At 47.0% G+C, this 215,855-nt stretch overlaps 3 protein-coding genes and 1 pseudogene across 10 annotated transcripts; 2 read left to right on the top strand and 2 right to left on the bottom strand.

Moving 5' to 3' along the window:
- The first annotated feature begins 17,291 nt into the window (after positions 1-17,291).
- Positions 17,292-29,985, top strand: CHRNA2 (cholinergic receptor nicotinic alpha 2 subunit). The gene is made up of 6 exons (XM_058720747.1): positions 17,292-17,521; positions 18,732-18,883; positions 19,268-19,312; positions 22,789-22,898; positions 26,645-27,659; positions 28,861-29,985. Exons 1-6 carry the CDS (start codon positions 17,413-17,415, stop codon positions 28,984-28,986), a joined length of 1,557 nt encoding a protein of 518 aa, XP_058576730.1. The 5' UTR covers positions 17,292-17,412; the 3' UTR covers positions 28,987-29,985.
- Positions 29,986-30,968: 983 nt separating this feature from the next.
- PTK2B (protein tyrosine kinase 2 beta) lies at positions 30,969-156,413 on the bottom strand. Of its 7 annotated transcripts, none has more exons than XM_058720738.1 (32): positions 156,215-156,413; positions 91,811-92,051; positions 62,781-62,959; positions 62,150-62,237; positions 60,863-60,942; positions 58,676-58,738; positions 58,409-58,463; positions 57,826-57,966; positions 57,325-57,399; positions 56,611-56,712; positions 55,773-55,890; positions 55,179-55,218; positions 55,004-55,072; positions 54,708-54,754; positions 53,761-53,811; positions 53,186-53,283; positions 52,314-52,398; positions 51,973-52,073; positions 51,608-51,723; positions 49,773-49,873; positions 49,296-49,385; positions 48,214-48,418; positions 45,499-45,607; positions 44,204-44,269; positions 42,830-42,955; positions 37,638-37,784; positions 37,278-37,313; positions 36,883-36,907; positions 35,141-35,187; positions 34,327-34,464; positions 33,991-34,071; positions 30,969-32,074 (listed from the first exon to the last, which is right to left on the bottom strand). In XM_058720738.1, exons 2-32 carry the CDS (start codon positions 92,012-92,014, stop codon positions 31,859-31,861), a joined length of 3,099 nt encoding a protein of 1,032 aa, XP_058576721.1. In that variant the 5' UTR covers positions 92,015-92,051; positions 156,215-156,413; the 3' UTR covers positions 30,969-31,858. The 7 variants fall into 7 exon arrangements, with proteins under 7 accessions (XP_058576721.1, XP_058576722.1, XP_058576727.1 ...); XM_058720739.1 differs by lacking the exon at positions 156,215-156,413 and adding an exon at positions 100,910-100,930; XM_058720744.1 differs by lacking the exon at positions 156,215-156,413 and adding an exon at positions 67,224-67,413 and having other exon boundaries at positions 91,811-91,947.
- Positions 77,708-77,827, bottom strand: LOC131508275 (U2 spliceosomal RNA; annotated as a pseudogene).
- Positions 156,414-166,765: 10,352 nt separating the features above from the next.
- On the top strand, positions 166,766-193,587 carry TRIM35 (tripartite motif containing 35). Of its 2 annotated transcripts, XM_058720736.1 has the most exons (6): positions 166,767-167,257; positions 179,849-179,944; positions 184,498-184,728; positions 188,401-188,423; positions 189,244-189,362; positions 190,760-193,587. In XM_058720736.1, the coding sequence occupies exons 1-6, from the start codon at positions 166,823-166,825 to the stop codon at positions 191,335-191,337; spliced, it is 1,482 nt and encodes a 493-aa protein (XP_058576719.1). In that variant the 5' UTR covers positions 166,767-166,822; the 3' UTR covers positions 191,338-193,587. The 2 variants fall into 2 exon arrangements, with proteins under 2 accessions (XP_058576720.1, XP_058576719.1); XM_058720737.1 differs by lacking the exon at positions 184,498-184,728 and having other exon boundaries at positions 166,766-167,257.
- The last annotated feature ends 22,268 nt before the right edge of the window (positions 193,588-215,855 follow it).

Below are 215,855 nucleotides of genomic sequence, written 5' to 3'. Positions count from 1 at the left end.
TCTCTCTTCTATTGTCTTGCTTTTCTTGCTCTGTCTCAAATGTGGCTCTCCTCTGAGGCACCTGCTTCCACTGTTCTCCCCCCTCCCCTTGTGTCACTGGGAAGGGGGAGGGGGAGAAGACCTTTCAGTCCTCATCTCTGCACCCTGATCCCCTCTGAAGACCCACAATATTAATCTCAACTCAGCTGACTGTTCTACACTACACCCAACTACTCCACTACTCTTCCCTTGTCTGGTCTCTCACGTGATCTCCCTGGAGACTGAGTGACACATTCCTTTCTCCCCTCAGTCTCCAACGCTTTCCCCCATCTTCGCTCTCATCCAGTGTCTTTGCTTCCCACTGCACTGAGAAAATTGGAGCAATCAGAAAACTTCCACAAACTCCCACCTGTCTGTTGACTCACCCTGGACCTGTGGCTGCTTCAACTCCATCTCCTCTCCAGCCACACTGAGCAGCTGCCTCTGCTCCTGGCTAAGGCTGACTCTTCCTATGAGACACTGAATTTGGTACTCTTGTAGGCACAAGGACAACTCCTCGCCCCGTCACCAGTTATCTCCTCTCCTGGATCATCCCATTCACATGCCGACCGTTATGGACGGAATGAATGTATGTGTCCCCTCCCCCCCAGTCTGTATGTTGAAGCCCCAGTGTGATGGTATTTGGAGGCAGGGCCTTTGGGAGGAAATTAGGGTTAGTTGAGGTCATGTGTGTAGGTCCCATGATGGGATTAGCGTCCTTATTTATTTTATTTTTAATTTTTTTAATGTTTTATTTATTTTTGAGAGAGAGAGAAAGACAGAGTACAAGTGGGGGAGGGGCAGAGAGAGAGAGAGGGAGACAGAATCCACGAAACAGGCTCCAGGCTCTGAGCTGTCAGTACAGAGCCTGATGTGGGGCTCGAACCCGTGAACCGCGAGATCATGACCTGAGCCGAAGTCAGATGCTTAACCAACTGAGCCACCCAGGTGCCCCTAGTGTCCTTCTTTAAAAAGGCACCAGAGGGGGGCGCCTGGGTGGCGCAGTCAGTTAAGCGTCCGACTTCAGCCAGGTCACGATCTCGCGGTCTGTGAGTTCGAGCCCCGCGTCGGGCTCTGGGCTGATGGCTCGGAGCCTGGAGCCTGTTTCTGATTCTGTGTCTCCCTCTCTCTCTGCCCCTCCCCCGTTCATGCTCTGTCTCTCTATGTCCCAAAAATAAAAAAAATAAAAAAAATAAAAATGTTGAAAAAAAAAAAGGCACCAGAGGGGCGCCTGGGTGGCTCAGTTGGTTAAGCGTCCAACTTCGGCTCAGGTCACGATCTTGCGGCTTGTGAGTTCGAGCCCCACGTCAGGCTCTGTGCTGACAGCTCAGCGCCTGGAGCCTGTTTCAGATTCTGTGTCTCCCTCTCTCTCTGACCCTCCCCCGTTCATGCTCTGACTCTCTCTGTCTCAAAAATAAATAAATGTTAAAAAAAAATTTAAAAATAAAAAATAAAAAGGCACCAGAGAGCTTGCTCTCTTGCTCTGTATGGACACAAAGGAGAGGTCATGTGAGCACAAAGTGAGATGGTGGCTGCCTACATGCCAAGAGACCTCAGAATGAAACCCTCCCTCCCGGCACCTTGACCTTGGACTTCCAGCCTGTAGAACTGTGAGCGGGAAATTTCTGTACCTTAAATCACCCAATCTGTGGTGTTTTGTTATGGCATCTCAAGCAGACTAAGACACCAATAGTCTATAACTTCATTTATTAAATAAATGAATAGGGGCACCTGGGTGACTTGGTTAAGTGTTCAACTCTTGGTTTCAGCTCGGGTCATGATCTCAGGGTGGTGAGTTCAAGCCTCACATTGGGCTCTGCGCTGACAGCATGGAGCCTGCTTGGTATTTTCTCTCTCTCTCTCTCTCTCTCTCTCTCTCTCTCTCTCTCTCTCTCTCCTTTCTCTGCCCTCCCCCCTCCCCCACTCACATGTGTGTGATCTCTGTCTCCCTCAAAATAAATAAATAAACCTTAAAAAAATGAATAAGTCTATGGAGAGCCCACATTTCTCTCCCACTACTATTCGTTTTCTTCTTTTATAGCAAAAGTCTGTAAGAGTTGTTGAGGCTCATCGACTCTACACCTACTTGGCCCATTCTCCTTTGAACTCATCTGATTCATGCTTTTGTCTTTATCCTCTCGGTGAAAATCCTCTTCCCAATGTCACAGAAAACCTCTGTGTTGCTAAATCCATAGATCATTCTATACCCTCACCATGCCCGACTTAGCAGCAACTGGCCCGGTGGCCCTTCCTGATGACACTCTCTGTCCTTGGCCTCTCGTACCCTCTCTTGCCTGCATGGTCTCACCTGCTATGCATATGGCTCCTGCTTGGTTTCCTCTGCAGGCTCCTCCTCATTTTCCTCATCTCTAAAGTCAGTCCCTAGGCCTCTGCTATTCTTCATGTAAAACTACTCTCTTGCTTATCTCAACTGGTCTTCTCTTCCCTAAATTATTTCTCCTGCACTCTTCCTCACGAGTGACCCTCTGGCCACAGTCAGCCATATACAGCCCTTAGAGGGGCTCACCGAGGGAATCTGGGCAGGTGGCTGTGTGCAGGCTACCTGGGGCTCTGGTTTCCATGTCGACGGAATGGTTACAGAGAGGCAATTGCCAGGCTGAGGCTGAAAGGTGCCCCCACCTGTGCTAGAAATTACAGGAAACCTCTCTCTCATCCTCCTGCAATGTCCCTCCAGGGCTCTTCACTGAGACAGCTTAGTATTGGGTATACTTTAAAGAAGAAATCCTCAAAGAAACATAAATTGAAAGTACATTCAGCGATGACAGGCAATAAATGGATAAGTGACCAGATGGTGAAATTCCAAACTCAAATTCTGATCCTGTGATGTGCTTCATTATTGCATCAGTTCAATTCACAGCACTAATGGGGAAGAAGTAAGACTCTAAGAACTGGGAATAGTCCCAAGATAGGAACGATTCCTTGTCAGGGAAAGACGTTTCTCTTCCTGTAAGCTGATGAACTTGTTGTTACCTTAGCGGAAAGCCCCACAACAACCTCACCTGAAAGATTTATCATGAGCCAGGTAAGCCAACTTCCTTCATGCCCCATCCTAAGTCCCCTCACTGCCTCTGGAACTGAACAAGGGCTAGGTCCCCACCATGCCCCAGCAGGCAGGTTCCAGGGACAAACCTGGGAGGAGACACAAACACACACCAAACCTGCAAGATTCTGCTCATTGATGTCCACAATCTGGTCATCATGCATAGAAATGGATTATCAGGGTACTAGACAAAGGATAGAAAGTTAAAATAAGATTTGGTGGACTGATGGGGGATACTTCCTAGAGATTTTGGTTTAGTCTACAAATTTGAATAGCTGGGGTGTGTATGAGTCAGGGTTCTCCCAAGAAACAGAAAAAATACTACACACACACACATATATATATATTCCATATATATGTTATTCATATGTATATGTATATATATATATATACATATATAAAATGAGACTTATTATAGATATTGGTTCATATGGTTATAGAGGCTGAGAAGTCCCAGTCTGCTGTCTGCAAGCTGGGAAACCAGAAAGCAGGTGGTGTTACACACTGACAGTCTGGAGTCCAAAGGTCTGAGAATGAGAGGTAGGAACCAATGGTTTAAGTCCTGGTCTGAGTCTGAAGGCTGAAGAATCAGGTGTACTGGTGACCTGGAGAAAATAGAGGTCATAGCTCAAGCGGAGAAAGTGAATCATGCTTCCATCACCTTTTTGTTCTACCCAGGCTCTCTACAGATTAGATGGTGCCCACCTGCATTGGGGAGAGTGATCCTCTTGCCTTTGTCTACTGATTTAAATGCATATCTCCTCCAGAGACATCCTACAGACACACTCAGAAAGAATGTTTTAGCAGCTATCTGGGCCTCCCTTAGCCCAGTCGTGTTGACACATAAGATTAACCATCACAGGGTGGTTTTCACAGTTCGTTCAATGGTAGTCCATGCAAAGTTACTGTGAGATATCACAAATTAGTATAGTGGAAGGAAAGACTTGGAAAAATAGAAATGTTGGAATGGATTTTTTTATGCACGACCTTCCACCTTCTTCCTCGTATGAGAAAGCTCATGAGACACTCCCTTCTCCAAGGCCTTGAGAAATAGATTGGTGTGAGAGGGCTGCCATCTTGATTACAGGAGCTGTGGTAAGTGGATTGCAGCTCGGGTGCTGAAGACTTGAGTTAAGGGAATTTCTTAGTATGTGACACATCATCATCAGTCTTGACAGGAGGAACCAAGGAGAAGCCTCTATAACAAAGTAATAAATAAAATCTATAGCATGTCTCGGTGTGGTGGGGGGCGGTCATGGCATTAGGACCACCATCAAAGACCAGAATGATGCAGGGAAGGTAATGTTGATGACCACCAAACTCTATCTAAGACGGATGGGTCTCGCAGAGTGTCAATGCATCGTTGTAAACTTAATTAGGTGATTCTAATTACAGATGTTATTCCTGATGGGATCCCTACTGCTGTCATTGCCAAATGCCCAGCTCTCCAGCAGCAATGACAAACCCTGAGCTCTAGATAGGGTGCCCGAGCCCAGAGGCTCAAATCATTCACCTGGTGGCAAGCTGATTACATTGAACTCCCTCCATAATGGAGGGGGTAGCAATTTGTCCTTCATGGAATAGATGCTTCTTCTGGAGGATGGGTGAAGGGGAAAGCTGTAAATACCAACTCTAACCTAACAATCTTTTATAGCAATGAGGAATGTACCAGCCTATATTTTCTTCCTTACTTGGTTAATTTATTTTATTTTCTGCAAACCCCATTACTTTATATGCAGTGTGTTTTTGATGAACTTTATGACTTACTCCATGGGAAACAGAATTTCAAGATGACATTGTGTCAGGATAAGAGCAAGGATGGGCATTGCCCAGAGAGGCTAGATATGGAGCTGGACAGAGTAACTGATGACTCCTAGGGATACGGGAGTAGAATGAGCACTTTTATTTCTGTGTGGAATGACTGCCTCACATTAGTGTTCAAAATGTGTTTTCTTAGATTCTCTGTCCACTTGGCCACCATTACTCACAGGGCCAAACTAATGGGCAAAGTTGTTTACATCATCCTTGTGATCCAGTTTTCATGGAAGTACAAAAATCATATTACAAACCCTCCAGTCAGTCCCAAGTCGACATCCCCAGCCACTTTCCTTTTTCTCTCACATACAAAGCCAACACTCCCCCTGCACAAAGCACCCCACAGCCGGGTACCAGACAATTAGATGCTGTCCCTATGCCCACAGCCTGCCCAAATTACTCAGACTATCCGATCCTAAACTTCTTACCCTGGCCTGCCTTGTCTCTTCTGCAGAAATTCCAATAAATACCCTGAGCCATGCTCTCTCCTTTGCCTTTTCTGTCCCCTGGCTGGCACTGGTGCTTCCCCATGTGGCCCCGCATGGCAACTGTGGTTTTTATTTCTAGGGATCTGTGGGTATAAACTTCTTCCTTCACGACAATCATTCTCATGTCTGCATGTCTTGCCATACCCAATTAAAACACATTCTGGGTACAACTTTTAGAACAGTTAGATGTAAGCATTTTTTTTCCCCCAAAGTGTAATTATGGAAAGCTGGGTGTGCATCGATGTTAGGAGCCAGAAAGCTAGATTTTGGGGAGCTTCCCAGCATTTAAACTCCTTTCAAATATTTTGGGAATGTTCCCACCTTGAAGGTGGCGGAACCCACTTTCCACAAGGAGCCCAAAATGCCAGATTCCTGTGTCCTCAACCTTCCTTGCCCCTAGCTCATGGGCACATGCTTAGTCACATGCATCTGTGCTGACCTTTGTGCTGGGAGCCAGTGCCACAAAGGAGCAGGGATAGAGGAGAACTAATTCTGGCAGCAGCAGGAGTGCCTGGCTTCCAGGGACAGCAGCGACAGCGGTACCAGTGACAGACGTTGAAAGGTTTTGCATCGGTTCTACAGCAGCAGGGCCACCCGAATGGCTTGTGATTCGGGCTCTGGTCTGGCTGATGTTTCCCTTGTTCTCACCTGTGCCCTAAGCGGGTTCTCCGGCTTCCCAAGTGCTTCTGTGAACTCCCCATTGTCCTTTAATAAAACTGTTTTCTGCTTAAATCATTCATAGGTTTTTACTGCTTGTCACCAAGAACCCTAGTTGGTATAAGCTATGATTACACACACACACACCTCAATATGAAATATGAGCGAAATATTAAGATTTGTCAATTATAGATAGTGAGAATAATGAGTTTAATGAATTTACGAACTTGTATTTTGATAATGAATTATCAATAATGAATTAATGACTTTGTATTTTATGCCTTAATTTTCCTCAAAAGATAACACTAGCAATCATATGCATATGTGTAAACATATATATTTGTATACATACATATCACATATATATCATATATTATTTCACAACTCTAAGCCCTTTATTTATACTAACTCATTTACTCCTCACAATAGGCCTGTGAGGTAGGTACCAGTATTCACATCCTTTTTTTACGTACAAAGAAATCGAGGCACAGAAAGCTCTAGAGACCTATCTAAAACTACACAGCTTTTTTAAAAGTGTAGTTGACATAGAATATTATATTTGACTCTGGGTTTACAGCGTAATGATTTGACAATCACATATATTACAAAATCCTCACCACGATAGGTGTCGTTACCATCTGTCACCGTACAAAGTTGTTATGAAATTATTGACTATATGGCCCTGTGCTGTACTTTTCATCCCTCTGACTTACTTATTTTATGACTAGAAGTTTGTACCTCTTAATCCCCTTCATCTATTTTGCCTATCTCCCACCCTCACCCCTCTGTCAACCACCAATTTGTTCTCTGTATGTATGAGTCTGTTTCTCTTTGTTTTCTGTTTGTTTGTTCATCTGTCTTGCGTTTTAGATTCCACATATAAGTGAAATCATATGGTGTCTGGCTTTCTCTGTCTGGCTTGTTTCACTTAGCATAATACCCTCTAGGTCTATCCCTGTTGTCACAGATGGCAAGATTTCATTCTTTTTTATGGCTGCATGATATTCCATTGTATGTGTATATCACATCTTCTTTATCCATTTATCCATTGATGGACACGGGTTATTTCCATAATTTGGTTATTGTAAATAATGCTCCTATAAACTTAAGAGTGCATGTATCTTCTTAAATTATGTTTTCATTTTCTTCCAGTAAATACAAAGAAGTAGAATTGCTGGGTTGTCAGGTATTTCTAGGTTTAATTTTGTGAGGAAACTCTATACTGTTTCCCACAGTGGCTGCACCAATTTACATTTCAACCAACAGTGCAAGAGAGTTCCTTTTTTTTTTTCACATTCTCATCAACACTTGCTATTTCTTATCTTTTTTATTTTGGCCACACTGACTGATATCTCATTGTTGTTTTGATTTGTGTTTCCCTGATGGTTAGTGATGCTGAGCATCTTTTCGTGTGTCTATTAGCCATCTGTATGTCTTCTTTGAAAATGTTTCTATTCAGTTCCTCTGCATGTTTTTTTTTAATGTTTATTTATTTTTGAGACAGAGAGAGACAGAGCATGAATGGGGGAGGGTCAGAGAGAGAGGGAGACACAGAATCTGAAGCAGGCTCCAGGCTCTGAGCTGTCAGCACAGAGCCCAACGCAGGGCTCGAACTCACAGACTGTGAGATCATGACCTGAGCCAAAGTCAGACGCTCAACCGACTGAGCCACCCAGGTGCCCTGCATGTTTTTTAATCAGGTTTTTTTTTTTTTTGGTTTATTTATTTTTTGAGAGAGAGAGAGAGAGAGAGGGCAGGGGAGGGGCAGAGAGAGAGGGAGAGAGAAAATCCCAAGCAGGCTCCACACTGTCAGCACAGAGCCCAATGTGGGGCTCAATCTCATGAACCATGAGATCATGACCTGAGCCAAAGTCAGGAGTCGGACGCTTAACTGACTGAGCCACCCAGGCACCCCAGGTTTTTTATGTTATTTTATTTTGCCATTAAGTTGTATGAGTTCCATGTATATCTTGGATCCTCTTATCAGATATATCATTTGCAAATATCTTCCTCATTCAGCAGGTTGCCTTTTCATTTTGTTGATGGTTTCCTTCACCGTTCAAAAAACCACACAGCTTTTAGAGAGCAAAGCCAGAAATCAAACCCTGGTGGTCGTGCTCGGGGCCCTTTGCTTTTAACAAAATAAAGGAGACAAGGTAACAAGCAGCTTGAGGGGGAAGCAGACCTCCAAGAGTGATGTTGGGGTCCAGGATGAGCTTACTTATGGGCTGAGGGGAAGGATCAGGCCAGAGGAGAGGTGAAAGTATGAGGAAGCCTGGGGTATTTAATAGACGAGGATCCTATCAAGACCACCGTGCAGGGAGGAGGGACAACACTCACGGTGCGAGAAGGAGGCAAGGGGTCTACAGTTTGGAGGATGACCTTGCTTCTCTGGGAAACTGAAGGCAAGGTCACCAGCAAGGAGGCTGAGGAGGTGACAGGCAAGCTGCAGCCAGACCAGGTGGCAGCATGGGTGACCTGTGGTCCTGCAGACTGCTGCCTGAGGGGAGAGGGGTTTTCCTCCAGGGGAGAAGGGGAAGGAGAGACCCATAGGCCGGCTGACTGAGGGCTCTGTTTTCAGTCTTATTCTACTTGAAATTCTACGGCTCTCTTGACACACAGACCCAGGACCCTGGAGATTCCCCACCTGTGGGTGACGTCAGGGGGTCCAGGCAGTGATCCCGGAGCACGGGGTCCTTCAGAGCAAAGAAAGAAGCATCTTAATAACTGGACAGAGGGAAAGCAAATCTGTTGTCTGTCCCCACTGGACACAGACTGAATAGTCACAGGCTCCTCCTCCCCTCGAGAGAGGGTGTGTGTGTGTGTGTGTGTGTGTGAGAGAGAGAGAGAGAGAGAGAGAGAAAGAGAGGAGAATGAGAGCACGAGTCTGTTTGCTTGCCAAGCCAGCCGTCCCTCCTGTGGACTGGCTTGGCTTTTACCTGCAGAAGCCCTTGTGCCGGGCTTTCCGTGTCGCCTTCTCCTATAGCACCTGAGAAGCCTCTCGGGCTGCCTGAGCTGGGAGCCCCAGGCAACAACCTGCCTGCAGAACTTGTCCAGCCCTCCCTAGAAAGCCCCTTTGACTCTCAGAATCAGGTCGCCCTCCGCCAAGGGATGTCCAGCCCCAGCATCTGTTTGCCCACGAGATGAAACCACCCAGCTCTGCTCTGCACCCGCCTTTCCGTTTTGGGGGGACTTTTGACCAGGACGACTTCCAAGCCAGGCTGGTTCTGCGTTCTTTCAAAGGACTTTCTTCCTCTGTGGCCACGGGTAAGGAGGGTGCCCCCCAAAGCACCTCTGGGGGTGGTAGGTGTGGGGACATTGTCGGGGTGGGGTCGAGGGGATTCTAGCAGATTCGCTGCTTCTGGGTACTTTAGGAGGAGAGTATGTCCGGCCACTAGAAGCCTCCTGCCCCTAGAAAAACGTTGGTCTTCTGGCTGTCTCTGCTAGAGCTGCTCAGAGCCCAGTGATGGTCAACCCCTTCCTCGGAGGGTAGCTGAGTCTCGGGAGTTAGTGGCTGTACTATGTAATATCTGCTTCTGTGTCTTGATGACTACTGCTCCTTCGTTTGTCACTTATTTATTCATGAAGTAAATATTCTATATCTTTTAGTGAAGGCTAATAGACATCGATGGTATTCACTGACTTGGAAGGTAGCAAGTTCTTCATTGCTGAGGTTTTACGGAGGCTGGAATTTGTGAGAGAAGCTTCCCACATCAGCTGATGTGCTAATCCAGATGACCTTTAAGATTCCACCCGACCTTGAGATGCTAAGCTTCTGTGGTTGATCAATTTATTGAGCAGAGCAGATATACAAGCTAGAAATATGCTCTCTCTCCCCTAAGTGCCTGGAAGGAAATTACTTGGAAGAAGAAACAGTATCATTTCCTCTAAGCGAGGGGCTTTCTTTGAGGGTAGTGACAGTTGGGAGAGAGCTGGGATTCTTGTGGTGGGGGAGGTGAGGGGATGCTGGATGGCAGAGAGGGGCTGTCGGGATCTAAGCAGGCTTTCTGGAGAAGGTGATACTTGCGAAAAGAATAGAATACGGCCTGGTGGGTGGGAAGCTGAAAATCAGCTGCAGTAGGAAGATGGACAAAGAGGCGAGCCCAAATCACCTTGACTTCATGGGACCAGGACTCAGGAGGTGGGCATGGGCATAGGGGGTGGTCTGGACACCCTCATGTGTCAGCAACAGTAATGCGGATGTTGGTGTCCGAGCCCTTTCCATACACAATTTCTTTTGTGTAGATTTCCCCGTGCACCTTTTACCCAGACCCACCCTATAAACAGGGACATCACCCCACAGCCACCCCCTCCTTCCCTAAACCTGCCAATCCAGCCTGTTAAAGGATCAAAGAATCCAGGGCTCTTTCTCTTTTAATATCTTTCTTAAGTGGAAGGTAACTCTAATTACTGTCAATTACCTGGGATAATTTCCCCTTTGGTTTCCAGTGACAAATTAATGAGATAATTTTGGGGGCCAATTACAAAGGACGCAAATGTGAGACATCTTGTAGGAATATATCCTCTAGAATCGATTGACTTCTTTTTTTTTTTTTTTTTTTTTTTTTTTTTTTTAGAATCGATTGACTTCTATTTGCACATCTTCCATAGGGTCCAGCACATCTCTGGTTGGTTCCTTATATGATGCAATTTCAGCATGCCTGGATTTCCATTTCTTTTTCTCCTACTGTCAGAAAAATCTTTTATTTAGTGCACTGGATTGAAAGGTGAAACGGGTCATAGCTTTGGGATTTTTGGCCATGATATGGGTTGGAAGGGGGAATGAGTGAGTCTGCATATAGAGGAAACTCCTAGAACCCTGGATCCAGGTGAACCAGAATTTGAGGTGGGACATCTTTCCTTCTCACCACCCATCTGCCACTGACCTTTACCACATTATGGTTTAGAAGTTGGAGACTCGAGGGGCTCTGGGGTGGCTCACTGGGTTAAACGCCTGACTCTTAGTCTTGGCTCAGGTCATTATCTTACAGATGAGCCATGAGAGTTCATTAGGGATTTGAGCCCCATGTTGGGCTCCATGCTGATGGTGTGGAGCCTGCTTGGGACTCTCTCTCTCTTCCTCACCCTCTCTCTGCCCCTCCCTTGCTCACTCTCTCTCTCTTTCAAAATAAATAAATAAATAAACTTAAAAAAAAAATAGAAGCTGAAGACCCGAGTTTGAGTCCCGACCATATTGATTTTGAACTATACATCCTTGAGAAAATCTTTTCTGAATATCATTATTCTTTTAGTTCCGTAAAAAAAGATAATAAAATCTCTTCCCCTTACCCTCCGAGGCCCAAATGAAGGAAAAGTGTGAAAGTGCCTCATAAACCTTAAAACTACACAAGCTTTGTAGATTGTTCTTAGAAAGATCTAGGCATTAACATCAAAGGGGACCCTCACATCCTCTTTCCCTGTTGCCTTTCCCCTTTGCCCTGCCCTGTTTTCTCATAGCTAACTGAAAACAAAGCAGTGAATCTTCATGGCTATGTCCTGGTGGAGAAAAACAATTTAATGTTATAGCTCCTCTGCATTTTAAAACAAGCAAATAAAACTTCTAGATGGTGGAGATGGTGTCAGGTAATAATTTGTCGCTGACATTCCAGGTCCATTAGGGAGGCATGGGATACGTAAGAATCTGAAGACATCCGGGGTAGAAGAGGAAAGAGAGAAAAGGAGCCAGAAAAGGAGTGCTGTGATTGTCAGGTTTTGAATGAGCATAGATAGACCGAAAAACTCACCTGTTCTGCAGTTCCCCTGGATGTTCATGACATCTGTCTTAGTTGGGCAATGCCAGACTCTCTAAAATCAACTCAACTCAACTCAAGCATCTCTAGTCTCTCAGATGCTTACCTGACATCAGACTCAGGGAAGAACTTCCCAGTGTGAGGAGTTGTAAAAAGCTCAGAAGGGACACTCTGGGGACTTGGGACCTCTCTGCATGGCTTTGAAGCCAATGGGACTAAATGAACAAAGTCATGCCTCACAGCAGGGGTGGATGAGCAGAGGAGAGTCTACAACTTTTCTTCCATCGTTTCTTCTCTAATATGTCCTCCTCAGGGCTATACGTTCTCAATTCTTTGCCCCTACTGCCTGGCACACTGTTGGCCCCATAATGGAAGAGGAAGTGGAAAGGTGAATGGGTAAAGAAAAGACTAAAGAATCAGATTATGGGAACAAGTGTCCTATGTCATCTTGCTCCCTAAACTAAGCCATAAGCCTGGGTCTCCCTCACAGATTCTTCCCAAGCTCTCTTCCACTCCTGGGCACGATTCATGGTGACCCTATATACCTGGAACCCACAGGCAAACCCCTGTTACGAGGGCTGTGCTTGGGGCTGAGATAACAGGCCAATGAGACACAGTCCCCATCCACAAGGAGCTCACGGTAGTGACTTCTGCTTCTATTCCAAAGCCCCTGACAACTTTTTTTTTTTAATGTTTATTTTATTTTTGAGAGAGAGAGAGAAGAGAGAGAATGAGCGGGGCAGGGTCAGGGAGAGAAGGAAACACAGAATGTGAAGCAGGCTCCAGGCTCTGAGCTGTCAGCACAGAGCCCGATGTGGGGCTCCAACTCACAAACCGTGAGATCATGACATGAGCCAAAGTCGGACGATTAACTGACTGAGCCACCCAGGCGCCCTGCCACTGTCTACTTTTGTCTCAACTTTGGAGCCCATGTGAGGAGTTCAGTGCTACGATTTATTTCCTGTTCTCTCTTTTATCTCAGCCCTAAGGTGATTCCCATGAACACAGCTGATTTTGGGGGGATGAGTTTTGAGTATTTATTACCAGTTTTTTCCCAAGTATTTCTTTTTTAATTGTTGCAAAATATACATAATTTACTGTTTTAACCATTTTTAAGTGTATAGATCAGTGGCATCAAGTACATTCACAGTGCTGTGCAGCCATCACCACGGTCCATCTCCAGAACTTTGCGTCTTCCCCAACTGAAAGTCTGTCCCCATTAAACACTAACTCTCCCCTCCCCCCTCTTCCCAGCCCCTGGTGGCAGTCCCCATTCTGACTCTATGAATTTGATTACTCTAGGTAGTCAGATCATTGCATTATACAATATTTGTCCTAAGGCTGTTTGGCTTATGTCACTTAGCACACTGTCTTCAGGGTTCTTCTCTGTCCATAGACGTGTCAGATTTTTTTTTTCCTTTTTAAGGTTAAGTAATATGGCACTGTATGTGCACACCACACTTGTTTATCTATTTGTCCACATTTTGGATTGCTTCCAGCTTTTTTCACAGTTGACTTTGACAACTTGCGCTCCATTCAGATGGAAGAATGGAGTCTTTATTTATTTATTTTTTAATGTTTTTATTTATTTTTGAGACAGAGAGAGACAGAGCATGAGCAGGGAAGGGGCAGAGAGAGAGGGAGACACAGAATTGGAAGCAGGGTCCAGGCTACGAGCCATCAGCACATAGCCCGATGCGGGGCTTGAACTCACAGACTGTGAGATCATGACCTGAGCCGAAGTCGGACGCTCAACCGACTGAGCCACCCAGGTGCCCCAAGAATGGAGTCTTTAATCGACACCTACTTGGGGGATGAAAGCAGCTCCCCCCACACCCAGCCACGAGTTGTGGAGGAGGGCATGTAAAACACCCAGCAGATGTCACTACCCAATTAAAAATACTTTATAATATTTAGTAGCTAATACATCCTTATGGTAGGAAATTTGGAAAATATAGCAACGTGTCAAAAAGAAGTAAAAATTGCCTCTAATTTCTGCACCCAGAGATAACACAGATGATGTGTATGTACAGAGAAAAAAAGACTAGAAAAGAGCAATTCGGTTGTCTGAGTCCCCTGGAGCTTCTATAACAAAAATCCCACAGACTGGGTGGCATAAATAAACAAGGGACATTTATCTCTCGGAGTTCTGGAGGCTGGAAAGTCCAAGATCAAGGTGCTGGCAGATTTGGTGGCTGATAGGAGCCTGCTTCCTGGTTCAGAGATGATGCTTTCTCACTGAGTCCTCTCATGGCCGAGGGGAGAGGGAGCACTCTTCGATCTCTTTGCTAAGAACACTGATTCTATTCATGAGGGCTCCACCCTCGTGACCTAATCACCTCTCAAAGATTTCCCCCCCCCCACCTCCTAACACCATCACCCTGGGGGTCAGGGCTTCAAGCTATGAATATAGTGGGGGAAGGGGACACAAACATTCAGTCTATAGTATTGGTAACAATAACTTTCTCCGGAAATTAATTAGCTGTGCTTTCTTCTGCCTGGGTCTGCTGTAGGGAAGCCTCCAGGAGGCTGACCTCTGTATCTGCAAGGGCCTGAGCCCCCAGACCCAGCCGCTGCAGTTCATCTGTGCCTCAGGAGCTATATATAGACGCACAGGCTGGGGCAGGCATCGCGCAAACATTATGCATGATGTGTAGTGAGATGTTAGTTCATGTATATATAAAGCTGCGCTCCCACTACAGAACTCCTAATAATTAGGCTCCAGAATTTGTGGTTTGGACAGAAGCGGCTCCAGAAGGAGTCTGTGTTGGGGGAGCTATCTATGGAAGAAGCTTCCCATTTTCCCATTGACAGGATCCCTTGCTTCACCCCACTTGGATCGTGGAGCCCCCCACCCCTCCCCCTGTCCCACCAGGAGAGCTGTGCGCTGTTCTCTTGATACTCATTAGATGTTTCAGAGAAGCCACCTTCTGGGGGCTTCCAGCTTTTTCCACCTGCCCTCTGGGGTTTTGGCAGGGGGCAGGAAGGATCCAAGAACTGAGCGGGGTAGGACTGCTAAGTGAGGAAACCTGGGGCAAGGGTGAGTTGCAGTGTGGCATGAGGGTAAGGGTGGCTGGTGGTCAGGGGCCATATTCTCCTGAGGGAACAGGAGATAAATGTAATTGTCAATTTCTAATAAGTCTTTGAATTGAAACCCAAGAAAATCAATACAGGAGCACCTTCTCTGCCCAAACACGTTCTGGAAAAGCAGATTATAATACATATATTTCAGAACTGCCAGCACACTGAAATTCACATGAAACCCCTCCCACATGCTCTCTCCCTCCAAGCTGACACAAGCCATCAACACCGGAGGCTGTGGGCTCTTTGTGTCCCCATGACCCCATGCCTCCACTTCTCCTACCCAGCCCCCTGCACTTCTCAGGCGCTGTGGTGGTCATGATCCCTCGTGCTCCCTCCCTGCACCTGTCCTGAGGGGTAGGCAGGCAGAGACTGTGCTATCCTTGCACCAGATAATCCCAGAGGGCTTGAGTGCCCTGCCCAAGTCCTGAGTCAGGAGTGTGGTGGCCAGGATTCAGAGCCACATTCGCGAACTCCAGGAGAGCAGGCAGGGTGGGGGGACAGGCTTGAGGAGAGGTGGGACATCAATGATGGAAGCGCTGCTCCAAGAGTAGGGGCAGAGTCGCCTGGCAGATGAGAATGGAACACACAGGAGAGGATGAACCCGGGGGCTGCATTTTAAAATCCCTTTCACTCATGTTCTTTTTTCTTTTTAAATTGCAATAAAATATACATGACACAAAATTTACCATTAGTGCCATTAAAAATGTTGTGTAGACATCACCGGTATCGAGTTCTAGAACATTCTCATCATCCCAAAGGGAAACCCCATGCCTGTTATCTGCACTGTGTCCCAAGGACACAGCTGGTGCCGGACAGAGTTGGCATTTGACACAAGCAGACTGTGCCTGAACAGTAGACATCCTTATTCTGCCAATAAGAAGCGTGGTTAAAGAAGAAGAAGAAGAAGAAGAAGAAGAAGAAGAAGAAAGTGCTAATTTGAATATGTAAACTTTTTAGGGTAATATTGAATTTTTCCAGTAACAAACGTTTTAAATCACATACTATATATATTAACACATTAACTTAAAAATACAGCTTTTCCCCAACTCCCTCTGTTGTGAAATATTTAACACTTCACTCACATCTTTGACATCAGTGTCCTTGTCACCACTGGAATCATTTTTTTAACATTTATTTATTTATTTTGAGAGAGAGACAGAAAGAGAGAGAGAGGGAATTCCAAACAGGCTCCACACTGTCAGCTCAGAGACTGACTCAGGGCTCGATCTCACAAACCTTGAGATCATGACCTGAGCCGAAAACAAGAGTCAGACGCTTAACCAGCTGAGCCACTCAGGTGCCCCTGAACCATGTTGTGAATCAGAGATCCACATTCTAGCCTATATTATTGTCCCTACAGTCTAAAGAGACTTGGCTATTTTTTATTAATACAGAAAATGTTTATTTCTTTAATAACAGCTTTTTGAGATATAATTAACATATCATAAAATTCATCCTTTTAAAATGTACAGTTTGGGGGTGCCTGGGTGGCTCAGTGGGTTAAGCATCCCATCTTGATATTGGCTCAGGTCATGATCTCACGGTTGGTAAATTGAGCCCCATGTCGGACTCTGGGCTGACAGCCCGGAGCCTGCTTGGGATTCTCTCTCTACTGTCTTTCTGCCCCTCCCCTGCTCACATGTGCACACTTGCACACGTGCTCTCTCAAAAATAAATAAATATTTAAAATATGCATTTTGGTGAATTGTAGTACATTCACAGAGCGGAACAACAGACACTGCTAAGTACTTGTAGAACATTTTGACCATCCCCCAAAGAAACCCTGTACCCTTAGCAGTCACTCCCTCTTCTCCTTTCCCCTCCAGCTCCCCACCAAAGCAGCTAATCTGCTCTCTGTGTCCACAGATGTATCCATTCTGGATATTTCATACACGTAGGGTCACATCATGTGTAGTTTTGTGTGTCTGGCATCTTTTACTTCGCATGTTTCCAAGGTCCATCCATGCTGTAGAAGGTCAGCACACCCTTCCATGGTACCAATATTCCACCCCTCGTGTATTTCTTTATCAGCTCATCGGCATTTGGGTGCTTCCATTTTGGCTATGGCGAACAGCACCCAAGTTCTTCCACTGACCACCTCTTGCGGCGTGATTATCTCCATTTTACAGGTGCAACACTGAGGCCAGAGCAGTGGGGACTCCAATCCCATCTTGTACCCACCCCCTCTCCGTCCAGTGTGTCAGGGTTTCTCTCAGGCCAGAGTCGCTGGTTGATGCCAGAGAGAGAAGAAGGTGTTAGATCCTCACTTAAGCCAGGGAGAGCCCAAGAGCCCTCTACTCATGGGGAGGCCTGCGTGCTCACCTTTTACAGCTCTGTGAAGTATGAGGAACCCAGGTACACACACCCGTGTCAGGGATTCACAGCCCTAAGCCCCCTGCCGTGGCCTGCTCAGGTTCTATAGCGAGAAGGGCCGTGTGGCGTCCAGCAGAAGCTCTGCCGTGCCAGCAACTGGACTCTGTACTGGGGAAGCAGGTCTGAGCCTCAGCCCACAGCAAAGCCCTGGCCTGCCCTCCTTCTGATGTCCAGGGGAAACCAGACCCCATCCTCTGAAGCCATGGGCCCTTCCCGCTCTGCAGTCCTGTCCGCGATGAGGCTCGGTCTGTGGTGGCTCCTTCTGAGCCCAGCAGGTGAGTGGGTGTAATCACTAGGACATCATGTCGCACCTGTAGGCTCCCGTGCCGCATGGAGGAGACTCCTGCAGGTGGGCTCCCGGCAGCTGCCAGCGCTGCAGGGGACTTGAGTAGCTCATCCCCCAGTGGGAAGGTGGCGGGGCACTCGTGGCTTTCATGCTGGGAGCTGTGGCACCTTGAGCGTCCCGAAGGTCAGCGTTCCTCATCTGCAAAATGCCCCTCGTTCTGCAAACTGCCCCAGGCTGTCGTGAGGACCATGTGAGATGCAAGTCTGGGATGAGCCCCTGGGATACAGTGGGCACTCAGTACACAGCAACTGCTGTTTACTGATGTGCTTTTCTGGATTTCAGCGCAGCATTCTTGGCTTGCTCGGGTGGCGGAACCTTGAAGAGTGAGGCTGTGTGCAGAGCGCGGTGAAAACAAACACGAGCGATTCCATCCACAATTTTGGGACACTTTGCCTGGCTGATAAGAAGGAGCAAATGCCAGTGGTTGGAGCAAAAATGGGGGAGATGCCTGAAGTAGCAGAGGATTTTGTGGTTAGCATTAGCGGTTCGTTGACTGGTGCGTGGGAATGAAAGGCTCACTGTGATGGGTGAAGCCCTTCTCCCTGCAGCTCACGCCATGCCAACCAGGTGTCTCCCCCATATCGCTGTCCCTGGGGGCTCCTCAGTTCTAGGCTGCATGTTGTCTGTAGGTCTGACTTCTCCATTCCTCCGTCTCTGCCTCCCTGTCCAGCACTTATTTCCATGCCTTCTTATCTAATAGTCACAGAGTAACTGACATTTCTTTAAGTTTATTTGTTTATCTTGAGGAGGCAGGGCAGAGAAGGAGAGAGAGAGACAGACAGACAGACAGAGAGAATCCCAAGCAGGCTCTGTGCGTTCAGTGCAAAGCCCAACGTGGGGCTCACTCCCGTAAAGTGGGAGATCATGACCTGAGCTGAAATCAAGAGTCAGAGGTTTAACCATCTGAGCCACCTGGGCGCCCCTTTGGGCTCCCAGCCACGTGCTGGTTGCTTTGTTAAGTTCTACTTTACACTATTATGTTGAGTCCTCAAAACAATGTTTTGAGCCCAGCTCTGGATAGAGTCCCCATTTTGCAGATGAGGAAACTGAGGTTCAGTGGTTCTGATTTGATGGGGGAGGGACCCAAGCACCCACCACCATGGACTCCTGGAGACCCCACTCTTCCTTCCTGTCCACAGGGTCAGCACAGAGAGCCTCCCATACCCAAGCCGAGGACCGACTCTTCAAACACCTCTTTAGGGGCTACAACCGCTGGGCACGGCCAGTGCCCAACACCTCAGACGTGGTGATCGTGCGCTTTGGGCTGTCCATTGCCCAGCTCATCGATGTGGTGCGCCTGTCCCCCATACTTCTCCCTCTCGGGATCAGCCCCCCAGACCACAGCTCCCTTTCCCGGGGTCCTTCCTCCCTACCCCCCACTCTCCCAGCCCCGCACCCCCTCCTGAGAGGGCAGTGATTGGCAGCAGTGGGTTTTCTAGGTGCCCTGCTTGTTCCACTGAACACAAAGTCAGAGGACCCAAGTGGCCCGTGTGATCTTGAAGAATCTGAGTAAGGGTGGCAGTATCGGGAGGGAATGGTAAATTGGGCTGGGCTTGGGGTTGTCACATAAGAGGTTCCTCTGGTGAGTAGGGGGCCTGCATCGTCCCACCCCACTCTACCCTGTTTTGGGGGGCTGGTTCCATCACTGCCTGTTCTTATTCTCTCTACCGGTCAGGATGAGAAGAACCAAATGATGACCACCAACGTCTGGCTAAAGCAGGTGAGATTCTATCCACTGGTTGGGGCGAGAATAAGGGAGGGAGCCCACGGACCCCAGACCCACCCAGGACTCTCTCACTCTCAGCGGGATTCTGAATTCATGTTTTACCCAAGAGTTACCACTTGGGACATTCCCAAAGCCAGCCGATTGCAGAATGCTCCTCGTAGGGGCTGCGCTCTGAGACTCCAAGTCCAGTACCTGAGAATGTCACCTACAAGAACCCAGTCACCCCCTTTCTGGGAATGGGCATTTCCTATGTCCCTGCTATTGTTTGGAGATCAGTTTATTGAGTTGTCACTGAAAACCCAAAGGAGGTTTCATTCTGCCCCCTTTACAGCTGAGGAAAGCCTGAAGCTGAGTGCAACTCAGCTAGAAAAGGGGGGCCCAGGTGTGCTCAACTCGGAACCACAGGCTCCTTCTGCAGGAGAATGCTGGGTGTTCCACGTCTATGCTGCCTAACAAACTGCCCCGAAACTTAATGGCTCAAAGTAATAGTTGTCACATCTCATAGCTTTATGGCCAGGAGTTTGGGTGATGTCTTCTGCTTTGCGTGGCAACTACTGGTGATACTTGGTGCTGTTTAACCTGTGGTCTGCTCTGGAGGGTCTAAGAGCGCTTGACTCATGTCAGTTCCTTAGGAGGGGTGTCTGGAAGGCTCGGGAAGGTTCTGGAAGCTGGGTCCACAGGGCCCTTCTTTCTCTTCAGGCATAGTCAGTTTCTCTCCATGAGTTCTCTCCCGCAGGGGAGTTGGACGCCTCACCTGGTGGTTCAGACACCCCAGAGCCAGGGTCCCCAGAGTCAGGAGATGAAGCTGCTGGCTTCTTATGGTCTGAAAACTGGCCTGCATCCATCCTGGAAAAGAATGTGTGACCCTTTTTGATGTACCGTCCTTGGGGGCAGAACTTGGGGGGCACAGGCTTTATTAGAGCCTGAATATATTCCTTTCCTCTTCACCCCCTCGCTCTCTGCCTGGCCCCTCCCCAGACCCCGAAGTGGAGATGGTGAGAGCACATGAGAAAGAGGACCTAGCCTTCTGTCTACTTTCCCCCCATACTCCATCTTTCTGCCCCATTGGTAACTTAACCATCTCCTATCTCAGAGGCTCGAACCCAGAAAACCACAACAATCAGAATTTTGATTGGCATTTCCATTTTGAGTCTTTTGAATGACTGCCTTACTTTCTGTAAGTGGCTAGTGGTGTCCTTCCTGCCTCCATAGGCCCTGGGGCGGTATGCTGGCCACTTAATTTATAGTTGAATGCTTAGGTTGGAGGTGTGGAGCAGGCCCCTCTGACAATGTTCACCTTGCGGCTGTCAGGGGCCACACAGCTCATCTTTACAGATGTGCACACTGAGGCCCAGAATAGTAAGAGACTTGAGAAGCCACATAGTCCTGAAGTTCAGGGGGAGACCTAGAACCTGGGCTGCCGTAATTGTCCCCATGAGCCCGTCACCTTGGCTTTGGGGGCTGGGGTGGGAAGCAGAGGAAGGAGCACTGGAGCAGAAGTCAGGCCAACCAGCACCACCTCTGACCAGCCTCAGAACCTCACTTTCCTCATCTGTGAAATAGGGATAGTATAAACCGTTGCCTGCATCGGCAACCAATTGCCAATTAATATAACCCATTGGTGTAGATGCCCTCCACGTGTTGGTTGAACCCAAAAGCTAGACGGATAATGGTCTAGGGGCAAGGGGATAGGTTTCTGAAGATCAGTCCCTTTCAAAATTATTCAACGCCCTGAGAAATCCTGACAATTTTACGAACGTTTCAACCTTTCTTATTTTGCAAGTCTGGCTCCTCTGAGCACCTCAGCCTTCCCCTACAGGTGAGTGGTCAGTACCACAGCTAGGTCAGTGTCTTCCCAAGCGTGGTTTGGGTACCAACGGCAGTGTTTTGTGAGATGATTTTACTTGCCTCGCTAATCTTTTGGTAATAGTTGTGTATTTATATTCTAGTGGATGTTTTCAAATGCTCTTGGTTTTCTAGTTACGTCAGTGACATAAAATTTCAATATTTATGTAAGTTTAAAAATGGCGAACCAATTTAAAGGAAAATACTAAGCACATGATGAGACAGGTGGTGCACATATATTGGAAAAAATTATGAAAATGGGGCTTGGAAGTTTGAGGTTGGGGAACCACTGAGCTAGACCAGTGCTTTTCCACTCATGCTCCTGCTTCCTGGAAATGCTTGTCTTTCCCTTCTCTCCTTCCTGGATCTCTACCCAGGTGGATGCTTTGTGTAAACGTCACATGACTATCCTTAGAGGGGAAAAGGCATCATTCATGAGACCCTTTCCAAGGGTGCATCACAGCACTATTTTAGTGCAGATGTACAGAAGCAAAATGGTCCCTGGAATGAGGGCAGGCTTGGAGGCCAGGGGAGGCCAGGATTCAAGCACCCTCCATACTTCACTTTCCTCACCCTAACCCACAGGATTACTTGTGAAGATTAGAAAGAACCATCTAGAGGGCCTGTGACAAAAGTGGGTTACTAAATGGTAGTAGTCATTATTTTAATTATGATAAGCCCTTGGAGGCAAAGGACAGCCTTGTGTGTCGACCCCAGTCATCATCTGTTGGGGGTGGTTGTTTCCTTCAGGTCCAGAAGAGATCTGGGAAGCCCTCCCAGAGATAGGACCAGACAGCTTTAGAGGGAGGAGGCATTGTTTTCATTGCTCAGAGACACGTTTACTGTGCATTCACTAGGGGTGTGGTGCTAGGGAGCCAGAGTGAGAAACAGATGTCCCTGGCTTCATAGAACTCACAGAAGCATTCAATAAACCCATACGCAAATCCACATTGCTCACCACTATGATCATGCCAAAGAGGGAAATTTCAGAGAGCGGGTAATGCTAACCCGGTTTGGGGGGGAAAGATTCACTTGGACCAGCTGCTGGGAGCAAGGCTGGGGGTCCCCCCGCATCCCCTTCCTGCTGGGACTCCCAGGGGGCGCTCTGAAGCACAGTCAGGAAGTCACTGCATAACCCTGGCAGGATGTGTTCACCTCTCTGGTCCTCAGTTTCCTTACCTATTAAAATGGGGAAATACTGCCACGTGCTCAGCATTCCCTGCCCGGCTCTCCGGCTAAGGGTCTTCCCAGACAGTGGGTGTAAAAATACGTAAACTGTGGGGCGCTAATAAATGTTCTTACAAGTGAGTGAGGTGGCTCTCCAGGGTCTTCCTGCTAGGGAGGCAAAATGAGGACTAAAAGCGGGACTAGGGTGACCTATGGTCTTGGTGTGCTCGTACTAGAGTTGGGGCAAAGCTGGGGGATGCTGATCTTAGGCTGGACTTCCGATCCCCAGCTCAGAGCCCTGGCCCAGCCTCCCAGACTTTTCCCTTCTGTGGGGCTAGGAGAGGCACTTGGGACGTTCCCGCCAGCTGTTGGGGCATCCCCAGGCTGCCCTAGGTGTGCCCAGGTGGCTCCCTGGGTGGTGCCGGTGATGTAACTCCCTCCCCCCCTCCCATGCACAGGAGTGGAATGATTACAAGCTGCACTGGAACCCGGCCGATTTCGGCAACATCACATCCCTCCGGGTCCCTTCTGAGATGATCTGGATCCCTGACATTGTCCTCTACAACAAGTAGGAAGCCAGGGATCCTGGAGGCCCCTGGGAGGCCCCTGGGGTGGGGGGCGGGTAAAGTGAGGCTCGGCTGGGTTGGACGTGGGCGGTACCTTCTTGTGTCCCTGCTTCCTTGCTTTCCTCTCAACTCCTGCTTTGCTCATCCTTACCCCCTTCCCCTTCCTCTTGGTTCCATTATTTCTTTCCTTGTGTTCTCGCACTCAGACACCCAAACTTACTGAGTGAGCATCCACTCTAAATCGGTGCACAGTGCTGTGCTGGGTGGTGGTGGGGGACACAGATTTGCCAACATTGAGTAGTATTTGCAACATGTGGCTGGTGCAGGCTCTGAAAACAGTGGCTAGGAGTTGGCAGTTTTCAGGCTGACAGTACTGAACAGGCTGACAGTATGGAACAGGTGAGCAGCATCCCCCGGGGGGTGGGGGTGGGGAACACCTTCCAGGGAGCAAACTCACTTGGTATGGGTATTTTTTAAAACTCGTATTATTGACAGTTGTCTTGTATTCAAGACCAAAAAGGAGCCGTCTTTGAGCATAATGACGAGAAGCTAATAAAAGCCAAGGAGAGTCTAAAGACGGCACCAAGAACACCAACACAATTTTTTTTTTAGTGTTTTTAATTTTTATTTATTTCAAGAGATACAGAGAGAGGGAGCAGGGGAGGGGCAGAGAGAGAGAGAGGGAGAGAGAGAATCCCAAGCATGTTCCGCGCTGTCAGCGCAGAGCCCAATGCGGGGCTCGAACTCACCAAGGGTGAGATCATGACCCGAGCCAAAGTCAGATGCTCAGCTGACTGAGCCACCCAGGCGTCTCCACGATTTTTTTTTAAAGAAGGTATAGAGATCTATACTTCCATTTGTGTGTTTGCTGTCAGGTAATTCTTGATTTAGAAATCAAAACTTAAGGGGCACCTAGGTGGCTCAGTTGGTTGAGCATCCGACTTGGGCTCAGGTCATGATTTCACAGTTTGTGGGTTCGAGACCCCCGTCAGGCTCTGTGCTGACAGCTCGGAGCCTGGAGCCTGCTTTGGATTCTGTGTCTCCCTCTCTCTCTGCCCCTCCCCCACTTGTGCTCTGTCTCTCTCTCTTTCAGAAATGAATATATGTTAAAAAAAATTAAACAAAAACTGTTCTATAGAAATCAAAACGTAAAAGCTGTTTGGCATTATGCTTGTCTAACAGTGTTTTCTAAAGTGGGGCTCTAAAGGGTGCTAGTTCTCAGAGATATAAATAGGTATGAAAAGTAGTCCTGTGGTCAAATAATTTTGGATAACATTGTATATCGTTAAGTCTCCTGTCTTGGCCCCAGTCTTTTGGAAAGTGTTAGGACAAGACAGCATTTTAAATGTTAGAAGTTGCACAGCCAAGAAACCCATGTAGCCTAGGATTTCCCTGTTCATTTGGCCTGAATTTGGAAAAGCTATTTTTAAACAATAAAACAAAGGGAGACAGATCCACTTTTGGAGTCTTGGTGTCTTCAGATAGGTCAAAGGGGAACGACAACGATTCCTTTACACCACCCATCCCTGGTCAGACCCAAAGCCCTGAACGTCTGGAAACACACATTCAGCACGGATTTCTGGAAGGTCTAACACTGCAGGTGCCTAGTGTTTCCTGTCACTGGACTCACGGACCCCTTTGTGCCCCAGAGCCGCCCCCTCCCGCCCCCCCCCCCCCCCGCCCACCCGCCGAGCCAGCACCCAGGATCCTTCGTGTCGCTGTTTCTGGCAGAAGTCAGGAGCAAAATCCTACACCTGATGTTTGGGATTGCCAATAAAGCTTTGGCCAGTGTTACTTGATTATAACAGGAAAGTCTTTTGATAGGATGAAAGTTCAAACCAAATTCTTGCAGACATTCAAAGAAAGGTCGCCTCCATGGAGGCATTCCACTCCAGGCGAAATCCAGATCAAGCAAATTGGACTTTTCCTTCCTCAGAATGGGGCACATGTTGCCATCTAGTGGTAATTCTGCGTGGTGACAAAAAAATGCCTTAAAAATTAAAGTTTGCCCTGATATTTGTTACTATCGAAGTTCCCGTTTCCAATCCCGTTTTTCCAATCTGTGGTCTGGAATTTCCCCATGGGAAAGAAGGTTGTCTTCCCGTGTGTTCTTCTGGTTCCCTTGCCTTATAGGGAATTGGAGGGAGAAGGAAGGCTCCTTAAATGCTGGGGTGTGGAGCCCACCGCACCACCTGCCCCCTCTACCCCCCAGGGAATCAGGGACTCAGGCTATCAGGAAGCCCCCAGCGAACGGTCACTGTTCTTCCAGTGTTCCCTGAGCCTTTGTGAGTCCTTGGATGCTTAGCCCCATGACACCACAAACATCATCTCCCACCACCCCTTCTTTAAAAAAATAATTTTTTAATGTTTATTTATTTTTGAGAGAAAGAGAGAGAGAGAGAGAGAGAGAGAGAGCACCAGCAGGGGAGGGGCAGAGAGAGAGAGAGACACAGAATCCAGGCTCCAGGCTCTGAGCTGCCAGCACAGAGCCCGACGTGGGTGGGTGCGGGGGTGGGGCTCGAACCCACGGACCGTGAGATCATGAAAATCAGAAACGCAACCGACTACGCCACCCAGGCGCCCCTTCTACCACCCCTTCTTATGCCCTGCCCACCAAACCTGAGCACACACTGAGTTCTGTCTTTCCCCTCTTCTTCCTCTGTTCCCAGCCCAGGCTCTGCTGGTAGGCTCTTCACCCCATCTCTCTGCCAATCCCACTACTTTCAGGGTGACCCTGCTCACTTGGGGAGGTCTTCCCACCCCTGCCCCCAATGTGTCTTGGGGAGCACTTGGACTGCCCTTGGAGTGCTGCTGCCAAACTGCCTCCCTTGTGGTGTAGGTGTGCAGGGCTGCCTCTCGTTTCCTGGAGGTTCCTGAAGGGCAGGCCCGTGTCCCACATCCCATCCCCCCACAGCTCGCGTGCGGCCCCTAGTGGATGAGGCCCAGGCAGAAACGTACTCCTTGATGGAGTCAAGGAGGTATCTTTCTACACCAGCAGAGGTGCTGGGTCTCTTCTGAGCAAGGAGCTAAGGATCCCAGGTGGAGAAGGCAATACCCCAGATGGCTTTGCTGACCATCTGCTGGGGGAGGAAATATACATAATCACTCTAACATACTAAATGAATACCAGCAGACAATGAGACTATATGCCCCATGGGTTTATAAACATGTAAAAAATTACATACACGATCTGTATGTCAGTCAGACATATATGATGTACATAGCACCAGAATGTTAATGTGGTTATTTAAAAAATTCTCTTTTTAGATGTTTACTTATCTCGAGAAAGAGAGAGAGTGCACGCATGTGTGCGTGTGCTCTTGCACACTTGCAGGGGAGAGGCAGAGAGAGGGAAAGAGAGGGAGAGAGAGAATCCCACGAAGGCTCCATGCTGTCAGCTCAGAGCCCAACACGGGGCTCGATCTCAGGAACCGTGAGATCGTGACCTGAGCCAAGATCGAGAGTGGGACGCTTAACCGACTGAGCCACCCAGGCATCCCTAAAATTCTTGGTATTTTCCTATATTCCTCAAAATTCCTACTTTTGTAATTAAAAAGATAGCGTTTGAAAGACACTCCTTCAGGTCGCTCTGAATATGCGCGGGAAGAGTCTCACACGCTTGCGTAAATCCCTGCAACTTGGCCAGGTCCGGCTTTGTTCTCGGGGTCCCCTGCTGTTGGCTGTCTGGAGCAGCCTGGCTTGGGCAGGCAGGCTGTGCCGGGTCCTCCAGCTCCTCTCCTGTCTCCAGTGCAGATGGGGAGTTTGCGGTGACCCACATGACCAAGGCTCACCTCTTCTCCACGGGCACTGTGCACTGGGTGCCCCCCGCCATCTACAAGAGCTCCTGCAGCATCGACGTCACCTTCTTCCCCTTCGACCAGCAGAACTGCAAGATGAAGTTTGGCTCCTGGACGTACGACAAGGCCAAGATCGACCTGGAGCAGACAGAGCAGACGGTGGACCTGAAGGACTACTGGGAGAGCGGCGAGTGGGCCATCATCAATGCCACGGGCACCTACAACACCAAGAAGTACGACTGCTGCGCCGAGATCTACCCCGACGTCACCTACTACTTCGTCATCCGGCGCCTGCCCCTCTTCTACACCATCAACCTCATCATCCCCTGCCTGCTCATCTCCTGCCTCACGGTGCTTGTCTTCTACCTGCCCTCCGACTGTGGCGAGAAGATCACGCTCTGCATCTCCGTGCTGCTCTCGCTCACCGTCTTCCTCCTGCTCATCACGGACATCATCCCCTCCACCTCCCTGGTCATCCCGCTCATCGGCGAGTACCTGCTCTTCACCATGATCTTCGTCACGCTCTCCATCGTCATCACGGTCTTTGTACTAAATGTCCACCACCGCTCCCCCCGCACCCACACTATGCCCCACTGGGTGCGGGTGGCCTTTCTGGGCTGTGTGCCCCGGTGGCTTCTGATGAACCGGCCTGTGCCCCCCCTGGAGCCCCGTGACCCCCCAGATCTGAAGCCCAGCTCCTCTCATTACTGGCTGGAGACCAACGTGGATGCGGAGGAGAGAGAGGAGGAAAAGGAGGAGGAAGACAGATGGGGGTGGGCAGCTCCCTTATCCCCCTCCATGGGTGTCCTCCGTGCCCATGGTGGTCTACATCAGGGGGCCTCAGGGCCCAGGGTGGAGGTCCAGTTGCAGCAGGGCGGGCTTCTGCTGTCACCTCGCATACAGAAGGCACTTGAAGGTGTGCACTATATTGCTGATCACCTGAGATCTGAGGATGCTGACTCTTCGGTGAGTGGGGGCCGGGAGAGGGGCTCTTCCCCTCGGTGATTCCACCAGCCTGGTAGGGAACCACCTCACCCCAAGGTGTTAGTTTGGGCCACCTGGTCTCCTTCATGAGGACCCACTTCCCTCAGTGTGGCCCTTGGGAGTCTGGACTAAACTGATAAAGAACTTCTAGCTAGCAGCTCTTAAGACACTAATTGGCAGGTGGCAGAACAGCAGCCAAGGATGCTCTGGTTAAGGCTCACTGGGGGACAGCAGGCCAGAGAAGGAGGGTCCTCAGATGCTGAAATTCCCAGTGCCATCCTTACGCCAGCCTTTATCACCATTACCCTATAGGTGGTGGGGCAAGGGGGCAGAGGGAGGTGGAGGGACTATCATCAGGAGATGATAAATCAGATAAATCAGGCTGCTGCTTTGTCAGCCTTCTTCCTCTGTCCTGATGGGTTTCCCCCCAGTTCTCTTTGTGGGCTCTGGGCATTTTGTGGAATTCACTATTCACCCACAAACCCTGAGGAACCTGGGTTGTACCAGGCGGGTTCCCCGTCTCGGTCCCTGCTGTGTCCAGTATTATTAGGTCAGCAGGCCACTGCTCAGAATCACAGATTTCTTATCAACCTAGGGAAGGATGAAAGGCCGGGAGGTTATTAGTGGGTGGCCTTGTTGAGTAGATAAGGAAAATTAATCATTATCTAATCTAGGAGCAGGTAGGAATCCAGAACTGTTTGCTTGGTCTTTGAGCACAAATTCCACATAGCCCCGCCCCCCCATGGCCCCACCCCTTTCCCTGGGCCACACTTACCCTCGCTTACCTCCTCCTCTCCAACTCTTGCAGTGGATGGGGGAATTGGGTGGGAGGTGATGTCGGGGCAGCAAAGTCTTCACCATTTTGTAACTGCTGAGTGTTGACTTTAAATCACTGTAGGCCCCTGAGAAGACCCATGCCCCTTGGTGGTTGTAGAACCTCTAGCCTCCCTTAGCTGGAACTTGAGAGTCTATGGGAAGGCTCTGGGGTGAGGTCACAGGGGTGGGATAAGACAGGGATCACTAGGAGAGGCTTGTTTGAGTCTTGAGACAACATTAGCTCCCCAAGGTCTCAGTGGGGCCCCTGTTGCCCCCAGTGTCATCGCTACAGGGCTGTGAATGGGTGGGACACTTCCCCTCTCCCAAGGCCTGACCTCTGTCACAGTGAGTCCTTTTCTACCTGCAGGTGAAGGAAGACTGGAAGTATGTGGCCATGGTCATTGATAGGATATTCCTCTGGTTGTTTATCATCGTCTGCTTCCTGGGGACCATTGGACTCTTTCTCCCTCCATTCCTGGCTGGAATGATCTGATTTCCTGTTCCTTGTTTTGGCCCAAAGGCAGCACTGCTTGACCATCTTTAACCGCTGTCCCCTCTAGAGAACACCTTTGGGGTCAACACCATCTGCCTGCAGGTGCCTCTCTGTGGAGTCCCTACACTGGCCTAATCATCAAAGACTCCTTGGGTCAATTCACTTGACGTTACTGTATTATATGCTGAGAATCTGCTGGGCACAGAGCCCTGCTTTGGATGCTGACGAGCTAGGAAATAAGGAACTTGCTTTGAAGAAGATTACAATATGGTGGTGACGGTGTGAAGCCACATAAGATTCTCTTCTCTGGCAGGGGCCAGGAAGACACTAACAGGAGGTCCAAGCGGAGTAATCCAGTGGGGAGAGGCACAGACCTCAAAGGATGGGTGCATGGGGAAGAGGGGAGAGGGTGCTTCTGGGGGTGGAAAGGCTGTGAACAGCACTTTGGATTCAGGAATGAGCACGAAGTGTCTAGGAGAACAGGCAGGCTGAGATGGGGCTCCGGGGTGGGAGCAGTGGGAGGAGGTTGGAAAGGCAGGTTAGGGTGTCTTTGAACCATGTAGAAAAACAAGTTCACAGTCTGATCCTGCAGGTCTAACAGTAGGATGGTAAAGACTCTTCTGGAAGGAGAGAAAGGGGGAAGTGGGGCCACAGGTGGCGGTATAGGTTAGGGCCTCTAGGTGGTGGAGGGATGTGTGGTTGGATGCAGGTAGCTGGGCCATCCCACCTTCCTGGAAGCTCATTGGAACCCCTGGCTTCTCCTCACCTTTAGCCACACCCCCTGCTACAAACTGGCTCAGCACCAGCGGCCCCAAGACGTTTGGCAGTGCTGAGAGTCCCTGTCTTTGGGGGTGCCATCTGGCCTTGAATGCATATTAACAAACCAGGAAGCTATCCTGAGCCATTCTTGACTAACTCAAGCTCGCAGCTTGCTCCCCCCACCCCTCTACAGGGCACGTGGTGCTCGGCGCTCGGGACCTTCGCTCCCAGTGACTGACGGGATCGCTTTGCACCTCGAGACTGCTGTGTAAGGCAGAAGCTGCAGGCCTGCTTCCCTTTCCCAGCCTGGCCTCCTGGTCCTTCCCGAAGCCCTGCAGTGGCTTCTGAGCTGCTCTGTGCAGCCATGGAACCCTCACACCTTGGGGATCCGGCAATCTGCACTCCTCGGCCACGTGCTGGAACCTGGAAGAGCTCCTGCCCCAGGATCAGGCCTCACCCCTGCCTGTCCAGCCCCTGGAGGGCAGAACCTCAGCCGCTGACAGATGCAGATGGACACTGGGCTCTCCAGACAGCCTGGGGACCCCGGAGAGGAGGCCGAGCAGGGCGAACTTCCAGCTTCCCTTTGGGCTCTGGGGTACCCTCCTTCCAAACCCCCCACTCACCTCTCCCTGACAGACACAGAGGAAATCTGCAATGCCTCGGCCCAGCCCCCCACTCCTCAGTTCTTCCCAAGACTTTGTGACGCATCTGGTTTCTGGCTCCTCTTAGCTCCCGTGGGGGCAGCCTCCCAGCCTCCCTTCTCCCTCCTGGCTCTCCCAGACCCGATCTCCTGTGCAGTGATGTACCCTCATGCTAGCCCATCTCCCATCCACCTTGCATGTGAGTAAAGAGATGAAATATGAGGCTGAGGCCGCTGCTCTTTCAGCTGTGGGACCCCCTCCTCAGCATCCGCAGGACCACCCATGCCCCGCTGGAGCCCCAGCTGGGAGACGGTCATCGGTGGTCCTCATGTGGCCCTGGAGGGGGCTGCCCTGGGTTCCCACTGGAAAGTCACCCTTCGGTCAGGTGCAGGGGTGAAGGGGCTGGAGCACGCACCTGACCTCATGCCCTGGCGTCACCATGCACCCCTCTGTGCTGCAGCCCAGTATTGGCTCTGGAGCTGCGCCCAACAGAGCACCGTTGATTTCTTCCAGGGTTGTGGCCTGAGGCCAGTGTCCCCCTCCCCACAAAGAGCAGGTCAAGCAAACAAAACAAACCACAAAGCAAATGGTACAATTTTAATTCATCCACAAGTCAACTAGAAAGAAGGTAAAAGAGTATTCTGCACCAACACAAGGGAGGGGTGGGGCAGCTGGGAAGGTGGTGGGGGAGGGGAAGAAAAGGAGAAGTAAGAAAAGAGGGAGAGAAGGAAGGGGCAGAGTCAGGGAAGGGAGAGAAAGGGCACAGGGAAGAGAGGCACAATCTCGTGGTCCAAGTCCTGTTTTGGCCTCATCTCTCCCCCTCTCCTTGACGCTTGGCGTGTCGTCAACACGGCGTCTTGTGCCCGGACTCCCAATAGCTTGTTCCTGGACTGTGTCCCAGGTCCCCCCTCAGGGGGGCACACGGCTGTCAGTCCAGACCACACTCACATTAAATAAATTCCAATATACACTGTACAAGGAAGCCAGGCCCGTCCCTCATCTCACCAGCCGCCCACCCCCAAGGAAAGCCCCTCCCCAGTCCCTCTGCATCAGGGGACCCCCGTGAGCGGAAGAAGAAGGAATAGCTTGGTTCCACTGGTCCTGCCGTGTCCATGCATAAAGCCATTGTGGCCACTAGGGGCACCAGTGTGACCCCTCTCCCCCCCAAAGTGGGGCCGGCGGGTGTGAGGAGGGAGTGGCCAGTGGCAGCAGGGCTCCCTCTGAGCCCTCTTTGTCACCCCCTGGCATCTGTAGCCCTGAGTCCCCTCTTTCCAGCTGCAGCCTGAGCAGCACAGTCTGGGGGTTGGGGTGGGGAGAGGGGGTCGTGCAAAGTGGCAAGGGGAGGACTCCCCTCAGCCTTCCCCCTGAGAAGACCCATGTGACCGAAGGCAAGGCAGGGGCCGGGTGTGGGGGCGGGGGAGGTACACTACAGGCAGGGGCAGAAGACGCAGGCAGGTGGTGCCGACCCTCCATCACTCTGCAGGCGGGTGGGCCAGATTGGCCAGAACCTTGGCCTGGTCTACGGCATCGAGCAGGTTCTTGGCGTCCACGGCCAGGGTGTGGGAGGCTGTGAGCATCTGCCGCTTGCACTCCTCACTCAGGGAGGTCACGGCGTTTTGCTGGGCCAGGCGCATCTTATTGATGAGCTCCGCCAGGTCCTTGTTGAGCAGCTTCTGGGTCCCCTCAATCTGTAAGAAAAGCGCACAGAGAGGCTGGGAGCCTGAGGGGCCGCAAAAGTTAAGCCATGCACGCATCCCCTTTGGTGTTGGCTGAAGCAGTCCGAAGTTCGCTGGGGGGCAGGTCTGACCCAGGCGTGGGCTGAGTCCAAGGTTGGCGTGGACGGACATTACAGATGCCCCAGCCCCCAGCCCACCTCGTGCTGGGTCTGTATGATGCAGCCCTGCAGACCCTCCCTTCGCTTCAGCGTCCCCCATGCTGGCCCAAGGTTAGAGTGAATGGTCAGGGGACAAGGGCACTTAGTCATTTGTTAGCTGTCTACCGTCAAACCAAGAGACCGGGGATCGTGCTTTGAACCGTAGGGTTTTGTTTTCACCGCCATATCCCCAGAGCCTAGCACACTGCTGAGCACTACTCCACACTCAAGAGATATTTACCAAGTGAAATGAATGACCTGAGCCATCAGAGGGAAGGTAAGGAGCTCTCACATCAGAAGGGACAGCTCCAGCGGGGCTCCTCTATGGGCTGCTGCCGCCACCCAGAGGGAGGCTGGGAAATGACCAAACTCTCCTGTGTTGTTTTGTCTTGAACAGTCACAGGTAGTGGAGGCTGTGTTGCTGACCAATGTGAGATGGGGAATCAAACTACAGCCTGGCAGGGGGCCCGGGGTGCTCCTGAGCTCCGTGCTGGTTTCCAGACAGACAACCAACACATGTTGAGAGGCGGTATTGTTCGGCGTTCAACTACGTTCAGAGTTTCTTATGGCTGTGGTCCTAACCCAAGACAAACGGGGTGGCTTAAAACAGCACAGATTAGTTTCTTACGCTTCTGGAGGTCAGAAGGCTGAAATATGCCCTATGGGGCCAAAGTCAAGGGGACAGCTGGGCTATGCCCCTTCTACGGGCTCTAGGGGAGAATCTGTTCCCTGCTTTTTCCAGCTTCTAAAGGCTGTTTCCTGCCTTGGCTTATGGATCTTTCCAGCAATGGCAATATTCCAATCTCTGCTTCTGTCATCCCATCTCCTTCTCTGACTCTCATAGGATGTCTGCATCTGCCAACCCTGCTACAAGGACTTACACTGCACCCACTTGGGTAATGCAGCATAATCTCCCCATGTCGAGACCCTTAAATTTTTTAAAAAAATGTTTTTATTTATTTATTTTTGAGAGAAAGAGCGGGGGAGGGGCAGAGAGAGAGAAGGAGACACAGAATCCCAAGCAGGCTCTGCGCTGTCAGCACAGAGCCCAATGCAAGGGCTCGAACACATGAACTGTGAGATCATGACCTGAGCTGAAATCAAGAGTCGGACGCTTAACCAACTGAGCCGCCCAGGCGCCCCTCAGGATCCTTAACTTACACCTACAAAATCCCTCTTGTCAGGTAAGGTAACATAGTCACAGTTCTGACGATTAGGCTGGGGACACCTTTAGGGGGCCATTATTCTGGCCACCCCAGGCACAGTCTAAGAATAGAACACCAAGCTTTTCATTTTGGTTTTCAGTAATTGTTTCTCACTTACAAAAAAAAAAAAAAAAAAAAAAAGGAAATTATTTAAATGATCAACTGAAGAAACCTTAACTATTTTGCTATTTTGATGATACATTCACTTCAGCCTTAGTGTGGTGGGTGATTAGATAAAGGATCACCAGAAAGGAAAAGGGAAAGGGAAGGTCTGTCCACCTGTGCACGCCCTCATGCAAAATTACCGCAACTCTGTAAGACTTAAACTAGGAGACTCCCCCTGGGAGCCTGGTCATGTCCCTGGGTGCAAACACAGCCCCCTAGTGGTCCTGCTCAGATTTGCTGTGTGGAGGCACATGTCCTGTGCGGAAGGCCCTGCAGATGGAAACGAGGCTGACCACATTGTCCTTCTGAGTCTCCTGCGTGAAGCACAGCAGAGGACACAGTCTGGGATGAGGACACCCACCTCGGTCCGGGAGGATGATGGCAAGGAGGGCAGGAGATCATCCACACTCCCAATAAGCTTCCGCAGGGTCAAGCCCACGTTCTGTGAGAGAGAGGGAGGAGGGGGACTATCACTTCTTGCTTTTGGAGAAAGCTGTATTTCCCTGGGGAAGAGTCCTCCCGGGCTGGTATGTGCCCTCCGTGTCTACGGGGCACTAAATTCCCTCTGACCGCCCTGAGCTAAAGGGAGTCTTTCTGAGAAAGTCGCCTACTGGGCAGACGAGGGAGCTCGACGCCACCGCCCTTCCGCCCAGGGCCAGAATGAGCAGCCTCCGCCTGCCCCGTCCACAGCTCTCACCTTCACCACCACCACATAGCCCTCGGGAGGCAGCTGACAGAGCTCGTTCTTGAGATCCAGCACAGCCCGCACGAGCTCCATGACATTGAGGTACACCAGGTCGTCGGTCCGGTCCAGGTTGGCTGTGGGCTGGATGGACTGGGGGCGGGGGGAAGTAAGCGGCCAGAGGGGAGGGTCATGAGTCTGGAGGACACTGCTCTTCTTTCTTGCGCAGACGCTATTGATGCCAACGTGGCCGCCAGCCCAGTTTGAAAAGATTCTTCTCTGACATAACAGTGCCCTGTCCTGGGGATGCATCCCCTCCCTTCTGCTTTTAGGGGTTCTCAGATTAGAGTCTGCTAGGGAGTCTTAAAGCAAAAAAATACCGGTGGCTGGCCTCACACCAGACCAACGAAACCATCACCCAGGTTTGGGGGCCAGGTGGCTCTCAAAGCTCCTTGGATGATTCTAATGGGCAGCCAAGGCTCACACCCACTGTTCTAGAATGAGGAACATCAGCTACAGTAAGAACCGTGTGGGTGTGGGAAGCCAAGGGGGCAGCTTGAGAGAGGAAGGGGGTCCACATGTCCTGCTCTTAGGGCTGGGCCAGTGAGCCTTCCCGCACATCAGGGAGCGAGCACGGGAGGCAAGGAGACTGGGTTTCCCCTTGCTTTTTCATGAGTTAGCTGTGTGGCCTTAGACAAGACACTTCTTCGCTCTGGGCCTCAGCTATGTGAGGATACAGGACTGGATTATTTCTGAAGTCTTCATAGCCTTGCGTCTCGTGGAACCCTGATTCAAACTCATCACCAGCTTCGGCAAAGCCAACACGTACCTGAGCACCCAGCCGCGGTGGCTTCTGTGGGGGGCCCGTGAACTCCGCTGCAAGGAGGAGGGAGAGTGAGTGGGGGGGGGGTGGGGAGGGTCTCAGCACCCTGGCCCTTCCCTTCATACCTGCTGCCAACCAAGCCAACCTCCTCTCTTCTGCTACTGGGAGCCCCAGGGAAACTAAGCCCGAAGGTGTTTCCAGGAGGGTGCCTGGGTAAATGGGCTCTGGTCCCCCTGGTCCTCCCATAGTCAAACACCACTGTCCGTTTTATAGAAAGCAAAAGCCAAAGTTGCAGCGGAGGTGGAGTCCTCGCACAGATGTCTCAGTGCCTGCTGGACACACACTGGCCCCTGAGGAACAGCACACACGCTGGCCTTGATGGTCACGGGGAAGAAACTTCACTCTGTGAAGTAACAGGTGGCTGTGGAGCCCCTGACCTGGTGCCAGAGCAGCTCCTGGGGTAGACTTGTGAGGATTCCCTAATGGTCTGCTTTGAGTGTTTGGGGTTCAAGGAAGTGAAACGGCAGAAGACCCACACTATTCGAAGTTACTTGACCTTCCTATGCCTCGGTTTCCTGTCCTTTGTAAAATGGGCGTAAGGACCTTTTTTTTTTTTTAATGTTTATTTATTTATGTTTCTTGAGAATGAGAGAGAGCGTGAGCAGGGGAGGGGCAGAGAGAGAGGGAGAAAATCCCAAGCAGGCCCTGTGCTGCCTGAGCAGAGCCGGATGCGGGGCTGGATCTCACAAACTGTGAGATCACGATCTGAGATGAAATGGAGAGTCGGACGCTTGGGGCGCCTGGGTGGCTCGGGTGGTTAAGGGTCTGACTCTTGGTTTCAACTCTGGTCAGGGTCTCACAGTTTATGAGTTTGATCCCTGTGTCGGGCTCTGTGCTGACAGTGCAGAGTCTGCTTGGGATTCTCTCTCCCTGTCTCTGTCCCTCCCCTGCTTTCTCTCTCTCTCTCTCTCTCTCACTCAAGATAAATAAATAGATATTAAAAAGTCAGCCACTTAATCGACTGAGCCAGCCTGGCGCCCTGCGTAACGATGAATCACGCCTATCTGATAGAGTTGCTGTGGGGTCAGAGCTAACATTTGCAAGCAACTTGGGCCTGCGCTTGGCTAGTGGTGAGTTTCCTGTGACTGTTGTCATTGTCACTGGTTGCTCATCACCATCACCATGATCATCAGCCTCACCCTCCCTAGGATGACAAAGATGAGCCTGGCTCACTGCTGACTCTTCCTGACCCCCCTTCAGCAGCAGCTTCTGGAAAGGCCCTGTGGGCTTAGCTGCCCCTGTCCCCTCTCTTCCATCCCTGGGGCCCTCTCTCTCTTTCATCCTAGGGGCCTAGGGAAGAGAGGCATCCGCTGGGAGAGGCGGGCGGAGCAACTTTACTATCCCTGCAGGCAGCCTCCAACACAGTGAGGGGGAGATAGGAAGAACCACTAACATCTCCAAATAAATGCAGAAGGAGATACACTGAAATGAGGGCTGAGGACCCCAGCAACAGAGGGAGACAAGAAGAGGCCTGGGCAGGGAGACAGTGGGGGCGGTAGATGGAGCTGAGACTAAATACCAAATCCCAGACGGGCCCTCTCTGCGCACTCTGAACTGAAACAGGCAGCGTTTCTTAAAATGGCAAGCAGATTCTGCTGCTGTCTGCAGTGGGCAGCGAGCGCGGATGGGGGCTCCACGCAAGATGTCAAGCAGAAGTTCCTGCCAAAAGGAAGGGCGCAGACACTTACTATAGCCGGCCTCCTTCTCTGGGGTCTGGAAGGGAGGAGAGAGAACGTGTCACCAATGAGGTTCGTGGGACACCTCCCCCCCCACCTTGACCTGTTCCCCACGCCCTCAACTGTGTTCTTGGAGGTCATAGCTGCAGGGGGACACCGGCGAGCTCTTGTCCCAGGGGTCGGGAGGGCCCTATGGCAGAGGAAGGATGCACTGTGGGCGTCGATCAAGAGGGAGCTCAGGAATGGAGGTTCGTGGAGATCCAAGTAACGGGAGAAGTCAGGCTCCCGAGGTGAGAGGCAAAAAGGGAATGGATGGGCAGGCAGGGGGCCTGGGGCTGAGGGTCCTGCTGTCTCCCATGCCTTCCCAGGCCTTCGCTTTAAGGCAGAACCCTCTCCCGGTGACTTACCAGCGGGGACTTATCGTTCATGTACACCATGGGATCCTGCAGAGGAGGAAACCAAAGCAAACGACTTCTTAGGATTCTAGAACTGAAAACCCCAAGGATGCATGGAGGGCATTCACTCTCATCATCCGGGGAGGCAAGAGGACACAGATGGACATGGTGGTGTGAACACAGCTCCCATTCAAGTGCCTTTATCAAATTGTGCTCAGCAGTGCTGCCGGCGGGGGCGGGAGGGGGGTGGGGGGAGGGGGGAAGTTGGGGGGCCGAGGGGGCTGGAGGGCGGGGGGGGGAGGGGGGCGGGGAGAAGGTGGGGGGCCGAGGGGGCGGGGGGTCCCTCCCCCCCACGACTCAGTGGCTTCTCACCAAGGATTTCTCCTCCTGCCTCAGCCACTGGTAATCTTCCACCATCTGCTTCTGCTGTTTGTCCAGGATCTGTCGCATCTTGAGCCTCTCGGCCTCCCATAGCTGCTGGGCCTCTTCTCGACTGCTGGGTCGGATGAAGTCCTCCTCCTGAGAGGTCAGTGGGGAGAGAGGAGAGGACCCAGTGAGCCCGTGCCCAGGCCCAGGAAGGGCAATCCTCAGAAGAGCCTGTGGGAGCCACGAGCCTTGGCCTCGCCAGCTGCTTTCTCATTGGACAGTTCTTAAATCCGCAGCCGTATATGTACACAGTTATTGGATCCGTCAGCCCCGAGCACGTGCCCCTGCTGCAGTGTAACTTGGAGCCCGAGAGCACAGCACTGAACATGCATTGTATTTAAACAACGGCTCGATCTGCTAATACAATTTTATTTTCAAATTACCGCCTTAATGTTATTTTCTCAGGTGGCACTTGTTGTGGCTGCTGTCACTTAATAAATTAAAAAATGCAAAGCCAGTCTTCTGGAAAGCCTTGGGTGCTTATCGTCACCCGAACACCGTGGCAGTGGGTCTGGAAGCCCTGAGGAGCTGTGGTGTGGCTGCAAAGCTACACCATACAGGGTACCATACAGGGTACAGGCTGAGGGAAGGGGCAACGGCCCGCGCCCGTGTGACCGCGTCTTTTTATGAAAACATACTCTTTACTATTTTTTAAACATTTATGTATTTACTTACTCATCTACTTATTTATTTATTTTGAGAGAGAAGGAGAGACAGAGTGGGGGAGGGGCAGAGAGAGAGAATCCCAAGCAGGCTCCATGCTATCAGTGCAGAGCCCTACTCGGAGCTTGATCTCATGAACCGTGAGATTATGACCCGAGGCCAAAATCAAGAGTTGGACACTCAACTGACTGAGCCACCCAGGCGCCCCCAAAATGTACTCTTTTTTTAAGCTAGTAGCTTGGGTTATTTAGCCAAAGGCTAAAAGAAATGTATGAACTAAAAAAAGTGGAGAACAAAATTTAAAGAAATATGGATCTATAGATATGCAATAAATGCTTCCTTTCCCTGGCTTCATCAATCTAATCTCCGTCTTAACTTGTTTAAAGGGCTTCGGAGCAATAGTTTTACCTGCTATTTCTTAAACAGAAGGTATTACAAGGGCACCTGGGGAGCTCAGCTGGTTAAGCTACTGACTCTGGGTTTTGGTTTGGGTCATGATCTCAAGGGTTGTGAGTTCTCTCTCTCTCTCTCTCTCTCTCTCACTTGAGATTCTTTCTCCCCCTCTCTCTGCCCCTCCTCTGCTCATGCTGTCTCGGTCTGTCTCAAAACAAATAAATAAACTTAAAAAAAACCCCATTTTAAACAGGAGGTGTTACATGTTTTCTTAGTACTTCTTTTCCCTTAATCTACCCCAGGGTTCATTTACATCTTTTGCTTTTTTCTGCTGTACCTGATTACCTTGGCCTCTTGGACTCATGAGTGCTATATGTCATTTTTTCGATTGCATAAAGCCCAGGGTGTGCTCTGTCAGGGGCAGGACCTTTCTATGGCATTCAGACCAGCAGCCTCCTCAGATCCTTGCTTTTAAAGTGGCCATTTTACATACAAGTCACTTGCATAAATTGCTAAAAATTATTCTCTATCTACTTTAGCAAGCCATAATCTCTGCCAAGCCTCTAAAAAAGATTTTTCCAACCAAACCCTCTAAAATGCACTTGAATATAACAACACAGTTTCAAATTAGTTATATTTCCTAGTGCTCACTGAGTTTCAATCATGGCTCTCAATTTCTAACAATACTTCTCCCCCACCCCCACCCCCACTCCGCTGCAAGTTACATTTCTTGCTGAAATATTCTTTGTTTGTTAATCCATTCAACAACTACTTATTGAGCAACTACTATGTGGCAGGCATAGGGCTGGGTGCTGGGAGGGCAGTGGTAGTAGAATATGCAATGTCCCTGTTCTCATAGGGAGAACTAAGGAATAGTTAGCCAGGACTTTCTCAACTTCAGTACCATTAACATTTGGGACCAGATAATTTTTTTTTCTTGTAGGGGGGCATAGAGAGGCAGACAGAGAGACAGAGGTGAGAGAGAGAGAGAGAGACAGAGAGAGAGAGAGAAAGAGAGAAAGAGAGAGGCGGTGGGGGGGGGAGAGGGGCAGAGAGAGAGAGAGAGAGAGAGAGAGAGAGAGAATCTTAAGAAGGCTTCACAATCAGCCGGAGCCTGATGTGAAGCTCGATCCCATGACCTTTGGGATCATGACCTGAGCCAAAATCAAGAGTCGGATGCTCAACTGACTGAGCCATCTAGGCGTCCCAAGATAATTATTTATTGAGGAAGATTTCCTGTAAATTGTAGGTTGCTCACCAGCAATTCCACCCACTAGATACCTTTGGCATCTCCCCAGTTGTAACAAAAATGCCTCCAGACATCTCCAAATGTCCCCTCTGAGGTAAGATCACCTCAGCTGGAGGCTATTGAGTTAGACTTTATTTTAAGACAAGTTTCAGGACATAAGAGTATTTTATAATCATAGAATTGATAAAATAAGTAAGATTTATTTCAGAGGCTGATGCTCCAGAATGAGGGTATTTGAAGGTTATAAATACCCATGGTTAAATGTCAACACCTGCAAACACAATGGTATGGCTGCCCCAGGCTATTGGCAAATAGTAACACAGGAGCTAAGTGTAAAATATTGTGACTGTCAAGCTAGGAATCTCAAGGTAAGACGAGGCTAGACTGAGAGAGACTAAATGCTGGTAGAAGAAGTTAGTAGTCAAGAAAGCACTGTGTAGTTTTGTAAGCATTAAAAGAAAATTCCCAATACTCAAATACCTAGGGTGCCCCAAGTCTGATCACCATCTCATCAGATATTTTAACATGTATTGGAAATTTTTTTCCTATGACTTAAAATTGCATAATAAAACTCAAGGTGAACATTAGATTTTTAACAATTAATCACGTTAGGGCTTACTTGCCTACACGGTACCTCAGATACTCCTATCAGGTAATGGATACTTACATTGCTGGTCACTTTTAAAAGGAATCGGGTTCTGGTGGTACCTTAAAGTGACTCTCGCAAAGCTGTGAGTCCTTCTATATTTTGGCTACCTGCCTCCCATCTTGCCAGTCTTATTTCCATATCCAAATGCATCCTTCTATGTTCTAGCCAAATAGCTCCCGCACTTGCCCTGTGGCTTCACATCACTCAGTCTTGGCTCCTACTGATTGATGACTCTTTCATCCCCCATATCCCAGTTTCTTCCTGTCCAAATCTTCCCCATCCTTCAAGGCCCAGCTGAAAAAAAAGAAGCTGGAAGCTGTTCTTCTCTTTGATCTCCCACTGCACCTTTGTGTTACCTCTGTGCGCCACTCCCAGCTTTATGGCTTGCATCACAGGTTAGTGTGCATGCACCCGCCCTATTCCTTCTGGCCGCCTGGAAGCTCACTGAGGGCTGAAGTCTCTCGTTCTCCCTTCAGCACCTAGGACAGTGCCTGGCTAACCGGTCCTGCACAAAGTAGTAGTTTATTGAATTTTATTATTAATTTAAACCTCAATTGTGGTTTAATCCTTCAAGAGAAGGATTGCTGCCATCCTGACCCTGGTGTGGAATTCTAGATTCCCAGATGAGTAAGGCAATAGAGTCAGTCAGGACAAAAAATAGTTTTTGTGGGAAAACCGTCTCTGATTTTTGTTAAATGCTTTCAAATGCTTGATGGGAAGCCTGTTATACCTTTCCAGCATTTTACCTGAAAGAGGTTTTCTCAGTCTTTTAGATGTATACCATAAAATGAATTTTGTATTTTTTAGGTTTTTTTGTTGTTGTTTACTGAAAGAAATGTTCATTATATTCTTTTAGGCAGACATTCCTTATGGCAAATACTTCCAAATCCCTGACACAAAGGCCTTTTTTTTTCCTGCTGCACGGTCTGTCTTTATGGAACTGAACAAAGTTCTTATGGTGAAGCAGGGATTAGATAAAGGCAGTGCCACCCTGGAAACGTGCAAAGTAGTTTTTTCTAAAAGGACACACTTTAAAGCAAAATTCGCTAAAACTCAACTACAAATAGAGTCAAGGACAGGAAGGTGGAGGAACTGAACATTCTAAATTATAGTGCATGCTTAAAACTTCAGTTTTATTATTGTTAAGTATATGTTAAGATATAAATTGGTTAAATTAACATAAAAGGGGAAAGTGAGCGAGGTCAGGGGAAATTTTAGTCCACAATAGATCTTGCTGCCTAGAATTCTAAGTTATCTTATGCATTTAAAAATTTCCCTAATTTGAGAATAATAGTACAGAACATGTCAACATACTTTCCTCTATTTTTCAAATCTATTGGAATAAACATGTAGTTTTCCCAAAAAACTTTCAGAGTCAAGTATACTGAGCCTGAAGTATCACTCTTGCATACAGAGATAGAACTAAAATAATGCATTTGGTTTGTTTTGTCACATATCAAGACCCAGTTTAGTAAAGTATATCAAATATTCATGCCAGCTGACCATGGCTCCATTGAAGGAGAAGATGGGTGCTGAGAAGGGGCAAGTGGGTGTCACTTTTATATGCAAAGCTGCCTTTTTTTTTTTTTTTTTTTTTTTTTTTGCGAGACTTGGCAATCAGAAGCCAGTCCACAAGACCTCACTGGCAGTTATAACAAAGACATGACTGGGAAGGGTGGCTTAGCCCCACACTAACCCCCAAGCTCCTTCCCACACAACAGCAACTTTTACAAAAGCAGCAGAAGTAGAGCCACAAGGAAGCCTTTCCATTGACTGAGGAGAGATTTAGCAACCTAAGCAATCATGTAGGAAGGGCAGAACTGGGTAGAGCCTCCTGGATCTCCGGCACCATCAGGTTTGGTTGCCATCTGCCCACAAACCTCCACACCACCCCAGGGCTCAGGAAAGGGGAGATTTGACACGATTGCCACAGCACCAGAGTATGGACAGGGGCAGGTCCAGGCCAGCTGGGTGTCCTTGAGAGCAGAGCCGGGTTTAGCCCCCAGCTTCCAGTGTGTTTGCAAAAGAGAGGGCATCACAGAGCCCCTTGGTGGGCTGGCTGGTGCATTAAAGCATGGAGGGCACCTCCTGACCCTGAGGATGTAGGGTTTCTGGTGGCCCAGACGCCTCCCTCTAGCAGCCTCCTCAGTTCGGGTTAGGACCCAGCATGCAGAGCCCTCTTACCCGCATGCTGTGGCGCTTGAAGACATTGTGTCGATGGAGAGGTGGGGTGTGCAGCGAGTTTACAGGAGATGGATACTCCATAGGGCTGGTGAGCGTAGGTGAGCTGGCACACAGACCCTCAGGGACCTATTCAGGAGAAGCAAAGAAGCACCAGGCACAGGGACAAGGCAAGAAGGTGGACTATTAGCTGCTACAAACATGAGCACAGAGAAACATTAATGGACACCATTGGAGAAATAGGACTTGCTCTTCAGGAGCTAATAAAGAATGTGGTGTAGGCATTTCGTTGGTCTTGTGACAGGACAACACACGTGGCTCTTGCCTAGCGTCTGCACCACCGCTGTGGCCTCTTTTTCATCTAGCATCCAACCACCATGATGCTCTGCATACCATGGGGTCCACCTATGTTACTGATCTACTGAGTCCATGTCTCTGCCTTTAGGACTCTTCAGAAAAGAGCTCTGTTTCATAGTCATGTTGCAAACTGAGAGATATGATTAGCCCACAGAAATGTGTGTGCGTGTGTGTGTGTGTGTTTAATCATTATTTTAAACATCACACAAAAAGGTATGATGCTTTTTAGGAATATTGCTTCTGTCTTCTGCATCAAGATTTTTTTTTCTTTACAGGACAAAAATGTATCTGCTAGTTCTTGGTTAGCCTTGTTTTGGTACTGGACCATTTCCTTGAGAAATATAGGACCATGGGACAGCACATTTCTGTAAGGAGTACCAGGTAAATAGATATTGTTTCCATTGGTTGAGATGCTCCATTGTTGAGCAGTGACTCTGAGCTGAGGGATGTAAGAGAAGAAAAGAGATGGGCCTTGGCTCCCTATGACTCAGATGCAGGACTGAGACACAAGACAGACATTCTCAGACAGGGACCAACAGCTTGGGAAGATCTCATGTTTGGTGATGATGGAGGTGTGAGGAAAGCTCAGATGGAGACTGATTCTGCCCACCTGGGTTCTGCTCAGGGCCTCCGAGGGGAGCCCCAGGGAACAACTCCATTCCCTGGGGAATACCAACTGTCCCCAACTGCCTGAAATTCCTTCTCAGAAAGCTTTCTTCAGGGTAGGGGGCCGAAGAGGCCTTCAGCATAGAGAGGTAGCTGTAGGCAGGCACACAGAGCAACAAACACTATGGACAGAGGTAAGTCTTAGCTGAGGACAGCCTGGTAGAATTGCATTTTGATATCTGGCACTCTGAGTTCAACTTCTCTCGTGGGTACCAAAGAAGAGTCAGTGCAGGCCATCTCCTAATAACCCAAGCAGGTAACGGCTACTCCTCAAAGGCACAAGAATGGAATTTCAGGATGGCTTGAGATAAGAAATGGCCCCAAACTTTCCCGGCCCTCTGGTTTCATGTTTACCTGGAACTGCAGCTTGGGAGCCAGAAGGTTGGTTTGTGGAGGGGGTCTATACTTGGGCCGGCTGGGCTGGAGAGAAATCACAAAGATGAGTCAGTCCATGGCTCTCTCCCTGAGTGACCATGCTCATCAAAGGGAATACTAGATTGGACACAGGTCAGGCTTATTCAGAATGAAGGAGACATGAGGGGCAAAATTATCATTAAAACCATTTGCATTCACTTATTGAGCACACACTATATGCTGAGTGATAAGAAGGTACAAAGAAACCAGTCTTCCTGTCCTCCTGGGGGCCATCACTAATTGAAGGGTTTACCAATCTCTGTTGTGTAGCTTCTTTAGATATGGGAATACCTGTCAAATCAGCTATCAAAAGCCACATACTTTCAGAGGTAACAAGTCAGCGAGGCCTCATGGCCTTGCAGGGGCTTCATGGAAGAAATGAATACTGAGCTGGGCCCTGACTGAGGGAAGGGGCAGGGCATGCCAGGCAAGGGGGACAGTGAGAAAAGGTCCTGGACCAGATAGGACTTTGTTATGGACTGAATGTTTGTGTCCCCCACCCCCAGATTCATATATTGAAGCCCCAACTCTTAGTGTGATGGCATTTGGAGTTAGGACCTTTGCAACATAATTAGGGTTAGATGAGGTCATAAGAGTTGGGGCTCTTGGTCCCTCTGCTGTGTGAAGGCACAGTGAGAAGGTGGCCACCTGTAAGTCAAGAAGAGAGTGCTCACCACACAATGAATCTGCCATCACCTTGATCTTGGACTTCCCAGCCTCCATACTCAGTCTACTGTATTTTGTTATGGAAGCTTGAGCTGACTAATATAGGCATGGTCCCTCAAAACCCACCCACCTAATGGCATGGCAAGCAGGGCACTGGATTCTGAGCCTAGAGATACCATGTAGGGCATGTACATGGAAACTGAACATAAGGAATTAAGGGACATTCCCCATTCATGTGCCCTCAGGGACATCTAATTTGTCCCTGAAAAACACCAGAAAGAAAAGTGCTCCAGCCCCGCAAGGGCAGAGTTTACAGGGTGGTTCCCTGTCCTAGCTTCTCTCTGAGAGGTCTGCTGTCTTGGGTCTCATATCAAACCAGCCAGGGGACCCATGTGATGGGTGCTGAGTTCAGTGCTGATGGACAGTTGGGTTGAGGGCCAAGAGGACTATTGGAGTACATCCTGCTTATGCTGGAGGAAAAGGGAGGATGGTACATAGGCCAAGATGGGCTAGATGGGGACACAGTTCTGCTTGATTTACAGGATCCATGAGACCAGGGCTTTGTTTACCTTGGGTGGGGGTTCCTGGTAGGCTGTGGGCTCCAAGATTTTGGGAGGTCGGTAACGAGCATTCCTTTCCTGCTCTATAGCGATGTCCTTCTCCATCTGATAAATGTCACTGCCAAGGAATCAGGTCAGATAAAGAAAGAGGAATAAAGTTAAAGATGCTCCTGGGACCTCTTCTCTGCCTTCCTTAGAAGCCCGGAGAGGCCCAAAGAAGGACCACTGGATCCCATTTCTGTTTCCTCTGCAGAGTGGCCAGGGAAGACCCCTCTGAGAAGGCTGGAAGATGGATGTGAGGCTGCTCCCCCAACAGTGAAGTTGGGAAAATCACGTGAATGGATCTATGGTGGGGAAAAAGTCCTTGGAGAGCCAGTCCAACAGGGTAGTGCAAGCATGTCTCCCACCCACCTCCCCCTGCATCTTGCCTTCCTGTGCTTATTATTGGCACCAACCCCCTATGTAGATTTCTGATATCCCAGCCAACTTCATAACCAAGGCCCGTGTTCTATATCTCCTATATCTCCTATTTTTCATTAAATCACCCATCAACACATTCCTGGTATATATTAATGAGAAATGGCTATGTATTCATTCCTGGGTTAGCTATGCGCATGCTTCTTGCCTTTCTTACCCAATCTGGTGGTTCCCAACTTGAGAGTCACAGACCCTAGAGGACTCTGGAGTGATTACAGGGAGTCCATGAATCCACATGTTCATATGTATACCAAGTATTATGTGCTACTGAATATACACTATTTGGTTTTGTATTTTCAAGTGTACAAGCATTATGTTATATATTATATTAAAAATTCATTATATAGCTTAATACATTTTGCCAATCAATAAATTCTGAAAATATAACTATTGTTACAGGAAGGAATTTTCAAAGTTTGACATTAAATGGGCTCTTCTTTCCGCCCCCCCTCCCCCAATTAGGAAACACTCATCAAATCCTTTCTTAACTCTAATGGAGGACTCCCAGGCTATAGCTTGAGCAGGGGCGGCGGGGGAGGGGGGGATATCCTGGGGTCCTTGGGGTCTTCAGATATCCTTCCAATTATACCAGAAAGCCTGCTTCTAACTCCATCCATGGAGGAGGCTGGACTTGTTCCTCTAATAGGGCATGCCTCTCAGCCCATGGAGAAGCACCTGTCGTAGCTTCCCGTGGTTCTCAAGCCCCCAGGGTGAATTAAGACACCCCCCCCCCCCACCCTCATCACCCCAGAGCTTTGGCCCTTTCAAATTACATCTTTCAAATACTTTTCCTGGAACACTTTGGCTTCTCTAATTTGACCAAAGAGATGAATCTAAAATTAATCAGGAGTGTCAACGAAGGGAAAGACAGGTACAGAGAGGTCTTTTAAGCTGAAGGCCTTGCAGACTGTGTTGGAATGCCCTGCAGACAAATTCAGTGTCATTCCCACTGCCTTAGCTTGGGCAGTTCCAGCATGCCCCTTGGGGTAACTCCCCAAAAAGTAGTTTCCAGGAACTATTTTCTTTCTCTAAAAAATGCCAATGTGTTGACTGCAGTGTTTAAAGTCATGGTGTTTTTAATGTTAATGAAACACTAGATTCCCTAATGCAGGGGCCAGGAAGCTATTGCCCACAGGCCAAATCCAGCCCCCTCACCTATTTTTGAATGGCCCCAAACTAAGAATGGTTTTACATTTTTAAACGATTGAAAAAAATAAAAAGAAGAAATTTCATGACATGTGAAAATTATATAAAAATTCAAATTTCAGTTCCCCCAAGTAGTCTTACTGAAATCCAGCTACACTCGTTTATTTATGTATTGTCTATGGCTGCTTTTGAGCTATAATGGCAGAGTTGAGTAGTTGTAACAGAGACCATATGGCTTGCACAGTCCACAATATTTACTATCTGGCTGTTTACAGAAAAAGTTTGCTGACCCCTGCCCTAAAGAATGCCAAAAAAAAAGTCAGACCACCCAGGGAGGAGTTGTTGGCAGGGAGGCCACCAAGAAAACAGGGAGACCCTCTAAAATGTACTCTGATAGCACCCTTCACCAGGGACCTCCCAGTACCCAGAGAGTAATGGCTCTTGGGTGAAAGATCAGACCTCCAGGCTGTCAATGCTCCATTTAGAAGGGAGAGGTGACCCATGGGTCACTGTCTTAACAGTCAAAAATCAATCACTGCCTTCTCTACTATCTGGGAGGAACAATCAAATGCAGAGGAGAGGCACCAGGTGCTGCTGGGGGTGTGGGTCGCATGCCCGAGCTGGGCCTCCTGTAGGGCACACCCCATGTCTTTGTAAAGAGCACAGGTATGTCAGTGAAAGTCTGGTTCAGACTTTGGGTTCTAACCTAAAAAATATTTTTGGAGCACTTACTAGGAGCTTGAGGTTGAGACATATCGAGATGGTGAGGCTTACCCAGGCTCACTGTGTCTGATGGTGAACTCAGTTTCCCTCCCCTGGCCTCTGGCAAGCTGCTGAGTGTCTGTAACATGTACTGCACCATGCTTCTGCTGGGAGCACCAGTCATTTCCACTTGGATGCGTGACTCCATGTTGGTCAGAGGGGAGGTACTGGTGGCAAGTCCCAGCCCCACCCGCCACTGCCACTGAACCTGAATTCTCTCATCTGTAAGGTGGCCAACTGCATGTTGTTTAAGGAAATACATTGTAAGAAGGGCTCTAGAGGAGACTGGCTCTCTGGGGGCCCTGTGCCTGCAGCCCCCCACCCCTGCTCCATGGTCACCTGAGGTTGCACACGAGCTCAGTGAAGCGGGGCCTCTCACTGGGGTCGTAGTCCCAGCAGCGAGTCATGAGGGTGTAGAGAACAGGTGGGCAGAGGTCGGGCTTGGGTAGCCGGTCCCCCTTCTCGAGCACCCCGATGACGTCCTTGTTCTCCAGCCAGAAGAAGGGCTGCTTGCCAAAGCTCAGGATCTCCCACATGCATACAGCTGAGGGCAGGAGGAGAGGGCTCAGGACCTGCTCTGGGGAGGACTCATGCGTGAAGAGGCCAGTGCACCCTCCTCAGGGAAAACTGGCAATCAGACCTCCCGTGTTCCCTAGCTTCCCCCTCTAGCATCCCTGGGGGCTCACCGTGGTGGTCCATGGAGGGACCAATCACCTGCATCTGCAAGTGAACTAGGGCTCGCCTCCCTACACCCCGTTCTCATGAAGCTACTAGGTTTTGTGGGGCCAGGAGGAAGGGCAGTCAAAGGCATGTCATTGGGACTCCACCAGTCCTTCTCATAGGAGGGAGTGAAGCTTCTATGTGAAAGCTGGTGTTTGAAGCCTAGCACCAACACTTGCTGCCTACACGATCATGGGCAAGCCCCTAGCCTGCTGAGCCTCAGTTTCCTTATCTGGAAAATGGGAATAATAATAATGAGATTTATTGGGCTGGCTGTGGAGAACTAAGAGGGAAAATCTATGTGGCTGTGTGCTCTCTAAGGGTCTGTCCATCTATCACCTGGTCTTGTTCTTACCTCTCCCTTTTCCTCCTTCTCAGAACAAACCTCAGAGTTTGGCTTTGAGGATGCCCTCCAGAGCGTCCCCACATCAGTCCCCGGGGCTGGTTGGTGGAGTGCATGCTCCCCTCGAGCCTTTTTCGGGAAGATGAGCCAATACTGCCCAGGCAGGCCCTTAGCCCATGTTGCCTCCAACCCACCACTAGTGGTGGGACTTCTGAGACTTCTCAGGGGCCACAGCAACAGAGAACGCTTGCAACCCAGGGGTGGGGGTCCCAACCCCTGCCCCCGGCACCCCCTCATAGCCTGGTCATGGAGGGGAGAATCAGAACCCTTTCCCACACTCTGCTGAAACTCCACTCACCAAACATCCAGACGTCACTGGCTGTCGTAAAGCGGCGGAAATTGATGGACTCAGGGGACATCCACTTGATCGGGAGACGAGTCACAGAGGCTTTGGGTGGGCAAAGAGGTTTAACAGGGATTATTTAGGGAAGAAAGAGCCAGAATTATCCGGAAATACAGCCTATTCTCCAGAGACCCTTGGCCTGCCTGGGCTTGACCAACTGTAGTCTCTTTCTTTCTTTCTCTTTTTTTTTCTTTTTTCTTTTTCTTCTCTTCCCTTTCCTTTCCTTTCCTTTTTTACCCTTTTCTTTCTTTCTTTCTTTCTTTCTTTCTTTCTTTCTTTCTTTCTTTCTTTCTTTCTTGTCTTTTTCTTTTCTTTTCTTTTCTTTTCTTTTCTTTTCTTTTCTTTTCTTTTCTTTTCTTTTTACTTTTCTCTTCTTTTATTTTGGCTGCAGAGACCTCTCCAGGGACAAAGCAGAGGCCAAACTCCCCTCACCTTTGTAATATTCCTCATCCTCAATGTACCGGGAAAGGCCAAAGTCCCCCAGCTTCACACACTCAGGGGAGGCCACCAGGATGTTTCGCACGGCGATGTCCCTGGGAGAGAAGTGTGAAGGTTCAGAATGTTTCAGAGAGACAGAGACAGACAGATGGGCAGACAGAGAGATAAAGGGGAAGAGTGCTGGCCACAATCCCAGCCTCCGGAGCAGAACAGGGCCACTTCTATGGGTCAGCCCTTCCCTGACCCACTGAGTTGACTTGCTGAAGCCCTACTCGGGCGGGAGGCTAGACTGGCCCTCAGGTCCCGCCACACACAAAGCCCTCCACCATCTCCCTGTTGAGCTTTCTCTCCCATCACCCCTTCTCACATGGCTCCAGTGTGAAGCTTATTTCAGGTCCCAGGACTTGCTCCACACGCTTGCCCTGTTGGCTATATCCTGCCCCCTGCCAGGGAGGGAGTCACCCTGCTGGTTCTTCAAGCAACTTTCCTGATCACAATTATTCTCCCATTTCTGCAACTCCATAGGACTGTTGGCTTTTGTCATGGCAGAAAGCAACAGCTTGCAAATACCCTTCACGGAGCACGAGGACAGCCAAGACCACCCAAATGCTTTACACATTTACACAACACTCTGTGTTGTGACATGAAGACCCGCAGGCCTCCCTGGCACAGAGGGGGAGACAGGGGCACAGAGAGTGGAAGGAGCTGGCCCAGTAGGTTCCCTGTGCGAAAAGGGGTCAGCCCAGGCAGCCTAACCCCAGAGCTGAGCTCTCACTCCTCCCCAGGGAGAACCCACTGACTCAGTTTACCTCATGTTCCTGGCATCATTTCTAACCCCAAATCGGCTTGTCTGCTTGCTCCTCACAGGCAGGCTCTGTTCCCTACCATTTGTCTTTATTACTGTAAAGCTGATTCCAAAGCATGATGACTTCACCCAAACAAACAAAGGAAACAAATCATTACCCCACCACCTGCACCCCATGACTATTTACATCTCGAATTTTCCCCTCATGCTATGAGGTAAGCTCCACAAGGAAAGGGATTTTTGTCGGTTTTAATTACGACTTCATCCCAGAGCCGAGGACGGCGCCTGCAAGCACAGGGTAGAAGTTCCACATGTGTTGAATGAGTGAATGGAATGAATGAATGAATGAATGAACGTTTATATCCCCACACATTGCTTTGCACAGTAACACCCACAGGGCCACGTATCCCACGTTCATGGTGTGGGATTGAAGAATTCACCTGCTCGCCCCAATGCTTTGAGAGCACCCCCCTTTGTCTCCTCCAGGGGATCATATCCCTCCTGGCTGGGACCTTCTTTTCAGGGAATAGGAACAAAGCTGGGTGGAGAAAGGGCCACTCCACAGCCAGAGGGAGACTAGGACTTGGCAGCTCAGGGGTTCTGGGGACCAGTGCGGGGCCAGCTGCTTGGGCTGGGGAGGGCCCAGACCTCAGGATCTTCCAGACACTGCCCAAGTCCTGTCCCCTGCCCGGGCCATGTGTCACCAAGCAGGTGAGCCTGAGGAAAGCAAGCTCCATGCAAGTGGGGAAGCGATTTCTTAGAACCCACAGGGAAGTGGGCTAGATGCCCTGAGTTACAATCAGATGCCCAGCACTTTAGACTACTCTTAATAGCAACGCTGTGAGACACATATCGCCATTTCACTTTGCAGATGAGGCAATGGGTTCCCAGAAGATGCTCACGTTGTCCCATTGAGCAGGACCAAAGCTGGGCTTTCAATCTCTGTCTCTGTGACTCTGAAGTCCTGCATTACCCCAGCCTCCCTGGGTCATACGAAAGAGACCAGCTTCCTCCCAAAGCCCACCTGTGGACACAGTTGATGCTCTCCAGATAGGCCATGGCCTTGCAAACCTGCAAGGAGTACAAGACGAGAGTGAGCACCTTCAGGGAGTTCTTGTTTCGCTCTAGGTAGTGGCCCAGCTGTAGGAAGAGGGAAAGTGCTGTCAAGACCTCGGCAGGTAGCCTCCAAGCTCTTCCCAGGCAAACCTAGGTTGCTAAGATGTTCCAGAAACTTCCTCTACAAACGATCTCTGGGTTGTTTCAGCTGAATACAGAGGGCAGCAGCTGGGAGCTTAGGGCCCGTGTTCTAAATGCATCCCACCCACAGGCCCTGCTCAACTGTGGCCCAGCTGTCACCACAGGGTTCCACTTCCCCCACCTGCAGCTCACCTCACCATAGGGATACAATTCCATGATAATCCAGGTGGGTTCCTCTTCAATGATACCGATCAGCTTCACAATATGAGGGTGGTCAAGATTCTTCATGATCACTGAAATTGGGGGCGAGAGGGAGGGGCCAGAGGCGTGCTAAGGTCCAATATGAGAAACACACTGTGCTGTCCCAACTGGGAGAAACAGGGAGTGAGACCCCTCCTCCCAATGGAGGTCCCTGCACTGTTCATACCCTCCCCATCCCAGCTTCCAGGCCCCTCTCCCATCCTGCAGGTCTGTGTGGTCCCAGGGGTCTTTTCTCATGCACAGGGCTGTGTCACTCTCGAGGGCACACCCACCTGCCTCACTCAAGAACTTCTCCTTGTTGTCCAGAGTGCAGTCTTTCTTGCAGGTTTTTACAGCTACGTTGATTTTCTCCCCTTTCTGCAATGAAATTCTGTTCAGAGTTGCCCCTGCCCCCCCACTTCTGGGCCGGCCCAGTGCTCAGAAGAAAGTGTCCCCTTCCTGGCATTGCCATGGTCGTCCCGCAAGCTTGATTGACAGCCGAGGGAAGACAGACAGCATCTGGGCCTCTGGGGCTCTGCAAGGCACAGTCCTCCCCTTCCTACTTCTCCCCCCACCCCCACTCCTCTCTCCACTCCTCTCTCCACTCCTGACTTCCTCGCTTCTTGACCAGGGTATGTCAGGACCAGAGAGAACCTTTGAGACCCGAGCCTCTGGCTGTCTAGATAAGGACACTGAGGCTAAGGGCCTGTGCTCTGCTCCACGTCAGTAGTGGTCGAGTGTAGATCGCATGCAAAGCCTCTTTCTCTCTCTTTGTTGTTGGCTTTTACATTTCTGCTTCCTCTTTTCCTTGGCCCCACTCTCTTCAGGGCTCCGCCCCACTGGCAGCCTCAAGACTAGCCCCTCCCTCAGCTCCTGCTCTTTCTCTTCTCAGAGCTGAGTTTTCTCACGCCTCCCCATGTTCTTGCTTGCCAAGGTTCGCCCAACCCTTCACCAGGTCCTGCCTCCATTTTGCTCCCTGGGATTGCTATCCTTCTGGGAAATGACTCTGCATCTAGCACTCCTTGGGGATTTCAGGAATACTGCAAATGCCAAGTGAATGCAGAGCCACACATCATGGTGGCCACTCCAACCTCACAATACGTGACCTCCCCTTTGTCCTATGGAAAAGTGGGAAGGGAATGTCAGTGAAGAGTCTGGAACTTACATGATTTGTGTAGACACCTTCGTAGACCTCCCCAAAAAAGCCTTCACCAAGAATCCGATTCAGGACTACATCATCCCGTGTGACGCCATACTGTGGGCCTGGGCAGATGGAAAGAACAGATGGTCTCAGGTCACAGAAACCGCTGGTGCCCCTGGGAATCTGAATATTTGCAGGCCCCAAGGCCAGGCTCTGCTCCGTTTCCACCCAGGCATTGCCAGACCCCTCAACAACATCTCAGCTAAGATCCAGTGGTTGGCCTGGGTAAGGAGTTTTAGAAGGCTCCATCATCTCTGACCTGGGGAAAAGCCATCATCACCCTGTTCCCTCTGCAGGCCAGGTCCCATGTCCACACTCTTAGGATCCCCACACACATCACAGGCACGCAAAAGGTCAATAGTGTGGGAATAAAACAATAATCTCAGCTTTCAAATCCAAGGTGTTTCACTCAGGTTTGTCTCTGTCTGAAGCACACATGGGAGAAGATGCAGGAAGGAAAGAAAGTCCCCTGTGGTGTCCCCACAATGTCACTTCATAGGACCCTGGCTGTGGCCATTGTGGTAGGGTCAGAGATCTACCTCCAGGCCTTCGCAGGGTCTCATCGGGAATCTCTGCATAGATGTCTGATTCTGGAATGACAGAAAGAGAACATCCTACGGGTAAGATACCCTCAGCAGGCACCGCCAGGAATCAGGCGTGTGGCTCCCACATGCAGGCCAGCAAAACCAAGGCTGATATCCCTGGGAGGGGAGGGGAGCCAGGCAAGAACTGGGGCTTCTGTCCCAGGTTTCGGCATGGCCACAGAACCTAGGGCACCTTGACTTGAATCCCTGCTCACTGCTGCCAGATTGCATCATTTAAAGCAAGTTAGTTAGTCTCCCTTAATCTCAGTTTTTCTTTCTGTGAAATGAATGTTTCTGGGGAATGCCATAAAGATCAATAAAATAATACTTATTATATATTTAACAAGGTTAGGGACTGGATGTTTGTATCTCCCCCACCCATTCCTGTGTTGAAGTCCTGACCGCCAGTGTGAAGGTATTTGGAGGTGGGGCTTATGGGGGTGACTAGGTTGAGATGAGGTCAGGAGTGTGGCACCCCCATGGTGAGATTACTTCTCCGATAAGAAGAAGAGAGACTAGAGCTCTCCATTTATCCACTATATGGGGACACGGAGAAGGTGGCCGTCCACATGCCGGGAAGACAGTTCTCACCAGGACCTAGCCCTGCTACCACCTTGATCTTAGACTTCCGGTCTCCAGAACTGTGAGAAACACATGTCTGCTGGGAAGGCCCCCAGGCTGTGGTGTTTAGTATGACAGCCCAAGCCAAGACAAACACGGTGCCACGTACTAACTGTTGAATACATGTTAGCTATTGGGATTCATGACATTTGAAGCCATCATTGAGAAGTCATAGGGGAAGTCTGCTTTCCTGGAGCTTGGAGGGAATCTTTGACAATGTCACAAGAGCAGGTGGAAGGGAGGCTCTGGCACAGGAGGACAATGGCAGACGGGCGGCTTACCTATGCTGCAGCTCTCTGAGAGATGGGGCCGCTGCGCCTCCAGGTTTCTGTAGGAGGTGATGAGAGGGCAGGAGCCTGGTGAACTCAGAGCCTGGCAACGAGCCCCCGGAAAGCCCACCCTCTCCCGCCCACCCCTCATAGAGGCCAGCCCCACTGTGCCCCCTGCCTGCCTGCAGGAGCAGGCTGTCCTGATGACACCAGGCTGGGAGCATGGCCCAGGCTGCTGGAGGACAGCAGCAATTCTCCCTATGATGCCGGTAGCATTAGGACACCGGACTACCCCAGCAAGAACTTACAGAGTGAAGTTTACTGGCGAGAAATCGCCACTTGTGGTGTGCTGGGGTTCCAGTGTTCTCCCCTGGGTCCTGGAAACCAGAAACCATGGGTGGGGGCTCCCTATTTGTTCTGCCTTCTCCCAGGAAGACACAGGCTGAGTGCAAGGCTTGTTCACTGCCTTTCTGTTATACTCACAGTACGGGGATCTGGGGCAGGCTGTTCCGCTTCTCACCATCTGGGGAAAGGGCAGAAAGAGGGGGCGCTGGAGCCAGGGACACAGGGTCCTACCTAGATGGATGGCTGACCTCACTGCTCCTATGAGCCAACACAAGGGAGACCCCTTCCTGCCATTCTGTATCTTCTGAGAGTCAGAACGGAAGCTAAGTAGGCCTTTGGCCTGAATTAGAACACTCTTAGTAGAAGAAATTCTCAGCCTTCCTTCTGCCACCACCCACGTGTTCCAGCTCGGACCCCTGCTTCCGATCCCAAAATAGACACATCTTCACAGGAGGGACAAGTCATGTTCCAGCACTAGCTTTGATCTTCCTGGGGCCACAAACATCTCTGCTCCTGATGCCAGCTCCTCAAGCTGCTTTTGGCCAGGGCCTGCAGCTAAGGACCCAGGACGGTCCACAGGGGATATCCAGGAGGGTTGGGTGAGCACCTCCTCACACTTCCAAAGCCTCTTTGTTCATATACTGGTCAATGGCTTAGCTTCTCTCGCTCTGCCACTGGGGGCTTGTGCCACATCTGCCCATTGGGCCAGTTTGCCTTTAAATGGAAACTCACCTTTCTTGGGATGAATGATGAGAGAGCCTTTGTGCTCCCCTTGAAGCCGGCAGTAACCATCCACCAGGTCAGCCATGTTCTCGGCCTCTGCCAGAGAGGAGGTTTTGATGGACAAAGACTGCAGAGAAGAGACCAGCCAAGTATGAGACCTGAGACCCTTGGCTAGAGTCTGCCCCACAGGAATGGAGAAGAAACCACACACTCAGAAGGAGCAGACAATGCCACCCTTCCTTCCCCTGCCCGGAGTCCCTCAGCACCTCTGCCAGGGATTGCATTCCCCACATCCACCAGGGGGCGCTCCTGCCACCCCTCCCCACTGGCAACATTAAACCCTGGGAAGGCCAGTTTTGCTAGGACTTATTTTGGTCTCTAAGTGCGTAGCATAATGTCTTGTACTCAGTAGGTGCTCAATAGGTAAGAGCAGAAACTAGGAGAAGAGGGAGTGGGATAGGGGACAGTCAGATGAAAGGAGAGATAGACAATCTGTTTGCAGTTTGAGTTCTCTCTGATTATTCCACCCGCAAAAAGCCCAGGTTCCCAGAGGTACTTTACTGAGTCATCATTCACTTGTTCAGAGTTAGATCTCTGATTTGTGACTTGATTTCTGGTCACTTCATCCACCCTAAAAACTCCTCCAACTTATTTCTTGACATTTTTAAACAGCTTTGCTTCCTGGTACATCTCCCTTATAATTTTATTGTCAGCCTGGTATAACGTCTGAGCAATGGGTGCAGTTTTCTTAGTGAGATCCCAGAAACCAGGCTGGCCTGGGCAAGAAATCCCAACCTGTAGCTGCATCCCCTTGTTTTAGAGCTTCCAGGTGTCCAGAGACGCTCACCTGGGGGGCACCTTCAATGCCCAACTGTAGTACCGCCTGGCCTTCCTCCAGTGGGAGGCACCTGATGGACTTGATCTGCTTGAATTCAGCTAGGCAGGTGGGCTGTAAGAAAGCAGGGGTCCCTTCAGACCATCCCACTCCTGGGATCAAGCCTTGAAGATTGGTCAGTATGGGGGGGGGGAGGAGCTGCAAGGAGGTCCTGCATGGAGGAGAGACTTGCAAGGAGGTCTCTCCATGGTGTGAAGAGAGAATCAAAGACTATTAAGGCAGAAGGGATCATCTGGTCTAAGCTCCTCACTTTGCAGAAGAGAAGAGGAGTCTAGGGAGCCAGGAGTTGCTCACGGTCATATGCCAAATTGGTGATAGAGCCGGGACTGGACCCAGGTCTTCTGCCTCCCAGGGAATGATTGTCCCATCTTGCCATTGCAAGATCAACTTTTTCATCTAAGCCAGAAGAGCAGTGATAGTGCCCTTCCCTCCTCTCCTCCCCACCACACCACCCTGCCACCCAGGGTGCAGGAGATAGTCATGGGGAAGTAAAGAACTGTCTGCTCCATGTCCCAAACACTCTCTCTACAGCTACTCAAACCAAGGGCCTCTCTGCTCTCAGCAAGGGGCAGGGACGACTGGTAATCAGGACAAGGTAGGAGGCAGCAGAGAGTGGGAGACCGCTCAGCCTAGGGGTGGGTGCAACGTGCCCCAGTCTCTCTCTACCTCTGCATCTTGACTTGTCAGCTGACGGATGCCCTTCGGGCCAATGACCAGGTCCACAGTAATGTTCCATCCTTGCTGGAATAAAAGAGGAGAGAGGACTATTGCTTCAGGTTTGTCTCCCTCATATTTCAGAAAGTTGAAAAACAAAAAGTTCACTAATTTAGACACAGGCCACTCTATCTCCTGTGCCCTCCAGCTCCTTCGATCTCATAACCCTACAGTACAGACTCCCCTCCTCCCTATACCCTGCCTACTCTGCCCACTTCCCAGATTTGTAGCCAAGATTTCAGTTCCCTTCCTCAGGCAAGCAGTTTAACATTAGTTGCATTTTAGGGCATGTCAGCGAGGCCCAGCTGCTCGAGGACCTTTGCTTGTGTGTGTTACTTCGAGCCAACACTCCTCTTCTTGCCCCCAAGTCGGCCTTGTGGGCCCCTTGGGGGCCCCTTTCCCGAGAGGCCTGGAATTTGGGTCAGGGAGAGAATAAAGAGGATGTGTCATTACAATGAGTTCACAGCGATAGGTCTCCTGGTCGATATTGGCAAAGCCCGCGAGGGTGTTGAAGAACTTCATGACGCACTCCTCCTCCCTGAGCGAGGCGTACTGCTGGAAGGTCTGCTGGATCATCTTCCGGAACTGCTTGGGCTGGGGGTGGAGATGGTCAGTGGTGAGCCGGCCCTGCTCCTCCAAGCTCTGATTCCTTCCCTGATCTCACCAAAAGCCTGTCTGCTACTGTAGGGTGGTCCTCAGGCCTTTGCCACGAGAGCAGCAGCCATCTGTTCACTAAACCACATACCTACTATCTCCAGCGAGGCTCACCAGAGCCCTGGGATGGAGGCATGGGAGGTAGCATCCCCAGGCCACAAAGATAATTGGCCTCTGATGTGGAACTGGAGACAGGTTTCCTAATTCCCAGCCACAGAAAGGGCCCACTGGATATTTTTAGTGGTTCTATGTCCAGATGGCCCAAGACACTAGAGATACCCTGGTTTTCCTGAATATCCCCCACCCAATGCCATTGGGCTCTAGTCATAGAGACCAGCACAAAGGGGTTCTCTCTGGGCCCCTTGCCCAGTGGTTTCCTCACCTTTAAGTTCTCCTGCATCTGCTTTGGGAAAAACAGGTCCAGTCCTACTTCTTTCCTGAAAGAAGAGGAGAAAAAGTGGCATTTGACTCCCCCTCACCCCCAACCCAGGACTTCAGACCAATCAGGAAGAGATATGATGGACTGAGGACCAGGAAGATGGGTCCTGCCTGGCTTTGGTACGGAGATGAACAAGGTAGGGAGCAAGTAGGAGAAGCAGGGCAGTGAGGAAGGAAGGGAGGAGAGGCAATGACCAGTTTCAGGACTTACTCCAGGAACTCGAAGTTGGACTTTTTGTCAAGTGCATTGTGGGGCATGTCCTTGAAGAACCGCCTGGAGAGAGAGAAGTCATGGAGAGGTTGATGGTTGGAGAACAAGGCCATCAGAGTTGGGTCACCCAAAGCCACACATTGGTCTAGAAGCTCCCTTTCCCCTGCCAAATGTAGTAACCAATTGAAGGGAGAATATTAGAGTGAAAAAATTTGATATTTACAAAACCATGAAGAAAAAGAAAACCCCCAAATTTCATTCCTAGGAAGGACTCCAGCCCTGTGCTTTGGGATGCCCAGCTCTGGGACCTCCCAGTTGTTGGGCAGAAGAGAAAAATGGTGGTTCTATCTTTGGCCTCTAAAAACAAATGACCCAATGCAGCCAACGCAGATTGTTGGAGGGCCTAGCATTTAGTGGCCGAGTGTATATATGACCCTCTAATGAATTAATTCAGTAGTTCTCAACCAGGGGCAATTTTACACCTCCCTCTCCAGCCTGGAAACATTTGGCAATGTCTGGAAATCTTTGGTTGTCACATCTGGTTGGGAGGAAGGTGGTCCCACCAGCATCTAGTGTGTAGAGGCCAGGAACGCTGTTAAGTATCTTGCCATTCACATGATGGCCCTCCAAACAAATTATCTAGCACCAAATGTCCTTATTGCTGAGATGGAGAAACCTGGGAGGTTGATACAAGGAGAGAACTCAGGAATCTAGGACAAATGTTCTTTCCTGACTCACTTCTCTCTATAGAGTATCTGACAGAGTGGGATAGCAGATCTTGGAGGAATATGCCAGCTGATTAAGGCAGACCTGTACTTTGGAAACCAAACAACAGGTAAACAGCAATGATATTCAGTTGTAGGACGTGAAGAGCCTATCCAGGATTCTTCCCTGGACGCAAGGTCATTTTCCTCCTATTTCTACCTGAAGGTGCTGGTGATTAAGATCCCAAATTTCCACACAGCCAATCATGGCAGCTTTAGAAAGTTTTCTGAGTCAAGGGTGAGTGGATGGCTCAGCTGGTGCCGACTTTGCTCAGGTCATGATCTCAAGATTTGGTTTGTGAGTTCAAGCCCTGCATCTGACTTGCTGCTGTCAGCGCAGAGCCCGCTTCAGATCCTCTTTCCCCCTCACTCTCTGCCCCTCCCCCATCTGTGTTCGCTCTCTCTCAAAAATAAATTAAAAATAAATAAATAAAATAAATAGAAGGTTTTCTGAGCCAGTGTTACGGGATTGACCCCCACATTCACAGAAAACCTCAGAGCAAGCCTGTGAAGTGAGGATTACAGGCAACACGGCCTCCAGCAATTCCCGTTGGCTTGAGGGAGCTGCAAAATGTACTCCTAGATAGCTGAACAAACTGACTTGCTGTACGCACCTATTTAATTGGCAAATGCCCATCAGAGAAGAGGATTTTAGATCTTTCAGGGTTGTCCATTCATTCAAATATGTATTGTGCTCTCATTCGGTGCCAGGCGAAGGCAGCACCAATGCTGATTTCAAGGATTTGACAGGATTTCACAATCTAGTGCATGTGAGCCATTCATTCCTAAGTACAGAGGATCCATACAGGGTAAGGTAGATGGGGTGGGCGTGAGGAAGAGGGGCCTTCAAGATGGAAAGGCCCTTGAGTTGGCTCAGTGGGAAGAACCTATGGCCACCATCCTGCTTGTTATGGACCTTTCACAGGCAAGTCCTGAGGTTTTCTGTGAATGTAGAAGGTGAACAGGCAACACTGGCCCAGTAAATTTTCTAAAGCTGCCAGAATAAAAAAGAGTTTACCAGGTTAAACAGAGAATGAGAAGAGTATGCCAGACAGCAGGCTCTGTGTCCCAGCTCCTACTGGAGCTGAAGACACAACAGTGAAGAACACAGTGGAAACCCAACATTCGAATATCTCCCAGGACTTTGCCTAGTGCTCAAAGAAACATTTACTGAATCACTTGAATGGCAGATAGGTGGAAGAAAAAGGCAGCCTGGAGGGAAGAGCAGCCAAAGGAGGCAGGGGACACTGACAAGAAATGGGGCTGGCTCTTTTTTCTAAGGACCAGACAGTGAGCACCCTACCCTCTGTCAGCCACCACTTGTCCCCATGGCTCTCATGTACCCACTCTTGCTTCCCACCCTGGAGGCAAGTCCAAGCTGGCTAAGAGCTCCAGTCCCTGGAGGGTCCTTGAGGCCACATACCTGAGCTCCAGGCAGCCCAGCTGCAGGGCCATGCCCTCGCTGACCTTGCTGGCATAGCGTTGCATGTAGTCATTCCGTAGCTGGTGGGGAGAAAGACCAAGGTTGAGAGTCATGCCCTCCTTCCCTGTTTCCCTGACCTTAGGCTCCAAGAGATGGTGGGTGCTTTGAACACAATCTTGCTGCCCTGAGCTATCTCTCTCACACAGCCCACCATGCACAAATGTGTAGTGGATGAAGAGCAGAGAGGGAGACTCTCCCTTTGCTCTGCCTCTTCCTCTAGAATTCTCTAGAATCATGCCTCCACAGGCCAAGCCCTTCAGGTTTTTTGAAGCACTTTCAGACACATTTTCTTATGGCTTTATGAGGCTGGGGTTCAGATTCCTCTTTCCACTCTTCATTTTAGAGGTAAAGAAATAGAATTTGGGGATGAGTCAATCATTTATTCAAAGTCTTTTTGGTACTTAGTGACAGATGTCATTCACTCCACAATAAAAGTCTGGCTTTGTCTTCAGAAAACCAAGAGGGAGACACAGGTGAGAGCTGAGACCAGACAGAAAATAATGATGGCCTCTCACACATCCTCAGCACTCTGTGCCAAGTCCTGTGCTAAGCACTTTACATTTATTACAGCCAGTGGTGTGTTGGAGCAGCTCCAAACAGCTCATGAAAGCCAGTTATTAAATTTTATGAAGTTTTGCAAGCTGTATGATATCATATTGGTAGCTTGAAAAATGCCATGATAGGGGAATATTTACACCATGGAAATTGGCAAGTGCAATAAATCAGAGATTTTTTTCTTCAGAGAGCTGGTTTACCAGCACCCTGCTAGTGATACCATTTGGTCCTCACAACAACCCTATAAAGTAAGTATTATTATTATCATCTCCATCTTCTAGAAAAGGAAATAGCTTCAGGGAGTTACATTAAGCCCCAGGAGGATACTAGGTTAGTAGCTGGCAGCACTGGCCAGAAGCCAGGCATGTCAGAGTCTGTGTGCTAAGACCACCAATTCTCTTTGTACCTGCTCTGCCTGCCCATCACCAGGTCTCCTGAGAAGTAAATAGCCACCAGCAAAGTCCAAAAGTAGCTATACATATGGGAAAGGGTAAGCCAGCACTTAATTAGCCATAAGAGAACCAAGATGGAACAGCTGCCTAGGGACAAAGGCATGTCCCCAAGAGAAGTTTCCTAGATTGGGACCTCCAAAATCTGGGCTTTGTCTCTCTATCTCCCCAGGAAAGGATGAGTAATAGGGCCCTGGGGACAGGAAGAAAAAAATACTTCTACCTGTTGGTAAAAATAAAGTAGCGTTGTCCTGTCTTCTTTTAGGCTTTCCATGAAGTCCTCTGGTAAGTAGCGGATTTGGAGGTCATACCTGCAACAGGAAATTCAGACTCTCTGGTTGACTTAGGGAAACTTGTCATTTAAGAGTCTGCCCATAAGGCTCATGGCCACCCATTCGGGAGTTGTTTCTTCTTTCCCTCCTCTGTGGTCAGGTGGAGGACTGTGGGGAGACCATGGAGGACAGAGAGGTGGCAAGCAAGTGGTGGTCTATACTAGTCCTGACTCTCTACCTTGTCCCCCTCATGGCAATTGTTTTCTTTAGGTTTGCAGATCAGCCCTTGACCTGGTTTTCTATTTTCCCTGCCCTACTGTTCCTCCTTCTCCATAGCACCAAGAGCATCCTGTCTGGGGATGTTCCTGATATCTGCCCTGGGAGAGGGGGTGTACTGTGAGCTCATGTTAAGTCTTGGCCAATAGATGCATTGGATGCTGCAAGAGAACTAAGCCTAAAATGCCACTCAGATTTTCTAGAATATTCTCAGAGGTTGGGAAGTGCTCCCAGGAATTACTTCCCTGGGCCTCCCCACTCCCCACTCCTCTCCCCCCATTTGAGAGCCCAGGGCTCTTCTCCTACCTCCATTCAGCCTCCATGTGCAGACACTCGTACTTTTCCTGAACCTCACCCACTGTCATCTGCGGGTGTAGCCAGTGGATCTCATCCGACTTCATGTGCTTCAGCCTCAGGCCATAGCACTCACCCAGCTGGATGTTGGGCCCTATCCGTCCGCTCAGCAGAATGGAGGCAATGACCTCCTGGGGAGGAGAATAGAGAGACACAATTCAGGTATACCCCTTCTAGGCTCCCACAGTCCTCATGCATCCCCCAGAAGTGTGATTCTCTAGGGTGGGGTTCCATCTCAATGTTTCATTTATCTCTGATTCTCTAGCACTTAGTGCAAGTTTTGGTGCACAGTGGGCTCTATCCGATGAATGAATAATTTGGTAAAATGAGACAGAGATAGAGAAACTGAGAGGAAAGAGGAGAGGCAAAGGAGAAAATGCAATGAGGCAAAGAACACAGATTCTGTGCTTCTGCAGCACATTTCAACCAAATGGATTAATAATTACTGAGCATCCACCATGTAAAAGCACTCTCTGAATGGCTCCCAATTTAGCCAGCATTACTGAGCATCTATAGTAGGCACTCAAGGCACCTTGCATACATTATGTCATTGAATCCATACAACACAGGGAAGTAGGTGTTACATCTCCATTTGGCTGATGTAGGTTACACAGCTCATGGAATTAAGCTGGGATTTTAAACCCTGGGCTAGTGGACTCTGTGGATTTCTACTGGGCCAAGCTGCTTCATGGGGTGCTGGGGCTGGGCAAGGCAGAAGGATAGGATTCACATTAATGGATTAATTGGCACACTTTCCACATAAGAAGAATGGCCATAGGTAATAGAGTATTGACAAGAGATTAGGAACTCTCCTTATTCCTGCTTTCTTGTTGATCAGAAGTCAGCCTGCCCATAGCCTGATGCCATAGCTTCCTGGCCTCAAGCTAGAGCTGGATCAAGAAGAGGCCCACTGAGGGGCACCTGAGTGTCTCAGTTGGTTAAGCATCCAACTCTTGATTTTGGCTCAGGTCATGATCTCATAGTTGGTGAGATGGAGCCCTGCATCAAGCTCCACGCTGACAGCATGGAGCCTGCTTGGAATTCTCTCTCTCCCTGTCTTTCTGCCCCCACCCCCCACCCCTGCATGCATTCCCCTCTTCTCGCTCAAAATTTAAAAAAAAAAAAAAAAAAAAGAGGCCCACTGGGCAGCTTCCTGGAAGCCATCTATAAGGTCCTGCCTAGTTCGGAAATCACATTATTTTCAGTTTAATTCATGTTTCTCGTATGGTTGCACACATAACGGGTAAATTGAGCCAATTCCCAGTGGAGCAGAAAGTACCATCAAAGGCAAATTTTAAAAACTCTTCTTATTTTCACTAATAAAATATTAAACCCATATTTAAATAGTACTGTTTTAAAGAAATACCAAATTATTGGTCTGCCTGGACACCCACATGTGTTGTCCAGCTCTGCCTCCTGCCAGCTGTCTTCAAGTCCATGGAGTGGTGAAGCTAAAAAACCTTAAGCCTGAAAAATCCTTTCCCCATTAGGGAAGCAGATCCCCATCAGAGCAGTCAACTCTTGCTCTGTGAGACAAATAGCAAAACTGAGGCATATAAAGTACCCATTAACAGTTGTCACAAATCAGTTCAGGAATCAGAATTACCATCCAGGGATGGGAAAGAAAGCTGTGATCAATGGTACTTATAGTGAAAGGGACTCAGACAAGAGGGAGAGCTCAAGGCTGTGAAGTTGACCATTTTGTCATTATTTCCACCCATTTCTCCTGCTACTGACCCTTGTACTGCTCTTTCCACTCATACAATGATATTATCCAGAGACCCCATGTCATCACTGAGCCCATCTGGAGTCCCAGCTATCAGGTATTTTTAAATATAGAGTCTTCCCTGACCCAAATGAAACTTATTTGGCCTATGTCTGATTTCTCCAGGGCTGGGACCCTTGTAATTATTGGAAATTTCAAACATACATGAAGTACACTGAAGTAAAAAAAACAGTGTCATAAACACTGATACACACATCACCCAGCTTCGACAATTACCAAAACTCTGCCATTTTTGCTTCATCTATTATGCCATTGACCACCCAACCACCACTTTTGACAGTTTTTTTTTTTTTAGTTTATTTATCTTTGGAGAGAGAGAGAGAGAGAGAGTGAACAGAGGAGGGGGAAAGAGAGAGAAAGGGATAGAGAGAATCCCAAGCAGGCTTTGCACTCTCACTGCAGAGCCTGATGTGGGGCTCAAACTCACAAACTGTGAGACCAAGACCTGAGCCGTAATCAAGAGTTCGACACTTAACTGACTGAGCACCCCCCACCCCCCTCACCCCCCGTGTGCCCCTACAGTTCTTTAAAGGTAAGATTTACAGACATTAAAATGCATACATTTTATGCATACAGTTTGTATGTAATCCACATGCCAATAATTAAGATACAGGATTTACAGACATTAAAATGCATACATTTTATACATACAGTTTGTATGTAATCCACATGCCAAAAATTAAGATACAGGACATTTTAAGACACCCAGAAAGTGCCCTCATGTCCATTCTCAGTCATCCACCAAGCCCATGCTCACCCCAACTCCAGGTAACCAGTTTTTCCTCCCATTTTTACTTAGTTTTACCTGTTCTAGAACTTCATATAAATTGAAACATTTAGTATATATAAATCATTCTCCTGTTTCTAGATACCTGAGCTGTTTCTTATTTTTTTGCTATTGTGAATAAAAGTACTATGAACATTAATATACAGGTCTTTTTATGTAAATATGTTGTCATTTCCTGTGGACAAATACTTAGGAGTGAAAATTACTTTGTCAAAGGTAAGATATATGCTTAACTTTATAAGAAGCTGCTAAGATTATTCTGCTTTATATTTCCACTGTGATGTATGAGATATTCATTACACTACATCCTCACCAACATTTGGTGTTATAAGTCTTTTTTTTTTACATTTTATTTATTTTTTGAGACAGAAAGAGAAAGAACATGAGTGGGGAAGGGGCAGAGAGGGAGGGAGACATAGAATCCTTAGCAGGCTCCAGGCTCTGAGCTGTCAGCACAGAGCCCAATGTGGGGCTCGAACCCACAAACCGTGAGATCATGACCTGAACCAAAGTCAGATGCTTAACCGATGGAGCCACCCAGGCGTCCCCTAAGTCTTTTCAATATTAGTCAGTTTAATGGTTATATATAGTATCTCATTGTGTTTTTAATTTGCATCTCCCTGATGACTAATGATATTGAGCATATTTTTATCTGGCCATTCATGTAATTTCCTTTGTGAAATATTTGTTCCAATTTTTCCCATTTTTCTGTGTTGTCTTTTTATTATTGAGTTGTTGGCAATCCTTATATACTCTAGATAAAAGTACTATGTATATGTTTTATAAATACTTTCTCCAGGTCTGTACTATGTCTATTATTAATTGTCTTGTCAGTTTCTTTTGATAAAGTCTTCTTATTCAAAATTTTCTTTTATGGTTAGTGCTTTCTGCATTCTGTCTGAGAAATCTTTGCCTGCCACCAAATCATGAAGATACAATCCTGTTTTCTTTTATAAGCTTTATAGTTTTAACTTTTCCTTTTAGGGTCTGTAATCCATCTTGAATTAATTTTTGTGTATGGTGTGAGGTAGGGGTTAAAATGTACTTTTTTTTCTCATAAAGATCTATGGTTATTCAGCATTGGTTTTTGACTTTCATTTTCCAATTGAATTGTTTTGCTGCCTTTGTCAAAATCAACTGGCGGTATAAGTTTAGATTTATTTCTGGACTCTCACTTTCTGATTTATTGATCTTTGTCTACACTCTGCCGGTACCACACTGTCTGCATTACTGTAGCTTTAGAGGAGATTTTGAAGTCAAATAGCATAAGCCTTTTACCATCTCCTTCCAAGATTGCTGTGTTATTCTAGGTCCTGCATTTCCATATACATTTTTTGAATTAGCTTGTCACTTTTCTATTTAAAATGCCTATTGACTCATGATTGAGACTGCGTTAAATCTATAGCTTAGTTGGGGGAGAATTGACGACATCTTAACAACATTGAATCTTCCAGTCTGCAAACATGGTATATCTCTCCACTTAATTTTATTTTTCTTTAATTTTTCTCAGCAATGTTTTGTACTTTCAGTGTCTAGTTTTGCAGGTCTTTTGTTAAATTTATTCCTAAATAGTTTACGTATATTGATGCTTCTGAAAATTAAAAACATTTAAAATTAATTTTCTATTTTGGGGTTCACTCCCTTGGGTGGCTCCCTCTTCCCCAGGATTTTTCTTAATCTTCTGGCTGCTCAAGTCAGCCCTAAATTCTATCCTCTGATGCCTCAAACCAGTAAGGCTGCAGCTTTCTGCCCCTCCCAGCCCTCCCAGATTGGTAAGTGCCCTCAGGCAAAAAACCAGAAATTTGCAAATCTCATTCCTTACAGTTCAACTCTCAAGAGCAGGTTTCCCTCTAGTTTCTGCTGGTTATGGTCACTCTCCAGGGCTTTCAAGACCATTTCCTTTTTATCTTGTCCAGATTTTGCCATTGTTATCAGCAGGAAGATCAGTCCAGGCCAGGGATTCCACCATTTTTGAAACCTTTGTACTATTTTAATGAATAAATCTGTACTTTCTGCAAATGGAAGAAGGTTGGGAGTCAGAGAGCTCCCTTTAGAGCTCCATCAGAGATTCTGATGCTTTTGTAAACACAAAGAAAGCCCTGAAAAACAAAATCAAATCCTGGTGTCCTCTTCTTCTACCTTTTTATCTCCCCCCCTCCCCCGCCCCCTTGCAGCTCATGGTATGGCCAAGGTCAAAATCCTGAGGCTGAGGGGTTGGCAGTGGCTGCAAAGCCAGGAACAGAGTAAAGGAGGAGGTGGGGCCAGGGGCAGAGATGCTGTAGTGGTGAAGACAACATTTACCTACAGGGGGATCCAGCAAAGGAGTAAATGTATTAAAGATAATGGAAAATGGGTGTCTTAATGTTGGAGAAAGTACTCAAAATAAGGAAAGAAGGCTAGAGTGGACCCTTAGGTGAGGCATTGGAATTTGAAGTATTGGTGAGAACTCATAGTTTTAGAGGGCTGGAGAGAGGGAGACATCGAGAGAGAGAGAGAGAGAGAGAGCACTCCTGCAAGCCATGTACCCATGAGGAGTGAGCATGTGCAACTGAGAGCACATTGAAAGAGCCTGAGGTCAATGACACCAAGATAGCTATTTGCTTACCAAACACTGAGTCTTAGTTTCCAAATACCCTCCTGCACTAAAAGGGTTCAGGGATCCTTGGAGAAATGCCTGATTACAGGTCTGGGGCAAAGAAAGTACAAAATAAGCCTGGAATATCTTTTTGTCCTAGAAAAAAAGGGAGGTATTTAGAGAATGTTGGGGATATATAACAAGGAAACAGTATTAGCTTAAAGGGGCTGGCATAGGACAGACACTTAAGTATAAAAATATATAATGACAGGAATGGGTTACATCCCACTGAATAAAACATAATCTGAGGCAGATAGATAAATAAATAAACTGGGGAGAAGGGAATATTCTTCCTTACAATAGAATGCCAACTAGCAAATATGGTAGAAGAAAGGATGGAAATAGGAAATCACCATTTGGCAACAAACTCAGTGTTGGTTGGTTCAGGCATGATTCATCAATGGATGATAAGGCTGGAGGGTAGAGATCTGATGATGAATAGGATATTGACATAGTTTCAGTGTATCTTCCCTCAGACTCTAGTCATACACACACACACACACACACACACACACACACACACACACACACACTAACCTGGCAGACACAAATGATCAGTTTATCAAGGTTAACATCATCAGTAGGAGAACAGGTAAACAAAGCATACCTCCCACCTTGATGTACTGAGAAGAGCACAGCATCTTTTCTGAGATATTCCTGCCAAGAGTTCGTGGTCAAGTCTAGTTATATAACCCAGTGAGGGGTCTCCTCACAGACCTATAGAATAAAAGGTCTGTACTCTTTTTTTTTTAAAAAAACCATTACCATTTTCTTAAATGTTTATTTATTTTTGAGAGAGATATCATATGTGCCAGTGGGGGAGAGGCAGAGAGAGAGAAGGAGAGAAAGAATCCCAAGCAGGCTTCATGTTGTCAGTGCAGAGCTGGATGCAAGGCTCAAGTCCACAAACCAGGAGATCATGACTTGAGCCAAGATCAAAAGTTGGGTGCTTAACCAACTGAGCCACCCAGGAGCCCCTGTTACCATTTTTTTAAATTGAGGTATAATTAACACATAACATTATATTGTTCAAGCATACAACATGATTCAGTATTTGTGCACACTGAGAAATGATCACCACAACAGGCTCATTACCATCCGTCACCACACATCATTACAAATTTTTTTTCTTGTAATAAGAACTTTTAAGAGAGGGAGAGCAAGCAGGGAAGGGAGGGAGAGAGAGAGAGAGAGAGAGAGAGAGAGAGAGAGAGAGAGAGAGAAAATCCCAAACAGGCTCTGTGCTGTCAGCGCTTGAACTCACAAACCATGAGATCATGACCTGAGCTGAAATCAAGAGTCAGAAGCTTGACCAACTGAGCCACCCAGGTGCCCCTCTTGTGATGAGAATTTTTAAGGTTTCATTTCTTAACAACTTTCAAATATACAGCACAGTAGTATTGACTACAGTCACCATGCTATACCTACATCCCATAACTTATTTATTTTGTAACTAGAAGTTTGTACCTTTTGACCCCCTTCATCCATTTTGCCCATCTCCTCCTGTCACACCTCCCCTCTGGTAACCATCATTCTGTTCTCTATAAGCTTGGCTTTTTGTTTTGTTTTGATTTGTCTGTTTGTTTATTCATTAGATTCTACATATGAGTGAAACCATATAGTATTTGTCTCTCTCTGACTTATTTCACTTAGCATAATACTCTCAAGTCCTCTTCACGTTGTCGTGAATGGCAAGATTCCATTTTTTTAAGGTTGAGTAATATTCCACTGTGTATCTATACCACCCTTCTTTATCCATTTATCCATCTATCGACACTTGGGCTGCTTCCATATCTTGGGTCTTGTAAATAATGCTGCCATGAACATGGGGATGAATATATCTTTTTGTATTAGTGTTTTCATTTCCTTCTGATAAATACCCAGAGGTGGAAATTCTGGATCGTAGGGTAGTTCTATATTTAACTTTTTGAGGAACCTCCACACTGTTTTCCACAGTGACTGCACCAGTTTGCATTCCTGCCCACAGTGCACAGGATTCCCCTTTCTCCACCTCCTCGAAAAGGCCTTCGGTCTTGCAGACCAAGAACCTCTTCTATACTGGAGGACACCACAGAGACATGACAACTAAATGTAAATGTGTGTCCCTGGCCCAGATAGAATAAAATAGACACTGGAAGGACAGTTGGTGAAATTCAAATGGTTCAGAGGTAGTGTTACAGCAGTTTGGGCTTTCTCCTTTGGGTGGTTGCAGGCTAGCTCTGTAGGAGAGTGCCCTTGCAGGGGGAATAAACACTGGAGTATTTTGGGTGAGTGGTATTGCTGCAACTTGCTTTCAAAAGAAAGCAAGAAAAAGAATAATGACAGTGGACGTGTGTGTGTTTATGAAGAGACTGAGCTACTAAATATGGCACATGATAGATCTGAACTGAAAGAGGACTTAGCTACCTCCATTTTGATCTCAAACTTTCTTCCCCCCCCCCCCCAAGTTGATTTATGTTGAAAGAGAGCACAAGAGAGAGCAGGGGAGGAAGAGAGAAAGGGAGAGAGAGAATCCTAAGCAGGATCCAAGCTTCCAGAGCAGAGCCCAACTTGGGGCTCAAACTCATGAACCATGAGATCATGACCTGAGCCGAGATCAACAGTTGGCACTTAACCCACTGAGCCACCCAGGTGCCCCATTGACCTCAAACTTTCTTATTAAGTCCTTCTTCCCAGCTTATCTTTTTCCTCCCAGCTTATCTCTTAACTCAGGCAAAAGACCCTGTGGGCAAAGCATCCCAGGATGGGAGTGGGAAACTACCCCTCAAGCAATAAGACCTTCCCTGAATTAGCCAGACCCCATGTGACTGACCCTGAGGCAGTGATCCACCTGACCTTCACTGCCACCAGTGGGACCGACACTTGTCCCACATTCTCCTTACATAAATCTGGAAGTGTTTTCAGCACTGTGGAGAGTCTTTGAGATGCTAGTCCCCTGCCTTCCTGTGTTGGTCTCACTGAAATCAATTCCTTTCTTGTTTTGCCACCACCCATCTCTCTGCCTTTGGATTTTGTCAGCAGTGAGTGGCTGAGCCTGCTCTGTTTGGGGCTCCCTGGAGCCAGATGCTCTTGCATCCCAGCTACAGGGCTACAGAACTATTGGGGAATCTGAGTATCTGAGTGAAAGTACTATGGGGGTTCTTTGTACCATTCTTTCAACATTTTTATATGTTTAAAGTAGTTTCAAAATCAAAAGAGAGGTTCTGGTGAGGGAGATTCCCAGGCACATGAGAAGTAAAGGTACCATATTGAATGAATAGGATTTCTTTCAGGCAAGACAAAGCCTCGCCCCTTCTCTTCCACTCAGTCTCTGAGAAGGGCCATACTGAATCCCCCTCTTTGCTCTGTGGGTGGTGAAACTCTCCAGGGCACAGCTTGTGGAAACATTTCCCTAGGTTTCTTTCTAAAAAGCAACCAATTTCTGTTGTATTGGTGGTAGGGTAAGACTCATTCCAGATCCTTGGAGTAGAAATTCACTGAGACTCTATCCAACAGATTTTCACAGGAATATAGATTTCATCTCCAGATAAGGAAGAAGTTTGGTGCTTTCTAAGTATAAAATGCATTACTTGGGAGGCTGCCTGGTGCTGGGAAGATTCTTACCTGGGGAGCATTCTTCCCAGAGGGGCAAACCTGAGAGAGAGGTTCCTGGAGACAGACATCTCCACCTACTACCACCATCACCTCACTGGTTACTGATGAAAGCATGTTGTATAATAAAGAATTTGGCTGGTCTTTGTCCTTGTTTCTGGGGTGGGAGCCTCTGAACCCTTGGGGTTTCTTAAGTGGTAGTGTCTTTGTTGTTGATGGTGGGCCTCTTGGACCACACTTGAATTTATGCTCATGAGGTGAGTCATGGTGGGCCCCTAGAATAGTGTCAGGATGAGACCAACCATGTGATTAGAAGTTCCGGAACTTTGAGCCATGTGATATCAGCCTGGCCTCCAGGGAGAGGAGGAGAGCTGGAGAGTTACACAGCCAACGAGTCAACCAATCAATCAATCAGCTGATCAATGATGCCTACATAATAAAACCCCAATAAAAACTCTAGTTCAGGTGAGTTTCCTGGTTTGTGATGCACATTGATGTGCCTGGAGGGTGATGTGTCCTAAGGACATGGAAACTTCGTGTTTGGGGACCTCTTCTACTTCATCCCATGCATCTCTTCATTTGGCCGGTCCTGATTTGCATCTTTTATAATAAAACTGTTATCATCCTCAGTTCTCTGAGTCATTCTAGCAAATTAACAAACCTGGGGGATGGGTGGCAGAAACTCCCAAATTTACAGCCAGGGGGTCAGAAGTGTGGGTGGTCTGGGAACCCTGGAGGCTGTGACTGGGTTTTGAGGAGAGGTGTCTTGCTGGGGAGCGTGCCCTCAACCTGCAAAGTGTATGTGAGCTCCAGAAATGTGTTGTGTCAGAACTGCACTGCAAAGTGAATGAATCCCTCAGGCTCCTTGTGGGGGAAACAAGGCTGCCCACCAGGGGCGACACAGAGCACTAACTTTGGGGTCACACTAACCCAGTTCTGACATATACTTTAGTAGGCTGACAAGCTCCTAGAGCCAGTCTCCTTCCTGCTGTTCACTACCCTTGTCATATGAAGTCGCAGAAGTTCCTTCTCTCAAACCAGCTGCAACTTCCTCTGACGTACTCATGTTGCAAAGCACTGTTGGGAGCTCCAATGCACACACAGAGCCTCCACTCAAGGAGCGTCTGTTCAGTGGGTGGGAGGAAACCAGAGGCTTATCGTGAGGGGGCCCACAGTGGGAAGGGGAATCAGTTTACAAGAAGAGGAACGTGGAGGTTCTCTCCGTGAAGAGTCAAGTTTGATCTCACCAAGGGGGCTTTGGTATCAGTCCTGCCCCTCTCACTTTACTGCCTCTTCTCTGATGTTCTCACAGCTTCTCAAGCAAATGGTGGGAGCAGCAAAACCAGCCCTCTGCCCACGATTCATAAATTGCCACTAGTGAGTCAATGTTTCTTTCTCTATTAATAAATCACTTTTTAAAAACAACAGTTTAAGACGTTTATCTATTCACTAAATTGCCATAAGTAACATGACAGAAAAAAAACTGTCTTAATTTTATCACTTGTTATTTAGGTAAGCCCAGGATGGTTTTTGTTGTTACCCTTCCTTCCTTCCTTCCTTCCTTCCTTCCTTCCTTCCTTCCTTCCTTCCTCCCTCTTTTTCTTTCTCTTTTTCTCTCTCTTTTCTTTTCTTTTCTTTTCTTTTCTTTTCTTTTCTTTTCTTTTCTTTTCTTTTCTTTTCTTTTCTTTTCTTTTCTTTCTAGTAGGCTTCCCATCCAGCATGGAGCCCAATTCAGGGCTTGAACTCAGGACCCTGAGATCAAGAGCTGAGCTGAGATCAAGAGTCAGACACTTAGCTGACCGAGCCACCCAGGGACCCCCCCAGGATATGTTTTTTATTTTATTTCTTTTGCTAGAGGAAAACCTTTACTTCTGCCCTTGGGAGGGTTACTGAAAAGCAAACTCTCACACTGCCCCTGGCTCACACTTTCATGTATACAGGGGAATTTCTATGGCTTTTCTTCCTGTTTGGCTAACATTGATTTATTTGCTTTATCAAGTAGTGTAAAGACCTCAAACCACCTTTGCCTCTCTATTCTTGGGCATTTCCTCTTGTAAGCCAGAAACAGAGAAGAGATAGGACTGAAAGCTTGTCCACATCCAGGATAATTTATTTCCCGAAAGAAAATGTCACCCAAGCAATTAAGGACTCAGGCCACCTTCTCACTCCTTTATTGGTATTCGGGCACATTTTCTTTTTCTATATGAAATAGATTTTTGTATCTATTGTGAGGTATGGCCTAAAGTAAAGTTGATTTCACAAGGGTATCTAACAGTAAGTGATTATGTGTATTGGGCTGTTTTCTTCTCTCTTTTTCTGTTCCTTTGATCTAAAGGTCTATGTTTGTACCTCAGTCACATTTTATCACTTCTTTAGTAATCTCTGTAAGCTCACGATTTTCTCAGGTTCACCTTTTCTTTTTTTAAATGAAACACCTAATCTTGTTGTCATTGTTTGAGCTTATTAAACACGTTCATGTTAGTGGCTGAGTTTTTAGAAACAACTGAGATGACTTCATGGCCCTCCATTGAAATTGCCCACGCCTTGCCTAAAGTCACAGCCTTTCCTGGGGGCAATCTGCATCAGGGCCCAGTCACTTCAGGCTTAAAGGCCTTGTCCTTTTGGGGTAATTGCATGGCTCAGTTGGTTAAGTGTCTGACCCTTGATTTTGGCTCAGTTCATGATCTCACAGTTTGTGAGTTTGAGCCCTGCCTTGGGCTTATGCTGATAGTGCAGATCCTACCTGGGTTTCTCTCTCTCCCTCTCGCTCTCTGCCCCTCCCCCACAGTCTCTCTTTCTCTAAAATAAATAAATAAACTTAAAAAAAAAATAAAGGCCCTGTCTTTTCATCCCAACACAAGAGCTGTCTGTGGAGCTCTCTGTGGTAGGTCTATAACACACCCAACCTTCTTCCTCTGCCTGATCCAGCTTTGGTCACTGCCTCCAGGAGAGTTTCATGACAGGACCCACTGACACAGCTCTTGGGTGCAAACCTGCAGGTCAGGGTCTGCTTCACAGGACTCCCACCTGTGGTACATTCACATTGTTTTCCTGGCTTGATCTCTCTCCTTACTCCTTGTTCTAGGAAGGCAAAATGCTCCTCTTTAAAAAAAAATTTGTTTGAACATTTATTTATTTTTGAGAGAGAGACAGATGGAGTATGAGCAGGGAAGGGGCAGAAAGAGAGGGAGACACAGAATCCCAAGCAGGTTCCAGGCTCTGAGCTGTCAGCACAGAGCCCGACGTGGGGCTTAAACCCAAAAACCGCAACATCATGACCTGAGCCCAAGTCAGATGCTTAACTGAATGAACCACCCAGGTGCCCTCAAATGCTCCTCTTTTTAAAGATGACTGAATTTACACTTTTAATAAATTAAAGCTTTGGTTTGAAAATATCCTGTTTAAATTCTATTTATAAAGGCTCCACTTTGAGATTGAGGGCAAATTTAAACAGATGACTTTTGTTGAAACCCGCATTGGTTCTCATTTGCTACGTGCTAGGATAGGATGCAAAGTCTTTAGCCTGAAGCATAAAAGTCTCATCTCCCTCTCTCACCTCAATGTGCTGTCAGCTCCAGGCTCCCTGGCCAAGCAGACCATGCTCTCCCAGCCAGGAGGACCCCTTGCTCCTGTCTCTCTCCTCTCCTCCTGGTGAGCTGCTGGGCCCAGTCAGCACGGTGAGGTCTTCCCTGACCTACACTAATAGGGTCTGTTTCCTGCCCTGGGTCCCCAAAGAACTTTCCATACACATCTGGTAAGATACTGTTATGGGTGGAACTGTGTTCCCCCACAAAAGATATGCTGAAATCCTAACCGTCAGTACCTTAGAACGTGACCTTGTTTGGAAATAGGGTCTTTACAGACTAATCAAGTTAAATGAGGTCATTAGTATGGGCCCTAATCAATATGACTGGTGTCCTTATAAGAAGGGGAAGTTTCTATGTAGAGGGAGGCATGCACCCAGGGAGAAGCTGTCACGTACGAAGGTGAAGGCTGTGGGTGACACGTCTATAAGCCAAGGAATGCCAAAAGATGGCAGGCAAACCACTAGAAACCAAAGAAAGGCAAGGAGGAATCTTTCTCCTTCAGGTTTCAGAGGGAACATGGTCCTGCCAACACCTTGATCTTGGACTCCTAGCCCCCAAAACTGTGAGACAATGCCTTTTTGTTGTTTAAAATTACCACACTTGTGGTATTTTGTTATGGCACTCTTAAGAAACCAATACAGACATTTACTAATTAGAACTAAGGCATTTGTCCACGTTGACCTTTCTAGCTTTTCAACTCTAAGGTCAGAAGCCAAATCTGACATATGATATCATCCCCTACTCCAAGCCCAGTTCTTGGCACAGATATTTGAAGAATGGATGAATGATTGAGTGAATATGAGCCAGCTCTCTGGCTAACAAGTAGGAGTTACAAAGGACAGAGACTCGTGGTCAAAAATGTTCAAGAGATCAGGAGTGTGGTGATTAGTACCATAGGCTTTAGTGTCTACTGGATCTGGCCATGGCTGTGTGGTCTTGGCCCGGTCACCTAACTTTATTTCCTCATCTGTAAAATGGGAATATATCTCTTCCACTATGGGATTTTTGGTGGGACTAAATAAGGTAGTATAGGATGTAAATAAATAGAGCATATATTAAGTTATAAGCATGTTAACTGTCTTCTCCTTCATCTTCTAAGGGGGTTTATGTGCACCAACCAATTCTTGGACTTCTGTAGCATAAACTTGGTGATGGGAAGGGTAAAGTGGAGAGGTCTAAATCCAGATGGGTTTGACTCACACTGAAAGAAGCAATGACTGAAGGGAGAAAAATAACAGATCCTGAAACAAACAATAGAGGGGAGAAAGAAAAGAGGCTGCCTGGGCCAGAATTCAGGAATCCAAAAGTACAAGTAAAGATGTTTCTGGATAGCAGCCAACCTAAATGGATATTGAGAAATGATTATGAGAATTTTAAGAAATTTTGCTATCTTGAAAGTGAAACCCCAATACTGTTTTTCTCCTGAAGAGGATAAAATTTTAAATTGATTTTCAATTCTTTTTAGATGATATACTAATAACATTTGTGACACTGTGACAATATGACACTGTACTGAGATTAGCTTCAAGGGAAAAGGAGGCTGGCCAGCTTCATGCTGGTTACAGATACATAAGGAGCTTAGCACAGTGGTTGGCACAGAGTAAGTCTCAATAAATGGTGACCATTATCATAATGGGCAGGCAGAGGAGAAATAGGTATGGGATCAGAAGGGTCAAGCCAACTTGGGGAGCTGGATTAATTAACTCAAGAAATCTATAACTGAGATATAGATTTTGAGATCCTGTAGGTCACGATCTTGTGGTTTGTGAGTTTGAGCCCCACATGTGCTGTCAGCACAGAGCCTGCTTTGAATCCTTGGTCTCCCTCTCTCTCTGCCCCTCTCCCACTTGTGCGTGTGTTCTCTCTCTCTCTCTCTCTCTCTCTCTGTCTCTCTCTCTCTCTCTCTCTCTCTCTGTCTCTCTCTCTGTCTCTCTTGCTGTCTGTTCCTCCCTCGCTTGTGTGTGCGCTCTCTCAATAAATAAATAAATAAATAAATAAATAAATAAATAAATAAACTTAAAAAAAAAAGAATTAAAAAAATTTTTTTTCAGAGCCTAAAATGGAGTCCAAGCATGCCTAGGCCAGAGGGTCTTGAGATTCTCCGTACCTTAGAGGGAACTGGCACCTTCGGAGACCCACCCCATGGTAGTGGCTAAGGGAAGAAGAGGGAGCCATGGTTGCCAGTATTCCAACAGCCATTTAGCTGTGTACAAGGAGCACAGGTGATTGAAGAAAATAGTTTCTGGCAAAGGGATCTGATGGTGTTTCCACACCGAAGCCAGTACTAGCAGCAGCAGGTGGCTAAAGTGTATGAATGAGCCTTGTAGGATGTCAGGTCATGGCCATGAAGAAGTTGGCTGGGAAGAAATAATGCAGAGAAAAGTGACTTCCTTCTGCTTGGAGCAAGCAAGCCATCAAGGGTTCTGTTCTCAGGGCAAAAGCTCACTATAGCAGGCTCCTTCCTTCCTCTTCCTGTCTGCCACACATAGAGCCAGGAAGTAAAACCCCGAGAAAGTACAAAAAATCAGGTCAAAAAGGCAACAAGAGACCTTCTCTTTAAACTGATAAGAACAGATACTACACTTGATCTTAGCCAAAAGGCCGAGAAGCGATGAGAAAGGATTTCTCTTTAAGTGACTCAAACAGAACATAAGAGGTGTCTTTGAGAAATAAAAATATTCTGTTAAAATAAGACCATTCTGTCAAATGTTTGGATTTACTAATAAACCACAAGGAAGGGCTCTTGATGTCCAATTGAAATTTGGGAGGAGTGAAGACCACTACAGATCAGTCAGGAAAGTATCAGGTGGATCTCACATACTTCTTTGAAAAATCACCCTACTAAAATAAGTCTTAAAGGAATGATTTTTTTTTAAGTAGTCTTCATGCTCAGCACAGAGCCCTACCCGGGGCTTGAACTCACAACCCTAAGATCAAGACCTGAACTGAGATCAAGGGTTAGATGCTTAGCCAACTGAACCACCCAGGGTGCTCTAAGGGATGATTTTTGTGATTCATTTGTAAGGATGTAGTGTGTGCCTCAACAGGAGGGGCTGGTCACATGGGTCACTTCAACACATTGGTGAAATTTTATTTCTTGCACAGAGTGATGGGTTCGGGGTGATCATTTCACCATAATGTTCCATAACTCACATCTGTGAGTCTCAATGGGTGCAGCTGACATTTGGGGCCAGACGATTCTTGGTTGTGTGGTACCATTCAACACCCATGGCTGCAGCCTGAAAAATACTTTGCCTCATGCCCCAGTGTCACAATGTGACAATCAAAAAAGGAGGCCCTTACATTGAAACACCTTCCAGGAAGCGTGGAACAACCCCCAGGGGGAACTGCTGACTCATCTCTTCAGTACCTGTTTTCTTCTGCACAGAGCAGTCATTACATAAGAGAGCCTCTCAATGATTCCTTTCCCTGCATTCAACAATTATGCATTGAGCCTGTGACACATATCGGCCCCATTCCAAGTGCTATGGATATATGTGGATATAGCAGTGACAAGACAAAGTCCTTGCCCAGAGGAGCTCTCATCCCAGTTTGATACCAAAGAGATATACATTCTATATCAAGAATTGGAAACATGTTCATATCTTTGAGTTCTATGCCTGGAAGCATGCTCTGGATTGAATGTCTGTGTCACCTCCAAATCCATATGTTGAAGCCCTAATCCTCAATGTGATGGTATCTGGAGGTGGAACCTTTGGGAGGTAATTAGGTCATGAAGGAGAAGCCCTCATGAATGAGTTTAGTGCCCTTGTAAGAGCAACAAGAGAAAGATGAGATCTCTTTCTGCCATGTAAAGACACAGCAAGAAAGTGGCCAGGTCTGGAAGGAGGCCTTCACAAGAACACAACTGCCATCTTGGATGTCCAGTCTCCAAAACTGTGATAAATAAATTTCCGTTGTTTAAGCCTCCCCAGTCTGTGGTATTTTGTTGTAACAGCCAGAGCAGACTAGGACAAAGCATAAACTGCGGAAATGACTCAAAATACAGAGGGGCGCCAGGGTGGCTTGAGCATCCAACTCAGGTCATGATCTTGCAGTTCATGAGTTCTAATCCCCTGTTGGGCTTGCTGCTTTCAGCACAGAGCCCACTTACGATCTTCTGTCCCTCTTTCCCTCTGCCCCTCCCCTTCTCTCTCTCTCTCTCTCTCACACACACACACACACACACACACACACACACTCCCTCTCAAAAATAAATAAACTTTAAAAAAATGACTCAAAATACAGAAATACCCTGTGTAAAAAGAAACTCACTGTAGAAATTTCTTAAATAGCAAAGTCCTCACAGCAAGCAGCCAATCTAAATAGTTTGAAAAGGGCCATGAAAATAATGGGAGGGCAGCACAAGGTTTATATGCTAGTTTTAAAAATTATCTAAAGAGATTGGAAAACTTTTGGAAAATGGTTCTATTGTAATAAATGGGAGGTATAGGATATGAAATCATATACAAAGAATGATAGTGCTAGGAGCTGAAACAAACAAATCCAGAATGAAATATATCAAAATGTGAACAGTGCTGTTTCGGGGTGGTGCATAGCTACACATATGTTTTTATTCTTCCAGGTTTCCTGTGTTTGAACTTTTGTATACAATGTGGTAGTTCAGAGGATGACCTCAGGAGTAAGAAACTGTTTTATTTCTGATTTGCTTTATGAATTTGGACAAATTAACTTCTCTGCTCTGGATGCTTCATTTGTAAACTGTAAACATTTTCCTATATCATGGAGTTCTCTCGAGGAGTAAATGAGATGATGTAGGTAGAGAGAGAGCTTAGTGTAGTGCCTGTGCACAGTAGTGCTAAATAAAATGCTATTAGTAGTATTGGATGAACATGCATTCATTTTATAAACTGTTGGATACCATTTGCTAACATCGTGCTGAAGATTTTTGCATCTATGTTCATGAGAGATATTGGTCTGTAGTTTCCCTTTCATGTATATCATTCATAAATTCATTTTATAATTGTAAAAAAAAACTCTTCAAAAATTATTGTTTTAGTTCAGCTGTTAAAACAGGTTTGGTTGTGCAGATTAGGCATTAAAAAAATCATATTCGAATGGTAGGAGCAGACATCATCTTTCAGCTTGAGACAAATGCCATAGTATATGCCTGTGTGTTTGGCTCATATGCTACCAAGTGGAGAACTCATACCCTATCTATAAGATCAACTTTTAAGAGACAAATAAACTCCTTGTAAAATATAAAACTCTAAAATTAAAATGCTGGCTAGCCAGTAAATTTCACAGAGCCAGAGAGAAGAAGGATGGCCAAAATTCACTCAAGACATGATGAAAATGAAGTTGAACAGATATTTTGCTTTCTAGATCCTAGAAAGCAGAGCTCACTGATGTAGCCACAAAAATATAATCTCTGATTCTACAGACAGTCAAATATTCAAATGTTTATTAAGCTTGTAAATCTTAGGCTGGAATTTTGGAGCCTTAAGTAAATTTAGAGATTCCTTAATGTGACTCTGTTTTTAAATGAAGAAAGTGAAGCCCAGGGAGGTCAAGTGACTTGTCCAAGAATATCCAGGGAATTCTACTTTGGGCCAGCTGAAATTCTATTACCCCTCCTACATGTTATTACTTATGAATGGCAATCTCCCTTCCAGTCAACTTCCTATTTGGTCTTTATATCAAGTGTTCTGGAAGATTACTGATCTCATTTGAGTACTCTCTAGGCATCAGTCCATTCATTCATTCATTCATTCACAACATCTATTAATTGCCCACTCTGTGTTAGGCTCCACGTAGGCACTGGGGATATAATGGTGAGTAAGACACAGGCCTCCTATCTCCCAGAGGCCACCTCTGTTTTGAGATGGACAAGAGGCAGTTACTGTCAAATTTAGATAGGGACAATGGGAGATGGCCATCTCCAGCCACCTGATGCCCATCCACACACTTCCTCTTCTCCTCTGCCTCATCCAGCCTTCTCTTGTCACCCCTTCATAGATCTTTTAAAAGTATTTTGTGAATTCCTAGACCCTATAACATGACCTCATACCCCGGGGCTTCCCACCATCTAAGTGATTCTGATCATCCTTTTCCAGGGAATGTTGAGCCAGATGGATATTCTGCAGGCAGAGGTTGAGTCCTTTGAGGCAGTGACCAGTCTCAGCCCCTGAGATTCTAATTCAATGAATTTGGGATGGGACTTGGAAAACTGGTATTTAAAAACTCCCTGATGACTCATATCATCTGCCTCATCTAGGAAGACCATTGTAGCGGATATATAAACCAATCTGCCAGCCCTATTTACAGCACTTCTTGGACATTTACTGCCACAGACCCAAGACATTACCCCCTGTACACATCAGATCAATCAGAAGCTCTCTCTTCCCCACTAGAATTTGGAACTGAGACATGGAATTCTGGCCAGTAAATCTCTATTGGCTTTATAAATGGAATGTATCCATCTATCCATCATTAAACAACTACTCATTAATTCATTCAGCAAATTGGGGAAACAAAAACAAGTCCCTCTCTCATGGAACTTATTTTGTACCGAGGGTGGTGTTAATACATATACTAATATCTCAGGTTCTGATAAGTACTAAGACAAACAAAGCAGATACAGTCATCAGAATGGGGATGGCCCACAAGTCCTCTCTGATAAGGGGGAATTTGAATGATCCCCAAAGGAAGTAAGGGAGGGAGGAGTGGCTTTCTTTGTGGGGCTAGAACCTTCCAGGCAAAGAAACCATATCATACAGAGTCCCAAAGTGTGCAGCCCCAGTGTGCTTGGTGCGTTTTTGCAACTGTGAAGAGGCCTGTGGGTTGAGGTAGAGAGGACTGAGTGAAGTGACAGGAGGAAAGGCAGAGAGGGCTAGGCCAGGGCTTGGCAAACCTTTTCTGTAAAGATCCCGGTTATTAACATTTTAGGCTTGAGGGCTATGTGGTCTCTATTGCAACTACTCAACTCTGTTGTTGCAGCTCAAAGGCAGCTATAGACAATATGTAAACAAGTGAGTGTGACTGTGTCCCAATAAAACTTTATTTACAAAAATGGGTGGTGGGCCATATTTGGCCTGCAGGCCATGGCTTGCCAACATTGGTTGTCAGCCAAGGTAAGACATTTGGATTTTATTTTCAGTGAGAAAAGTAGCCATTGGACAGTTTAAAGGAGAGTAGTGAAAATAAATAAATATAAACAAACAAAAAATAAATAACAGAGAGAAGTGAAATGTTCTAACCTATATCTGAAATACATCTCTACAGCTGACCGATATTTTAAAGATTCACCATAGTCGCTTCTTGAAGAATGGACCATAGTGGGCTATGGGCAGAAACAGTTAGCAGGCAAGCACATCATTCCAGGTGACAGGTCGTGAGAAGGAAGTGGTCAGAACTCGGGTGTTCTGATGGTAGGGTTGACAGGATTTCCGGAAAGACTAAATACAGTGTGTGAGAGGAAGAAAGAATTCACAAATGCCTCTGAGGTCTACAGCCTGAGACACGATCAACGGAGAGAGCAGAGCTGCAGTTACTGGAGCTAGGAAAGACCGGAAGAGAAGCAGAGTTTGAGGAGGGGATTTTGGGTATGATCCTTCACGCCGAAGTCAGATGTCCAGTGGAGACAGCAAGGTGGACACCTGAGCTGGAGGCATGGGAGGAGATCATGGAGTCAGTGCTATAAATTTGGTCACCAATTTCAAGCTATATGGCTGGGTGAGATTCAGTCAAGGAACCAACCTATGGGATCTCATAGTGTGACAGTGTCATAAGAAACATCCTTCCAGGGCACAGGGTGGCCACAGGACATCCTGGACAGCGGTGGGGAAAGGTGGCATCAGTCCATGCTCTGTTGTCATTTCCCAACACCTAGGTTTCACTTCAGTGTGGGTGTGTAGATGTGTGCAAAGTGCTCACACTCACCTGTGTACTATATACATGAATCTGTGTACGCTGGAAGGGGGTACCACCAACAGACACTGTGATCCTAACTGATGGCTGCAATAGGTTGAATGATGACCCCAAAGAGATACGTCCAGTCCAGAATCTGTGAATATAACCTCATTTGGAAAAAGGGTCTTTGCAGATGTACTTAAGTTAAGGATCTCAAGCTGGGATCATTCTAGACTCCCTGGGTGGCACCTAAATTCAGTAACAAGTGTCCTTCCAAAAGACATACAGACAAGAGGTGCACAGAGGGGAGAAGAGGAGGGGATGTGAAGACAGAGGCAGAGATTGGAGTCCTGTAGTCCTAAGCCAAGGAAGCCTGGAGCCACAGAAGCTGGAAGAAGCCAGGGAAGAGTCTGCCTTTGAGTCCTGCCAGCCCTTTGATATGGGACTTCCAGCCTCCAGAATGGTGAGAGAGTACACATTTCTGTTTAATAAGCCCCTGGTTCTGTGGTAATTTGTTACCGCAGCCCTAGGAAACAAATACAACAGCTATACAAGTTCTGAGTTCTCAACACACCTAAGGGATAGTTTTTAAAAAGTGATCGAATGGGGCGCCTGGGTGGCGCAGTCGGTTAAGCGTCCGACTTCAGCCAGGTCACGATCTCGCGGTCTGTGAGTTCGAGCCCCGCGTCAGGCTCTGGGCTGATGGCTCGGAGCCTGGAGCCTGTTTCCGATTCTGTGTCTCCCTCTCTCTCTGCCCCTCCCCCGTTCATGCTCTGTCTCTCTCTGTCCCAAAAATAAATAAAAAGCGTTGAAAAAAAAAAATTTAAAAAGTGATCGAAGAACAAAATAATAAAAGTTAGCATAACTTATCACTCTGAGAGCATTCATTCTGATGTGACAAAAGCCTCTGTCTAATAGGGATGCTCGGCAATGCAACTGCCAGATTAAAAATAGAAACGTAAGCATAGGCACCTGACTGCTAATTTGTCGATATAATGAATGTAGGCATCCAGATAAATACAGAGAGGCTCAGAACTCTGCGTGCTTGCCTGGCGCTCACCTCTGCAGGCGTCTGTGGGTGGGTGGGCTGGCCTGGTAAGCAAGTGCAGGAAATGGGGAGGGGATGCAGAAAGGAGGAGGTCCTTGTTCATGTGCCTTTTTTTATATCACTGTGAGAGTCTCTGTGGTAATGTTTTGTGGTCTCCTGGCTGAACCCTTTCCTCTCAGGTTTTCAGGGACTGTCCTTAAGTATGGTGCACTAGCCTTGCAAGGCTTTGTGTATTCTCCTTAGGGCAACCTTTCTTTTAGAAACAGCAACTTTCTAGGACAAGGATTTCCTCTTGCACTTCAACCTTGTGGTCTCACCCCCAGGGACATCTGAAGGAGGGTGGCGGGGCTCGTTCTGGGAACAAAGAACCTGAGACCATGAACTTTGGGGCTGGAGACACCTCCTCTGACCACATGGGGTTGCTGACCCTGTGCCGTAGTCCATTCAGGTTGATGTAACCGAGTGCCGCAGACTGCAAATGTTTATATCTCATGGTTCGAGATGCTGGTAGTCCAAGATCAAGGTGCCAGCAGATTCGGTTTTTGGTGAGAGCTCCCTCTCTGGTTCACAGATGGCTGGTTTCTCTCTGGGTCCTCACATGGCAGACAGAGCTCTGATGTCTCTCCCTCTTCTTGAAAGGACACTAATCTCATCATGGGGGTCCCACCCTCATGATTTCATCTAGTCCTAATCACCTCCCCAAGGCCTCACCTCCTAATAGCATCACATTGGGGGTTAGGGCTTCAACACATGAATTTGTGGGGTTGTGGGGGACACAAACGTTCAGTCCATAGTACCCAGTGTCTGGTTAAGTGACAGGTTTAAACTTGAAACTAACATGTATAGGGCAGGGACACTGGGTCTCAATATCTGAAATGTATCCTTCTGGGAATATTCTTGAATGTATTGTATATACAATGACCACTGGATTTATAGGGGAGGTCAGTGAGTACAGAGCAGGTTACACTGGGGCCAGATTCTGCCTTGCTCACACACCAGGCAAGACGTGCTGCAGGCCAACCCTGCAGCCTAGAAGTCTTGCTGTGAGGGACAGGATGCGGCTAGACCAGGCAGAAGGGCAAATGCTGGCTTAGTCTCTCTTCTCCCTAGGGATGTAAATGTGGATTATTAGTAGACTGATGTTTCAGGACAAAACAAGGATGAGTCTTGAACATGGCTTTTCAGCATGACAGAGGCTGGCCAAGGGAGAGAAGTTTAGAGGTGTGGGCCCCCCCCCCCCAGCACTCTTGTGACCACACCATATTGCAGATAAGTACTTATTTTTCTGCTTGAGGCCCTCCTGTATGAGACACAGAAGTCCCATGATGAGCAGAAAAGCCTACGCAGAGAGTGGGTCAGCCGACATCAGCCAGAGAGAGAAAACACCATGAGCCAGCAAGTCAGTATGCCCGGCAAAGACAAGAGTGAATATGGCACTTACGAGTAGTGACCATATAATTTATCCTCCAAATCATGATGTTCTTGAGATTGACAGGGGTACTGTTAATGATCATCCTTGGATAGTGTGTGTAAACCAGGACTATCTGACATAAATCAGGATGTAAGGTCAATCTACACAGAAGAAGATGGGGTGGGGGGAGGAGAAAGGGGAAGGGAGGGAGAGAACAAGAGAGGGAGAGAGAGAGAGGAGAGGAGAGGAAGGGAGAATGGGAATAAAAGAGAAGCTAGTAAGAGTCAAAGAGAGACGCCCTGTGTGGGCACGCCTGGGTGGCACTCTGCTAGTTGTTTACAAAGTGTTATCTTAACCTCTTTCCCAGACAAGCAAATTAGCATGTTAGAGAAATATATAATGATATAAGCCTCCACTTGCAACAGAGAGTCAGAGCTTCCAAACAAACAGAATTTCTTATGAATACCAAACAGAAGGGAAACCAAAACTCAAGAAGAGCAAAATACATTTCTCATTTGGCACTCACTCCCTTCCCTTCAACACCTGTCTGCTTTCTGCTGGATCCTAGGCTCAAGGGCCAGCACTTATTTACATAGCTTTTAACAGCCCAGAGAGAACATCAGGAGGCTATTGCATTCGCATAGAAAGATGTTGAGAACAAGAAGGAAAACATGAAATCAGCAAGTGCACATAGCGGTAACTGTTTTGGAAATGTGCTACCACATGGACCATGCCAGGGTGATGCTCTGTTGTTTCTACTGGATCAGACACAGCTATGTGGGGGTGTCAGTGTTTCAGATGTGTTCTTATGGAAGGACAAGTGCTTGGCTAACTGAGCATGGGGAGGATGGTGAAAGAAGACAGGAGCTGGAAGTAGAAAAACCCGTCAAAGCACAAAGCCCCACTAGGGAAGGAGAGTGCAGGAAGAAGTCGGGAGCAGAGGGTGGGGGGGCACTCCCCAAGAGTCTCAGGCAGGAAAGCTGGGTCTGGATCTGTATGCAACTGTACACAGTGTCCACAAACGGGTTCTGAAGAGCAGAGCTGTTCCTTGATGTTTAGACCAAACTCTTTTGTATTTTAAAATGCTCTCACAGACCCTCTTTCTTCCTATCAGAGCACTTGCCTCCATTTGTCAAGGTTCGTTGACTAGTGTGAGTCGATGTCAGGCTCACCCTTGGCCTAGAAGCCCCATGAAAGCAGGGGGTGCATCTGTTTTGCAGTATGATGATACTCCCAGGCCGTAACTAGCATGGTGCCAGGTGCATGGGGTATTCCACAAATATTTGTGGAATGAACCAAGACATTATTTAAGACTCTTTCATTAATGATCTCGCCCATAGCCATGTCTCCAACCACCACCCAGAGGCTGACAACACTCAACTGTTCATCTTCAGCCCCATTCTCTCCTCCAGAATCGTGAATCAAAAAGTCTGCTCCACATTTTCATGTGAAAATGTTAGAGCATCTCAACTGCACTTCACAGGTCCCAAACTGAACTTGTGAGCTGCTTCCTCTCCAACCAGTTTTTCTTCAAATGTTTTTTATCTTAGGGAGTGGGACCCTCTTCACCTGAACCAGGGCTGCCACCTTCATCTTCTTCATTCCTGTATCTCCTGTCCATCCGCAAAACCTTTCATTCATATCTCCTAAATTCTCTAGATAGTAATAATTTATCTCCATAGATCATGATGGTTAACAGTGCAGGCTGAGGAGATGTGGTGACTGGGTTTGAAAACAGGCTCTGCTACTTGCTAGCAATTTGCTTAACTACTCGGCACCTTGTTTCGTTATATACAAAATGGAGATAATAATAGTATGTGCTTCATAGAGTTCCTTTGAGAAGTCAGTAAGATAATACATATGATGTCCTTTCAAAAGTGTTAGCTGCTATCATCACCACAATTATAATCATCACCACCATCATCATCAACACTATCATCACCACCATCACCTCAATATCATCACCGCAACCATCACCACCACCATCACCACCACCACCACCATTACCATCAACATATCGTCACCATGACTGTCATCATCATTGACACCTTCATGGCTATACTCCTAATCTAAGTTATCATCATCTCTCCTATGGGTCACTTCAATAGCCACCTAACATCTCCCCACAACCATTCTTGCCTTCTTCCAACATATTTTCCACTATGTAACTCAAGTGATCTTTTAAAAATGCAATCTCATGCCATTCATATGTTTAAACTACTAAATCAGTGGCTTCACACAAAAGATGAGATGAAACCAAAAAATTTTAGCATAGTTTAAATAGCCAACCTTGGACATCTCTTAGCCTCAAACCTACCATATACCTTCCTACTTCAGGACCTTCCAGGTCCTGTCTACCTGAATCAGAGATGGCGTTCTTGACACCTCCCTCTTCTTCATTCTTGTGTCTCCTATCCTCTGCTGATATATCTGTGCTGGAAATACGCTGTTCCCTCTGCTGATAACACTGTTCCTCTTGCCTTCTCCTCTTTCCTTCCCTCCACGGTCAAAACCCCTCTGAAATATTGGTTATACTCACTGTCTCCACTCTCCCATTAACTTCACAAAGGCTTCTGCCTCCATCTTTCCACTGAAATTGCCCAGCAAAAGAACATGGTCACTGTTACTGAAGCCAACGAACTTATTTTTAGCCTTATCTGACTTGACCTTTCTGAGTGTCTGAGATTGCTAACCACTCTTTCCTCAAAGTTTCCTCCACCTTTGTATCCCCTGCCTAATCTCTTGGTTCTCTTCATCTTTCTCTGGATAATTCTTCTTTTTCCTTCATCTAACCCTTTTTCTCTATCAGCCTCTTAGAAGTTGCTTTCCCAGGGTTTCCTGATTATAACTCTTCCTCATTTGCTCTACTCACTCTCTGTGGGTGATCCCATCCATTCACATCATACCTACCCATTGCATTATGACTCCAAAATCCTTCTCTCTGGGTCCTTCCTCCCTCCCCAGCTCCAGGCCCATGTTCCTCCATGGGGGCATTTCATAAACACTTCAAACACAACACATATAAAGCTGAAATCTCAGAACATAACCTTCCTGTCTCCGTTGGTATCTCAATGAAGGGATCTGACACCTATTCAGTTAACCAAGCAAACGCATGAGTCATTCTTGTCTCCTTCCTTTCTCTCCCTCCCTACATCCAGTTAATCATCAAATTCTCTTAACTCTGCCTCCTTAGATGTACTCAGATGTGTTGACTTGTCTTTGCTCCAATGCCACTCCCTTAGTTCAGGCCCTCATCATTTCCCACTTGCACTATGGCCACAGCTCCCTAATCCATGTCCCCAGCCTTTCCTCTCTCCTGCCCTTTTTGTGCTGCTATCAGAGTTGAGGGAAAACATATCCCCAAATTATTTTCCAGAGAACTAGTGGCCCACCTTTTAAAGGAAGGGTTTCTTAGGCAAATAAGAAATGACTTAGTTATGAAAACATCTCCTCTGTGGCCCTTTTTTAGTGATTTACCACACATATCAGCATATTTAAGGTTCTGGGAAGTCCTGTCACAAAGAATCTATTTGGAATTGTTTAACCAAGCATTTCCCAGACTTCTTTGACCATAAAACCCCTTTTCCTGGACATACTTCTTAACATCTTGCAGGATATTATATACTGTTCGAAAACACCAATCTGGCCATCTTACTTCTCTCTTTGAAAATAGGACAGGGAAGTGGATAAACATTAAAAGAAGACAATTTGAACTTTATTCTATGAGCAATTAAAAATCCTTGGACTTCTGAGTGGGGGAAATGACCTAATATTCACTTAATCAGTAGCTTCCAATGATCGAGCTCCTACTGTCTGATAGGTTTTTCTCATCTACCACTTCAGTTCTTACAAGACTAAGGTGGGCATAATCCCCAAGTGAGGAGACTGAAGTCAGGTTGGTTAAGTATTGGGCCTAAGGTCATATAACCTATAAAGGTGGACTCGTATCTGGCTCAGGCTCTAGTTGGCTTAAAAAAAAATTTTTTTTAATGTTTTATTTATTTTTGAGACAGAGAGAGACAGAGCATGAGCAGGGGAGGGACAGAGAGAGACGGAGACACAGAATCCAAAGCAAGCTCCAGGCTCTGAGGCATCAGCACAGAGCTCAACGTGGGGCTCGACTCACAAACCACGAGATCATGACCTGAGCCAAAGTCGGATGCTCAACCGACTGAGCCTCCCAGGTGCCCCAAATTGGCTTTAAAGCCATGGCTGTTTGCAATAAGCAGGTGCCATTTTACCTGCAGGGCAGATTGGAAATAGGCAAATCTAAGGCTTGGACATAAATTCCTAGAAGGCCATCACTTCTTTCTTTGTTCTTCTTTACCTTTGCTCTCACACCCAGATAATGCCTTGAGTACTAGCCATTCTTCTTAGGCTTGGGTCCTATTTTCTTTTCTATAGTCCCACTATATATATATATATATATATATATATATATATAAAATTATATATATATATATATATATATATATATATATATATATATATATATTTTTTTTTTTTCCTTATGCACTCAGCACATCATCAGCTCCAGGATAGCTCCTCTTTTGCTTAAAAACTTTGTGTTTCTCCCTAGTGCCTGTCCAAGTCCAAATTTCTCAGCCTGACATTCTAAGCCCTCCCTTAACTGCCATCAACTTTCCTTTCTGATCTTAACTTTGACACTTTTCAAAATATTACACATATTACCCCAACTGAACTACTCACTATTTAGCAGCCTTCCTGCTTTTGTTCTTGCTCTTCCCTACTGTTGGAAAGTACCTATCTTTTGGTGTCCCTTTTCACTATAACTCTGTAGAACAAGTCCTAATCTAGACCAATCAGATGCTCTTAGGTTTTCAGTGTAAAGGGCAAGGAGGTGCCCCACCCCCTCCAAACTCAGAGGGCAGGTTAACTTCTGAAAATTAAACTAGTAAAACCCACAGTGGATGACATCAGCCAACTGCAAAGATAATATACCCAAAGGAAGTCTCAAGAAGCAGGTAGTTAAGGAGATATGAAAACATCTCCCTGGAAGAAGGTACCCAGCACTTATTCTGAGGACACAACACTACCTACATTTCTGGAACCATAAGATGAGCAAACAAGGCACTTTCAAATCAGTTACAGGGAGCACAGGGAATAACTGAACCGTGATCAACTGTGCTAACTGGCCAAGACAGTGACTCAATCAATTACATTCTGCTCTGGTGTGTTGAAACATAGCTTGTGCTGTAATAGACAGAAGGCAGGTAAGGAGAAAAATGTGGAGTGGCTGCTTCCAGCACCAACTAGAAGAGACACTGAGTTTGGGGGATACTGACTTTTGGGACAGGGGAAGGATCGGGGATGAAGGGATTGGAAAGAGTTCATCCAGCTTTCTCAAAGCTGGTTAGTTTTCCCCAAAGTCCTGTGTTTCCTTTGTTCAAATGTCAAACCCACCAAGGCACATTTTGAAAACCAATCTGGCTTTCTTTTGCATCATCAGAAAGGGATACACTGGGCAGTGAAAAGGGATATCCTCAGTGTATCTATCTCATGGGGTTTTTGGGAGGATTCAATGAGATAATGTGTGTTGAGGGATGGATATAGGCTGTACAAAGTAATTGTTCTATAAATGCATGTGTTTAAAATTAGTGTACTGTAGGTCTGCCTTTGACAACAAGTTCTTATACATCTGCTTAAGGTAAACTGGCTTCCTGGCATCTAGGTGCCTGGATGATGGTGGGCACCCACACCTGCAAAACAGGCTCCATGACCCTGGATGAGAATGAGCCAATTGAAGCCTTGTCTTAGAAAGGGCCTGACAACCATCCACCTGGTCTAGGGCGTCTGTAGTTCATTATCATCCTCCAACCTCTTTCACTAAACGCTAAGCATATGTCTTACACCATTTTTGTTCAATTTTCAATGTCATCACTTGCATGTATCTCTAACCCCAATTCTGTCAGAGTGTATACTCCTTGAGGGTGGAGGCTCTTATGTCCCTTGCAGGGCTTCAAATGTGATAAATCTTCAATAAGTTGAAATGAGATGAATTAAAGATAAGGCAAATGATCTTGGGTTCAAATGAAGACTATAAAATCTGTCCCCCCAGTGAACTTGGTTGCAGACCCCCAGGGAGGGGAGCTGGTGCTACAGGCTGAGAGTGTCTCTCCTGGTGTCCCCATCCCAGAGAGTGGACACAGGAGAGCCTGCTAGGCTGAAGGAGGGCTGTTCAGCTGCCCTGGAAGGGGACAGACAGACCAGAGGCAGACAATTGGATAGAGCCCACCACACTTACCTGGATCTCTGTCTGCACAGTGCATTTAACCAACTTGAAGTTCTTCCCGGTGTTGAAGCTGTTACTATAGAAGCACACCTTGAGGATCCGCACGTCTTCCTTTTCCACATCTACTGGCACCACCACCATGGGCTCTGGGGGGCCTTCAGGCCGACGTAACGTGCCCACCTTCACTCGGCTCAGGGGCTCGGACACCCCAGACATTCTCTCAGGCGGCAGCTAGGACCGGCACATCTCAGTCCTGTGGAGACAGCAGAGGGACAGCCCCAAAATGAGTCCGAGTAGGCCCCCATGCCTCATGCCCCAGGGAGGGCACCCACCAAGCTCCAGGACCCAGCAAACCACACTTGCTCCCATTCTCAAAAACTCCCCTTAAAGGCATCCAGCTTTATTGACTGGGGGAAGCTGAAACACAAAGGAGCAGTTTGCATCAACATCCGGGTATAAAACCCCGGGACCTTGAGTTCCCGGGCTGAGAGCATTCTCTTCTAGAAGCCCCTCTCTCCATCACATTTCTCCTCCCACACTGACTCCAGGCAAGAGGCCCACATTTTGCAAGCGCAGCTGCGGGAGGAGGCGGCCACAGCATGGTTCCAAGGCACAGCTGAGCAGAAAAAGCAAAGAGCGAGACAGTAGAAAATAGCAGGAGAGAAACAGGGACAAGAGAAGAAGCAGAATCGGAGAATGGGTGGCCCGGAGGGAGCCTCAATGGAGAAGGCAGGAAAGGGCCCAGGTGGGGGGCCCGTCCATGAGCTGATGGCATTGTCTGCCCCCACCCGCAGCTGCCAACCCGAACTTCCTGGGCAGGAGGCCTCAGTCCCACAGGAACTCATCATACAGCACATGGTTCATTGCACACAGGAGAATTCAAGAGGAATAGCACTCCCACAGCTCAATGTGGGAGGTCCTCTGCCAGGTGGGAGAGGGCAGGGCTGGGACCCTAGAAGATCCAGCCCAGTGTGGATGACAGTTTGGTCAACACTTCCATAGACTGTGAGAATCCTAGGAATCTTGAGCTCTCTCTGAGTCCCTGCAAAATAGCTCCTGTCCTCTTGATCCAACACAACCCTATAGGGTTTACTTCTCATTGCTCTAAAGCACGAACACCCCAAGGAAACAATGCAAGTTTTATCTGCAGGCTGGTGGTGTCAACCTTGGCTTCGCATTAGGATCCCCTGGGAAGCTTTTAAGAAAGCCTAAATCCAGCTCTGTGCCCAGAGATGGCCACTGAGTTGGCCTGTGGGGAGACCTGGCATTTTTAAGTTTCCAAGGATTTTTCTAACATTTAGCCTGGGCCGGGAGCCACCTTTCTCGACTAACCTTAGCTCTCATTCTGAACTAATTCTTACAGAAAAATTATCTCCCCTCTAACAAGACACTGTAATTCTAGGGGGACGTTTTTAGACCAGCAGTTGGGGGCAAAAGAATGGAACTGGCAATGTGAAAACACAAATGTGGAGGCAAGATTTTAGAAGCGGAACCAAAGTCATGGTAATCCATTCACACAGTGCTGGACACTAGCAGGGAAGATGTTGACAGTCATTGGCTTCAAGGACTTGTCCCTTTTTTAAGTAGCCAGTGTGTATCATGAGGGCACAAAGGAGATGCTGTGAGGATGAGGGAAAAGCAGGGCATGTCCCTTCCATCAGGGGTGGCCAGACAATGGGCAGAACACCAGTCTCAGTCCTCAAGGGCAGCCAGAATTTGAGACAAGACAGAAGGAGAAAAGAATATCCAGTCTCCTTTATTTTAGAGGCTAGTATGTATATTCTAGAAGTATCCATGCCATTTTCCTTTTTTTAAATGTTTATTTATTTATAATTTTGAGAGAGAGGGAGAGAGAATGGGGGGGGGGGACAGAGAGCCAGGGGATGGAGGATATGAAGCTGTGGGACAGAGCGCGAGGCTCAAACTCATGAACCATGAGATCATGACTTGAACTGAAGTCAGATGCTTTACCGACTGAGCCACGCAGGTGTCCCTGTGCTATTTTTCAATAAATATCCACTGAACATGTCCTGTGTGCCAATACTCTGGTATGTGCTGTGCATGAACCTCCATTTCCCCCATACTCTCAACAAAGTGTCCATAGGAAATAGCTTGAGAGGCAACCCTGGGAAGCCCTTTGAGGGAGTGGGAAATGCATGGTAGGGAAGGGAAGACAGCCAAAGGAGGGTTTTCAATGGAGTTGTCACTAAGGCAGCTGCAGTGCAGTCCTGCTGGGGACTCTGGGAGCTGGGACATGCCGTAGATGTGCTGCGGACCTGCTTCACCAACGGAGGGGCAGGGAGGAGGATTGGGGGTATTTATACACCTTTTCTTTCTTTCTTTTTTTTAATATATGAAATTTATTGTCAAATTGGTTTCCATACAACACCCAGTGCTCATCCCAAAAGATGCCCTCTTCAATACTCATCATCCACCCTCCCCTCCCTCCCATCCCCCATCAACCCTCAGTTTGTTCTCAGTTTTTAAGAGTTTCTTATGGTTTGGTTCTCTCCCACTCTAACCTCTTTTTTTTTTTATACACCTTTTCTTACAGACGTCATTCCTAGCATTGGCAGCCAGTTCTACACAAGGGCAGAGCGGACTCGGGAGCCAGAGAAAGTCACAGGCAAAAAGATGCAAATGTTGGTAGGAAGTAAGCAGGAGAATACTGGAATGTCAAGGCCCAAGGGGCTATTAGATGGGACAATGACAGATCTGCTACAGGATATGAAGAGGAGGGAAGGTGTGCCCCTAAAGAGCATACACTCTAGTCATGGAGACACACACACACACACAGCACTAGGCATACACATAACAGGTCCCAGATTCAGGAAATGCTGTGTCTATTGAGCCAGGGGCCCCATGACCACTGGGTATCTATTCGTATAGACTAGTGTTCAGGTAGGGGCTTCATGATGCAGTTTTGTAAAATAGGTGTTGGGGTAAGAAGGAAATGGAGTGGCACACGGTGTCCATCCCCGTGGACTGGATGGAAGTCAAAGGGCCTGTATTCCAGAAGCCATTTGGAAACCAGGGGCACAATCAGTGCTGTCATGTTGCCTAGTGGGGACATGGATTCCGAGCTGGGGAGAAGGGCTATGCCCACATCTGTAGGTCACAACGCCTGGCTTCCAGGCGTCCACGATGAAGGGGGTGGGCTGCCTTTCAGGAGATGCCCCCTGGCCCAGACAGCACTCTCATCCAAAGGGTGCTGGTGCCAGTGAGCACACAGGGGATGCCCCAGGGACGCCCTGCAACATGGGGGAAGAATTGGAGAGAGAATAGCCAAGTAGAAATAGCATGTCAGTAAAATGCAAAAGATCTGGTGCAACCCGGGCACCCCCATTTTCACATATTCTGTGAGCCATTGGCTGAAGTTAAGAGTGAAGCAGAGGAGAGGTTCTGACAGGCAGAACAAGGGGCAGAGATAGAGCAGGTGAGTTAGAAATCTTTGCATGGGACAGAGGCCAGGGCAAGTCTGGCGGTGGGCGGTGGGGGGGAGGTGCTTGGTGAGGAAGGGATTAGACCGCCATGGCTCAGGTCCTGGTCTCCTTGGTTGTGAGCTCGAGCCCTGCCTCGGGCTCTGTGTGACAGCTCAGAGTCTGGAGCCTGCTCTGCATTCTGTGTCTCCGGCTCCCTCTGCCCCTCCCCCGCTTGTGCTCTGTCTCTCTCTTTCTCAAAACTAATAAATAAACATAAAAAAAAAATCAAACGTATGCAGCTGCCATCAGTCAATGAAATGTGGTGCTTTTAAATTGGAGCAGCCAAGAGGCTGGAAGCATGTGATCAGGACACGGAGCAAAAGGAACTCTCGTTCATTGTTGGTGCAAACTTTGGAAGACAGTTGGACGGTTTCTTACAAAACTAAACATATTCTTACCATACGATCCAGCAATAGTGCTCCTTAGTATTTACCCAAAGGAGTTGAAAACTTATGTCCACACAAAAACCTACACATGGATGTTTATAGCAGCTTTATTCATAACACCAAAACTCAGAAGCAACCAAGATGGCCTTCAGTAGGTGAATGGGTAAATAATCTGTGGTACATCCAGACGATGGGATATTATTCAGTGCTAAAAAGATAGGCTCTATCAAGCCACAAGGAGACGGGGAGGAAACTTAAATGCATCTAACTGAAAGAAGCCCATCTGAAAAGGGTACACACTGTTTGATTTCCACTATATGCCATTCTGCAAAAGGCAAAACTACAGAGACAGTAGAAAGATCAGTGGCCGCCAGGGGCTGGGGGAAAGAAGAGACGTACAGGCGGAATACAGAGGATTTTTAAGGCACTGCAGATACTCTGTGTGATATTATAATGATGGATATCTACCATTATACATTTGTCCAAACTCATGGAGTGTATAACGTCAAGAGTGAACCCTAACGTAAATTATGGATGCTGGGGGTGGCGGTGATGTGAAGCCTGTCGTAGTAAACGTACCACTCTGGTGGGGGGACAGCCATAGTGGGGGAGGCTGTGCATGAGTGTGGGTGGGGGTATATGGGAAATCTCTGCCCCTTCCTCTCAGTTTTGCTGTGAACATAAAACTGTGCCAAAAAAAAAAAAATAACAAAGTCTATTCAGAAAAAAATGGAATGATGAGAAACCACAGCTGGATAGTTGACCCCCATTACCCAGACTGACTGGGCAGTGACCAGCCCATTCAGGAGCCAGCCTCCACCTCTGCCCTGAGCAAAGAGAAACATTCATAGTCTACATCTGACTGAACACAGCCCACCCAGACTGATGCATTGGCCACCACCAACATGCCTCGAGGACCCTAGTTTCTTATCTTCATCAGTTTTTCCAGGCCTTTGGTTTAGGAGCCATCATTTCTAGTGGTCAACATGGCTCTTGTTGAAATCCTTCTGCAAAACCATTTCAGCCAATCAGGATCTACTTCTCCCTTCAGCTGGAGCTAAGTCCTGCAGGTCTGCCTTTAATCCTTTGCAGCAGTATCCTCCAGATATTTTTCCAAGAATGTAAGTGCTTTATACTTAAGCATCTCCTTGGAGATGGGCATGGATGAGTATGCCCATTTTAGAGATGAGAAAACATGAGAAATTTTTAAGCCATCTGGTCAAGGATTCCTGCTTGTTGAGTAGCAAACTTGGATCCCAGAGCAGATCTGAATTCAAGTACAAAGTTTTTCGCACTTTCCCATCTGCCTTTGAAAAAGGTAGTATCTCTTGATATTACTGATGTTGGCACAAACTCCATGTGAGGAGGAATGTGTCAACTTGGCATTGAATATCCTCAGTCTGTGAAGGATCCTGATGTCCTCCAGCTTAGGGAGCATCACCTCCCCAAGCTTGGTCTCAGTTGTGAGAGGCCCCGGAGGGGACTCACGTGTTTGGTCAAAAGACGCAGGCCCGGAAAGGTGGTACCACATCTCCACTGACACATGGAAACTTCCTCAAGGGCACCCCAAACTCCCATCTGTCAGCGCTGATCTGCAATGGACTGCCAAGGGATCCCCCCAAAACTCCCTGAAGCAGAGTAACTGAAAGGTGTGATGTAAGGAATTGTCAGCCACTTGCCTTCAGGGTCTTGGAGAACATAGCTCTCAACATCACGTGCGAGTTTCTCTTCTTGTCAGTTCCAGCTCATTTTCTGGCCAGTTCTAAAACCCTGGGCAAGCTCCTTAACCTCTCTTGGCCTCCTTTTCCTCACCTGTAAAATGGGGGTAATGCTCCCTGCTCTGTTTGCCTTGTAGAAAGTTTGTGAGGACAAAGTGCAAACATGTAAATGAAAATTCATCATAAGCAATAAAGCTGAGTGCAAATGAAAGGCTTTATCATCATGGTTATCACTCGCCTATTTCCCAAAACCTTGTCTGACTATCTGTAGTCCCCATATCTTGTTCCCCCTTCCAAAGGCTCTTGGGGAGAGGTGTGTGTGTGTGTGTGTGTGTGTGTGTGTGTGTGTGTGTGTGTAAATTCAGATTTGCAGCATTGGCCAATTTCCATGGTGTAAATATTCCCACTATGGCTGATTTCAAGCCACCAACATGTGTCACTGAACACAGAGTTGGGAGATATGAGAGTAACCCACTGACTGTAGCTCCCCTGTTTCTGACAACTGAACTTGTCTATTTCTTCAGCTCTTGCCTGATTACTTGAATTTCTCATCACTAGCTTGTCTCTGTATTTTGATGATCCTTAAATCCTTTGACTCTCAACCTGTGAGCCAAAAGTGCCGTCCCTTCTTCCAGTCAAGACCTGGCCCCCTCCCCCCAGCCTGGTAATCCCTCCCTGCATCTCATCCCTGCCCCAGCCCCTGTGAGCAGTGTGAGAGGAGAGAAGGTCCTCTGGCACCCGCAGAAACTCTGGACCTGAGCCATCACGGCCTCCAGCGTGCCTCCCAACCCATATCTGCCCAAATCCAAGTCAAAGAATAACAAACACAAGGAAATGCGCTCAAATTAAAACAGGAAAGGTTTTGATTGGCTAAAAGAATGCCTTGGCCCAAACCTGTAAAGGGTAGTACGGGAACCTGCATAATCTCTGAGTCCCTGAAGTCGTCAGGAAGAAAATTAATGATACTCTTCCTGAATGGCAAAACATTCACCTGCTGAAAGGATGGGGTCCTGAAGCAGGGTTTGAATCCCTTCAGAGCCTCTGGGTTACCACTGTGCCCAGGGCTGTGTTCCTGGCAGGGGAAGCTGACAGGGTCACAGGCATCAGCATCACAGAAAAATACAACGTTGCCCTTGAAGACGTTGGAGTGGAACCGTACGTCTTTATTGGACACATACTGTGTGCCAGGAATTTATGTAAGTGATCTCTGATTCTCCAGAAAATTCTGCAGGATGGGTAATGATAGCTTCATACCCCCCAAAAGGGAAACTGAGGCCTAGTGAGATGACCTTGTCCAGATCACACAGCTGGTAAGCGGCAAACACTTAAGGCCACCATGTTGCCTCACTCTGAAGTCCATTGTGAGTAATGCCCCAGACTTGCATGGCATGGCAGCTCCAAGCACATGAGTTTTTTTTTTTAATGTTTATTTAATTTTGAGACAGAGAGAGACAGAGCATGAGTGGTGGAGGGGCAGAGAGAGAGGGATACACAGAATCAGAAGCAGGGTCCAGACTCTGAGCTGTCAGCACAGAGCCCGACACGGGGCTCAAACTCACAAACTGTGAGATCATGACCTGAGCCGAAGTCGGTCGCTCAACCGACTGAGCCACCCAGGCGCCTCCAAGCACATGAGTTTTAAACCCAGGGTCAAATGAGTCAGATGTGTGCACCTTCTCTCTGACATCATGCCACTGTTCCGACTAACGGTCCCCACTCCATGCTCCCTCAGATCATGGGCAGGACTTCTAATCCTCGAGACTATGCATTTTACCCTCAGGACTCTCAGCATCCACTCTCACGTCTGGTTCTCTGAGAGGCCAAGCTTCAACGTCACCTGCCAAAGACTAGAGGGCTGGCGTCACGTCCTGCCACCACCATGCTTAGGGGGTAGTAGCCAGCTCTGCCACCAACTGGCTCTGAGGCCTGAAGACATCAGTCCAGAGGGGTTGGAGTTCCCAAGCAGGAGCAGGTAGGTGGATGATGGCCTTTGATGCCAGTGCCCATGGCAAAATGGGAAAAATTAGGACCTTCTAGAGAATCCATCATAAAGCCCAATGGATTATTTTTGAAGAGCTGTCTTTTATTCTAACATTATGCCTTTCTACCTTTGTTGGTTTTCCAATGCTCGTTTATTCATCAAGTGACAAGGATAGTCTTTGGCGAATGACATTGAGCTTGGCTTCTCAGAGAACCAGATGTCAGAGCGACTGCTGGGAGTCCTGAGGGTAAAATCCTTCTCTCGAGGATTGAAAGTTCTGCCCGTGATCTGAGGGAGCATGGAGAGAGACCATTGCATGATATCAGGGAGAAGGCACACTCACCTGACTCATCAGATCTAGGCTTAAAACTCATGTCCTTGAGGCTGTCATGCCATTTAAGTCTGGGGCATTACTCACAATGCACTTCAGAGTCGGGCAACATGGTGGCCTTAAGTCTCTGCCATTTACCAGCTGCATGATCTGAACAAGGTCACCTTGCTAAGCTTCAGTTTCCTCTCTTGTTTTATGAGGCTGACACTACCTATCCTGCAGAATTTTCTGGAGAATCAGAGGTTACCTCTGTAAACTCCCTGGCACATGTATTTTTTAAGTGCCTGTGACTTGGCAGAAGACAGGATCAGAAACCCAATACCAGTCTCTCCTTGTAAAACATTAGCCTGGCCTAGTGAGTCCAGGATCAGCCCCTTCTGTCTCCACTGCTCTGAGGCTGCCTTTTCGCCAACACCCACCTTCCTCCAGCCACCTGCCCACCTGAAGGGATCACCCCTACCTCCCACTCTTTGCATGCACGTAGGACCATCGTCTGTCCTGACAACACCACAGAAGCATGGAAGGAAGCCTCATGGGAGACAGTCACAACATAAGCCCCTTGGATCTAGCAGAAGCCAGAATGTCATGAGACACACGCTTTATTTCCACTCTGTCTCTGAGTCACTTCCTCTTGCTGTTTCCACATCAACGGAATGGGGAACACATGCCTTTCCTCTGCAAAGGCCTGTGGAGAGCAGCCGCTTAACTAATTGGCAGTGACCTTGCAGTCTCAGGGAGCCAGGCCTGCATTTCTGGGCAAGTCGGGCCCTGCTGGTGCCACGCAGCACACTCCCCCCCTCCGAGCCTAGGCCCTTTCAGCCCCGGTTCCCGAGGGGCCAGCGCCGTGCCCACTCTGGGACCGCCCAATCAGTTACTTGGTTAATCCCTTCCCCTCAGCTCCAAGCATCCCTCCCCGTCACCTCTCTAAGGAAGGAACCAGAAAGGTTGTGATTATCCCCAACTATAATTCAATGTAATTCAAAAAGCATTTCTTAAGGCTCTACACATTTGCAGCTCGTCGTCCCCCCACACATCACCCACTCGGGATCATTCTGTTGCCAGCACCTGCCAGCCCAGAGGCCCGCTGATGTGGGGCTGGCTGTCAGCCGGGGGGATGGAGGGGTGCAACAGAAACTCATGACCCTGTCTCCCTTACTGTTCTTTTCACTAGTTCAAGGACTTTGATCCCTAGAGCTAGGCAGATTCTGCTTACCTCCTGTGTGGCCTCTGGGCTCCACTGCTTTCCCCAACCTTGCTCCTTGTAGGCCAGTTCATGAGTGGCTGTGGCTACTTTTGTCTCTCCTTCCTCCCTTCCCCTTCCCTCCTCCCCATCCTCCCTTCCCCCTCCCCCACCTTTCCTTCCTTCCTCCCTCCCCTCTCCTGGTCTTCCCTTCTGCTCCTCCCCCCATTTCTGCCTTCCTATGTTTTCGGGGCCATGCCAGGCTCCAGAAGAAGGAAGAGGGTCCCTGTCCAGCAGAGATTCATAATCTGGTCAAGAGGAAAGAGATAAACACAAACTAGGCACAGCGTGATATGGGATCTGACAGGGGTCCATGCTTGTCCGCTTGAGGAGCCCAGAAGACCACTTGCCTATGGGGGCCCCAGGATCTCAGGACGATCGGGAAACCGCATTACATAACGCAGGGCTGGTGAGGAGGGTGGTGAGGGGTGTTGGGAAATGAGAGGAGATGGTGGCAACGTGCTAAGGAATTTGAACTTTGCCCTGTGGAGAAGCAGATTTTTATTTAAAATATATAATTCTGGGGGCGCCCGGGTGGCTCAGTCGGTTAGGCGTCTGACATCGGCTCAGGTCATGCTCTCATGGTTTGTGGGTTTGAGCCTTGCTTGCTGGTGGTGCAGAGCCTGCTTCGGGATCCTCTGCCCTCCTCTCTCTCCCCCTCCCCCCCCCCAAATAAATACACGTTAAAATATGTATATTTATATGATGCTGCTCACAGGACGAAGCACAGGTGTGAGCTGGGAGGCAGCAGAGCAGTCTGGATGAGGCCCGGGTAAACGTTTCAGAACTGGTAATGCAGCGAAAAGGTGACCTGATTGGTAGCATTTGCCAATTTCCCCGGTGTAAATGCTTCCATGGCTGATTGCCAGTTGCCCATGTGGCTTTGCTGAAAGTGGATTAGGGGAGGAATGGGTGCTGTCAGCTTGTGAGAGCTGGTTCCGGCACACCACTGCCTGGACAGTGGTTCGGACAGACGCGGCGGGGGTGAGGGGTGTGCAGATTTCAGAGTCAGACTTCACAGGACTTGCCTCCAGCTGCTTCTGACCCTCGACCCTCAGGGTCTGGCCCTGCAGCCTCACCACCGGCACCCGGAGATAGCAATATACAAGGTGCGCAGAAGCACAGAGTTTTCAGATGTGTGTTTCCCTCCAAGGGGCTTCTGTTACTGTCCAACCTCTTAAAGGGTGTAGCTTTCAAAACCACATTCTTTGTCATCTCTAACCTGAAACTAAATTATTCTCCAGCTTCTCCACTTTGAGGCATGATCTCAACTTTTTCCTTTTCTCCCAGCCTTCCACTTCAGTGAATCTCCTTTCCCTGTCTGTGTGTGTTACAGAGTTGGCTGTTGAGCAGGGAAATTTGGCACTGTGACCAGTCAGTGCTTCAGTTGGGTATTTGACTGGGTTTCCCCCATTTTCTTAAGAGGTTAATGAGGGGGCGCCTGGGTGGCTCGGTCGGTTAAACGTCCGACTTCAGCTCAGGTCATGATCTCGCGGTTCGTGAGTTTGAGCCCCACGTCGGGCTCTGTGCTGATGGCTCAGAGCCTGAAGCCTGTTTCAGATTCTGTGTCTCCCTCTCTCTGACCCTCCCCCATTCATGCTCTGTCTCTCTCTGTCTCAAAAATAAATAAACGTTAAAAAAAAAAAGAGGTTAATGAGGAGGGCAGATGACAAGCAGGTGAATTCATAACCTGTCAAATGGTTTCTCCACCGACCGAGGATCCAGTGTCTATATTCACTTGGGGACCGACTGCTATTTTAATTGGCCCTTGTTCACACCTTTTAATTTGACATTAAGGAGTTTGTGGTTATCAAACAAGAAGCTCCAAGTTAAGCACAGGAGTGGGAGACATTTGGACTTTAATTTCAGGCCACAAAGGACCCCTGAAATCTGCATAGGTTGGTAAGACATGCCAAGTGTAATGAAACACAACTGGTGAAATGGGATAAATGTGAAGTTCTTCACGAAGATGAAAAAATAATCTTCCCCAAGCTAGGATGAGGAAGATGTACTTTAGCAACAGCATGGGTTAAAAAAATGGGGTTTAAGTTATCTGTGAGCTCACTGTTAGTCACTGTGACATGGCTGCCAAAAAGATCAATGCATTTTGGGGCTACTAGAAAATCCCTAAAATAAGAGTGGTGACTTTCCCCGGGGCTCTGCGTAGACGTGACCACATCAACAGCACTGCTGGCCCAGGCAGCCGGGGGGTTTGAGGGGCTGCATTCTAGGGGGAGGATATGCAGAGCCCTAGGACCCTGGGGACTCTGTCATATGATGCAGGAGAGAAGGGAGAGTGGAGTCCTGGGAAGTGAGGACAGCATTGCTGGTTTCAAACGGTTATAGGGCCGGTCATGCAACAGGCAGACCCTACTCGCTCATCCAAGTCAAGGATTGAAAAAACTGCAACGGAGAGACAGGAGGGAAGAGGGTCTTTACATTTGCAGGACCACACACTTTCCAGAATATCTGCACTCTTGCTATCTTGTTGATTATTTCCCAAAGCAGGTGTCCTTCCCATTTGGAGGAGGAGAAAAAGTGACTGAGCAGCTTGCCTTTGTTAAGTGGCACAGGCAGGACCAGAACTCAGATTTCCCATCTTTTTTAAAGTTTATTTATTTACTTAGAGAGAGAGGGGGGGGGGGGCAGGGTCAGAGAGAATGAGAGAATCCCAACCAGGCTCAGTGCTGTCAGCACAGGAACCAGGAGATCACGACCAGAGCTGAAACCAAGAGTTGGATGCTTAACCAACTGAGCCACCCAGGCACCCCTCAGATTTCCCACTTTAACCCAACAAATTCAAGTTTGTGCTTACAGCTCAAATCCATTCAGCAAGCCCCCCCCGCATCCCCCCACCGCCCCACTCTGGGCTTTGTCTCCACACACGCAGAGAGGATAGCTCAGATGAACACTGCTTTTCTGTGTGGCCCCAGTATTCTGCTCAAACAAAAACTTCCATGTAAGCTCATTAGTTTCTAGCCAGGAACTAGAACACCAGCCAAGGAACACCAGCCTTGGATATATTAACATGCATAATGATGATGGCGATGTAAACTTCTATTTCTTTGTCATCTCTTATGGCACATTTGATAAACAGGAAAAAAATCAATAATATAAAGAAAACGCCTCCACTTTTCTTCCCACGAGAAAGTACAAAGCCAGTTCCAACAGTTGTCCCCTCGTCTATGACCACATTGAAAACAGCTAAAACATCTTCGCGAACAAGCCTCTCCACCTGCCAATCCCCAGTCTGCTCCTCTTCACAAATCCAGTATACAAATTTGCTTTATATAAACACAAATCAAAACCATTAAACATGACCATGGCCCCCATCTGTACCCTGCAGCAAATCAGCTTTCATTTTCCTGCGAATTGGATAGAAGAGCTATTTAGATGCCCCGTCAGGCAAGCAGGATGCCACCTGTGTGTGAAAATACTTGAGGAAATTAAAAATAGTTGGAGAAATCCTGGGCAGGTAAAAATGCTAATAAAAACAGCTTTGAGGTAGCACTACAAATCTATTAACTAAGTCAAGAAACCTGGAGAAAAATAATAAAGTCTTATGTTTATGGCCTTGAAATGAAACAGTCACAACTGGCAGAGTTGATTGAGAATTGGCTTTCTGAAGCCGAGCTGGTCAAATATAAAGCAACTCAGTGTACTGACCTGGTCACCCAACTTGGGGAAACACATCCCATATATCTAAAAGGGGAGATCACAGAGCATTTGCACAAAGATGTTCATACCTGTGTGATTTATAACAGTGAGAGAGTAAAATCAGAACGAAATCCTCAGAGCAATGGTTAGGGGGGTTCTAGGCAATATCGATGATGATAAACTCTATGATTAAAGTATGAGCAGTGGTGATGCATGAAAATCTTAGTATAAAAATGTTAAGTGACGGGGAATGAAGCTTACATGCTGATTATAATGACGTAAAAATATATCTACATTTAGAATGACGTATAGATAAAAGATATTAAGTTCTTTTACTGTTAAACTGGTTAAATATGTATAAAAAAAATCAGTGGCTTCCCTACAGATAGAAGGCAGCCCTCTTTCCATCGTCCATCTCTACCTCCCCCCGCAACACGGTCCTCCTTTCTGTGCTCTGTGCATAGCTCAGAGAGTGGCCAATCTCCCGGCCCCAAAGCTAGACTAGAGGGCAGACAGTCCCCGGAAATCCAGATTTCTGGATCCTCTCCACAATCAGGATTAGGGGTGAATAGGGTAGAGAGATATATCAATATACCTGCCGAGAGAACCCTGGGACTACAGAATGTTACCTTCAACCGTAGACAGTCCTCTTAAGAGAGCAGAGCATTGGCAGCACCTGTGTACCTGAGACCCCGATTCCCTCTCCAGCCCTGAGCATGTGTCCCCTTCCTCCCTCCCCCTGTGCATGCCCACCAAGGGCTCACTTCCGGGAACTAACAGCAGTTAACGCAGAGCACTTCCCTGGACCTTCCTGGGCCAGCACCTCATGTGCACACTGAGTCGGTTCAATCAACCCTAATAACACACCTAAAAGGTAGTAGGTACTGTTCTCATTCATCCTACAGATGAAGGAGGTGAGGCTGAGCAGAGTGACCTCCCGAAGGTCATACAGCAAGTAGAGAGCAGAGCTGTGGCTCAGGCAGAGCCCAGATGGGTGCCAGGTGAGGTCTCTTTACCCCTACACCCTGCAGTGATGTGGGGGCCAGGGCTGGCCATGAAGGAGGCCTTGCTTGGCCCCCAGACACTCCCAGGGTACTGTGCTTTGAGATTCTGGATTCTAATTATTAAAAAAGTAGACTGTTGGATCTGAAACATGTCTCAAATAGCACCTGGTCCCATGGCTTCCTCACCCTGGCTGTGTGCACATATGTCAGTATATATATTGACAAAGACTCTCTCCTTGATCAGATTTCAGTTGGGTTCCTTTGGGTCCACTGCTCGACTAGACCTGAGGTTCAGCTTCTACCTCTATCCTCAAGGAGTCCATCTTTAGCAAGAATACTGCTAGGTAGGCTTAGCCAGTATTCCCCACCTTCTATAGCTGATTACTCTTGATATCTGATCAAACCTCCTGCCCCCCACCCCATCCCCATCCACTAGGTAATATTTGATGGCTCTGGTCAGCCTTCAACAGGAATCCTGTTAGGTCCATTTACATAAAGAATCACCCTACCCTTGGGGCGCCTGGGTGGCTCAGTTGGTTAAGCGTCTGACTCTTGGTTTTGGCTCAGGTCATGATCTCACAGGTCATGAATTTGAGACCTGCTTGGGGCTCCACACTGACAGCACAGAGCCTACTTGAAATTCTCTCTCTCTGCCTCTCCTCTGCTCTCTCTCAAAATAAATAAATAAACTTAAAAAAAAAAATTACTCTGCCCTCTTCACAATTTTCCATCCACTGATCCCTACGCTGCTCCTTAGCTATAAATGCCTATTTTTTCTTGCTTTATTTCAATTTCTTTCCCCTACTGCAAAACCCCATTGTTGTAGTCCTCCTGAATAAAGTCTGCCTTACCATCTGTAACAAGTGTCTGAATAATTTTTCTGTAACAATCTAGATCTAAGTATATGCATACAATGCAAAGCTCAGTCCCACCCTAGTGAGTGGAGACCTCTAGGGCTGGGTCCAGCCTTCTGTATGTTTAACTGACATCCCTGGTGATTCTGATACAAGCCCAAGGGCAGTGGGGGGGTGGGGACAGCCGGTTTGGCCCCTGTCTCTCTGGTGAGAACTGAGCTTCAGAGAAACAACATGTGTGGGGATTCTTGGCTGGAACCCAGATCTCTCGATTCCCTGGCTGTAGGCCTCTCCCTACCAGGACGGGTTTGACAAATATTCAGTACAGCGATGGGTCTCACAGCATTGCAGTCAATTCTCACACGCAGGCCCTTTCTGGGTGACTCTGAGTATCTTATTTCAGAGCACAGTAGTGGTTTCTGTTTCAGTATTTTGTTACCCAAGCCCATTATTGGGAAATGGACAGAAAGAGAAGAAGCAGGTGGTTTCATTTATTCAGAGCTCAGAAAATTGGGGGGAACTCTTTTTAAAAACGCCAGCCACGGTGGTCTGAGGTCAGGCTCCTGAGCTCAGAGGTGAGAAACCCCCCAGCTTAGAGCCCTGTTTCCACAATCTTTCCAGCCCCTGCTCGAACTGGTGCAGGATCTTTTTCTTCCCTGGTTAGAACAACAAAACAAAACACAAAGGGAAAATCCAACCCCAAATTGTCTGAGCCTGAAGGGAGGCAAAGTTACTGTTCGACACTTTTAAAAGAGCTATGGAAGGGAAAGTTCTCATGGATCCAAAGTGGGGCATAGAAACTAAGCCAGGTGGCCAGATGAGGCCAGGAAAGAATGAACACGTAGGGTCTGCTGTGGGGCAATATTTGAGTAGGAGGCCCTGTGAATCAGAGTTTATGGGCTCAGCAATGAGTGATTCAAAAAAAAGGAAAAGAAATGTAGGGTGTTTTCCCATAGCTCTGTCCTTCTCACTGAGCTACAGAGCTGCACTCATACATTGGTTCCTGTCTGCCTGGAAAGGTCATTGCCAAGGAGACTACTTGGCATATATAATCAAATTTAATGTAAAAACTCCAAAGATCATATGCCTCCTCACTACACAAATACACTGCCGTGGTTGTAACTAGGTTGTATGCAGAAAAGGAGACACAGAGGAATTAAAACAGTCATAGTAGAGAGGTAATGAAGTTTTCCTTTCTGATGGGTTTGGCTTCAAGGATGAATAGTTCTCAAAAATCGCTTTGACTACCTGTATAGATATATTTGACCCAAGCCTGAAAATAACGAGGTCCCCACTACCTACTTCAGCCCCAAGGGTGTTCTCTAGCAGCCCAGTAGGGAGTGGAGAAGTCACAATCCTGGGCTCTTGTTAATAAAAGTCATGAATCCAGCTCCCCCCATGGCGGGTATAAGTCTATGTTTGGCATAACGGTCCTCAACTCTTTCTGCGTTTTGTTCTTCTTTCATTGGTTTCTGAAGCACACAGGAAGTCAGAAAAAAAGAACAGCAACCCCCTTCTCCACAGCTTCACCACAGACTTGAGGCAGAAGGGAGAGAGTACAGCAGAACCCAGAAAGTGCTCTGTGGCCCAGAACAGGCTAGGTGAGGGGAGCGAGCCCTGGGGCCCTTCCCCTCCCACAGGGCTCAGGCAGGAGGGCAGTGTGGGCCTTATGTCCACCGCCAGGGCCTCGAGAGCCTCCAGAGGCACCCAGTTCTACTCTTTCCTTCTGGCGACCCAGAATTTTCTCCTTACATACCCATACAAAAACTATAGCATGAAATTCTTTTGAATCACATTTAACTCAAAGGCCGCAATGATCCTTCGATAACTTGGCCAAGTCACCTCACCTGTGGGAACCTCAATTTTCTCATCCAAAAAAGTGAAGAGATTAGGGGATAGGAATGTGTTTCCAACAAAGTCTTGAGCATGAATATTTCAAACTGTTAAAAGTGATAGCCTAGTTTCAGGAGGAGGTTTATTTCTGCCTTGTTTGGCAGAAAATGCTTCGATGTTTACAGAACTCCCAAAACACTTTTCAGGGGCCCTGAATTCCAGGGTAAAGCTGCAGGACCAGATTAGATGCTTCCTGAAGTGCCCTCTTGGATCTAAAATTTTGGGAGGTAAAATCATTAGCCACAGGGAAGCCCCTGGGTTGTTGAGGGAGAACTGAGAGGCCGAGAAACAAAATGTGAGGGGCAGGAAAATGGTTGGGGGTGGGGAATGACTTGAGATATTGGTATCAGGGAAAACAGAGCAACTAAAATTATAAACTCATTGGTGGTGAGAATCACACTGAAGGGGGCTTACAAATGAACTGTTTGGTTTTTTACCTCCTTTGTTTTATAGATGAGGCCAGAGGTGTTAAGTGACCTTCCCAAGCACACAGAGCTGAACTCTTGGTTGTGGGGAACAGAGCAGGGATCTTTTGAAGGGTATAACCACAGGACTGAAGGCTTTTTCAGGAGGCCCTTGTTACCCATGGTAGACCATCTTGTGGGTACAAGAGTCCAAGTGATCCCATAAAGACTGACCATGCAGGTAACACCAATCAGGTACAGAGTTAAACACAGGAGGAGGCCCCTGTACTCTAGAACCTTCCACACCTGCATACAATCCCTCTCTGATCTTAACTTCACCCTTCCCACCATGGATTGTCCTCTTGGGAAAGGCTTCTTCCAACCTGAGCCTATGTTCTTATGTGCCCAGAATGTAGACAGGGCATTTACATTTTAATGGTGGCCTTAAGTAGAAATACTCATCCCTCACACATGAAGTAGCAAGTGACAGTTCACAAAGCCCTTGCCCTGTCTCCTCCCTCTTCCCTCTTCCTTTCCAGGGGAGGGGACGCTAGCTCAGAAAAGGTAAAGGCCCACACTCAACAGGCTGCAGAAAAAGGATCAGAACTGAGGCCTCCCAACTAGCAGCCAAAGGAGGCTTCTAGGAGAGAAGAGTTGGTATCATAGTGGGTTTGGAAGAAGCACGTCTTCCGGGTCGATCCTGCCCACTCAACCCATCTAGGACAAATCCTGTTACTGACCTGAACCTCAATGAGCTCACTCACAAAAGTTGAATGTGCTCATACCATTCCCTAGAAGGGTTATGAAGATGAACAAAAATGATGTATATAATAACATTTGGTAAACTCCTTAATGTCAAGTGTTGGTCATGATCACAAATCGTCTGTGTTCCTCTGGCTCCATCAAGCATGTACACAAACATTTCAATGACAGGGACTCATTCTTGTCAAAGACAACCCATTCATTCCATGTTTTGGACCATTTTTAGTACTGGAGAGTCCCTCCCTATGATGTGTTAAAGGAGTTTTTCTACAACTGCTACTGGTGGGTACGGGCTCTGCCTTGGGAGTTGCCAGGCATGAACCATGCTCCCCTGCTTTGCCCAGCAAGTCCTGGTTCCAAACACAGGACTTCAGAGACACAAGACTATTTGGGGTAGGGTGTTCCTAGATCATTCCATACCAAGACAACCTGTAGTTCAGACACATTTTATTTTCATTTTTTTATTTTGAAAGAGAGAGAGAGAGTGTGCATGAGCAGGGGAGAGGCAGAAAGAGAGGGAGAGAGAGAATCCCAAGCAGGCTCTGCACTGTCAGCAACCATGAGATCACAACCTGAGCTGAAATCAAGAGTTGAGTGCTTAACCACATTTTAATGCCCACCTCAAGAAACCCATAGAAATCAGTCTGGATGAGCTTTGCTGACACCAGTGATGGCAACTGGATACTCCAGAGCCCACTCAGTCTTTCAGCAGAGGCCTTGGGTGGGGGCGGGTGGGGGGGGACAGTCAAGCCTCCCCAGGCCTGCCTAGACCTGACTAGCCTGAGTCCACCTGAAGCTGTCTGGGTCTAGTCTTAAGCTCTTAGGATTGTAGAGCTACATGTAGGCTTGGAAGGTACATGTCCCAAAATATTCTCCCATAGCTTTGCAATCACAGATGTGGCTTCTGCTGGACTCTCAGTCCACTCTGAACTCTGGTCTCTGCTCATCCCTGCACGGAGTTGGCAACCACATCCCCCTTCGTCCCCACAGCACTGGCTGAGCAGACTAACCTCCCACTCTCGGAATCTATTCTTGGCTGTCAGCATCGCCATCATTTGTCAAGTGTCTAATTGCCATGGCTGGGTGCCAGGTGAGGGGAAGAAAGAACCTAGAACAGAGGCTACCCTGCATGCTGTCACGGTCCATGACCCTGTTGGGAACAAACAGGTCATATGGGCAGAGCACTGAGCCAGATGTGGATGGACATGGTAAACTTGGTAGACACAGGGCTCACCAAAGGTGAGAAGCAGCGCTGAGTGCATAACTTGGGGTGGGGAGAAGTAGCTCACCATGGGTGAGGACTGTGGAACAAAGGAAAGAACACAGCCCCACGAGGCAGGTGTAAGGGCTTCCCATGTTCAAGTTCTAATCCTCAGGACATCAGAATTGACCATATTTGAACATAGGACCTTTAAAGAGGTGTGTACAGAGAAAAGACCGTGTAAGGACACAGCAAGAAGACTGTCATCTACAAGCCAAGGAGAGAGGCCCCAGAAGAAACCAAGCCTGCTGACACATTGATCTTGAATTTCCAGTTTCCAGAGCAGTGAGAACGAAATATCTGCTGTTTAAGTCACTGAGTCCATGGTATCCTGTTAAGGCAGCTTGAGCAGGACTAACACAGGAAAGGGATCTGAGTTCTGTCTCCCACCCCTTCTATACCTAGTGGCTGGAAACTTGAGAAGTCATTTCCACTCTCGTCCTCCATGGCCTCCATGTTTGGTGCTCAGAATTTACCCGCAGGGACCAGCCCAGATGATCAGAATGGTGTGGGATTTAGCATTGGAGGGGGGTCCAGGAGATCACCCAGTCTAGTGGCTTCCAAACTCTGAATGCTTCTCAGGTGTATGCAAATATAGGAGGCCTACTCTAGATCTATCCTTCAGAATAAATGGGTGGGGCGACAGTAGGAATTTTTATTTTAACAGGAATTAAGAATGAGAATGAACAGATCAAGTGGCTGAGGCTGATTCCAGGGAGGGAAATGAGCTGCCCACGTCTGATGCTCGGAGCAGGGCAAAGCTGGGACCTGTGTGAGGTCTCCTCATCCTGGGCTGCATCTGGCTCTAGGCCTTCTTTGTGTGTCCAGAGCAGAGTAGGGGGAATCAGAACATCTGTCCTGGTAGGGACTGAGCTACCGCCCCTTTCCCACTGCCCTCCGGGCCCCTGGATGCTGCAGGCTAGAGGCATTTCCTTGTCCATGTCATCTTGTCCTGGACTCTCAGAATGGCCGTTCCTTCCAGCCCCTTCCACCCTCATGGGTACAACTAACTCTGGGACTGTGACCAAGTCAGTTCACCTCTTTGGGCCTAGGGTCCCCTCTGTACAGAGAGAGAGAAAGGCTGGACTCTCAGGTTGCTTCTGGCTTGGTTGTGCTGTCTGATTATAGCACCTTGGGGCTGGAAGGCCGTGAAGACACCTTCCTGGTGCACCTGGAGAAACGATCCCCTTGGATCATGTGGACAGGGCCTTGTCATAACCATGTTTTCTAGTTTCTGCATTTGGCGCTTTGGCCTGTAGGGCCTTGCTGACCCTGGAAGGACTAGTGTTAGCCAGTTTTTGAGAGTATGACTTTATACACAAACCAACCAATCTGGAGCCCCCCTACCACCCCTATTCCCCTTGTTTATTGGGCTCTCACCCTTCGAGCATGAGCCTCCTACTCTAATTACTCCAGGGCCATGTGCCACACAGCTGGGGACAGTCTCTATGCCCCAGAAGCTGCTGGAATTATTCCAATTAGCTAATCCTAGACCTGCTTTCCCTGCTTCGTCCATCCTTCCCAAGGAAGCCACATTACAGGCTCTTGCCCACATTTTCCCCCTCTGTCTGTGTCTCCTGACCTGCTCTGTGCTGCTCTGTGTGGTCCCCCTGCACGGCACGCTCTGCCTCCTGTTTCTTGGGACTTGCGAGTGTAAACTTCCTTTGTGAATCATCTCTGTGTTTGCGTATCTTGGCAAACCGGCCTAAAACAAATCCTGAGTCTCCTCAGATCAGGCCTGCCATGGCCTGACCCTCTGGGCCTGTGTGCAACCCCTTTTGGGGTTCACATATCCTCCAGTCTATCTCCTGTATGATGTACAAACATTTTCATTGTCTCTGTGTACCACCCATGAAAAAGGTTTGCAAGCCCTGACCCAGTCAACTTCCAGTCCAGCAATGGAATGTCCCTCTTAGCCCCCATGGCCCCCTCAGCCATGGGGCCTTACTGCCTTATGCACCAGGCTTTTCTACTTCTAAGGAGCTGGAAAAGTCTGCATGATGCTCGCCATAAACTTGCCTCCTCCCAACTGTTGGTCCCTGGTTGGATTCCTGACCTCTGGGGACATTCAGGATTAGCTGAATTCCACTTCAATAGGACAGCCCTTCTGCTATTTCAAAGAAGTTCTTGGTTCCCTTGAGGCATTTTTTCTCCTGTCTAAACATCCCCTAGTTCCTTCATTGTGCCCCAGAAGTTGAGAATCAGGCTTTTCATGATTCTATGGCTCTAAAAGATTGCATCTTAAGGCCCATCTCTGAGGGTTAAGTTTGAAGAAGACAGAACCTTGACCTACAAAGATGCCTGACCTCCATGTGACCAGCTCTAATTTTTCATGAGATTTCAAATGTGAAATCCCTAGTTTTTAAATGTTGGTACAAACTTAAGAAATATGGTAGCTGCATGGAGCTGTGGGTCCTCTTCCAGCTCTTTGCCCAAGGCCAATTCCTCTGGATGGCTTGGCTACTCCTCAGTTGGAGGGGATGGAGTTTTCCCAACACTGCTTGCAGTGCCTCCACTGATGGTTGTCATGTGAGAGTGGATGCCTAATCTCCACATGCCCACTGCTATATTTTCATGGGAAGCTGGACATTCAGATTTTTAACATGAACTCTTTAATCTTTTTTTTTTTTAATTATTATTTTTTTAACGTTTATTTATTTTTGAGACAGAGAGAGACAGAGCATGAACGGGGGAGGGTCAGAGAGAGGGAGACACAGCATCGGAAACAGGCTCCAGGCTCTGAGCTGTCAGCACAGAGCCCGACGCGGGGCTCAAACTCACGGACCGTGAGATCATGACCTGAGCCGAAGTTGGCCGCTTTACTGACTGAGCCACCCAGGCGCCCCAGAACTCTTTAATCTTTAAATGTTGGCATAAATTGACAAAATATAGTGTAAACCAACAAAAACACATCTTTGGATTGCATGGAGCCCCAGGACAACTAGTTTGCATCCTGTCCCAAGTCCCAGCCAGGGTTACCTTCCACTTCAGGACAGAGTGGTCACTCAGCTCTTCCCCAAGAGCTTTCTCAGCTATAGTATTCTCTGACCATAGCTCCCTGTGCTGGTTAATTTTATGTGTCAGCTAGACTTGGCTATGGGGTGCCCAGATATTTGGTCAAAGATTATTCTGGGTGTTTCTGTAAAGTTTTTGGATTAGATTAACATTTGACTCAGTAGACTGAGTAAAGCAGATTGCTCTCTCTAATGTGGGTGGGCCTTGGCCAAGCAGATGAAGGCCTACTAGAACAAAAAGGCTCACCTTCTCCTGAATCTGAGAGAGTTCTTCTGGCCTGACATCCTTTCAAGTGTAGCATTGGCAGTTTCCTGACTTTTGGACTCAAATTAAGACTTCAGCTCTTCCTTAGTGTTGGGCCTGCCAAGATTAGGGAACTATCCCATGTGCTCCCCTAGGTCTCCAGCTTGTTGTTGCTGATCTACATATACTAGATCCTGTTTCTTTGGGGGACTAACACACTCTCCTTAACCAAAAGAGAGATATAAATATGAAGAAGAAATTAAACATTGTACCAAATGAAGATACCTTTTCTTATTCTCTGCCTGATCAAATATACCATATTTCCAGTATTTAATACAACAGAATAACAATAACAGCTACCATTTGTCAAGCACTTTTTGTGTGTTAAGTTTTACATATATATATATATATAGGTTTTACATATGTGTTTTACATATATATAAGCATGGTGGTAAGTTTTACATATACATAAGAATTTATGTACATATATAATTATAAATTTACATATTTTATATAAATTTATATGTATTTATAAGAATATATATACATTCTTATTTGAGTCAATCAAATATATATATTCTTATTTGATCAACATAAAACCCTGTCCCCTTACCAGAACACATGAGTGTCATGAGGACAGGGGCCTTCTCATTACTGCATGCTTGTGCCAGGACCAGTGTTTATAAGGAGGAGGTACTCAATAAATTTTGCATTGAATTAAGGAATGAATTATTATTATTTTTTTTTTTTAAATTTTTTTTTTCAACGTTTTTTATTTATTTTTGGGACAGAGAGAGACATAGCATGAATGGGGGAGGGGCAGAGAGAGAGGGAGACACAGAATCGGAAACAGGCTCCAGGCTCTGAGCCATCAGCCCAGAGCCTGACGCGGGGCTCGAACTCACGGACCGCGAGATCGTGACCTGGCTGAAGTCGGACGCCCAATCGACTGCGCCACCCAGGCGCCCCAGGAATGAATTATTTTTTTAAATAGATACTATTACTATCCCTGTATCACACATGAGGAAATGGAATCTCAAAGGCACTAAATACCGGCCCAAGGTCACAGGACTAAGAAATGGTGGAGCTGAGACACAACCCCAAGTTCATTTCAGTTCAATACCCACACTCCTGATCCTGTGCTTGTTCCCACTGCACATGGAAGAGCCAGGCCCCTCCCCACTGCCTGACCTTGGCATTTACACCTACAGCTTTCTCAGCCAACAAGGATGCCCTGAACGTAGCTCCTTCATGGCCCAGTGCCCCTCACTCACTCCCACACTGATAGGTCTGTGACCAAGCCATCCACTGAGGTTTCTAAAGACTAATTTGAGAGTCTAACCACAGTTTCATCTTTAAAAATAAAGACAAAAGCAAGAGAGGAAACCCACTGCAGGGTCTTGGTTCACCCCATTTTTCTCAGAGCTTTTTCAGGTAATAGGAGACACTGGCTGAGTCTCAGCTGAGAGGCCAGAGTCACAGAGGCTGACCTCTCTTGGCCCTTGCTAAGAACGTTCTGAGGAAATGTGCACGATTTGAAAAAATTACCACCTCCTCACATTCTGTCTCTGTAACCCCATGTGGGTCAAACCACACAGCAGGCCAGCAACTGAAAACAGGTGGTAAGTAGAATTAGGTATGGCTCACAAAAGGGACAACACAGCAAGTATACGGAAGACGTGGGAGAGAGAAAAGGGTGAAGGCGATAAAGGAAGGGCTCCAGACAGACCAAAACAAGGTGAGAACTTGCATGGTCATGGGGGCACAGTCAGACCCACGTAGGGTGGAAGGCACAACAAGGGATGATTTGTAACTTGATCTTGAATGGAGCCACCAACACAAGTTTCTTCATTTGCTCCTTAATAACCAGACCCTCCCACAACCAAGTATCTGGAAAACTTCCCTGATTGCTTTGCTCCCTCACAGAAGCCATTTCAGTCCAAAAACACATAGGGTCCACACATCTGCTTTGCCCCAAACTACCAACAGTCTGATTGCTCTTTCTACCCCCAAAGCATCAATATCCTAGTTCAATGGTTTCAGGACAACACAACCATTCTGATAATGACATAGTAAGGTATGAGGAAAGCTTTGCAATCAGGGTGTTACAGCTCCTTCCTTAACCCCTAGGAGCTCTGAGACCACAAGCACAACACATCCTCAGTGGGAACCTCAGTTACTCCATTGAAGCACTGGGGGCTGGATCGGCTCTTACATTCTTTGGCTGAATTCCTTCATATATGAACTCTGTGCTGCTTGACATTGAGTTCTTTGCAGGCCTTGGAGTCCCTGAGCCTAGCACAAGGACTTGCCAGAGTGGGGGCCCCTAAATGCTTCAGAGGGGATCCCATGATTACAGGATGGTATAAGGGGAGCTATAGGGCAGGTGGTGAGCGGGAAGGGGTCTTAGGTTAAGACCTTTAAGAAGAGGGAAGTGGAGGCTGGAAAACATTGGGAAGAGCGAGGGCATAAAGAGGAGATGATATTCCTTTCTTCTTTTATCCCAATATCACAGCTCTGTTTATTCTGAGAAGCAACCAGCTGCAGCTCCAAAATAGATATGCTGAGAACCGCCTCTAATGACAGAGAGTACTTCTGTGGGAGCCAAGGTTAGAACAGCCCTTTTCAAGGCATGGGAGCAGAGAAGAGCCTAGAAGGGAGACACTCCTGGGGGCCTTTCTACTCCCGCCTTGCTGGCTCCCCTCCTCCTTCCTCCCAGCCTGAGGCAGCAGTGGCTCTTTGCAGAGTCCCCAGGACATAACAACTAGCTGACCAGCTGCAGAGCAGAGCATGGCCCCTCAGTCACTGGCATCTCCAGTGACAGTGTTTAGCTCTTCCCTGACAGATGGTCCCATGGCGGGGTGTGACAAATGGCTTTCCTCTCCCCAGACCTGAATATCCTTTCCCCGCAGCCTTTCTGAGCACAAGAGAGATAATGAGACAGCCCAACAGAACCAGACTTTGTTAGGCATGATGTGTTAAGAGTTCGTATACAGGCACAAATTAATAATGCACCAAATGGAGTTAAGCCAACAAGGAAGAATTTATTCAGTACTATTGCAATAGGGGAGAGAGATTAAACTCATCTCCAGCTATAGCAGAACCAGCAGGGGTTTATAGCCAATGGGCAAGGTGAGGGAATGGTTGCAAAATCACTAAGCGGAACTTGGTTAGCTGTCAAGGATGGAGGACTCTTGCTGAACTGAGCATGGAAGGCCGAGGATAAAAGGCTAAGGGTGAAGCCCAGATGAGAAGAGGGTTCAGTGGAGAGGAAGCAGAGAGATCAGTAATTTGGGGAAAAAGCTGTTCCCCTCCCTTACCTCCCTTGGAAACAAGCCAACATGGGTATCAGCCCTCATAAGAACCAACAGAGTGGGGGCATCTGGGTGGCTCAGTCGGTTGAGCATCCAACTTTGGCTCAGGTCGTGATCTCATGGTTCATGAGTTCGAGCCCTGCATTGGGCTCTCATCTGTCAACACAGAGCCTTCTTTGGATCCTCTGTCCTCTCTCTCTCTCCTCTCAAAAATAAATATAACATTAAAAAAAATTAAAAAAATAAAAGAACCACCTGAGTGAAATGATGGTCCCCAGCTACCTGGAACTAGTAACAAGAACAGCATGGGTTTGGGCCCACAGAAGGGCCAATCCTACCCACAAAGTAGACCCAGTCTGGTCCTGACTCTACCACATCCCATTTGGTAGGACCTCTTCGTCCCCCAGCACCAGATGAGGTGTCAACAGGACCCTGACAAGAGATTCCCCATCAATGCCTACCGCACTTTCAGGGGCAAGTATCTCTGTCTAGTTGGATATTTGGCTGAGAAGGGACAGCTGGAGAAGCCATGGTCAGTTTGTTCAGCAATTCACCATCTCCCTCTTCCAGGACATATGCTCTGGACTTGTTGTTTAACTGCCCAGAATTACAGGCCCTCTGTCTGCCTCCCTATGCTCCCTGCAGGGTCTCTCAGAGATGCCTGGACTTCTCTCAAAGCCAAGAGGGCCTCTGGACTCAGGCCTCACAGGACAAAGGGCCCTGATATTATTTCTAAATGAGTCATTCATGAAGTCACTCGGTGTGTGTGTGTGTGTGTGTATTTAAAATTATTAATTAGTGAAAGTAAACATTTAAAATACATCATGATATTTGTTGCCTTATATTGATATTTCTTCTTGGTTAACCCAGAGAGCCTCGAAAAATGGAAAAGACTTTCCTAGAATTTTAGACTTTCCTAGAATTTTAGAGACCCCATTTTCAGACAACCTCTACCTCTTTGAACTGAGGACTAAAATTCCAGTAAGCCTGAGTCCAGCCTCCCCTTCCTTCTCCTGTGCACCTAGTGTTATTTCTTAGGTTGCCGCCCACTGGACCCTCTGCACAGTCCCTGACCTCACTTTCTGACCAGCAGCACCCTCTCCTCTCCATACACACAGACCCACAAACCCAAACACCTCCTGACAAACTGGAACTGGAGACTCTGAGCTGGCAGGATCCTCTCCCGGCCTGTGTTCTACAAGCTCAGAAGTTTCAAATGGGACTTCTTGCCTCCCTTGGGGATACGAGCTCGGTCACAAGCTATTTGCATATAGCGAAGCCTGGCCTGCATAGGAACTTTTTTCTGGACCTGCCTCCCCAGGAGTGAGATTAGGTGGGGGGAGAGGGGGATGCAGGGTAGAAGACTGCCTGCTCTGATCTTGGCCTAGAATGAACCAGGATTTCTGGCAGACCCTGGTCCAGCCAGCTGAAAGACTTCCTCAACTTAACTAGGCAAAGGCTGGCCTGCCACCTCAAGACCCTGGGCACCCAAATCTAGAAGCTGGTTGTTGCCTGTAGAGACTGTGCTGTTTACTTATGAACAAACTAGGTTAGCATAAAAAGAGCAGGGGTGGGAATTAGTCCAAAGCCCTGGCCGAAGTAGGCAGCCTCCCCCTAGGGGCAGGTGATGCTCACTGGAATACCTGGGATGGTGACTTAGTCTCTTAGGTCTGCTATAAAAAATTACATCGGCCGGGGATGCTTAGAAAGAACAGACATTTCTTTCTCATCGTCTGAAGGCTGGAAGTCTGAGATGAGAATGCCAGTGTGGTCAGGTGAGGGCGCTCTTCCAGGGTACAGATTTTTCACTGTGTCCTACAGGATGGAAGGGAGCCCTGGGGGGGGGGGGGGGGTCTCTTTTATAAGAGCCTGATCCCACTCACAAAGGCTTTGTTTTTATGACCTAATCCCCTCCCACCTCCTAACACCATCACCTGGGGGGTTCGGGTTTCAGCATATGAATTCATGGGGGGTATGCATTCAGATCCTGGCAGACTGAGAGACTGAGGAGGTGGGAAGTGCTGAGAGGGAGGTGTCCTCAGGGAGGATGAACTAATTCTAGGGTCAGGAATGGGCCAGACTACCTTGAAATTTTCTAGACTCTGATTTGGGTCATCTTAAGGCTCAAGTGCCTAGTCTTGACTTGCCTGGGTTTCCATTTTCTGTTCATCACAGGAAGAGTCTAACAGGTGGGTCTTTGTCTTAGGGGAGAAGAAGCTGAGAAGCTTCATTGGAATGTTTGGAACGTGGCAGTGTAAAGAGATGAGGGAGGCGTTTCCAGAACTGACCTTAAGAACTCTCGCATTACTGGGGCAGTATCAACGGGAAATACTATAAAAACATAAGGCATGTTTGGGGTGGTTGTTTGGAATTCTCTCCGGACTACTAAATCTATAGTCTCTCATTATCTTATCCTGTATCTCAACCCTCCAAGGGTCCATTTTGTGGCCTTTGGACAGGAAGGTGGGTTTCCAACCACTAGGCTCAACACCGTCCCCATCATGAGGGGCATCTCTGTCCTCTCTTGTGTTTAGATGTGTGGTTCTTGCCTTCCAGGAGGCACAGACTATCAGTAATGATAACTTCAAATTAATAGACATATATTAGGAACTTTTAATGTGCCAACCACAAATATTAACTCACTTCTCAAAACAAAGCAAAAAGGTTGGTACTATTATTCTCCTGCCAAGTTACATGTGGGGGAACTGAAGCATACAGAGGTTAAAATAACCCTCTCAATGTCATGGAGCTGGGAAATGGCAGATCCTCCTACTTCCTTAACCAGCGCACCACCCCATCTTTCACGGAAATATATAGGACTTCATCACATTGTGGAGGAAAGCAGCCATGGCTTTGGCAGGTGCCTGTTCTTGCACAATGATTCCCTCCCCCACAGAAAGCATGTGCTTCACCATGCCAAGGTTAAGTTCTGTGTGCAGCCTTTTTCCCAGGGTCTCCTTCTGTCCTCCTTCAGCCTGGGGCTGGGCCACAGGGACTGTGATTATTATCAGTCAACAAGCATCATTGAGTACCCACTGAATGGGCAGACAGGACAGAGAATACAAAGGCAAGCAAAGTGTGAGGCAAAAACTCAACAACCAAGTTGGACAGGCAGAGGCTTTCACAGAATTCCACAGGGCAGAGTGTGGTGAGTGCTACAAGAGAGGCACAAATCAAATTACACATAGGAGCAGCAAAAGAGAAGGGAGTGCCCTCACCTGATGCGGAAGGGCAGCATGGGCATATGGATAGGTTTGTCAACAAAGGAGGTGGGTGGGGAGGTTGTCAGCAAAATTTAGAAGGAATGTGGGCAAAACAGCCAGAAAGTAAAGGCTTGGCACACTTGATTCAGTGTGCCAAGGCTTATAAAGGCAACTGCATAAGACAGATTTGCAAAGACCTAGGGACTGCAACTGGGAGGCCGATGCATTGATTAGGACAAGAAAAAGTAGAGTCTTGCCCAGGATGGGAGGTAACAATAAGGAGGAGATAAAGGGTAGAATGTTTGAGGTAGAATCCACAGGAATTGGTAGCCACTGGAGGGGAGCCCATGTCACCTACAACATTCTTCAGTCAATAGGAGCCTGGTGAGGCTATTCATCAAGTCAGAGGATGAGAAGGTTGGGCTGGAAAGTTATGTTTGAGACTGGGGCCTTCCTGGATGGATAGAGAAAGTGGGAGGGCCAACCAAGCTTCCTTAACAATGGCTCAAGAATTTATGGGCCCCATTCTGTTTAATGCCTGTGGCATTGAACACAATGACCCTCATCTCTACAGTCCCCTGTGCCTGCCTATCTAGGTCTCCTTGGCAGAGCCTGCTTCCAGTTCTAGCTCTGTCATAAAGCCTTCCTCCCCACCCCTCAATAAGATGAGCTCTTCCTCCCTGTTAGGCACGTCTTATGATGAACATGCTATGATCACTCTTTTGGACCACAGGTTTCTTGTAACCTGGGAATAGTACCATATACACTTTTTGCCCCCAGTTATATTTCACACAGGACTGGGATATATAGAGTAGGCCATCATTTAGTCAAGAGTATGGAATTGAATGGCCCAGCCCAATCCCCTGGGGTATGTGCTCTGCAGCTATGTGGGGCCCCTCCTTGCATGCCCATGGGATATCTCTTGCAACTCATGGTGGAGGAGCCCAGCTCTGTCCCTTACTAGCGTGTCACAAACAGAGTTCTCAGATAGGGAAACCGAAGGACTCCATAAAAATCTGCTTTTTTGCTCCTTTTCCTGCTGCCGTTCTTGCTGGGACCTGCACCTCCACTTTATACACACCTCATAATGTAAAGGGGATAGGCCCTCTTGTAAGGGACAAGGAGTTAATGATTTCTTTAGGATAGACAACATCTAAGGAAGGACTAGGTGAGAATGACCAAGGAAGCCATCATCTGTGTATTCTAGACCACCAGCATTAGACATCTCAAGTGATAACACCTGGGCCCTTGTCCTTGTTCTAACTGGTTCCGGGAGAGGACACGTATACCAGCCCATGATCCTCAATAAAAATCCCAGACCCCAAACAAAGACAAGTCTCCCTTCTTTCATTTCTGAGTCTCTCAGACACTCTCTACCTTCAATAAGCTCTGCTTTTACCGCCTACAGGCTCACATTTGATATCCGTCCTGTGCACAGCTGGGGACCCTCTTGGCTTTTTCTGTGGGAACCCCTGGGGGTCCTCAGACCCTGCCTGCTGGCACCAGTTCCAGCTATTCTGAAACTTGTCCTTTGTAAAATGAAACAATGATGGGCAGCTATTTGAGTTGACTTAAGGATTCAACTCGAGGTCGTATGTAAGATGTACAGACACAGGGGGACTGGCACAAGGCACTCCATGAATGGGAACAGGAAGGCAGGCTCTGGGTCTAATCTTAGCCCTGCAGTGGCCTGGGCATTTCCTTCGTTCCTCCTCTGCAGGATGAGGGAGAGTAATCTTGACCCGCAGGACTGGGGGTGGGTGAGATGACCAGTAAGAATCCACAGAAACATGTAACAGAGACACTTCCCCCAGGGGCTGTACCAGCTCAGCGCATGGCAGACTTTTCTGGGGCTTCTGCCAAGAGCCCTCACACAGCCTTCTCCAGACACAGGCACAGGCCAGACCTCACCTCTGTCTTGCCCAGGGAAGGTCCATGATGAGAAAGATGAAGATGTGCTCCAGGAGCACCATGGAGATGGGAGAGAGGGCAGTGCTGGTCCTGAATTAGGCTTAGTTAGCGAGGGAAGAGTTGTCAGAGGCCAGGCAGTCCAGACTTCAGCACCATGCAGGAGGCCCTCCTGGCCACTTTCTGCCTCAATTCTTCTAGGGATAAGGCACTTAATTCCTCAAGATGTTAGCAGCCTGCTCCAATGCTCAGAGCTCCAATGATAAGAAAGTCTTTTTTTTAGAAATCCTTTTTTAAGTTTATTTATTTATTTTGAGAGAGAGAGAGAGAGAGAGAGAGAGAGACAGAGGGAGAGAATCCCAAGCAGGCTCTGCACTGTCAGCACGGAGTCGGATGTGGGGCTTGAACTCACCAACCGTAAGATCATGACCCAAACCTAAGTTGGATGCTTAACTGACTGAGCCATCCAGGCGTCCCAAGAAAGACTTCTTTTATATTCAGCCCGAGTACACTTTTCTGTAACTTCCTGGGTCTGCCTTCTAGACACACATGTGTAATAAAACACATCTCTCCTTTGCTAAGGGCCCTTCAATGTTAGGAAACTGCTTATCAACTCCTCCAGGTTTTTCCACTTTAAACTGCTGCAGACCTTCACACAGTCCTCACAAGATGAGATCTTCAGATCCCTCGCCCCCCTGGGCATAACCAGCAAGCTCTGTCCCACTAGTTCCAGCAGGACCTCATAGTTGAGGGTCCAAGACCACAGAAGCACCATGGCCTGATGGAATGCGCTGGCCCTTATCCTTGTCCCTTCCCCAGTACGGAGATTTTCCCAAGGCCAGTAGGATACTCTGCAATTTTTCCCATTTTCTGCCCTGAGGGGACCAGGAGTGGCTGCTATCCTCCAGTGAACTGTGTTGGGGGCTGATATCATAAGGATTCCCAAACTCCAGCCATGTGAGCATCGTGGGTGTGCTCTGTCACTAAAGTGGGTCAGTGTTGGCACAGCAGTGACATGCCAGCACTTATTGAACCTCATTTCCACCTAGTGGTTCTAGATTTCACATGGGAATGGCTATGCCTGCCACTAACTCTCATCCTGGTCTGACAGAGAGGCACTGACCAGGATGACGGTGATGGCCTTAGGATGGGGTCCCTCCTGTCCAATCCCAGGCTTGGTGTCCTCCCACCAGTCTCCCCAGGGAAGGGCAGGCTGCTGCAAAGAGGTTACCTGTAAGGCTAGAGCACCCCCAAGGAAGCATCCATGGGGGGAAGGTGAGGGGAGAGCAGAACAGTTCTGGGGGACAGCAGCGGGGGTGGCAGAAAACAGGATGAGACAGACTGTACCAGTCCCCAGCTCTTCCTAAATCTCTGTGAAAATGCAGAAAGCCTTACACAGGTGATAAATTCACCCCAACAATAAACCCCCATTAGGATGCTGCTGTGGGCTTGAGGATCCAGCACTTTTAGTTCTTTTCAATCAGACTAGAGGAGTCACAGGGTGAGAAGAGGAGAGCACTGGATCTCACCAGCATAAGGAAATGACACATACCTGCCATGCTTGCCGACAGGGAGCCCCAGGGTGAATCACGCCCAGGAAGTAGAGAAGAGAGACCAGGTTGGCTCAGAGGAGGGTGAGAAAGGGGAGGAGGGATGAGCCCCTGGGCAGACCAGCTCCAGGCACAGCCACAGGCTCTAACTTTTCAAGTCCACTGGTCCCGCCTCCAGGATGATGAACTGGGTCAGCAAATTGATAGAAGCTCAGGGCTTGACCGGGATTAGAACAGGCTGCCAGGGATTGGACCACAATCTGTGTCCATAAGAGGAAGTTCCAAACAGAGAACAGGTCTTCCCCTTCTTACTACCCGGATCCAGGCAGTTAGTAAACACCAAATAGGCACACACTCAGCTCCTTGTTTTTGTGAGCAGAGACTGCATTTTCTTGGCACAACTGGGTAGAACTGGCTGCAGAGATGGATGTGAGGATGAAAGAAATTCCTGATGGAGGGCATCGGATCATGGGTGTTATCAGTGGCAGGAGGGTTGCTCCAAAGCCTGGGAAATCTGGGTATAGAGGCACAAGGGACTGTAGCTCATTGGGAACTCTGGAAATGCAGGGCAACGGGGGCCTCACGGGTACCCCATCTTTCCTAGGAAGCCCATCTGGGATGTCAGAGATGGAAGGGTCCTTCTAGTTCCCTTAGTACAACCTCCTAATTTTACAGAGCAGGGGCTTGGCTTTCACCGGGCAGTCTGAGGGAAAGCTGGCCCCCTGGCTCCCCCAGCCCGGAGCTCTTTCCTTTCAAAAGCCAAATCCTCCACACCCTTCATCACTCCACTCACTATTTAAATGGCCAAAAGTTTTGCTTCAAGAATAATCTAGGGCCCCCCGTTTTTTCCCCTGATTATCATCTGGAAGAAGAAGAAATGCCCCAGAGGGCATTGTTTCTGACCTTGTTTTCTCCTTCCTGCTAGTCAAAATATACAAGGTAAAATGGCCTTCGCACAAGTTTCTCACATCCTTTTTTTTTTTTTAATTTCATAGCATACATGGCATCATTTTTGAGGTGGTTCACAGCATTTTAGGGCATCCTGCCAGGGGAAATCCTGCCCCCTCCACCCACCCCCATATTTACCCCCCGCCTCTGTAGTCTGCAGGCTTTAATCATGCTGATCTCCTGCTACCTGGTCAGGGAGAAAGTTGGCTCCCAGATCACCAGGCTCACACGACCAAGGTCGGGGGTCAGGGAGGGCCCTGGTGACAAGCCTGCCCCTTGCAATCAACTCCTCTTTAGGCTGTCCTCTGGCCTTTGTGATATCTTGGCTTCTTCATTCCTTACTGCTAAGTCAGGCCCCATCTGGAACATCCACTGCCTTAGAACAATGTGCCCTTCCTTAGCAGCATTGGCCAGAGTTGCAAATGTACATTTATTCTTTAGATGACCTGATTCAAGTTGGCCTCTCTCTTTGGATGCTAAGTTCTAGGAGGGCGGGGAAGATGGAGTTTCTTTACTGAGCACTGTAGCCCTAGAATCTAGTTGACTTAATGACATTTACTGATTGATAAAATGAAAGTGACCTTCATTTCTTATTGTGTGTAAGAAGGTGTGAGTGTGTGGTTTATGGTAATGGTGAGAAATTGACCTAATGTGGCCTAGGTCCATCCTTCTCCAAACGTGTAGAAATGTTGTATAAAACATAACAAAAATAATCTTAATTCCACCCAAGCTGGAAAGAGTAAATTCTTGGGTCTCAGAAATAGAGGGGGCTCATGTACAGAACACGGAGTGGCGGCTAAAGTTGTGGACACCCCAGGAACTGGGGTTGGGGGTTAATGTTCATGTGGGTGATGTCATCCAGCTTCAGATCCTTGAGAGGCAGGGGCTGAGCCCAGAGAATGAATAGCTGCCTTGATTATGTGATTATGAGAAGGGCACCAGAAATATCACTCACTGGCCCTCGGAGGTGAGAAAGTTTCACTTCCAGCAGGGCCCAGTTAAAAAAAGAAGGAAACTGAAAACCCAAACCTTTGCCATTGTACATATGTGGGATGTGAATTCCAATCCAAGTAATTCAAATAAAAACAAATCCAGAAATGGTAACAAATGATTCAGATTTTTCCTCTGAAAAAGCAAAACTCTGTAGGACACTTGCTTAATCAGAGATACATGGGATCCCTTGCCCCCTCACATACATATACATACAATTCAAAATTGCAAACTACGCAGGCAGATAACCAATGCTGAGGGAGGTTCAGCAGATGCAAATTATAGATTAGAAAATCAAGAACCAAAGCTAGTAGAATAATTCAGGACCATACAAAGTAAATTTGAAATACTTAAATAGAGAAAAAAAATAGCACAAGAAGTCCAAGATAATAATCCTAATGGCTAAGTTGGGGAGGGGGCTATTGAAAAGTTGTTAACACTAAAACACGAGTCGAAGGTAGTTTGGAAAATGGAAGGAAAAAGATTACAGTCAGAGTGTCATAAGGTCTTTCCACTTTGGGGAGAAGGGTAACAACAGTGATCAATGAGAGATTTTCAAGAATGTTAAAAATGAGTAAAACAATTAAAATAATAAAATTGTAATATATAACTTCTAAATCCAGAGGGTAAAAAAGAAGGACATAAAAGAAACACAATCTCATGAGGGGCAAAAGGTAGGAAAAAGGCAACTATAAACAATATAGCAAAAATGTGCTAAACATTAGAGGCTTAATATATTTTAAAAAGTTTAAATTGACATATTAAAAGACAAACACCTTTGGCTCATTTTTTTTTTTTTTTATCCAGCTGTATGTAGTTTACAAAAAAACAAACCTAAAACATTAGGACATAGAAAAGTTGAAAATAAGGAGGTAGAAAAGTATAAACCAGACAATTACTAAATGAAAGAGAGTTGATATAGATACATAAGGTAACAGACTAAATTTGAAAAAAAGTTAAAAATATGATAATAAGGAAATGACTTTTAAAAGGGAAAAATTCACTGAGGAGGTATAATACTAAGTACACCCAAACACAAAGAATTCAAAACATAAAGCAAAAATTAACAGAAGTATAAAAAGAATTCTTTCTTTCCCAATGTCACTTGAACCGAACACTACAGAACTATGCAGGTACCCCTACATTCAATTCAACAGAACCTACAAAACTCAGCCATGTCTACGGCCTGATGCTGCCTTGACAGGATCCAGATGGTTATAAGCATTCTACGTAGATGGTGAGCAAAGAGAGAGGACAATAAGAACTAATGGAAAAACTGAGCATCCACTACATTTAAGACATCATGCTAGGCACTTATGCACCATCTTATGCAACCTCAGAAATCCAAAGAGGTTGGATTAGTAAATGCAATTCACAGAGAAGAAACCAAAATTCAAAGGTGTTTAGTAACTTTTCAGAGGTCACAAGACTAGTGAGCAATAGAGATTGAATTCAGACCTTCTAATATAATCTCCATAAATCCAGGGACTGTTATTTTACCCTGTAACCCCAGTATGTAAAACTAGGCCTAGCAGAGATGAGGCACTTCATAAATACCTGCTGCTATAGACTGAATGTTTGAATTCCCCCAAAATTCATATGTTGAAGTCCTAACCCCCCAAGGGGGTTGGTATTATGAAGTGGGGCCTTTGGGAGTTGATCAGGTCATGAAGGTGGAGCCCTCATGAATAAAGTTAGTGTTCTTCTAAAGGAGACCCCAGACAGCTCCCTCACCCCTTCCACTGTGTAAGGACACAGTCAAAGAAGACCATCAATGAACCAGGAAGCGATCTCTCACCAGACAGAATCTGCTGGCACTTTGTTCTTGGACTTCCAGCCTCCAGAACTGTGAGAAATAAATGTCTGCTGTTTAAGCCATGTGTATGGTACTTTTGTTACAGCAGCCTGAAGAAACAAAGACACTTACTGACTAGGTGAATGAATTCAGATACTCCCAGCCTGGGCTTCCCCATTAAGCCAGACCACCTAGTCTACCATCTCCCTCAATCTTGGCTATCTGTCTCCTGACTCCACCCAAAACTCCCCTCCTCCAACAAAGCCTTCTCCATTCTCCAGCCTGTCCACTGGCCATTTCCCCTTCTTCATCCAGAGCTGGCAAAGGAGAAAGGAGAAAGCCAGGCTCTTACAACATATCCAGGATGTCTGCAAACACAGACAATTTCCTCACAGGCTTGTGGTTGGGCAGTGATGCTTCTGATAGCTGCTGATGGAGAAGGCAGGCACAGGGTGGTCCAATGCACTGGAGATTTGGGGGGACATCCTCTGTGGTCAGCGACTAGCATCGCCTCCCTACACCACGTGGCCATTAGCTGGTGTCTAGAATGCTGGAGGAAACTGAGGTATTTAAACACCATTTGAAACTGACCTGTAACCATTGAGTGGTAAGAAAATTCTTGGGGACAGCAAAAGTGTCACCAGGCAGAGGAATTTTTGCCTGTAGCTATTTTTAACTCTATTTTGAAATAATTATAAACTCACAGGTAGTTGTGAAAAATAGCACACAGAGTGCCCTGTACTCTTGACCCATCTTCCCATAGTGCTGCAGCAAAATATCAAAACCAGGAAATTGACATTGCTCTAATACTGGGATGAGATGACAGACCTAATTCCATTTTCACCACGTTTGTGTGTGTGTGTGTGTGTGTGTGTGTGTGTGTGCATAGTTCTATGCCATCTTACTTCATGTATATGGCTGTGTAACTACCTCCACATTAAAGATACAGAATGTTTCCACCACCATGAAAGAATTCCCTTGATGGTCACACTTGCCCCCCTACCTCTGCAACTACTAATGTGTTCTTCATCTCTATAGTTTCATTTTAATAATGTTACATAAATGGAAGCCGTGGAAGCCTGACTTTTTTCACCACGCACAATGCCCTTGAGATCCATCCATCCATAGTCCATTCCTTTGTATTGCTGAGTAATATTTCATTGTATGGATATACCAGTCACCCACTGTAGAACATCTGAGTTGTTTCCAGTTTTTGACTGTTCATTGGAGCTCTTTCACAAAAGGGTGGCTAGTCCTATTTGAAGTAGTAGTGTCTTTAGAATTCCCAGGGAGCAGCCAGGATCTACCTCCACTTTCAGGGATGTGCATGCTCAGAATGTGGAAAGAACTGCAGTCCATGAATTGACTTTTTGGCTGTGGCTCATTCCTACTGATCCTTCAAGTTTTAAGCAGAATATCACCTTTTCTGAGAAGTGTTTGCATCGATAACCATCTCCTGGGCCAAGCCCCCGCAGCTCTCCATAATCCTTGTGTGTCTTTTGCTTCTATATCCTCAGCTCTGGCTCAGGACCAGTATGCTCAATAAACATCATTGAATCAGTAGATCAACAGCAAGGTTGTCACCATGGCCTCTTTCTTTCTTTCTTTCTTTCTTTCTTTCTTTCTTTCTTTCTTTCTTTCTTTCTTTCTTTCTTTTTCACAGTCATGGTCATTTTCTAACACAGGCCATCCCTTCCTGTGGTTACAACATGTTCCTATAACAATGTCATAAAGGAGGATGGTCATCATCCAGAGGGCTATATTTCTTACTCAAACACTGTTGTAACTCTAATAAAGATAAGGCCACCAGAAGGGCCCTCAGGTGGTTCCCAGATTTTGCTATCAGAGATAATACCATAAAGGACATCTTAATAAGTAAGGGCATTTCTGCATATCTGATTGTTTCAGAGGAGACAGCCCTAGAAGGAGAATGATGGAGTCAGAAGGCATATTTTTTATATGCAATCTTTTATATTTCCCAGGACATGTTGCCAAGTTGCTTTCCAGAAAGGTAGTTCTATTAGTCTCCTACTGCTCCTGTAACAAACTATCATAAGCTTAGTGGCTAAAAATAACACAAATTTATCATACAGTTCAGGAGGTCAGAGACCTAAAATTAAGGTACCAGCAGGGCTGTGTTCCTTCTGGAGGCTCTAGGGAAGAATCCTTTTCCTTGTCTTTTACAGCTTCTAGAGACTGTTTGCATTCGCCAGCTCATGGCCCCTTCCTCCATCTTCAAATTCAACAGAAAATCACCTTCAACTCTCTCTCTGTGACTTCTGCTTCTCTTGTCACATTTCCTTCTGTGTCACATCACCTTCCCAGATAATCTCAGATATCTCCCTCTCTCAAGATCCTTACCTTCAATCACATCTGCAGTGACTCTTTTGCCATGTAAGTTAACATATTCGCAGCCTTTTGGACTGGGACAGGTACATCTTTGGGGGGGCCATTAGTATGCACCCACCTGCTGAGTATTAAAGCACTGAGACTCTTTTTGAACAAAAGTAGTATCTGAAGCGTTAAGAGGCAGAATAAAAAAATAGCCATTTACTCTAAGAACACCATTCACTCAAGACTGAACAGCAAGGCGAGTTTTCAATTTTAGGTATATGCAGTACAATAAAAATACCATTCTTGAAAATCAGGGATGATTCTGTGGGAAGACTGTCACTGATATTAACACTGCGCTCGAGCCCAAGAAAGAAAAACCAGTACCCACACAAATTCTCCTTTTGAATTCTACAAGCAGGACAGCATGGCCAGGAAGTCAAGCTCAGCTATCTCTTTCATATAATAACTATTGTCAAACAGTCCAGCAGTATGGAAATGATTTATTGACATGTAACTCATGACCTTGTTGCCTGTTCTCTCTGCAAAGTTTTATCTAGTTCCAGCCATAATATAATCATACCTTGTCAGTTCCCAAGCACTATAGATGTCACCATTTCCCTCCAATTCTCAAGTTTAACAGGTCTCCTAACAGGAACACCTGCTAGCCACGGAGCACAAGCTGCTACAGGACCAAAGCTCACAAATTGACGGCAGGTGTCAGCCTGCAATGCCTCCTCCCCCTTTCTCAGAGAATTTCACTCACTGTCTTTGCAGGGAACTATTCCTTCTTCTACAGCAACCAAGTGATTTATTACAGGCTGCCCATCATGGTAGGCCATCTCTTTTATCTTTTCCCCCTGGTCTGGATCACAGCATGGGACACATTGCCCAAGCTGGGGCAAACATGGCACCCCACCCTCTTGGCATGGGTTGGGGAGATTGGTCCAGAAATGGACACAAGATCTTAGCCAGACTGATCCAAGTTCTTCTTTTGCATTTTTTAAAACATTAGCCTATGGAAACAGGCTTTCTCTGGTGCGTAAGAAGGCTATAGGTGAGATCCTGGAAGCAATTAGCAGCTCTGCTTCCTGCCTTTTGCAGAAGTTGTTCTGAAAGATGAAGCCAACATGAGGCAAGGGCCAGAAAGGCAAAAGGGCAGACCTGGAGACACTTGGCCATGTCTAAATTCCCAGTTCCAGTTGTTCCTGAGTGCAGCTGCTTCCTTATTCTTCCCTTAGTATGGGGACATGAGCCAGTGTATCCCCTCTTTGGGTTTCTGTCATCTGCAACCACAAGACTATGCACTAGGACAATAACAGGTGGGTGACACTTCTCATTTCATTCTCACTAGCAGGCTCTTTCCTGATGATGTTGTTTACTAAGCCACTCTTAGATCTAAATGGCTGATAAGGTTTAATGATCATTAAGCATCTGGATAGCAGGGAAATCATGCCCCTCAGAGTAGCCTTTCCTCCCCTCAGGCCAATCCTATCACTAAGGGGCCTCATTTGTCTCAGCATGGGTCTTGGTCTGAACTGCCATCATAGGGTAGATACAGGGATGTGTTGTGGTGACCAAAGTATGATCGTGTGTATATGTGTGTGTTGGGGCGGGGGGGTGAGGGAGAGAGAGCACTTGTGAGTGAATGAGTTAGGAGCTCTGCCTACCCATATGCATAGGTCAACATGTACAACTAGACCAAACTGGGCCCTTCCTATCCCATGAGATGAAAAGACAAGGAGGGGGAAAAAAAATCCTACAGCAGATTGACAAGCAACAGACACTGCTTCTAAGGAGTCCACTTTCTTGGACAGGGCACGCCATCCTCCAAACTGAGGGTGACTCACCGGCTTTATGCAGTAGCTCTCCATCTGCCCCACTGCCTTTATCTTTGGCATCTTATAGCACACAACCTCCAACACCAACAACCCCATTGATGTGTAGGCCATGGCAACTCTGTGCTATAGACCTCTAGGCCTCTTCTGTAGTGGATGCTAAGTCAGTATTTGTGGAATTAAATCCCACTTAATCCTGAGACTAGATCAGTAATCCCACGAGCATGCGGTTCACTGCTTCTCTATCTCCTTGAGGTGACAGTGGCTCAACTGGCTTAGGAAAGGAGACCCCATGCTCCTTATTCAATGCTTTCTGTTGTTCTTGTTCTAGAAAATGCTGTGGCATTTTACCATCCCCTTGAATAACATGCATCAAAATAATGTGCATCCAAATAAATTAAAGCTCCTATCTTGATGCTTTACAGTCAAAACAAGTTCACAAGTGTGGGCTGGCCCAGATCCATCCCCTATACACATGAAGTATACAATATTCTTGCTCTAGCAAGCATTTAGAAGAAGAGAGGCCTTTCCCGTCTTCCGATTTGTTGTTCACAGGAACACATTCTGACCTTTACTTGGCCTTCTGTGTATTATGCCTATGGTGGAGACTACGAATTCTATTGCTGAGTGGGTGCATGAAAAAGGCACTTTGGCAATTTGTCAAGATAAGCGTAGGGCACTTTTTAAAAAGAATGGAGCAGTGGGAAGCCACAAGCCATATTAATTGGTGAGCACGTTGCAAGCTGGGAAGGGTGAGGAATCTCAGTGTTCAGAAGAGCAGAGGGAACGTGGTCAGCCGGGGGGGAAGTAGGTGGCTGGACCAGAGGGGCCTCAAGCAGGCCCCCTGAGTCACCCATGACAGGCACAGCAGAGCACTGCTGTCAGCTCCCTGCCCAGGGGAAGTGGGGCCCAAACAGCACACTGAGTCATATTTATTGAAGAGACCACAAGAACAAAAGCTGTACACAGGAGCCTCTGCGGGGGATGGCATTCACACTGCTTTTACCACTCCATTAACAGTGTTTCTCTTTCCTCCTGTGGATGGGCTACGTGGGATGTGGGTTAAGAAAATCAAACACAGGTTCCATTTTCACATTATCCTTTAGTGGGTGGTTTTAACTCTATAGAACCAGGTGTGTTTTGAGAGATTTGCTTACAACCAGCATTTTTTTAAAAAAAATTTAGAGAGAGTCAGGGAGAGGGACAGAGGGAGAGAGAGAGAACCTCTGACTCAGGGCTTGGTGTGGGGCTGGATCCCACGACCTGAGCCACAATCAAGAGTCGGATGCTCAGCCAACTGGGCCCCCTGGGCTCCCCTACAACCAACATTTTATTTTTAACTTTCCCCTAGAATAAGTCCAGGTTTGATTAAGAGAAAAATCTTTATGAAATTATCCTGGAAAGGTAAACTATTGGTAATTCAAAGTTAAGGTTTAAACTGTGAAGATGATAAGCAGCATGATTGTATTCTTATTGCCAAAGATCTTTTTGGAAACTTAGTCCTAGCCTCAGATAGAATGCCCCAGGTACAAGCAGAGGACAAAAAAATCAATGGTTTTGGGAGTGAAGCAAGTTCTGCCTCTACATGGCTACAGGACCTTAGGCAAGTCACTTTCCTGTTTTCTTATGTCTATATTTTTATTCGAAAAGTTAAAAAAAAAAAAAAGAACAATTGAGAAAATAACAATTACCCACATTTCCACAAACCCAAATTAACCACTATTAATATGTTGTGAACTATTTTCTCATTTGTTAACAAAACAGTTAGACTGTGTGATTGCCAAGGTCCCACTGGCTTAACATTCTCTGATTCTGTGACTAATTAGTCCATGGGTCCAGAAATAACATAGATCAAAACTGTCTCCCCAGTGCTTCCCCATCAAAGACTTATATTTTTAAGACGTTAGTGGTGATATGTTTAAACATTGTCTTGTATCTGACCTCTTGCAACTTCATTATGAAGCAGGAGTTCCAACTTTTTAACAGATAATAGAAGGCTCTAGTCATCTTTGTCTTGAACTTATGGGATTCGAGGGTGGGTAACAGTGAAGTCCCTGAATGAAGGTGCACACCTCTCCCCAGAGGGTTTGGAAATAGATCTTCCAAGCAAAGCCAGAGCCTCGAGAGCTGCTGGCATCACCCATCTTTCCTGTTGACACCCCCTTTATAAGGAGACCCCTATGATGGCCTGGAAGAGCCTTACTGAAGAGAATGCCAATGTGCCTGAAATGCTTGTTCCTCCTCAGTGAGACTCCCAGTCTTCAAGATTTCCATCATATCCAAATTCTACTTGTTGGTCACACTTTCATTTAACTTACTCGTAAATTACTGATGTTACACACTCTAATATTGCTTGCTTCAGCTATCCTGTTTGCAAATTCAGCTCTTTTCCAGGCCACCTGTAAACACGTAACCACCATAGAAGTATCCATGACATAAACTTCGAACACTTACACCAGTGATTGCTTCCCCAGTACCTCTATCACGGCTTGGGCAAGTTCTGACTCATTTGTTTTCCTTATTGAAAGGACAGAGCTATATGCATTCCCAAGCAAGAACTAGAAGAAGCCTCTAGAACATTCCTGGGCTGAGGTTTTGACTAACAGATGATCAGCCATCTTGGTCATGGGGCTCCAGGGACAAGGTAGTAGAAGTATTATGGCAATGTATTCTTATAGTCATAAGACACGTATTCTCTTTGAAGAGGGCTTTAGTTCTGTCCACTGAGGTCTTTGGAGGGCAAGTGACTGCCATCTCTCAGTTTGCTACAATTTTAGGTCTTCAAGGGTGTTTTAGACATTTTGGAATCTAACTCCTCCATTTGACAGGGGAAGAAATGGGACCAGTTTTGTCCAAGATAATTCATTCCTATGTCTATAATGTGTAAAACACTTTGACATGTGTAAAAGATACTGACACATATTTTTAAGCCTTGGAGCTTTACTACAACTCTGTGCATTAGACAACTCTGTGCATTAGACAAGTTCTTTGCTCCATTTTACAGGGGAACAAAAGAAATTTCAAGGTTGTTGAGTGCAGGACCCAAGATCAGAGGTACTGAGTACCTAGCATTCTTGTTGTTGCATGGCACTGCCTCTTGAGAATCCAAAGCCAACTTGCTGGTTTTTACTTGAGAAAGAGGCAGGTCCCAGGGAAGAATGAAGAGTTTGACCATAGGCCTTCAGCACTCCAAATACACATTTCACATTTTTCTGGGTTCTTTCTATTGATTACTTCACGTAACTGTCATAATAGCTCAGTGAGGCAAATATTCTAGTCTTCATAGGAAAAAAAACACTTGGGTTGAAGAAACTTGACCTGGATCACAGAATGAAAAAAAGATGGGATCTGGAATTGGGATATATATCTATAGACTGCAGACTGTTTCATGTTATATGACACCTGGGGATGCCAAGCCACAACCATCCAGTTTCTGATCAGGACACCAATAAAGATCAAGAGATGGGCCTCAGTGCACTTATGTGGCATCTGGCCTAGCAACTTATGGCTAGGGTGGAAGGAATGGAAAGGACAGAGGTGGGGCAGGGAGATGGCTGATCGGAGGAGCTGGGCCATCCAGCAGCATGGAGGAGCATCTGAAAGGCAGAGGGGCCCAGGGACTGGAAGAACAAGAGGGCTAAGTAGGAAAGGGTGGGCAGGGCAGTGCCAGAACATTGAAGAACAACTTCCAAATGGAAGAGGCTGCAGGGAACGCGGCGGCTGGGAGAGGGGATGCAGGCTTGGTGCAGGGCAGGGCTGCGTGGGAGCCGAGAGGATTCTGCAAGCTGCCCTGCCTGCATCACAGGCATCCTGAGAACAAGTGCAAGCAGAGAGATCCGGCCCTTCAAGAACCACCTACCCAGCCGCCCCCACAAAGACATTACCCAATGCCAAGTAAAAGCTAAGCAGCAACCAATTTGGGCCCCCGGATGATGAGCCAATATCTCTGGAGCATAATGCTGGCCACCTCTGAAGTTACCTTCCTCAGTTGCAGAGAGAAGCCAAGGAACTGTTTGTATTGTCTGCAGTGCTCCATGGACAGTGCTGGGAGGTGTGATCACACTTCCCTTACTGGTTGCTAAGCAACAGCATTAAGCCATGTGCAAGGCTGAAGCTCTAGGAGGTGTGTGTGGCAGAGTGTGTGCATGCTGGGGAAGAGCTGTAGAGTGGAGTGGAAAAAAAGTAGGCTTGTTGATTTTGTTGTGACTGCAAGATCTTGGCAGGTGAGGTTAAGAAGAGCCCTATCCTGCAGAGGGAACAAGGAGGAAATTGCAATACTACTCAATTGTAGTATGAAGCAAATGAAGAAACATCTTGAGTATTCACAACATAGGAAGAGGACCAAGTTCTGTTGAAAACTGTTCCTAAGAACAGTACCTCAGAGTATGTAGGTTTCAGGCATCTAGTTTCACTTGTTTTCAACTTCCAGGATATTTCAGGGCTTTTTCCCCCATAAGCTACTCAGTGCTCATTTTATCTAGAGATAATTTTATTTATCTGGAGATGATTTTATATGAATTGGAAGGAGAAGCACCTTAGGTGTGTTTGAAACCTGAGGCCTTTTGAGGTCTGCATTGCTAGGGTAGAATGCTACTGAAGCAAGCTGAATGGGTTGGTTTGGGAGAAGGGAGATTCTCCATCTCTGTGGGTATCTAAGCAGTCTGGACAACCACTTGGCATGAGAGACTCTTGGAAGAATGACCTTGAAAGAGAAAGAGGAGAGACAAGGCAAGAGGCAGCAAGAACAAAGGCATGAGAGATGAAAATAAAGGGTATGTTCTGAGCAGATGAGGTAAAACCAGCTTAACTATACAAAGGTAAGGTAGAATGTTACGGACTGATTTCTGTTGTGCCAAAATTCATACACAGTACAAGTCCTAACCCCCAGTACCTCAGAATGTGACTGTATTTGAAGATAGGTAAAATAAGGTTATTAGGGTGGACCCTAAGCCAGTATGACTGGTGCCCTTATAAGAAATTAGCAGAGACATGAATGAACAGATGATGTGAGGACACAGGAAGAAGACAGCCATCTACAAACCAAGGAGAGAGACCTTAGAAGAAACCCACCTCGTCAACACTTTGATCTTGGACTTCCAGCCTCTAGAACTGTGAGAAAATAAATGTCTGATGTTGAAGCCACCTAGTTGGTGGTATTTGTTATAACAGCCCAAGCTGACTAACACAAGAATGATGAGAAGCAAGGCTGGGAGTAGAGGAGGCCAGAGACAAAATGCAGAAGAATCTTGGGACCATGAAAGCCAGGCCAAGGAATTCAAACTTATTTGTAGATGGGTTCTATATAGTCAGTTTAATTAGCAAAATATTTCTAAACAAAAGGCCCATTTGGAGAGTGGAAAGATAGGAACCCACAGTGATGAAGAGGCTAGGAATTATAGCTAAGGGGTCTTATTTCTTGTGGAATTGTTACGTATACTGCTGACCATGACATTTTAAGATGGTGATAAAATCATTAATGCAGAAGTGGAGAGCCAGAGGGCAGGGCCTCTGAAACCCATGTCATTCAAGATAGAAGGAAATCTCGCTCTTTATGTTGAGCCTGGATCAGAAAATAATGGGTAGGTGGTCCCTCTCTTTGAGGGCCATCATACTGGAAACCAGTCATTATTCTGGGATGTTGCAGAGGACAGTTCTAGCACCAGTGAGTGAGTTTTAGACAGAGATCATAGCTCAGCTCAGTGAAAGGAAGAGCCTTCTAGCAATCTGAGTTTTCTAACAATGATGAGTTATCTGTGTGAGATATTGTCCACAGGTGCCCAAAGAAAAGAAGACCCTTCTCCATAAGGAATTTGGACTAGACCACTTCAGCTGTCCACTTGCTTCCCCAAATCATTGTCTATTCACTGTTCGTGGAGGCATGTCTGGTCCTTTGGGATGCTCCACTTTTCTGTGATCAAAGGAGACTCCCCATCACTCTTCCATTACACACAGCATCATGGTCAACAGAGAGCAAGTAGTTCTATGAGAACAAAGCAAAGATAAGGATCCACAGAACCTCTTTCTTGGGCTTTCTTCCCTCTATGTAAATGGGAAATGCAAGCTACCTATAACATCTACCATGATCTTGAGTGACTAGACTTGTAGCTGAATCAGGTCCTCCAGCTTCCAGATCACAGTGAACTGCACTTAATGACATGCTTTATGGCTTAAAATTTTTTTTAATGTTTATTTATTTATTTTGAGAGGGGGGTGGGGTATAGAGAGAGGGAGAGAGAGAATCTCAAGCATGGTCCACGCTGTCAGTGCAGAGTCCGACGCGGGGCTTGATCTAACAGACCATGAGATCATGACCTGGGCTGAAATCAGTCGGACACTTAACCAACTGAGCCACCTAGGTGCCTTGACATGCTTAATGGATTTTGAAAGATATGTGGAGAACCTACTGGATGCCAGAGACTGCCCAAGCCACTGAGGGCTCAGAGTACACAGCTCTCCTGGCAAAGGTGTGAGAAGTGAACCTCAGTTTGGGGACCAAGTTTGGACACCTTTGGTGAGAGACAGACCAGTCATGCTACAGTCATTGGTATGAGCCTCTCTTGGTTCTCAAAGTTGGCCACCATAACCCGGAACTCTCAGTGTGCCCCCAGGCTCACAAGCTCCTGGGGAGCTGTGGATGTGTTTTCACGTGACTCATCTTCCCATGTACGCATCATAGGTTCTGCTTATTTTTCAAAGCTGATTCAACTGTGTGTAATAGAATTTATCCACCTCTCTTGGTTGGATCTGAAAGTCAGTGTAGTGCTGGCTATACCCCATTGTCAGGAGGTCAGGCCTGCAGTTTGGGGAGAGCAACGGCTTCCCTCACAAGCAGTTAAAACCCAGCCCTGAGCTAGTTTGTCTTTGCAGGGAAACAGGCATTTGTTTTGCAATCCTTATTCTTCATGCCATTAAAACCTTCATGCAGAATAGCCACGCTGTCCCCTCAGTGGTAGACAGCTCCCCATTTTCACCATGCTTACTCAGATATCAACATGGGCAGTCCTGTCCCAAGGATGTAGCATCTTTCTTTTAACCTGTGTCAAAGATGATGAAGTTTCTTTTCCCTTAGGAGAGAGTAACAGAATTCCTCCAGGAAGAAAACTGTATTTATTTAGGAATATGCCCACTATGGTCTGAATGTTTGTGCTCCCCCTAAATTCCTGTTAAAATTCTAACCCCTAAGGGGGTGGTATTAAGAGGTGGGGCCTTTAGAAGGTGATTAGGTCATGCCAGTGGAGCCCTTATGAATGGGGTTAGCACCTTATAAAAGGGACCTCAGACAGCTCCCTCACTCCTTCTACCACGTGAGGACACAGCCAAAGAAGACTGTCTGTGAACCAGGAAGTGAGCCCTCACCAGACACTGAACCTGTTGGTGCCTTGATCTTGGACTTTCAGCCTCTAGAACTGTAAGGAATAAATGTCTGTTGTTTATAAGTCACCCGGTCTGTGGTATTTTGTTATAGCAGCCCACATGAACCAGGATAGCACTCCACTAACTCACTGCAATTAGGGAATGAGGCTTAAGGAGTCTGGGCAGGTATTTTGTCATTGCTCCAGAAAAGGAGAGAAAAAGGACAGGAAGGAGGACTGGGAGGAGACCAGAGAAAGTGGAATGCTGCAGGACTGGACCCTCTTCAGAACACTCTTCCTCTCTTTCCAATGCTGCCAGTTCTGTGTGGTTAGACTTCTCAGGGTGATTGGTGAAGGCACTGAGTTCTGTGCCTTGGGGTGATGTGAGCAAATAAGATCTGGCAGCACAGAGGTGATGAGAAGCACAAGGCAGGGAGTCCAGAACTGGTCCGGCAGAGAGTTTGGGGCAGAACCTTGGGCCACCTGCCACGGGCTATGGAGCAGTGTCTCCGTCCTAAGCCTGACTGGAAGACAAGGGGCAGGGGCCCTGTATGAAACTGCAGTTACACATATTTCTGTCTTGATAATATCTGGTGAGTGTATTGATGCTTATTATGTGCCACACACAAATGCTGAGTGTTTTCTATACATCAATACATGATCTCCTTGTAATCGTTGCAGTATCTCTTTAAGGAAAGCACTATTATTATTGCCATTTGGCATGCAGGAAAGCTGAGGATTCGAGGGGTTAAGAATGTGCTCGAGGCCATGAGGCTGGGAAGTAAGGAGCCACACCTTGAGTTTGAGTGCTGGCTCCTAACCATTAAGAACACTGCCTGCTGATAGATTGTGAATTGTTTGTGTGTAAGCCGGATGTTCCTCTGCCTCCACTGGGAGACTGGATTGCTCCATATTCAAAGGAGCAATCATATCAGGCCCAAGCTTGTGGTGGTAGGAGAGGAGAGGGTGAGGGAAGAATAAGGAGTTGGGGAACCACACACAAAATAGTAAGCTGAGGTGCTTGTCATTTTCCTGGAAAGTGAAAGGTGGGATCAAGAACTGAGTCCTGGAGTCCTCTCTCCAACCTTAGGACATTTTCCTTTCTGAGTCACAGGACTCAGAGCAATACACACACACACACACACACACACACACACACACACACACACATACACACACACAGAAGAAGGCCAGAAGGCAGGCAACAAGATTAATGGATATGGTAGAGTTTGGAGAGGGGGTTATCAAGAGCACCTTTGTGAAAATAAGCTATGAGATGTTCAAGGCACATTCTGGGAGCTGTGTGTCTCCTCCAGGGTGACCTTGTCATTAAATAGCTATAGATAAATGGCAAAGGACCAGAGTTCCCAGAGATATACCTGAGTTCCTTGGAGCTTCTATGATTCTGTGAAGTCCTAAAGTCGGGGGACACAATTAGCCTGGTGGCTTCATTGGAGAGAAATGAGGTTAAAAGCAAAAACTAAAAGGCGGTCTTGGGAGAAAGAAACTATGCTTGGAGGTTATTTGAGTGTTGGAGAGGGCAGGGTAAGGGCTTGGCTGTGTATCAACTGAGAGATCTGGAAGGAAGAGAATCTGGAAGAAGTACAGGAAGGAGAAGAAAAAAGGGAGATCAATCATAGAATGAGATTCCTGAGCCTGACGTGGATGCCAAAGGCAGCACATTTTTGCCTGAGGAAAACATTCTTAATACAGCTCTGGGGGTGGCAGTTCCCTGAGTGATACAGATTAGTAATCAAATTATTTTCAAGGCTGATGAGCCCACCGACAGCTCTGGCACCCAGCCATGTCATCCCATGGATGGGGTTCAGCAAATGCCTTCTCGTCTCCATCGTCTCAGCCTTTGTATACACATTTCAAGAACTAGAGGCCAGTAAGGGCCAAAGCAACCACGTCTCGGTTTGTTTTTGTTTGTTTTTCAGACCTTCACTGCAATCCAGCACACACTGATTGAACACCTCCTCCACAATACCCACTGAGAGGGGCACTCAGGCGTCTTCCAAGATTCATAGTCTAATCAGGAAAGATGATGTTATGGACTGAATGTATGTATCAGCCACCCCCCCACCCACCCAAATCCACATGTTGGAGCCCTAGCCCGTAACATGATGGTGTCTAGAGATAGGGTTTTTATGGAAGTAATTAAGGTTAAATGATGTTGTAACGGTGGACCCTAACCTGAGAGATTTAGTGTCCTTATGAGAAAAGGAAGAGCAACCAGAGCTCTTCTCTCCTTGCACACACACACACACACACACACACGCAGAAGAAGGGCCATGAGAGGACACAGCAAGATGGTGGCAGTCTGCAAGCCAGGAAGAGGGCGCTCACCAGAAATGGCACCGCAATCTCAGAATTCCAGGCTCCAAGACTTGTGAGAAAATAAATGTCTATTGTGTAAGCCACCCAGCGATGGCATTTTGTTGTGGCAGTTTGCACTGACAAAGGCAGAGGGCACACATAAAATCAATGGTAAAGCAAGACGGAAGGAAAGTCCTATCAGAGTCAGAAAGAGGGTTATGGGAACAGGGAAGATGGTAAGGTGATGCCAGACTGAGGGCTCTGGGGAGAAGGGCCTGGCAGAGGTGGTGCTCAGGTTAGAGCCTGAAGGGGTCTGAGAGATGGGAGTTTGGGAAGCCCAGGAGAGGCAATCCTGACAGAGAACACCATGGACAAAGGCCAGAGGCTAGAAAAGTCCACAAGGCCCCCCAGGCGTTCTTGGGCAGATAAAAGTTGGGGCTTCATGGCGGAGCCCATGGAGACATGGTAGGTATTTCCACCAGGGTGAGCATGAAAACATTTTTGTAGAGTTAAGAACAAAGCAAAGCAAAACTTAAAGAGGAAGAAACAGCTGCCTGACTCTGACTGCAGACAGAAGTTGGTTCTCATACACACCCCTAAGTAACAGAATTGGCTTCACATGAGTGGTTCTCAAAGTGTGCTCCCTGGGCCAGCAGCATTAACAGCACCTGTGAAACTGTCTGAAATGCAAATTCTCAGGGCCCAAGCCAGGCACGCTGCATCAGAAACTGTAGAATTGGAATCTAGTAACCTGTGTTTTCAAAAGCCCCCTAGGTGATTCCGATGGTGCTGACACTTGAGAAGCGCTGTTCTGTGCAGCCCTGGACGAGCTAGGTTGCTTCCACTGGGAATGTTCCCCCAAGTGTGTTCATCCTGGGATCAGGAAGTCCTCTGCCCACTCATCTCTCCTTCATCATCCCTTAGCAGCTGATGAGATTTTGCACATTTTGTTTTTATGTGAATCCCTCTGATGCCCCTCATTCCCACAGGTTTTGGAGACCGTCTCTAAATTAGCACTTTCCCCCCTGAAAACCTCCTCAGATCTGAACAAATGTTTCCTGAGTACAGGTTTCACATCCTGACATTTGCTGGAATATGACTGGGAGACCGAGAGCCATGAGACAAGGCCTCTGCCTTCCACCGTTCCGTTAGCAAGGCATGTACTTGTGAAAAATAAGTTTATCTCAAGATAACATGTGCCTGGCAATAGATGGATGGCACAGCCAAGAGCTCTGGAGGAGGGGCGCTCGGGGATGGTGGAATGCAAGCTCCTGTCCAATGCCCAGTTCCTTTCCCTCCACCAGACTTTTCTAGTCCTAAATATCCTATATGTTCCATAATTCCTGTGAAATACCCTATTTGTACTATTGGGGCAAACCAGATGCCCGTGTGTCCCTTGCTTTCCAGGTGTGTGTTGTCTTCACAGATTCCCCATTCCTGAGCACTGCCTCATCCTCTGACCTTCCCCCCAACAGATGGCTGTTGCTCATCTGTCCAAGCCCCTCTCCATCCTCCCTGCCCTACTCCCCAGCCCACATAGATGTACAGGGAAAAGAGAAGGAAGTGGGCTCTTCCTGGGGGCCAGCCCTCACCACCACCCTCTCTGGGCAGTTTTACACCCCAGCCCTGCAGCAAGAGCTTCAGGCCATGGCAACATGGCAACAAATGCCTTCACTGCGCCTTGCTTCCCGACCCCAAATCCAAGCACACACACTCCAGAGTAAACACCATGGGAACCTGCCCTTCTGTGGCTGCCATGAAGTTCTTTCTAAAGAGTAGTATTACCGGTCACTTATTCCCCTTCCAGGGTCTGAGTCTTTAAAAGCCACCCTTCCTGCCTTCACCCATGTCTCTGTCACTTCTTCATAAGTCTGACTACATACTTCTATTCTTGTGCTCTCTTCTGCAATCCTTCCTCTTTCCTTGCCTCACTCTCACCCCAAACTCCACAGTACTCCTCTCCAGCTCATATTGTCTTCTCGAGACAGGGCCAAAGATGAAGACTGGAAGGGGCAGTCTCTCTCTGTAGAACTGGCTGATGAATCACTGGTGAGTGTGGTTTGTGGGATAGAACAGTCTATTCTCCAGAGAAAGGAGAATGAAAAGCCTCAGGCCCATGCCTAAGACACCAGCAACCCTGAAGTCCTCATGCTGGCAGGAAGGGTAGGGATGGACTCCAGGCCTGAAGAAGATCCTGGTATAAAATCATATCCCTAGGGGTGCCTGGAGGGCTCAGTTGGTTAAGCATCTGACTTCAGCTCAGGTCATAATCTCATGGCTCATGAGTTTGAGCCCTGGGTCGGACTTTCTGTTGTCATTACAGAACCCACTTCGGACCCTCTGTCTCCCACTCTCTGCCCCTCCCCCACTAGCGCTCGCTCTCTCTCTCTCTCTCTCTCTCTCTCCCTCAAAAATAAATAAATATTAAATAAAACAAAATCACATTCCTAAAGGTACTGTTCCAGTAGTACAACCCTGAGTCAAATCTTGCAATCATGTTACGGTATCTTTGGGTTTCTCCACCATGTCCAGTATATTGTCTCTCTGGGTCTCCCATTTTTTAAAAATTTTTAAAGTTTATTTATTTATTTTGAGAGACAGAGAGAGTGACAGGGGAAGGGCAGAGGTAGAGGGAGAGGGAGGGAGAGAGAGAATCCCGAGCAGGCTCCACATTGTGAGCACAGAACCCCATGTGGGGCTCAAACCCAAGAACCATGAGATCATGACCCAAACAGAAGCCAAGAGTCGGTTGTCTGACCGACTGAGCCACCAGACGCCCCAGGTTCTCCCATTTTAAAGGAAGTTGATAACAATATTCCAGGCAACAGAAAATACTGTGTCGTATTTCCAACTTGTAACTGCAAACTTGTTTTTTAAATAATTTTCTATATGGTTATATGTAGTGTAAATTAAGACCAGTGTTGGTTTTCTCAGCAGGAATTAAGAGAGAATAAAGAGGGATAGATTGGTGTAGTTGCTTGATTGACTGACTCACTAGCTTACATTCCTTCTTCCTTCTTTAATTCATTCATTCATTCATTCATTCATTCATTCTTAAAGTCATTTGTTCATCCATCCATCCATCCATTCATCCATCCATCTGTTTTTATATATCTATTTTTCTGTATCGTATATGCTTGAATATAAGGTAAAGCTCTTCCCTTTCCCAAATTAGGTGTCAGAAAAGAGGAAGTACATATTCTAGCCCTAACAGAATATTTCACAGTACGGGCTGCCCTCTCAGTTATTCTATTTTGAATAAAAATATGCTCTTTGAGAAAAAGTATTAGCCTGATACCACTTCAATCAATGCCTCCCAAAGGAGGCTTACAAAGGTCACCTAACTGATTTTTTTTTTTTAAGGCAGCATGGTACTATAATATAAACTCAGTAACTTTTCTTGAGGGCATAGCCTCCCAATTATAAGTGTGAATTTTGTTATTAAAAAGAAAACATTTAAAAGATCATTTTTTTAAAAGCAATGCATGAAGTGGTTTTATTGTGAACAGCAAAACCAAACACAAAAAAAACCATCTAAAGGATTTGATTAAGCTTTTCTCCAAAGAAGACATACAAAGGGCCAATAGTCCATGAAAAGATGCTCCATATCATTTGTCATTATAGGGAAATACATGTGAAAACCACATGATATACCACTTCATGCCCTCTAGAATAGCTAGAATCAAAATTACAGACAATAACCAGCATTGATGAGAATCAGGAAAATTAGAGCCGTGACACGTTGCTGATGGGAATGTAACATGCTACAGCTGCTGGGGAAAGCAGTTCGATTCTTCCTCAAAACGCTAAACACAGAGGTATCACACAACCCAGAAATTCCACGCCTATGTAGATAACTAAGAGAAATGCAAACGTACGTCCACATAAAAACTGATACGTGTATGTTCCATAGCAGCATTATTCAACGTGGTCAAAACAATGGAAACGACTCAAATGTGTATCAGCTAATGAATGGGTAAACAAAATGTGGTATATCCATACACTGGAATATTATGTGGCAATAAAAAAGGAGTGAAGGCGGCACACATGCTGTGACCTGGATGAACCTTGAAAACGTGATGCCAGGCGAAAGAAGCCAGTCAAAAAAAAAAAAAATGTCACGTTAGTACATGACTCCATTTATGTGAAATGTCCAGGATAGGCAAATCCATAAAGACAGAGAGTGGTTGCAGGGGCTGGCAGGGTGAGAGAAGATAGAAAATTAAGGAACAGCTGCTTTTGGTATGCGGTTTCTTATGGGGTGATAAAAATGTTTTGCAATTAGACAGTGGTGTCCACTGCACAACTCTGGGAATACATCAAAATTCACCAAATGTACATTTTAAAAGGATGAATTTTATGGTGTGTGAATTAGGTCTCATAAAAGCCGCTCTTCAAAAATAAACAAACACAGTCTGGAACAAAAAGAGGTAACCAACTCTCTTTAGAGTGTAGGGACAATGATACAGGCGAGAACGTGGATTGCTGACTCAAAAAATTGGTTCCAGTGGTGAGAAGGATACTGATGTCAAAGATGTGAGGGGAGTGTGAAAGGTTTTGTACCAGGGGGCATTGGAGAAAAGCCATATTTTAATTCAACGTATTATTTTACACAGTATGTGATTTTAAACCGGTCACTGAAACAATGTATTAAATATTACTCTAAAACATTTACATATTCACATCAGCTTTTTTTTTTTTTTAACAACCTCCTTATTGGGAGGTACACAGATGGCCAGTTTCAGGCACACATTGTGCATGTCAAACGCCAACTGACTGTCAGGCACCAGCTGCATCCTTAGGATATAACACGGACTCTCAGTGCATGGCTCTGACCTCGACAGAGCTTACAGCCTAGTTTGCTTGAATCGCAATGGAGCTCAGTTTTGAAGTACTTTCTGTGAAGAGTTGGTAAAACACATCATAAAACCTTGTGGGTCATTCCTAATATTTGGGGGGTGCTGTAGGTTCCTGGGAGCTCAGACGAAAATTCTGTGCTTTCTTCCCATTATCATGTATGTGCATTGGCTCAGAGGGGGAAATTATGCATCTGTTGTCAGGCAGTTCTGCATACAGTACCCGGCTACCCCAACACATACACATGCCCTACCCCAGGCTGGATTCCTTACTTTGAGATTATTATTTACAGAATCCACTTGAATCCAGACCCATTCTCCAGCCCCCACCACACACAAACAATAAGGATCTCCAGAACTGGAGGCCTGGAAAGGATCCAAGATGACCCAGGCCCCAAGAGATGCATGGAGGGCCCAGAGACCACCCAGGGACCACTGTGGAAGAGCTTAAGGTCCAGCAGGCACCTGCCTCCCTGCTCAACCCTGGGAGGGTCTGTTTTTACCTGGTTTACATACTGGGCTTTTGCCTAAGATCCGTTTTGAGGAAAACTGTCCACTTGTTAACAAGTCCCCAAACCTTATTGTATGTACAAATGAAAACCCTGAAACTTGAACAGGCTTACCCAGGTGACTCATCTAAGATCATGTGGAGGGACAGTGACAGAGCAGCCACTGAACAGACCCAGGGCTCCCATTCTCAGGGTGGGGTTCTCTCTGCCCCTCATGCCTTTCCCTGGGAGTGAACACAGGTTGGAGGCTAAGTGTTTAGCAAACGGGAGCAGGAAGAGTTTTTCTACATAGAGAGTCAGGAAGAGAAAGAGGGAGAGGGCTCAGAGGTACATTGGGGCCAACGGAGGGCCACTCTCTGGAGATAAATGAGCCAATGTGTACTCAGGGTTTTCAAATCTTGGGACTGCAGGATCCAGAAAGCTCTGAGTGCAGTTACCATGGCAAACCCTATGCCTGTGCACATTCAGGCTTAAGTCCGGGTTACTAAAAACCACCAACCTCTGCCTTGCAAATCTCTCTTCCATATTCCCAAAGCAGTTTCCCCTCTACCAGGTTCCCTGCATTTTCTCCTATACCCTGTCTTTCTCCTGTCCTTCAGTCTGGTTCAAATGAGCTCAATAAGCAAGAGGATGAGGGAAAAGACAAAGGCAAGGATCCAGGGATTAGAGAGACACAGGAGTAGCTTATAAAGAGATTATGGAGCTTCTGCTCCAAATCTCTGACTTCCTGTCCCAGGGCTTGAGGAAACCTCCACAAATCCAAAGAGACAAAGAGCACAACCTGACACCTGGGGGGAATGAGGTTCCTGCTCTGTTGCCATTGGCAGCTGAGATGCCAGCACAGGGAATGAGGCAGATCTACATCTGGCCCAGTGAGCCAGGCATCAGTGTGTAGGGAAGAAGGGAAATGGAGTCTCCACTCTTTGGGACTTGAGGCAATTAAGAAGGAGAACAAAATGAAAAGCACCCCTCTTCCCCCAAAGAATTTCACACTGGGATGGGCTAATAAATTCTGGCAGATCAGAGGAGGCAAAGAAGCTCTGTCAGAGTTGGGAAGGTGGGCAGGGCTTCGGGCAGGACCAGGACTTGAGCAAATGTTTGATGGGGACCAGTGAGCAGATCAGGCTAGTTAGGGTGAAGATCTTAGCATGGAAAATATGGGGGAGCTAGAAGGGTAGACAAAGGCCAGATAATTGATGGCACCGAAGACTAAATTTAAGGGATCTGGATTTGTCTAGGGTCATGGGAGCTTCTGAGGGAACTGGAAGAAGGAAAGAGAGAGGCTCCTAGATAATATTAGGGGATATTAGCTAATCAGCGTGGCCTGGACTAGAGCAGTGCTGCAGGGGGGTGGGGGAAGAGAAGACAGAAATGAGAGTCATGAAGGAGGAATCTGCAGGATTAGGGATAGGTAAGATACGAGCAGAGAAAAGCAAAGAGGAGAAAGGGAAGAGAACTTCAAGGTTTCCGACTTGGGACTCTAGGAGAAAGACCACTACATGAACAGGAAAGACGCCTGGAGGAAGAGATGGTTTTGTTTGAGAAACTGATGAACTTGGTTTCCTACATGTAGCATTTAAGATGAATTACTCAAGTGGAAATGTCTTATAGACTCTTGGAAGTTGGGGGCTGAAGGGAGGAGGGCCTGGCTGGAAGTAGAGCCCTGGAGTCACGTGAACTGATGAGGGTGGATGGAGGGGCAGCAGATCTAAGTGCAAGTTGCTCACTGACTCTCAAGGAGATTGCCATTAAACCTGGAGACAAGCTGACACTTAGCGCATACCTAGCAAAAAATGAAGGCTGTGGGAAAGGGCTTATCTGTGAATCAAAAGTGTGGAAGAAGGAGGGGATTAAGGAGAATGGCAAATTCTGGGTATAACGTAAACAATTTGATGTTCCCATGAACGCTACAGCTTTCCCATTCAACTAAGGACCGATTTCAACTCGGAGAATGGAGAAGCCTCCAACTGACTAGCAGATATCTCCAGGACCCCCATATCATCCTGAATTTATCCAGACTCTTAAGACATGAATTATTGTAACATATCATAGCTGCTCCTCCTGAAATGTCAAGCTCTCTTTTCTCGGATCCTCTTTACCTGCTACTGCCCAAATTTGATCAGGGCCCCCTTCACCCAAGTTGACATCTCCACAGCTCTTTACAAGCCTTCAGCATAAAGTCCAAAGGCTCCCTGCAGCCTTCAGAGTAATGTTCAAACTTTTCAGCCACCAGGTTGAAGCCTTATCTTACTTTCCGCCCTTATCTTTATTGCCCTTTGACAGCCTCGGCTCCACCCAAAGTGAGTCATTCAGACTAGGCCTTCCCACTTCCCTGCTTTTATTTACTCTCTTCTTTATCCACAAGCACCATCCCAAGTTTCTGCGGCCAGACCCTACCCATCCTTTCAGAGCATTTCCAATTCCACTTCCTCCAGGAAGCATCCCTGGACTCCCCAGAGTAATCTCTCCATCCTCTGACATCATCACACTTTATGGGTGCCGTTTATGGCACTGCAAGTCCCCATCTTGTCTTACAGTTACGTATCTTTATTTACCACCTCCTCCACCACTCTGTAAACTCACTGAGAATAGACACAGTCCCTCACCTGTAAAGAAAGACTGACCGTGGGGCACCCGAGTGACTCAGTCAGTTCGGCTCAGCTCATGATCTTATGGTTCATGAGTATGAGCCCCGCATTGGGCTCACTGCTGTCAGCACAGAGCTTGCTTCGGATCCTCTGTCCCCCCTCTCTCTCTGCTCCTCCCCTGCTCATGCATTCTCTCTCTCTCTCTCTCTCTCTCTCTCTCTCAAAAATAAATAAACATTTAAAAAAGAAAAGGAAAGAAAGACTGGCCCTGAGAGTCGAGGAGGTGAAGAGGGGAGAAAAAGGAAACAAATATCTAGAACAAGTTGCAAATGAGAAAACTAAGTCTCTGTGTGGCAATGCCACACAGGTAGAAAGTGACAGAGTCAAGGCTCTAACCCACAACTCTTCATCTTTCTAGGTAGAGTGCCTACGGTGCTTTCCAGGGCATTTTCACACAAGTCAAGGATTTCTCTCAAGGATCTAATCAAGGGCACTGTACTTCTTCATCATTTTTAAGTGAGAAAAGGGAGGTCTGCAAGACTGAAGAGACCACCCTCCCCCTCCAAAGTTACATTGCTAGCAAATGGCAGGATCTAAACTAGAGCCATGTCTTGTTTTCATTTCTGATCAGCCATCCGCTAACCCGGCCTCCCAACTTGCCTGCACCAGGCGCTTGGGAACTCAAGCCACTTATGACTGCCTAGGTTCATGTCACTGTACATTGGTAGCCCGTGTTTGTGAAAACAGAGGAGGGAAGGTAACCGGCTGCTGATAAGGGCGCCTTCTGAGATGCTGGAGTGTCAGATCTCTGCTAACCTGCCTGGAGCAGGAACAGGTGTGGGAGAGTGTAAACCCACACCCCAAGAGAGGAGCTGGGTTCCCATTGCAAAAGCTCCTGGAGAACAGAGATGTGCTTGAGGCTAGGGAGGAAGTAGGGGGCGGGGCAAATTACATCATTTAGAAACCAGAAGATGTGATGTTCCAGTGGCCAGGACCAGAGGGGTTGTTCTCTCACTGGTGGGAAACAGATCCCTGCCCCTTCCCATTCCCCAAGAGCAAACAAAGCCCAAACTCTTGGAGGGGGTGGGGGAGAGAATTCCCAGAAGGCTTGCAAGGAACCTCCAGGGTCCTCAGTTGTCCCAGTGGGGATGCATCAGCTGGGAGAGTCTGAGAGATCCAGGCGGTGGGCAGACCCTCAGAGAAAGAAGGGGCACAGGAAAGGGGACCGGTGGTCCTGTGCCCTCAAAGGTGTTGGGAGAATTGGCCTAACTGAAAGGGAGACTGGCTCATGAGATAACAATTAAACCCAGTGTCAAGTTCTAAACACTGGGAGAGGTATGTTCCTGTGAGGCCCCAGTTAGTGAGTGATGTGGCCAGATTCTTTGTAGGTGGATTTAAAGACATAAAAGGCAAGAAGGGCACTGGAAGGAAGATGTTAGTGAACAGTCCCCAAGAGAGAAATGGGGAAGGATCACCCTTCCATGGATGTTGGCGGTAGTTGGTGTTAGTTCTAATCACGTTGACCAGGGGAGTGTCCTTTCTTGCCACCCACCCATAGTCCACCTGGAACCACCCCTGTGTTCCCACCAATCCATCCGTTGTGTCTAGGTAAAAAGGGCATCGGAATTTGCAGCCTCCAGCCTGCTCTCTTAATCAAACTGTCATCATGAGTAATAATTATACCTTGGGAAACAGCAGAGTGACTCAAAAAACGGTCCCCTCCCCCACAGCCACGCCTTCACACAGCTCAGAGCTTTGCACAGGACGCTGAGAACCCCAAGAGAGTGAAGCCACTAGCTCATGAAGCTTGTCAGCTTGTTCAACACCTCAAGTGACCATTCAGACTCCATTGTCTGATGGGCAGTAGAAGAAAGTCTCTTTAATGGTTAAATAGTTAAATAGGCCCAGGCTGTTCATCAAGCATGGGGAATTGGGTGTGCAGTGGGGGGCAAGACGCAAAAACTGTTGGAGATGTGATGCAGGTTGGTGAGACAGCACACGCAAGAAGCCATGGGTGCCAGCCCTCAGAAGATGGCCTTTTCCCTCAGGTGCTTCCCCACCAGCTCAGGTGAACCCTAAGTATAAAAGTAGAATGATAAGGAGAGCCATACTTATTCAATGCCTACTGCATGCCTGTTGAAGGGCTGAATTTTATTTTTAAATTTATTTATTTTTATTTTGAGAGAGAGCAAGGAGGGGAGGGGCAGAGACAGAGACAGAGAATCCCAAGCAGGCTCCATGCTGTCAGCACAGAGCCCAATGCGGGGCTTGAACCCACGAACCATGAGATCACAACTTGAGCAGAAATCAAGAGTCGGATGCTTAACCGACTGAGACACTCAGGCGCCCCGAAGGACGGCATTTCTTTTATGTGCAGTTGAGGCAAAAGGGATGTTAAAATATTGAAATAGGCCATGTAAGTTGATAAATGCCTATTACCCCAGCCCCCCTCCTCCAACTGCCTGCCTCCTTTCTCACCTGTCTTATAGATGAGGAGGACAAGGCTACGTGACTTGCCTAATGTCAAGCGACAAGTCCAGGAACTGGAGCTGGAAGCTTGGCTGACTGACTCCAAGCTTTTGCACTTGACCATAGGACTACCAACCATGTTAGCATTGTGGAGGCCACTATTCTTGCTCCTCCCCCTCTACCCTAGAAATGACCCAGAGTCTAGGAGAAACCCTCAGTCACTGAGCCAGCAAGGACTTCTCTTAATCACCACCCTTGCAGCCCTGAACATGCCAGCAGTTGGGTATTTCCAGCCACCCATGTGTGACCACCCGAGAGCCCCATTCCTCTGGGAGGCCAAGGCCACAAGGCCACTCCTGGGCAGGGGGAAATTTACAGGCTGGGAGACCTACCACTTGGGGTCTACCCAGGTATGCTCCCTTCCTTCCCTTCCCGCACCAACTGTGCCTGTCTTAGCCATACTCAGGGCACTGAGCTACTGCCATCAGAATGGAGGGCTACTTGCTAAGAGCCATACTTTCCCCAGGGTTCTCTGTGAACAATGGGAAATGGGGGTAAGTTGCAGTAAGATTTTGGTTGACACGAGTAGGGGTTTCTGTCCATGGGGGATATGTGGTGCAGGGACAGCTCTACATAAGTGCTCAGTCCCTGAAGATCTTCTGTAAGTTGGACATCGCTGAGTCTATAATAAATTAGATCCCTCCCTGATAGAGTTATGGGATGAATAATGTCCTCTGAAAGACCTGCTTGGTCCCAGAACTGTACCCACATGAACTGTCACTAGATATGAAATGTTATTTCCTATGAAACAATAATAGGTTTCCCTACACCCCTGCCAGAGTTCTATAGTCAAATTTACAGAATGCTAGTAGGCCCAGTGATACAGGAGTCTTTTTCTGCAGGACTTATCATAACCTTGACTGTGTAAATTCGCATGACAAATCTGTGAGAGCTAGCTCATTTGAACATTTCCCCAATGGAACACCCATAACTATCTCATGGCATAGAGTTTCTCTGAACACTGTTTGGCAAATGCTGCTCTAAAGAGCTGGGGACAAAAGGCCTATCACTGGGCATGGGGATGGGGAGGCTTAGCCATTGGAAAGAGGGGCCATTTTTCACTCAGCGGTTCCCACAAGGGGAACACAATTTCCATTTCCTCTTTCTCTTAACAAATTCTTAACTCCCTCCGGGTTCCCTTTTAGGAGGCCCCTAGTTTGCTTTCACAAATGCTCCTGTTAAAGTCCAAACATGGTTCACAAGGCGCCCTTTCTTCATCCACCCCTGAAAGCTATTTTTCTAATAAGCTACTTGTAAAAATGGGAATAAGGGCAGCCAAATTTTATAGCGCATTTGTTTGTGTCAGGCGCTGTGCTAGGTGTTTTATGTGGATTCTCTCTTTTAATTAATTCACATTTCCCTTCAGTTAATTCTGCCTCTCCCCCACCCACTTTCCTCCAAGAGGAGAGCTGGGGATCTTCTCCCATAGCAGCCGGTCATACTCGAAGGCAATGGCAAAGCTGGAAAAACAAAAGCCAATTCGGGCTCTCCCTCTCCGCCCAGGAGCTAACCCACTCTCTCACTAGAAGCAGGACCCTACCACATTATTTCCCCTGGGATCTCGGAGTGCTCAGTAAATATAAACAGAAATCAATGAGCCCCAAGAACTTGGTGGATACCACTTTGGTCATCCCCATGGAGGTGTTACAAAAATTACTATCTGCCACTTTTTCCTTAGCACTCACTAGGCAACTACGTGCATTATCACTGATCCTCTCAACAGCCTGGACAACCAAGTATTCCTGTATTCTTTCAGAAAAGAGATACTGGGGCTAAGCGGTCTGTGCGGAGCCTCACAGTGGGCAAGCAGCCAAGTTTGGATTTGAATCCAGGTCCGTCAGGCTCCAAAGCCCAATTTCTTTCTGAGGCATCATTGTCCTTCAGCTGTGTAGATAAACACGTGGACCAAGTTGTTTTTGTTTTTGTTTTTGTTTTAAAGAAATAACATGGTCAGGGGCACCTGGGTGGCTCAATCGGTTAAGCTTCTGACTCCTGATTTCAGCTCAGGTCATGATCTCATGGTTCAAGCCCTGTGTCGGGCTCTGTGCTAACAGTGTGGAGCCTGCTTGGGATTCTCTCTCTCTCCCTCGCTGTCTGTCCCCCTCCCAAATAAATAAACATTTTAAAAAACAGAAAAAGAAATAACACAGTCAGTCAGTGAAGGAGTCCCAAACTGGAATCCAGGAGGATTGGTTACAAGATAAATATGCCCTGAGACTGTTCTCCTGGCACCTGCCTATCCCCAGCATGGTAGCATCTTCAGCCTTCTCGTAGAGAAGTGTTGCCAGATAAAACACCAGATACCCAGTTACATTTGAATTTCAGAGAAACAATAAATAACGTCTGAGTATAAGTATGTCCCAATATTGCACGGGATATACTTATCCTAGAAAAAGATTAATTGCTTCTCTGAAATTCAAATCTGAGTGTCCTGTGTTTTTATTTGCTAAATCTAGCAACCCCACCCTAGAGTCAGAGGCATGCCGGGAAGTCTCCCGCCTGGCTCTAGGTCCCAAGCGTTGCTCCAACACGAGTTGCCATGGCAGCCTGAGCAGGCCCTTCTGGAGCTGTCTCTACTTACCTCTCCAGCTTCACCTCGCCCCTGCATTCTCCATGCTCAGAACACACTGCACTACTTTCAGTTTCCTGAATGTGTCATGCTGCTTCTGGCCTCAGGTCTTAGCCCTAACTGTGCTTTGTGCGGGTCTTTTTCCCTCTCTCCCGCTATCTGGCTGATTCCTATGGATCCTTAGCGTCTCCACCTAGAGTCACTTCTGCCGGGAAGTCTTCCCTGACTCCGTGACCACTGCCCCTTCCCATTGCAGCATGCCCCAGGGAGCAGGGGCGGGTCACATGCACCCGTGTCTCCCCACGCCCAGCACCAGCATGTGACCTCAGGTGGGAAGTTCAGCAGATGCTTATTGAATGAACGAATGAATGAATGAAGAATGTTCAGGCAGAGCTGCATCTCTTGAATGTGACTGCTTCCTCCTTCCCTTCCATCTTTACTCACTTTTTCATCTCTGCCTCCTCTCCCTCCCTCAGAGTTGTGAAAAGCTGGAGCTTAGCTCCCCAACGGCATTTCCTGGCCGGGACTCAGGTGAGGAGAGAGCGCCTGCTCATGTCCCTTACCTGATCGTTCCAGACCAACTGTCCCTGTGGGCTCAGGTCTAGCTACAGGTCAGCAGAAACTTCCTCCTGGGTTCCCAAACCCTCCTGGCACATGCCCCCTCTGTGTCCAAACTCTGCTTCCCTTCTCCCCCTGGCCCCTTTAAAAGAGTCTAATTGGATTAAGCCCCACGTTTGGGGTGTGGGGAGATGCCAGTGTCAGATGGCTGAGGGTTAGGGCAGGTGGTGGGGCTCGGTGGGCTCAGAACATCACCCATATGTTCCTTGTTCACCCACCCAAGGCTTTGCCCACGCACAGCCTGACAGCAGGAGAAGGCAGCACAGAACTTAACCCTTTCATGGCCTTTAGAAGGTAGTTTCACAAAGAACCAGTGTGCAGGGAGTGCTAACTTTAGTACACACACACACACACACACACACACACACACACACACACACCCTGGAGTTCTGCCTCTATTCCCCTCTCAGAGCCCTCCCAGCTTGCTTCGAGTCAGGGCTCGATTTAGCAGATGCCCTCTAGGGGGGCAGGAAGTCCATGCCAGAGCAGTGGGAAGGGCATGGGAATAGGACCAGGGTGGGGGTGCTGAAGGGCATGAGGAGAGGGGAGAGGGCAGGACGCAGGGAGGGGCTCTGAGGCAGCACCTGTGGCCGGATTCTGAAAGCCCTGGTCTGTTGCTCTCTGGTCTAACCTTTAGCGGCAGGTGGCCCTTCGGTGTCTTCTCATCATCTGCACACCGCCCCCCCCCACGCCTCCCCTCCACGAATACTTAACGAGGACAAAGAGGGAGAAACACCCTTCTGTCTCAAATTAACTCCAAAAATAGAATCCCTCTACCCCTGGGGAGGGCTAGTGAGCCTGGGCATGCGGTGCACCAGCAGCTCCGACTCCTGAGTTCCTTTTCCAGGAACTCTCAGGCCGGTCCAGGTACCCCCAGTCTCGGAATCACCCCCTGCCACCCCCTGCCACCCCGTCCAGCCTCCAACTTCTGGCTGGGCGCTCAGCCCGGATCGCGGGAGGGGACTCACACCGAGAGAAGCGCCGACTCCGACGGCTCCTCGGCTCCGCCAGGTGAGGCGCGGGTTGCGCGGCGGCAGGTACAGGTGGGTCCAGGGGCTGCGGCAGGTAAGGGATCCGCGGTGGCTCCGGAGGCCTCCGCTGAGTAACAGGGCTGACAGGTTTGTGTTTTCCCCTCTCCTCCTCCTAGTTAACCACACCCCTGCTGCTCTCCTCCTCACTTCCTTAAAGGGTGGGGTGTGTTGTCTGTGGTGCTGAGTGTGTGCCTGCTCCAGCCTCTTACCATAAACCCTGAAGTAGACGCCACCACCAATTCCCTGAGCTGCACGTGCCCACCTGGGCAGCCCTCTCCCAACCCCAGAAGGGGTCTTCTGCTGTTGTGTGCCCTTTGAGCGGCTGACCCCTCTGAATTTCAACCACCCCTCCCTCTTCCTACTCCACAGGCCGGCTTTTGGAGGCCACGTTTAGACGTTGGTGTTTCCTCTCTAGCCTCCTAGTGGGAGGCTGTTACCTGCCTCCCATAATCTCAGCATCTGTGCCCCTCCGGGGCTTCCCCCTCTCCCCCCTACTTCTACAGTGGCCCCAGCCCCTTGATGGGACACTGGGATCAGGTGAATATTGCCAGGGGCTTTGGCAAAACTGACCCAGGTGCTTGTGCTGTGAGAGGGCAGGACCAGGGGCAGCACAAGAATTGTCACAGAAGCTGGGCAGCCTTTACCTGGCCCCATCTCCATATCAGCTAACTTGGCTGCCCAAACAAAGAAGCTGGTTCACCTCTTTACTCAGGCCAACAGGGCAGTGAAATTCAAGACAGTGACTCAAGGGCACTTAGAAACCCTTTTCCCCTATTGCTAGAAAAATTCCTGACTTCCCTTGAGTAGGAGGAGGTGAACTGGACTTAGCATAAGGTCGCAAAGCTGGTGTGTCCTCAATGTCCCCCACAACCTCAAAGCTCCTCTCCAGAGCCCCTGCCCCAAACTTCTTCATCCTGTGTCCTGTGAAGAATTAGGATCTCCCGGAGTTCTAGAAGATACTATTCACAGGGTCGTCTCTGAAGATGGTGGCCCCCAGAGTTGTGCAGCTATAGGTGACAGCCTGGCACACGTGATGACCCCCCTGATACTCCCTCACCCGTAACCCCAAACTCAATGGATTAGCCACCCCAGGAGAACAAAAGGAAAATCTAGCATTTGGTGAGCAAGTTTCAACACCAACCACTGTTGCTAAGAAAGCTTTCAGTTTACGTGATTTCATTTAATTTCCCCCACTTTCTGAAAAGAAAACCAAGGCTTAGATTCCTTAACTTGTCCAAGGCCACAAAGCCAGAATGTCAATGTCTCTCAAAGTGTGATCAGCTGACTCCTGGACGCCACTGCAGGTCTCAGAGGGCTTCGGAAAATGGGGGGCCCTTCTGTCTTCTTGTGCACAGGAATGAGGAGATGAATGTTGAATGATGTGAAGGTTAGATACTTGCATTAGCAGTTGAGGGTCTGTGTTGGGCTGGAGGCAATGGGAACGAAGGAACAAAACTAATCCAAATAGGTTTAAGAAAAAGTGAGTTTGTGTATGCTGCCATCATGTGGCCAAATCCATAATCTACAATCTGGCTGGGCTGTAATTTGAGAAATTTTCAGCCCGAAAATTGAGAAAATTTTTGGAGCATGTTGAATTCTTCAGAGGTTTTTTTGTTTTGTTTTTGTTTTTGTTTTTTTAAGCTCTGAAACCTAGCTCCTAGCACCGTATAATCATAGGTTTTATTTATTAAGAGGACCTTGGGAAGGGCGCCTGGGTGGCTCATTCGGTTAAGCGTCCGACTTCGGCTGTCAGTGATCTCACGGTCTGTGGGTTTGAGCCCCGCGTCAGGCTCTGTGCTGACAGCTCAGAGCCTGGAGCCTGTTTTGGATTGTGTGTCTCCCTCTTTCTCTGACCCTCCCCTGTTCATGCTCTCTCTCTGTCTCAAAAATAAATAAATGTTAAAAAAAAAAAATTAAAAAAAAAAAAAGAGGACCTTGGGAAACTCCCTGGGTTGGATACACTGCCTGTGTTGTATGCCGTATTAGTAAAAAACCTATCAGAAATGCTTCCCAGAGCCTAGAATTCTGTATAAATGTTCTTAAAAGATTCTACCTATGTCTCATTGTGTGTTTTGTCATTTGTTTAAGATGGTAGCTAGTGGAACAGGTTAACCTGCACATGGGAAGGATCCAGTCAAGAGGAAAGGCGTGACTTTAGGCAAGCAGATCGATCTCTCTGAGCTTGTATTTCCTAATCTAGGAGAGTAGAGGACAAGTACTATCTTTTCTACCCATTTCACAGGGTATTGTGATGCCCCACTTAATTAATGGGTATGATAGGTATGAAATTGATTGGTATGAAAAAATACATCCTATGGTGATTAAAATGCTATTGTGCTATAACATACTATGATTTTATTTTTAGAAATAATAGGAATTAGGGGCTCCTGGCTGGCTGAGTCAGTAGAGCATGTGACTCTTGATCTCGGAGTTGTAAGTTTAAGCCCCACATTGGGCGTGGAGCTTACTTAGAAAAAGGGGGGAGGATGGGCTAAATGGGTAAGGGGCATTGAGGAATCTACTGAAATCATTGCTTCACTATACACTAATTTGGGTGTAAATTTTAAAAAATAAAAAATAAAGTTAAATAAGAAAAAGAATAGGAATTAAATAGGGTAGGTTCAGTGGGGAGAGATTACATATGTATCTGAACAGATACAATCTGTCAAGTGTTTGCTGTGTGACCAGAACTTTCATCCATCATCTAACTGATCTCCACAATTCATTGAGGTAAATAGTAGCATTCTTATTTGGTAGAAAGGAAAAGGAGGAAAAGGTAAATAATTTGTCCACAGCCACCCAGGTGGGAGAGAGCAGAACTGAATCTAAACCCGTCATTGGCATGTAATGGTAAGTAATTGGGGACTCTCCATTATGGATAGTGGAATAAAATCAATACTATAATTTTATTATCAGAATAAATTTCATGTTAAAAGAATAGTCTGGTTATAAGTGCTCTGAACAAGAACAAAAAAATGAGCAAAGAAAAAAAAAAACCTCCTGGGCACAAGGATTAAAATCTTCATCACCAAAGGACATCTACCTCTAATTAAACCAGGTACTGCTGGGTTTGCTAAATGGACCACCGCTGATACCAGAACAAAAACAAAACAACAAACAAACCTCAAAACCATGCCCTAGACTTCAAAAGGACCCTTTATTCCATCATAAAGACACTGCTGGTTGTCCTCCTTTCTTCCCTTGTAATAGAATCCCTGGTTTGTAGTCATAAGCTGCCCAAAATAAAGACTACATTTTCCAGTCTCCTTTGCAGGTATGGCCATGTGATGAAGGTCTGGGCCACGGCTGGTGAGTAGAGGTTGTGTGTGCAGCTTCAGGATCGTGCATTTCAAGGGAATGGGCACAGCCTCCACTACCTCCTTTTCCACCTGCACCTACTGATGGAAACTGGAGTGGCCATCTTGGTCTGTGGTGTGGAGAAACGAAGGCTGGGTCCATAATGCCATCAAGCAAGCCCTATACATGGCTTGGGCCTACTTGAACTTCTTTAAGTTTATTCATTTATTTTGAAAGACAGAGAGAGAGAGGGGAGAGAGAGAGAGAGAGAGAGAGCGAGCGCATGCACGTAAGCAGGGGAGGGGCAGAGAGAGAGGGAGAGAGAGAATCCCAAGCAGACTTTGTGCTATTAGCGTGGAGCCTGATGTGGGCTTGAACTCATGAACCATGAGATCATGACCTGAGCTGAAACCAAGAGTTGGACGCCTAACCACCTAAGCCACCCAGGTGCCCCTGGACCTACTTGAACTTTTACATGAGAAGGAAAGAGACACTTAAATTGTGCAGGTTACTGCACTGGGGGCTTTTCATTTTAAGCACCATAGCTTAAAATGCATCCTAACTAAGGGGCACCTGAGTGGCTGAGTTGGTTGAGCGTCTGACTTCAACTCAGGTCATGATCTCATGGTTCTTGGGTTTAAGCCCCACGTCTGGCCCTGTGCTGACAGCTCAGAGCCTGAAGTCTGCTTCAGATTCTGTGTCTCCCTCTCTCTCTGCCCCTCCCCTGCTAGTGTTCTCTCTCTCTAAAACAATAAATAAACATTAAAAAAAAGTTTTAAAAAATGCATCCTAATATACTATCATTCAGCATATTTTTTTTATACAAATTAAGGCTGAACCTCAATTTCGTCATCTATAAAATGGGAATAATTTACTTGACCCAGTTGTCTAAGGACTAGAAATAATACATGTAAATTTCCCTGCTAGTGCTATGGCTCATAGCTACCAATAAATGGCAGGTATTATATACTGTTGTAACTTAAAAAAATGTGTTCCTGAAATAAAAATAATGGTTGCTTTAAAATATTCCACCACAGGGGCGCCTGGGTGGCTTGGTTGGTTAAGTGTCCGACTTCGGCTCAGGTCATGATCTCACGGTCCGTGAGTTCGAGGCCCACGTCGGGCTCTGTGCTGACAGCTCAGAGCCTGGAGCCTGTTTCAGATTCTGTGTCTCCCTCTCTCTCTGCCCCTCCCCTGTTCATGCTCTGACTCTCTCTGTCTCAAAAATAAATAAACGTTAAAAAATTAAAAAAATAAAATTAAAAAAATAAAAATAAAATAAAATATTCCACCACACCCATCCCCCTGAATGTGGAGGGGAGAAGTGAGACAAAAATAGCAAATTTGATAACTGACATAAACTGAATGATGGGTATGTGGGGGTTAATTATACCATTCTAATAGTGTGTTTGGAAATGTTTATAGTGAAAAAGTTAAAATAAATAAAATCTTTCCATAGAGGGGAAAAAAACAGATTCCTGGGCATAAGCCAAAGTGAATCTCTTTGGGAAAAATAAAGCCACATTAAATCCACTGAGAAATTAATTTGGGTACCCAAGAGGGAGGGCAGTTGGAGAAGTCAGAAGCATGTTTTTATTTTCCCTTTAAAAGCAACAGGCAGAGCCTCAGTGCCACAGAGGCCAGGCAGTTTCCACAACTCTGGGTACTGCTGTCTGGCACTTTTGTGGCTCCCCAACGTGGCTGCAGGGCAGTGGGCTGGAGGGTGCTCCCATAGAGTTGCCGTGTGGAAACGCAGCCTTCCCTTCCACCCTGCCCACTTCGAGTCAGCTCCGTGACTTCTGTGACTTTGGCCTTCTCGGCCCTCAATCCTTTACTCCCACCTGTGAGTGAGCTCGCCAGGTCCCCACAACCTATGGATAAGCTCTGAAGCAAAGGCGTCACTGTATGAACCTTGTCTTGCCATTATCGACATCCGCAATTCTAACAAATGTGGCTGTCTGTTCCTAGCCCACACTAGGTTGGAAGCATTAACTAGGGATCGAGAGCAGGCTGTGACAGGCAGATTGGTGCTGGTAGCAAGAAGAACCTCTGAAAAAGAAAGAAAACTAAAGTGCCTAGCAACTCTAAGAACCCTTGAAACAGGCATCTGTGGCCATTTACAGAATAGGGACAAACAACCCTACCTACTGCATTAACTCCTGAGGGCACCCCTTTATGACCCAGCATAGCACAGTAATTATTGTCTGTTTTGGTAAATCGTGAAGGAAAGTCCAAATGATGTTCTGCATGCTAGGTTTTAGAGAAAGAAAAATCATACAATATATTTCAAAAAATGTCTACTCAAAATATTTGCAGTAAAATAATTGGGTGCTTAAAGAGAAATTTCTGAAAAATGGAAAATCAGTTTAGACTTCATTTTGCCAAGTTACCAAGTTGCCTGTCTATACTAGAGTATTTTACCACCCTGCCTCCTTCACGATGACTAGCAGCCAGATGTAACCTTCACTGGGGAAATCCAGGCAAGGGGTTGAAAGCTTGAGTGTCTACAGAGGCAAGGCAGGGAATGTGAGGGAAGCTAGCTGGATAGAGACTGTGGCAAACTGGAGAACAAATGTCCCTCCCACAGGGAGCAGCTGCTATTCAGCATGTCTACAGCCATGTATGCTTGCGTGGTTCAGTCGGTTAAGCATCCGACTTCAGCTGAGGTTATGATCTCGCCCTTCTTGGGTTCCAGCCCCACGTCAGGCTCCGTGTTGACAGCTCCGAGCCTGGAGCCTGTTCCAGATTCTGTGTCTCCCTCCCTCTGACCCTCCCCCACTTGCATTCTGTCTCTCTCTCTCTCTCTCTCTCTCAAAAATAAACAAACATTAAAAAAAAAAATAGGGGCGCCTGGGTGGCTCAGTCAGTTAGGCGTCTGACTTTGGCTCAGGTCATGATCTCGTGGTTTGCGAGTTCGAGCCCCGAGCCGGGTTCTGTGCTGAGAGCTCAGAGCTCAGAGCCTGGAGCCTGCTTTGGATTCTGTGTCTCCGTCTCTCTCTGCTCCTCTCCCACTCATGCTCTGTCTCTGTCTCTCAAACATAAATAAACATTTAAAAGATTCTAAAAATATAAAAGTTGAGGCTTACTAAATGCCCATCAGCTAATGAGTGGATAAAGAAGATGTGGTGTATATATATACAATAGAATATTACTCAGCCATTGAAAAGAATGAAATCTTGCCACTTGTAACAACATGGATGGATCTAGAGTGTATTAGGCTAAGTGAAATAACTTAGAGAAAGACAAATACCATATGATTTCACTCATATGTGGGATTTAAATTTTTTTTTTTTTTCAACGTTTTTTATTTATTTTTGGGACAGAGAGAGACATAGCATGAACGGGGGAGGGGCAGAGAGAGAGGGAGACACAGAACCGGAAACAGGCTCCAGGCTCCGAGCCATCAGCCCAGAGCCTGACGCGGGGCTCGAACTCACGGACCGCGAGATCGTGACCTGGCTGAAGTCGGACGCTTAACCGACTGCGCCACCCAGGCGCCCCTCATATGTGGGATTTAAGAAACAAAACAGATGAACATAGGGGGGAAAAGAGAGGCAAACCAGAAAACAGATTCTCATTTTTTTATGTTTATTTATTTATTTTGAGAGAGAGAGCACAGAGGAGAGACAGAGAAAGAGAGGAAGAGAGAGAATCCCAAGCAGGCTCCATGCTATCAGCACAAAGCCTGATGCAGGGCTTAAAGTCATGAACTGTGGGATCATGACCTGAGCTGAAATCAGGAGTTGGATGCTTAACCGACTGAGTCACCCAGGTGCTCCAAAACAGATTCTTAACTATAGAGAACAAACTGAGGGTTACTGGAGGGATAACAGGGGAGGATCGGCTAGATGTGATGGGTATTAAGGAGGGCACTTGTGATGAGCACTGGGTGTTATATGTAAGTGATGAATCACGAAATTCTACTCTTGAAACTAATATTACCTTATGTGTTAACTAATTGGAATTTAAATCAACACTTGAAACAAAAAAAAAAAAGTTGAGGCTTACAAGATCATATATGATAAATGGTACAGAGGGGGAAAAAAAACATGTGGATCAAATAAGTCTGCAACCCAATCTGACCCAGAGGCAGGCAATTTACTACCCTAAGTGTATTCCTAACTACTTGCATTAACACTACTTCTTATGGAAGTTCTCCCTGCATTATTCAAGCCAAATAAGAGCTCCTACCTTCCTTTTTTCCATGGTTTAGGCCTAAGAGAAGGCCTAAGCCATCACTGTGTGCCACATCAAGCATCAGACTATAGTGATTTTCTCAAAGATTTCCTTGGTAATTCTGTTGAATAAGCTCAGTTATGTCTGCACGTCTGGTTGCCTATGTCTGGCAATGGTTCTTGCAATTGTCAGCTTTGCAACTATTGCATTCAGCAGCCATCCTATATATTATCCTTGTAATATTCTGTGAAATGAAATCTGCTTTTCGGATATTAAACAGAGCCGCTCCAGCTTTCTTTGACTCCTATTAGCATGGTATACCTTTTTTTTCTATTCTTTTAACTTCTTTGTATGCTCATATTTAAAGTGGGCTCCTTTTAGGCAGCGTATAGTTGGGTTTTGCCTTTAAAAGAAAAAATATCTAATCTTGTTAATCTCTCTCCCTTTTATTTGCAATAATCATTTTCAAGCCTACTGATTTAAAAAGGAAAAAAAAAAGAATACTTATCTTTCTGCGCCTAGGATTTTTTTTCTCACACAACACTTAAAAGATAGTTGTCATTCCTTACATTAATTTTCATGGTTATAGCAAGGGCCTGGAATGTGGCAGTGCCTGGCAAGAATGTCTGGGGTATGAGATGGGGCAAATTACCAACAGCGAGAACTGCCAGTGGGCTTTTGCATTAGTTTAGTAGGTACAAGGGAGGGCCTGAACTTCAAAGTCCTAAGAAAAAGTTCCTTTCTACTGAAAGAAGGAACAGAAGCTGGTGACAGATTGGTTATAGTCACCAAGATTTCTCTTTTCTGGTCTCTGGGTAAGTATTAGTCACCCTCTTTACTGAAATTATGCAAAGTATAAAAAAGTTCAGAGTGTCTGCGCTGCTGAGAACTTAGGGGCATTTAGTTCCATCTTTCCTTTTATAGTCCAGGAAAAGGAAGCCAGAGAAGTGAAGTAATATGTCCTGGGTCATGCCTCTGGCTAGTAATGGGGCTTGGAATAGAACCAAGTGTCTTCTGGATTTCCAGAAAACCTGGAGAACCTTACTGGTTGAATACTAACTTTTGAATTCCGCTTAGAGAAAATAAGATATATTCAATTTCTACTCTTCACCTGTTTTGATTTGTGGCCCCACTCAGAGAGTCTGAGAAAACCAATGACACAATAAACAGGGAAAAAAGCCCTGTAGGAACAAAGTGAAACACACAGATAGCAAAACACATAGATTGGCAGGGTAACTGGGACACACAGATAAGAGAACACAGTGACAGAAAATGAAGTAGAAAACAAGATTTTCAGGGAGATGCCTGGAGGGTAGGGTTATTAGCTCCATCTTGTGGTCTTTTCAGAGACTGCCTCTGAGGTTAATTTTTGAATCCATAACTAAAACTCCAGATCTGACTCCTCAGGTGAGAAGCTCTGGAACAGTGGGCCTCAAGCTTTACTGTACCTGAGAATTAACTGGAGAGTATGTGAAAATGCAAATTCCTGGGCCTTTCTCTCAGAGAGGCAAGTAGACCAAAGTGGGCCAGGGATCTGTGCTTTTAGAGAGCTCCCCAGGAAATGCAGGAGGACCAGGAACCATGTATAAGAAACCCTGCAGAAGGCAGTAATTAGTGGTATTCATCCCCTTGGCATCGTGGGAAAGTGGCGGAGGGCGGGGGGGGGGGGGGGGGGGGTGGTTGTTCTGAGGTAAAGCTTGGAAGACAATTGTCAAGAACTATAAAAGGACTGAGATTTTAGCCTTCTTGCAAATTAACAAGTTAGCCTGTCACAGAATCAAGAATGCTGGTATATGAGACTCCTGGATCAGAGACAAAGAGCAGTGGGTTACTAACACTGGTAACTGTGAATAACTTACTGGGGATATAAGTTACTGGTAACTTACTGGGAATAAGCATTGGGGCCACTTTTCTGAGCCCCAGTTACCAGAAACCTAGGTGATGAGGGCCATGGTAGGCTTCATTATAGGAGAGGCACTAGAAGCTTAGGGAAAATGAATGTCGCATAAGGGACATTAAATCTGCTGGATCTTTGCCTGGAGGGGGACACTATCTTCCAAAGCTCTTCACCACAGAAGAATCCCTGAAAAGATTTTCCAAAAAAGGCCTCTGCTCAAATACAGAAAAATGACACACGTGAACTGTCTTCCAACACAAACCAAGAAAATGGAAATGTGTCAGGGGAAAGGGATCCTACATCTGAAGGCTGTAAAGTGATCAAACTGAGGCAGGAGTGGGGAGTTGGAGAGATTCAGCCTGGATTCTAGTTCCCATAGCTAACTTTGCAGAAATCCTTAAATGTCTCTGGTTTAATGGGGGGGGGGGGGTCTGCCTAATGTCATAAGCACTTTCCATATTCATTTCACTTTAATGCTCATCTCATGCAGAAAAGAGCTGCAAATGGTGATCATTTTGCTCAAGACGAAATAAATCCTGAAAGATTGTGACATACCCACTTATGCAAGCACGGACCGGAAAAGTGTCTTTTTTAGAGGTCTTCCCACTACCCCCTTCTCTCACCTGTTTCCTCCTTATCCCAGGGAGCAGGAATAAGTCTCGCCAAAATAAGTAAACAACGAAAGCAAAAGTGGTAAACAGATGCTTAAGACTCAACCATTATTCCAGAACCAGGAAGTGGAGGGCTCGCTCTTCTCCAACCTCGCCGACCTGAGATTTCCAGAGATTCGGTGAGGAAGGATCTTAAATTTCATTCCCATTTCAAACCGTTAATAGGTTTCCAATGACACGGAAGCCCTACAGCACAACTGGGCAGCTTCTTTCTCCCTGAACCGGGCCAGACCGCAGAGGACAGGCGGAGGCCGACGAGCACCCGCGGGACCGGCGGGAACCGCGAAGTACAGGGTCCCGCCCCGCTCTTCCGGGGTTTCCCTGCGCCGACTGGAATTAGGGCGGAGCCTCCAGAGCGCGTCCCTCGCGATTGGCCGGCGCCTCTGTCGCTCAGCGCGCCGGACGGAAGGGGTCGGGAGCCGCCCAGCGCGGGTCCCGAATCCTCGAGGTGGGTGGGAGGGGTGGGAGTTAAAGTTACCGGCTTGGGAACCGGTGGCCACAGCTATGGAGCTGGGCCCCGCCGTGTCCCCCGGGCCTTCCCGCTCCTTCAAGGAGGAGCTGCTCTGTGCCGTCTGCTACGATCCCTTCCGCGATGCCGTGACTCTGCGCTGCGGCCACAACTTCTGCCGCGGGTGCGTGACCCGCTGCTGGGAGGTGCAGGTGACGCCCACCTGCCCGGTGTGCAAGGACCGCGCGGCCCTCGCCGACCTACGCACTAACCACACCCTCAACAACCTGGTAGAGAAACTGCTGCGCGAGGAGTCCGAGGGCGCGCGCTGGGCGGGCCACCGATCCCCGCGCCTCTGCCGCCTGCACCGCGCCCAGTTCAGCCTCTTCTGCCTCGACGACAAGGAGCTGCTGTGCTGCTCGTGCCAGGCCGACTCCCGGCACCAGGGGCACCGCGTGCAGCCAGTGAAAGACACTGCCCACGACTTTCGGGTAAGAGCGGCAGTGTGCGGGAGGTGGCCGAGAGCGCACGTGGCGGCCGCGTCCAGACCGGACCTCGGCAACCCTGGCCCCGCGGCTCCAGTCAGAGCTGTGTGCCCAGACCTCGCCCCCTCGGACTCCGCTAACCTACAGGGGGGTCGGGCCAGGAGGCCTGCGAGGGGAGAAGAGGGAAAGTAAACAGGAAGTGTGGGAACTGGGGTTACACGTTGTTCTCCGGACGGCCCCACCCACTTCTGAAGGGCCGAGCCCCTGCACCAGTTACCCCAGCAGGGTGTGGCTCAGGCCCATTTGAGAAGCACAGGAGTGGGTAAAGCCCAAGCATCGTGGAGCTTAGGGCAGTCAGGTTAGAGGTGCGGGAGCCCAGGACCTGGGGAGCCAGGGCTAAGGTCTTCCAAAGTGGATCACATACTTCCCGGAGCTGGCCCTATGTATCGTGGAGGAGTGGAGAGGCTTTTGGCCCCGGCCAACTGGTTTATTCTGGATCACACTCTGCGCCCCAATGCCTAGAGTTCCAGTGGCTGTAAATAAAGTGAGGAATGTACAGGGCAAAAGTAACATGGAGAATACTTTGGTATAGGAAGGGGAAATGATCAGAAAGTAAGGATTAGCCATCTCAGGAGTTTTCACAATTTTTGACCTTTAGCCCATGGTTTTTCCATTGTGATCCAGAGCACTCATATGTATGTGCCAATTGAAACAGAAGTTCTGTGAAAACGTCTATTGTACTCTGGCATTGGCTGTTATTTTATTTTTACTGATTGATTTAAAAATTGCACAGGGTGTGAAACACTATTTCCTTAGCTGTTAACACATGGGTCAGACCCACTGGTTAAGCTAGTAGGAAGCTGAATGTATTGAAAAGGAGGTGCGCTGGTCTCCAGACCCTGTTTTCTTTTCAATGCCTTTTTTTCTTTTCTTTGTTTTTTTTTTTTTCTAAGCTTATTTATTTTGAGAGAGAGCATGTGTGCATGAAGGAGGGAGGGGCAGAGAGAGAGAGAGAGGGAGAATCCCAAGCAGGCTCCACACTGTCAGCGCAGAGCCCAATGCGGGGGGCTTGAACTCACACTGTGAGATCATAACCTGAGCCCAAATCAAAAGTCTGGTGCTTAACAGACTGAGCCATCAGGGCACCCCTAATGTCTTTCTTAAGAAATATTGAAAGTTGGTTACAGTTCCATTGCACATTTTGACAGAGTTCAAGTAAAGGGGAATGTTAACAGAACGCATGTTTGAATACCACAGTAACTTGCCAGAGGGATAACCCTGTAACGCCTGTTGCCGTATTTAACAGTGGTCTACAACAATGCTTTTTCCTATACTCTTCTGGCACAAGTGCCAGGTCCTGATTTGGTACAGCTAAAGTAAATACTGGGCATTCTGGGGGCTGGGGTTGAGGTGGGGGGGGGGCACCATGGATCAAGTCATGGCTCATCACCATGGGACTGGCACAGGTACAGAGCAGGAAGATGGGCAGGGGTAGAGGCCAAGAGCACTAAGGCAGAACCCCCAGGTCTGGGCTAAGCCAGGATTCACAGTTAGTGAGTCAGGTGCCAGGAAGCACATACGGTCTAATGACAACTTCCTGTTCATTCAGCAGATGCCTTGTACTGCTAGGTCCCAGGGATACTGCGAGACATGAGATAGACAACATGTCATACCTTCAGGGAGCTTGAAGCAGAGACCTGAGGGATGAGGAGGTGTTAGCCAGGTGAAGGGGGTGAAGGAGGGTATTTCAGGCAGAGGCAGCAGCATACATAAGGGTCCAGAAGCTGGGAGGCCTAACTCTTCAGGCAGTAAGAGGATTTCAGAGTGGTTCGAGTGAGAATGGAGCGCAGAAGAGGCCTTGAGGCTTGGCCTTTATCTTAGAGACTTTAGGGAGCAGTAGGAGGGTTTTAAGCAGAGGGATGATGCTGTCAGACTGATGGGCACCTAGGGTGACCTATGAGGACAGAGGGAGTCTGGTCCTGAAAGATGTGAGGAGAATGCAAGCCATGTGTGCTCAGCCCTTTGCAGGGTGGGGCTCAGTCGTGCGTTAGGCACCCGTGTCCCAAGGACCTGTTGTGTGGTGTTCGGGACCTGTTAGGGGTGCTGAAGCCACAGAGGTAAGACCGAGCCCTCGCCCTGTGGAACTCGCACTGTAGTAGGGGAAGTCAGACAATAAATAGTGCTGGGTGACTGGGTGGGGAGCAGCATGGGAAGGCTGGAGAGGGGAGAGCAGGCTGAGGGGCTTCTGTTGTGTGTGGTGGGCAGCCCTGAAAGCTTCTAAATAGGGACTTTGTGGTGAGCTGTGTGTTTAGAAAGATCACTTGGGCAGTCATCTGAGGAATTCGGTAAAAATAATAATTGAACCAGCTGACACTATTTTTTTATAAATTTTTTTGGTTTATCTTTGAGAGACAGAGCACAAGTGGGGCAGAGGCAGAGAGAGGGAGACACAGAATCCAAAGCAGGCTCCATGCTCTGAGCTGTCAGCGCAGAGCCCGATGCGGGGCTCAAATTCACAAATGGTAAGATCGTGACCTGAGCCGAAGTCAGACGCTTAACCGACTGAGCCACCCAGGCGCCCCTAGCCGACGCTGTTTGAGCGCTTACTATGTGCCTGGTGCTCTTGAGTGTTTACATGTCAACCAATTTAATCCTCACAAAAACCCTATGAGGTTGCATATTGGTCTGCTATTGCTGTTGTAATAAATTGCCACAAACACGGCAGTTTAGCACAGCACAGAAGTATTTTCTTATGGTTCTGGAGGTCAGAAGTCCTGAAATCCAGGTGTTGGCAGCACTACGTGCCTTTTGGAGGCCAGGACAGAATTTATTTCCTTGCCCTGTCCAGCTTTTAGAGGCCCCTTTCTCCATCATTCCAACATCTGCTTCTGTTGTCTCATTGTCTTCTCTGACTGACTCCCCTAACTTCCTTTTAAAAGGACCCTTCGGTGACTTGGGCCCACCTGGACCATCCAGGATAATCGTCCATCTTAAAATCCATAATTTCATCCTACCTGCAAAGTCCTTTTTGTCATATAAATAATGTATTCACAAATTCTAAGTTTTAGGATGTGGACATCTTTATTCAACTTGCTACACGTAGGTACTGTTCTCCCCATTTTACAGACAGTGACACTGAGTCTCAGGTGAAGTAACTTGTCTGAAGTCACAGGGCAAGTACTATATACAGTTCACCTGGGGCCTTGTTCAGCCCCTACTCTGGTCATGGACTTTGTGAAAAACTTCTCTGGTTCCTGGGGAAGACTTTCCCTGCCGGTTCTCTGTTCTCGGAGCTGTGAGGGCAGCCGATTATGGGTAGAAGTTTAAGAGGCTTGAGTGGGTAAGAACTGCCATCAGTGGGTGCCTACTGTGTGCCAGGCACAGTATGTCCAGCAGAGGACAGAGGAGTCCTAGCCCTTGGCTTCTTGGAGTCAGACATAACTGAATAACAATCACACTAATTAGGGGCATCTGGGTGGCTCAGTCGGTTGAGCGTCCGACCCTTGATTTCAGCTCAGATCATGATCTCATGGTCCGTGAATTCAAGTCGCTCGGAGCCTGCTTAGGATTCTTTGTCTCCCTCTCTCCCTGCCCCTCCCCTGCTCGCTCTCTCTGTCTTTCTCAAAAATAAATAAATAAACTTAAAAAAGTATATGTATATATAATCACCCTCGTTGTAGTTTCAGGGTGACATTCCTGTGAAGGACAGTACAGGATGTGACCCACTGTGACAAGGCAGCCTGCTTTTGTCTGCTGGGGCATGGAAAGGAGTCTCTGGGGAAGTGATTTCAAGAGACCTGAAGGCTCAGGAGGAGTTAGCTAAGTGAGGGGCAGCAAGCCCCGGTGGTGGGGCAGGGGGCAGGGATGCAGAGTAACCCAGAGACGTCTGGACGGGGAATGAGGGCATCCAGTCCAGGACAGATCGCAAGGGGCACGAAGGGCATGTTAAAGATCTGAGATTTTGTCCTACCTACATACGTGGGGCATGAAGGAAGGAAGTGCTGAGATACCCAAACATGGCATAAGTGTTTGATTTTTTTCTAATGTTTGTTTGTTTATTTATTTATTTATTTGTTTATTTATTTATTTATTTATTTATTTTTTTGAGAGAGAGAGATGGAATGAGTGCACATGAGCCGGGGAGGGGCAGAGAGAGAGACAGAAGATCTGAAGCAGGCTCCAGGCTCCGAGCTGTCAGCACAGAGCCCGATGCCAGGCTCAGACTCACAAACTGCGAGTTCATGACCTGAGCTGAAGTGGTGCTTAACCGATGGGGCCACCCAGGTGCCCCACACATGACATAAGTGTTTCAACCAGATCACTAAAAGTACATGTTGGGGCTTGAAGGGACATCCACTGGCACGTGTTTCTCAAACCTGAACAACATACCCGTTCTTCTTCGGGGAGAAACTGTTCTAACACTGTGAAATAAAATTTATTCCTTACATACAAACACTAAACTAGTGTAAATTCCTCCTATTCCACACATAGGCAGTAAAACAAACACACAAAACTTACAAATTAAGCACAAACAAAACAAAAAATCAATTCATTTCTAGTTCAGATATTCATTACAAGGCTTTATTTTGCTGAAACTCAAGCGCTGCTCCTTCGGTGGCTCTGAGGCTTGTCTGGCAATACTCGTGATACCCCTTTACCCTCTTCTATGTGATGACTTGATTTGCCAGCCTCAGTTTCCCTCTTCGAAGAACCAAAACTTGGCTGTGATGTAATTGGCCTTCATCAGATCTAGCCTATCCTTTACCTATTAGGTGTATTTCTTTTCTTTCCCTATTAGGCCGAGACAATGAAAGTCGTATAGCTTGGACATTGTTAGCAAATACAGACTGGTCCTGAAGTTGTAGGAACGGAAAGCGTGTCGGCAGTGTTCATAAGGTGACTCAGAAAAGGTTTACCTTAGTTAGGTGTTTTGGTTTTGGTTTTGGTTTGTTTGTTTGTGTAGGTTATTGAATGAAAACACTAATTGAAAACTCTTCCTGGAAAACTTGCAGATCCCCAAATATACAGACTCGGAGCCATAGGGCACTGTGAGGAGATGATTCCATTTTACTAGTGAGAAAACAGAAACTTGGAGAGATACAGCAATTCATGACAGTCGCAGGGAATGAAAAGGGTACACGCAGGATTAGAACTCAGATTTCCTGAGTCCCAGTCCAGTGTTTACTCTGCCTTGCAGAACCCCCACCAAGTCCCAGGCCTCGAACTGTCTTGTCCAGATCACTTTCTTATACGTCACATGGGACTGACTTGAGAGCCATTCTCTGCCCTCCAGCTTCTTCTGCACCAGCCCCAGTCTGTTCCCCTTCTGGGATTACCTTCTTACAGTTAGTCTGGCTAAATCTTCATAAGCACACCGAGGGGAAAGGAAAAATGGGGGACTGGGTTGGAGTTGGATAGGAAAAGGATCTGGACGAGATCGAGTTGTCTTGGATGCATTTATCCTATGCATTTAAGAGGCCTGGGAAATAACCCGGAAGGAGAGTTAAGACACCTGGTGCTAAGTGGCACTTAGTAGTGAGAGTTAACACATGCCTGGTGTGCTCTTTTAAGTACTTTACATGGATTGACTAGTGGGAACCTCACAGTAATCCTGTGAGCTAGGCAGTCTCATTCCTCTTACCCACATGAGAAAACCATGGGGCAGAGAGAAGAAAATGAATGCTCCTAATGAGGGAGCTGGGATTTGAACTTGGGTGGCAGGGTGCCAGAGCTCTTAGCTGCTGTGTCAGTCTGCCTGGAAACAAACATTTGAAATAGGGAAAGTAACAGGAACCAGAGGCAGATGCCAGGACACTGGTAATGGGCTGGGTAAACATGGACCAAGAACTGTTCTTCATTTTTACAGTGAAATTTCAGAGACATGCCTTATTTCTTAATTAAAAAAATTTTTTTTGAGAGAGAGGGGAGGGGCAGAGAGAAAGGGAGAGAGAGAATCCTAAGCAGTCTCCACACCCAGCACTGAGCCCAACATGGGGCTCAGTCTCACGGCCACAGGATCATGACCTGAGCCGAAATTAAGAGTTGGATGCTTAACCGACTGAGCCACCCAGGTGCCCCTCTAAGGTATGGAGCCTGACGGCCAGTGAGAGAGCTTTGCCAAAGTTCTCGCCGGTGGTTAGTGACAAAGACACTATTTATAAATCAGGTCTCCTAACTTTCAGTCCAGGAGCCAGTGTGGAGTAGTGGAAAGACCATGGACGTTGGATGCACTCATTGACTGGGCAGGTAGGTAGTTACGCACATCCGCTTTGTGCTGAGACCTGGGGATATGCAGAGACAAGACAGTTTCTACCCTTGCAGGGCAAGCGTCCATTCCTTCTGCAAAGGTTTGTTTAGCACCATGTGTGGGGCGAGAGAACCTGGCCTTTCCTGGAAGCCTGCAGCCTTTCCAGGAAAGTGAGGTGATTATCCAGGGTAGTAAATGGGACCATAGGGTTGTACCTGAGAGCTGTGAGAGCCCAAGGGATGTACCTGAACTCTGCTGGGGAGATCAAGGCGGCTCCCTGAGGAAGTGAGGGGAACCTGAGCTGAGTTTTCAGCGCCACGTTGGGATTGTTGGACGGTGCAGACAGGAATCAGTCAGATGCAGCAGCATACATAGGGCCTCGGAGGACAGAAAATCTGGCTTGGGGCAGACATCCCTGGCTGCAGACATGACCCTAGCACTTTGATAAGTACTTGAGGGGCGCTGTGACCATCTTGGGAAATAGTATTTATTCTTTCTCTTACCTGCACCCTTCCCATTTTCAGTTATACCACATAGCACCTGTGTTAATGGATAATTTGGGCAAAATAACTTTGTAAAATCCTTAGAGTTAATTATTAAATATATTATTGAAACTTGCTGCTTAAAGAATCAAATTGTAATTTTTAAAATCAACGACGTAGACCTACCTTATAATCACATTCTGAACCTTTTAGTGTAAATAAAAGCTTCCTGTTCTGCATGTTTATAACTAACCTTGAGTGTTGTAATTTGAAACTAAAATCAGAGCTCATTTGCTCCTTTGGGCTTGGGGCCTGGTCGATGCTCCACATGTGTCACAGGCCATTTAGCTCCATCCAGGGCAGTGATGACCCGTATGAGTCCCGACCAGGCTTCACACCAGAGCCCCCACTAGGAAGCCAGCAGCTTCTGCTCATTCAACACACTGTTTGGGCTATAATGCAGGTCCCTGAATGGTCAGTCCAGTTGGATACACGTATGTTGTGTGGTGTTAAAATCCGAATATCTAAAACAAATGTGAAAAGTGTATTGTTTAGATTCATTTGAATTCACACTGTTTACATGCAATATTTCCTAGATGAACCACAAAGTGCACGGAAAGGGAAAAAGTGGAATAAAACGTGCACAGTAAGTCCCCAAATAGGAAGAAAGGAAATACTGAACAAGTGGGAGAAATAGGTGGTAGGTTGGATGACAAACATATTGGGTTATGTTAAATATTCCAGTTAAATGACAGAAGTTGTCAGAGAAGAAAACAACCTAGTTTTGTGCCACTTAAATAGGATTATGACAATGGACGGAAAAAAAATACATTTGATAAAGTTCAGTATACTTTAGTACTTAAAAAAAAATTAGAAAACTAGGAACGGAAGGAACCTCATTAATCTGATGAAATATAACTCCTGAAAAGCTTAGAGCTAATACCATATTTAATGGTGAAACACTGAAAGTTTTCTCATTATGGCCAGTTCTATTCAATTTTGTATTGAAAATTGTAGCTAATAAAATAAGTCAGGAATCATAAATAAAAGGTATAAGGTTAGGAAAGAGGGAAACTACACTAGCATGATCTGTAGATGACATGATTACATGTATCTGTATAGAAATATCTGTTGCATAGGAAATAAAAAGATGCTATGGATAAATTATGAATATAAATAAGTTTAGACAGAATGCCAGTTGCAAAAAGATTAAAATATTTCTGTATATCAGTAGCAAATATCAAATAAAAAATACAGTGGTATAGAAAATTGAGTTTATAACAATAAAGGTAACAAAGATGCAGATCTCTGGCCGGGTGGGGGGGGGGGGAGGGAGAAGTGGGGAACAATTTCATTGAGAGACATCAAAGACTAAATGGAGGATATACCATATTCATAGATGAGAAGACTCACTATTTACAGATGCCAGTTATCTCCAAACTGAGTGTAGAGTCAGTACTATCCTAATCAAAATCCCAATGTGATTATTTTGTGGAATTTGACAAGCTAATTCTAACATTCGTACGAAAACTTTAAGGGACAACGATTGCAAAAACATTCTTAGGAGATATTTATTAGGTCTAAGTTTATTTTACAGCTGTAGAAATTAAGGCTGTGTGATATTGGCAGAGGACAGACAGGTGGACCAGGGAAACAGACTACAGAACTGGAAACATATCTGCGTTTCATGTATGGTAGAGGTGGCCTGTGTATCAGTGGGGCAGGCTAGTACTCTTAAATAATGGTTCTGAGGAAGCGAGCTCTCAGGTCATACCATTCACAGGATAAACTCCAGGTATCCACGTTGGACCCAAATGAGAAAGGAAAGCCATAAAGCTTAAAAAATGATAATAATATAGCAAATTAACTTTGTGACCCTAGGGTATGGGAGTATTTTTAAAACTAATTCTAAAGGGTAAGACCGATACATTTGACCATACTGAAGTTAAGAAATACAAGCGATACAATAGAAGATACTTATTACACATCTAACCCATGAAAGACGTTGCACATTTACAATAAATCCCTACAAACCAGTCGGAAAATGGCAGGCAACTCCGTTAAAAAATGGTTGAAAGACGTGAACAGATATTAAAAAATAAATATCCAATGGTTAATGAACACTTCATTAACATCGCTTGTGTGGTATTAACTGGTACAACTGCTTTGGAAAACGGTTTGGCGTTAATCTTCTAAAGCTGAAAATACACACACCAGTGTTTCTGCCTCCAGGAGTATTTTGCACAGAGACAAGTGTACGTGTATATGTGATGTATGCAGGAAGATACGTGCTATTTGTATTACTTGGAGAGTGTCAATGACCCAACTGTCCATGAACACGGAATGGGTAAATGTGTATTCATACCCTGGAATACAGTGCAACAATGAATGAGTAAACTTACATACAGTAACGGATTTGAATCCTGTAAACCTTACATTAAGGTTAAGAAAACAAGACACAAAAGAATGCACACAGAATGGTTCCATTAATACAAAGTTCAGAACCGGGAAAAACTAAAGTATATTGTTTAGATTAAGGATGCATACATGGGTGGATAGAACTATGAAGAGAAGCAGGGAAATACATGCAAATAAGGACCCTTGTTTGCTGTGGCAGCAAGAAGGGGATACGATTCAGAAAGGACACATCCTGGGTGTGGTTACAGAGGTGTTCACTTTATAACTTTATAACCTTCTGTACTTAACCACATGTATGTGTATTTAAGGCACACATATGTTTTATGCCAAAGCAAATAAGTTGTCAACAACAGAGATTGAAAGGTAAAAAACAACTCTTTAAACCTGGGAGAAATTGCCGGGATTTCCTTTCATTGTGGGAGGAAAGCTCTCGGTAAGTGGCAAGAAATGTTTTCATTTTATAGGTTTTTAAATTTTCGAGGTAGACTTTATATACAACAAGCTGCATGGATCTTGAATGTTGAATCTGAGGAGTTCTGACAATTATCCACACCCTATACTTGCCACCCCGAACAAACATTTCTGTCACCCTGGAGAGCCCTCTTCTTCCCAGTCAGAGGCAACCACCTTCTGATTTCTGCCACCTTCTATTAGTGCTGACCATTCTTGAGCTTCACATAAATTTTAACAACTTACTCAATAATTTTGACAACTTACTCAACTCCTCTGGGCTTTCTTTTCTCCTTTGTGTAAGTGGAGTGTAGTGCCTGCCTCACAGGAATGTAAGAATTAAGTAGCATGATATTTATAAAGTGCTTAATCTGATGCATGATGCACAGTCCATGTCAGTAGTAACTCTTGTTACAAATAGAACCATTGGTGGATCTCATCAACTCACACCTCAGAGAAGGGTCATTTTGGGGTTGTTCTTTGCTGCATTACAGCAGAACTCTCATAGTGGTTGAAGAGTTTGGGAAAGGACAAGGGACTTTTGTGCCCCGCCCCCTGCCATCTTTTTTAGCCCGTAATAGAGGGCAGAGGGCTGGGCTGTGTTGTTTTGGGACCAGCACACCCCTGGGTAATGTGTGGGCAGTTCCTTCACGCCTGTCATCCACGCGTATTTGGCACATCACAGAACTATTACGTGACTTTGTGACAAGACCTCTTGTCCCACAAAACATTAGGGTGATATTTCACTGGTCTTGTGGGAGGTTCCTACTGATTTTATTTTGGTACTGGGAGGCTCACCTTAGAGATGTTATTCTACAGAAAATAATTTTTAAAAGTCTGTTATATATTCTCAAGGAGATCATAAAAATGACCAAAATGAATAGAAAAGAAAACAAAATCTGCAGAAAATGAAACGAGGTATCACTTTTGGACTACGGCAGTTAGAAGAATGGGCTATGGAGTAAGAGACTGCCCAGTTATTGCTGCATAACAAATCACCTCCAAAAAGAGTGGTTTAAAACAGAAAATGTTATCTCACAGTTTCTTTGGGTCTGTAATCTGGGCATGACTTAGCTGGGGGTGTCTGCCCTCAGTCTCTCATGATGCTGCAGTCTCATCTGAAGGCTCGAGTAGGCCAAGGTCACCATTCAAGCTTGCTTATTTGCCCACTCGTGTGGTTGCTGGCAGGATTCTGGTCCTGTCGGGCTGTCGGGTGGACACCATCCTCAGTTCCTAGCTCCGTGGGCCACCCCGTAGACTAGATCACAACATGGCAGCTGGCTTCCATCCAAAGTGAGCAAGCAATGTAGGGTGAGAAGGGGTATGCACAGGCTGTTGGTCCCCTATCTTGGAAGTGATCTCCCTTTGCTTTTGCAATATTCTGCTGATCAGAAGCAAGTTGCTAGGTCCAGCCCACAGGGAGGAGATTCCACCATGGCATGAATGACAGAAGTGGGGATTACTGGGACCATTTCATTCATTCATTCATTCGAAGTGTTTATTTTTGAGAGAGAGAGACACACAGTGCAAGTGGGGGAGGCACAGAGAGAGGGAGACACAGAATCGGAAGCAGGCTCCAGGCTCTGAGCCATCAGCCCAGAGCCCGACGCAGGGCTCGGACTCGGACCGAGAGATCGTGACCTGAGCTGAAGTCAGACGCTTCACCGACTGAGCCACGCAGGCGCCCCTGCTGGGACCACTTTAGAGGCTGCCTCCTTCAATCTGCCCTCTGGTCCCCAGTGATTCATGTCGCCCCACCCCTGCCACATTCATAATATACTCACCCACTCCCAAGATCCCCAAACATCTTGTTATAGCATCAGCTCCTGAATCTCATCATCCGAATCAGGTCCAGGTGGGGATGAGGCTTTTGAGGACAAATCTGTATCTCCTATTGCTGCATAACAAATCACCCCCAAAACTGGAAGCTTAAAGCAACAAATTGCCCTATCTCACAGGAGGGAGGGATCACCAGGGGCCATCTTAGAAGCTGGCTATCACCACTGTCTAGATTCACATCCCTATTCTGCCATATACTAGCTGTGTGCTCTTGGGCTAGTCACTTCCCTTTTGTGTGCTTTTGTTTTTGTTTTTTAATTTCTAAAATGAGGCTAATAATATTATTCACCTAACAGAGATAATGTTATGATTAAGTAACATAATCTATAAAGTGATTAGCACCTTCCCTGGCAAATAGTACATGCTGGCCATTTATAACTAATGCCATTAGAATTGTTACTATTTTTCCAAAGGAAAAAACCTGGTAAGCTTTCTCAGAATGATAAGTGAAAAGGTTAACGATGGAAAGAAATGGATAGGCCTTGAATACAAAAGGTAGGAATCCAACCTAAAACTGGTAGTGAAGTCCAAGGAGATCAGAGCAAGAATGGTTAAGTTTAAAAAAACAAAACTACTAAAACCAAAGTATATGCTGAAAGCAGTGATGAAAGTATTTCACATGGCTCCTGTACCCGTAGAATATTGCCACAAGGTAGGGATGTGGGGAGATCTGTGTTTAGATCGGGCCCTGTAGGAATAACTGGACCAACCTGCCATCAGATCTGGTCATTTCTAACTGCAGGCCAGTCCGGTTTAGAAAGTGGGAAAGGGAGCCTGTGAGCACATGGTCTATAGAACTGGCACACAGCTCAGGGGTTCTTGGCTTGCCTGGACCAGCTTTAGGCCTGAGCGGGATGCCCTTCTACACTGTACTGTGGCCAACTTGCGAGGGAACAGGCCCTGTCTTCCCATCTGTACCAGGTATGAAACGAAGGGGCCGGTTAGAAGGGATCTGAGAGCACTTTATGCTAAAAATGCCGGATTGGAGGTCAGGGCTATAGGACTTCCCTTTCTGCTGTGCCCTGCAGCATGTGGACAGACTGGGTTGAGTAAACGGTTGAGTTGTGCCCACACTGACGTTGGACTCCAGTTGTAAATGGGGTGTGTCACCCCCTGCCTGGCCTCCAGCCCTAATGTGCCTCCTCCTTGTATCTCACGCAGGCCAAGTGCAGGAACATGGAGCATGCGCTGCGGGAGAAAGCCAAGGCCTTCTGGGCTGTGCGGCGCTCCTATGAGGCCATCGCCAAGCATAATCAGGTGAGTGCACTGGCTGAGTGGGGAGATTAGGGACACCTGGGATATGGGGGGAGGGGAGAGGTGAGGGTGGGCCCATCCTGGCTGTGGGTATGGACACAGAATCATCCTTCCCTAACTCTGAGGGTCTAGCATGGTCATGTCCTAGGTTGCTGATTGTGGCTGCACCGCCATGGCCTCTCTAAATAGCTGGGCACAGGCCACGCCAGCAGCCACGGAAGTGGCTTGAAAAACTACCTGTGCCATCTGCACTGTGCTTTCAGTCTAACTTCAACACGTGCTGCACTTGACCATCCAACCCAGCTGCTCAAGCCAACGATGACCTAGGGCTCTTTAGCTCCTCCTCTTTCCCTCTTACTCCCCGGGTCCACTCCATAGCAGTCCTGTCTCCTCTAACTGCAAGATACATCATGTCCACCTGCCGTTCTGTTTCCAGCATCCTGGCCATATCTCCGTTGTTTCTCACCTGGCCGCGTACAGGGCCCCAGCCTTCTGCCCTTCTGCAGTCCGTCTCCATGGAGTCGACTGATGTTTTAGAAAAATACGTTGATTGCGTCACTCCTCTGCTTAAAACTGTTGAGATCACACAGTCCAGACTCCTCACCGTGGCCTTCACGGCCTTCCCTGCTCCTCGGTTTCGTCTCCTCCCATGCTTGGCTCCAGCCACATTGGCCTGCCTTCTGACCCTCACGTGAGCTGTCTCCTCCCGGATCTCCCATAAGGCGCAGTTTGTCATTAGTATCTCAGCTCAGACGTCCCTTCGGAGAATCGTTCCCTGATCACCCTACCCAAGCAGCCTTCTCCTTTAGTTGCTCTTGTATGTCCCCATTTTGTGTTCTTTGGAACACTACGTTACCTGCAATTAACTTCCTATTTTTTTTTTTTTTTATTTATTCCCATTAGAATGTAACAAAAGCAAGCGCAGTAGTATCTGAGAGGATTCTTGGCACACAGTAGGTGATCAATAAGGGGTTGTAAGTTGAATGAGTGAATGGTCTCCCCTCTCTCCCCACTGTCATTGTTTATGCCTGGGCACCCTCTCTTCCTCTGAGTCCTGTGCAGATTGGCAGCCGGGTTTCTGATGGGTTGTCCTGGCTTTGCTCTGTCACCCCCTGGGTGAGTACTTCTACTAAGTACAGCTCAGCTGAGGCCTACCTGGCTTGGGCTGCCTGGCACTCCCCTCCCATGCCCATGTGCCCACGGGAGGGGACTAGGCTTGAGAAAGAGCCTCCTTAACATCTGGCCAGGGAGTTTCCCCGAGCCGCAGAGCTGGTGGAATAAGGTAGAAGAAAGGATCGTGAAAGGTGGGTGGCCAGGGCAGTAACCGCAAAGCCGACCTACTCCCAAACCCAAGCCTTGTCCTCCAGGCACATCCCTCACCCCCTGCAAGCTAATTCCCTCATCTGCGGAAAGAGAGCGGCCTCGTCTTACTAGAATGTTGTTAAACGTTCACTTGAGAGGATGCATGTGAAGTGCCCAACAGAAAAGTGCCCAACAGAAAAGTCCTTCCAACAACTCTCGCGTCTTATAGACCATCCAGCTGGATTTGAGAGGTGTTTTCACTGTTGCAGTGAATCATTTTGTCATACCGTCAGAGCCAGAACACACGTTGAGCTTCTGATCCAGACAGGAAGTGACTGGAACCTCCCACCCTGTTCCGATCCAGACAGGAAGTGACTGGAACCTCCCACCCTGTGGTCAGAACATTCGTAGTGAGTTGCTTTTCCTGTGGTCGCTGTGGAATCCTGGAGCTCTGCCTCTGTGGCTTGAGCTCCTTTGTGGCCAGCCCCATCCATTCACGTGGCTGGCCTCGTCGGGACTACAGTGGAGGTGCCTGGGGCATGTCCGTAGGTCCAGGTGCTAGCACCTGTCTGCCCGTCCCAGGCGCTGTGCAACTCTCGCGTGGCCAGGTGTGAGATTCCAGGACTCCTGTGTGATTCATGCTTTCCCCCTGAGTCCAGTCTGTGCAGGCTGATGAGGGAAGTGAAGGCTTTGATGTTTACCCCTTCAAGGCTCCGGATTGCCAGCCGGCAGGGTAGCTAGACTTGACTCTGCACTGGCAGGGTTTTCCTGCCTGCTTTTTTATCTTTCTGTGGGACAGAAATCCTCCTGCATTTCACTGTCTCTCCCACCATGCACAACCCATCTTTTGGGCCTGGTATTTCAGCAGTACCCTCCCGTTTGCATGCCTTTGACAGTTTGTATACCGGCTCACGAATATAAAGCCATTTGTGTTTCTTCTGTGAACACCAGTTCACATGCTTTTTTTTTTCCCTTGGAATATTTGCCCTTTTCTCTAGTGGATTCATAGGAGTGCTCTGTATATTAAGAATAACAGTCTGTTATCTGTTGCAAATATTTTTCCTCGCTTGTCATTTCTTTTTCAGTGAAACACTTTTACCTTTTCTGGGTCATTTTCACTTTTTCGGTGAATATTTTGTCACATATTGTCAGAGCCATGAGCATATTATTCATCATGTACTGAACTTTTCAATCTCAAGATGAGATAGTGACCTGCCATTGCTACCACACACATTTCGAGTTGTTTTTCCAGTGGTCATCTTGGAATTTTATTTTTGTACTTCACTTTATAAGTAGTCTCTTGCCATTTAGAACTTCTCATGTTTAGGGCACCTGGGTGGCTCAGTGGTTAAGCATCTGACTCTTGATCTCAGCTCAGGTCTTGGTGTCAGGGTAATGACTTTAGGCCCCATGTTGGGCTCTGTGCTGGGCATGAAGCCTACTTTAAAAAAAAAAAAAACAACTTCTTATTTTTATATCCATTCAATGATCTCCTTTGAGGCTTCTCAGTGTTTTACTGCTGTACAAAAGGTCTTTTTCATTCCGAGGTGAGAAATATTTCTCTGCTTTTTCTTTGAGTGCATTTATGGGTTTGTTTTAACTTTTAAAAAGCTTTTTGTAGGTACGATTAGGAGTGTGCATATCATTAATGATTTGGTGTTTTTTTTTTTTAATTTTTTTTTTAACGTTTATTTATTTTTGAGACAGAGAGAGACAGAGCATGAACGGGGGAGGGTCAGAGAGAGAGAGGGAGACACAGAATCTTAAACAGGCTCCAGGCTCTGAGCTGTCAGCACAGAGCCCGACGTGGGGCTCGAACTCACGAACCGCGAGATCATGACCTGAGCCGAAGTCGGATGCTTAACCGACTGAGCCACCCAGGCGCCCCAATGATTTGGTTTTAAAGTAAATACTTCCTACTCTGTTGGGAAGCCTCTGGATCAGACAGATTTGAAGTCTTAAGATTGGAAGGCAAATAAGTTTTATTTATTCATTTTTTTTAACTTGTTTTATTTTTTATTTTTTAAAATCTACATCCAAATTAGTTAGCATATAGTGCAACAATGATGTCAGGAGTAGATTCCTTAGTGCCCCTTACCCATTTAGCCCATCCCCCCTCCCACTGCCCCTCCCAAAACCCTCAGTTTGTTCTCCATATTTATGAGTCTCTTCTGTTTTGTCCTCTCCCTGTTTTTATATGATTTTTGTTTCCCTTCCCTTATGTTCGTCTGTTTTAGTCTCTTAAAGTCCTCATATGAGTGAAGTCATATGATTTTTGTCTTTCTCTGACTAATTTCACTTAGCATAATACCCTCTAGTTCCATCCATGTAGTTGCAAATGGCAAGATTTCATTCTTTTTGATTGCCAAGTAATACTTCATTGTATATATCTACCACATTTTCTTCATTCATCCATCGATGGACATTTGGGCTCTTTCCATACTTTGGCTATTGTCAATAGTGCTGCTATAAATATGGGGGTGCATGCGTCCCTTCGAAACAGCACACCTGTATCCTGTGGATAAATGCCTGGTAGTGCCATTGCTGGGTCGTAGGGTAGTTCTATTTTTAGTTTTTTGGGGAACCTCCATACTGTTTTCCAGAGTGGCTGCACCACCTTGCATTCCCAGCAAATAAGTTTTAAACATCGTTGTTATTTGCAAGGCACTTGGGTGGCTTAGTCGGTTAAGTGTGCAACTTCAGCTCAGGTCATGATCTCACGGTTGGTGAGTTCTAGCCCCACATCAGGCTCTGTGCTGACAGCTCAGAGCCTGGAGCCTGCTTCAGATTCTGTGTCTCCCTTTCTCTCTGCCCCTCCCTTGTTTATGCACTCTCTCTCTCAAAAATAAATTAACATGCAAAAAATTTTAAAAATACATTCAAAAAATAAAAAATGGTTCTTACAACAACAGTTCATTTCTGCGATTCAGTATTTCCCTTGCTGTTGTGCACCTAACCAAGATACAGATTAGTGTGTGTTGAGGAGGATCCAGACTATAGGCGTCATCTAGAAGCAGTGATTCGATTTGAGATTTCATTTTATCAAGACAATCTCATCATGCTGTGTGCTTTAAACTTACAACTCTGTGCTGATAAAATTGTACCTGCATTTTACCTGTCGGGGGGTCTGCTCATGGTTTCCTTTGAAAACAGAGCTCCTTTGCTAGAAACCTCCGAGTCACGTGGCCAGGCGCCGGCCGAGGGCTTCCATCCGAGGCTGACCCTCTGTGGCTCCGTCCTGCTCTCTGCCGCAGGTGGAGGCTGCCTGGCTGGAAGGGCGAATCCGGCAGGAGTTCGACAAGCTTCGCGAGTTCCTGAGAGTGGAGGAGCAAGCCATCCTGGATGCCATGGCCGAGGAGGCGAGGGAGAAGCAGCGTCTGGCTGAAGGGAAGATGAAGCGGCTGGCAGAGGACACAGAGGCTCTGGCCCATGAGATTGAGCGGCTGCAGGTGGAAATGAAGGAGGATGACGTTTCCTTTCTCATGGTGAGGGGCTTGCCGCCTGGTTTCAGTGACAGGGACCAGGTGTTCAGGAGCCGGTGGGGAGCCAGAGGCCCCCGGCCCTGGCCCACCCCATCTTCCCATAGTCTCGGGGTGCTGGGCCCTCAGAGCCCTCGAAGGAAGTTCTCTGACCGTCAGGAGGCCAAGAGGGTTTTCATCAGAGTTCACTTCTCTCTGCCTCTGTCTCCTTTCCTTCTCCCTGGCCCTTCCTCTCTTGTACTCACTCTTGCTCTCTTTTCCTTTCTTCTCTCTCTGCTCCAAATGTAGTACTTGGTAAATAAGCTTTTTATTTTGGATTAATTTTAGATGTATGGAAAAGTTGCAGGGATAGCCCTGAGTGCCCCCATACGCCTCTCCTCATTTGTCCCATTGTCGAAACCTTACATCACCTTGTGGCACATTTGTCCAAGGGAAGCTGACCTGGGTGCGTTGTAATTAACTAATGTCCAGACTTCTTTGGAGTCACCACTTTTTACATTACTATCCTCTTTCTGCTCCAGGGTCCCATCCAGGGGCCCACAGTGCATTTAGTTGTCCCCTCTCCCAGTCTCCCCTGGTCTGTGACAGCTTCTTATTTTCTCTGTTTTTCATGACCTTGGCAGTCCTGAGAAGTTCTGGCCAGATGGCCTGTTCTCCCACCTGGGTTTGTCTGATGTTTTTCTCATGATCAGACAGGGGTTATAGGATTTTACAAAGAAGACAAAATGGAATATTCTAGAGTTATACAATTATTTTAACTTTTTAATGTAAATATGACATTTTGATATTCTCTATTGTTTTAAGAAAAGGGTGACTTTGGGGCACCAGGGTTGGCTCAGGCAATTGTGTGTCAGACTTCAGCTCAGGTCATGATCTCACAGTTGTTGAGTTCGAGCTCCGTGTCAGGCTCTGTGCTGTGCTGACAGCTCGGAGCCTGGAGCCCGCTTTGAATTCTGTGTCTCCCTGTCTCTCTGCTCCTCCCCCACTCACGCTCTGTCTCTCTCTCAAAAAGAATACACATTAAAAAAAAAATTTTTTTTTAAATAAAAGGGTGACCTCTTTCTCTCTTTAAAAAATATCTATTTAGTTTATTTTTTTTCTTTTTATTGCTTTCATCCCCTGCCTCCTGCCCCCCATGAGTCACTAGGTCTTTATAGAGATGTTTCTATAATGGAAAGCTAGTTTGGAAATCGATTAGGATGGTGAGGTATCTCCTCCACTTAGAGAACAGCCGAACCCTCTGGAAAGGGGACTCTTTGTAGAGTGGATTGAGAAGGGACAGGGACATCTTCCATTCAAGCTGGGTGGGTGTCACATCCCCACCAGGGACTGTTGGGGTTCTCTGCCTCATACAAAGCTTTGAATCCTGATGTCCCCTGTCTCCAAAATGCCCCTGATAATAAAATCATTTGGTGGATTCTAAAAGTTAGATTCCTTGCTGTTTCTGTTTAGGAAATTGGGAGTGTCGTCTTGCCCAGTGACCAGTGTGCTTTCAGGGATGCTTTTATGACCCTTTTTTTAAGCTTATGTATTTATTTTGAGAGAGACAGAGTGCAAGTGAGAAAGGACCAGAGAGAGAGGGGCGAGAGAGAATCCCAAGCAGGCTCCGTGCTGTCAGCACGGACCCCAAAACGGGGCTTGAACCCACAAAACTGTGAGATCGTGACCTGAGCCGAAATCAGGAGTCAGATGCCTAACTGACTGAGTCAGCCAAGTGCCCTGATTTTTTCTTTTTTAATGTAACAGTTTTATTGAGATAAAATTCACATATTGTATAATTCACTCATTTAAAATGTGTAGTTCAGTGGTTTTTACTGTAGTCACAGAGTTATACAGCCATCACCATAATCAGTCATAGAATTAGTTTTACCTCCCCAACAGAAACCCCGTACTCTTTAGCTGTCACCCTCCTATGCTCCCCCTCTCGCCCCACCATCAGCCCTCAGCAAACGCTAATCTACTTTCTATCTCTAAGGATTTGCCTAGTCTGGACATTTTCCATAAATGATTTCTATAAATGGAATCACATAACATGTAGCCTTTTGTGACCAGCTTCTTTCACTCTGCACATTTTGAAACTGTATCTGTTGCAGCATGTATCAGTACAGGACTGAATAATACTGGTTGTATGGATATGCTACATTTATTTACCCATTCATCAATTGGTGGACATTTGGGTTGCTTCCACTTTTTAGCGATTATGAATCATACTGCTATAAACATTCATGTGCAAGTTTTTGTGTAGACATATGTTTTTATTTCTCTTGAGTATGTGCCTAGGAATAGATTTACTGAATCATACGGTAACTTGTAAGTTTAACCGTTTGCCAGGCTGCTTTCTAAGCAACTGCACTGATTTTATATTCCCATCAGCAGTGTACGAGGGCTAACTTCTCCACATGCTTGCCAACGCTAACTTTCTTTTAAAATGTCTTATTATTTTTAAATTTTTATTTTAGAGAGAGAGCGTGAGCAGGGGAGAGAGAGGGGCAAAGGGAGAGAGAGGGAGAAAGAGAAAGAGAACCCTAAGCAGGCTCCGTGCTGAGCACGGAGCCCTGTGTGGGGCTCAATCCCGTGACCCTGGGATCACAACCTGAACCAAAATCAAAGTCGGACACTCAACTGACTGAACCACCTAGGCACCTCCTGACTGTTTTTTTAAAATAGCCATTGCCGTGGGTGCAAAATGTTATCTCACTGTGGTTTTAATTTGCATTTCTTCAGTGGCTAATGATATTGAACATCTTTTCACGTACTTGTTGGTCATTTGTATATCTTTGGGGGAACTGCACATTCAAATCCTTTGTCCATTTTTTAAAGTGGGTTGCTTGTCTTTTTTTTTCGTTGAATTGTAACAGTTTTTAGGCATTATGCACACTTCGCAGGTAAGTGATTTGTAAATATTTTCTCCCATTTTGTGGGTCATTTGTTCACTTTCTTGGTAACTTCCTTTGAAGTACATGTAGAAGCTTTTCCTTTTGATGGAGTCTGGTTGGTCTGTGTTTTCTTTGCTGTTTATCCTTTTGGAGTCATATCTAAGAAACTATAATCCAGGGTCATGAGTTTTATAGGCTTAGCTCCACATTTAAGTTTTGAGTTAATTCGGAAAATTTTGGGTGTGGTGCAGGGTGGGAATCCGTCTTCAATCTGTTGCATGTGGACGTCCGGTTGTCCCACTGAAGACCATTTACCGAAGACCATTCTTTCCCCAATGAATGGCCTTGGCACCCTTGTAGAAAACCAACTGACAGTAAATATGAGGGTTTACTTCTTGACTTTCAGTGTCCATTAGCTCTGTATGTCTGTCCTTATGTTAGTACCACGTTGTTTTTACTACTCTTGCTTTTAGTAAGTGTTGGAGTCGGGATGTGTGAGCCACCAACTTTGTTTTTGCCCAAGATTGTTTTGGCTATTCTGGCTCCCTTGAATTTCCATACGAATTTTAGGATCACCTTGTCAGTGTCTGTAAAGAAGCCAGCTAGAATTTTGATAGGAACTGTATTGAATCTGTAAATCAGTTGGGGGAGCATTGCCATCTCAACAATGTGAAGTCTTCTGGTCCATGAACATGGGATGTAGGCCTACTTTTGAGATCAGAAACTTACTTTTTTTTTTTTTTTTCCTGTCTTATGGCTCTGTTTTTTGTTTGTTTGCTCGTTTGTTTGTTTTTTCTTTTAGAAACACAAAAGCCGAAAACGCCGGTAAGTTGCCAAAGCTGATGGAGGGGAGGGGAAGAGCAGGCAGAAATACCAGGGGTGCCAGCGCCAGTGGCTCCAGGGCCAGGCAGGTAATGAAGCCAGCTGGGTATGACCCAGAGGGAGTGGTGGGGACTGGCCAAGTGGACAGAGCCCTCCTTTGAGCCATTCCACTTCCGATTTATGCTGGTGAAGTGTTGTTTTTCTGAGTGTGGAAAATCACTGTCCGTTGTGTGGGGAGAGAATGTGTCATCTTGCACATGGCTTGTATTTCTCAGGGGGCCATCCCAACGTTTAAGCTTATTTCTTGGTTAGCCCCTCCCCCTGAGGGCCTCAGGGACACACTGGTTTGTGTTGATGTCTGTTGGGCTCACAGCGATGAACCGTATCCCAGTCACCGCTGTACAAAGATGAAAGAGAATGCTTTGGAGAATAGGGAGTTTCCCGGCACCGAAGGTGTTCAAAGCGAAGGCTAATGATACGTTCAGACATTGGGACTAGGGGACCCTTACGGTCCCTTCTGACTCGGACATCCCATGAGCAGATATGTAAGTATGCTTTGTGCCCTCAAGAAGGGGAACTGTGTCTGAGAACCTCCTATATATATTTATCCCAGCTGGGGCAGGTTGAGCCCAAGTACTGAATCCTGCAGAGAGCTAGGAGCAGCCTAATTGGCTACTGGCTCGTCTCCCATCAGAGCCCAGCCCAGGTTTGTCATGGGTAGGATGGCCAGGGAATGAGTCCTGTCGCCCGTGGCCAGCTGACCCAGTTAGGCCCAGGATGCACGGCCCCAGCCCTGCCCACCAGGCCTTCCCTCCCTTCCCAGCCTCTTCTGCACCATGGAGCCAGAGCCCGTCCAGCCCGGGATGCTCATCGACGTCTGCAAGTACCTGGATTCCCTGCAGTACCGCGTCTGGAGGAAGATGGTCACGTCCGTTGAATCTGGTGAGTGGGGGTGCGGGCAGGGTTACAGGAAGGGGGGGGGGTACTTTACGTGAGGCACAGAGCCAGCTGCACTCCTCTCTTTTAGCTTCCCATCCTGTCGGACCTTCTCCAGCCTCTTTCAGACAGGTGCCTGGTGCCCTCTCCACCCCCAGCCCCACCACTCAAAACCCTCTGGCAGAGCTCCTGTCTTTGGGTCCTGACACTCGGCCACCTCTGCAGAAAGAGGAGCTGGCTGCCCTCTCTGTTCGGAACTGGACCGTGTAGGTAATGGGAGGTCTCCTCCTTTCAGGATCGCCTTTCCAAGGTGACACCAGGCCACGCGAGTCACTGTGTTGGGCGCTACGGACTGAGTGTTTGTGTCCCCTTACATTCGTAGGTTGAAGCCCCAACCTCCAATGTGATGGCATTTGAGGTGCGGCCTTTGGGAGGTGATTTGGGTTACATGAGGTCATGAGCATAGAGCCCCAGGATGGGGTTAGTGCCCTTACAAGGAGAGGCACCAGAGGGCCGGCTTCCTCTCCCCTCTGCCCAGTGTGAGGACACAGCAAGAGGCAGCTGTCTGTGAGCCACGAGGAGGGAGGGCCTCACCCAAACCGAAGCACACTACAGCCCAGCCTTAGACTTCAGTCTCCAGAACCATGAGAGGGACATTTCGGTTGTTGAAGCCACGCAGCCCGGGGTATTTTTGTGTAGCAACCCAAGCTAAGACATGATTTTGTAGGGAGAAATGTAACCCAGAGGGATGTTACGTGCTTCTCCAAATCGTCATGGAGTTTTGTGAGCACCCGGGGCCCCTGCTCCTGTTGGTTTCCTGTGGCTGCTCTAACAAAGGACTGCACACTGGGTGCCGTAAAATGACAGATTTACTTGCTCTCGCAGTTCCAGGGGCCAGAAGTCCAGAGTGCTGGTGTCGGCAGGGCCGTACTCCCTCTGAAACCTATAGGGAGGGCCTTCCTTGCCTCTCGCTGGCTTCCGGTATTGGCCAGCAATCCTCGGCCGGCAGCTGTAGCCCTTGGATCCCGGCCCTTGTCATCACCTGGCCTTGTCCCCTCGTGTGTTTGTGTCCCTTCTCCTTTCTTTGGCAAGAACAACAGTCATGTTGGGTTAAGGTCCCACTCGGCTCCTGTCTGATGTCATCTCAGTCACATCTGCCATGACCCCACTCCCAAATAAGGATGCCTTCTGAAATACTGGCGGTTAAGACATCCCCATCTTTTTCGGTGGGGTACAGTTCAGCCCATAACCCTGCCCCTCAGCCCTGGACAGCTCCCTCCACGCCCTGGGGCCAGTTGGGACATGGCGGGTCACTTTGGGGGGATGGAGGCATCAGCTGGCGTGGCAGGCAGGCAGCACCTAAGGTTTGCTGATTCGCCCCCGCTGTCCCCCTCTGCTCTCAGTGCCTTTCAGCTTCGATCCCAATACCGCGGCCGGCTGGCTCTCGGTGTCCAATGACCTCACCAGCGTCACCAACCACGGCTACCGCGTGCAGGTGGAGAACCCGGAGCGCTTCTCCTCAGCGCCGTGCCTGCTGGGCTCCCGCGTCTTCTCGCAGGGCTCCCACACCTGGGAGGTGGACCTGGGGGGGCTGCCCAGCTGGCGGGTGGGTGTGATGCGGCTGCAGCAGGACGCCGGCGCCGAAGGCCACTCGCACAGCTGCTACCACGACACCCGCTCGGGCTTCTGGTACGTGTGCCGCACGCAGGGCGTGGAGGGAGACCACTGTGTGACCTCGGACCCGGCCACGTCAGCCCTGGTCCCGGCCATCCCCCGCCGCCTGCGCGTAGAGCTGGAGTGTGAGGAGGGCGAGCTGTCTTTCTACGACGCGGAGAGCCACTGCCACCTCTACACCTTCCACGCCCGCTTCGGGGAGGTGCGGCCTTACTTCTACCTGGGGGGCATGCGGGGGGACGGGCCTGCCGAGCCTCTGCGCATCTGCCCCCTGCGGATCACTGTCAAGGAGGAGCTGGATGGCTGAGGTTGGCCCGGAGCCGGATGGATGCTGCCTGGGACCGGGTCCGTGGTCCTGCTGTCTTTCTGCCCTTCCTCAGTCCACATTCACCTCAGTACCTCTGAACCAACTGCCTCTGCCAGCATCTTCCTGCTGACCTGTCTTGTCCTTTTCCTATGGCTCCAGGCCCCAGACCTTCTCCTTCATTTCTGGTCCCTTCTCTGCCCACGGTTAAAAGTCATCCAGGAGACCCCTCACTCCCCAGAGCCATGGCACCTTCAGGATGTGAATTTTCTAAACCCTAATGCCAGATTTCTGGGGATGACATTTGCTTCTAGAATGGGCCTGTTTTTAAAAAAAAAATTTTTTTAATGTTTATTTTTGGGACAGAGACAGAGCGTGAGAGGGGGAGGGGCAGAGAGAGAGGGAGACACAGACCCCGAAGCAGGCTCCAGGCTCTGAGCTGTCCGCACAGAGCCGGACGCGGGGCAGGCCCAAACCCACGCACCGAACCCGCAAGATCATGACCTGAGCTGAAGTCAAACGCTTAACCGACTGAGCCACCCAGGCGCCCTTAGAATGGGCCTGTTTTAAACGTAGGTTTTATTATCCAGGTATGGCAAGGCCAGTGGACCTGGAGAGGGCCGCAGTTGAAAAGAGTTTGTTATTTACAGCTCCCAAGAGGAGGGCCCCACCGCACCTTTGGGAGTAGCCACACAGGGCAGCGTCAGGGGAAGCATCAGGGTCTGTGAGGAGGCAGGGGGAGTTGAGGAAGCACAGGTTGGAGACTTTATTGTGGTTTCGGTGATAGGAACAGGTGGGGCAGGGCTCTGGGTAGACAGGTTTGAGATCTTCTAGTTTGAATCATTTTGGCAGGCTCTGGGACATAGGGGCTGTCCCCAGTTGTCAGGGATGATCCAGAGAGGAACCTTGGCCCCCAGTGTGAGAGCCAGGTAAAAGAAGTGGTTGGGGGTATAGCTCAGGATGGGTTGGTTTGCATATGAAGGGCGTGCTCACAGGAGAGTTGATTGCTTTCTCCTGGGAGGAACAGGTTCCCTGGGCCTGTGAGGCCCCAGATGCCAGAGCCTCAAGAATACAGAAAATAAGAAAATATAGTTCATACAGGGCTGCTGCTGTGGCTTTGGGGCAGGACCTGGGCTCAACTTGTCTATCACTTTATACCAGTATTTTAAAACTGCTCCCCAGGATCCCCTGTGGTCCCCGGGGAATAGGCAAGGCTGCCCATCAGATTAACTCTGATTTATCTATTTGCACTTCTTGGACTATTTCACTTAAAAAACTTTTTTTTTTTTTTTTTTTTTTTTACATTTTAGCCTTAAAAAGTGACTTATACAATGCAAGTGGAAAAAAACCCCACATTTTAAAAAGCAGAGTTTAGACCCGTTCCTTCTCTGGGCTTCAGTTTCCTCATCTGGGGATGAGATAGGAGGACTGGGAAATTATGTCCTGTGATTGCTGTGGAAGAAACAGCTCTGATTCGTCCTCATAAAGTAATGAGGGACCCCTTTCATTCAGGTCTGGGGTGAGAAGGGCAGAAGATGGCCTCGCTTGGCCTTTGCTGCCCTCCCTGGCCTCAGCTGCTTGTCTTACACCCTGTCGCCTTTCGTGTTGTCATCCTGATTGCTTCTGCCCCCTTTCAATTCCTGTCGTGCCTCCAAACTTGCACCTCCATCTTCTTCCTTGCTCATGCCTGCAGATAAATGTTGATTGTCTGCTTGCCCTGTCCCAGGAAACGGCATGGTAGGAGGAAATACTGTCCCGTGGGGGTGGTGGTCTAATCAGGGGGCACGTTCCCGACCGAGGACTCGAGTTCTTTCTTCCCCCTGTGCCCCCGCCTCACAGAAATGGGCTTTTAAAACAGAAATGACGACTCAGAACTGAAGCATTGTCAACGTGATGTGTACAATCGGTAGGGGCCACGGGGAGGGATGTGGTAGGAAATGCCACTGGGTGAAGGGGGCTGGGTTGGAATGTTGGCTGACTGGCGTGTGCAGGCGGGAAGGCACTTGGGCTCATTGACGCTCAAGGCACTTTGGTGACCAGCACCTGAGACCAGTGTGCATTCTCTTGGTGTTTAGCCCATCAAATAGAATCTGCAAAAATCTTGACCTGAAATTATTTTAAGTTATAATAAACTTTTAAAAATGTTTTTTTTATTTCCAACGTAGATAGTGGAAGGGGTTTTTTAAAGAGTGCAATTTGGATAGCCTAGGCCTCTTTTTTAAAAAATAAAAATGATATTTGAGCTAAAACCCACTTTTTCTTTTGACATTGTCCTTTTGTGTCCTTGGAAGCAAAAGTTCATCCATATTGTAGCATGTATTTGACTTTGTTCCCTTTCAAGATCAAGTCACATTCTGTTGTGTGGATATACTGCATTTTATCTATTCTTCAGGTAGTGGACATTCAGATCGTTTTCATCTGTTGCCATTACAAAGAATGCTGCTGTGAACATGCCTTGTACATGGGTTGTACAAGTTTTTGTGTGGATGTAGGTTTTCTGTTCTCTTGGGTATATACCCAGGAGTGGATTTGATGGATCATACATGAACTCTGTTTAACCCTTTGGGGAACTGCTAGGCTATTTTTTTGTTTTTTTTTACGTTTATTTATTTTTGAGAGACAGAATGTGAGCAGAGGAGGGGCAGAGAGAGAGGGAGACACAGAATCAGAATCAGAAGCAGGCTCCAGGCTCTAGGCTCTGAGCTCTTGGCACAGAGCCCAACGCAGGGCTCAAATCCACCAACTGTGAGATCACGACCTGAGCCGAAGACAGACGCTTAATCGACTGAGCCACCCAGGTGCCCCTAGGCTATTTTTCAATGTGGCTGCACCATTTTATATTATTAGAGGTGCACAAAGGTTCTGGTTGCTCCGTATCCTTGTCAACACTTGTTATTGTCTTAGCCATCCTAATGGGGGTGAAGTGATACCTCATTGTGGTTATTTATTTATTTGGGGGAGAGAAGGTGAGTGGGAGAGGGGCAGAGAGAGAGGAAGAGAAAGAATCCCAAGCAGGCTCCACACTCAGCATGGAGCCCAACGCCGGGCTCGAACTCACCAGCCATGAGATCATGACTTGAGCCGAAACCAAGAGCTGGATGCTTCACCAACTGAGCCACGCGGGTGCCCCTGGGAGCTGCTTCCTGTTGCTTCCTTGGCCTGCAAGGCCTGTTGCCCTCCTTTATTTGCCTTCAGTCGTCTGGGCTCCATGGTGCCTCCTGAGACCTGCCCAGGGCTTGCCTGGCTGCCACCTCACGTTGTCCACTCTGCTGGAAGGGCGTCTGCGTGCAGAGTGCCTCTGCTGCCTTCTCTGCTCGGGGACTTTTGAGTGCAGGAACCACATCACCTTCACCTTTCTACTCCTGGGTCCTTGTTGCTGGGGCATAAGCAAGATCATTGGACGTGTGCGTTGGAGTTCAGGCAAGCTGTGCCTGAAAGCCTCACATGACTGGTGGCATCTTTGGTAAGGAGAAAGTGGCCTGGCACCTGAAATCCAGACTCCTGGGATCCTGATCCTAAGTATGATTTATGAGCTACCAGAACCTTTGGAACCATGATGCTCTCATCTAAAATGAGGATTATAGTCCCTACCTCAGATTGTCATGCGGATTGAGATAATTTTTTGGTACAAATGCCATGTATTCTAAACATAGTACAGCCTTAATACATGTTGGCCGGTTCTTCAGGAAATGAGAGATTCTGAATACTGACATGATTCACATTAATGAATCCCAAAGGAAATCGAGAAATTTAAAGTTATCTATCCTGGGAGTACTCCAATTTCTTGAGATTTTTAGCAAGGATATATACATACAGGATATAGGCTTATGAAAAATTTCCATACAGCGGGAAAATGGTTATGTTGTAGTGACCGAGAAAAATAGGGTCAGAGTTACAGACATGCAACACACACAAAAAGACCAGTGGGATCTTGTCTGTAATTTGTGTGTGTTTGAGTAGATAATCCATTTACATGGCTGTACATTTTAAGGGTACAAAAGGTACTAAGAACAGTCTCCCACTTCTGACCACTCAGCTCCCCTCCTGTGAGCAATCCATATTACCATTTTTTAAAAAACTCATTCCAGTGATATTTCATGCATAGCATGAGTATATTCTGGTTCCCCCAAATACACTGTCATGTAAGGGCACATACTCAGATCTGTATCCCTAAGCAACCCAACCAAGAAGAGAAAACTCAAAGGCTGTTTAAAGTAATTTCCTGTCCTTAAGGGGAAGGTTTGCCATGGATGTTTTCTTGCAGTCGGCTCAACTGGTGGATTTATTTAGCTTTCCATTCTTGTTTAAATATTTCACTCTAGGGTTTTTATTTTCATTTTTTTTAGGTTTAATTATTTATTTTTGAGAGAGAGAGAATGTGAGCCAGGGAGGGGCAGAGACAGAGAGAGAGAATCCCAAGCAGGCTCCACACTGTTAGTATAGAGCCCGACATGGGACTTGATCTCAAGAAATGTGAGATTGTGACCTGAGCTGAAATCAAGGGTCGGATGCTTAACCAACAGAGCCACCCAGATGCTCCTCACCCAAGGGTTTTAAAGCAAAGGGAAAGCTATGGAATTTAGTTGTTCCTGACATCAGAAAATTAACCTGAGACCTCAACATGTTTTTAAAATTTCAATTCTCACAGGGCAAGGACCTGAATAGTCTAGTGGTCACAAGGTCTTGATGTGGGATTGGAGAGCTTGGGTTCAAAGTTTGACCCATCCACTGTGTGACTTGGGCACAGTTACTTGACCTTAGTGCCTTACCTTCATCATGTGAACAATGGAGATAAAGATACCTAAAGGGCTCCTGGCTGGCTCAGTGGAGCCTGTGACTCTTGATCCTGGGATTGTGAGTTCGAGCCCCATGTTGGGTGTAGTGATCGCTTAAAAAAAAAAAATTAGAAAAAACGTTTTTAAATTTAAGAGAGGCAGAGACAGTGTGAGCAGGGGAGGGGCAGAGAGAGAGGGAGAGAGAGAATCCCAAGCAGGCTCCACGTTGCCAGCACAGAGCCCAATGTGGGACTTGAACTCATGAAACTATGAGATCATGCTCTGAGCCAAAACCAGGAGTCAGATGCTTAACCAACTGAGCCCCCGCCAAACCCCCCCAAAATAAAATTTCTTTAAAAAACTAAGATATGTTAAGATGAATGGAGATAATAACCCATCTCGTAAGTGTGGTTGTGGGACTACACGAGCTAACCTTTAAAACACTTAGAACACGTCTGGCACATATTCTGTGGTTGAGAGTTTACTGTTATTTTACCTGGTTCTACCAAATAACAGGCTTTAGAGAAAACCGTTGAACTTGTCTTCTGTAAAAAGGGAAACTGGGACACTTGCGTAATTGTTTTCAAGGTCTTTTGCAAGTCTAACATCCTGTGATTCACGATCTGTGTCACTAGCAGAAGCCCAGGGTCCTGCACGTGGTAGCAGCTGCTGCTGACCCGTATTTAAGAACCCGGGTGTGGCACCACCCAGAGCTTTGCCCATGTTTTGAGTCTAGACAAAGCGAAGGCTAGTGTCCTAATGTTTGAAGTGTAACAAAGCTTATTCTAGAGGGGAGCGGGTCTTGAAGAAATGTTGCTAAAAATAGTAAACAGCCACGCACAATGAAACCGTATGGTCACGTTCCAGAGATGGCTCGTATGCTTGGAGGGGCGAGATTAAAGATGGCGTCAAGTGCTGACCCACATCCACTGTGGGGATGATTTTGGTGGCAGCAGAGCTGTTTGGATCCGGCAAAGTTTGATGACTGTCTGTGGTGGAGATTGTAGCATCTGCCTTCAAGGTCTCAGAAAATGCAGCTTCTCACACTGGCCTGTGCCACCCTCTCCTTCCTCCAGCCCTGACTGGAGGCCCGTGCAAGATGGATTCAGTGATGGCTAAAGCCTGATGCCCCAGCAAAGGGAAGCTTCCCTGCTCTGGGTGCTCTTTGTCCTTGTTTGTGGGTGTCACTTGGGTGGGGGGGGGTAGTTTTGCTAGGGAACAGACTGGGGAAGATGGGAGATTCTGGTTTCTATGGATACTGGGCTAGCTGGGATTTGCATAATGCATTTCAGAGAACAGTCTGGGAACAATGTGGACCCAGGAGGAACATAAAGGCACATGGAAACGAGTTGGAGGGCCTAGAAAGGCTCCATTTCAGCCCTCATTTAGGAACAGGAGTCTGGGATCCAACCCCCTGCGCCCCTATCGGAGAGGAAGCAACAGGGAGCCCCGAGGATGCATGGAGGTTGTGCATACACAGCGCCCCTGCCACAGGCACGGTCTGTACTGTGAGCTCAAAAAATGTCCCTGCTCTTTGGCTCCCCCTTTATCTCAGCTACTGTCTGAAGGGGTCCTTAAATACCTCTACCCAGCATGGGAAGCTCCCAAGTGTGCTTCCAGAACATTTCACACAGGCCCGCTCATTTGAATCCTGACTCCCACGCGAGACGTGCTCAGGAGCCGGCAGGTAACGTGACGAGTCAATAACTGAGCCAGACCTCAATGCTGGTCTGGTTCCTGTCCTCAAATCCCCAAATATCTCAGGTTTGCAGCAGTAAGGGTGGCATAATTGAGCCCGTTGAGTTTGTGAGGGCCTGAACTAGAGGAGGAGCAGTGGGGATAAGGAGAAATGGGCATCAGGAATACCGGAGGAGGCAGATCGGCCAGGCAGCATCAGGCAAGTCAGGGGCAATGGCCACCAGTTTCTGGCTTGATGGAGTGTGGTCAGTGAGGCGTGGACGAGGGGAGCGCCCGGGTTCAGTGTTGTGTGGCGGGACAGCGGGATGGAAGTAGAGAGAGGGCCATCAGAGAGCACTCTAGATCGGGATGGGAGACACTGGAGTCAGGAGTCATCACGGAGTCACCTTGTGGAGGCCCGTGGAGGCTGCGGGAGTCTGACTTCCCGCGTGGGGAGAGTCTAGAAGGAGAGGAGAAGGCAGGCGCAGAATCCTGGGGAGTACTGACACATTCGGAGGTGGGCTGAGGTCTCCGGGGAGAGACACAAGTGAATGCCCAAGCAGAACGAGGGGAAAGTGGTGTGACAGAAGAAAAAGAACGTGTTGAAGGGAGTGGGCAAGTGTGGAAAGACCCAGAGAGTCTGTAACATGAGCACAGAAAATGATTGAACTCCAGTTTAATCATGGTGCCTGGAGTAGCTTTTCCTGGTATCAGTGAAGACAGAAGAAAAGACGAAAACTCACACTATCAGTAAGTGATGGGTAGCCAACCTGTTGGCAGAACTTAGGAGGAATGCCCCCTAATTATGAAGCCAGGGGTGGTGGTGACATTTTTAGCACCCACCCTGACTGCCTCTTGAAACACTCTCCCAAGAGATCTCAAAAGCTGCTGTGTCTCTCCTTGTGTCTCTCCCGGATCTGCACCGTGAGGACCAGACCCTACCAAGGTTCTCGTGTTAGACTCTGGGGTTCAAATGAGGTGGGCTTGTTGGTGCTACAAGGTCATGACCCTGACTCCCTCCTTGCTTTATTCCCTTTTGCTCTCCATGAACCTGGTCTCAGCTGTGGGGATTAAAAGGGGAAAACCACACTGCAGGGCCATGGGTGACACCACAGCAGCGACTGGGGAGCTTATGGAGATCAATATTTGTTGAGTGGATGAATGCGTAAAGGAATGAATCAGTACCTCAAAGGGGAAAGTGCATTTCGTGAACAAAAGTTGAGGTGGTGAGACCCAGCCATTCCCCTCACCAGGAAGTGATGGCTTTCACTGTTGAGACTGAGGATCACAACATTTTTTTTAACTAAGGGACTTCCCTTACCTGTCCTAACCCTCTACCGTTCCCAAGCTGTTCTTTCAAGTGGCCAGGAATACTGGTTTCTTCTGTCCTTCACCCTGCCATACCCAATCGGTTGACCACACATCCCAAAAAAGTACCAGGCAGAAGGGAGGGGGAAGTGATGGCAGCGTCGTGAGACCAGGGAGGTGTCCCTACAAAAGGGGGGAAGAGGTGGCCCTACCAGGGTGCACACGGGTTTGTAGTTTGTCGTTGCTGTGTTTCTGTTTGTATGAGTCCACTTTTTCGTAGTCTCAGGAGAGCTGTAAGGCTAGAAGATCCCACCTCCATACAACAGAGCCCCCTCTGCTGGTACCTGCGGGAAGGTGGGAGGTGCTGGGAACCCGGGCACCAGAATGGCCCTCCGTTGTGCACACATTGTCACCTGACAACCTTGTGTGGGGTGGAGGGAATCCATGTGTCCAGTTAGAAACCATCTTCCTGAGGATGAGTTTATTGATCAGAAGCAACAGAGGACATGACAAAATACCACAGAACAAAGGAAAAGAATCATCCTGACTCAGTGGGAGCGCATGCCCCTTTAAAAGGCTATCTGCAACATCCGGAAGAAAACTGTCTTCCTCAACAAGGAGTCTTGTGTGCAATAGGAGCAGAGGGAGCAGGAGGGGAGCACGTTCCAGTGGAGACAGAGGGAGGGGAGGTGGGAGGGAGGGTAGAATCCCAGGAAAACTGAAAAGGTAACTGCAGACTTGAAGCCCATAGAAGAGACAGCAAAGACCCGAGGTGTAACTAAGGTGGGTATGATTGAGCAAGAAATGTGGAAATGGACTTGGAAACAATGCCAGAAGACAGAGGTGAGGGATTTTTTTTTTTAAAGAAAAAGAAATCAAGATATGGAGGACAGAAAATAAAAATCCAGCTTAAGAATGATAAAACTAGGGGCGGGGCGCCTGGGTGGCGCAGTCGGTTAAGCGTCCGACTTCAGCCAGGTCACGATCTCGCGGTCCGTGAGTTCGAGCCCCGCGTCAGGCTCCGGGCTGATGGCTCGGAGCCTGGAGCCTGTTTCCGATTCTGTGTCTCCCTCTCTCTCTGCCTCTCCCCCGTTCATGCTCTGTCTCTCTCTGTCCCAAAAATAAATAAAAAATGTTGAAAAAAAAAAAAAAAAAAAAAAACTAGGGGCGCCTGGGTGGCGCAGTCGGTTAAGCGTCCGACTTCAGCCAGGTCACGATCTCGCGGTCCGTGAGTTCGAGCCCCGCGTCAGGCTCTGGGCTGATGGCTCGGAGCCTGGAGCCTGTTTCCGATTCTGTGTCTCCCTCTCTCTCTGCCCCTCCCCCGTTCATGCTCTGTCTTTCTCTGTCCCAAAAAAAAAAAAAAAAAAAAAAAAAAAGTTGAAAAAAAAAAAAAGAATGATAAAACTAAATTACTGTCATAACTGGAGGCTGAAAGTGTGTATCACATTCTGGACAAATTCATGACAAACGCTTTGAGTTGTAGAATATAAAATAAACTCTTCTAAATATCCATGAGTCCCAAGGAAAACAACACAACAATCACCCAGTGATGTACAAATCAAAACCAGCCCGTGCTACCAAAAGAAAAATAACGGGGGAGTATATATAGAATCTTGAGCAAATTCTGAATTGTTTGAGAATTTTATACCCACACACGTTGCACGAAGGTAAAAAATGGCATTTTCCGAAATGTAAGGATTCAGAAAATATACGACCCATAAACCCTGCTTGCTTGATTGATTATGTAGTTTTGTTGAAGATGGATTAGGTTGCAAATGTCAAAAATATTCCTGGAAGAGATAATATATAGTGCTAAATGAAATTTAACAACAATAATCTGATTATATGACTCCAGGTTCTATTAACCAAATCCAGAAAATTGGAGGCAAGAGAAGTAAAATTTCCTAAATCCCTCACTTGAGGAAAAGGAGTGGGAAAGAACAGAATTAAGATAATATATTGTTTTATTCTGCACTTTTGATATTGAAATAAGTATAGTGTATACTTGAAATACAGTATATTCGAAGATTGCTAAAACACTAGGAGACTTTTTTTTAATGTTTATTTATATTTGAGAGAGAGAGTGAGACATAGAATTCAAAGTAGGCTCTGTGCTGTCAGCACCAAGTCCAAGGTGGGGCTCTCTGTGGGGCTCCGTATGGAGCTTGAACCCATGAACCAAGAGATCATGCCCTGAGCTAAAGTTGGATGCTCAACCAAATGAGCCACCCAGGCACCCCAACCCTAGGAGACTTTTAAAACAGCATATATATTCCTTCCAACACACGAACAAACAGGAAAGAAAAAAAGATAGTGCACGCAGCAAAAATGCAAACAAAGCTAACAAGAACCATAAAATTCAATATAATAATCACTAAGTCAACAAATATATTCCTATTAAAAAGTTAAGATTTGCAAATAAGATTGTAAAAACTGCAATCAACTGCTTGTTAAAAACACATCTCAGACAAAATGAGAAAATGAACCACAGTAGTAAGGGGTCTGGTTTCTAAGTAGATACCCAAACAGAAAGGAAACAAGACTGGCAACAATTAATTGCACACAGAGATTCAGAGGAAAAGGACAGAGTGAGATTTAAAGGGATATTTCGCACCAACAAAAGCATCAACATCTATTACAAGAGGTTGGACACACACTGCAAGTTTGCTGCTGTAATAATTACTTACAAACCCAAGAAAATCAACTAAAAGCAGTGAATCCAAATGACATTAGCTTATAAAAACCCACACTTTTTTTTTGTTTGCCAGCAATATCTACCTAGGAAATATGATAGAAGTATGATTCCATTTCACAAAATTAACTACAGTATAAAACTACCTCTTGATTTAAATTTTAAAACAACTAGAAAACTACTTAATTTTTAAAATCAACAGGAATAAGCAATCATAAATAAAAGCACCTATGATTTGGTTTTGAAATTAAATAAAGTGATTTTTAATTTAATTTGGAATAACAAGCAAGGTTAATCAAAATATTTGGGGGCAAAAAAAATCTTTTTTCAAAAAAATTTTATTTATTTTAAGAGAGAGAGAGAGAGCAAGCAGGGGAGGGGCAGAGAGAGAGAGAGGGAGAGAGAGAGAATCCCAAGCAGGCTTCACACGGTCAGCACAGAGCCTGCTGTGGCAGGGAGAGGCTCATGAACTGTGAGATAATGACCTCAGTCAAAATCAAGAGTCAGACACTTAACCCACTGATCTACCCAGGCATCCCAAGGGGGCAAAAAAAATCTTTAAAGTGATCACATCCCTAGGACTGCATCTCCAGGAAATACTCAGTTATTGGGACAAGAAATTATGTACAGAGTCTCCTTCTTCATCACAGAATTATTTTAAACAGGGGACAGTTGGAAATAAACCAAATATACAAAAGAAGGGGCATAAAAATAAATTAGTCCATATGCTAGAATACTATGAAGCCACTAAAAACCAAAACAACTAAAAAATTTATTCTTCCAACAATATTTAGATTTAGACCTGCAGAAATGCTACCTGACAAAAGTCAAAGTTAAAAAAAGTGCAAATCCAAAATTTGTAAATTTTAATTACAAATACTATGAAGCCACTAAAAACCAAAACAACTAAAAAATTTATTCTTCCAACAATATTTAGATTTAGACCTGCAGAAATGCTACCTGACAAAAGTCAAAGTTAAAAAAATTACAAATCCAAATTTGTAAATATATCACATTTTTGATACGAATACCTGATATTGTGAACAATGGGTATCTTTGGATGATGTGTTTACATGTGACTTTTGTTTTCTTCCTCCTCCTCCCTCATTGTGCTTCCTCCCTTGTTTTCTAAAGAAAGAAAACATTGCACCTAAAATCGGAAAGGGGGACATTAAGGAAATAAGAGTCGGTTAGAGGCGACTATTAGATGGTGACTGGCGCCCCTGACGCAGGGTTTTACTTGCAGGACTGTAAGGCTAGGCGGGAGCAGCCTGAACGGACAAGAGAGAGGGAGCACAAAGGCAGGACTGGGTCCCCAGAGAGAGGATGGGTGACACATGGGGACAAATGGAAGCAATCACATAGATTCATAATGAATCCAAGGGGCATAGGTGTCCAGGAAGAACAAAAACAAAAACAAAAAACAAAACACGTGAAGCCAGCGCACTCCAAAGAGCTGACCCGCAAGGGACAGAACCCGCGGACTTGGAGACCCCAGCGTGGCGCGAGCCCGCACACCAAGCACCGCGGAGCAAGGCATGTTTTGCAGGGCGGGGCCACGGTGCCAGCCGCGCCTACCAGGGAAACGTCCGCCGAGCTGGCCCAGGCGCCTCATTAAGGCATCCGGGTCTTGGAGAAACATCCTAAGCAGGGACGCTGCTATTGGCTCCTGCTACTGGCATGATGTCACCATCCGCCAATCTGAAGTCAGTTGAGCCTCCCAGGCTAAGGAGTTAATGAAAGAGATAATTAACTCTTCCTAAACCAAAGGAGCCTGCAAAAACAGTGCCACTCATGTCTTATGGCTATTCTTTGCCAGGGTAGGGAAGGGTGAGGGTGAGGAAGTGGAATTGGAATTGGAAATGAACAATAAAGACAGATAGTGAAACTCAAAAGTGTGAGATTTTATGGAAATTAACTCATGCTATGTTTTGTAGCTTTTTAAATTCACTGGCTGTAAGACTTTTCCTTTGTTACTAAATAATCTCCCAATGCATAGTATTTAATAGCTGCAAAACTTTTCAACTTAATGGACATTCCATAAGTGCACCAGTATATAAATCTATGCTATCATTTTTACTGGCTGCAAGGAATCGTATTGTATGTATAAAGAATAATTTATTTTAAAAGTGCCCAGGCCACTATTGAAAATAATGCTGCAGTGAGCTATTGTATATACATTGCATTGTAGGACACTTGTCCAATGAATTAATTAGGATAAATTCCTAGAAGTGAAATTCCTGTGTCAACATTACAATACATGTTCTCAGATTGCTCTCTAGAAATGTAAACAGTCTACGGGAATGTCCAGTTGTTTCAACCCTAAACAAACTTGTATGTTTTCAATCTCTTACATCTTTGATAATCTAGTACAAAATGATAGCTCATGAATCTCTTAATTCATTTCTTTTGTTATTAATGATGTTGACCATGTTTTCATGTATTCAATGGCCTTTTATGTTTCTTTTCTGAATTATCTTCTTTGCCCATTTTTATATCAGGAGGTTTGTCTTTTTCTAATCCATTTGCAAGATCTCTAATTTCCACTTGACAATATTTTCTTGACTTTTCTTTCTTCAGGGCATAGCAGGTGTATAGTTTTCCTTTATTATGCTATTTTGTCAGTCTTTTGTTTCTGTGTTCAGGTACTTTTGTAGTGCATCTGGACAACTGTCCTGTTTTTTCTGTGCTGTGGAATAGTTTATATAGTATGCTTCTGGAAAGTTTAAAGAACCAGAGACATTATTGGAGGTAATTCTTTGACTACTTAAAAACTATCTGACATAATTTTAGTCAATTCAATTCAATTATTCTGTTCTTTATTAAATTAAAATTTTTATTTTAGTTCAGTTAAAGTTTTAAATAAAACGTCATTAAAATTTCTTTGTCAACGGGGCGCCTGGGTGGCTCAGTCCGTTAAGCGTCTGACTTCGGCTCAGGTCACGATCTCGCGGTCCGTGAGTTCGAGCCCCGCGTCGGGCTCTGGGCTGATGGCTCGGAGCCTGGATCCTGTTTCCGATTCTGTGTCTCCCTCTCTCTCTGCCCCTCCCCCGTTCATGCTCTGTCTCTCTCTGTCTCAAAAATAAATAAACGTTAAAAAAAAAATTTCTTTGTCAAAAAGGGCTAGTATCCAAAATCTATAAAGAGCTCACCAAACTCCACACCTGAAAAACAAATAATCCAGTGAAGAAATGGGCAGAAAACATGAATAGACACTTCTCTAAAGAAGACATCCAGATGGCCAATAGGCACATGAAAAGATGCTCAACGTTACTCCTCATCAGGGAAATACAAATCAAAACCACACTCAGATATCACCTCAGGCTAGTCAGAGTGGCTGAAATGAACAAATCAGGAGACTATAGATGCTGGCGAGGATGTGGAGAAATGGGAACCCTCTTGCACTGTTGATGGGAATGCAAATTGGTGCAGCCGCTCTGGAAAACAGTGTGGAGGTTCCTCAAAAAATTAAAAATAGGTCTATCTACCCTATGACCCAGCAATAGCACTGCTAGGAATTTACCCAAGGGATACAGGAGTGCTGACGCATAGGGGCACTTGTACCCCAATGTTTATAGCAGCACTTTCAACAATAGCCAAATTGTGGAAAGAGCCTAAATGTCCATCAACTGATGAATGGATAAAGAAATTGTGGTTTATATACACAATGGAATACTACTTGGCAATGAGAAAGAAAGAAATATGTCCTTTTGCAGCAACGTGGATGGAACTGGAGAGTGTTATGCTAAGTGAAGTAAGTCATACAGAGAAAGACAGATACCATATGTTTTCACTGTTATGTGGATCCTGAGAAACTTAGCAGAAACCCATGGGGGAGGGGAAGGAAAAAAGAAAGAAAGAAAGAAAGAAAGAAAGAAAGAAAGAAAGAAAGAAAGAAAGAAAGAAAGGTAGGTTAGAGAGGGATGGAGCCAAACCATAAGAGACTTTTAAAAACTGAGAACAGTGGTGCCTGGGTGGCTCAGTCGGTTAAGCAGCCGACTTCGGCTCAGGTCATGATCTCGCGGTTCATGAGTTTGAGCCCCGCTTCGGGCTCTGTGCTGACAGCTCAGAGCCTGGAGCCTGTTTCAGATTCTGTGTCTCCCTCTCTCTGACCCTCCCCTGTTCATGCTCTGTCTCTCTCTGTCTCAAAAATAAATAAACGTTAAAAAAAATTAAAAAATTAAAAAAATAATAAAAACTGAGAACAAACTGAGGGTTGATGGAGGGTGGGAGGGAGGGGAGGGTGGGTGATGGGCATTGAGGAGGGCACCTGTTGGGATGAGCACTGGGTGTTGTATGGAAACCAATTTGACAATAAATTTCATATTTAAAATTTAAAAAATCTTGGAAATGAAAAAAAAATTTCTTTGTCAAACATTTGCAAATTAGTAATATTCACTTGGGTACAAATGCAAAATTCAAAAGGAAGACAGTACAAGTTAAGTTCCTCTCTTTTCTCTGTCCCCAAACGTCTATATCCTCTTCCCATAGGCAAGCACCATTACTGGTTTATTATGAATCTTTCCAGAGATATACTAAAATAACAAAAGCACATCCTTTCTTTTAAGTACAAAATAGTCACAGATTCTAAATATCTTCATTTTGCTTTCTAAAAACATATTTTGAAGATTTTATCTTATATAACACGCAAGAGTTACCTCATTCTTTTTAAGACTGTATATTGTCCCATTGTATGGAACTTATAATTTACTTATCTACATCATTTTTTTTAAATTAAGGTTTTTTTCTAATATTTGCTTTTATACATGATGCTACAGTAACTATCCTTACGTGTAACTATCAAATCTGTGAATTGCTTTCTTTTGTTTTTATTTTTAAAATTTTTTTCTTTAACACTTATTCATTTTTGAGAGACTGAGTACAAGTTGGGGAGGGGCAGAGAGAGAGGGAGACACAGGACTGGAAGCAGGCTTCAGGCTCTGAGCTGTCAGCACAGAGCCCAATGCGTGGCTTGAACTCACAAACCGTGAGATCATGACCTAAGCCAAAATCAAGAGTTGGACACTTAACTGACTGAGCCACCCAGGCACCTAGAAAACACATGCTTAATGATGAAATGTTGAAAGCTTTTTTCCTGAAGTCAGGAGCAAGACAAAGATGTTCACAATCACTGCTTTTCTTCAGTATCTTTTTGGAGGCCCTGGGCAATGGGATAAGGCAAGATAAAGAAATAAACGGCATAAGGATTGAAAAGGAAAAAATAAAACTCAGTATTTGTAGGTGATACAATTATTTGTGTATGTAATCAAAACAATTTACATATAAATTATTAATAAATGACCTTGGCAAGAAACTAGAATTTGAAATTTAACAAAAGGCATTTCAACAAAAGACTTTTTCAGTAATACTGAAAAATTAAATATTTAGGAATAAATATAATTTATTTTGATTATATTTTGATGACTCTACACAAAATTATAAAAGGTTTTGAAACTTAAAAAAATAAAAATCCCTCTGATTAAAAAAAGCTTTTGAAAAAATTGAAGAAGATCTAAATAAATGACAAATATACCATGTTCATGGATTGTAATATTCAATCAAAATTGATAAGATGTCAGTTCTACCCCAATTGGTCTATAGATGCAACACAATTCCAGTCAAAATTTCACACGATTTATAAAAATAATACTGGGTAGATTTTAGAGTCAAATGTAAAAAGCAAAAAGTCCTTTCAAATGTGAAATAAAATAAGTGAGTATTTTTAAAACCTTGGTGGAGGGAAATAAACAAAGCACACACAAATATTTATAATGAAAAGACTGATGAACTTGACTACGTTAAGATTAAGACGTTTTGTTCACCAAAAGAAGTCATTAAGAAAGTACTCATACAAGCAACAGAGTGGGAGAAGATATTTGCAAAACCTAATCCAACAAAGGGCTTGAATTTAGGATATATGAAGAAGTAAAGATGGGCTTTAGTATAGTTCTCTAAAACCCAGACCAAAATGGAACACGAAAAGAAACGTTTTCATTTGCTATATGTATTCTTTCCCCGTTCAGAGAACCAAAAGCCTGGGGTGGGATGATTAGGAGGGAACCAGAACCCTCATTATTCATAACTGGGCATTTGCTTCTGCACTGAAGTGTCTTTGCTCTGCATTTTGTGCGGCTACGTTAGGAGCAAGTTGGGCGCTCAACAGTGTCTAGGGTGGTGCACTGTTCTCTCCTTATGCAAAGGTAACTAGGAGCAAGAATTATAAACAACGTTAATAGTCTAATTTTGCAAATCCATATTTAAAAAAATTGCTACGATGAACATGTATTTTAAAATTAGAAAACAAAATTCTAAGCCTTATAATAACAAAGTGTGAAGCAGCAGGGTGGCGGTACAATGATGTAAAATATCGACTACGGTAAAACCCCCATCCACCTTCAAAATATCTTTCCTGGGTTCATACTTCCATATTTGAAAGGTTACCATATGCTTCCTCCAGTTCAAGAATTCCACTCTCCCTGTGGGTTCCCCTTTAAAAATTCTAGATTCATATTCAGCTCTTGTGTTAGCCGTTCTAAATCATTGTCTCCATCAGGTGCTTTAGGAAATACAGGAGTGAGAACGATTGTTTCCTGAGTCACAGAAAGCCTCTCAGAGGGGTTGACAACTGTGCTGGGATTTAAAAGATAAATAGGAGCCAGCCAGCCAGAGATGGTGGAAGTCACTGCAGCCATGAGGAAGGACAGTATATGCAAAGGTGAGTGGCTGGAAATTGTGTGGCATCTTTGGGGAGCCAACTGTATTTTGTTGTAGCTTGAAAGGTGTTCAGTGTATAGTGTGTGTGTGTGTGTGTGTGTGTGTGTGTGTGTCAGGGGTGAGGTGCAGAAGGGCAGAGTGCTGTGCATGCAAGGCACTGGGGACACACAGAGAGGTTTAGATTTTTTCCTGTAGGTGCTGGGGAGCCATTGAAGGTTCTAAGGAAGGTCAAGGTATGATCAGGAGCAGGTTTCCCCTTTTTCTCTTTCCCAAGCCCCTAGCCCAGTGAGGTTATTCTCTGTGTGAGGAAAAAATCGCCATAATGGCTTGGCTTCCGCAGACATGATGCTCATTACTTAAAGAACCACAGTCACTCATGGTCCTTGGAAGGACTTGCCTAGTGTCATCCCTGGGGAGCTGAGGGCATCATTGGAGTCCTCAGAGTCTCAACAGCCAGGATGATGTCATGCTTTATGTGACTTGAGTCGTTCCCCCAGGGACGGCTCTCACTGTAGCGGAGAGTGCAGGCCCACAGGCTGAAGAAAGCCAAAGATGACTAGCTGAGATACAGGCTGAGGTAAATGCCCAGAAGCGGCTTGTGATGTTTTGTTGAATGTTTCACATGAAGTGACAGTGGCTTCCAATCTCTCCATTTCCAGATCAGCTCTGCTAGGGAAAATGGTAGTAAGTCCTTCTGCGCCAGACTTCTGACATAGGTCCTATTCCCTTTGGCCTGTTGGGCTCCTCTGTGCACTCCTTTCTCGTCTTCCTCAGAATCCATGAAGGCAGACATTAAATTATGACAGATTCTAGCCACTCATCTGGGGAATAGTTGTTCAGAACTTGAAACACATAACCCATAAAGTAGTAAAAGTTTGCTTCTCTTGCCTTGGAATGAATCCATCTACTGCCTCTATCCCCAAAAGTTTCCTTCTTCTCTTCTTCCCTCTTCCCAGGATGTTTCTGGTACATTCTGAGTTCACAGCCTGCTGGATTAATCCCCAACATGTGTTTTGTTGAAATGTACCACCCAAAGGAAAGAAGGGAGCAGACGAAACAATACACTGTCTTCCTTCTTTCTTCTTTCTGGACTCCTTAGGAGTCACAGCAACAGCCCTGGTCAGGGGTCTTAGGTGTGACCCAGCTCAACCTTTTCATCTCACAGGCTGGGAACTTGAATCCTCCTACCTTTCTCCCTCTGAGGGAACTCCCAGGAATCCCGTGCATCAAGTGCTGTGACCAAATTCTTGTGCAAAGACTGGGATTTCTGAGGCCAGTTCATTCCCTGTCATGTGTTTCTTCGTGGTTTATTCATGCCTTCCTTAATCCCATAGTGTTTGAGACTCTGCCAGGCAGTGAGATTCACAAAGTTTAAAAATTTCAGAAGTTCTTGGGCTCAAGAAGCTCACAGTCTAATGGAGAGACGGTAAAATACATTGTGAATGTTTAGTGTCAACATTCTGCTTGAGGCCAGAGAGGAGGAGGGGAAATGGGGAAGGCAGGGGGCATCCTATAAGGGGGCAGAAAGAATGAGCAGGAGAGGGTGGCCTGGAAGAAGAATGGGGTCATGACCTGCACTGTCTGGATTATAAACTACTTGAAGCCTTTTGGATTTCTGAATTTTGTTTCTATAATATCAACCTACACAAAACATTTACTCCTGGGATTGGTGCAGCGTGGAGTCTTGGAGCCAGCAAGCCTTGGCTCGTTGTCTGGCTCTTTCCTGTACATAGCAACGTGACCTTGGCCAAGTTAGTGAACCCTCTTGGGACTCAGTTTCTTTATCTGTAAAACAATAATTGCCATCCCTGCCAGATAGGTTTGTTCTGAAAGTTAAATGAGATAATCTATGTCAAGAACCCAGCAGAGCACCTGACTCACGCAGGAATCAGTATGTAGCAATGTTGCTGGTGTTCTCTCAGGCTGGGATTCCAAGACAATAGGCCCAAACACTCCCACATTCTAAGGTGAGGAGGTGGGACCCTGATACAAGGGCACTGATACCTTGTTTAGCCATCCTCAGCCGACCGCCCTTTTTCAACTTGTAAGAGAAGCTGGAAACCAAAAAGTAGGGCTGAGGTGAGAGGGAGGATTCCTTGGAGGAGTGTTGTGGGGATCCTGTGGGTTCCACCCTCCCTCCCAACCCGCCAGCTCCCTTACCCTCATGCTTCCACCACCACTGAGAATGAGCTATGTGTGCCCTTCTCTTATCCCAAGACCAAGGGAAGGAATTTTGCAGGGGCCCCCTAGAATACTTCCGATATGAGCCCAGAGGTCACAGTGGGCTGGCATCTCAGTATTGCTGAGGAATCAGACTAGGAGGGTCCACACTTGGCCAGCGCCTCTGATGGCAGAGAGAGGCTGCTGCATGGGGGACAGGATGGCTTGTCAGAACAAAGCACAAGGGAGGATCTCACATGTGATGTGGTCAGCGTGACAAGCTTTCTAGGGTTGCCTTAGATTCCATCCAAGGGGGCCGCCTGGAGGGGAGAGGGGCCCTAGATACAGAAGCTGGTATGTATCTCCCTTACCCAGAGGCTGCTAGAGCAATCAGTTACAGAGGCACCCATCCACCCACCAGAAAGGAGCTGCAAGGGAGAATGGCCAGAAATGGGAGTGGGCGCTCTTTGAAGAACCCTCCCAAGTGCTCCAAAAGAAAAACCAGTTCTGACGCCTGCGAGGCCCAGAGAAGACAATTCATTATCATGACTGAGGCATCCTCAGAAGACCCTTCTCCTTCCCCCGCCCCCTGCAACTCTGGCAGGGGGGAAAGAAAGCAAGGCAGAGACCTGGAGAGGAGCTGACCCTGGCCCCAAACACCCCCAGGATGGAGGGAGACAGAAGTGGTAACTTCTAACAAAGTTGGAAATCTTTATGGAGCATACTAATTCTAGAACTGAGGCTGCTTTAGAAACTGAGAAGAGTGTACGCGGAAAAGTTGTGGGATTTGCTGGGATTTTCATCCCGGAACATTGACTGTCTGTCACAAGATATATTTGTTCACTTGCATTTTTAAAAAATGTTTATTTATTTATTTTGAAAGAGAGAGAGCATGAGTGGGGGAGAGTCAGAGAGAGAGAGAGAGAGAGAAAATCCCAAGAGAGCCTCACTGTCAGCGCAGAGCCCCATGCAGGGCTCAAACTCACGAACCGTGAGATCATGACCTGAGCCAAGATCAAGAGTCAGAGGCTTAAGGCGATGGAGCCACCCAAGCACCCCGACTGCATTTTGATTTTACTGTTCACTGAATACACCACTTAAGAAAGCCAGTGCCTTACACATGCTGACCTCTCAGCCTGAAATGTCCTCCTCACCACTACCCCCCACCCTGTTCCTGCATCTAAATGCAAGCCCATCACGGTTTCCTTTAGAAAGTCTCTCTTGACTCTCCTTGTCCCCTGCTTTCCTTTGCGGAGAGAGAAAAGCCACACCCGCACACCTGTTTGATTCCAGGAGGACAAAAGCTCCCCAATACCCCAGCCTTGGGGGAAGAGACTATTCTTTATAATAATTCTTTTTTTTTGCCACTCCCACACAGTGTTGTTTCATCAGATTTATTTAGTGTAATTTACCAACGATAAAATAAACTCATTTTAAGTTCAGTGAGTTTTAACAAATATATAAACCCATGGCCATCACTACCACAATCAAGATATGGAATGTTTCTCTCACCTCAGCGTTCCCTTGTCCCTTCCCTAGATAATCCTCACCCCTGCCCGGCCCCAGGCAACCCCGATCTGCTTTTTATTTTTTTTTTTAATTTGGTAAACTTTTATTCAGTTTTGAGAGACAGAGAGAGACAGAGCACGAATGGGGGAGGGGCAGAGAGCAAGGGAGACACAGAATCCGAAGCAGGCTCCAGGCTCTGAGCTCACAGCTCAGATCCTGATGCAGGGCTCAAGCACCCAAACCATGAGATCATGACCTGAGCCGAAGTCAGACGCTTAACTGACTGAGCCACCCAGGCACCTCTCCGATCTGCTTTCTAATACTCCAGATGAGATCTGTCTTTCCTAGAGCTTCTTGTAAGTGAAATTGTACATGACAATTCAGGTTTAATCAAGAAAAAAAATCTGTCTAGATAAAAAAAAGCCAATTTCTTTCTGGAAAATGAGAAAGTCGGTTTAAAATGTGAGTTGTTCTCAAACCAATATTTATTCTCCCTGGAAAGTAAACCCACTGAAATATAATCTTTCTGATTATATTTTCCAATTAGCTGAAAATCTCTGCCTCCTTCTCCATCGCCCCTCCTCCAGTCTATCTGTTTCCATTTTCCTTTGATGTCTTATTTATTTTTCTAGAATATAAAAATGTTATTGGCATTCTGTTTATGGGCGTGTCTAATTTCCTTGGATTTGGATACAAATTGATTTTGCATGGGCTCATACATCTTAAAGATTGCTTTGCTTGCATTCGGACTACTCATCAATCTAACATGTTTTCAAAGACGTTAAGCGACACGAGGTGGATTCCAAACGAAATGAATGAAATTCACCATGGTTTTTGTCATCGTGGCAAGGTTGTATGTATTTCTTCCTTTTCTGCCTTTCTTTGTAACCTATCCTTACAGTCTTGTGCGTCCCTAGTGTCCCTTTAACCTAAATTCTGTAGGGGAGGTACTGGTTGCTCCTCTCCCAACCCCCACCCCCCATACATTCCTGAGTGGGATCAGGAGGCAGTGTGCCAGGTGACTCCAGAGATGAATCCATCTCCCTGGTTCCAGCAACTTCCATGTACAGACAAGAACTGGATGCCTGGCTGGTAGCCCTCCTCTCCCAACCCCCAGCCCTCTGACAGCCTGTGTTAGAGGTGCTTTTGTTAGCTGCTACAATCACCAGAGGAGGAATCTCGCTGAGGGGTTCAGCCCCTGGGAATTCTGCACGGGAGGAGAAATAGCTCTAGTGCTAGGGGCCAAGATGTGCATAAAAGCAAATATTCTCCTGTCCCAGGCTTTCTTCTTTTTTACCTAATCCAATGGAAGTGTTCTGCCATTGGCAATTAAATTTTGTCCCAAGGCGTTGTTTGCAGTGAGCACAATGTTGCTGTGTTACGACTGGTGGCTGACCCCGATGGAGTACCTGTGTGGGATGTCTGCTCAGGTCTCCACAAAGGCCGCACTCTGAGAATGGTACCTGTGCAGATTAATACCATGCATCCCAGCCCTGGCCCAGATCCTTGACATCAGATACCCACACCTGATTGAAACTGGGCCAGATGGATTCTCTTGTTTGAATATATGAAACTGGGATTGAAAGAGGGGCTAACAGGTCTCTCATCTCAGGAAACATGGGATGACCAAGGCTCAGGAAGCAGGGTCTATCATGGAGATGGAAGGAAATAGCCTTGGATATAGATGCAGATGTGGATAGCAGTGAGCACGCGGTGTGAGGGGCACATCCATGTAAGGAGAGGGGAGGCAGGGAGAGAGGGGCAGAGGCACAGAGGGAGGGAGAGAGGGGATGGGGGGAGGCTGCTCGGATTCTGTTGGCTTCCGTACCCAGTTCCAGCCCAGCTGTCCCTTTGTGTTGGTTTCTGTGTGATATTCCTGTAAATGTGAATGAACTTCCTGTTTATGCTTGAGGTAGCTTGGAGTAGTATCCTGCTATTTTGCATCCAAAAGATTCTGAAAAGGTTGCACCCGGGGCCTCAGGAAAGTTGTACACAACCACCTAAGTGGGCCATTTCAGGGCTTGGAAACAGTAAGGATTCCACCATCCCGGAAGAGGGAGGAGTGTTGAGTGGAGCACAGACCGCACCAGCCGGTGAAATCAGTGTCAGGGTTTTGGGAACTTGGACAATCTTCCTCCCAAGCCAGAGGCCATAGCAGGCTCCAAAAGGCCATGGTGAAGGATGTCTGACTGTGCTGGCTCTTTGCTGGGACTTCAGTGAGGTGCATGGAGGCATGGACCAGTCTGCGGCTGCCCAGCTTACTGTGGAGGGGGGAAATGGGGCAGTTATGCTGCTGGGCTCCTGCGTGTCCTCTGTGCTGATGGGAGAGGAGCTGAGACCACCCGGGTCCACTCTCAAAGTGGACTCAGGCAGTGGCAACACATAACACGTGCAGCAACCTGCATTGAGAACTGAATGCGGTGCACCACTTATGAAACAGGGAGGTCCTGGTGCTTGGAAAGAAGTCACCTGGGACGCACCGGGGGCACGGGGGGACCCTGAGCCTTTGATGCTTTCTCCAAGTCTGTCTGCTGTGCCCTTGTGCTGGGCAGAAGTGGTGATGCCTGTGCTGTGAAGCACAGTTTAGGATCCGGTTTGGGGTGCTCCACTGGGCTAATGAGGCGAAACAGACTGTGTCCACTGCCCTCTCCACCCTAAGGAGAAACACGTGAAGTGGAGAAGCCAGGCACAGCCCTCAGGTGTCCGTCTAAGAAACTGAAGCCTCCCAGACATGGCCCACCTCTGGCTGTCCAGTTTAGCCAGCTGTCTAGAAAAGGCTTCCAGCAAATTGAGCTTCCCTAAATTAAATCAGCGGGCTGCCAGGTGAGGTTTTATAGGCATTACGCTGCCAGGGAAACTGCACAGGGTCTTTAGAGCAACACAAATCCACTGCACAGGGCTTCTCAGTCCCCGAGTCAAGCCCAGACCCAAGCTCAGAAGCTAAGGGCTCCATTCAGAAGATCTTCACGACCCCCTCGCCAGCTCCTCTCCAGTCTTCTCCCAGGGGTGGCTCTGGAGGGCCCTGGACAAGGCCATATCCCCAACGGGCAGAGCGTGGAGTGGCTCCATCGAATAACCAGGGACCTGCAGGAGTCAGCGCTTGATGGCCACAGCTTTGTCAGATACCCAGCCGCCGACACATGCCGCCCTGGATTTTTCCCTCCTTGTCCACATTTAAGTGGGATCTTCACGCTAATTACCCAGTCTCTCTCCCAGTGTTCTCTATCAGATAGGATATGATGGTGGATTTTTATCATTTCCTCTATGGACAGGACCAGCTCGAGACTGAGTTGGAGGAGAAAGAGGCCCTGTGTAGGATCAGGGCCTCCATGAGAGGAGGTGAAGGCATTCACCTTGGCGGGCATGTCTGTGCTGTGTGATGTGAACACACCACCATGACATGAGGCAGGGGCTCCCAGCCCTGATATGGCTGGTTGATTTTGTTTTCTTGGGGATTTTGCATTGAATCAGAGAGAGAGCTAATGGATTTCCCTGTGTGGCCCAACAGCAAAGGATACCAGCTCCAGCAGAAGGCAATGGGGTCCTTGATGGCTGTGAGAAAGCCACATGCATGGAGCAGCAGAGACTGCAGTCTACAAAGAAGGGCGCGGCTTTGCAGAGAGAGATGGGGACAGAGAGAGAAACAGAGAGAGACAGACAGACAGACAGATAGACAGAGACAGGGA

This window comes from Neofelis nebulosa, chromosome 3 (assembly GCF_028018385.1).
Source record: "Neofelis nebulosa isolate mNeoNeb1 chromosome 3, mNeoNeb1.pri, whole genome shotgun sequence".
Classification (NCBI taxonomy): domain Eukaryota; kingdom Metazoa; phylum Chordata; class Mammalia; order Carnivora; family Felidae; genus Neofelis; species Neofelis nebulosa.
The sequence above is the reverse complement of the archived record's forward strand: the minus strand, read 5'-3'. Positions and strand labels throughout refer to the sequence as shown.

Coding starts and splice junctions, on each gene's coding strand:
- CHRNA2 (XM_058720747.1), top strand. CDS start 17,413: ATGTCCAGGGGAAACCAGACCCCATCCTCTGAAGCCATGGGCCCTTCC. Junction 17,522..18,731: donor GCTCCTTCTGAGCCCAGCAG/GTGAGTGGGTGT, acceptor TCCTGTCCACAG/GGTCAGCACAGAGAGCCTCC. Junction 22,899..26,644: donor GACATTGTCCTCTACAACAA/GTAGGAAGCCAG, acceptor TCCTGTCTCCAG/TGCAGATGGGGAGTTTGCGG.
- PTK2B (XM_058720738.1), bottom strand. CDS start 92,014: ATGTCTGGGGTGTCCGAGCCCCTGAGCCGAGTGAAGGTGGGCACGTTA. Junction 60,943..62,149: donor TACTTTATTTTTACCAACAG/GTAGAAGTATTT, acceptor TCTCCCCACCAG/CTACGGAATGACTACATGCA. Junction 44,270..45,498: donor ACCAGGAACCCCCACCCAAG/GTAAACAAAGCC, acceptor ATTTCTCTCCAG/CCCAGCCGGCCCAAGTATAG.
- TRIM35 (XM_058720736.1), top strand. CDS start 166,823: ATGGAGCTGGGCCCCGCCGTGTCCCCCGGGCCTTCCCGCTCCTTCAAG. Junction 184,729..188,400: donor ATGACGTTTCCTTTCTCATG/GTGAGGGGCTTG, acceptor TTTTTCTTTTAG/AAACACAAAAGCCGAAAACG. Junction 189,363..190,759: donor GGTCACGTCCGTTGAATCTG/GTGAGTGGGGGT, acceptor CTCTGCTCTCAG/TGCCTTTCAGCTTCGATCCC.